The following is a 282361-nucleotide window of genomic DNA, read 5'->3' as shown; positions in this document are numbered from 1 at the left end:
CTTCATGTCACGTTTCTACATGGTGGTAAAGAGCTGATCTAGTTTAGAAAGACAGTGAGAAAGTCAAGAGCCAGCAACATAGAGAGCCCGGGAGGAGAAAGTGTGTCATCAGCATAAAAATAGAAGCCTGCTAACGAATTCCTAATCATATCCCCCAATCCCTCAAGGGGCTGTGCTAAAGAGGTTAGAACACCGGGCCTTAGATGAGAATTTGTGGCACATTAGCTCTTGAGATTATTTCTTGCCATTCCAAATGCTCTCAGTGTTATTGATTGCTAAATTTGCCATTATCTCCCCAGAACTACAAAACATGGCTTTTCTATACGCAATATATCCCGTCTGCAAATGTTAAAAGCATAATAATGGAGAGCCATTCCATGTCTATTTCTGACATAATGGTAAAAGTAACATGGCTATTTTGCGCCTACTTTGTCGATCAATCAATTGAAAATAATATCTTAAAAGCCAAGTACATCAAATGCAATGCAAAGGCATCAATGTTGATTTAAGCCCGACTGAATCAAAGAATGCCTGTAGCTTTTACAAGGGAATGAATAGACCTCCCCTCAATAAAAAGCCCCCCCCCCCCCCCCACACTGATTCTAACTTTGAAAATGATCTGCAGAACTTTTCATATATTGTCCCACAGTAATCAACTCAAAAGGGACATAGTATTAAAATATCTTTTGTATTGAACAAAAGGCAAATGTCAGTGTCCCCACAGAGTGAAAGAGTTGCCTCTATATTGTGTAAAAGGTTGTGAGGCCAGTAATTCAGCAGGGCCACAGAAGGTAGTGTATGTTGGCAGCATGGTGAGACTGTGGAGAATGGGCCATTCCCAGAGCCCTTTGTGTGTCTCTGTTTGACCAGGCGTCTCCGGGTCCACAGGAGCACAGCTTCAACACATCGAGCAGAGGAACAAAGCGGGCATTATCAGCCCCATCTCATCCCCACCCTGCCTCGACTTACTGACACCCAGGGACAAACACACTGACAGGGCTGGGCCGTTTAGCTGCGCTGGGGGACTCTGACGTGGACAGTGAAGCAAAATGGGAGGTCCATTAAACACACAGGCGACACCTTAGGCTGTGGACAAACACCCGGCACAATAGCATGCAACAGCGGTCACCACGGAGATGGAAGAAAACAGAACACAGCGCCAACGGTGACAAAGAAAGGAGCGGGTCAGGCGCCATGGGCCACTGGCAACTGAAAGGCCTCTGCAGTGCAAAGTACCCTGAGGTATCCCTCACTAGTGCTGAGCAACCACAGTCCTTCTGCTGTCTGTCACACACACAATATACTGAACTGCACATAGGACTGCTAAACCATGTTATTGATCGGTCTTGCTGGGATGTTTTTCCAAAATGCTATAGATTATAATAATACTACTTTAACCATCCTACATCTGTAAAATACAGATTGTAGGAATATAATTAATTTTCCCAACAAATGAATATAGCCTGCAATCCATTAAAGATAATCTATTTCCACTTTGTCCTAACATGTAATTCTTCAAAATGTAGATTAAAAAATATAGACAATAGTAATGAGATAATAGTAATTATACACAGTATATAATTCATACAAATTATATAGGTTATATAATTGATATTATCATTATATTACACAATGACATGGGAGTGTTATCTATTTGGTATAATAGGATATTGGATTGAGGGGCATGGTAGGCTACTACAGGGGTTCTCTCGCTGTTTTTGCCTCCCCCCACATCATAAAAACATCATAAATAGATACTGAAACCAGATATACTCATTAAGGAAAGTTTATGCATGTACTATGTGTATACTATGTAAACTCCATTCCATATCCATATCCATTTCCAGCCATTCCGTTTCTTTTTTTGTTTTTTGTGAAAAGAATCTGACGACCCCCTGGTTGAGAGCCCCTGGGCGAGTATATCTAAAGTATATATATATTTGAATGGGTGTACATGGATATAATCTATGTGTACTTGTGTTATGTGTATATGTATGAATATGTTTGTGTTCGTTCATTACGATCATTGCAAATGCTCTCTGTTAAACAGAATTACAAGTAGGCCTGTACAGTAAAGTAAAGGATAGGCATGAATACGCTTTCATATACACCTTTTCAATCAACCAGAACCTAATGTACTTCATGTTTTATGATACTGTTGATGAGGATCGAAATAATAATAATAATGGATTGCATTTTATAGCGCTTTTCTATGCACTACAGTACGTTCTTACTCAAAGCGCTTACAATGGTCCATTCATTCATACATTGGGATGAATCACCCCATAGCGATGATTTGATTGGCTGAGCAAAGTACATATTGAAGATAAAAGTCAGAGCCATTGCAATACGACTCTGTTCACTTCACCTCAAATAAAATAAAGATGAAAGCCACAAAAAATATATATAAATAAAATAAAATAAAACATCACACTTGTGTGAAGTGAGGGGCACTCATATCTTCATACAGCATCATACATCATCACAAATGTCATTCCAGCCAATCACTTTTGGCGTCTTCACTTTTCTGCCCTCACTTTTATCAGAGCAATATAGCTGAGAGAGTTGTGCCATTGAGGGGTCAGAAAACAGCACCCAGCGCTGTTCATGCAGCCCTGGAGTGTGACAAGCTGGAGTTTGAATTACAACGAGGGCGGCGCAAATATCAGCAATTTTAGGCATGTGTGCAACATGACAACTGTTTTAAAGTACATACTCAGTGACAACTAGTCTCTGTAATGTTTATGTTGTACTATTACTAAAAAAAAACGAACTAAAATAAAGGAATTTAAGATCATTAAAGCTGGGCTGTTGCCTGAGTCCAGTGCATTCTGCCAACTTCCGGTCCAGGACTTGTCACTCTTCGCCTAGCACTTCGCCAGTACATACTGTAGAAGTCTACAGTATGTACTTGAACTGGCCCCATTAAGTGAACGGAGTTGTCGTAACTCTGTCGTATTTCAATGGCTCTGACTTTTATCTTCAATATGTACTTTGCTGAGCCAATCAAATCATCGCCAACCATCAGCAAATGTTTGTGTTGACCCTGCGATCTACAAGATTCGCTACACGACCAAGATACCCATGTACCTGTCTCTCCAAAATACTTCCTTAATGTCAATAAAGTCTAAACTCACAACACTGCAGAAGGATTTCAACAAACCACGTGCAACCCAGATTCGGCTCAAACAAGGGATTAAATTAATTTCGCTCCTATGCCACTAAAATGTGGAACTACCTTGAAATGTGAATCCTTTGACTCCTTCAACCGCTCTCAAAGCGCACCTACGGACACCTGCGATTCAACCGCTCTCAAAGCGCACCTACGGACACCTGCGATTCAACCGCTCTCAAAGCGCACCTACGGACACCTGCGATTCAACCGCTCTCAAAGCGCACCTACGGACACCTGTGATTCAACCGCTCTCAAAGCGCACCTACGGACACCTGCGATTCCAAACTGGCCCCCTGTAAAAAAGAAAGTCCCCCTTCTATTCTGTCCGTTTTCCCATACTGTACATACTGTTCCCTCTTTTAATTTCCTTATATGATGATTTCATGTTTTTCATATAAGTGTATATTTGTATGTCTTTAAATGTTCTGATGAATTGAAAATGGAGGACTCTGATGTAAACAAGTCTTAGTGCTTCTCCTGGTTTCGTCCTCGTAGTACTTTTTGTATTGACTTGTGCTTTTGTTTGAAATGTACCCATTCTATATACATATGAATACAAATTTCAATCAATCAATCAATCTCTTCCTTTAAAAACTACAAATACACACACATGGGAGTGCAGGTAGCTGACTGGGTAGTGACTTGTCCATCTCCCTCTGTGCCCTCAGAATGGTGCCTCCTAGTCCCTACTATATCTAAATAAATAAATAAATATGTACTGTATACCCTTTGCATGTTTTAATTTCTCAACCTGTTTATTAAATAATGGTTTGACCAATTAAGCCTCCTGACACCATATGAAAATAACTGATCTACAAGCTGTGATGCGATGTGAGCTTGTAGATCTGCTATCTTTGCCACACAACAACAGAGCATGTGTATAAAGTTAGTATTGTATACTGTAGTGTAGGGCCTAGGCTATTCAAGTAATTTAAATAATTCAATTAATGACATTTTATCTACCTCAGATAAACCATGTACAGTAACACGTAGCTTTACTCCTGTCTCTGTATCATTCTATGATACAGATAATTGTACATTGTACAAATTGTAACTAAAGGCTTTACAAATCAAGCACCAACCTGAACACTGTCAACCAGATGTTAGGTATTGCATGGCCTCAATTACTGAGAGAGGTGCAGTGTCTCAAAATGTCAGATTTCATGTACACTGAATAATTAAATTTTCCTGCTGGGGATGTTGAAGTTAATGTACTCTCTGCACCCTGGGTATGCCAATCACAAAATGTATTTACAAATGCTGGAAATTATGGTTGCTGTGGGTTTTCGCCTGTTGACCATATTTCCATGTGTAAATCAAATTCAGAAGTACGGGGAGCTAATTAAATTGAAAGAGCTAGCTGAGGGTGCAGATATGCTGGAATTTATTGAGGGTGATCTGAAAACTGGCCTCTCATATCCCACAGCATCTCCTGCACAGCAAAAACCTGCAGCATTAATTTAACACTCGGAAAGTGTAAAATGGACCATCTCAGAGTTAAATGAAGACTCTATAACACTTAGCGGTGTGCCTTGATTTGGTCTTCAGTCAGGTTGTACTACAAAGCTATTCTGCATCATGGAGTTTTGCTGTTCTAGTGCTTCAATCATTTTTCATCTGTTTTCTGTCTCGTTTTCACTTATGGCTCAAAGCAAATAAAATTCATCAATATACTCGGCCCCTTTGACCTCTGAATTCGACAATGTGTCTGGCAAACAGTTAACAAAGCGGGCTGAAAGAGGCAAGCCAGTTTTATGCTTCTCTCTCAGTTTACTCTCACCCCCCATCCATCTCTCTCTCTCTCTGTACTGTAGCTTGTGCACACAGCACTCCTTCTCCACCTGCCTAAGCTGCTGTGGCCTTGTCTGGATCCTGTGAATTCCCAGTCCACTGCAGCGTAGCCGGCTGGAAACACCACAGATGCCAGCGCTTGGTAAGGTGTGAAAACAAGGGAAGAAGTGATAGGATGAAGATGTCAGCTATGGCAAATGGAACTCTGTCACACTCCTGTAACATCTCTGTCACTGATTATCAAAGCGGAGAGTCATACACTCTTGTCTGTCTGATGAACAGGAGGACAGGAACCAAAGCAGCAGAGCTCTAATAAAACAAAAGTAGTTATAGTCTAATAACTGCATGACTTCCCAATCTGATTCTTAGCTATCAAATGTAAGTTACAGTTGTGTGCAGTTTATGAACAAAGCAGCACAAATCTAAATGTGGTATTCAGTGGCGAAGCTGCATTATACAGGAGGAAATAGGAATTGGGATGGCTTGGGCCCCGTATTGACAAACTGTCTGCTTGTATGCAAGTGTCGACAGTCGACTCTAGTCAACACCAAGTGAAAATTGCGATCTTTATAAATACTTCACGTATAAGTATTACACAGATTATAGTACACAGGGCTACAGAGTAGACAGCATATTCCTTGGCTACGCTACACCATAAAAATAGTGGTAGTGCATACAGGAGGTCTGAAAGTTAATTAAACCTTATAAAGGTCATCATACAAACTACTGTATACGAAACACAGGTTCATGTTTAAACCAAAAACGAACTTCACACTGATTCCACATCAATTTACTTTCTGGCAAGACAATGGCTCAGAGTTGGGGGAATATATTTTCAGTCAAGAGGGGAGGGTTAGAGAAAGCACAGACACACTCTTAGGTTGTTTTCCAAGTGTCCTCTGGGGTGGAGTGGAGGATCAAGGGGTGAGGAGTCAAAGGGAGGACAAGGTGACAGATTGAGTTGAGGCACTGGGTCAACACTGGGCAGCCCAATCAAACTCAGCCGAAGGCAATTCCCCTCCCGAGCAACTACGATCAAATAGATCATCTGACTCTGTCAACACATCTGTCCACCTGGATGCAAGCAACACGTATATTACTAACACATGTGCATATGGACCAGGAGGGAGAAATGCAGAAGTTCACGGTTACACACTTTAACCACTTCCAACTTGGCGTCCCTATTTTAGGCATGCCATTATTATAGAGAACTTTCTAATTTGTTTCCAAAATAGTGAAAAGAAGAAGCTTGCCAGTATAAGCAGCGTTATTGTAGTGATTATTTCGCTGATAAGTAATTGTGTGGGTGAAATAGGCTCTTTCTTTCCCTCCCTCTGTACCTCACTCTCCCAGCCTACACTCTCTATCACCTTCTGTACCTCACTCTCCCACCCTACCCTCTCTATCACCCCTCCCTCTGTACCTCACTCTCCCACCCTACCCTCTCTATCACCCTTCCCTCTGTACCTCACTCTCCCACCCTACCCTCTCTATCACCCTTCCCTCTGTACCTCACTCTCCCACCATACCCTCTTATCACCTTCTGTACCTCACTCTCCCACCCTACCCTCTCTATCACCCCTCCCTCTGTACCTCACTCTCCCACCATACCCTCTCTATCACCCTTCCCTCTGTACCTCACTCTCCCACCCTTCCCTCTGTACCTCACTCTCCCACCCTACCCTCTCTATCACCTTCTGTACCTCACTCTCCCACCCTACCCTCTCTATCACCCTTCCCTCTGTACCTCACTCTCCCACCCTACCCTCTCTATCACCTTCTCCTTCTCTCTCTGAGTGAGCTGAGTGAGCTCTTGGTCTAATGTCACGAACAACCTCCCTCACCTCTCTCTCTCTCTCTCTCTCTCTCTCTCTGTGCATGGTCTGATGTCACACACAACAGAAAGTGTTGCCTAACAACGCTGATTTGCACTGATCTTCCCAGAGAGAAACAAGCAGAAAACGTGTAGCACATGTCACTTTGCAAGTGTTCAGGTTTTAGCTAGTCTAGACAGCTAGTGGTGGAAAAAGACCACATTTTCAAAAGTATAAATTACAAAGTTAATTTTCTTTTTAATATCAATGGCATGTCCATAATGCTGGCACTTGACTGTGACGTTACCGTTGCCTAACAACGTTGATTTGCACTGACGTTGGGGAGCTCCACATATGAGCATAAACCTGTTGCCTATATATATATATATATATGTTGATTTGCGCTGACACAGCAAGGATCTTCATATATGGCATAATCTGGGCACGCAGAACCCCCTAGTATCTCCATATGGGTATATGACATGTGGATTCACTCTGACGTCATGTCCATGTATCTGCCTTCCTGCCTGGCGAAGACAACGCGCTGCAAATGTCCGGTCCTTATATGGGCATATCTGCACACCCTCTACAGTCAGACAGGAAACTTGAACTTTATATTGTAGATAGTGGATTATAGATTTACAAGCTCACAACACGTTACATTGCAACGCGTTGTGAGCTTGTTGATGATCGTCTATTTTCGCTATTGTACGACAAAGAAGTAAATAGTGCTTACTGTAAGTGGTTACAGTAAAAACAGCTCACAGAAGAGCACCAGCAAGATTGGGCAAAAGAATATATGAATGAAAATAAATCAATCTTATGTTCATTTGAAAGTTGAATGTGCAATGTGGTATATCTTATCTGTTGGAGAACATGAGGGTATGGTGTCATAACAAGTCCACACAATACAAGTCTAATTCAAAGTGGATTTTACATTCAAAGGATGTGTGTAATGCACATTATCCCACAAATGAATTCAGAGTAATTTTCACCAGCCGCAATTATTTAATCTACACCAATCAGTATGTTTCAAAGAAATCTAATGCAAAGTCCACGATTCAAAGCCTCCAATATTCTTCTAACATTCATCCACAATACTTTCATTACAGAATTCAATTAAGCGGAACACCTGAACAAACAATATCTCACAGCCAATTATTCAGTGCCTAGGAAACCATTGGCAAACAAATTAGCAATGTTAATGTGCGAGAGTGACTTGATATTTTTGGATGTGTATGCCTACAAAGGCAGCAGCACAACCCCCACTCTCCAGTTATAGCCCCATTGTTAGCTGATGAATTAAACAGTTTGGAGATGATTTGGGAATCAAATGGAACATTTCCAGTGCATGGCTACTCCCTGTGTCTCTGCTCTCTCTCCCTCAAGCCTAGTTTATACTCTGTAGTAGTATGATGGTGTCGTACAATGGGGTATAAATTAAACTTCAGCCTAGTCATCTCCTGGAGACAATTGATGTTTCCAAGCTCATTAATGTCAGAGCCATCTACATGGTGAAAAATGTGACTACAGACGTCCATATTTCTGCTCCATTTCAGAGCAACGCTATTTTGCTTGACATTTCAGCTTCTAGACAGAACAATGAAAAGCTACCATGAGATATCTTGGCAAGGCTATTGCCCTGTATATTGATTGGGCAATGGGCCCAACAGCCCCTCACTAAAAAGAGATTAAAATATCGGACTTGCCGAAGACATTTATGGAGTCTCTGTGACCTCTGCCAATGTTAAAGTGGAGTACATACATCATAGTCCATCTCTGTAAGCTACACTGAGTTTCAGACAGTGCCGGCAGGGAGAGGAGTGTAGTGCTAAAGTCAACTCCGTGTCTCCATGGTCTCATGCAGGAATTTATCTAGGCTAGGAGATAATCTTTCTGCACAGATATGTGTGGTGTGTGAATGAATAAAGGTGCCATTTTTTTAATAACTCAAGCTATATACACAAATGTTTACTGATTTCACATTTACTGTAAATGCAAAATCTTGTTTCCACAATACAGCATGAGCTTCACTCTGGAATGATTCTTAGTACCCCCCTTCCTCTCCTCCCCATATTTTGTGTTGAAGTGGTGACATATATTGTATGAGAGAGAGAGACAGACAGAGAGCATGCGGATCATGTGCATATCCATTCGCGGCTGCAGAGGACTTCCATTATGGAGTAAGTAGGTCCTGCCAACATCTTTCATTACATGGTCCCATACATTCACCCCTGGTGTCCGAATGGTCCGCTCTGAAGCTTGACAAGAAAAGGCACTCCTGGAAAAGCCCTCCAATCTTCCTAACCCCCCATCATCCCTCCTGTTGCCATGCCTGATTCCAACCTGCAAGGCGGGAGAGAGGCCAGGCAGAAAGGGAGGAATCGTGTTTGCCATCAACAGCTCAAGAGAGTAGCGTGGCAGCAAGATTGATGACACCCTCCCTGAAAGTAACAAAAGAACTCCCGTGCACGAGGGCCCGCTTATGGGGCTTGATAGACTTGTCATCCTCTTAATAAACAGCTCAGATATGTCAGCAGCAGTGGCAGCAGGGACCGCACCAGACTCGCCCTCCAACCCAATGGGCAGGACCACCGACTGGCAAAAGCAGCCGTCAGATACCCTCTCCATATGGAATTCCCAGTAGGCGTTGGTAGGGCAGTGCCAAGAGAGGACTAAATCACGGACAAGAATACACCTGCCTATTGATATCGTCAGTTTCACTTGTGCAGGTTACATAATACAGTACGCTCAGCAAACATAGCATAGTCAAGGATTGGGCCTTGTTTTGTTGTGTGAGCTCAGAAGAAAAAGAAGTGAGTTAACCTTTAAGTGTTGTAAATACTGGTAGTTAGTGTTCTGATCAAATTCACTTCTCTGATAAATCATTGCTTTAAAAAAAACTAACTAAAGCAATGCTTAAGAGACATTTGTGTGACTATGCAGAGCAACTGAAAGATGCAGAATATATTAGTATATCATTTGACTAGGCTGTGGATGAGGTCATTATTCAAGGGCAAGGAAATACAAAGAAATACAAATAGAGAAATATATCAGGCAAATAATTACAGATTAAATCAAAATTTCATAATCTTGTAAAAGAAGTGACACACACGAATATAAACATAATGTTTAATATTGCCCTCCTGTTTATTGCACCACTGAAACTCATGTATAAAAACATATAATACATCTATAAACACAATATAAAGTTCTGGTTTCTGGTTGAGTGAGCAGTATTATATCAGGTCTAGAAATCCCATATGGATATAAGAGACCAGAAAGGCCCACACAAAGAATCGTGCCAAGAAAAGGGAGCACAAAAGAAATCATTTTATATAGTCTGCCATTTACAATATTCACTTATTTTTCACCAGAAACGATGTTGTCTCTGTCACGATTCAATCTACAGCACACTCCCCACACGCTGTATAATACCTAGTTAAAGCCAGCAGGGTGTGAAATGGTGTTTGGAAATAAATGAAACCGACTATGAAACAGTGGAGTTGGAAGATATTGCCGTGTCAAGCTGACAGACAAGTCCTGGAATGGAGCAAAAAAGTTATTATCCCAAAGAAGAGCAATGCTGGATTAAATAAAACCCATGATGCCTCACATTGCACTGCCGGCACCACCTCTGATATAAAATTGCGGGAAGTCAAACTGCATGGTCCCTGCTGTACGTCTGTCATACACAGATGCTGCCATCACATGTTCGTTGTATGTGGGCACAACCAGCATCAGGAGCAGGTCAAACAACTGTACTTGATCTGCTCTTGTTTCCTTCTACACAATCGCTTTGTCAGAAATAGCAGATCTACACATTCACAGCGCTTCACAAGTTCACAACGCAATGCATTGTGAACGTGTAGATCTGCTATTTTTGGCAAACGTTCCCCCGAGGATAGGGAGCGTTGTCTTGGGGTTCAAGTGGTTCAAAATAAGTAACAAGCAGTAGCACTCAAGTGGCACCGTGGTAAAGTATGCTGCCCACCACCACGGAGTCTGGGGGCTCCAATCCACTGTGCCGTGGCTTTCACTTCTAGTGATTTTTACTAGTTGACTAGTTGCCTAGTCTACTAGTTGTTTAACTACCTATTGTGTCTTTCTTTTTTAATATTTACATTTAAAAACTGTGTACATTGGTGACTATAATATAGCATTCTAGCTGATCTTGAGGCGTACAAAAGCGGGGATTTTTTTTCTTTCTTGTCAACTAGTCAACTAGTACCAACAAAGTAAACTAAAGTGGATTTACTAGTCGACCAGTTGAATAGTCGACTAGTTGCTTAAAGTCCTAGTACCCGTCTTTGTCAAGCGTCTATAAACGAACACAACCCCTGAACACAACAGGGGAGGTTAGCCGGGCTGTTTGAGCACTATATGTGCTAGGCCAGGGCACCTGCACGTCAGCATATAGTGTTGTGTGCGAGGAGTAGGACCGAGGCTTGTCTACGTCCTCTCGGTGGAGGCTCCTTACTGGCAGGGTTAAAAACAGTAGTGACAACACACAGCAATGTGTGTGTGTGTGTGTGTGTGTGTGTGTGTGTGTGTGTGTGTGTGTGTGTGTGTGTGTGTGTGTGTGTGTGTGTGGAAAATCTATTGACATAATGACAAAAAAGTGGTAAAATGCACAAACAAACAAATAAATAACAAGCTGTTACCTTAGACCCAGACTAAGAACAAGGCTTGTGTGTGGCTGTCGGACTGTCAATGCCGTTCCTTGCTGGCAAATCAACAAGTGTAATTGTAAGGCCTTTAGTTATTGAATGATGCATCAAATCAAGTGTTTAGAAGGAGCGTTAGAAAAACACCATCCCTTAAGGCCCCTCCTAGTCTGATTTACAGCTGGCCTGATGAGTCACAAAGGACATGCTGGCCACTGGCATAGTGACAAGCACACTGTGAGCCTTATTACATTTTAAAGTATCACTGTTGCCCTGTGATTTGGTGGGACCACAGGACTCTAGACATGATGATATATGTGAACCAAGGGACAGCATACATTAAGACCTTAATTGTCAGAAGGATGAGTAGGGTGAAAGGGGTACAAGGTGTGGAGAATCATTCACAGACTAGTCTAAAGGGAGTTGGCATATAAGGATGCCTCTAAATTCTGGAGTTAAAGTTGCTGTGCCATTTACTGACTTAATGTCACATTCACTTTGGAGATACACCGTCACACAACAATGCTTCAATGAAAATCACAAATCTACACTCAAACATGTGCTGTTCATCAGAACATAGAATGTATTTATCTTGTCACATAAAGCAACATCATTTGTGTTTCTATTTTTACAAAATCGTATCCTGACAAATTCTGCCAATAATGCTGCTTGATATTGATAAAAGAAAAGAAAAGACAATATTCTCTCTGTCTCTTTTTGCCATTTCAATCTACTCCATAGAGCTTCCAAATTATATTTTGACAAGCCAGTTTACATTACATTGTGCAAGACATGAATGGATTTTGACATGTTATAATTTCCATCAAAGTGATTGAGGTGACATTGTATGAGGGATTCTATGATGAGATAACATCAAAGTGCAATGGTTTGTGTAACACCATTTAGCTTTCATAGTCTCTAATACTGAATAGATTGGCGATGCAATAACCCAAACTCTATAAGCTAATGTGACATTGGCTGGTGGTTGTTCATTGTCCTTTCAAACCACACACTCCAGTTAAGACCCAAGACAGACAGATTGCTGCAGTGTGTTGTTAGGTGCTTCCCCCTGCTGGAATGAAGGGTCTTGTTCTCCCAACAAAGAGACTAAAACACTTTTTCTAAAGTAAATATGAAATGTTCTTTATTACATTGACTCACTAAACCGTCCGTTGATCTAACTCTGCTTTAGCGAACTTTCATCAGAGCATATTGGCTCTTCAGAACAATATCTATCCAACCTGCAGTGTTTGTTTCAGTCTGTGTTGTTTTATATAACTAGCTATATTTTTGTTTTGTTTTGAAGAAATATGTTTCATGGCCCATTCTACTATTCTAATATTTGTAAAAAAGCATTGGCCTAAAGAGTAAATTAATTGTGTGACATAAAACCTTGACTTATTGTGCTGAATTCAGTAAAATGGAATTTACCTTTTTGTGAAGACCAGCTGGAAATATTTAGCGATTTCCCCCATGATGAACCTCCAGTTGTCCACACCATCACATTATTAAAGGCAGAATGTTGTGGTTAGTTGACTTGGAGAACCTTGCTGGACACTTCTTTTCCTGCAACAAAATAAAACAAAACAACTTCTTAATTAGACCTAAAGCAGCACTATGTGACTTTTTTAAATAAATAAAATAAAAGATTCAGTCACCAGTAACCCAATGCACCCAACACAAAGTCCCAGAGGTTCTGAAGCATACTCATTTGCTTCCCAGGCCCCGGAAGTTCGGGTGTTCCAGTGTGAGAGTTGTCCGGTGTGGGGGGTATCTCCGAGTCTGGATCCACCCAAGTTACTTCTGTGCTGGCGAAGGGCCAGCTTATTTCTGGATGAGTATAATACCCATGGTCTCCCACACAATGGGAATTATGCCTCCTTAGTTCTGGCTTAGGCGGAGCCCCAAACATGACGTACAGTACGTCCACAGGCCCCAGGGGTCAAGAGGAGGTCAGACTCTCTCCAAGCCATCAGAGAGACTGGCAGGTTGGTGGCCAGGGTGCGGTTAAACTGCTCTACTCTGTCTCTCTGGGAGCTTATAGAGTAGATATCACCTATCTTCTTCTCTCCAAGCTGTCGACAGACTTCCTGAAACATGTGGGACTCAAAGTTGAATTCCCTTTAAGTTTACAGCAATCCTTTGCCATGAGTAGTAGTGGTTACTGTGCTTGGTTACAGGAAAAGGGCTCAGGACGCCAGCCCCCCGGCCCACATGTAACAGGGGCGCTCCATCGGGTACCTTTATGGACGGTGCAGCGATCACATTTGTGGATGAACAGTCCTGTCGACGATTCAGCCAGAAGAACCATGCCTGGAGTCGCAGGGTCTTGGATACCGTTGGATGTCACTCAGGCTCTCGGAAGCTGATTGGCCAGGCCAGGGAGGCATGGTCTGTACGGAGCAGGAACCGCTGAGCATACAACAGGCGGAAGTGACGGAAGTGTCTCATGGCCCTGACCACCGCCAGCAACTCTGGACAGTTGAGGGAGCAGCTGTAAAATACCACCAGTCACTCTGGTCCACGCTCCCCCTCTTGAGACAGCTAGACATCACAGGCCGAATCCAATCAGAATTTATTTTGACCGCTTTCTTTCTTTATAATGGCGTAGTAGTTGTTGAATATAGATGAGACACATGACAAAAGACGTTTTAAAAAGAGAGGGGCTATGGGGTGTGGGTCTGGAAGGTGAAGCTGTAACATATATTTTTTAAATAATAAAACATGTTTAAGTTAATTGTATAGTGCATTTTGTTCTGATAATCCACTCCAAATCTACCCCTGCAGTGGGATCAAGGTAATCCTGATTTCTTTGGAACAAATTGATCCCAATCCTATGTTTTTGTTTTGAACTACACATTTTGACGATTTGATCCGGATTACAGCTTGGATTGGATTTCCTGATCTGATCAGATATCAGAGTGATCCCAATCCTGATTTTTGATTTTGAACTACCCAAAATCCAATTCTGATCCGATCAGATAGACTCAGAGATTAAAAATTTAGAACTTGTGGGCTCTGCTTCAGCCATTATCCTGAAGAACTTTATCTTACATCTTGCCTTGGCATCGGTGAATTGGTTAGATCAGCAGATACATGTTGGTTCTTGGTTTTATACTTATCTGGGACATAGTACAGTCTGTTGCCGCCAGGCATGTTTTACACAGGTGCATTGGCTGTTGCACTTGGGCTGTGCAAGATTGAGTCAGGCACAGGAGGATGAGTAACTGGCCAGAAAAGAAATGCAGCCCTAAACAATATATCTATCCGGCACATCCTCATTCATTACTCTGGCGTTAGACTGAGAGTGTACTCTATCTGGTTACTAAAGTTAGTGTGTCAGATTGCTACAGTAGGTCCCCACTCTCAGAAATTCCCAACAGATTGGTGAAGCAGCTTGCACAGTTCACAGTAAAATCCTCAGTGTTCATTAAACAAAAATAAACCCAAATGGACCTGTAAGGCCCAGCCCTGAATTTTACTGTGTGCTGTCGGCAATAATGGACAACTTACCAGTTTTTCTTTGAGAACAGTTCACTCAACAGCACTGATTCCAGCACTCCCTGGGGAAATGTCTTGAACTTGGACCTGTAATTTAGTGGCGCTCCTTGCACAGCTGTGTAGTTGGGTGCCAGTTGGTGCAGGAAAGGCAATGTGGAATCACATCCAACACACTCCAGATACCTTCCAGTAACTCAACTTCCAATGACTCACATTCCAATAACTGTAATTCACCTTCCAGCAGTTGTAAAAGCAATTTGCACAGGAGGCATCCGTACTATGCCCATATCACCTTAACTGGCTCCTTTCAACGTAAAGGAGCAGCGGCTCTACTCTGAGATATACTAAAACTGTAATATATAATATTGGAGTTGCATGATGGCTGTCTCTGTGGTGTACTAGAAGTGAAAGACTCACCCACCACAGCCGAGGCCAGATTTCTTTTCCGGCAGCGGTGAATGGCACTCCAATGAATACAGTTGGCAGTGTTCACAGGTGGGAAGCCAGCAGGAGATTGTGTCCTTGTCGGACTCCTACTGGTTGGCCGGGGCAGGGGCAGGGAGGGGAATTGGGGAGACAGCATGAAACCTTTGTGTCGGGTGTGAGAATAAGCCACTGCAGTGGTGATTGTAGTTGGTCTACCACTCTACCTGCTCTTCTATTGACAAATGTATACTATATCATTTTACTTTATTTGTTTATTTAGATGGGACAATGCATATTAATGGACATTACAATCATGAAAAATGTCAGGTGCTTGTGTATGTGGGGAATGTTTAAATTATTCATCATCAAACCTCATCAAACCGACCTCACTTCTCAGGGCATCCTACTAGTTATAGTAGGCTTGTGAGGGGTGCAATGTGAATTTGTGTGAGCGTAATACCTCTATGTGTTTGTGTGTGTCGTAGGCAGACAAGTATAGTCAGTAGTTGGTAAACCTGATTACCTGCAGGGGATTAGTGTTTTCGGTTTCTATACTGCCCTTGGTCTTCTCATTCAAAAACCTGATTGCTAGAGGGAGGGAAGTAGCTACTTTCTCTGAGAAACTGCTCTTGCTCTTGTGGATGCAAAGCTACTTGCCATGTATTGCATCTGAAACAGTCCGAGGCAGGGGTGGCTTTGGTCTTGATTGATTGAATACTTTATTAACAGTAAACAAAGCACAGAGGTACAGATTTATACTTCTTCTTTCGTGTATCATCCTCAAATGTCCAACTCAGTATCGACCCCTTGTCTCTGGTCCCACGTGGAAGAGGCCGGCCTCCGAAAGAGATCTGTACAGGGGGCAGGTGTTAATTATGTGTTCGGCAGACTGCTCAGGCTCGCCACACTCGCATAACGCACTGTCTGTCAAGCCCCACTTCTTCATTGCTGATTTGAAGCAGCCGACTCCAGCGCGCAGGCGGTTCAGTAGTGTCCATTGTCCCTAGGTCCTCTCCTTCAACGCCATCATGCGGGTCACAGATGTAGTGGTGCATATGTGAGGGCCCAGCAGACTCCTGCTTCCGAGATGCCGCCAAATTTATACAGATTTATACAAAAGAATGCTAAAAGGATAACCCAAAAAAGCATATGGCTTATTTCCATTGAGGTCCTGTGTATTGAATTCATCAAGAGAATATATGTCCTGGATGGACGGAAGCTCACATCCACTGATGCACAGCTCTCTGCATGGTTTATGGATGAGTGCAGTACAGGCAGTGATGCAACCATAGACTGTAAAGAAATATGGATAAAGCGTTCCCCGGGTCTAACATGGACGTAAAATGAAGCCTGTTATTCCTGCACTGTAAGTCGCCATCTTTCTAGATCCGTTTGGGCCCAGCTGGCCATTGGCTGGCTCCGTTTTGGCCCAGCTGGCCATTGGCTGGCCCAGACACGAGGCGGGACTTCCCCCCTTCTTCTCCGTTGGTTTTTATTTTGACTCGAGTGGGAGGGGAATCCCGATCATAGACTGTAACGGTAGCCACGCCCCTCAGAACATGCGCGACTTTATGGTAATTTTTTTAATAAATGGGACCATCATTTTCCAAAAAGAATATTATGACATTAGAAATGAGACTTTAAACTAGTGACTGGAAGCAGAAAGTATTCATGACCATGTTTATTAAGGTAATACAGTCTAGGTGAAGTTGGGCCCAAATACATGGACTTCTATGGGGCTATGGGTTTTTCTGGGTCCAATGACAACGCCACAACAGGCCATTATATGAACTTTCATGAGTTTCAGGCTTCACAAAATATCTGTCTGACTGCCCCCCTGGATGCAACCGATCAGGATGCTCCAAGTGGTGCATCTGTAGAAACCCTGTAGGATCTTGGGCCCCATGCTAAACTTCTTCAGTCGCATGAGGTTAGGATCTTGCATGGGCCCCATGCTAAACTTCTTCAGTCGCATGAGGTTAGGATCTTGCATGGGCCCCATGCTAAACTTCTTCAGTCGCATGAGGTTAGGATCTTGGGCCCCATGCTAAACTTCTTTAATCGCATGAGGTGAAAGAGGTGTTTCTGTGCCTTCTTCACCAAGGAGAGGTCCTCAGTGATGTGGACATTGGAGCAGCGGTGGAGCAGCGGTGGCCGAACGGTTTGCGGAGCGGTCTTGATATCGGAAGGTCGCTAGTTCGTATCCCGGGACCGGCACGTTAAAATTACCACCGCTGAAGTGCCCTTGAGCAAGGCATTGAACCCCTACCATGAAATGTTCTATGAGCAGGGCCTGGCTGTAAACAAGTTCTTGAGCTTAGTCCAGTTACCCTGGGTAAACATAGTAACTTTGCTTTGCTTTGGACGCTAAGGAGCTTGAAGTCACTGACCCTCTCCACTGCGATGCTGTTGATGTATATGGGAGCGTGCTGCCTTTATGGCCTTCACTTGTCCACAATCTTGGTCTTATCAACAACCTTCATCACTAGGTTGGAGCAGAGGAGGGTGGGGCGGGTGGGCTGCTCCTGAGGGTCAGTGGGGCAGAGGTGTTATGAACCTGACCACCTGTTGTCGATTCGATAAAGTACAGGATCCTGTTGCACAGCCTGTGGTTGAGTCCTAGTTACCGGGGCATGGAGGGGACTATAGTGTCTGGAGGGGACTATAGTGTTGAATGCTGATTGCTGAACTGTAGTCTATAAACAGCATTCTCACATAGGAGTTATTTTTCTGGGGCGCCCTAGTGGCATGGGGTAAAGCATCCAAGGGGTTGGAAATCTCCAGGTGGTTGATGGTAGTGTGGAGTGGTTTGGGTGTGGCTACTGTGGATCTGTTTTGCCGGTAAGCGAATGGGTGGTGGGTAGTCTGCTTTTGATCAACTCCTTGAGAAGCTTCTCAAAGCTAGTCATGTAATCATGTTACCTTGCATTTTTTAGGCAACTGTGTGTATGTCTTTCTGCAGCTAATATTGCAGCTCTAGGCTGATCATGTCATATTTCTTGTGCACACTGCCAGTAGGCCATGGACCTTGATTCCTGAACATTTTTTCAAATCAGTCAATGACAATTCTGGCCCTAAATTCTATTAGGTTAGGGCTTAGGAAATGTCTGGCTGTGATTTGTGTTTTATTACTGTGACTTTACTAGTGAGGACAATTAATATTGTTGATTTTCTGTTTCTTTTGCAACGTATGGGTATTTTTGAGTCAGAGTTGAAGCGGTGGTTAATTCACAAGCCCTGTCCCATGGTCTAAGGGCCGATTCATACTCCTATTTTACCGCTGTTTCGGCGCTGTAGTGCCGAAATGATTTCGGCTCGTCAGACAGGGACAGGGACTTTAGGACAGTACCCGAACCTCAAATGACGTCAAATTGTAGGCTCTACAGTGCCAAACCGACTTTTATTCGTCTCTAAAATAGGAGTATGAATCGGCCCTAAGGACAGGGGTGACATTTTGTTTCCATTGTTAAATCTGAGAAAAACATAAGTTTGGTCAAGCATGGGTAACCTTGCCCTTCCTATAGTAATACTTTCTGTGAACACAGTATAGATTTTGGGGTAGTTCAAAACAAAACAAAAACAGCATTGAGATCACTTTGATATCCGCAATTTGTAACACTCGATTTAAAAAAATAATGGAATGAATCTAGAGTTGCAATACTATCCACTGATAGCCCATTCATCCAAATTGCATTTGCGATCTGCTTGTATTAAACAACGTTAAACTCACCAACATTGCAGCTGTAGCCGCAAGCTTGACTTATCCTCTTTCAAACTACAAAGCTTTTGTTTCATTTTTATTAACGCTTCGTGCTGCTGACTCCTGCATTATGTGCAAATTCGAAACATGTGGTGCGCAGGGCTGTTCAGTGACTTTGAGGAGCGCTTCCAAACTTTTGGAATCTGTCAAGAATTTCTTGACAGAAAGTAGCTCATTAAACTTTATTAAACAAAAGCTTGGCAGTTTGAAAGAGGATAATTCAAGCTTGCCCTACAGCTGCAATGTTGGTATATTTACATTGTTTAATACAAGCAGACCGCAAATGCAATTTGAATGAATGGGCTATCACTGGATGGTATTGCAATTCTAGATTCATTCCATTATAAAAATATATAATATATATATAAAAATCTAGTGTTACAGGTTATATCAACAAATTGTCAATAATTAACCTCCTCACACATTAACATTTTGCAAATGGGCCCTAACCTTTTTAGATATTCTCTATCTAGAGATGTCAACAGCAAGGTTACATGGAGCAAAATAAAAAATGTTAATATTTGGTCTAACATTGCAGATAAAAAAAATTAAGGATATGATCTATTTGTGACATTGTTGGTCCTAAGAGGGAGGGGTGGGTTTGTTTGTTTGTTTTTATGTTTCTTATTTTTCTTTTACTATGTTTATACAACCTATTTGTGTCTTGTTTTTTCATTCATAATGCCAGAATATAATTGTTCTGTCATGAATAAAATAAATAAATAGTCAATAAGAATAATATCTTTAACACCCAAAATCCAAATCAGATACAGGGATACAAAATAATAATAATAATAATAATACAAATAAAAAGTTTTAAATTCTTGTATCCATCCTTTTTACCTGCTTCATTGGAGCACTGCGTCCACCAGGTGGCAGTGGAACCCAACACTTCCCTTTGACCACAGACCTGAAAAGGAACATAGATGCAGACATGCAGTGACATTCCAGTGGATTGTTGATAAAGGATGTAATAATGATATGATGAAACAGTAGGTAACCGTAAGAAGATGTTATTCCGAAAAGATTATCTTCTGAAATGTATGCATAAATGATATCATAGGGACATAATGCCTAATTGATATATCTGCAAGCTAATCAGTGTGTCAAAATATGTGTTCCCAGTTCTCACTCTCTGTCTGGTCATGTAGCCTGCCTAGGCAATTTTACTTGCCTTTTCCTTTGAACTGAAGTGAGTCAACAGTCTGTCTCGAGAGACTACCTGCCTAGTGCCTACCCACTGCTCTAAATAATTGCTCGATCAAATGCATGAAAAGTTTCCATGCAAATTTCCCCTAGGTCATCGTCAGAAAATGTGGAAATGGAAATGTGTAATTTATTTAGTTGTGTTTTGTTTCATAATCCTCACCCGGGCACCCTTCCTGTTCGGCTGTTCCTGTCTTAAATTGCAGTGAATCCAGGCCGGCCATTACCAGAAGGCATGCATGCATGATGCTGCTTTATAAAGTTAACAGTGTGTCACTCTTCCCCTACTGTCAAACAGCATCACCATCTACTGTCTGGTCCCCAAACCTGACAAAACCAGATTGAGTGAGCACTGAGCAAGCAAGCCAACACCAACAACAGTGATAAGAAGGTTGTGGCTGCTGTACCCACTGTCACTGTGTATCCGATATTTCGAGGGAACTGCATGTTGTTGTGTACCTGGTGTGTCCAAAATGTAATATGCCTACCTGCCAACTTGTGCCAAGTGTAGATACATGAATGATGAATCTGTTTTCAATCCATTGATATAATTGTATAATCTGGCAAACAGCCCACGTCCTCCTTTTCATTCCACCACGTGGTGGCGTCCCAGGGTTGCATGAAATCGATCCATGTGTTTACTCAGCATGAGTAAACACATGTATGTATGACAATTTAATTGTATTTTCCATGGAAATAACATAAATGGCGAGCAAATGGTCTTCCATTATAGTTTTTTACAATTGGTACGTCCTACGGTCTTATTTTCAATCACACACAACCTTTATGTTTTGTTTTTTTAGGACAAGCTAGCTGTGTTCAGTGTTGGTTGGCCTACATTGTCCCACGCTTGTTCCCCCTTTTATTTTGTATCCGCACTGCTGAGCTCCCGCAAACATCAGATGTATTAGCTCACAGCGATTCGAAGCGCGACGCTGTTGTGAGCTTGTAGATCTGCTCTTAATTTCGGGCCGCCTCATAGGCGAGTCGAGCCAGTCAGTCACACAAAACAACACGCAGCGCTTTTCTCTTTCAAGCAGGAGGGGGCGTTGCACTCGAGTTGCTTTGAGCCCCGTCCAATGACCATGCTGCATGTGCCTTCCATCACCTTGGAATAAACCTATGAATAAACACTACCGGTCTGACCAATCAGCGGAGACACTCCAGTTCCACTGAATCTTATAAATGTGCTTGTATCCGGAGTTGTGGTATTAGAGAATGAGAGGACGACTATCGAGGCATCTAGCTACACTAAACCGGACCTTCCCGTCCTTTAGGTTTTATTTCGATTATTCAGGTAATTATTTCTTTCTGTTTGTACAGTGGGCGACACTACAATCACGTTGCTTATTAATTAGGCTATAGATTACTCACTGGGACAGGCTATTTGTGAAATGTGTTAAGGGCACGTTTAAATATGTTTAACCTTTTCACTTGAGTTCCGGGGTAGTGTTTTGAACAAACATGATGTTTTCTTCCGACAAAAAAGGCCATGATGTAACCTTGCCTCGTTTACCGCAGCCTGTAACCATGACTACAACTGCCTGGGCAACGCCAGGATGTTGTTGGTTCATTGTGACAACTATGGCGTGTTAACGGTGTTATTATTAGTCTTAATTTCTTCCTATTCATTTGTTTTCTTTGTCTATTTGTTTATTAAATGAACTGGAAATGATAAACTACCAGGATATTAGTGTCGTTTCATTGCTTCTGCCTTATGGAATCAGGAAAAACGTGTTTAGCACATGCCCAGGCTGTTATGGGACATCATGTGCTTCATGGATCAACCACACAGCCACATAATAACATGTCTCCTTCCTTCTCGCCCCCAGGTGTTTTATAGTAGGAATTAAGATGGCTACTTCTTCCAGCGCCACGTTGAGTAAAACAGTCAAACAGCAGTACATGGCTCTTCCTCAGGGAGATAAAGTACAAGCCATGTACATTTGGATTGATGGGACCGGAGAGGGTCTCCGATGCAAAACAAGAACACTTGATTCTGAACCCAAATGCATCGAAGGTAAAAAAAAAAAACCCTCACCTCCTATGTTGACTTTATTTGAGTTGATTTGTTGTACACGTGTATTGCCAAAGATTCTGCTCTAATAGGATTATAACGTATTAACATTCCGTATTTGTTTAACAGATCTGCCCGAGTGGAACTTCGATGGTTCCAGCACATACCAGTCCGAGGGATCCAACAGTGATATGTATCTGATTCCTGCTGCAATGTTCCGTGATCCATTCCGTAAAGATCCCAACAAGCTTATCCTGTGTGAAGTGACGAAATACAACCACAAGTCTGCAGGTAACGCACAGTCTCTAGTTACAAACTGCTATTTGTCAGTGTTTTTAGTGTTAGTTCAAGACTAACACGTTTTTTTTTCTTCTTCTAATGTGAACAGAAACCAACTTACGCAAGTCATGTAAAAAGATCATGGATATGGTGTCAGATCAGCATCCCTGGTTTGGCATGGAGCAGGAATACACCATCCTGGGCACAGATGGACACCCTTTCGGCTGGCCATCTAATGGCTTCCCTGGACCACAAGGTATGCCAATACCTGCAATATGATATTGCAGTGGGGCGGGAAAAGAGACGGGGGGAAAAAAAACATTTTGTCCCAGTATGTCAACTTGGCTCAAAATTGTTGTCTTATGACATCTTGTTTACAGGTCCCTACTACTGTGGTGTTGGAGCAGACAAAGCCTATGGTAGAGATATTGTAGAGGCCCACTACAAAGCCTGCCTATACGCTGGAGTTGACATTTGTGGCACAAATGCTGAAGTGATGCCGGCACAGGTAATCTTAAAAGACCTTACCCATTGCCAGTTGGGGCTGTCAAGTGTCAACATGTTTTTGTGGCATAACCAGCCATTGAAACCACTACGATTTTAAATGACTGAAGTGGGCTTAAAATGTGTCTTTTTGTTTTCAGTGGGAGTTTCAGGTCGGGCCTACTGAAGGTGTCAACATGGGTGATCATCTCTGGGTTGCACGCTTCATCCTACACCGTGTCTGTGAGGACTTCGGTGTGGTGGCCTCATTTGACCCCAAGCCAATCTCTGGGAATTGGAACGGTGCTGGATGTCATACAAATTTCAGCACAAAAGAGATGAGGGAAGATGGTGGATTGAAGTGAGTGTTTTTTTTAATTGTCTTGTGACTTGTGCCATTTAGCTGACGGCTAGCTACACAGTAAAATCCTCAGTTTATCATTTGCAACTCTGAGTGTACAGATGTAACCTAAACCAAATGGACACTTATTATGGGTCGTCCATTTCGTTCCATTTGTACACTGAGTGCACAAATGGAACCTTATGGGAACATTGGTTACATTTGTACACCCTGAAAGAGTTAAAGTCACACTCAAGAGTTCACAGGGTATCAGATGTCCTTGTTGCATTGAATGATTCAGAGACGACTGACACCAACTTTCCCCCTTCAGAGCCATCGAGGAGTCCATTGAGAGGCTGGCAAAGAGGCACAACTATCACATTCGCGCCTATGATCCCAAAGGGGGGCTCGACAACGCTCGCCGCCTCACCGGCCACCACGAGACCTCCAACATCCATGAATTCTCTGCTGGCGTAGCCAACCGTGGCGCCAGCATCCGCATCCCCCGCCAAGTTGGCCAGGAGAAGAAAGGCTACTTTGAGGACCGCCGTCCATCCGCTAACTGTGACCCCTACGCTGTGACAGAGGCCCTGATACGCACCTGTTTGCTGTCTGAAGAGGGAGAAGAACCCTCGGATTATTAGAGCATCTTTCTGAACTGAACCCTCGTTCCTCTTCTCCACCCCCCCCCCCTTTGCTCTCCTCTTTAAATGGCTGAAAGTTGAACTAGTACTGTACTCTTTATTTTTCTCCACTGATTCTAACCTCTGTTTTAAATATAGATTAAAGTTGACTGGTCAACTTACAATGGCAAGGTAATTTATCCTTGATAGTTTAATACATGGTATTACAGGGTACGACAGCTCCCTTTATGTGGTTAGGAAGAGGGATTGGCTTGAATAACAATTCAGTTTTATGATGCACCATTCCCATAAGTCGGTTGATGACTAAAATGAACTAAAGCACATGGACACTGTAAAGTAGAGCTGCTAAGGCTTAGCCGCATGTGAAATTGATGAATACAATTATTGCTATTTTGTGTAATATCGATATACTGTATGTTGACCTGCATTTTCAACTAAGTCTTCAATGTTACTAATACTTTGAAGTGTTTTTATTTTTAAGTGGCAACGTGTTGTCCTCAGATTTTGACACTCTTTGAGTTATTGTACACTTTGTAGATGTCAGTACCCAGATGTTTGTTGTCTAAACATGTGGTGGTCCATATGCCATTTGTAGAATTCTTGTAAGACTGTAAAAAGAGGAGTTTTATCCTTTTGTCAAGTGTGCTTATACTGTTATGCACCTGATTTGGTAAGAGCTTGTGTACTGAACCTGGTGTTTTTTATTGATGCATTTAAAACATTTATTTTTACCACGACTTGCCTGCTTGGTTCTTGACATGCTTGCAATCTATTAATGTTGTAGGAAGGTCATGTAAGAAAACAGTGAGGTTTAGCCCAACTCTTAATGTCTTGCCTTCCACTAGATTGGACCCAGACTGTTGTTTCAGTGTTTATGATTATAAAATGCTACTCAAAGAGTTTCTAGTCTAACTGATCTACACCTTACTTTTGACAGTACAATTAGCGTCCTGCCAGAGGCAGGCAGCCAGCTACACATACTGCATGTTCTGGCACTGCTGTTCTGTTGTGTCTGTCTGAGGTCATCTGAAAACAATTAGCACGTGCTGTACTCACTAGTTGTTATGCTGTCTTAACACTTGACACTCAGAGGGTGATATTTTTCTAGAATGAAACGTACAACATTTCAACAAGGTGTCTGCTATGCTATGTAATTGTTTTCTCATGCTCCCAGATTTAATGTGGAAATAAACTATATAATACACTCCTATACATAAAATGTGCAAGCATAAGAAATTAGCTGACTGCATCATTTAAATAGCAACGTTTTCTAAATCTGTTTATGATGTTAAGATCATGGTACAAACAGTATGTGGCAACTCAGCACTTTTGTTTGCTGAAGGTGTATTTTACTTTTTAAGAATTGTAGCAAATCTACAAAGATATAGCCCAAGTCAAGTTAGCAGACAGACAACACATGGGACGTAAGTTATTCGAGTACTTTTTAAGAGGACAAAGACACATTTCAAATCACATTTAACTGGAAACAGAACATCCCAACTTCATGTTTGGACATAAATATTGACTTGGTGTCCTCCCTTTGACTGGGGGGGAAGGGCAGCAAGTTTGTTATGAGACCTTTTGCCCACATTCCTACAGCAGAAAAGTGACTGTCTACTGATTGGCCTGGTGAGGAGCAAGTTAGCCAATCATAATGCAGAGAGCCGGTTCTATCCTGTTCTAAGTACTGCAACTTTGTTTTGCTGCTTTTTGTTTGGCTGCTTTCCCCAAAGTAATTCCTCATACTAAAGTATGCACTCTGTGACTCTGCAAGTGCATGGGCTTTAGATTTGTCTAGTCAGTCACACCTTTTTAAACTGAAAGAGTTAAGATGGTTCAGAGGAAGAAAAAGTTGCTGCTCCTGCTGCTTTTGTTAGGCCATCCCAACAACACATTTCTGATAGAGAAAATCAATTGGTAGTTTTCTTTAATAAGAAAAACAATGATAATAATATCCCTGCAACATACACTGACACAAAAACAGAGATGTAGAGTGTTAATAGATGACAGACTGTCAATTACATTAATGGGATGGCCGGGATCAAAGAGAGGATCAAGTTTACAAAATCACCTTAGTTCTACAAGAAATCTCACTTTTTTCTATTGTAAATATAGTTTTGGTCTTGACTGTTGCTACAGTAGAAGGAGGGACACCCGCACAATGCCACTTGCTGGTTGTTCAAGAGCTTTTATTAAATCATAGAAACGTTTCGGTCTTGCGACCTTCCTCAGGCTTAATTCAAAACAAGCTGACATTGTCACTAAATAACACATATTGAGATGGGTGTCTTTACTGTTGCTACAATGGAATTACACTGATGAAGGCTTTAGAATTAAAAGCATCTTAGCACACTTTAATAAATAATCTGAAAGGCTACGTTTGTGAGTGCGGAAAATAGTAAATAGTTTGTAACATAACGCCAATGAAATAAACAGATATACCACACACTTTTGCCAAAGGGAAAATGAACAGAGCTTTCGGTTTCAGTCCATCATGCTATCTAGGTTTCCACTATTGACATATGGTATACCCATATGGTGAAGTCTCAATGTATTCCCTCCATGCCCAAGGGTTGCCTAGCTTGTCTTCCTGTGCTCTCTCCCTGTTACTTAAAGGGTTAGTTCAGATTTTGGGATTTAAAGCTGTAGGAAATACTTGCTGTTAATATAGTGGTTGCAAAGGTATTAATTGATTGCCTGAGTTCCGTGGTGGGATTTCTGGTCTGGTTTAGGCAAATATTAAGTAGTTCCGGTTATTTGTTGGGGATCTGGGGGCCATTCATTAAAAATAAATTAATCAACAAAACTAGTGTAATTTGTATTGTTGACCAATTTCTACCATAAAGACCAACTTTCGTTCAACTTTGACCCCTCTGTCACATTGAACTATTTTTTGTGTCCAGTATCACTACACCAGCATCACAAACCCATAGTTCCATGTGACAGAGGGGTCAAAGTTGAACGAAAGTTGCACCACAATAGGTCAACAATACAAATTACACTAGTTTTGTGGATTATTTAATTTTTAATGCGTGGCCCCCAGTGCCCCCCACCAAATGATCGGAACTACGTCTACTTAATATTCACCAAAACCAGACCTGAACTCCCACCACAGGACTCACTCGGGCAATCAATCAATCAATCTTTGCAACCCCTATAATTAATGGAAAATATTTCCTACGGCTTTAAGTCCAAAAATCTGAACTAACCCTTTAACTATGTGTTAGTATTCAAGATATTGTAACTGGCAAAGAAAGAGGAGGTGGGGACTGCATAGGCACAGTGTTTACCACATCACAAGGATGGAAAGCATCCCATAGCATCCATTCACTATTTGCTACACCCCTTCTTGCTTTCGGTTGCTGTCTGGGAGCTCAATTAGGAGGCAAAGCACAGAGAATCCAAATAGCCTCAGCCTGGGAAGCATGAACGATGGGGAGACACTGGACAATGGATCGGGAGGGATGCTGCTCTGTTGCTATGACAACCACCGGAATGTACAGGCTCTACCGAGTTGGTTCTCGTATTGAGTGGGAGAGCAGAGAGAGAGAGAGAGAGAGAGAACCTCACCCATGTTATGTAAGGAGAAAAATATGAAATCACATCTTATTTATGGAGCTGCACAATGACCCCCCATCCCTCAAGGCAAAACAGAGTCACTGCCATCATGCATGCGTTTATATTCTTTAAATGCACAATGTGCAGTATGATGATGTATAGCACATCCATCAAAAGCAATCATGTCAACAGTTTGCCCGTTGTTGCATGCAGTCTCCCAAATTGTTAAGGTTGTGTAACTCGCATTAAACCAGTTCAAGCCAGTACTTGTCCTCATTCGCCATTGTACGAGAAAGTGAAATTAACTCTACATACATACACACACACACACACACACACACACACACACACACACACACGAAAGAAGAAATGCCTGTGGACCAGAAATGTGTATCTTGGCTAGGTCAAATCCTATGAGAGAGAGAGAGCGCATAGCCTTGCGCACATGAGTTCACCGTGCAGACATGCATAGAGGTAGAGAAAAACACACGCATATTGAGGCAGAGGGTATAGTGTGTGACCTGCCACAACATTATATATTTATATGACACAGTGACACCGTTTTGACAATGCGGCTGGCTATAGCCGTTCCTGAGACAGCGGAAAGGGTCTTTTATCTGTTATACGACACATAGTTAATGGTAAAACGTGTGATTAAAAGCGGATGAGAACGTTACCATTGTCTTAGAACCGTTAGATCAATACACAAGTCACATGACAGACGGAGCAGGACTATACACTACAGCAGTAGCACTCCTGCTCTGTGATCCCTGATATGTGGCCCCTGGTGTGACTTTTTTGATTGATTGAATACTTTATTAACAAAAGCATGCTAAAGGGATAATCCAAATAATCCCCCAGGATTTGTTCACATCAATGTCCCGTGTATTCAATTCATCAAGACATTTAAAGACAAACAATAATAGATTAGACTATTCTCATGTTTGAAATGTTTGATGGGGAAAAAACATAGCATATAGCAATAGCATTTTTATAGCAAAAGCACCTACTCCAAATTTGACTGAGCAACATTGATATAGTTGAGTATTGTTTCAACAGGAGTAGGCCTAGCTATGACTGGGTTGAGTACTTAGTAGAGCCTGGTCCAGGACCCTTCACTGACCTGAGTCTATTGGTCATTCCTCGAAGCACGTTCGTGGCCATAGCTAAATGGTTCGAGAGCCCGCCTGAGAAGCCGAAGGTCCCATCCCATGTTCAAAGTCTCTGAGCAAGACACTGCTCCCCCCTCCACGCTCCTCTGTGGGTAGCACTCAACTGGGTGAAGCTGAAAAGTCAAAAACAAAAAGGTATTACTGGCGATAGAGCCTTTTGGTCTGTAGCTCCCATACTTCTCTGTGAGAAGTGCAGTGGGGGGGAAAGTACTCACAATTGTTACTTAGGTAAAAGTAATACTGCGACGTAGAAATACTCTGTTATAAGTGAAAGTCCGGAATTCAAAATTTACTTGAGTGAAAGTTAAAATGTATTGATATCAAAATGTACTTAAAGGAGCATTCAGTGATTTGGAAACCCCCCCGGTCCGCCCGGTAACAAGATGAGCACATGCACGCACTACATTGGGGGGGACATGCGACAGGCCAACAGCACACACACTAAGGCCCGCCCCTGCTCGATCATGATTGGCGGAAGGCTCCTCTCTATTCTGATTGGATGAAGGCTGGGCCACTTAGCCAAAAACGAAACCCAAGGGGTTTTTTTTACCCTCAGGGGTTAACTGGGGACAGGGAGGAACTCCTTATATGGTCAGCACACTCTATAGTAGGGAGGATTATCACAAAAAAATTGAATTAAGTGAAATCACTGAATATACCTTTAAGGTTCTGTATCTAAAGCTCTGTTCACTATAGCTATGTTCAGATGGTTCATGCCCATGAATACTTCATTAACATGTTTATTAACAGTAGGTAGTACAGTCAAGGCTTAGGCTAAAAGGATAACACTGTAACAAAAAGCCACAGGGGCTTGTTTCCATTGTTGTCCTTACATATAATACAATACAATACACATCATGGAATAAAGCTACAGAATCATAAGGTATAATTACAGAGAAATTAGGGGAGGGTACATGTGTCAGGGGATTCTACTAGCAAGGTAAACCAAAACGCTGGGTCCCTGAGGCTACTAGCATGGTGTTCATGGAGTTAAAGACCAGGCCCATAGAGAAATGTTGCACTCTGTCTTCTACCGTGAGCCATCCTAGACTATGAAGTGAGATGCCTAGAAGTAGTCTTATTAGTTTGTTTTGAGACATTTGAACCATTGCCATTGACATTGAGGTGTTGTTAGTGAACAGTGAACAGTTGACAGATTCCAGTCAGATCCCACAGCTGCTCCAGTTGCCTAATTTATCATCTCAACAGGATATAATTTCAAGGCTTTGGCACTTGAGGAGCTGCACTTTGTGAGCACTTGAAACTCATGTTGTGACTTGTGAGTGTTGGCTAATAAGTTGTCAAAGTGAGTGCTTTGGCTAGGTTGACCATTGTGCTATGGATAGCACACCTTAATGTTGTTTGTCAGTGAATCTATCAATACATGCACCATGACGATGTACGTCTGTACAGTACGTGTGTAAGGCTGCAATGCACGTAGTCGAAACGTAACCGTTCACCCCACCGACTTCGACACACGCGTTACACACCCCCACAGGGAGTGCAGTGCCCGGTGTCGAGTCGGTCGGAACCCACGGTTGTCCAGAACCGCCACAAAAGGCCTCTGCCCGGGCTCTGGACAGGGCCCTTGCCCATGCTCCATATATGGAACTGGCCTGTTCTGACATCACCACACTATATTTTTTGTCATGACTGACACACAACTCCATATATAGGAATAAAGGGAAACAGAGAAACAGAAATCTCCATATATGGGCATAAAAGGGACAGATGGGTGGAACGGGTACTCTGGGTATTGCATAGCCGGGTGGGGCATGGATCTTCAACTTCCATCGTTACCGACTCTACAGCCGGGCACCGGTCTAGTGCTGTAAATTATAATCTAATCTTCTCCATGTATGGCTATCCAGGGTTTGATGAGGTCAGTGTCGTGATCTTCATATATGGAGATAGCCATAATGCTGGAGCCGAATGACAGATTTGACAGGTTTTCATAGTAACGACCTACGGTTGCAATTAATGCTGAATGCTTCTATATTCTCTTCACTTTATATAAGGTGATGTGACATCAGGCTGTGACATCACGCTGTCAACCGTTTCGGTGGCAGTTCCGTAACAGTATTGCGTCGGACTATACTCTACATTCAAAGCACTGCAGGCTGACTGCATGCTGTATGATGAACCATTGGAAATAATAACAATGCATGGCAGAAAGGCGCTGGCAGCCCCTGCATGGATGCGCCCAAATACTGTTAACAAACTTTGACAGTGACCTCAATACTGTGCATTTGCTTAGCCTATTTCTCACATAAAAATGATTAAAAAAAAAATGTTGGACTATATAGGTGAAATGAAGATATTTTCCAGACAAGTCACCATCGTTATTTTAGGAATAATTAGTACCTGGTACCAAAAGCGAGAAGAGATGAGTTGGGTCGAATTAAGTTGTCCCAACTCGGTATGCATGCAGTGGAAAAACACCATAGATGGATGCTAGATGTCTTATCCAGATGTATGCTGTTTAATGCATTAAGACGAGCCATGCGGCCAATAGGGTTCCTGTAGCGTGATGCAGATGTACAACCCCTGGACATGACACTACTGTATGTCACAGAGATGTATCCCCAATACAACCATTGATGCTGTCTGAGTGCCAAGCAGAGGCATTGGATCCCATTTTCAATATAGGCCTAACCCAACCAGGAATCAACCCAGACCCCCCAATTTCAGGGCGGGCTGTCTAAGCGCGGGTGTATAGCGTTAGTCTGACAACCCAATAATCTGACATTGCGAACCCTACCTCTTACCGTAACCATAACCACACACGGAAGCCACGGGTGAGTCTTAAGCGGCCACATATGTCGGACTAACGCATGGCCACTGAACTGTTTTTTACAATGTGCATTACAGTACATTCACCAACTCACACACAGACAGCGGAGGAACCCATGCAAGGCACCAACCTGTTCATTGTGGGCAGTTGAGGGTTAATTGTCTTGCTCAAGGATACTTTTAACCCAGAGGAAGCTGGGGATCTAACCGCCGCGGTCGGAGACCTTCTGGTTCCCATGCGGTCGCTCGCTATTGTCATCTGTCATATGCTAAGTTTGTTACTTACCATAGATAATGTTATGTAAACAGATTCTGATGTATATCTAACTACTTGCACAGTTATAGAGCAGAGTTCATGAAGTTCACTCTGATGTTGCATTGTTATGGATAAGTGAAATTATACAATGTGTTAAGATTTCAATAAGACAACTTGAAAAGTATATTACTTGACAAAAGAGTAGCAGTGTAGTTATGGTGTGTGCTTCATGTTTGTACTTTGGAGCAGTTTGGAGCCATGAAATCAAGACATAGTTGAATTATCCATGTGACCAATACGTCCCAGCAGGGAACGTCAATTGTTGCTGTTACCTTGAATGAATGCCTCCTACGTACTGTAAGTCCCAGACAATGGCAGTGGGTCACAGAGTAAAAGACCAACTCAATTGTCCTTCAGTGTTAACGCGTCAACATCAACATGCTTCTAGTCCACACCAGGTAAGACAGGAGAAGCCTGTTTGTGATGTTCCTATTGGACAAATGGAACAATTGTCCATTAGATAACAAAAGGAATGCTTATTCCTCCAGGATTCATGTGATCATGTGACATAACCACCTGTGAACAGTATCACCTCCCTTACACATGCATGAGTGTTCACTCACTCACTCACTTACTGTCTCACTCACTCACTCACACACACACACACGCACACACACACACACACGCACACACACGCACACACACACACACACACACACGCACGCACGTGTGTCGTACATGCTTCCTGGGTTTTTGGTACAAGCGTGTGTTTAGAACCACACACTGCAACTGGTGACCTCAACAAAGTACTCCATTTCAAAACAAGGGAGGGACATCAATGTGATAATGCTATAGTATCTTTAACAGTAAACATGTCACTGGAGCAAATAATGATAAGGTACGTATCAGCTGGACAAAAATAAATAAACATTATAACAATAAACCATTTAATCTTGATTGCATTTGCTTTGGAAATAAGGGACAGATATGTTTACGTTCATGTTACATACAGTAAGTACACTGACCAGGTGACTGGGTGAGTTGAGGTCGATGACATGGCTTTGTTTTTCAATGAAGAGACCAAGTTTTCCAAATTTGTTTGAAAATCATGCCATTTCTCCAGAACCATTAGAGGTACCATACACTTACAGAGTAAGCTGAAGAACCATAAAAGTAAGCAAGTTGTGAACCAACGGTTCCTATCTCCTGGAGCCTATCCCCGGTTTCCTAGAGTGAAGCAACTTGATGTACTGGTACACCACCTAGACATGATGCTAGTATGTCACCGGGACGTACACACAATGCAACCATTGGTGCTGCTGAGTGCCATGCAGAATATACATTTCTTTCTTTGGTATGACACGGCCAGGGATTCAACCTGACCTCCGAGTCTCAGCAGGGCAGACACTGTAACCAATGAGCTGGTCTAAAAGAACCATACATGGGCTCAAACTGACACACATTTCTTTCTCCCTCGTTCCAATTAACTTAGTGTAGTTTTCCCTCCTGAATAATGAAGAAGGCATTCGCTTCTATAATTAGATTAAGCAAATCAATCTTGCAACCTGTGTCTTTGTCACAATTCAGAAAGGGTAACTATTGGAGGTCAAACTGTGGACAGAAAGGTATAGTATAGATCTTGATAACCCAGTGGGGTTATGGGTGATAAAGCAGGATCGTTCAGGTTAACAAAGGGGCATTGGGGAGCATGTTGACAAGACAAATATTTGACATACACACTACACAGCAAAATCCTCAGTTTTAATCGAACTCGGAGAGCAAACAAATGGACTTAAATTGACCTGTAACGTACTCGAAGAGTGTAAAAATGTAACCAAAGCCTTGGTGACCTGTATACCTGTAGCTTAACCGCACAAACTAAATGTAGTTATGAGTCGACACAGGGTTAATGTGGCGGTATTAAAGTGGTTATCGCTTGCCGTACCCAAAGCACCAAATGCATTCAAAGATTAGCCACACATGAGTGATACCTACAGTGAGATTGCATAATAATCATAATGCAGTAATGTCAAAGTTTGCGTGTGTGTGTGTGTGTGTGTGTGTGTTTGTGTGTGTAAACCTGTCTGCCATGTTAACGTAATGTACATAACACATCAATCATTCAGTAATTTGTCCATGCGTGAGAGCACATGCACAATTGGGTTAATATAACTGTTACAACGATTACATAATAATTACACATTTTAATCTAATCTAATCTAATTGTGTGTGTGTGTGTGTGTGTGTGTGTGTGTGTGTGTGTGTGTGTGTGTGTGTGTGTGTGTGTGTGTGTGTGTGTGTGTGTGTGTGTGTGTGTGTGTGTGTGTGTGTTTGTGCGATGTGCATGCGTGCGTGCGTGCACAGTGCATGCGTGCACAGTGCTTATATGCCTGAGAAATGTGTAGTTAAGACAATGATGAAGGCTGGCGCTGGGAATCTGGTGTCCTGGGTGCACTGATGTCATCAAATATTTCATATTAGGTACATATGCAAGCTGTGTTCAATACTTCTAGCTGTGAGAATGCATGTCCATGCTGTGAACTATATTAAGAACAAGAATGCCTAGCATCCACTGACCATTTGATCCACTGACCATACATGTTGTCTCAAGTCTCATCTGTTATGATGATTACACGAATTTGAGATGTGTATTAGCCAATCAGCTTAAAGGCCAAAGGGATAGAGAGAACTACATGATGTATTATTAGTAAGGACATGGATATTTCTGTAAACATCTGACAACTGTATATAAAGACTTTAGCTCTCGAAATGAAAAGGACTGGTGGGAGAGCGGAGTGAATGAACATCACAGAGAGATAGATAAAGCTAGTCGTCTGGGACACCTTTCCGGGGTCTTGGAATCTATGGCGGTCACTGAATAAACGAAAGATGACCAACAACACTCTTCATTTCCCAAAAACCCACATCAGCACCTGTGAGCACAGGAGAGGATCTGGTGAGGTGTAGGAGGTGGCCGGCCAGGAGTCCACACTCCGGATGGCCCACCCGGTACCCGTCGGATGGCCTGCCATGGCTCTGCAGTACCGGCAGAGTAGTTCTGGAGCAGCGGATTGTGTGTCCCTGTTTTTTCCCTAATGAGACTGATCGAGGGTAGCTACTGGGACGTAAGTTGGGACTTGATCACCCCGGCTGGGTCACCCAGGGATATGATGTTGGAAGACCCGAAACCCCGATAACCTTGGGATACAGTACATCACTGAGGATACGTCCCAGTTGCATCCTTGGGTTGTTTTTTAGTTCTTATGAGATAATGATAATGATTTGTCATCCTATTCCAGTGAACGACTTATATTCGCTGAAGAATGTATAGATGTCGGCCCAGGCGGTGGCGTAACCGTCTGGGCACCCGACTGGTAATCCAGTCGCAGTGTGCCGCGGGTTCGACTCCCGAGCCCGACACGGCCTTTACTGCATGTCATCCCCCCATCTCTCTCCCGTTTCCTGTCAGCCTACTGTCTGTCCCTTCAAAAAACCAATAAAAGGCGTAAGCCGAAAAAAAAAAAAAAAAAAAAGAATGTATAGATGTCAATGACAACAATGGAAAAATCACTCGACCGATCTGACCGAGATGATTACAAGAAAGAACCCCCCCCCCCTGGTAAGATTAAAACCAGATCATGTATCTACTGGTGCCACAGCAAGTTTCCTACAGACGTAATCTGGTACAAAGGCCTAATACCAACAAATCCTTATTTTTCCTCAGCGCAGGGTGCTTGAAGCTGCAGTAATGCACACGACTGCCTGCTCTAAATAATGTACAGCCAGGCAGGGGAGTGAAGAAGCCAAGAAAGAAAAACTGCTGCGTCATTATTGTGAGATTGTCTTCACTCTTCACACAGTGAATCAATTCTCCTCTAATCCATGGCCAGTATAATCAAAACGAATGATGCATAGCAGACAGGGATGACGTATGTTCCCATAAGACTATGTTCTTCTTGTAGTCCTGTGTAGAGTAATAGGATCACTGCAGTCGCAGGCAGAGGACTTTAGGGTGGGCATGGGGTGGTGGGGAAGCTAGGGCATGATGAGAAGGCCTTTGACATTTAAACCCTCTCAGAACCTTGATTGGACTGATGCATATCTAGCATTTCTTAAAGCTGGAGTTGATCAAATATACATGTGACACAAGTTCTGAGAATAAGCACTGGTTGTGTAATATCACAGAATTCATGGTGAGTAGTACATTGTGTTTGTCATTGCCATCGTGAATGTTATTTTGTTAGCAGTTGTCTGTTGTAGTTCATTTTCCACTGCTAATCATCATCTTAATCTCTGCTGTACACAACAGGCTTTGACCTTCTATAATTTCAACTGCAGTCTTCATACCAAGAAGAGTCAAAGACGCTATCTTACTGAGTTTATCAAGAGAACTAAACTACTCTACTTCATTCTCCTCAGAGCAGAACATTAACCTTGAGGGCTACTACATTCTGCCAAGCAGTCTTTGCAGAGCAAATACAAAAAGTGCTTATTAAATTTATATAATCCCTCATGTGACAGCAGCTGTCTCTGTGCGACAAACTACGTCAGCAAGGTGAAACAAGTCAGATTACATGCGTTAGACAGACTTAATCTCTCTTACAGATGTTTTGTTTGACTTCAGCCAGCTCAAACAGCAACTTAAAGAGAAATGGACACATTCCATGGGCTTTCAGAGAAGGAAATCTTATCGGTTAATCGGTTTTGTTATATAATCTTGGTTTCTTAGCTAATTCTGGCATTGAAGGATAGTAGCCCAATGGCTATACATCTCAATGGCCATAAGTACACTTATTTACTTTAGATTGTCTGAAACATGTTCCTATATTCAAATTAAAGGAACCATAACTGTACATAATAAAGAAGCCTGTATTATGACAGTAGACATGACAGTAGACAGGAAAGGCATGTTTATTTGTGTAATTTCCTTTACAGGTAATTCAAAGACCTTTTATATAATACAAAAAGGCAAAAACATAAGTGGCATAAAATAATAAAGGTCATATAGTGCAATTATATCTTAACTGTGTATGTGTATTTTTCAGGAATATGGAGTTTATCCTTCTGTTCAACCACCATAAATAGGGCCCCAGACCGCAAAATAAATTCACATACAGTATAGACATTGTTGTCTCAATATAAGTTTGTTTTATTTTAAGCGGCGACTTGGGTGGTCAAGTGAACCATAAAAGCCATTGTTGTTGTTGTTGTTGTCGATGATGACGAATGGTGATGATGATGATGATAATGATGATGATGTTCTGCTAAGTACAGTCGCTTTTCCTTAAAGATATTTTCTTTTTATGTTTGTTCCTGCAAACTACTGTACTGTTTCATTCGGCTTCATAAAATACATACTCATTGAAGGGTTCAACTCTTCAGGGGTTCACGACTTCAGCGTCAGTGTTGACACTTGACAGACACTGAAGCTATGGATTGCCCTCCAGTGGCCAGCAGAGAAAGAATACTGGTTGTCACTGGGCCACAACCTCTGGGCGAGTACACCTATGCACACCTTCACTGAGCCACAAAGCTATTGCAATACTGTTGTAGTGAGGTTATGTATGAGCTGTCCGTAATAATGACTCAAAACACTGCTCAAGGCCTGCATGAGAACTGAGAAATCACATGTTAGATCTTTAACTCAATATAGATAGTCATGGTCTTATGGCAATGAACTGCACATCTCAACTGTGCAAGACATGTATACCTCTTAACCTTGCGTTACTGAGGTTTATACTGTTTAGGTAAAAGTCAAATTGATTAGCATTTATCTTCAAGACTATATTAATGAAGTAACTGAACTTGATCTGCGCCATTAGATCATGGAAAACCATTACAGATGTCTAATAATAATAAAAAATGCTTGTTGATTTTGTGCTTTCCGTGTTTGATATATCAAATTGAAAGCATTTGTTGGTCTACAGAACCTGGTGTTATTGATTTATATTTCTATCCCAGGGGGACACTGAAATTGCCCAGAACAAATTTGCTCAGAAGAAAAATTGAAATTCCATGTGTGCAAAATGAACAAAAAGCTTTCTTCATAGGTACCATATGCCTGTCTCAATTTCCTGTCAAAATACAAACCTTGACCTGGACACATGAACGCTCTTTCTTTGAGTCTGGGCCTACTTCCTCTGTGGTATTTTCATGTTTCCTTTGTTCTGTTGGTTCCCCTAAGTCATGTTTCAACAATGTTTCAGCAATGAACTATACCCAAACATTTTGTTTTCATCCCCTGAAAAGCACAGCTATAGTCCTGTTGGTAGCATCTTTAAAAGGTTTTGGGTGTTCCTGTACTCTGGAGATCTGGAATCTTTGTTCAATCAGTCCCCTTGCTTTCCATGCCAGATAACAACAGACTGTCTGATGTATCAAACCAGAAACACCACTCCAGGTTGCCCACAGTACCGTGGGAACTGTATCTGCATTAGAGCAGTGCATTGTGGAAAAGGAACAGTCAAGAGGGACAGCGAGATAAAAAGAGGATTGTCCCTCTGAGTGGACCCAATTCATTTAGCTGGCACGCAGCTCTGTGTTCCATGTAACTTTACCCGGCTGGACCGAACCGAGTCAGGCTAGAATTCCCTCAAGGGGCAGTACACTGCAGTGGGAAGTTCAACTAAGTTGTTCAACGAACAAAGCAAAGTAGGCTACAGTACAGTACGCATGCACACACTGACAAAGACCTTTTTCTGAGTGCTCTTAACGGGGAACTAAACCCCATTTTGTGAGTTTGCTGCCATCTACAAATATGCTCTCATGACAAGGCCACAGTACACTGTGACGGAAGCAACACAGCTGCTGCTATGAAATACTAATGGCTGTGTTGGATTTATTTGTGCCTATAATTATGATCATGACAGACGCCAATAGACAATAGTCTTTTTTTCTGATCAGACTTTGTAAATCAAACTGGATTCCAATCTGAATATGGCAAAAAAAATAGGCTGGATTTGGGTTGCGCATGAGAGTGGACAAGCACTGGTAAACAGTGGGAGGGCCATCGCAGAAACGTGGACATCTCGGAGGCCTCCCACGGGTCACGGACTGGGTCAGGGAGAGAAGGATGAGGCTAGCTGCATGCTGTGCACTGTGTGACTGTCAGGCACTGTGTGGCTGTCAGGCACTCAGATCTGTTAGCGAGGAAACTGACAACGTGGAATTGACCCAAGATGCAGCTATAGGAGGGGAAAGAGGCGACATTGTGATTCTTCCATAGACACGGAAAAGACCTTGATGCTAGATAGGAGGGAGTGGAGAGCAGCAACCCAGGATTCCCGAGTTGATGTCTGCTAGTCCACACTTTCACATCGCATCACATCACCTCACAACCAAAGTTCAGAGAGTCATGTCAAGGATCCCCAAATTGATGTATTTGGCCGTGTGGACACCCCCCCCAAACATTTTAAATAATTTTCTAAGAAATTCAAAACAAGACAATATACATACTATACACACAAGGGGAGATATCTGCCTCTCTTCTCTATTGATGATCATAATACATAAGTACCTCAAACAGGTGCATCTGCTTCTACAGGTTAAACAAATGAATTTAAACAAAATCAGGTCTTATTGTAGAGACATGAGCAATCCATCTAAACCAGTTATCTGTGAAGACTTCAACCTGGCCTCTAAAGCTGAATGTAATAATAAATATACTATAGATTAAATCAATCCATTAATTTATAGTTGGTATAACATTTGTAAGCCACTTTTTTGTTAAGGCTCAGTAGATACTGATCCTGCTTTGCAAATTGAAGTCCTTCCAGATCTGCAAGATACATGGTTTTAAAATCAAAAGGAATGTCAACACCAAAAACTGCTTCCAGGACACTGTGGGCACCACAGAAGGGCAACTCCAGAAAACATGAAAATGGTTCGCCAATGTTTCCCCACAGAGTCCAACAGTCCGACTGATGCGTGTAATGTCTTTTCTGGGCTGGAGTGCAAAAGAAACGACTCACATTTTTCCAGCTGAATTCTCTCCATGTGGGGGAACTACTCAAGGGCTCTATTTTCATCCATACTAAACCCCTTATTCCTAAACTACTTTGCCTTTTTTTACTATTTTGAAAAACATTTTTGAATAGTTAAAATAGCTAATCTACATCGACACATGAGCTTGTAGATTGCATACATTAACAATTCAAAAATGTTTTTCAAAATAGTAAAAAAGACAAAGTAGTTTATGGATAAGAAAATAGACAATTTATATTACCAAGACAGACGTCTAACTGTTAGACGTCTGTCTTGGTAATATAAATTGTCTATTTTCTTATCCATAAACTACTTTTTTACTATTTTGAAAAATAGTTCAGCTCATGTGTTAGACTCTAACACATGAGCTGATGGGAGCTCATGTGTTAGACAGGTAAAGTATTTATCTTGTGGAATCCATGATTGGAGCATAATAGTTATACACAAAGATAGGGACTCCTCCTTATCTTTGTGTGTAACAATGCTCTGTCATTGGACCAAGCTGTACTTAAAACAGTGTGCCATGCTGTCTTGGCACTATTCAGTTCGTCATAACATATAAGTCCAAGGGTGAACAGACTTTACCTAACAGGGAACATTCCTATTTGTATTACTTGACAGATGTAAATTGCATGCATGCAATTCTAGGCTCTAAACTGGAATGCAAACTCTTCAAAGTTGTATTGTCTTTGATAATCTATGTCATGGGTTTTCAACAGGTGGTCCGTGGACCACTGGTGGTCCGTGGAGGTATTGCATGTGGTCCCTGACCATGCATTTAGTAATGTAGGATTTGTTGATTTGTTTTAAATGTTCTTTCCACTAGTTGAGAAACCGTGAACTGAATGACCTGGTGACCTGTGATGAGTCCATCCATGTAGTCATTTACTGACAAGTTGGAGTTCAAGAAATTCAACAGAAAAAGGGAGTTAGAATCTCAAGAAGGGGGAAGTGCACCGGATTGTCTGGTTGAGTCATTATTATTAGGACATTTTACCAGTAGTAGTCAACGGTTGAGAAACAGTGGGATGTATACACATGGGATGCATAGCAAGTGTTAACTTACAAAAGCACTCATCTTAGCCCATATCCCCACCCAACACAATAGTGGTCCCCAGGTTGATATAAGTCAGGGTGGTGGTCCCTGGTTCACAATCAGTTGAAAACCCCTGATCTATGTGTATCAGGCTCACTGGTGGCAATGGTGGGGTATGACAATTCTTAAATCAGAGTTCTTTATTTCTGGTGATTTACAGAACCATAATTGTGCTTTTGATTGATTGATTGATTGATTGATTGACATATTTATTAACAGATTGGAGAATTACAGTACATTTCAGGCATAACTCAATACAAAACTGTTAACTGTGGACAACACAGTTTGTCCAATACAGTTTTCCCTTTGAAAGAAGGATTCACATGTCTTAATGACTGTTGGTAGGGCATTCCACATTTTGGGGGCATAGGGAATTAATTTAGTCCCTTTGTGCCGAATCTGGGTTGCACATGGTTTGTTGAACTCCCTCTGCTTGCTATTCCACTGATTAAATAGACTAGAATGCTGCTACAGGGGACAGACAGTTCACGAAGGAAAGCAGTACATCTAGGTCTAACGGGAGGTTAGACCAATAGCATGTTACCGGTTTTTGGGCGCGAGTTGAAGTGGCCAGGCGGTGCTACCACACGAAACACGGCAACCCTTCTTCGAGCCTTCTTCTTAGAACGGGAGCTCAAATACTAATGACGAAACAGAATGACCTCATGACTTCAGCTGTTGCCAGGGATGGGCTGGGTGTCAGCTACTGGGAAGTCAGAGGTCAAGAAATTCCACAGAAAAGGGATTTTGAATCTCAAGAAGGGAAGGTGTAGTACTGGAGTCATCATTACTAAGAAATGGGCCCATTTAATGGCATTCCCACCCATAAATGTTACAAATCAGTATATCAGTTGAGTTTAATATGGAAGGTTAGATAAATTAAGATTCTGTATAAAAAGATGGCAATGGAAATTACCACCCTGTTTCCATCCTTTGTTCCAAGGTTATAGAGAGATTAATAACAGATCAGTAGTTACCTTGAAGAACGAAACTGCCTACTGAATTTGATCGACTACATCAAACGTGAGGTAGACTCTGGCAAATGCTGTGTCATGGTCTGACGACCTCCAAAGGGTGTTTGACACTGTCAATCATTAAATTCTACTGAGTGAGCTAAAGGAGATTGGTTTTGATGTACACATCTATGAACTGGATGAAATCCTACCTTGAGGGAAGAGAACAGGTGATTGATGTCACTGGAACCCTGTCCTCGTCCCTCACAGTGAACTGTGGGGTTCCCCAAGGAAGCATACTAGGGATCTTACTGTTCCTTCTATACATTAACAACATGAAAGCAGCAGAACAAAATGCAAGTTGCAAGGAGGCGTTAGTTCTGAACTCAGCTAAATCCATATTTGGCTTTCCGATAACTGTCATTACACTATGGTAAAACAGAATCCACTGGGTCCAAACATTCTCTTAGTAATGTAAGTGCAAATAATTTCAAGGTCAGAGTTATAGAGTATAATAGTAATCTCAAGCAAAGAAGATTTACCTATTTGGGCTGTATTCTTGACAACAAACTGAACAATCAAAGAACAAGATCTTTTGGCAGAATTTCCTCTTTTGTCAGCCAATGTGCTCTCAAGACTCAAGCCCTCATTCAATGGCATTTTGACTATGCTTGCACCTTTTAGTTCTCCTATATCATTCTCAATGTCACTAAAGACTAAGCTTCAGACCTCCCAAAACAAACTGATTCAACTACTTCTCGGCCTACCCATGATGCACCTAATTCCAACATTCTCATCTGGGATAGCTCAGGGTATTGGATTGATATTTAAGATAGTCTATTGTTTACTGAATGGATCCCCATTAGCAGTCCAAGCTGCTTCTTTTCACCTGACAGGGGGGAATTTCCCTGGCCGGACATAGCGCGTGGAAGGAACACGTTATTCCGACCAGTTCCTTTCCCCTCCATCAGGCAGGTAGTTTTAGAAACCAGGATTACTGCATGTTTTTGTGAGGGTACCACTACCTACCCTAGGGGACACGGGGATAACATGCAAACTCCACACAGAAAGGCCCTTTCGCCAACCCCACCTCGGGTATGGGTACTGATGACACAGAGGAGGGAACACGCCCACAGCGTCCCCAGCGGGAATCGAACCCAGGACCTTCTAGCTGTGAGGCGACAGCACTACCGACTGTGTCACCCTGCCCCCTGACTAACTACTCTCCAGTCTCCAAAGTGAGCGACACACCCACAGCCACAATACTAGAGGGAGCGACAAGGATCTGCTATAGAACAAACATGGGAAAATTCTCAGGCCTCATTCACACGTATCAAACACCAATCAAGCAATGTTTGGTCGTTTTTTTGGGCCACCACAATGCTTTTCCAATGGGAGTCACATGGTTTGACCAAACATTTTTGTTTGATGAGGGGGGAGGGGCAGAACACCACCAGCAATCAAACACAAATGTTTGATCAAACCATGTGACTCCCATTGGAAAAGCATTGTGCAAAAAAACGACCAAACATTTGCTAGATTGGTGTTTGGTACGTGTGAATGAGGCTTCATTCCAGTACTCTGCCACCACAATGTGGAATGGCTGACACCATCCATCAAAAGATGTGAATCACTAGTTTCTTTCAAAACTGGCCTGAAAAATCATCTATCAGGAGCATAGAGGCCTGGGCCGTGGCTCAGTGGTCCAGGCACCTTGGCTGATTCAGTCTGGCAGTGTGCCGCGGGCTCAACTCCCGATCTCGATGGCCTTTACTGCATGTGACCCCCCCCCCCCCTCTCCACAACCCCCCCCCCCTCATCTCTCTCCCCAGCCATGTCTATGTATATCTATCTATCTATCTATCTATCTATCTATAAAATGACACGCATATTACAAGTAACACACATAATTATTACAATTATTGATGAATTCCTGTTCTGTTCTTTGGCTATATAGAAGTGTCTATTTGTACGTCTCTAAATGTTTTGATGAATTGAACAAGGTGGACCCTCTTGTAAACAAGCGTAATGCTTTATTGCGTCGTCCACTCACAGCAGTCTTTGTATTGAGTTGTGCTGTAATTCTGCAAACTGTTAATAAATATTTCAATCTTCAAGGGCCACGCCAACTTTTAAATTAAAGCATTTGGACTCAAATAATATTATAGGCCTATACATATATCTATACATACATCTACAATGTACATTTATTTCATTTTTTAAATGTTTTCCCACAGACTGCCTGTAATTATGCCATGGGCCACTAGTAGTCCATTTGAAGCATCCAAGCAGAGAGAAGCCCTGTGCATGTTTCATTCAACGTTTGTGGTGGAGAGACAGATAGATAGGGTTTCTCACTTTTGCCAAATCCGTCAAGGGTAATGACGCCAAACCAAATCTGACACAATGAAATGCTTTTCCAACATCTATTGTCAATGGCTGTATGATAATTGGAGCTAGCCCTGCTAGCTGTTATGTAAGAGCATGAGGGTTTGTTTATTCATAGTGTGCAAAAGCCTCATCAGTCCTCAATGGCTTCATTATAAGCAGAGCGGTTAAAGCCTCTTTGAAACTTCAAGCATAAGAAGCCTCCCCTGTTCTGGCACCCCAGCCTGAAGGTTTGCAAAATGCATTAAATCAAGTGAGCACTAATTTCCTGTTGAGCGATAATATCTATGATGTGGCTAAAACACGTGAGAATTAACCGTTTTGTAGTGTCCAGTTCCAACGGCCCCGGTTCTCATCCATTTATCCTGAACACCTGAGTTCTCCTGTGTTCCTGGTGCAATACTACATACTACACTAAATAAGAGCTGTGTGGCGGACATAATCCATCTGTGGTCATAACACCATGGAGCATTACATGCATAATTTCAACAGCTGAGGGCTCATTACCACTCCAGTGACCTGTTTGCAGAGCCGTCATTTCCGCTGTATTCTACTACACAAAAGTTTACTCAGTGGTTAGTGTAGAGAAGAGGATTTCACACACAGCTGGGTCATTGTTCCTGACAGGGGGACTGGAGTGTACAAATCCTCATTAAGGGCTGATTCCCATAAGCCTATTGATGGTGCTCTCTGCACCAGTAGACCAGGTACAGTACAGCAGCAACAGAAGGTGAAAACCGGAAAATTGTAAATCCCTGTTTAGAATGGTTCAGTGTCCTTCCTTATGGAAGAAAATAAGTTTGATAGGGAAAGATAGGCCTGGTGTGTGGTCCAACCCAGCAGACCGGTGTATAAGGTTTTTATTATTATTATTAAAGGGCCACTTCACCCGCTTTTGCAAACAGATCTTATTTTTATGATGTTTGGGAGACAAGAAACACTTTCCTGGGGGTTTTATGTGGGTAATATGTGTTTTAGATATTTTAGTATTTCAAAGTGTCCATGGTCTCCATGATGTCATGGACACTGGGCTCACTTACTTCCTGGACTACATGTTGTCTCTTTAAGACAGCCCTCCCCCTATCCACAAGGAGGAGCAGTGCACCAAAGCATTATGGGAATTGTAATTGAGCCCAGTGTTCATGGAGCCTATGGACACTTTGAAATACTGAAATATCAAATAACAAATTACCCACATAAGGTAGTGTTTCTTGTCTCCCAAACATCATTCGAAGCCAGAGCAATCGAATTATGGCCTTCTTCCAGTAATTCCCTCAGTCTGTCCTGCAGTTGTGTTTTATCTAAGACGTCATTGCACATACGGTAGCACACAGCATAGTTGACCAAACTCAAAGAAATGTTTATTACTCTCGCAACAAAATCCCCAATCACTGATCGGCTCAACCATGTGTTTGCTCTAGTTGAACAAGGGGATAAAGCTCTGGTAGCAGATGTGAATCCCTCAGGAAACACCCCCTGCTTAAAGTCAAGTAGACTTTACTTCTGGGACATTATGTAATGTCATGTCATAAATAGTTTGTTGTTTCTTTAACTTTAAGAGTTATATTTTCTCATTAGAGGCCTTTTTAGACACCAAAATCTGACCTAGATCACACATATTTTAAGATTTCTTAGCAAGAATTTACATTCAGTTTACAAACATATAGTAACTCTTCATGCAAATTATAACAATGCACAAATTGCATGGAATTGTATTAAATATTTAAAAACAGTGCCAAGCATAAGATTCACTCAAAAAGCCTTTATTTTATTTTATTTTATTTTATAATAAAAGGTTTATTGTGGCCATGCCATGGTCCACCTGCCCCCTGCTGTGACCCACTTACAGTATGTGTCACGAACAGCGGTTTAAAACCCAGTGAATTGTTTTACTGACCCGGGGAATATCTCATAACGCACGCTCAAAGGAAGGAGCCATCCATTGTCTGCTTGTCTGAATGGAGCATCTCTTTATGGCAGTGTGATTATGCTGACATCAAGATCACACTGTGTCACAAGGCTGGGCATATGTCAATCATAGGGCTAGTGACGCTGACACTGGGGACAATTATCATCTACCATGTCCTTTGAACCCAACTGAACCACTTTGGTTCAGTTGGGTGTAAAGAGCTGCATTGTTATTGGGTATCTTTAAAAGTGAAGCAGTCTAGTCATCAATACTTTTTCATTCATCCTGTGAATGAATGTAATAATTTAGTAACTAAATTATTACATCTGTCCGTTCTCAGCATCAGCTGTAGTGGGTATAGTCTTATGTTACAATATTTATATGGCAAGGGTTAGCCATGACACTTTCTCATGAGTCAGCTTTGGCCATGTCCTGGTTCAGAGGAAGGAAACAGCTGTTTCCTTGTGCTGGCTTTACATGCAGACTTGTCTATGGCGGAACGCATCAGCTGTTTTAAAAAGATGGTGCATTGATGCCTTAGACACCTAAATTAGTTTAGACATTCACCCTGTCTGAACCAATAAATAACAAAGACCAGTTTAGTCTGGATTTCAACCAGTTTGCTATCAGTCTCTGTCAAATAGAATATCTGATTTCAAGTTTCTCAAGGAAATGTATTTCCTTTCACTCTTTCTCATGCTTCCCTAGAGTTGAATAAAACCTAATACGATTGCAAAGAGTGAAGGACGCTCCTGGCCTGTTGTGGGTTCAACGTGAAGTGGAAACATGCCAGGAAACATATCCAGTCAAATGTTCATGAAGAGCACTGCTGTGACCTGTCACAGCAAGGTGCTGATGAGCTAAACTCACTTCCTTGTTTTCAATTGCATAACTTGGCTTTCGTTTACCCATGTATTTTTTCTTCTTTTTTGGTAAATAAATACCCATAATATAGTGTACAACCATCCTTTGTCTCATTTGTCTGCCTGCGTAGTCCCTCAAATGGGATGATCCTAGCCACTCTGTTTGTACAGTAGGCTACTACCATAGTCCATTTTAAACAGAGGGTGTTCCATATCTTTAGGTCTTTATCTACCTAGTCAATATTGTTAGTAGTGTACAGTACCTTTGCTGCTGAAGACTTAATAAGAGAGTTGGTACTCTGGCTTGGGGAGTCTGGTCTGCCATCTTGAATACCTATTCCGATTAGTGAACAGTTTTTTTTTAGTGGCGCTACCGTGCTAGCCACTCCTATAGACAGCAATGTGTGTCCGTATGTTCGAGTACCGTCTGTATGTCTGCGTACGGAAATACTGTTTGTTGACCACCGGCACCAAGTGTCACTATTGTCACTGCACACACACACACACACACACACACACACACACACACACACACACAGGCTAGGGAGGACAGTGTACAGTACAGTACTGACAGGGTGTGTCTCCATAGTTTTGAAGTACAGTACAGTACAGTACAGTACAGTACAGTACAGTACAGTACAGTACAGTACAGTACAGTACAGTACAGTACCACTCAGTTCAGACGGGTGTGATTTTTGTTTTTTACATCCGAATTCTCAATAGTGTCACCATGGTTTCAAAACAATGGAGACACACCCATTTAGTAAACATACTTAACATTTACGCACAGGCCTGAGGCCACTTGCCATGTGGATAAGCCTATGATAGGGCTACACGCAGGCTCTTTCTTTCACACACACACATTATCGCACCTTGCACGCACGCGCACACACACACACACACACACACACACACACACACACACACACACACACACACACACACACACACACACACACACACACACACACACACACACACACACACACACACACACACACACACACACACACACACACACACACACACACACACACACACACACACACACACACAGGTTGGGGTTTGTTTGTGCATAACTGGCTCAGTAAGGACTTACAGTGGGGGATTATAATTTATTACTTACACCATTACTAGCTGTAATCCACTTTGCCAGGCCTTGTTCGCCAGCATATGAAAGATATGGTGTTCAGCTCAAGCACAGCATTACTCAAAGCTGAAAAGACTCAAAGTAAGTATTACAATTAGCGTGTGTGGTTTTGCGAACAGCGTGCCATTGCATAGGTCTACAATAGATGATGTAATGCAAGGAGTGACAACATATTGCTGACTCATCACATGGGACAGTCAAGGATCTGACGCCTTTGGAAAGAACAGTACAGTACAATAAAAGGGGCGAGCCAAGGTAAACCATGCGTAGGCGCAACTTCATATATTTAGTGCTTCCCAAGCAGGCATTATTCTCACTGACGTCAGCCAGTTTACGTTTAAGTGAATGAATGACATGACTGCAGAGGATATTAGATTTGCTTTGAATGCTCCATTATTAGGGGTTCAAGTCTATTGTTTTCTGTATAATTCTCTCCTTCTGTTTAGCAAATTCGATACGATGGTAAGTGTTAGACACATGAAATTGGAAGTTATGCCCTTTACATTCCAGCAGTAGTTTGATCCGCCCTTCTATGCCAAGAAAAGCTTGGGTACTTTTTTGGCTAGCACCGGCGAGCTAACATACTGGATCCTGTGACAGTGGCCGTGAATGTCCATGCATGCGCACGTACATGGTAGTTTGTGTTTGCACATATACTAAAAGATGGACAAAAACGCTGGAGGAAACGCTAGTATAAACAGCTCGAATTTGGGAAAAGTGAAAAATATCGTTCCTGAGTGTCTGCACAGCACACTGCACATGGAAATGTATCATTGCCCTTGTGCAACTTCAGATCAATTGCTGGACGCACTGAGGAGATAAACCTGGTCAGATAGACAGAGGTTCACTAAGTTATAGGAGGATTATTGTTGTTGTTGTTATTACAGCTACACCCAAATATGGAGTGTATTGTCTAACCTCAATGTGTTCGCATCATATTCCCACTGCATGCTGTTTTCTTGCAGAGGAGATGGGGGAGGTAGATGCATAGACGCATAAACCCTGGGTCAGGGTGAAGGGGTGTCACAACGTGACCACATGTTGCCTGCAGAAGAACAATCAGTCCAGGGTGAGAGAGGAGGAGGGTAGGGGGGGGGGGACAATGCTGAGGCTGTCCCTAGGCCCCATGTCACATAAAGGGCTGATTATTCCCCCCTCTTGGCTGGCCCTACAGAGTGGACAGACAGTGGACTCTGTATCCCCCCTCAGTCTGTTCAGCACTGGGGACTCTCCTCCAGCTTCAGCCAAGGCACAGCAATTTAACGGGAGCTGTTGTTTTGGAGAGGCACTGTGGGAAAGTCATTAAAGTGTAAAGCATCCCCCTTTTATTTCTCTCTAAGGGAGTCCTGGAAGGGGGATCCGATGAGGTTGTGGACGGTAATGAGTGCTGACACAGATCGGCCACCCCCAAACACTGCCGTGCGTGCTGAAGGCCGCTGCCATGGCAAACCGGCCTGCCATAAAAAAGCGGCCTGTCGGATATGCATGGAGAGCTTTCCGTTCTTCCACAGGTGGCCACTGACCACCAGCCATCTACTCAATCTTTTCTCTCAGCAGGAAAGGGACATTTAAGTATTGTAAGTACTTTGAGGAATGTTTTCTGGGTTTGTGGGAGGCTGTTGCTGTGTAGTTGTGCGGTGGGTATTTTGGCATGGCACATTGGATGCTAGAGTCCATCAAAGATCAGCCTGCCATTATTTATTTATGGGAGACCTATTACGTAACTAGTCTAGCTTAGACATGCTTAGATGAGGCTTCACATTTAAGAAAGGGTCCATTCGGCATGAGTCTCAGGTTGCTAGGCTCACTCAGCATACTATACTATTCAAGAGGTGTATTGTGTTATAGGCGGTCAAGTGAAAACATCTCTTTCACCACCGACATGACCTGTAAAAACCACACAACAACATACAGTAACAGCAACATTGGGCTCAATGTACAATACATACGGTAGTTATTTATAGTTATTTACTGTATACTCTGGTGCACTGTGTGATATACCAAAAATGTACTGGGTATGTGGGTAAACACACAACATGAATTGGCTGTTCTTCCAACAACTCACTTTAGATTATGTCAAACAATCAAATCATTACAAGAGTTTACCTTTGTAATAACATTGCATGTACCATTGTACAAAAAATAAAAGGTCTTGAAAGCTGCCTGAATGACTACTCTGTCCCATTGCAATTACACCAGCACCATGGAGTTCTTTGAGTGGCTAGACAAAGCCCATATCACTGCCCCCAAGTTCAGAGACCTTGGACTCTCGGTGACACTGGATCCTGGACTCCCTGACAGGCAGACCTCAGGTGGTGCAGATTTGCATGAGCACCTCTACGTTGACTCTTAACACTGTCCCCCCCGTCCCCTCAAGGATGTTTTCTCAGCCTCTTCTTGGACTCCCTGTTCACTCATGATCATCCCAGACAATGAAATCGACGGTTGGACGGTTCTCTGCATGTGTGTGTGTGTGCCAACAAGCTAGCGAGTGCAGCAGAGAGGCAGAGCAGAGTTTTCAGACTGTTTGGACTAAGACGAGACCACTTGATGTACAGTATTGTGTATAATATTTTCGGGCCGTGTCATAGGACCTTTAAGAAAAACAACTAATCAGGAACTTGAGATACAGGGCTAGGCAAAAATGCATGGCTTCCGCATGGTAAGGTAAGGTAAGGTAAGGTTTAGGGATAGCGTGTCCATGGCTAGCCTCAAGCCAAACCCTCCTAACTCAAAAGGCAAACCAAGGGCCATGAGTTGGTCGACAATTACTGTTTTTCCAACATATTTTCAACACAAAATTCAATACATATCTCAGGCACCATACACAGAATTACAGGAACACCCCTCCTCCTCTGCAGTGCTTGGCACCTTCCCAATCAACAGGACTGCCAGCACTGAAGATGAGACAGGTGAGTGACCATGACCGACCCAGAGCATAGAGTAAGACAGAGTTACGCAAACTCCCCGTTCACTTCATGTGGCCAGTCCAATGGTGTCTCTTCTACATAGACTTCCATTGCGCATGGGGATAACCGGAAGTTACGGAATGCATTGGAGTCTATGGGCTTGCACGAGTACATGAACCACGTGACCAGGCTGTTTTCTGCCCCCCGCAACTCTTCTATTAGATGGCTCTGGACCAACCAATAATTTAACTACCTCGTCCAGTGTTAATAAATAAACATGTTAAAAATGTCATCAGACCTACACTGTAAAGAAAACATGCAACACCACCACTGAACAGTCACTTCCCAATCCAACCAGCTGGTGATGTCAATTAATCATTGGACGCCGCTGTGTGGTGCGTGTTGATTACGAGTGTAATATGTATGTATATAGGGCACGGGCTGCCCTGTGACCGTATGGCCTGCCCTGTGACCGTATGGCCTGCCCTGTGACAGTATGTACAGTACTTCAATACTCAATCTACGGTTGAGTAAATATTATTTAATATTTTATTATGATCTTTTATTAAGCTTATTGTATTGTTAGTTATCACACTGCTGAGTCAACTAAAACAATATGTTCACTGCCTACAATGTTGGCACAGCTGTGCATGTGAAAATAAAATAAAAATACATATCAACAACGTTGACAATTACTGTACAACAACAACGCAAGACAAAAACAAAGCATTTTTAACTTTCTTTTGCTGCGGTGGTTGGCTGCAATCTTCAATCTACATAGCGTTTATTTTCTTTGAGTGCAAACCTTAGCTATTTCTAGATGAGCAGGGAAAGAAACAGGTCTGAAGCGGTCTGCTTTGAACCCACAAGAAGGCTTTTGTCATTCATTGTTTTCCCAGTGGTTCTTTGAAGCATAGAGTCCTCTGCTGGACAAAAAGTAGCACGGCATGTTGTTTACCCAGCCTTCTTCACATCAGGAAATCTCTACTTGATTTTCCAAATTGATTCCACTTCCTAATCATTATAGTACAGGCTGTCTCCTTAAACACAATCATGAAACATATATGCTTGTAAAGACTTGTGCATGCACCAGCCCTGACAACGTGCATTGCCAACTCTGTGCAAAAGGCCAGAGGTTCACATTGCATAGCATCCTTGTACAAACATTTCTGTTATATTTTTGGTGTGTGTATTGATTTGTGTGTCCTAAACGTGGGCTACCTGGAAAGAACATTCAAAGAAAAAAAACAAGCAGATGATGTAAAGAATATGAATATGAAGGCTGACCTTTGCAAATAGGAAACAGATTGATCTGCATGCCACAGCATCATGCTGTGCACGCAACAACCAGCAAACTAAACTCACAATCTCCATAGTAACAGTGACACTATTATTTTGCGATGTCAGGGAAAGGGCAGCCACCCCCCTGAATCCCCCCCCCCCCCTTCCACGCAGAACTGAACCCGCAACAACACACACACACACACACACACACACACACACACACACACACACACACACACACACACACACACACACACACACACACACACACACACACACACACACACACACACACACACACACACACACACACACACACACACACACACACACACACACACACACACACACACACACACACACACACACACACACACACACACACACACACACACACACACAGTTTGTTTTCTTCTCCCAGGGCTCACATATAGACTTGTGAATGGGAGGTTATGCAACAACCCGGACACTTGAATAAACTGCCATTTAATGGGGGTTGAATAGAGAGGCTCAGTGGCAAGTTGGACATTGTCAGTGGTCATTTGTATTCAGAGCACTGTGGCATTACTATTAAGACCATCAGGGGTTCTGATCAGACTACCCAGTATCATTTCCTCCCAAATCTGTAAGGACCTTTGTTCTCCATGTTCCATGTCAACATTGGTCCTCAATTTATTTTGGGGAGTCCCCAGATGATTAGCTTAATGTGCAGCATTGCTTTCTCACTTAACAGTAAACAAACCAACATAAGTGCACATTTCTAAAGTTACAATTGAATGGCTTCTAGGACCTTTTTAACACCAAATTGGACAAATTGTCAAATAGTACATAAGAAAGAGGCACTATTGTGAAAATAGCCGATCTACAAGCTCACAACGCCTTGCACGAGGTGTTGTGATCTTGTAGTTTGGCTATTTTCACAATATTTATCTGTGGAGCCGAGTCAAACAAATGCTTGTCAGGGTTGGGGGTCCCCAGTTAAAATATTATTTTTGGGGGTCGTGGCCTTAAAAGTTTGGGAACCCTTGGCATATATACGATCCCAAAGCACTGCCATTTGTATGCTCTCTGTTGAAGAGCATTACTTGAATTTGTAAGATGTTCAGATAAACTAACTAACAATAGGTTAGTGTTTTACGGCCCATTGGTTTTGTGGCCTTTTATAGCCCCATATAGTTTACAACATGAACCACTACACTATACAGTAGATAGGCTACTGTTCCTAGATACGTTAGTTCATAAAGTTCAACACCACCCGTGAGTACCTTTTGACCAAAAATCCTATTACCACAAGGAGACCATATTTGCTATTGTGATATGGCATATGTTATATAAAAATATAAAGATCGGATCGGGAAAGATCGGTATCAGTATATGTCTCAAAATCAAATGATCAGAATCGGATCGGGAGCAAAAAAACGTGATCGGGACATCCCTAATTTCAGTTATTAATTTACATGAAATGATGGATGTCGTTCCTGATGACACAAATAAAACAGAAAATACGGATTAGAATCCACGCCTAGGTTGGGATCAGAAAGTGGGGGTGGGGGGGTTGCAGGGGCTCCCCTTCTAAATGAAAATGACCGTTCTCTGGTCCATTTGGTTAAATTTGTTAAATTAACATCAAATAGGGGTCCGTGGCCTAATAGATATGAAAATGGGGATCCTTGATTTTAAAAGGGTTTAGAATGGGCTACACAATGAAAGATACATCCATTCTAGAAGTCACCCAGTCCTGAAAATCCCTCTTCTGTCCTCCCATCCAACCCAGTAAGGCAGAGTGAACTGGGTTAAGTTACGTAACCACTCTCTCTCTCTCTCTCTCTCTCTCTCTCTCTCTCTCTCTCTCTCTCTCTCTCTCTCTCAATTCTCTGCAGCTCGTCTAACTCTAATCCTTTCCGCTTGATTACTCCCTCCTTCCCCCTCGTCTCACCAAACCATTCAAATCGTCTGAGTTCTCACGCACAGACATGCACTGTACATGCACACACATGCAGAGCATCAGAAACCGCTATGCTCCGGTTTAGAGCGGATGGGCTGTACGGGGTCCACGTGCACCCACCACCACGAAACGCCTCACAGCTTGTGTTCAGACCAGACTGTGGCTGCTTGCTTGTGATTGCAGGTGTGACTGCAGGGTGCATGTGCAGTTTGGATGGATGGATGGATGGATGGATGGATGGATGAGCTATTTGTGTGTGTGTGTGTGTGTGTGTGTGTGTGTGTGTGTGTGTGTGTGTGTGTGTGTGTGTGTGTGTGTGTGTGTGTGTGTGTGTGTGTGTGTGTGTGTGTGTGTGTACATGTGCATGCGTGCACACGAGTATGATGTATCTGTGCCTTGTCTGTGCGCAATATCTCACTGATATGGCATAAAAGGACGGGCGGTTCCTAACAGCATTGTTACATCAGGGATTGCCGGGGGAGCAGTGGCAAAAAAATGTCCAATTTATTTGAAGGCATTGAGCTACAAATCAAAACTATCTAACCCTATACAGAGATCCTTTCAATGGAAATGCTTAGGTCAGCCTTGAGTTGAGCGTGTGTTCATCACAAGACTTCAAAGATAGTCAATGAGTGGTGATTGTGACATTGTTGATGTGCTCATTAGTTGCCCTTTTGGCTATAATAGAGTCAATGCACAGCAACAATATTGGAAAGAAATTTGGCCCCTTCCTCACTTCCTTCACAGGGAATACCAATGATGGGCCTACTAATGAAGGCTCTGTTCCATTTAGTGTAGCACAGTGGTTGTCCAATTTCTTCATTTCAAGGACCCTCATGAATCTGACAGTGAACAAATGGAACAAAATGGACTGATTTGTACACTTTCAGCTCAGAGTTACACAGTAATACACACCCGGGTACCGTCCTAAAGTCGGCTCTTCGGTGCTACTGACAATTTCTGACGAGCCTAAATCATTTCGGCACTATACAGCGGTAAAATAGGAGTATGAATCAGCCCTATAAATGCACCAAGTCTCTGTACGTACATCTGTCTGTGTGTAATCCACGTTCGCCCACCGACTTCAAATTCGACACGTGCGTTCCACATGGGGTGCAGTGCCTGGTGTCGAGTCGGTCTGACCAACGGTTGTCCAGAACCGCCACAAAAGGCCTCTGCCCGGGCTCTGGACAGGGCCCCTGCCCATGGGGCCCATATATGGTTCTGGCATCATTCTGACGTCTGCATAAACTCCATATTTAGGCATGCCTGACAAGGAACTCCATATATGGGCATAAAAGGGACAAAGACATAATATCTGGGTGGGGCATGCATTTCCAACTTGCATCGTTCCAAAGGCCAGTGCCCAACGGGCACCGCTGTAGAGGCACCGCTCTAGTCACAGAAATTGGGCAAGTGGCTATATGGCCGAATTTAGCCAAAGAGTGTTTTTCGTTCAAAACTAATGCTTGCAATTGATTCAGAATCATGAATAACCAATAGTTTGATATGTCACATGCTGCTTAAAGCAAACTTTCAACCCCTTAATTTACTGAACGATTACTATTGCAATTTTAGATTGAACTAGAATCTTAGTCTAGATTGACTGGCCTATTAATTATCCAGTCTGCAACCACCTTTAAGCTCTTATGCACATGATGGTGCATCAGCACTGCAGCAACTACTATGTCTATGCTTGTCAAGCCACCATATCACCATCTCCATTATCTGGCTTGGTCTGGCTGTTTTGTTGTTAAAGTCAACAAGGGTGCAAAATCTCATTCCATAAACAAGATAGTGATAAATTGCCTGATCCATCTTCTGTCATTACCAATGAGTATTAATCTGTTGTGTCGTGAGTCTAGCTGTCAATGGTGTCACTGGTCGCTACTGTAGCTGTACTAAACACTGTAGCCTCAGGGAAAGCAAACAAACAACATGGCGCCCGGAACGAGTCCTTCTAAGGCTGGCTCTGCCCATACTCCACCCATTTCTCGTCCCCTATAGGCCTATAACCTCGCCTCACCAGGCTTTCCACCTCGGAGGAAAGCCTGGTCTCTGTTCCAAAAGTGCTGTATGATCCGGCCGGGAGCGGATGATATCGTTACGTCATGTTGTAGTATTGTTTTGTAGTCATCAGGCAGGAACAATCAAACGGAACTTCCTTTTCCCTTAAACCGGAAGAATAACAGGTTCCGGAAGTTTGCTGACTACAAAACAATACTACAACATGACGTAGCGATCCGCTCCCGACTGGTTCATGAAACCGAAATGGAATGGTGCCCAGGCTACTATAGGCCTATATTGCAGTGGCTGGGGTAAAACAAAACTGGAGCAGTTCCCTTTATGGAGCAAGCATGCAAATATAAAATGTCTCTTGTCTTCAACCCATTCACCAGACCTAGACTAGACAGTACTAAAAAAATGTCTACATGATGAAGTAGCCCAAAATTTGAACTCTCGTAGATGTATTTATCAATTCTGACATTTTCAATCTAAAATGTCAGAATCGATAAATACATCTAGGCCTATACGAGAGTTCAAATGTTGGACTACATGATGAACCACAAGTTGGTCATTCTCAAACAGCTATTGAGAAATGTTGCATTGATTTAATTCAATCACAAAATCTGGGTCTGAGTTACCGTATAGTCATTCCACGCCTGTCTTCATCTGGTGCCTCACCGTGCCTGAATTTTCTTCGACATGAAGTTGCAGACTAAACACAGGTGTTACCAATGATAGCTACTAGCCTACTAATTAAGGTTCAATTCGATATGTGCAGTGCAGAGCGCTACAACCTGTTCCCGCAAATTAGGCTACAGGCTACTACACCTGTATGTATTCACTCTAGTCTACTGTCAAAACGACTGCTGTGGAAAATGTCTTTTCTTACTTTTCTTATTTATTTATTTTTAAAGGAAAATGTCTATTACTATACAATACATAATGGTTAAAGTAAATGGTCCAATTAGACTCAATCAGTATCCTAGGCTACAGTATCTTCTTGTTGTGTTGCTATAATGAAAATTGAAAATTGTATGATATCTGAGAGCATTTTACCATATTGCATGCCTAATTGATTAGGCTACTGCAAATCATGCTCAACCACCAATATTGCTTGCCTTGATTATGAGCCTGTGCCAGTCATTTTAAAGGCTGACACTGGACAGTAGCCGGGTAAGCTAATTATGTGACAGCCGTCTATCATAAAAATGCAATCAGCTGAGTGAGTTCACGTTATCAATAGAGCTTCACATTTTCAAAAACAAACAAACAAACAAACATCAAACAAATAAACAAAAACTATCACTTGCATGCCTAGCATTGTGTTCAAAACAAGACTGATAGTGTGTCATGCAGTCAGACTCAGAACTATCATGTTTTTGTACATGATTATAGCACCATCTTACAAAACATATGCTTGATACAGCTTGTCAAGATACACAGTTATTTTGACCTTTGTAGATATAGCCCGTGCCCGTTACGTTAATTAGTCATTACTAGTCATATTATATAATTTCCTATTCGTAGGCAATAGCCTAGTCCCTATTATTCCTGACTCCGACGGCTCTCCTATAAGTTTCTCCCCATCTCACCCAATCACCCCTTTCTCATAGCTTGAGCAATAGCCCATTCGTTATGCTCTGCTGACATCTGCTGGTTCTATCTCAAACGACATTTACCGTATATGCATAACTTCCAATCACAGATCTCCAGCTCTATCTAGTGGTAATGACAGTCTAGAGCGGCTAAAATAGCCTACAATTTCACTAAAGTGATCCGCGCGCGCACGCACACAGACATAGACAGACCTCTAAGAGACAGACAGACAGACAGACAGACAGACAGACAGACAGACAGACAGACAGACAGACAGACAGACAGACAGACAGACAGACTAACATTTATTTTTATTTTCTAACCACCTTTGTTTCCACATTGACATCTCAGGGTCATGTTTCACCAACAATTATTCAATTGTTGTGTTTTCTGTTGCTAAATGTCCACCTCTCTATGCACTGCTCACTGTGACTGCTCAGTGGTTTTGTTATCATATATAGCCTATATAATTCTTGTGAATTCATAGTCTAATGCTGTGTTTTTGATTGATTGATTGATTGATTGATTGATTGATAGATAGATTTGTAGTATTTATTAACAGTTTGCAGAATTACAGTACATTTCAAGCACAGCTCAATACAAAAACTGTTAACTGACTGTGGACGACATCATAAAGCATTACACTTGTTTACAATAGGGTCCACCATTTTCAATGTATGACTATGGACCTAAATTGTCCTAACTCGAACGGGCGGTTATTTTGAATAGGTACATTTGTTCATTGATTTGGTTCAATATAAGTCTCTTTTGGATCTGTTAATTGGCCATGCAGTGTTTTAGTCTTATGAGAGATATACGGGCCATGAGGCGGGCATGATCAAATCAAATCATTCATTCATAAATTCAACTGTGAGCAACCTATTTCACTATTCTTGATAGTCAGTGTGCCATATCAACATTATGTTTAATTATGACACCACATAAAACTTAAATATTTCAAACTGATTTTGTCCATATATACATAATAACAAACTTTTATTTTCTTTCACATCAGGACATTGTAATGATCATTAGACATAACCCGCCTATCTCCCAGACTTCCTCCCCAGTCAGAGATAGGAGTTTGAATGAATGTAGAATTATGTGCAGGATGTAATTTGTGATGGGGAAAAATCTCTCACACGTCACATGCCAGTGATCACCCTCCCCTGTGCCAATGTTGGCCCCCATGCTATAAGGTTGCCTGCCCTTGCGATTATTAAAACATTCGTGCTTGCATCACTTCAACCAATAGTATCAGCATTGTAAGAGTCAACATGAGCATACGGTCAACTGTGGCTGGCAATGCTGGCATAGGCTAACCCCTTCTCTGTTTAATGTGAGAAAAGAAAACATGTAATCTTCACGTCTTGCTGAGCATGTTTTAAACAAACACTGTATAAACTAATCACCCTCTTGTGATGAAAAATGTCTTTGAAGTTTATCATGCCCGAAGCACTTCATTTAATACAAGAATTCAACTAGACTCAAAACCCAACACATTTTACTCCACTTAATGATATAGAATTTGTCATGTATAAGAGCACACTGTCATGTCATGTGTATACACAATGAGCAACTCTGTTCTACCGTAACATTTTTTTAATTCATATTTTAAATATTCACATATGACACACAATCTCTTCAAATAATCAAAGTAGAATTTTCACAAAAATATTAAATCTCTTCCAGAGTCTCTAAGAAGTGTTATGTACAATAATATTACCAGATGACCAGAAACATCATGATTTTACCACAACTGTTCTCTGTCAAAACAAACACAGTAAAATATGCAATGACTCATTTTCACACGTGGACAATTAAACTGTGCTGAGATAGAATGTGCTCAAAGCAATTGACCAATAATCCACTCTAAATATGAGCTCAGCATTTAAACACCACAGCTAGAGCATCCCTAACAAAATGGAAATTCTAAACCAAATAAATACATTCTGCATGTGCCATTATACACATAGCCCTCATTAGTTTGATCCTGAGATCTTAGTCAAATGCAGCATTGATTTAAAATAGGAAATTAGGATAGGGTGTATTTTCTTGGCCAATACATTTTGAGGAGACAATCACAGTGACGGGGAACATATACATAGCATACTGTACATAATGTGAGTCGGAGTCCCCACACAATACTGTATCTTGGCTAGCAGTGACACAGCTTTACACATTTGTACTGTATGTATAGGTGCTTCAACACACACAAGTCAACATCTTAAAGAATATGGGTGAACAAATGAATTGCCATGGTATATCAAATTTGAAAAGCAAGTGTTAAAAGACAGTGTTTTATGTCTCTCAAATACAGTACATAAACATAAGAGTTAAGACCATTAAGATACAAACCATGCACCAATGTCGCTATTTTGTGAGAATGGTGAGTAGGCTACTGTATATTTCAGATGGTCACTTTAGTACCACATGCCCAGCCTCTGTTAAGTCGTACTGTACCAAAACAAATATCATAGTTGCTTGCAACACTTTTCCACTTATCAACTGCATCCAATAAACACAAAGCTACATCATTACAGAACATTACTCACGGAATTACATTAAAACATAATGATTCAAGTGTCATGATTGAAATACAAAATGAAGACTAAATTAATACAACTCTCCCCCTCCCCTGAACCATCCCGTGTGTCTATTAAAAACATTACATAAAGTACACCCAAATGACAACGTGAGCAGATTTGAAAGAGTGCCATCTCGCTGGTACAAGCTTCGGCCAAGACACTACGAATTTCCACACAAGCCCTCGTCTTCTCTGCAGCCGAATAGTGTGCCACAACCTACAACCTGATGTACTGTAGGAGCCTACATGTCAAGAACTGTCAACACTCTCCGGATTATAACCGGCTGCCTGAGGCCCACCCCTGTATCCCACCTGCCTGTCCTTGTGGGAATTGCCCCAGCCGGCCTCCAGCGAGAGGCTGCTATACCATCAACCTGGCAAGAAAAACCCAGATACTATATGGCACTGGCATATCCTGCATGACACTATACAATGACAGCAGCGCCTCCAAACAGACTCATCCATACAACAAGGCAGCACAAGAGATGCTCCGTTCTGTCTCTGGCTGGTGGCATCCTGGAAGCAGGAGTGGGAGTCACATATCCTCCGCTACATCAGTGACCCGGAGATGGCATCAAAGGAGAAGATCTACCACGCCGGTAATGGACTTTGCTGAACCGCCTGCATAATACTGCGGTCAGTTGCTTCAAGTCAACTATGAAGAAGTGGGGCCTTGCAGACAGAACAGCATGCGAATGTGGTGAGCCTAAGCAGATCGCATACATAATCATCACCTGTCCCCTGTACAGACTGTCACACTCTGTACTGAGTGCGGGTAGAATGTGCCATAGGCACTTGAATTAGTCCTCAAAAAGGCAAAGAAATCCCCAGGGTACTCAAAAATACTTGAAAAAGTTACTCAGAAATACTCAAAAATATACTCAAAATACTGAAAAAGGTTACTACAAACATTTTCCACTTGGTTGGAATACTCAAAGTATTGACAAAGTCACTTGATGCAATCACTTGCTTTTATTCACCTTAATTGTGTCCAGAGAAAAACATGGAGGTGGTTCCCGTCAAAACAATACTGTACACATAAACTGGCCAGGTTGGCTACAGGTCCTCTCAGCTCCAGGTACAGCCCTACAATGACTCCTGGGCAGTGGCAGGTTTCCTGCTTATAAAGGCCAGGCCCCTCCCACTAGACCAAACCATCCCTGTCTGAAACTTAAGTTACAATCCAGTTTAGCCCATGTCCAAAGACAATATAATTCCCATAATATACAGGTACAATATATATATATATATATATATATGTATAAACACCTTGGTCCTAACACCTGGTCTATTGACCATATTACTCAAACAAGTATTCATATAATAAACACTCTTTAAACTCTCTTTAAACACCCACAGATGGTATGGTCCACTCATGATCTCCCCCTCCATATAAGGCCGCCTGAGCCACTCCTCTGGTGCTTTGCCTCTGCCCAGAAGTCAGGGAATATACTGTGGTAAAACAAGAAACAAAAGTCATACCCTTGATACATACAATAGTAAATAATAAAGAAAGAAATAACAATACATTTGGAAAACAGCACAGGAACAATGTTAATACCAGTTAGTGTGTGCACTCACCAAACTAATGAACAAGGCCCTGGCTATTGTGTCATGGTGTATTGTAGTGGAGTGTTATGTGTGTGATGTGCTGTTAGTGGCAGGGTGAACTGCCACACAGACCACCTTCAGAGGCCGGCCACTTCAAAGTGGGACCAGAGACAAGGTTGTGGCTACATTTGCACATTAAAATGTTTAGTTATTGTATCCGAGTTGGACACAATAACTAAACCACCCAGCCAAACATATTTACATATAGCTACTGTAGCAGTCATGTCTTGGCAGAAGGTCCCTATAGTGGTATGTCAGTTTGGTCTGCACTCTGCACTAGGTGGCTACTTCTTCACGTGGTAAATTAAGCTTCACTGCACCTCCTGTAGTTGTGGAGGCTGAGTAAGAAGCAATGGCACAAATAGAAGGACCATTGGACTCTGTGGCAAAAGGCTTGCAGAGCCCAGGTGGGGCAGTGTCATGACCATCCCGCTCAGGGCTGGATGCCCTGGATGAGCCAGGGGAGGGTGTGGGGCTGAGCTGCACTGCGGTTGTGTCCTGCAATGTGTGTTCGCTGGTTTCTATTTCAAACGCTGTTCCTCCAGCAAACCCGCTGCGTCCAACCATGCCCGTGCCCCTGCCACCGACCTTAGACCCACGCAAACCCTGGGCAGGGGGCAGGCGACTGCACACGCAGCAGGCTCCAAAAAAGGAAAATGCCACTAGAAGTAGAATAGGCCCAATGATGATGGGAGGATTGGCAGAAGGCACCAGGGTGCTGAAGGCAAATGCCCCCACCAGGGTGATGTTGATTCCAGCCAGCATAATGCACAGTCCACAGGCACAGCAGAGTGCCGGGGAGGGCAGGTTGTGAGGGCGATACTTCTTACTTTTCTTCTTCTTTGACTCCTTTTTAGGCACAGAAATGCTGGAGCTCCTTTCGGTGAGGACCATGTCTTCACCGCAAGGCTATGTCTCTCTCTCTCTCTCTCTCTCTCTGTCTCTCTCTCTCTTCAGCAGTTTCTCTTTTTATGGTCTTCAGCAATGACGGTTCTCCATGGCAACCCACGACTAAATTCACAATGAACAATCGCCGGCACCTGAAAAAGAAGATGCATCATTGCTGATAAAAAATGACATGCCCCCCTATTGTTGTTTGACATGGCTACTCATTGTAATCCCCTTGGGCTATACAAAAGACACTGCACTATCATTCACTAGACATCGAGGTAATTATCACAGAGCATACATTTCCCTCGAAGACATCCTGCAGTGATTCTGCATGCTTATAGGCCTACACCAAATAGCATCTATATTTTAAATGTAAGTGAATTTCTGCAGAAAACATAAATGAAGGTGTAGAGTAGACTATTAGTATGGCCAGCAGTAGGCTAGAGAGCAGTAGAGCCTCAGATATTAGCCTATGTGATTTTAGTACCAACCAAACCATCTACCCTTTCATCCATCAAAAGAACGCCCCCTCAAAATCAGTCCAGATGAACAGGAAAAATGTCTAAATCAAGCAAATGCTGATGACAACATCTAGGGTTTTCTTCATTTCATACTTTTAAAGAACACAATATGAATCCAATTCATAAATATTGATTGTGGATTTGTTTAAATCCCGTTCAATAAATCCCAAATGAAAGGTTATTTTCCTATTATTTCACATATCTGCTCCAGAACAAAACAATTATAATCTTACCCTTTAGGCTGATGTTCCGAGCACTTTATTCGGTTGTTTCAGCAACATGGATTTATGAAACGAGGAATCTTCGTCATGGTTTGCGGGGTTATATCTCAAACGGCACAAAGTCATGACAGTCGTTAATCAAGCCAAGACAGCAATTAACAGGCTATGGCAACGGGCTATGAATACGGGCTATGACTGTTGGCTGCCACAGAAAGGCCATGCGACCCAGACATTTCGGGGGGAAAACTCACTTTAGGTGCGATGGCTTCGAATTATGACATATAAACGCAACACTGTGTATATACGACAGCTAATACGACGCGACGCCGTTCAGACGCGACAGTTCCATTCAGAAGCATACCACGACTAGGTTAAACTATACTGTCTAGGCTACTCTAGCCTAATTGGTTCAATTATTTTTCTTGCAGTCATTCAAAAGTATTCAATTGAATCTGATGTAGCCTATCCTGCACCTTCCTTCCATTCAAAACTGTGCACCAGTCCAGTGTCCGTGTCTCCTATATCTCCCCGAGTCCCCGCTCCGTCCTTTGTAAATCGCGTGTGGAACCTGGGGGGAGGGAGGGTAAATCCGAGGGTTGATAGAAGGTGGATAATGGAGGTGAGAGTTATTGCATCGAGTGGACAGCTCCTGGTGCTGAAACGCTGTGACGCAAACCTCACAGCCACTCGGATTTAGCCTACTTGTTGCTTATCGTATGCACTCTGCATTACACCAATTATACTCCCAATATGTTTTTGCCCAGGCAATAGCTTATTTTATTTCCAAAAGATAGCTCACATAGACATAGTCAATCCATTCCGCACACATGGGTCCCCTGACCCACATGCCCTTGTGGTTTGTCACCTCTGATGTATGAATGACATGGCATCATGACATGGCCAGATCTTATAAACATGAATAGGAATCCACTATGGGCGCCATCCTTCCATAAATTGCAATTTGCTTCATTTGGAAATTAGGCTCCAATTGTGTGAGGCGTGTGCCTTAATAAATCATTCAAAGAAAACCAAAAGGCAGCTGCAGCACCAAATGAATGAATTAAGTCTGGTGGCACTGAGTCTGCATGGGACAGGTTGCTTCTGTAAAACCAATAGATAGTGGTTATCAACCTAATTTATAGTTTCAAGAGCCATGGGTTTGTACTTGAAGTCTTGAGCTGATAGTCTGATAGTAAACTGTACACCTTTGACAGGCTCATACAAGTCTTTAATCTGACAAGACTGACATGTGTGTACCTCGGAATAAAGGTTATTTCCTTTTCTTTCCTTTTTTGTTTCATCGTAAAAAGAATATCGACTGAAACAGATGATTCCCTGTGGCAACCCCTGATGAGAATCAACCTAAAAAGAAGCCATAATATGCTTCAACCTTTTGGCCCTTCAAACTGTGCAATATAGTCTGCTGCAGATGTTCTACAAGCCTGTAGTATACCCAGTGTTCTCTTATGTGCTGTGGCATGCTGGGGGAGCTGGGATGCCAATAACATTAACAATCTTTGGACAGTCTGGACTCGGTGGTGGCTGAAAGGGAATGATGAGAACGCTGAATGCTACCCCAGAGTCAACCACTATCCTCTCGTGCTCTTTACGATGAGCTGGTGTGGTGAGGATGAGGGACACAGCACACCACAAAGCCATCAGTCCATCAGGCTTCTAACTAACAACCAAAGCTTGACCCAAGGCCCAATTTACTATTTAAGACATGCATGTTGACTATTGACTATTGTCTCTTGACAATGAACAATTACCATCACTTCATTTCACTATACTTATTGCTGTTATATTTACTGTACCATTACTGTTAAACTGTTCCCATTCATGTCCATGCATGGTGTCTCTCTCACTACTGCTGCTTTTTGTTTAATATTGTATATTATTGTAGTAAATAGTTAGTAATAGTATGTAGTGTTAACCATGTTTGACTCTGCGTCCCTATTTTGGGCATGTCATTTACCGTATTTCAAAATGTCTCCAAGATAGCAGATCTACAAGCACACAATGTATCACAATGTGGCACATTGTGTGCTTGTAGATCAGCTGGCTCTTTGAAGAGTTTGAGAAAACTCAAACCACAGCTTTAAAAGTTATAATTAGATTGAACACAATGTTCAAACCCCCTGCCTCTGAGACCAGGGACACACACATTATTCAGCATGACACCACATCACATTGAGATCAGCAGTACATTCTCCCCCACGCTGTTTGCCATGCAGCAGCCATTCTGTTTGTGCTGTCCTGAATATCAATGCATTGTTTTTCACTGTGTGTGTTGTGTGTAAGTGTGCATGTGACTGTGCGTGCGCATGTGTGTGTGTGTGTGTGTGTGTGTGTGTGTGTGTGTGGGAGGGGTGCAATTTGCAATGTGCCTAGATGTTATTGCATGTGCGCACGCGTGTATTCATTTAGCCATCATTACTTACATGAGAAAGACCAAAATAATTGTAAATACATGCTCTTGCAACACAGGCTGGGGGAGAATTATTTAAGAGCTCAATCATCCCATGATGATCATAACAATTTCTTGATTGGTCCTTGAGTACATTGTGTGATTATGACTATGAATGAATGAATAGTTTATTTCGATCTTTAGAGAGGGGAGACATTACACAAAAACAGTTTACTTTTAGGTGATCGAAAAGGCATAGGCAGAAGCTTAAAGCTTATTAGTGCCTATCCTTATCTCAACGTATTCCAAAATACTGTTGAAGATACAATCAACATATAAACAAAACAAACAAATGCCATTTAACGAAGGAGAATAGAAAATTAAACAAACAAAAAACAAAACAGACAACGAGAAAAACAAAACAAGGAGGGAAAAAAAGACAAAAACAGACAAAGCTACAATGTTATACCTTAGTCCAACACTACATGGCATAAACATGGCTCAGCTCCCCGCTCATTCCAGGTTATATCTATGCAATAATTCCTGTTTGAGCCTCTTTTTAAATTGTTTTAGGTTGTTGCTTTGCTTTATTGGCTCAGACAAGCTGTTCCACAGCTTAACTCCATGAACAGAAACACACATGCTCTTTAAGGTTGTTCCAACACTTATTTGTTTGAAGTTTAGTTCCCCTCTCAGCTCATACCTCCCATCCCTATCCCTAAACCTTTTTTGTATATTTCCAGGAAGCAGATTATGTCTTGCTTTATATAACAATTGTGCTGTTTTAAAATCAACTAAATCAAAAAACTTTAATGTATGTGAATTTAGAAACAGTGGATTTGTGTGTTCATAGTAATTTACTTTATTGACTATTCTTATTGCTTTTTTCTGCAGTAAAATATTGGCTGAAGGTTGCTTTTGTATGTGTTACCCCACACTTCCACACAGTAGGTGAGATATGGTGTTATAAGGGTGCAATAGAGAGTGTATAGTGATTTAGACTCAAGGACATTTCTTGTTTTGCCCATGACACCAATATTTCTCGCTAATTTAGACCGGATATAATTAATGTGGGGTTTCCAAGAGAACTTATGATCTATTATTACTCCTAAAAACGGATTATCAAAAACCCTTTCTAGTATGATATTATCAATTTTTACCTCAATATTTGTGTTCATCAGTGTTTTTTGTTTGCCAAAGACCATATATTTAGTTTTTTTCAGATTAAGTGATAATTTATTTAGATCTTTACCATACCTTTAATTTGTCCAATTCAATTTTTACCACCTCCAGCAGTTGCTGAATGTCCGTTCCAGAGCAAAATATATTGGTGTCATCGGCAAAGATAACAAATTTCATGATACTGGATGTCTTACATATATCATTAATATATAATATGAATAATTTCGGTCCTAGTATTGAGCCCTGCGGTACTCCACACGTGATATGTGAACAGTTTGATTTATATTCACCCATCTGTACATACTGTTGTCTATTTGTGATGTAACTTTTTAACCAGTTTAAACCTACCCCTCTAACACCATATCTCTCCATCTTTTTTAGCATTATATCATGATCTATTGTGTCAAAAGCTTTCTTTAAGTCAATGAACACCCCCACTGCATAATTGTTATTATCAACTGAACTTGTTAGTTCCTCTATTAAATCAATTAGTGCCATCGATGTGGATCGTTTTGCTCGAAAACCATATTGACTGTCTGTCAGCAACTGGTGTTTCTCTAGTAAGCCACCTAGCCTTGCATCAAATAGTTTTTCAAGAATTTTTGAAAATTGAGGCAACAAGGACACTGGCCTGTAGTTAGTGTATAGATGTTTATCTCCTGCTTTGTAAATGGGAATTACCTTTGCTATTTTCATTTGGTTAGGAAAAGAACCAGTCACAAATGATAGATTACATATATATGTTAATGGATCTGCAATAGCAGTTATAACTCTTTTTATGAGTGTCATGTCAATGTCATTGCAGTCATAAGAGATTTTCTTTTTTAACTTATTAACTATGTCTATAATTTCATTTTTATCTGTACCTGTTAAGAAAATTGTAGCTGGGTTTCTATCTATATAATTTTGTTCCACACCCACACCCCCTTGTGGAGGGTTTATTTCTTTTGCCAAATTTGGTCCTACATTCACAAAAAAGTTATTGAAGCCATCAACCACCTTATTCATATTGGAAATGGTCATTTCATTCTCCATAAAGTAATCCACATAGTTGTTATTATTAGTTCTCTTCCTAATCAAATTGTTTAATATTTTCCACGTGCCCTTGATATTGTTTATATTTTTTTCTAACTCTTTATTATAGTATTCTTTCTTGTATTATAGTATTCTCTATGAGCTGCTTGAGAGGGACTGTACATTCTCTGCTTTAGGTTGTGTCAAGAGTCGTGTGAAGAATACAAGTAATATACTCACTGACACATTATACACTAAGAGGCCATAGGTTGATTTCAGCTGTGAAAGTTTAATTGTATAAATAAATACCTAGGATAATGAGATGAACTCAGCAGATATCATAAGGAGAACGGCAAGTCCCTGTACATGTAGCTATGCTGTATATATTATAATAAGTAGACAAAAGGTGATCTCATTATCCTCTCCTTAGGTACCACAACACCTAATTAAATGAGTGGCCTTAGTAAGTGGGTGCGACGTGTGCGTGTGCGTGTATGTAAATGTATAGTGCTGTAATAAACAGAAAATAAATTGTATTAGGAGAGAACTCAGACAGGCTAATGGATAAACAAGTGAAATTGGAAGTGCAAAAAAACAAAATATGCATACATAATTGGAACAGGAACAGGAACCCTCAACACAGATTATGACATTTTCTGTTTACTAATGAGCTGGAGAGAATCGGAATATAGAGCTTTAACCTTTTAACAAAAACATTTTTCTTTACAAAATATCACTTACATCCCCTTTAAATAAAATGAATAAATTGTACTGTGCATAGTCACATTTTGATCTTACGATGTTTCCAGTGGTGGACAAACTGAAGTATTGTATTTGAAGTACAAATTACAAAATAAGATTATGAAGTAAATTGCAAAATACATGTTCAGAAATGTCTTCAGATTAAAGATCTACAAGCTCACAAATGTGTGCGCGATGCGTTGTGAGCTTGTAGATAGTCTATTTTCACTATTATTTGAAATGGGGGTCCCAAGAGTCCCTTCCTAGAAATTGTATGTTGTCAAAAGTACAATATTTCTATTTAAATAGAAATAGTAGAGTCATTATTTGCAACAACAAAGAAACCCTCAAAAACATAAGTACAATACTCAAGTAAATGTTAATGTCCACCACTGGTCATTTCTGTAAAACCAAAATGCCCGCTGTGTGAATATGGTCAATTGCCAGGTGAGGTCAGGAAAGGTCAGGTCATTGCTAACAGATGACATCATGGCTGAGACAGATGACATCATGGCTCAGAAGGTGACTGCTAAGGTTTCCTCTGAGATAAGACGTCCGGCATGTCTGAGGATGTCCTGCAACATAACAAAACATACAGTACATGAGTTAGGCATGAGAGAAAAGTATAAGAGGGAGTGTGAGGAAGAGAGCTTGTATGTTTGAGTATACACGAATGATCTACAAGCTTGTAGATCTGTTTTCAAATAGGGATGAAGTGGTTAATGCATGTTTTGTAATAATAAAAGTAACTACTTTTTTAAATAATTGTAGTGGAGTAAAAGGTATAGCCTACTATTTACCTCTGAGATGTAGTGGAATAGAAGTAATTTTACTGGAAATTGAAAATTATAAGTAAAGTAAAGAATCCTCAAATGTATACTTAAGTACTTGGTTACTTTTACACCACTGCAAAAAGATGCAGTCGTTAATGTCCTGCAAGGTGGATAAAAGACCCTGTCAGGACTAAGGAATGAACTCAGTCTAGAATCTGGGTTACCTGGCAACAAAATCCACTGTGACATGATTGCAGATCATTGTGTGCCTGTGTAACGGGTCATTTATACTTAGTTGTGTGAGCTAACGAGGCTATTTTCGCTATGCGACATGGCGCACAACCAAGTATGAATCACGTACAACGTGCCGCCCCACCATGATGAATGTGTGTACTCATCAGAGTGGTCATACCGACTCCATTGCGTACTCCATGTGCAAAAGTGCTCAACCTGTTCTCAACCCATTCAGGCCGTGACCCCCAAAATAATCTGAATTTTAACTGGGGACCCCCCACCCTGATAAGCACTTGGAATGTAGGAGTCGAGGCGTTCAATTAAGAATTTAAATATTGCGAAAATAATAGATCTATAAGCTCACAACGCCTTGCGTTATTTGACAATTTGGCCAATATTTGATTTATATATATTTTTAGGTATTATAAAGGTCTTAATAGTCCTTAAATTGTCACTTATTGTCATCTGGGGAAAAAATCATCCCGAGTCCCGACCCACAGGTTGAGAACCATTGATATATTCAATACCCTTGAAGAAAACTGTGGTTAAAAACCGAGAAACTAGTAGAAAAAGTAGACAAGTATGACGGTATGCCCACAGTACACACAACCAAGATGGAGGTGCTGTTACATGAGTCTGGGTCAGGTGGCACGCTGTTTAGTTTTTACACTCTGATATATATATATATTCTTTAACTTATAGGAAGTGGCATTTCTTAAGTAAGTAATAGAAATGCAGATTATCTATTATCACTATTATCTTATGAACTATTCTGGTTGTTGTTCTGGAGCTTTTGTTGTTATAAAAATCTCCATAATACATGGGACTCACAAGTTTATCCTCTTCTTCTCTGAGACCCTCAACCAATCGTCATCTGCCAGACACAATGGAGCAGAGGCAGAAATGATGAGTTAAAGTCCAGTCCTCAAAAGGGGAAATATGACTGATAGAAATAGTAGTGCTTGAACATAATCTGATCAGTAGACTCTAAAAACTGCCTCATGGTAAATCTATTATTTCTTCTCAAGCAAACATGTGCCCCTTTCATGGCAGATTCACACAAGCTGTAATAAATATAGAACAAATTTGCCACTGAATCCCATTAGAAAGCAATCTTTGAGAGCTATCGCCGCAGATAATGCTGCAGTAAGTATTTGACCCTTGCAGAGAAGCAAAATAGTACGTTGTGAGATAAAAGCAGGCCACGTCACATCCAAGGAGCACAAATCATCCCATTATTTTGGAGTGCCACAGAAACGACTCTGGGTCATCATGACAAAAACAGACTCTGGGGTACCATGACCTTGTAGGTATGAAATAACAGCTTGAGCATACTAACGTGCATCAATGGAAACTTCTAAAGTCACAATTAACCATTCCATACTGGTGTGTGTGTGTGTGTGTGTGTGTGTGTGTGTGTGTGTGTGTGAGTGTGCGCATGCGCATGTTTGCAATATGTCAACATGTTATAGTGTATGTGTGTTGTGTTGCATGTGTTTGTGTGTCATACCCCTCATCAGGGTTGGCCTCAGCCGCTGGGCCTCCTTCCACAAAGGTTCCCAAACGGCTCTTAGAACGTTCCAGGTTTAGCTGGCTCTGAGTTCCTTTGAGAATAGGAGAACAGATCAACCTTTCATAAAATATTACATTGCATAAAACACAATGTCAACACAAAATGGACTAGGAGTAATTAAATCTTTTGCAAAAAGCACATGTTGAGGGGGCATATTGAGCACACCTCCACTTTCATTTTAACCATAGGGTTGAAACAACAATTTCTCCCCTCAGCTTCCTCAGGTTCTGATGGCAGCATCACATGAGTTACACAGCCGTGAGTAGGTCACCTGACCTGGTGGAGATATTATCTCCACCATTTGTAGTTCTTATCTATCTAGGTTTGGCTCTTGACTTACTCTTACCTGCACCTATCCTAAGTTTCACCACTGCTGTTGCTGCTATAACACCTGCATTTCCCCCAAGAGATCTTATCTTATCTTATCCTAAACCTAATTTATACGAACTATTTCATACTACAACAATGTCACCTTCCCGTCTCAGTGCTTCTGCTGGTAGTTCAGGTCCAGTAGGCTGAGGCCGCACTCTGTTCCCTGTGATGGAAAACTATTGAGTCTCATGGTGGCTTTTGACATGGATGGAAGAGATTGATTTTCTTTATGTAAATATTACATTTTTCCACATTTGTCTATTAAGCTATAATGTTGGCTATTTTTAATTGGCAAATAATGAAGAAGGGAATTTAATTACCAAACATTGGCATCATGTTGTTGAGGTTAAGCCAGGCTTTTATGAAGGGATATACAGATATGAGCAGGGCTGCAAGACACAAAAAGGTTGATTTAATAGATGACAAATTAACACCTAGCTCCGTTTGGAACCTCTATATCTATATCTACGCTGCTACGCTTCTTGAAGCTAAAGTGTAGTAGCGTAGATAGGCCTATAGAGGTTCCAAATGGAGCTAACTAACACCAAATGTTTATAAAAGTTGACTCTCTTTCAGTAACCAATAGGAGACTTACTTTCTCAGACCACTTTAATTCTAACAATGGGACAGTTTAATCGATTGCAGGGTATGTTGATTATTTTTCATTATCTTGTATAAGTTGATGATCAGTTAAATTAAATTAAATTATTACTATTACTAAATTTGCCTCATAACAAATAGCACAAAAAACTGACATTCAACCAGTGTCTTCCAAACCAGATAATTAAAGGGATATTTCATATTTCACTTTCAAACATGTTTGGGGTCATTTGACGTCTACTCAGGATTTTGTGTGCAACCAGTTTTTATGTTGTTGTTACCCACCACACCCCTACATGAAATAAAGCATGGCCCCTCACACATTAGCACCAGAACCAGGCATGCATGTTTTAAATTAGTCGAACATAGTTAAAGGTATATTCAGTGATTTCACTTAATTCAAATATCACTTATTTTTTTGTTTTGTTGTGATAATCCTCTCTACTATAGAGTGTGCTGACCATATAAGGAGTTCCTCCCTGTCCCCAGTTAACCCCTGGGGGTCAAAAAACCTTAGGTTTCGTTTTTGGCTCTCTATCCTGATTGGATGAAAGGCTTAGGTCCCAGCCAAAAACGAAACCTAAGGTTTTTTGAGTGAAATCACTGAATATACCTTTAATAATATACATGAATGATCCACTGAAAGTGGATTGTCAGTAATTTGTTAGAACATTGCCAGTGAGAACAGCATTTGCAAAGGTGTTGTTATGTAAATGCTATTCAGATCATTTTTTTTACACTTTTCACAAATAAAAGAATAGAACTAGCAAGGCTAAACAGTGAAAAGAACCTTGGGAAAACAAGTATTTCCAGAAATAATGCAGGAAAGCCTGAAGTGTAGGAAGGGCCTGTTAACATGAATATCAAATAAGTGAATTCTGAAACAAGCAACTTAAAAACTGTCAGGGTGCACACAAAAGCCAGAGTGGACTAAAATGACCTCTCAAGCATGTTTGAAAGTGAAATATCCCCTTTAATAAAAGTTGAGGAAACAGCAGCGTGCTGGGAGGATGCAAGATTAGTTTCCTTAAACTGGCATCAAATTTCCCCAGAGTCCCATTGAAGACAGAGCTGAGGAAAATGGCTTCCCGTATAACTACATGAGATCAGTGTTGTGCCCCAATGCTCATTTACTCCTGTGCCACCATGTAGTGGAATCCATTTATTTTTGTCATCAAAATTCATATACTGTGCCTCGAGACGTATATGGCAAATAAAAAACATGCATGGATAGACTCAATCTTGACAAAATATCTCAAGCATACTTGAAGACCAGTTGCTGGTCCAAACATTTTGACTTTTTATTAACATTTTGTAATAAATTAAGTACCTTGATTTTATGGCCCTCTCCTCCATTATTCTTTTTTGAGTGCTCGGATCGCTCCTTTTTTTCAAATGTTGGTTCCCGTTGATCCTCGAAGCACCAACCTAACTCAACTTTTATTTCCCTTGAGAATCTGGTTGATCTTTCTTTCACTTTGCATATTCATTTAGTTGAGCAGATCATTTGTAATATAAAGATGAGATACTACAGTGAGATATCTACCACACATAAAAACATTTTATATACCGTAGATCAAAAACCATTATGCACTTAGTCTCTGACAAAGAACTCCATGTAATCCTTGCCTTGGCAGACCAGATGAATGCACTGCCCCCTATACGCTATCAGGCGACTTCAGTTACCATGTTGTATCAAATGAACGCATGGTCACTGAGGTGTGTTTTTCAATGGTAGGTTGATGGAAAATAGCATTGGCCACTGATCTTTCACGTGTATTTTCATAAATATTTGGTTTTCATTTTCAACCTCAATCATATGAGCCATATACCTTCCTCAAACCACACAATACCATCAGGTATCAGATATAATACCTCAGATATAATATTATTCAGGTCACTACTACAGGCCCAAAGTAAGTTCTATATGGCATAAGAAATTAAGAAAATAAGATAATTGAAAGTCCTGGGAGATAAAAGTCTGGCAAAAGAAATCAGCAATTAGGACACAACACCTGCCACAAGTACCGGTAACCATGATGAAAGTGTGTCAGTTGATTCTGAAATGGACATTTCACAAACACTCACCCAGGCCCCCTATTCCCAAGAAGATGCCCCCGACAGCATCAGCATCACACTCCCTGGACACCCCGATGAGGATGCAGCCCGCCACGATGCAGAGCATAGCGGCGGCCACCCGCAAGCCATGGTACTCCCCTATACTGACTGGGTTCATTCAGCAGGCGTGCAGGCCCGCCCCGTGCTGCCCAGCTTCCGGACACACGCACGCAAGGACCGACCCGCGACACACCTGTAGACAGATACGCTACTTTGACATGGGGCCCTCAGCACAGCCACCTCCAGCTCCAGTGTCACCTGCATGGACTGTGGCCCCTCCCTTCTGCCACTCTCACTGATAAAGGAACACTTTCTCTGTCAATGCGTCCGTCTCCGTTCTTCACTGCTCAAGACTTCTCATGCATCTTTAAAGATGGAGCTCAGGTTTCCAACACTGCCAAAAATGTAAAAGCTTGTGGCATTCACTCTTATGACAGTGGCAGACACGTAGGCTACGCAATAAATCTGATCACAGCTGACCCCCCTCCTTCCGACTGGCGAGGCAACACGCCAAACACACTGGCAAACTGTAGGCTATCAAGTAGCCAGGAAAGCGTGTCTAATTCAATGTAGGCCTACCTACCTATCAAATTACATTTTGATACCATCAGAAGCTTATCAGGCATCGTGCCGTGTGATGTTAGAAGAATAAATGTGGAGTCACAAACAGCTATGTGGTCTCACACACGTGGAATGTGTAAGTGAGGTACGTAGCTATGACAGCTACTCTCAACAGAGCATGGGGAGAAGGAGAGCGATAGAGAGTATATATGTACTGTTAATGTGATTCATCTATGAGCTTGAAGAGAATTTTGAATGAAAGGTTCAGAGTCCTCTGCGGTCAGGGCCCGAGGCCATCCGCAAAGGCCTCTAGTTGCCATAGGAATAGCATATCCATGGCAACAGAGCAAGGAGGGTAAGTGGGATTAACACTAGCAAATGGGGTAACAAATGAACTTATGTTGTGGAAGAGATGTATTTTCCTGTTCCAGAGGAGAAGATGTTATTAATAATTAAATATGAATGGCTTTCATTACACGAGCTTGCTCTACATCCAATTAATTACTTGGGGGCAGGGTTGTTTTAAGATAAGATGAAGAAGCAGCCTGCATATACCTTCTGGCATGTCTGCTCAAGGCTGCTGTGAAAAACAAGTATTGTCAACCTGTTGTGAGAGAAACCCTGCCACTGAGCCAGGCTGTTTCAATCATTCATGCTAAGCTCTGTTAGCTCACAGCCTTTTTTCCTGTGTTGGAATGTGTAGATAAAGGTGACATACCGTCTGTGGTTGAACTCTGTAAAGACACCTGTCTGTGTAGATATGTTTCTAATGCTTCAATGTTGTTCAATCTTTCTTCACTTTTTCCTTCATATCAGATTTTTATTAGGGCAGGAATGATGTTTTCACCACTGTGAGTCTGTCTGTCTGTCACTGTGAGCAGCTAATCTCGGCCAACTCTCGACCGATCAGCGTGAAACTGGGACTTCCAGTAGACGTCAATTAAAGGGGCATTCCACTCATTTTCAACATTTTACTATGTCATTAATATACCTTAGAGGTGGAAATAATAAAAAAGTCCCCCCATTCTGTGTTTCCTAAAACTGGAGATCTGATCCTCACCGGGCTTCTCTATGCATGCATGCTTGGAAAATGTCAAATGTTTGCTCAAACTGCATGGAGAGATTTATTCTTACTGAACACGCGGTCCTGCAAGAAGATGTTCAACTTGTCCTCTCCAGCAGAATGGGCTGATATAAAGTCCGCAATGGGCTCATCAGAGGCAGGCATGGTTGACTGTAGGGTGCAAAGTGTGGATGAGGCCGGATTAAACGGAATGAGTCGAACTCATCCATGCATGGAATCAGGTTCTGCACACACTGCTCATCTTCTCGCATCCATTTCGGGCCACTTTCCGTGTGCTTCCTATTGACTTATTTTCGGGTGACAAGACTGTTGTGAGCCGCTCTTATGCAGTCCACATTGTTAACATTTCTGGGGTGCACCAGCAGCTGATTTTCATTTTGGAGGATGGAGAGCCCTGAGCCAGCCAGCCTGTCTTCATTTTGCTGCCCTTGTTCATTGTACATTCAACCCACATGTCCCAGGCCATGTTGCAATAGGGGTTACCTGTGATGGACTGAGTGAAGTTAGTACGAAGGAAGGCAGAATATCAAGATTCTCTGTTACCGGTAGATTAGTTATCAGCCTCTCCTTAGCCAGCTGACTCATAAGTGCTTCATACATCAGCCTCAAGAAATGCAGCCCCCTCGTATAATGCTTGCCTTTCAGTGCACAATCAACGGATCAGTCAGCAATAACTCCTCCCGCGACAAGTATATCTCCTCAAGTATCTCAGTATATCTCCTCACTCACTCCCCTTGTAGAGCTTGTTGATGGCACTCATCGCACACTGTATGAAAAGGACCACTGACCACGGTACTTGTCTGGGTTCTCTGCCTTAAGCAGAGTGGTGAGGATGATCTCCCAGTGTAAAGGCAAAGGGCATGCAATTTGTGATACCTGCACCAGTGCCAGTTGAAGAGGATGAGGATGCACAGAGGTGGAGTCAGCTGAATCGCATGATTCAGAAACCAGTGACACAGAATGCTCTGACACATGTGTTTTGTTTTTGTAAAAATTACAAACCCCAAATAAATTGCTTTCCTATTCAAAAGTAATGTTTTCACGCTACTGGATGGTGGCCATCTTGAATTTTGGGGCCAAAACGAGATCTTGTGATTAAAATGGTGTCAGATTTGGAATCATCATGGTTGACTTGTATGAAAAGTGTCTTCATACATGATTCTAGGTCATCTGGATCAAAAGTAATTTTTTGTCTATGGCACGGTGCGTCATTTTGAATTTGGCAAGGGCCATGGGGGCTAAATCTTTTATAAAGGGTCCATGGAAGTCAAATCAATCATCAAAACATTGTTGTTGCCGCAGAGGATGGTCACAGAACCTTAGTTTGTGAGTCTAGGCGCCCCAGGGTTCCCCAATAGGCGGCCCGCGGGCCATTTGCGGCCCACAGAGCGCCCCCTTGTGGCCCATGAAAGAATTAAAAAAGAAAAAAGGGTCCCAGATATAAATGGCATTAAATGGGGGGTCAGTAGCCTATGCATGTCAAACTGGGCATCCTTTTCAAATGGGGTCTTGCCCTGAAAATGAATTTTCAGGGCAAGACCTCGACCTCGCGCGTGCAGACTCGGCCCCCAGCCTGGTACGCTAGTCAAAATATGGCCCTTGAGGAAAATTAATTGGGGAACCCTGGGGGCCTACTAATTAAGATGGAATATGAAATATCAGACAGATCCGTCTTGAACACATGACTATAGAGATACTGTGTAACGATTTAGCTAGATTGTTTGACTGAATCTGGAGGAGTAATGTGTTTTACAAAAGTTGGCCTCCTGGTGGCGCTATAACAGGCCGTTCTGGAACACACACACACGGACAGAGTGCAAACTATGTTCCCTCAGCCTACGACAACCTACCTCCTCCCTCACCCTAACCCTAACCTCCCCCGGGGCAGACACCTAAACCTAACCGCAACCCTCTCCCGACCCGCAGCGCACCCCCGGAGCAGACACCTAAACCTAACCGCAACCCTCTCCCGACCCGCAGCGCACCTCGGGGCTGAGGGAACATAGGGCTGAGGGAACATAGGTATGACCCCCGTCCGGGAGTCTGTGTACAGCTATTGTTTTTTGCAAAACACATTGTTGGAACAAAATGCCTCAAATCAACCAATTGCCAGAAGTAATAACACCCTTTTCACATTGGCTTATTATAGCGCCACCAGGAGGCCACAACCTGAAGGCCCAGGGGCACTTTTTCTATAGCCTGGTTAATAAACCAGACCGAATCATTTCTATAGTTTGATTTGATTTGTATTGTCTCCACGACTCCCCCAGGCGGGGTCATACACGCACGCACGCACACACACACACACACACACACACACACACACACACACACACACACACACACACACACACACACACACGCACACACACACACACACACACACACACACACACACACACACACGGACGCCAGTGCACGACGAGTGCAAAACATACTCCCTCTCTCTCGATGCCTTCGGCCTGGTGGAGAGTCGAGACAATAATAAAAATGCCCCTCTCGTCTCCATACATAATAAGCTTACGAAAATAATAATCGCCTACCGTATGTCCTAACAGGAGGAGTCCATCCCAGATAACAGGTTTGTAGAGCACACAATAAGTTACTGTGTTGTTGAAATGGAAGCTGCCAGCTTGATTTGTCTTCTGAGGACTTCTAAAAATCATGACCACATGGCAAACAGCAGCATCTAGTGGTCAGAGAAGGTGTCCCATGAGACGCACCTTCACCAAACTCGATGCTGATTACCAGAGTTAGTAGCGTCCCCACTCCACAGTCAGTGGTCATTTTGCAGCCACAAACTTACCACCGTGTCAAAGCGGCAAAGCCGTTTATATATAACTCTATGGTCAAAACGCCCCCAGCTCGACATTGAGTGAAGATTTAGCATTTTGTTGTGTTCTGCAAAACTGGTGTTCGAACTTAGGTGAGTTTGTCAGAGCCACACATGCACATTTGATTGTAATATCGTGGGGAAACATAACAGCCTAGCTCTGGTCCATAGCCTTACTGCAAGGCAGCAAGAGCAGTAATATGGACCACAGCTACAGCCTATATTTTGGTGGACTGGCCTGGGAACTTGGGAAGAGTTTATTTCGCATTCAAACATTTTTAATTCCCTGTATTTAAAAATTCATATAGCATATAACACAAACGGTATTATGCCCACAAAAGACGGCAAAATATGTAGGCCTACAGAATGAAGACAAAACATATGAAAACGTCACAACAAACAATCAACCATGGGAAGCTGAGTTTCAGTCAGTTTAGCATACCCACTGATGTATTTGCATGCAAGTAGGTAGGCCTACTCTTTTGACAATAAATATAGCCTAGAGGGTAACCTCTGACCTCACGCATCAGTTTCACAAACTTTGGCCTAGTCCTCAAAATCATGTAGTGCATTTAGTGCATGTGGGGGTCTTGGGATAAACCCCCATAGGGCCAAGGCTTGAGCAAATTCTAATTTGTTCTATGTCTTGCAGTTCTCTTAAAATTATGAACAATAGCAGCCTGGATGTGCATGTTTTGGGTTATTTAAGGGAACCTGTTGTCTGTACAGACAGACAGATGACTATCAAGTGCTGCCTAAAGGCATAAATCCAACAACTTGAACAATGTTGTGACGCCCACTGGAAACATTCATGTCTTAAGCCAGGTGACATGTTCGGCAACCTAAACAACATTACACGAACAATGATCACAGGGTGAAAAACCTATGCTATGCACATCATTTATTCAAATGGCAAGTGTCGTGGATCCTCTCCTTCTCTCACAGCGCTGTTGAGCAATGAGCTGTGCTAGTCTCCGAGCACCATATGAATGCAATGCTCTTTGTCTCTGTGCAGTGAATTCTGCCATTTGGGCAAAACTGAGAGCTAAGCTAACCAAACATGAATACGGTCACAAGATCCACCAAAACAGCCGTCGTTTAGTAGCATAATATGCCATCTGTGTCAAACAAGTGATGCTCTGGACAGCACTGAATGGCCAAACAATGGCCACTACTTTTTTCTTCATGGCATTGGAATGTCATGACAGCAGCAGCAGTCATAATTAACTGCTGCTTTAATGAAAAACAGCAGAAAAGCCATTCTATTCTTTAGTATGTCTGATACAATAGGGCAGGCCTACTAGTGTTTCGCAATAGAATACAAGTTTCCTTTTCAATAATAGTAGATGGTAGTTATTGATTTGAAACCGCTTGGTTTTACTGTGCAGTCTTCATGGGATATAATAATAAATATATATAATAATGATCTTCGTTTCTGCAAACGTTTTGGTGGCCTGAAGACACTGCAATTTAAAACCATACCTTCTTGTTTGTAGTCCCTGGATGCCTGAGGCCACCTAGCTTCAAGGAAATGTGCAAGGCGTTAAATAGATCACAAGCAACTCCTTTGACAGCTGCATTTACACGAATTTGTCTTTGATAAACAATCTGCCTCTAATCACACAAATAATCACACCTGTGTGATGTGAGGGGCACTCTTATTATCATCAGAATCTGCGTGTTCACCTTCGTCTTCAATGTTTGTGTTAACGCAATGTTTATGTTTGCACAAACACTCAAAGCTGGACATTCATTGTCAATGGCATTCAATGTTTGTGTTTGCACAAACACTCAAAACTGGCCATTCATTGTCAATGGCATTCAATGCTTGTGTTGGGACAATGTTTGTGTTTACACAAACCCTCAAAGCTGGACATAGGAGGGGCTATAGCACCCCTCAAAAATAAGAATGGATGTTTTGATTGTTAAAAAAAGTGAGGGGCGCTAATATATTAAAGTCTAACTCATGTTGCTATGATTAGGTGATGTAATGGTGCTGTAAAACAAACAGACAAAACAAACATTAAACTCTCTTTATTGTCAATGGCGTTTTTAATGGGGTTTTTTTAAACTAAAAACAAACCTGTATATAGGAGGGGCTAGCGCCCCTCAAAAATGTTGTAGAATCACCTTATGTCTGGGAATTTCTGGGAATATATGAATGACGCCATTGCAATTAGCTGATGACGAGGGGAGATTGCGCCAGTGCCTGGGGGTTTATTGTCGATGCCTTAATATACAGTAAAGAGGCACCTAAGACAGAGCCAGAACAGCAGATTCATAATATTGGTGCAGAAGAGAACTAAGAAGACTCTGAGACTTTAAGACTTTATAAGACTCAACTGATTATTTAAGTACTATACTAATCTTATCGCGACCCTGGACGATTGCTGCCAGAACAAACGTAATTAACTTGTTCGTCCCAGCATTCATTGTTTCAAAGAGATTGCAGGCACAATTAAGAAAAAATGACAAAAATGTCTGATTTGTAAACATTAACCTCAAAGTAAATCCCCTTGTTTACGTGCTACATGTCTTAAGCAGTGTGTCTACGTGCTACATGTCTTAGGCAGTGCGTCACCTGTCATGTTTCCGGTCCTGTCATGTCCTGTTCTGTGCCTCTGTCACCCCCCCCCCCCCCCCCCTGTGCCTGAATTCTTCTCGTTCCAACCAACCTTTCATTCCAAAGTATGGGTTAGTTTCAAGGCCTATCTGGTCCACACACCCATCTTTCAGCGGTTGAGGAACAGGTAGAACCAGAGCCACAGGTGAGCTGTATGCAACATATGGGCGTTACCGGGGCAGCCCTAAGCCTGGCTTCAATATGCATCTCGGAGAGTGAGCACCTCGAAAGACAGAAAGGGATGGGTAACCTTAGAAGTTGCCTCATGTTGCCCTATATGATAATTCACCTTTAGCCCAAATTCTGTTCAGACGTCTGCGTTATCGCCTTGAGATTGATAACCGCAGGGAAGGAGGATAGTGGCAATGTCACATACACCTCTAATGAAGCCAGAGAAATCCATTCAGTGTTTGTTTTGAACTCCAAGTGGACTTGACCTATTACAGTACCTCTAATGATGGCATTGCCACAGTAATCAGATTTTTGTACTGCAAAGATAAGTTCCATAGTGGGAGTTCTGGTCTTGTTTTGGTTATTTTTTTAATTAAAAATAAAGGAATCCACAAAACTAGCTTCAGTATTTCTACCATGTAGCGCAACTTTCGTTCAACTTAGAACCATCTGTCACATGAAACTATTTTTTGTGTCCAGTATCACTACACCAGCAGCATCACAAACCCATAGTTACATGTGACAGAGGGGTCAAAGTTGAACGAAAGTTGCACTATATGGTAGAAATAGGTCAACAATACAAATGATGCTAGTTTTGTGGATTCATTTATTTTTAATGCGTGGCTCCCAGGGACCCCCACCAAATGCCCGGAATTACTTAATATTCACCAAAATAAGACTAGAACTCCCACCACAGAACTCGGGCAATCACTTAATACCTTTGCAACCAAAGTATTTCCTACAGCTTTAAGCTAAAAAATATTTACTAACCCTTTAACAGAAGGAAGGGGGTAAAGTAAATTGCAAACAAGGCAATAAATGTAAAACAATTGAGATAAATGGATATTTACACTAGTTATTAGATCCCAACCCTTTCAATGACCATTAGTGAAACATGCAAATGATGGGATGTATGAAGTGTGCATAAGTAGGTGGAGCTTAGGGCTGAAATAGGGTGTGGTCCTGAAACTAGCAAGGCGTTGTCTGTCGCCTGTCCCTGGTTTTAAATGCTTCCAATCCCATGCTGTCATACCGTAAAACACTCCTCGTATGCCTGTTCATCTGTCATTCCCCTTCTCATCGTTCCAGGTTCTTGGTGGTTATTTGGGAAAGGATTTCAACAATAAGGATTTGAGACCAACCGGAAACTACAGCCTAAGGACTACAATTATTTATTTATATCCCTAATTTTCACTGTACTGTGTTGGCGGCACACTGCAAGCACTAGTGGTGCCTACGTGAGCTTTTCAACTGTTATCGCCATCAGAATTACAAGAGGGCTTTCGACTTGAGCTCAGCAGGTGAGTGTTTTGCTGATGCACAAAGATACATTAGGATAGGTGTTAGAGTGATGTCATGTCACCAGATGTGTCATTCACACACTACTGTTGTAATATGAATGATTATGACCATTGAGTTTTTCTCAGTAGGGCATGTTTCTCACACTGCATTGTGGTCAGACCATTGTATTTTGTATACACAGCTATCTTGTCATGGTTGGCAGGGAAACATTCCCATTTTGAGTGTTTGTGTGTATATCATTTGTATTTAGAATGAATGAATCGGCTATGTTCTTGTGAGATGACATGCTAAGCTAATGTAGGTTGAATAACCATATAGGCTTGCCCTTCTGTCTCACCTGTTGAACTTGCTCTGTTAGTCAATGAAATGCCTCATTGTTGGAGTGGCACCACTCTTTTCTATTTTTTGAGTGGTGCAACCACAGCTATGTGTATCCCTGGCTGGGTCTGTCTGTCTGAGCACGAAATAGCATTTGGTTAGTTTTCACAACAGAGTCACTGTTGCGCAGCCTAACACAGTGTATATATGATGATTTGGGGTGGTACATTACAGTAGAGGGACCCCCTGGGGACCCCCACACGGTGTCATTTCACCCTGGCCGTCGTTCCTGTGTGTCTGGAACTTCCTTCGACCCCCCCGTCGACCCCCCCCCCCCCCACTCACTTCACATGGGTGTGATCTTTTATTTTACATGAGGCAATTGGCACTGCCACTACTATAATTTGACTTGCTGTTAGTAAAGAGTTATTAGTCTGTTCTTACTAACTCCATTTTGGTAAACACAAGGTTTTAGTCAATCAGTCAAGTTTTAGTAAATCACAAATCTTGTACTGTACAAGTTTCCCCATTTACTATTACAGACTATTTGGTGTATGGGGGCAGCGTGAGCCGTTTGATGAGCCGGGCACAGCTGTCTCGTGTTTGTTTAGTCAGTGTGCGAGCAGCTGGACAGGTTGCTCTGTTACTGTCTATACCATCCTCCCAGTTAGCTCAGCCTCTTTTCCTGGCATTGAGATTCTGACTGCTTGTCTTTCTGTGTATTTCAGGGATCTGTACTAGTCCACGTGAACTGAGGCAGTCAGTCAACATGCTGCGAGAAGTTCTATCGAATGTTTTAGAATTGCATGCCAGTATCCTGAAAAGAACTGGTGAGTGTCTTAAGCTTCTTGTGTTATTCATTTTTATACATATTTTATTATTACTATCACATGAAATCTCATGTAACCGTTGCTGCTAGTATGCTGAGATATTGATGCGTGTTACTTTTGTTGTCTTCAGATGAGAGGGTGAGACCCTATCCTCTGATGCAGAGCCCCATAGAGATGTCCTCCATCCTGTTGGCCTATGTGATTTGTGCTGTCTATATTGGGCCTCGCTTAATGGCCAACCGCAAGCCCTTTCGCCTCAACACGACCATGATTTTCTATAATTTTTCCATGGTGGCACTGAATGCCTACATAGTGTATGAGGTGAGCATGATTATTATTTTCATTTACTGTAATGTTTTATCAGTTGCTAACATTCCCTTGAGTGATTATATTTGACTGTGTGTGTGTGTGTGTGTGTGTGTGTGTGTGTGTGTGTGTGTGTGTGTGTGTGTGTGTGTCTGTCTGTTTTGCTAATCAGTATTTGGCGGCAGGATGGGGCACAACCTATACCTGGAGATGTGACCTTATTGACACCTCTACCACTCCAGAAACTCTAAGGGTAAGCTAACACTTCCTGTACCATCAACCTCCCATAGTTGGGATACTTGATAAAGAATCTCAGGATTGTGACCCAAAAAGCAAAACTGTTTTTTTTTTCAACCTGAAGTTTTGTCCCAATGTTGTAAGCTTTAATTTAAAACTCATAAATTGAATAGGTGGTTCAACATAACAGTTGCCTGACTGATCTTTGTCATTCCTTACCTACTGTAGATGGTTCGAGTGTGTTGGATTTTTTATATTTCAAAATACATTGAGCTCCTTGACACAGTAAGTATTTTTTCTGTTTTCTGTCAAATTTTATTGCATTCATTTTCCATACTTTTGACTTTAGATAGTAGTAAAAGTTTTTGTGTTTTTTTTAATGTTTTTTTAACCTTGTGTAATATGTGATGTTTTTGCGCAATGAGTTTATATATTGTGCAATGTGTAGATATTTAGTTTTTTGTCTTGGTGTACAGCACTTTGGTCGGCCGTTGGCTATTCTTAAATGTGCTTTATAAATACAATTTACTTGACTTGACTTATTCTAGGTATTTTTTGTGGTGAGAAAGAAACAAAGCCAAATCACATTTCTCCATGTGTTCCACCACTCCTTCATGCCCTGGACCTGGTGGTGGGGTATCACTTTGACCCCTGGTAAGCTTCACACAACATGTATAATGTCATGCAAAAACAAACCGTGTAAACCGGAGATTTTAAACACTATGCAGTGAGCTCCACAAGTAATTGTGATGGCATCACATTTTCATGCTAGAGTGAAAAGCAGCGTCAGCTTGAAATGGGAAATATTTTCCTTATCAGAAAGTACAGTAACATTGGCAGGAATCCTTTTCACAAACGATCACAAACTAGAAATGTCTAATGATGTCTAGTCTGCAATTTGTAAACATTGATTTTCAGTCTGGTTTCAGTCTTGTATTTATTTATTTTTCACTCTAAAGGTAATGTCTTTGGGGTGTTGTACTGATCACCTATTCACCAATCTTTTCTTGAGTTATTTTACTCTTTCTCTCTCTCTCTCTCACTCACTCACTCACTCACTCACTCGCTCGCTCGCTCGCTCGCTCACTCACTCACTCACTCACTCACTCACTCACTCACTCACTCACTCACTCACTCACACACACACACACACACACACACACACACACACACACACACACACACACACTGACACACTCTCACACACACACACACACACACTGACACACTCTCTCTCTCACACACACACACACACACACACACACACACACACACACACACACACACACACACACACACACACACATACATACATGTAGATTGTAGAGGGAGAATCTGAAAATACGTCTTTTAAAAAACTAATAATAGGTGTTTTTCTTTGTCACCAGCATCGGGAATGGGCACCTTCCACTGCATGGTGAATTCAATGGTCCATGTAATCATGTACACATACTATGGATTGTCTGCTGCAGGACCTCGATTCCAGAAGTACTTGTGGTGGAAGAAGTACATGACGGCAATCCAGCTGGTATGTCCCTTTTCTCTACTTCTACATCAATTTGAACCCATTGAGACCTGAGACCAGATTCTACAGGGTTCCCACACATTCTTACCAATGAATCTCCAACACTTTTTCAGAATATTTAAACCAATTTCCAGGCCTATATAACAATCATTCAGTGCAATAATGAGTCTCTTACTCCTATGTGCAATGCCCAAAGACAGGCAGTGTAGCAACAATAAAGCATAGAATATAGATATAATGCTACAATTTAATTACATTCCAGATTTTGTGCCAATGTTCTGCCACATTCCTATCCTAGAGCATAGGATCATGTTGTGAGCTTGTAGATCTGTTATTGTTGTCACATACCAGTACACATTAGGCTGCAATCATGCAGCCCGTTTGGCGAATAATGACTTATGTTACATATTTCGTGTAATGTTATGTTTTTCCTTTTTTTATTAACAAAATCAATAGCCAACTATTTTTTACCAGGACCCTTGATAAATTCAAAACCTTTTCCAGCACTGGGAAATGTTTTTTTTTCTAATTTCAAAATATTTTCAGGAATTTCATGACCGTGGAGAACCCTGTACAAATGTCTTCCACTCACTCCAGAGGGATGCATTGCATATTACTGTTGTTAGTGTTGTAGCAAAAAATAGGCGATCTACAAGCTCACTATTTCTTTGCTAATATTTGAAATCCTGAAATATTTTTTTGCTATTTTTGAATTGGAATCCTGAAAACATTTAGTTATAGTTATTAAAGACATTTTAATACTAATTACTTATTTAGACTGAAGTAATTAAAGCGGGTCACAGTTGAAATCAATAATACTAGAGTGGTGCCCGTGGGGCCTCTACAGCGGTGCCCGTTGGGCACTGGCCTACTTGGAATAATTCATGCCCCATCCATGCCCATATATGGAGTTACTTGTCAGGCATGCCAAAATATGGAGTCTATGCAGACGTCATGTCTGTGTCCCTTTATTCCTATTATGGAGGTTCTGTGTCAGCCATGCCCAAATATGCAGTGTTGGGATGTCTGAACAGGCCAGCTTGTGGAGTTCTGTGTCAGGCATGCCCAAATATGGAGGTCAGAACAGGCCAGCTCCATATATGGACACTGGGCAAGGGCCCCGTCCAGAGCCTGGGCAGTGGGTCCGACCGACTCGACACTGGGCACTACACCCCCTGCGGTGGTGTGTGTGTCGAATTTGAAGTCGGTGGGGCTAACGGTAGATATCAGTAAGTGAAGGTGGGGTCCGCCAGTTGTCCATGTATGTTTTTAAATCATGATAGTTTTCTGAAAAGCCCATTTTTCTATATCAGTGGTTCTCAAACTATTTCATGTCAAGGCCCCCCCCCCCCAACATATGTTGTTCCAGGGACCGCCCAGAAGCAAAGATATGAGTTAAAAACGTTTTTTTGTTGTGAAAGAATATATAATATATTCAAAGATTTGCAAAAGTATAAAATAATGGTTAAACGCTAAAGAGACGGATGCGTTCCATGTCTTAATGGGTTAAGTTGCAGAAATGACCAGCATAGTTTATTGTACCATCATAGCTAAGCTGATGTAGTTTGTAATGCAGTATTATTCATACCATTTCTGTTCTACACTATCCTATTCCCTTCCTAGACACAGTTTATTCTGGTCTCTGTTCACATCAGCCAGTACTACTTCATGGAGAAGTGTGACTTCCAAGTTCCTACATGGATCCACCTCATCTGGATATATGGAACCTTCTTTTTCTTCCTCTTCTCTCACTTCTGGGTACAGGCCTATATAAAGGGAAACCGCCTTCCTGTGAACAATAAGGACAAGTCCAAGCAGAATGGTTTACCCCGCCAAATCGAAGTGATGACCAATGGTAAGAAGATGGAGAATGGCAATGGTATAGCACACCACTCCACGAATGGCAAAGTTATCCTTGGCAAAGTGAAGGAAGTCTAACCTTTTGTCAAGAGGAGCGAGTAATGACTGTCCAGAGAGCATCATTGAATTTTCTTCATACACGTATTTATGCCATGTTTTTGGATATGAATGGCATAAATGATTTAACAAATTGACACGGTGTTTTTCAAATGTGAGGCACATAGACGATAATTAGTTTGGTTGTCACGGATGGTATTCACAAAAACACAGGAGTTTGGTATTGTATCCCTTGGGGGGCATGATAAAATGTACATTGTAAAGACTGGCATCTGTAAATAACCTGTACAGAATTAATGTCAAAAGGTTTCTTATTTATCTTGAAATAAAAATGTTTTAGATAAATTGCTGACTTGGTTGATTAATATACACAATGTAAATAGAAATGGTAATGAATTGGTCATTTTCAGAAAGGCTTTCGGTGAATCCACAGTGCACACTAACATAAAAGATGGAGCCTGCCATGACAATTTGCTAATGAATGTCAAGCACAACAGGTGTGCAACTGTGCATGCATACACGATAAACTCAAATCTAGTGACAAAGCCTTTCAGGCTGTAGTGCCTAAAGTCTTGAGAGCTGCAGCCTCTGTACATTTTTAGAAGCTGTTACATGATTTTATTTTCCATGCTTGAGATGAATTGTACAGCAGTTATCTGCTAGGCCTGAGGCCAATTCTAAAAACGCCTCTAAAACCTGACCTAAGTTTTCTGAAAGATTTCAAATATTTATATAGCATCACAAAATCTACATTTTTGAATACTGTATACTGTACAGAACCCCAAAATGGGTTCCCGGCCTGAGGGAGTAAAACAAAAAAAGGGGTTCCCGCCCAAAATGGGTTACCTCGTTTTGTCTTAATTGTACTGTATAAAGCACTTTGATCTTTAAATAGTGCTATATAAATAAAATGTACTACTTACTTACAGGTACAGGTTACATGGTAAAGCTACAAAACAGTTTAGTTACATGCCAGGGCTCTATATACTCCAGGACCTGGCTAAGATATGTATGCACTTCATTTAGCGGAGAATATCTCAACTGTTCTTGGCTAATATGACTTCTGCGAACAACTTGGGAACTGTGAGAAATTCTCTATCCGGGGCTAAATACCCGGAAATGACCACTACTTCAAATCTTCTAAACGGTTTGTGCGACAGATTTCCTGAGGTCCTCAAAATGTTCAGAATGCTCATTTTTGAATACTCAATAGAGTAGACCAACACACGGCGGTCATCTTTCCACAAGTTAATGGCAAGGTGGAAACTAGCCGCAATTTGCCATTGACCGCCCATACATGCAAGCAGACAAAGTCCTGTCCAATTGTATTAAATTACGTCAAACTCGCCAACATTGCAGCTGTATGAAAAGCTTGATCCTATCTGCAAAGTCTGTTTCATAAAATACCACCGTAGATGAGTTTTGAAGCGCTCGCTTTCAGTAAAGCAACATCCTGCTGCCTCCTGCATTGTGCAAAGAAAACACAGGATCGTTGAGTGATTATCCAATGAGCGCTTTCAAACTCCAAGTAACTCATGTCTGCCGTGGATTTTTATGAAAAATACTTTGCAGATAGAGGATAAGCTTTTCGTACAGCTGCAATGGTGAGTTTGATGTAATTTAATACAATTAGGTCTTTGTCTGGATGTATGGGCGGTCAATGGCAAATTGGCTAGTGTGCATATGCTCTATTGAGCATTCTCAACATTTTGAGTATCTCAGAACATCTACAACAATTTAGAAGAGGCATGTTTTAAGTGGCGGTTATTTAAAAGAGGGTGTGGCCATATTCAGGTATTTTGCCCCAGATAGAGAATTTCACAGTTCCCAAGTTGTTCGCGGGGTCATATTAGCCAAGAACAGTTTCCACTAAATGAAGTGCATACATCTAAGCTAATTACTTACACGCTTGTGTTGGGGGCTTGTACTTTCTGCAATTATGGTCTTCCTACTACCCATTGAGAATGTTGACCCTAGTGTCATGACTACTGATGAAACAGATTATGGTATACCATATACATCTTTATAGTAAACATTGTAGCAATTACAGATTACATTTAACTGTCAAGGAAACAAACCCGCAGATTGTAGCTTTAAACCAAGCTAACCTGTAATTCTTTATCATCCATTACTTTTAAGACATTTAAGGATTACCTGGAGACATACATCGGCATGGCAAGAGCCATTTATTTATTACATGTGCATCACATTCACAAATATATTAAATGCCCACACTAAACATTTCACCAAATGAAGCAGGCTTCGGTTAGGCGTAAAACATTGCAAAAGAACCCGACAGGATACTCAACCACTTCTGATTTAAATTCTAAAATTACAGTTTATACATGAGAAACTCTAAATGCAAAAAAAAAAAAAAAAAAAAAAAAAACTTTATTTGACCGCAATTAAAACTGTACACAATTGAATAAAACCCTTGGGGAATTTTACTTTCAAATATGTTCGGGATCATCATCTCAGGCTTGTGTGCACCAGACCGTTTAAGTTGCTTGATTCAGCATTTAGATATTAGATAGTCTAAGTATTTGTATACTCTGTACAGTGACAATAAATTGAATCTAATCTAGGGATGTACCGATGAGACATTTTGGCCGATATCATTCTGTATTAAGAAAATATATTAAATTTTGTCCATTCTGAAAAAAGGCTTATAAACACTGAATTTGAAGGGGGAAAAAGCAATGGGCCTCTATTCCAAAACTAGGGATGCAGTTATAAAAAATGTTCCAACTTGTAGACCCTTTTGAAAGCTTCCCCAGAAAACACTAGAATTTCAGCCTTCATCACAACAAAAGCCTTTTTCAGGCTTTAATTTAACATTATAAAATATATACTAAAACAGATATTTTACCGATAATTGGTTTAAGGCCAATATCGGCCGATACCGATGGGTTTGCCGATTAATCTCCCATCACTAATTTTATCAGACACTTCCTATACAACCCAGTCTAACTGCAAAACTCCCATTTTAACCAAGGGAGTTTTAAGTTTAGTATAGGATGTGTGTTTGATTAAAATAAATATAAAATATTGAACCAAGCAACAAAAACTGTCTGGGTGCTCATAAAAGCCTGAATAGAAGTTTGACCCCAAACATGTTTGAGTGCAATATCCCTTTAAACCTCAACTTTATCTGATGGCATGGTGACTAATTACGCCGCTGGTAGATTTGGCAGCACCTCTGTCCTTTGCCTTCTTTCTAATGGGGTCCAACTCAAAGCACTTCCAGAGGCGTACCGTCTCATCTCCGGCGACAGAAGCAATAGCGGAGCAGTCCGGGTTGGCAATCAAGTTCAGAACTCTGTCCTCGTGGCCTAAAAACAAGAGAAGCACATCTGCTGAGACCACAATATTGACACAGTATCGTTTTTTGATTGTATGCCCAAAACAGTTCAAGAAGGGGAAAAAAAAAAAAAAAAAGTAAAATTAAATATGACGATATATTTGATGTCAATGAGTATAGGTATCATTATTCTAAGCCCATGTTGCTGCTTGTTCCACATACAGCCAACAATTTCACCCACTAATGTGACAATAAACTGAAGTTCTTAACTTACCATTGAGTTCCACGACTTTGGAAAATGATGGGTACTTCCAAATGACAACATTGTTGTGAGCAAATCCATGGCCAGACACAAGCTCCTTGTAATTTGGTGCAAACACCAGCGAAGATATCTGAAAGGCAGAGTCATCATTCAGCTAGAGTGCTAGACTATAAAGCAGTGGTTTTCAACCCATCGAGGGATGTCCAAATGGACCCTTAGATTCGTTTTACACTCTCAAGAGTTTAATTGTTAAACATCTGCATTACTTCTTGTTAAACATCTACATTACTTAATTTAATAGTAGTCTACACAATTAGAGATTGTCATTTTGATGACGTTTGCCTGTCATCTCTCCTATGGTAACAACAATGATACATGATACAGCATGGAATTGTGCACAAAATCTTATCCACAAAACATTCTACATTTTGAGGCAGAGAGGCTAAATCTCATCAAATGTTGGTCCATGGCTCAAATACCAATAATGGACCTTGATAAGAAAAAAGGTTGAAAGCTACTGCTATAGATGAAAGCCACAGCTGTAACAGCCACACAGTGTGCATCATAGATTAGTTACCATCAATCTTAATATAACTACAATAGTTTCAGACAGTAATGAAGGGAATTAAGAGAGCCGTCTCATCTAGTTGAATGTGCTCAGTGTTTGTAGTTTTATGCAGATAGTAAGGTTTTTCTGGTTGAAGCAGAAGTGTGCCATTACCTGGGACTGAGTGTCAAGAGAACTGATGCAGGAGCCACTATTGACATTCCAGACACGGATGCATCTGTCGCTGGTACCACCACCAGATGCAAGGATGTTTGACTGCCATGGGCACCAGGCTAAAGCCTAAATTAAAAACAAACATAGAAAATAAATTAGAGCTCTATATTCAGACTGTACAGTCATATTTGCTTTTTCAACAGGGATCTATTTATCTCTCCAACTCTTTAAAATGCTCAGGAGATTATCAGTGTTCCAATTCCAAATTTGTCTGCTCATTTATCCTGCATAAAATATCCTCTCCCGATTGGATTAAATGTGTATGCCAACTAGAGAGAAGGGAGACTCCTGTTCCTGAACAAACCATGGGAATATAGAACTACTTTTCCCCCTCCATTTATTTACAAAGAATTATAATTATCACTTAAATCCTTTAACATAAAATAAAAAAAAGTGCCGACCTTGACTGCTCCAGTATGTTCACTAAAGGAGCGGATTGTTGCTGTTCCGGTGCTGCTGCTCTCCGCCACACCAGGCCACACGTGCACCATATTGTCATTGCCTCCACTAGCTAGGTATCTCCCATCAGGGGACCACTTCAGGCCACACACCTCCTGGGTATGGCCTGTCAGTGACACGATATTAGGGTGTGGCATCCTTACATCATCGTGGTGAATGCGTCCTGATCTGGAGCCGCTACAAGGAAAAATTAAAGGTGTCATGACATTTACTCACCCGTCACCAAGTGTGCCTTTTTGGCACCTATTTTTGTATGTACCTCCCCGCCGAATCACGCTTTTTTTAATGTCAATTGATTACAGTGGTTCCCCTCATAACACTTCCGTTTCGATCCGTTAAAGAAAGAAAACTGTACAAACCGTAAATGGAAAATTATTTTGCTTACAAAAAGTATGTTTTGGGTGGATTAAATGACAATCAAGAGACATGTTACATAGCAGATTTGTACTTATTGACTTCCGGCCAAACGGCTTTTAAGTTAAGAACCTCGCTCATTGACTTAGAATGCGTGGTGGCCTGCGCTACAATAAGCCACCAATAGATGCCGGTCAATGAGACAATTTATTTATTTTAAGTTTTGTGACTTTAATTACACCCACACAACCTGAATTTGAACCTTCAGTGGATTTTCTATGGTCTCAGGTTCTGTGTTCTGAAGCCTTTTTGGGCAAAATCCCTAAGTGACATTTGCTGGCAAACTCTAATTATATAAGATTCTACATAAAGTAGAATTCTACATTCTACTGAATGTTAAAAGTTCAGGTTTTTTTTGGGTGCAATTGAGCTCAGAAAACCTAAATAAATGCAAGACAAATTACAAAAAAGTAAAGTAAAGTAAATACCCAAGCAATTTTGTGACTCAAGAGTTGAATAATTAGCTTGCATTAGCACCATGTCCAAATAACTGCAAGGCAACCACAACACAACTCAGTTTTAGACATTCAATGTCAGAAATTGTACCTGGTTACTACATGCTCATTCCAACACAAGCTTCCAACTCTGGCTGAATGGCCGCTCATGGTACGTAAACGTTTCTCATTTGCAACATCCCACAACTAAGGAAGAAAAGTGCAAAAGGGAACAAATGGAGCAGCAAATTAATGTCATGAGATCCTGAACAGGATATGTGTGACGGCATGTGTTGTATGACATAATACTCACATGCACTTTGCAGTCACTTGTTCCAACAGCTAGGAAGTGGCCTTCTTTGCTGAAAGACACAGATGAGATGTACTCTTCTGAATTCTCCATCTTCATTAGTTGAGTGATATCTCCGGCAGTGGCATTCCACAGGTAGACACTGTCATGAAGAGCCACAGCAAGCATATTTTGACTGCTCCAGTCAAGCAGATTCAGATCTACAAGAATGCAGGCAAAAAAACAAAAACACTGCATGAGTATAAACCCAATGTGTAAAGCTGACAATTTCAAATACACAAATGCAAATAATGAATGTCTAAAGAGCCTGTACATAATAAGTAGCCTAACCGTCAATGCATGCAGCATCTTGGGAGATTAGATTAAAATTAGCATAACATACAAAAAGGAAATGTTTGTCTCCTCTGCATTTTTGTATGTACGTCTGACAATGCATGTTATTGAACATAAGGGATAAATATCTCACAGAAGTCATTCCTGAGATCCGGAGCGTCCAAGATTCTGTCAGGAACAGAAGATATGTATCTAGTCTTTTTGGAGGAGCCTGGAGTCGCGCCTTGACTGTAGAGGACTTTTAAGTTGTTCTGATAACCTGTGGAATTGGAGAAAAGTATAATCATAACTCCCTGCTTCTTGATTCTATATCCATATTTAAAAAAAATGAACAAGTACCTGGCTGTAACTAAATTACCTTCTGGAGCGTTAAGTGGCTTTCCTCCAAAGTGCAAGATCTTAGCTTCTTCGATGTTACAGCCATTAAGTGCGACAGACCAAGCTGTCCGGTTTTCCTTCAAAGACAACATTTAAGGATTAACAAACAGTCTTTGAAAATGTATGTGCGGTAAACACAATGGCATAAAACAAACTTACTGCCGCAGCTGTAGATTCGTTGGTGTCCATAGGCTCATTTTCCTTTGTAAGTAGGAAGCTTGCCACGTCCATCTGCTTGCCGTTTCTGGTAGGAATGTACCGGTCACCCCCTGCTTTGGATGGTGTACACTTCACATTTTTACCTAGGAATAAAGCATTGTTCAATTCACATATATGAAATGAGAGTAAAATCAAGTTTTAACTTGCCATTTGTAAAAGTATGAACAAATGCAACCAAATGGACCCTCCATTTCTCTTTTTTACAGTACCCTTCTCAGTCCGAGTTACAGTGAGCAAGTTACCTGGAGTTTTGTTTGGCGTTTTGCTGGGCGTTTTTGACAAACTCTGCGACTTGTTACCAGATTTCCCTGGTGTAAGACTGCTGTTGCTCAACGGGGCTGAGCAGCTGGCCTTTCTCTGCCACCTGGGCATGGGTGCGTTTGTGATCGGCATGTCCAGCTTCATGATGTTTTGAATGTCGTTCTCAAATCCAAACTGAGCCATGGCAACTGCACAAAAGACGTAGATCACAAGCCGATATTAACGCAACTTAATTTAGCCAACGTTACTTTAACCTGTTGTTAATCGGTACCGCCCGGGATAATGGCGTCGTTACCCAGTCTTGTTATTAGCATTATAAAATAGTTCGTTAGCTACATTGCTAACATTACGTTAACGTTGCAACATACACGGTGTTTTCTTCCAAAACAAAACACGAATTTCAACGTGATATTCCTGTGTTAACTTACTTGTCTTGATTGATTTAATACATAACCCGTAAATTTACCTCTGAACGAAGCGTTGATCCTGCAGTAGTCTGAATGAAATTAATCAGTCAGAGAAATAATGAATTTTATTTTCAAATGTTTCGCCGAGAGAACAACGCCTGCTTTAAATGTCCCACTGCGCTCTCGTGATTGGTCAATTCAAAACGTCGCCAAGCTAGCATGAGTATAGATTGATATGATTGGTTGAGAGACGCAAAACAATGTCTCTGGACAAGTCAAGAGCAAACGACACCACCATGCCTCCATGCCATAAAAGGTGGCAGACTAAAGTCTACCGCCGCCTATAGCAGGCCAATATATATATATATATATATATATAATATTATGGTGAATCATGACTGACCATAAAATATTTGATTGTGTCAAAACGTCAAATAATATTATTTGTATTTAGAAGTTAGGCACAAGCACAACATATTTGTCATGTCACATCACATCAGCATCAATCTCGTTTTTGAGAACAAAATATAATATATGGTGTCAAAACATATTTGAACCCATTTTGACATTGAATCACAGATTCTTATTATGATTTTCTTAATACTCAGTGTTCCATCCATTCATACCCCATGTTGCTTGCTTGCTTTATTAACCTTTTATGTTCGACTTACTGTGAAGTATTTGAATTTAAAGCCTGTGAGGCACTTTGAACTGGTTGCAACCCTGTATGGAATACTTTATACAAATAAAGTTTATTATTATTGAAATCTCTATGGGAAAAATTTATGGGCTTTTTTGATCAGTGGAACCACAAAAGCACTGGGCCGTTAGGCTGATATGAGCGTTATGCTGTGGGAGAGTTTTAGTATGGAATATGGATGTAGTCTCACGTAACCAGACAACTATTCCACAATCTTTGAATCATGCTTGAAAATTGTGAGAGGCAACAGGCTGGAGAGACTAGTATGGAATCTGTACCCCAATCTATTACTTCAAGTTCAACCTTGGATCTTGACAAGAGGTGAACAAGATTTTTTTTTTACCAGATAAACCAGAGGCCGGTCAATAAAAACAAAATATTTCATAAAAATTATCTTTAATATGATTTTCAATAAAACTTACACAAAGACTCAACAGGAAACAAAATGCATATCCAAAACATTTGATAAACAATATATAAATGGAAATATTTGCACTTAGACCAGACTAGATAGTCAGACCAATTGACAAACTGTCACTCCAGTGTTAGATTCTAAAAACAAAACACTAATTCAAAAGCTTGATTTTGGATCATGTTTGTAAGGCAATCTGTGTGAATTAAAAATGTGGATCAATTTACACACACACTTAAATTTAAACATATGTATATATATTATATAAAGACACACACACACAGTGTATAAATCAGTCATATAAATATACTATATATTCAAATGCACCAATGTATATATTATATAGAGTATATACACACACACACACACAATATAAATATACTGTATATTCAAATACACCAATGTAAAGCAAGGAGTAGACACATACTGTGTACAACCAACCAGTTCTCACCCAATTGAACAAGGTGAAATAGCACGGATTGGCTATTTTCCATACATACACGCCTAGAACACCCCCAAATCCATACATATTACACTGAAATCCTCCCCATAGACTGTGACGGAGGGACTACAGTTCTACAGAACTTGAGCCACAAGAGACAGAGTTGCCATGTCGAACGTTGCGAAGTTCGGTAGAGTGGACGGTAGAGTTGTAAGTTGTAACCCAATAGCACAGAATCGTAAATGATATCAAACACGAATCATCTCACCCAAACACTGTGAAATAGCACGGATTGGAATTTCCGTACATACAATACTAGTGAAACCCACGCCTCTGTCGCGGTAAAAAAAACGTAGTATAATATGTACAGATTTGGGGGTTTTCTATGCGTGTATACAGAATTGTGCTATTTCACCGTGTTTGGGTGAGATCGGGCTGGTACAACATTCTAAAGTGCGAGAAACAAACTTGCGAAGAGGCCAATACGCTGACGTTGCAACAGATTGTTGAGGAACACTTTGGTTGCACTTACTGACCTATCTACAGTAACTATAAATGCACCACGTCACACACAGACTGTGTGTGTGTGTGTAGTACGGTTGTAATCCACGCAACTTGAGAACCGTTTGCGCCACCGACTTCAAATTTGACACACACGTTCCACACCACCACAGGGAGAGCAGTGCCCAGCCTCGAGTCGGTGCCATACACCGTTGTCCAGAAACACCACAAAAGGCTCTGGTCAGGCTCTGCCAGTGGACCCAATGAGCCCAAGTCCCCTCACCTGTGCAATTTCCAGCCTCTGCCTCAGCCAATTGATTGCCATGGCAACCCCACACCTGTCAATTGATTACTTAACCAGTCCACTTTTCACAGTCAGTTTGCACTCTTCAGGCACAGGCAGACAGATACAGAGATCTCCATATACAGTATGGGCAAAAAAGGGACAAAGAAAGATAGTTAAAACGGGTGCTATGACAAGTTGACAACGGGTATTATTAGGTTCCCAAGTTGCATCGTTTTCAAGTAGGCTGTTGGCTGACGGGCACGTACAGGTCTAGTTGTCAATGATTATGGAAAAGGAAATGAATACAAGAACTGAGGATGACATACAAGAGCCGGGTCTTTGTATTACAAGGCCTGGTAACCACTATGATGGCCCTTTCCATCTTGATACACTTCTGTGATGTCCTGAGGATAGTGTATAACTGAGCCAATGACACCTGTGGGGAAGGAAATCACACACACACGGTAAATGGTGCATTTATATAGCACTTTTATCCAAAGTCCTTTACATAGACATATAGATACTGTACATAGATACACACATATTACATTCACCCATTCACACACCGATGCCGGAGGAAACCATGCAAGGCACCACCAACCTACACATCAGGAGAAATTGCTGACAAGGACACTTTGACACCAACTCTGGGGGAGCCCGGGATCGAAGTGGGAACCATTCGGTTCCCATCCGACTGCTCTACCAGTCACTCTACCCCTGAGCCACTGACGCACGCACGCACACATAAGCCTTTTTGTCTTGCCCAGTACACACATGACCAAGTATAAATCAGTCATTATTGTAGGCACCAAAATTCTTTGTTTATTTATTTTAATTAATTAATGTGTCCTTCCTAAATGATGACATAATGTCAACCAGTCAGAGTCAGAGAGTGGTGGTTGGTTGTCATGGTTACCCTAATTACCTGTCTGTGGGTGATGGCACTCAGGTGTGACAGGGGGAAGGCTACACAGTTTTCGACCATGCGTGGTCATGGTGGCGTTCAGTCACAGTGTTTGTTTTGTAAGTTTAAGTATATTTAAGTTTTGAGTGCTGCTGCAAGAACGTGGATGTTGATAATAAATGGATTGACATATCCAAAATAGCCGCAACTTGCAACAATAGACATGACTATGAGCTACTTTCTGTCAAGAAATTCTGTGCAGGTGATTCTTTTTCTAAGTGTTGGAGTTTGGAAGCACTAGTTTTTATTAACGGGTCGCGCTGCTACCTACTGCATTATGTGCAAATTTGAAACCTGGTGGTACCCAGGGCCGTTCAGTGACTTCGACGAGTGCTTCCAAATTCCAACTCTTAGAAAAAGAATCACCTGCACAGAATTTCTTGACAGAAAGTAGCTCATAACATGTCTATGGTGGATTTTTATGAAACAAACGCTTTGCAGATTGAAAGAGGATAATTCAAGCTTTCCCTACAGCTGTAATGTTGGTGAGTTTAACGTTGTTTAATACAAGCATATCGCAAAAACAATTTGGATGAGTGGGGAGTCAATGGAGGGTATTGCCACTCTAGATTCATCCCATTATAAAAAAATCTAGAGTTGCAAATTGCGGCTATATCCAAAAGAGATGCAACGACTGGACATTGAATTAATCATGCACACGTTAAACTAAAAGTCAACCCAGTTGCCCTGCTGTATAGTCTAAAATAAAGGCTTTACAATTGTAAACAATGAGTTGCTCAGCCTCAGAGATCTGCAAGTATGAATTATCTTACTACGGGCACGCTACCACTTCAGCTTTACATCTGATATACAATGACTGACTGTTGTTTTTCTGTCATTCTCATTCCTGTCACTGGGTGAAATGGCACATAGTAACTTTAACTCATAAAATGTGATTGAGGACAGAATCATTCAGGAATTGCATACCCATGTGACAACCCCCCTCCCCCATCACACACACACACACACACACACACACACACACACACACGTTAAATTACCATGAGGTGGATATGTTTTTTTGCTTTAATTTTCTATCAATCTTCACCCATGCCTGTTAACTGAAATGTCTAACAAAATGAGAAGTGCTTACCTCCAGGGTGTCTCATTCCTGGAAGCAGAAAAGAAAATCCCATGACCATACAGAACATTCTCATGAGTATGAGACTTCATGTGACCTCAAATGCATAATGTTTTACATAATGAAGCTTGTGTAATATAGAGAGGAAAAGACAATAATATGATAAGTAAAGAGACCTAAAGTGAAACACTGCAATTATTTGATTTAAGGATTATTGTGTTTGTTAACATAATAGAACAATAGAGTGAATAAAACTGTCTTGGGCAGGGCTAAATATAGTTGCAGAGACAAATTCACTCACCTTGCTTTTTAGATATGAGTAGGCTGACCAACATTAGCCCAATAAAAGCCAGCAGTGCCAAGATTGGTATCAAAATAGCAGGCATAGCCACCTGTGGAACTAGCACAATATTCCCAATTATTGTATAGAACTTTGCATAGGTAGTTCAGACCAGGTCACAGTTCAGAATGTGGGGTAACAGGTTTGTCAAATAGGCTATGCACCTTCACTGTTTGTTTTTGTTTTTTAAGTGTTTTTTAAGTTCCTTAAGTTATGTGTGTGGGTGGGTGGCTGGGTGCGTCTGAGCATGAAAACAGCATGGTTGTTTTTCAACACCTAACACACACAAACAGCCAGGGGAATATGGTGTGCAGAATTAGACAGTGAAATGTGAAAGAATATTAGGCTATTCTACCAGCTTTGTCTTCAGAAAGCCTCAACACTTTCATAAGCTTAGAGCATCCCTCCTGAAGCTGAATCCTCTCCTTCCTGGTGCGCTCTGGTTCCTGGTCCCATCTTGTTTTGAGTGGCACTGCTTGGGGTCTCTGGGCTGTCCATGTGTCAGTGGTTCGGTCCAGAATCAAGTATATCGCCCCGTCGTAGAAAAGACTGTCGGTCAAATGCACCTGTGACCCGTCCAGTTTACATTCACGCAAACGGATAAAAGTGTGGTTGTCTGCGGAATAAGACATTTCTAAATACAAAAAAAAGAATCCTCAGTAGGCCTATACATTACTGAACTGACTAGACGTCTACAGCCACACAACGGGATGCTTACCTGCAGTCTGGTTTAATTCGATTACTTCAGCCTCAAGGGATCTGAGGGGAGAATCCACCGACAACGTCTTTATAATATCAGAGACTTCTCTACTCGGGGGAGACAATCCGTTGACAAGGACCCGATCAACGGTCTCCGCCCTGCCGACCATTCCCGTGTGTTGGATCTGAATTACCGTGTCTAAAGTTAACAGTTAAAAGTTAATACGTCGTAATTGGGGCTTTATAGCCGCCACAATAACAGCCTAGGGGCAATAACAATAACAAGTTATACTTACCAATTGCAAAACCCCACGATAAGTGGCACAACAAAATGATGGTAAATGATGAATACATTTGAAACACAATAGGCCTATAGGCTACGAGATAATTTCAAAATGCAACTTCAGAACCTAATACGATTACTTTAATCCGTTTAAGTTAATCGCCAGAGACACAAGAAAATAGTGTTTCTAGCATTGTAGATGTCACTGCGCTGCCTGCCTGGTAAATGTTTTCTTTAAATGCACAAGGACTTGGCTTTTGATTGGTTAGTGAGTGTTGATGGGAGGTGCCCAGTGTGTTCTGACAGTTCATTATTTTCAGTAGTAAGCTTAATCATTGGTTGGTTGAACTTGAGACTCTCTGGGGACTGTCATGATCAAACCTATTATATGGCTCACTATCGGTCTCAACGATGGTAGCCTAGCCCTAGATACTAACTCGCTGTGATGTTTTAAATCAGGCTAATGGAGGTGTGGCTGTGGTTTTGGCATGGGGTTTCAGTGAGGGCCGTTCTGTGCACAACATTGTGGTTTAAAAACAAACAAACAGGACTCCCAGTTACAGCTGCCTATAATGTAGATCTGCTGTATTAGCTATTTTGGAAATAAAATGCATGCTCCCAAATGTACTTAACTTAATTATAGGCTATTACTACTGTACTACTACGACTACTCCTACTACTACTACTACTGTATACTATAATACCAGTAAGACGCCTAAGGGTGAGAATTAAGCGACCTCGCCCCTTTGAGTACACATCAGCCTCGTTGACGGCAGACTGCTGGGCGGTCGCTGGCGCTTTGGCATGGGGGTTCAGATCAACAGGAAAGAATTATGTAGCCTACTGGCCATATAAGGAGCATGCCTTGTGTGTACAGGGTTTGATTAGGTCAGATCAACATATGGAATGTCAGAACAGGTCAAAAACCAAGTGTCACTGTTGTGCAGCCTAACACACATACATATCTTTCATATACTGTATCAGTACAGTACAGTACAGTACAGTACAGTACAGTACAGGGACCCCCACATGGTAACTCTGTCATTGCTCAACCGTTTCGGACACGGGGCGGCTTGCCGGAACCGGCCTGGCCCCATGGGCGCGTCCCCCCGGGGACCCCTACATGGAGTTGCACCACTTACTTCACACGCGTGTGATTTTTCAGTAATTACTTTAATAGAATCGTGTTTTGCCTTAAACTACATTGCTCAGCCCAGCAGTCTGCCGTCAACGAGGCTGTACTCAAAGGGGCGAGGTCGCTTAATTCTCACCTGTAGGCGTCTTTGGCAGTGGCACTCTTGCATATGTACATTGCTGAACATTGACATAATGCTTATATTATTATTATAATAACTGTTCATAAACAGCATTCATGTACATTCCTTAATATATTTTCTCCTCCGTGTCATCAGTGCCCATAGGGTTGGTGTGGAGTTTGCATGTTCTCCCTGTGTCTATAGGGTAGGTATACACTCACAAAAAACATGCAGTAATTCTGATGGAGGGGAAAGGAACTGGTTGGCCTGATGTGTTCCTTCCACGCACTACGTTCAACCGGGGAAACTCCTCCCTGTCAGGTGAAAAGAAGCGGCTTGGACTCCTCATGCATTGAAGGAAGCATGAGGTCAGTCCGTTGCTCTCCCCAGGTTGGCAGAAAGAGTGTAGAGCCCAGGATTACAATTAGCTAATTGACACTGGGTGAAAAAATGGGTTACAAAATCGTGGGATAAATATTTAGAGAAAAAATCATCCTTAATATATTCATTGTTTAGATATTGTGTACATTATGCTTATTATTATTATTACTTGTTACTTGCGCAAGCAGAGCGCGCAAGTAATAATTTCGCCCAGTCTCTTTCGCCGTGACAGCCAACCCGCCATTTGATGTTTATGCAAAAAAACATCATATCTGTGCCTGTTTTGCTGGGACCAGATTACACAAATGACCATATTTCTTACGTCATCATTGAGAGCTATAGTCATACGTATACTATATACATAATCAGTAACAATAAAATAGCAAATTGTGCCTGATCTGCTGGGACCAGAGTATGTGGTGTGTATATGTATGACTAGCTCTCAATGATGACGTAAGAAATATGGTCATTTGTGTAATCTGGTCCCAGCAAAACAGGCACAGATTAGATGTTTTTTTGCATAAACATGAAATGGCGGGTTGGCTGTCACGGTTTTTGGCGCAAAGTAACCACAGTATACCGCTAATCAACTTACAACTACATACTCTATATGTATATGTATACGTATGTCTTACGTCATCATTTAGAGCTACTCATACGTATACTATATACATAACCAGTAAAAATAAAATAGCAAATTGTGCCTGATCTGCTGGGACCAGAGTATGTGGTGTGTATTTGTATGACTAGCTCTCAATGATGTCGTAAGAAATATGGTCATTTGTGTAATCTGGTCCCAGCAAAACAGGCACAGATTTGATGTTTTTTTGCATAAACATAAAATGGCGGGTTGGCTGTCACGGTTTTTGGCGCAAAGTAACCACATTATACCGCTAATCAACTTACAACTACATACTCTATATAGTATATGTATATGTATACGTATGTCTTACGTCATCATTTAGAGCTAGTCATACGTATACTATATACATAACCAGTAAAAAATAAAATAGCAAATTGTGCCTGATCTGCTGGGACCAGAGTACGTGGTGTGTATTTGTATGACTAGCTCTCAATGATGATGTAAGAAATATGGTCATTTGTGTAATCTGGTCCCAGCAAACCAGGCACAGATTTGCTGTTTTTCTTGCATACGCATAAAATGGCGGGTTGGCTGTCACGTTTTTTGGTGCAAAGTAACCACAGTACCGCTAATCAACTTACAACTACATACTCTATATATTATATGTACGGTATACGTATGTCTTACGTCATCATTTAGAGCTACTCATACGGTACGTATACTATATACATAACCAGTAAAAAATAAAATAGCAAATTGTGCCTGATCTGCTGGGACCAGAGTACGTGGTGTGTATTTGTATGACTAGCTCTCAATGATGACGTAAGAAATATGGTACCCAGGGGGCAAAGGGGGTTGACCTGCATTTGCCATGACCTCAAAGGTTGTCCACCAGAAATAGTATCTATGACCCCGTAGGATCACAACCTATATGGACAACCCGGTCAATTCTTTGCTGGAAGTCCAATATGGCCGCCGCAATATTGGCCCCTATTAGTTATAATGGGGGGTGAATAGGGCAAAATTTTAAACCAAAACCAAAATCCACTAAACTTCTCAGGTTGATCAATGATATAAATATGAACATTTTTTGTATTGAAAGTTTCCATGAATTTCAATATGGCCGCCACAATATGGCCGCCACAATATTGGCACCCAGAAAATAGGTTTGGCTCTAACTTCTGAACCAGATGAGCTAGAAACGCAAACTCGGTGTCTATTTCATGTTTTCTGACCATGAGAGACTCAATGGAATACCTATTTTCATTATTGGGTGTGTCTGGACCCTTATTGTGCATATTTACAAGATGGTGGCTACCCGAAATAGTGCTTTACCATGATTTCTACCATGATTGTTGACTGTTTTAGCAAACACAAGCAATATTAATCCATTGGCTAAGATTTATGACACAAAAGGGACATATATCTTTGACCTTGCATATTGTCATTTCCCCTCAGATCCTATGTAGAGTTGTAGGAATGATTTAAGATAAAATCAGAGACCAAAACAATGTATCTTAGAGATTACTTTACTATGGGAATGATACTATGGGATTGAATGGGACTGAATGGGAGTGACAGTCCCATAGTAACAGTACCTCCCATTCACTCCCTCACTCCCATTCAGTCCCATTCACTCTGAATGGGAGTGAATGGGAGTGACAGTCCCATAGTAACAGTACCTACCATTCACTCCCATTCACTCCCTTTCAGTCCCATTCACTCTGAATGGGAGTGAATGGGAGTGACAGTCCCATAGTAACAGTACCTCCCATTCACTCCCTCACTCCCATTCAGTCCCATTCACTCTGAATGGGAGTGAATGGGAGTGACAGTCCCATAGTAACAGTACCTACCATTCACTCCCATTCACTCCCTTTCACTCTGAATGGGAGTGAATGGGAGTGACAGTCCCATGGTAACAGTACCTCCCATTCACTCCGATGCAGTCCCATTCACTCCCCCATTCACTCCCATTCACTTTTATTCACTCCCATTCAGTCACATAGTAACAGTACACCCCATTCACTCCCATTCAGTCCCATTCACTCCCATCGTGTCAGTCCCATAGTAACAGTACCTCCCATTCAGTTACATTCCTTCCCATTCACTCCCATAGTATCAGTCTCATAGTAACAATACCTCCCATTCACTCCCATGCACTCCCATAGTATCAGTCCCATAGTAACAGTACCTCCCTTTCACTCCCATTCAGTCCCATTCAGTCCCATAGTATCAGTAACTCCCATTCACTCCCATAGTATCAGTCATATAGTAACAGTACCTCCCTTTCACTCCCATTCAGTCCCATACAGTACCTCCCATTCACTCCCATTCAGTCCCATGCACTCCCATAGTATCAGTACCATAACTAAAAAACGTTGCATGGATGCACCTGGGACGTATCCTCAGTGATGTATCCTGAGGTCAACGGGGTTTCGGGTCTCTCAACATCATACCCCTCACTCAGGCGACCCAGCCGGGGTTGATCAAGTCCCGACTTACGTCTCAGTAGCTAAACCCTCAATCAGTCCCACTAGGGAAAAACCAGCGGCACACAATCCGTTGGAACTACTCCAGAACTACTCTGCCAGGGCTGGGAGGTACACTTCTGGCACATGGAGGGACTAGGCTCTGTGGGTTGTCTCCTGGTCGGGCCCCTCCTACGTCTCACCAGGTCCACTCCTGCTCTCACCAGGAGTAGAGCAAGGACCTGTGCGTTGCACCAGAGTCCCAGCACCAGACAGTTCATTCAGGAGTGGTGGGCATTGGGCAATGGTTCCACAGGGTCATGGTGCTGCGGTTCCGCTTGCTGCTTGCATGGCCCTCCCAAAGGCCTCACCGAGGGTTGTTGGACTTCCTCCTCACGGAGGACACAGGCTGGGGCACTAACCCATACTGCTCACCCGGGTGCCGTCTACATTCCGGCTGTCACCCGTCTCTCCGGTGTCACCAGACTATACCTGGTTGTCACAGTCTATTCCTATGAGTCACTATATAAATAGAAGAACTATAACTAAAAAACATTGCATGGATGCACCTGGGACGTATCCTCAGTGATGTATCCTGAGGTCAACGGTGTTTCGGATCTCTCAACATCATACCCATCACTTAGGCGACCCAGCCGGGAGTGATCAAGTCCCGACTTATGTCCCAGTAGCTACCCTCAATCAGTCCCACAAAACATGGGGCACACAATCTGTTGGAACTACTCCAGAACTACTCTGCCAAGGCTGGGAGGTACACTTCTGGCACATGGAGGGACTAGGCTCTGTGGGTTGTCTCCTGGCCGGGTACTGTTACCCATAGTAACAGTACCTCCCTTTCACTCCCATTTACTCCCATTCACTCCCATAGTATCAGTCCCATAGTAACAGTACCTCCCATGCACTCCCATAGTATCAGTCCCTTAGTAACAGTACCTCCATTTCACTCCCATTCAGTCCCATTCACTCCCATTCTATCAGTCCCATAGTAACAGTACCTCCCATTCAGTCCCATTCACTCCCATTTTGAAAGGTGTGTTAAAATGGCCTAAGTCACATTTTATTATGACTTAGGCAAAATAATATCTCCCTCTTGACATAGGCCATTGTTTTAATAGGGTGTAACAGGAAGGCCTTTTACATTAGGGCTCGGGTGATTTTACCAGAGGTGGCCAGCATCACCAGGTGGTGATTTAGGCCAAAAAAGCAATTTGGCAAAAAATGACTTAGGCAATTAGTTTAATAAGGTGACGATATTCAAAACAGTCAACAATCATGGTAGAAATCATGGTAAAGCACTATTTCGGGTAGCCACCATCTTGTAAATATGCACAATAAGGGTCAAGACACACCCAATAATAAAAATAGGTATTCCATTGAGTCTCTCATGGTCAGAAAACATGAAATAGACACTGATTTTGCGTTTCTAGCTCATCTGGTTCAGAAGTTAGAGCCAAACCTATTTTCTGGGTGCTAATATTGTGGCGGCCATATTGTGGCGGCCATATTGAATTTCATGGAAACCTTCAATACAAAATATGTTCATATTTATATCATTGATCAACCTGAGAAGTTTAGTGGATTTTGGTTTTGGTTTAAAAATTTGCCCTATTCACCCCCCATTATAACTAATAGGGGCCAATATTGCGGCGGCCATATTGGACTTCCAGCAAAAAATTTACCGGGTTGTCCATATAGGTTGTGATCCTACGGGGTCATAGATACTATTTCTGGTGGACAACCTTTGAGGTCATGGCAAATGCAGGTTTCCTAAAAAAAGGGTGGTTTGCCCCCTGGGTATGGTCATTTGTGTAATCTGGTCCCAGCAAAACAGGCACAGATTTGATGTTTTTTTGCATAAACATAAAATGGCGGGTTGGCTGTCACGGTTTTTGGCGCAAAGTAACCACAGTATACCGCTAATCAACTTACAACTACATACTCTATATAGTATATGTATATGTATACGTATAATTTACAATTTACAATTTACAATTTAGGCATTTAGCAGACGCTCTTAATCCAGAGCGATTTACATTTAAGCAAGTATGTCGTATGTCTTACGTCATCATTTAGAGCTAGTCATACGTATACTATATAGGCTACATAACCAGTAAAAATAAAATAGCAAAATTAGCGGTATACTGTGGTTACTTTGCGCCAAAAACCGTGACAGCCAACCCGCCATTTTATGCGTATGCTATAAAAGAAGATATTTCCATTGAAATAATTCTAAATGAAATCAGGATATTAGAAAAAGTAGAACACGTATGTATACATGTAAAAGATAAAGATCTATATATCATTCTTATGTACAGATCACCTAAAACAGACCTTTCGAAATTAAACACATTTCTCGAAAACATGGTAAAGTATCTATAATCTCTGACTTCTGCAATTATGATAATAGGAGATTTCAATGAAGACCATAATACTGAGAAAGATAGAAGTATAAAGACCTACATGTCAAGATTAGGCTTTAAACAATTAAATACAAATCCAACTACAGATTACGGAAGTATTTTAGATCATGTATATTTTAACAAATGTGAAAGTATTATTACATAAATTGAAGTTAGAGACACATATTACTCTGATCATGATTTAGTATTAATATCACTATAGTCCAAGATGAAATACATTGAAAACAATTGACAATTTACAATAAGTAATACAATAATTATACTGTATAATATATTTTAATTCAGTTTATATACTTTTTTTTCCTCACATATCAATGATTTATTTTTCTTTGAAAAACTAAAAAGGGATCTAGAATATATCTACATCGATAAAACTGTATTTCTTATATAGATAGAAACTTGAACCATACTTATTTACTAGGTGTTTACATGCATAAAGTAGATAGGTAGCAAATAGTTACACCTAATAATTAGACATTTCAAACGTTCCTTCACAGAGATACGTTCCTTCACAGAGATTCCACAGTTTACAGAATAATTATACTGTATAACATATTTTAATTCAGTTTATATACCTTTTATTTTCATCACATATCAATGATTTTTTTTTTTTTACATGGTGTGGATACTGAGATTTGACAGTTTACAGCGGTCGAAAGTACTTGCGCGCTCTGCTTGCGCACTAGTTGGCCATTTATGGCCTACTAGTGTGCAACAAGCAAGTATGCACTCGACAGAGTGCAGTTATTATTATTATTATTATTATTTTGTATTTCTTTTAATGTATGATACATATCTATTCATTGAAAGACCCCTGACTGATAAGGCCATTCACACGCAATTCAATTTAGCTGTTTTGATGGATTCAATAATGCATTCAGAAAGGGCTTACTTGGTCTACAGTCTACTCTACACAATATTGCTGCATGAAGCTTTCCCAATAACCTATGGCTATGACCTGATGAAGATGTATTGACATCGAAACATTGACGTTTTGCCTACACCCTGTAAATAAAAGGTTGTCCAACCGAGACTACTCCAGTGTCTTCATGATTGACCCCTTGGGTCCTCAGTAATACACCCACCAAGTGTGAAGTGGATCAAGGTCAAGTTATTTCCCCCAAAATGGAATGCAATTTGTGTTACAGCTAGTATACAAAAGATGTTGTTAAAACTTTGACTATCACAACAGCCTTTCTTGTGTTTATGTCAGTACATCCTATGCATCAGTGAATGCAGAACATCTTGTTCCTATAAAGGATAGGCCTATCAGTAGATAGTGATACGTGGTGTCAGTTGAATGAATTTTTCAGTCTTCTAAATATTTCTGTAAGTTTAAAAAGCCTACAAAGATAACTTGGGGGTAAACTCTTGATTACATTAACTTTGATTACATTAACTATCTGGGACTGGGAACTCAGTTCAAGACTGGGGATGCAAGGAGCGTCTGGCAAGGGCTCCGGGAAATAACTGAATTCAGAGGGCGACCCAGAAGCACAGAGCCTCTGACTCCCTCCCCAATGAGCTGAACACCTTCTTTGCACGGTTTGAGACAGAGGGCACCAACACCAGTCTACCAGTAGCCTGCTATACCGCAGGAGGCCAGCCCATGTGCAGGTGGATACTGGACTTCTTGTCGAACCGTGCTCGGGTTGTGCAGATGAGGAACATAACACCCGACCCAATGACCCTCAACACTGGTGCACCCCAAGGCTGTGTGCTCAGCCCCCCTCTCAATGGAGTTGCAGTGGAGCGCGTCATGAGTTCAAGTTCCTTGGTACACACATCGATGAGGACCTTAAGTGGGCTACTCACACCACTCATGTGGTGAAAAAGGCACAACAACACTTGTACGGCTTACGGCACTTGAAAAAGTTCAAGGTCAGCCCCTGAGGTTGTTCTATAACTGCACCATCGAGAGCATCCTAACGGGTGGAACGGTGGAACCATCGTGTGGTACGGGAGCTGCACTGTCCGCCAGCAGAAGGCACTAGGTAGTGAAAGCAGCCCAGCATATAATTGGAGGTGAGCTTCCCTCCCTCCAGGGAATATACAAAAGCTGAAGCGTGGCCAAGGCGAAACGGATTGTTAAAGATGTGCATCATCCCAGCCACAGCCTGTTTGAACCATCTAAGCGGCCGCGGCCAGGCAACCGGTTCCTCAGCCTCGCCAGCCGCACACAGAGACTATGGAACACATTCTTCTTTTCCGCCATCAGACTTATAATGAATAGACACTGAACATTACAAGGCCCGGACTATATGGCCATAGGCCTATGTCTGAGGCAAATGAAATGGCTTTCTGCATTTTTGCACCTGAGAGATCTTGCACTTTTCATTAGTTTTAGAGATAGTTTTAAGCACTTAGTTTTTACATAATTACTTGACACTAGACTGTAGCTCTTGTATGGGTTTTTAACAATGAATTTCATGTGCCTTTTACTCTGTAACTGGTATTGCTGACAAAGTTGAACCTTGAAAAAACACACACACACACACACACACGCACACGCACACGCACACGCACACGCACACGCACACACACACACACCGGTATGTTGGACTGGTCTTTGCATCGCGCTATGAGCGCCCTCTTGTGACAAACAGCGTTATGAGTTCCAGATGTTCTGCCACCTGATTGGTTGAGCGCGGTTGTCAGGATTGTTTTCAGGAGAAATGGCTTCCCTGAATGTAGGAGAGCCTCAAGACATGGAAGGTGAATAAATACTAAATACGTTCATATGTTGCTGCCTCCATTCGTTGTTGTGGCAGTTGACTGGACCGTCATTCATCTAGTCGAACATACAATTGAGCAAATCATCTCAGTTCTAACTTGCACTATTTACTGGTCATACTTTCATCCTTGGCTTACTAGCTAATATGCTAACAACATGCACCGTTAGCGAATGTTATGTATATTTGTGTTGTCATATCCTACGATACGATGTCTCATTTCTCTGAGTTTAGGTACCCTGATCCTTATAATGAACAGGTTGCGTTATGTTGTCAACTGTGTGACAATACATTTTCTATGTTTTACTTGCTTTAAGGGTCATTTTAATTTAAATAGACATAGCTAAGGCGTTAGCAACGATTAGCTTACAGTACGTTACCCATCATCAAGCTATCCTGAAGGAAAGCGATCGGCCCTCGATCAAAGCCTTTTGATATGCCATGCTATGTTTTTGATAGACAATAGACTAGACCTATGTTTTATTTGCTGTAGGAGTTCACGTTTTGTTTAATCAATTTTTGGAATTAAATTGTACTTATTTAAACATTTGGGGATGGCAAGGACTTTCATTTCACTGAATAGTCAGGGGGACCCTGATATAAACAAGTCTTAATGCTTTTTCTGGTTTTATCCTTTAAGTTTTTGTATTGACCTGTACTTTCGCTGAACTTTACCCATTCTACAAACTGTTAATACAATTTGCAATCAATCAATCAATCAAGGTTTGAATTTGAGATCAGCTGAGCTCTCAATTTCTAGCTAAACGTGTCACAAATACTCTGTACTCTGTAGTGGACAGAAGGGGTGAATCAGAGGAGTCTGGTGATGATGAGACCCGAAGGAAGAGCATCAATGGGGATGTGGACACTAATAAGCCCGTTACCACAAGTAAGTTTGCCTGCCTGTACAACATTTGTGTGGCAATGAATGCTATTGTATATGTGAACATAGCCAGGGATATAATGCAGTCTCAGAATGATGTCATATAATTTAATTTATTCTTGTTACTATTTTAGGTAACGAAGAGTCTCCTGTTGATATGGAAACCATAACCCTCGACCCTGATGAAGAGGTGAGTGGATGGTTAAGATAGTCTGCTGTGACCGTGAACCACTGTTGTGTTTTTAAAAGTGGTTAAACCTTTCACTTATGAAATTACAATATTAATACAACATTGTGTGTTTAATATCAATGTCTGTCTCTTTGTTCCAAGGATGTTGATCTAGTTCATTGTCGAATTGGGAAGATTGAAGGATTGGAGGTGCTACAGAAGGCTAAAGTAAGTTATCGGTTATTTTGGCTTATTGTTTTGCCACAGTTATTGCTACTTTATCTGTAATTTAATGTTTTTAAAACATTAAAAACATTTGTCTTGGGTTGCTCCTTTGTTTTTGGCATTGGTTACAATTTCCTTTGGCGAATTTACTTTCTTGTGGGATTTTGGGTTAAGGAAAACGTGCTTGAGACACGCTATAGAGTGATCAATATTTGATTCGATTTTCTTAATTGTTTTTGGTTTATCTGTGTGTATTTTTGCAGACATTATCTTTACGACAGAATCTCATAAAAAAGATAGAGAACCTTGAGAGTCTAACTTCACTTCAGGAACTGGATCTCTATGACAATCAGATCCGCAAACTGGAGAACCTGCAGAACCTCACAGAGATGGAGTGAGTAATGTGTAGACTAGAGTAAGACTACTGAACAAAAAATGCTTTATATTTCCCATCACAGCTCAGAAAACATTATAGAGATGATTTGGTAATGACTTGAATTTCAAATTATGTGAGTTTTATAAATATTTAAGCAATGAAAAGTATTAACAAGAGCATGTGACTAAATAACAACTACATTGGAAGTTGGAACACAGGTTCTTTTTTTCCATTTCCTGAAAAGGAAAAGTGGTTTCTGCCTGACAGTGACGATATGTTTGATATATTTGATTGACAGGCAGCTTGACATGTCCTTCAACATCCTGAGGAAGGTGGAAGGTCTGGAGCGGTTGACTCAGCTGAAGAAGCTCTTCCTGCTACATAACAAAATCAGTACTATTGACAACTTGGATCACCTTACGGGCCTGGAAATGCTGGAGCTGGGCTCCAACAAAATCCGAGTGAGACTTGATAATTTGAAGCTTTCTGTAAATGAGTTATAGAATGAAAGGTTTCAGTTGCTATTTACATTTTTGAGACAGTTGGGACAGAAAACCAAAAGCATTTTGAATCCTATATTAACGGTGCCGGAGATTAGCTGGTAACAGACGGACGGACACACACACACACACACACACACACACGGACGGAGGGTAAAACATACTCTCTCCCCATGCCTTCGGCCTGCTGGAGACAATAATGTTAATAATGTGTCTGTTGCCCCCTTTGTTTTGTTTGTTTACAGGTAATTGAGAACTTGGATGGGCTCACGTCTTTGCAAAGTTTGTTTCTTGGTACCAACAAGATAACGCAGCTACAGCACCTAGAAGGCTTGCACAACTTGACTGTTTTAAGTATCCAGGTATATTCACAAAATTCACTGGCATTAACAGGCAAACAAAACGTGCTGCACAAGTTTTGTATATTCATGGCAAATTATTAAATGCAAATATGTCTTTGTGTGTGTCTTTATCTCCAGAGTAACCGCATCACTAAAATTGAAGGCCTACAGAGCCTGGCCAACCTGAGAGAGCTCTATCTGAGTCACAATGGCATAGAGGTTATTGAAGGCCTGGAGAACAATGTGAGTCATTCCATTTCTGAAAAGGCCCTGCCACGCCCACTGTAAAATGGACCCGTAATGGTCCCATTTGTGTACATTTGTACAAATCGATAAACTCACACTGAGAGGATTTTGCTGGGCACTAACCACCATGCACAAAACGTATAATATCAAGTAATGCTATTTTCCACTGCAGCGTTCTAAATGTCATTCCCACATTGTTATGCCCGTACAGAAAAAGCTCACAACCCTGGACATTGCAGCCAACCGAGTAAAGAAAATTGAAAACATCAGCCATCTAACAGAGCTACAGGAATTCTGGGTATGTATATGAGAGAATTATACTTATACCACAGTCGATCACTAGATAAGTCTACTGTCTCTACCTAAGCCAGGGCGTCCAAAAGGGGCCATATTTGAAAATATGAAAAGTCGTACGATTTGTCACACGTTACCGCAGTGAAATTTGTTCTCTGCATTTGACACTTTCAATCTCTTGGAGCGTTGAGCCGCAGCCAAGGAGTTTTGGGCCAACTGTATCTCCTGTCACTGTACCTTTGGACCAAAACAAAAGTGGCATACAAATGCATTGCAATACAATGCAATGATATGATTTAATTCCAGTGCAATATCAATAGACTTTTGATGGCATTGTGGCCAAATGTAAGTCACTGCTGTGTGAACAAAACCAATCTGGGACCCCTTGAAAATGAGATGCAGCATCTCAAGGGGCTATCGCTTCAATAAATCTGAGACGATCTGAATTGAGTCCTTTTTTTCAGTCTTTTCTCACATGCATGCACTGCATTGCTATTATGTTGACAGTCCATTAAATTGTCATTTTGTTTTTAAATGGCAGTGTAGCCAACCAGTTGTGAAATGGTACATAAAAACAATAAAGTAAATAGCCTTCCTTTCACATCCTGAGAATTAAATGACACAAGGAACAAGCAGTTAGGAATCCTTCCAAATTCTACAGAGAAATGCTCAGGTTAATTTCAAAACACTCTTCAATGTATGAAGTTCAAGCCCCCAGTGAGTCTCTCCAACGTTGAGGCGCTAACGTCTAAGAGCGGGGACTGCAGGCGGACCTGTGGAGTTCTGACGAGGAAACCCCGTGCAGCTGGGGTTTAACTTTGAGCGCTCGTTTGCACTTCCGTGAAATACGGTTCTTCCGGGTGCTTCAAAACGCAACTGAGCAACTTCCACTGAAATAAATAGAGGGGTGTGCTCCAGTTCAGTCTCTATCCTTTTAATACTATGATGAAGTTCCCATGAAGTATACTGACGGGAGCAGGCCATAAATAATACATTTGAGGAAGTAAGCCGCCCGCAGGCCATATAAAATCTGCCCTCGTGCCACGATTGGTCCCTTGGGCCGGACTCTGGACATGTCAGACCTATAGGCAAAGATAAAACTAGTCATGTCTTTTCTCAGATGAATGATAATCAGATCGACAACTGGTCAGATCTCGATGAGCTGAAGAATGCCAAATCTCTGGAGACGGTCTATCTCGAGAGGAACCCGCTACAGAAGGACCCTCAGTACCGGCGAAAGATCATGTTGGCCCTGCCCACCGTACGCCAGATCGACGCTACCTTTATCCGCTTTTGAGCTGCGGGCTCACATTCTGTCTGCCCACTTAAGTGTTGACCCTCACCACCCTGCCTGCCCTTCCCACAACAAGGACCTCCATTTGAAATACAGTATATTGGCTCACAGACGCTGACGTATGCACACACAATCGTATTTGCTTATATATAAATATACATGCACACATTCTGCCATTAAACTCACTCACCTATGGCTCATCCATGTAACATGTGAACATACATGTGCACATGTAGACATTCATGCAAAACCTATGCTGTATCGTCAAAGCTTATTAATTTATTAGGCTGGATATGGACTGTGAATAGAAAGTATAACATTTTTAACTTAATCCTGCTTACATTTACTCTTTGATCCTTTTTTTGCATGTTGAAGATGTGGGATGGATGCAAGTTGAGCTTATTGCATCGATATTGAAGTTGCTCCGCAGGCTTAGGTGTTCCCATACATAAGGGAAATACTGGTATACTACTATATTGAGTATTGGTCAACTGCTCTTCTAAGAGGGTGAATTTGGTCTCACAAGGTACACAAATGATTTCTGTGTGTAACTTGTGTAATTCTGTACTTGAAGCACTGGTCATTGTGCATGTCATGATCACATAAACCTCAAGATGACTTAATTAGAAAATCTGTTCTAAAATAATTCCTATGCATTGATACTGGCGAAGTTTACATTTGCCACATGAGCACACCACAGACTTGGATCCACTTATACTTTCTGCTTCAAGCCCAACACACAGGCTGCGCAGCGTAGCAGCACAGTATTGACGCGTGTCAAGTGCTGCCCATAAGCACCAACAGGACACGGCGCTCTGCTGCCAACTTTGTACAGTTGTAGTAAAAGAAAAAACACTTTCACCCCGCGGCAACGCCTGGAAATAGAACATTGGCGCATCAGAGTGCCATGCGATGCGTGAACGCGTGTCTGATGCCGCCGGTGTGGGATAGGTCCATTGAAAATAATGGAGTTTGCAGCCTGTGTGTGTGTGTTCGGCTTTAGGGGGAAAGCATCTGTGTTAGATGCCATGAAAGTGATGATTAGTAATACATACCATCAGTTTCTTACTTTCTCTTAAGGAAATAACATTCTATACCTGACCATATTAAACTACCTGTACATATGTCTGATAAGAAATTCAACATTTTAAGCAGGAAAGTTAGTTACTTGCAGATGGACATTTTGCATTCATTGAAGCCACCAGGTGGAGACAGAGTGCATCAAGGTAGAAAGGGACAATTCCTTTTGCTGAAACTTTATTAGGAAAGTCGGTTATCTCCAAGGCTTATCCAAAGCTGAGAAACCAGTAAAGTCAGCAGCATCAATAGGAATCTGGAGTTGCTTCATTGGCAGTTCATGACAGACTATGAAAGCAATAAGTCCAGTGTACATTTTACAGGGATACTGGCTCTTTTTGGTTGATCTCAGTGATCAAATATATCAAGTATTGATATATAAGTTTTCTTAAAGACTGATTAAAGGCTTCTGGTTTCACACTTTGGATAGGATTTGTTGATATTAAAAAAAAAAAAAAAAACTAATCTCAGATGTTTTGTCATAGGCTCAGAGCAGACTGATTTTTTTTTCTTTTTAAGAATTCTGTAATGTATAAAGGCTAAGGTGACCTGCTGTTTTTTTGTAATTCTGTAACTGCCCCACGTTCATGTTGCTTACATAGTATTGTTTATGATATCTGGTTGCCGTATGAGTTGGTATTCTTCAATTACTGACTTGACCACACAAATAATAATTGACTCGTCCATGGGGTCTGTATATATAATGCTTGAGTGCACTTGATTTACTCCCTGTTATCCTGTTATAATTAAAAGAGATACGTCTTTTATACATGACTAATTTTCTGCTTCAGAACAAAAAAAGTTGTGAATCATGGTAAAGAAACTGCTATGTATACTTTGTTTGAAGAGGACGGAATTAAGCATAAGTTTCATGGTCCTGTTGTGTAGAACAGGAGTGCTTGAGCTTGGGTGTACTCGATACCCAAATGTTTACTTGGCAAATTCGCCCAGATAATTTCTCAAGCATTGGAGATTCATTTGGATGGTATTTTATGTATTGGACTGTGAATACCAGTGAGTGCATGGCATAATCATGAGACGACATGCAGTAATATGGGGGAAGAACTGTGTACACACAGACATTTTGATCAATCTCAAGCAATGTATAATTGGTTGTAAGTTGTCCGGTAGCCACGGTTGTGGAGTGGGACATTTGGTATATATCTTTATTGGCCTAAAATATTGTCTATATACATACATTCATGAATCCTCTTGCTGACTGCCTGTCAGCATTGAGCAATTTGTATATGTGTGTACTGTTGTGTATTCAGATCCAGTTGGCTGCTGCTGTTTTATTTTGTTTTCCAACTGAATGTATTTAAAATAAATACATTCAAATAGATTTGCAAATTATCTGTGGACAAAGAAAGATTAGTATTGGCATCTTGCTACTCTTGATGAAATACATAACCGACCCTTTTCAATAGCACCAGTATAAGTAGGCAAAATATTAACTATAGAAAATACAGTCAAACAAATAAATAGACAATGCAATTATGAAAAAATAATATAGCTTAACACAACACTTGACTTGACCCCGGTCAAGTGTTTTCTAAAATAAAGAAGACCACGTGTTTGTGAATGACATTTTGCCATAACAAAGGTAGGCTAAATGTATTGGAAACTATTATTTTGTTAACATGCTATATAGAATTATACTTTTTCATATTAAAAAATATGAGTAGCTAGAACTTGTCAGAAGTGGTGTACATGTATTGTACATACATGTATTGGTCTCTTCGTGTTCATTAAATATAATAATGGCAGTAAGGCAATGTGTCTTTCCAATAATGTCTTCAAATAGTGACGTCCAACAAACTTGACTCTAGGGATATATTTGTTTTTGTTGTGATAGAAAATCTCACAAGTTGACTTATTGATTGATTGTTTGATAGAATACTTAACAGTTTGCAAAAAAGGTACAGTGGTACGAATTATACAAAATGTGCAAAAAGCCCTAATGGATTATGTCCATTGTGGTCCTGTGTATTCAAATCACAGAGACATTTAAAAGATAAACAATACTATGCAAAACATCATATACATATGTACAGTACAGTTTTTTGGGTGAGGCCGTGGGGGGACATTTCTGGCTTAGACTTTTTATAGGGACCAGTTAGTAGTTACAAATGCAATGTTCTGTGCAACTCCATCCAGTCTAAAACAAGTGGCAATTCAATAATCCCCTGTAAAAGAAATACATAACCCACAATTCAACACCAGCCTCTCGTGACGTCAGGCTTTTTGCGCCAGGGGAAGGGACGACGGAACGCACGCGCAACATTTGTGTTGTTGTTTGTGGCGGTAAGATGGCGGCGCTCGGAGATGCATCGGCTCCGGGGGTGAATGGGTTAATACAACAATTCACAGCAATTACAGGTAAGACAAAACATCTCCTTTTGCTTTTGCTTTATCATAGGGTCGACACGGGACGTTTTCATCAAAGCCACTTCGCTCCCGCAACTCGCCGCGAACGAAAACGGAGCGGGCATGAAGTGTTGCACTGCCCCCTGTTAGTGCTTCTGTACAAGGGGAACATAGCAGCAGCCAGCCGGGGATAGGAGGAGGGCCGACAAGTATGTGTGTGCAGCTTTTTAGCTGCTCAACTTTACACCCAATTCTCCGAACAAAGGCCCGTAAAAACCACAAGGCGGAGGCGTTACCTGGCACTGTTGCCTTTCAGATTAGCCGATTGCGTTGCGTGGTATTATTGATTACCGCGAGATGGCTCGGCCTGTCGCCTGATGTATTAGGTTTGATTGTATGTGGAATCATTATGGACGTAACATTTTTCCTTCCATCAGCCAGCCTGCGCTGTATCTGTGAAGCTCCGCCTCACGTTGGTGGTGGCTGGCTGCGAATCAAACATCTCCCTGCCTGTTCTTGCCTCGCGTGTCGGCATCTCGATTGGAATAGTCATTTTAATGCCATCACGTAGAAGTTGCTTAATAATGTGAGCGTGTTTATTATAGTGTGCTGAGTTTCAACTACATCAATGCGTTTTAAGGGAATGGATGATCCAGATGGGGGGCTGCTTGTAGAGCAAGACTTGGGGAAAGTGAAACGGTCATGCGCAGTTAACAGGAAACTGATAATGGACTGTTCGCTCACATATGATATACATAACTGTGCTGACTGACATTATACCTACAAAATGCTTTGAATATATCTTTGCACAACGATGACAACTTATATCTAGTCTGCTTATATATAATTTAATACAGATTCAATGTGTGTGCACACCCTTGTTCACCAAGCCATGGTCAAAGTTATTTGAGCATTATGGCTTTGTCTGGGTTTGTAGGAACTTTCCTACATGATATATACACATACATTGTGTGAATGTCAACTTCCACGTATAGTGTTTTATTCATAGCATAAATGCGTATAGAATATTAACTGGTATATGTTTGTGTACATGTTTTCCTCTAGGGGCCACAGAGAGCGTAGGACAACACATGCTAGAGGCATGCAACAACAACTTAGAGATGGCAGTGACCATGTTTCTAGATGGAGGAGGGATTGCAGAGGAGCCCAGCACCAGCTCCGGTTCAACAGCGGCTTCAAGCAGCAGAGGTCCTCCTGCTGAAGAGTAAGATTACACCAAAACAAATGTACCATGAATCGGTTTATAATCCTGTCCCAACATACACATTGGCATTGAATTGTTTCATAGATCTCCATTTTCCTCATCCCTCCCACAGTAAAATGCAGCTAGAATGGTAGAAAGCTAGTTGTCTTCATTCTAATGTGGGTAATATTTTAATAGCTCCAAACATTTTTCCCTTTTCCCCATGGATGTGTTTTGGTGTGGATTCACTTAAACCTATTTTCCCCCTTTATGTCAGTGGATTGTTATTACACCATGGCTCTGTAAGAGGCCTGTCTGTTTGCTTGTCTGTCAGGCCTGGCCTTAAAGACCATGACTCACCTAATTTTTGGATGGCTCAGGGTAGAAAAAAGGATTAAGCAAATATCAATGGGATTGGTATTCTTGATTGATAGTCAAAGGGACATTTGAAGGTTTTTTTTATTGATCAGGAGTAGGACTGACATCTTTAAGGGACTTAAACGGGAAGGGAATAGACCTTATGAAGTTCACGGGAAGCCGGTTTATGCACAGTGAGCCCAGAGTGTCTGAAGTGTCATTCCAGGACAAAATCAAACGGGGGCATGGAGGTCAAGGGATGTGTTATAGTGCTCCACTATTTCATCCATTGATGCAGAGACTGGGAAGGAGATGTGCTGAAGATCCGTGCTTATATAAGCTGTTTCAGTGCTTTTCCCGTATTGGAAAACCATTTGACGCTTATCGCTTAGGTCTAGTAGTGGCAGCAGAAATGTCAGGGCCATTGAGACCTTGTCTCGGCAGGTCTACACTCCCAGACCGTAGACCTGCAGGTTATTAATGGGGGCAGAGTCGGTGATGACATCATGGGTGTGCCCCTTGATGACAGTAGGAACCTCGATGTGCTCACTCAGGAATTCTGTTAACAAAATAACAGGATGGATTGTCCACATGAATATTCAGATCACCATGTCATGTTGGATGACATAGTGGAGAGTGAGGCTAGTAGTTCATTTATCTCAGGGAGGAAGGATGGATTTGGTTTGGAAGGTCGGTATATGAGAAGCAATGTCTGGAGGTTTACATTTGAAAGCAAGCCATTCCATGGAAGAAATGCCAGGCATCGGCAGCAGAGACCGGTTCAGTTCAGCCCGGTGTAGGGTGGCCATTTTCATATTTAGGCATCCAATCCTAGAGCGTACTATCTGGTTTTGGATTCCTAAGTGGCTTGAGCAATTGATCACATTCACAACTTAGCTCAACTTAGCTTAGATCCCCCCAGTTCAAATATGATCATTTTGGGGGGCACAGTCTTTACACACTTTATATTGTAAGTGAATGGTTCAATGTCAGTCGGATCGAGCTGAATCCTGCAAATATGGAGTCATATATCATAGATGAGAGACATCATAGACTGGCCATAATAAGTCTGAGAATGAGATCCACTATATTTTATGTTATTAGACCCTGTCTTGTTTATGTCTTTAAGAGCAGATTCACACTGTGGTCCCGGATGCGCACTCGGGACCGTGTGTTCTGGTAGTGTGAATGCTGCGTACCGTTCCCCGGAGCAGATCACCCAACCATTCCTTGGACCGCATGGAGGTAGTCTCGGGACTGATTGAAGTGTACTCGGATACGGATTGATGCAATGTGAAAGCTTTGAATACAGTTGAATGAAGTGTACTCGTCTCGGGTGCGGAAGAATCAAAGCCAATGTGAATCATGGCCAGCGGGAACCAGGCAATCATATTCGGGAACAGTTTGAATCAAGGTGCCATCACCATGTCATTATTCCGACCTCCCATAATTTCGAACTAACCCTAACCTTTTTCGGAATCATGGGAGGTCGGAATATTGAGAGGTCGGAATAAGGGGCAGACACCTGAAACAAACGGACTCAGTGTGAATCTGCCTTTAATTTCTGTTGTCTTGTGTTTCAGTGAGGTACGAGCACCCATTCCCCAGAAGCAAGACATATTGGTGGAACCAGAACCACTGTTTGGAGGTACTGTACTGAACTGTACTCTGTCTTTCCTTTGACTGTATATTCTCTTGAAAGTTCACACATAATTATTTCATTTCAAACAGTCAGTCTTTTGTTAAGTGTCCGAATGTGCTTTCCGTGTCCATTATAATTGCAGTGCCAAAGCGACGGAGACCTGCCCGATCCATATTCGACGGCTTCCGTGACTTCCAAACTGAAACAAGTGAGTCTTTTTAATGTCTCCAGGCCTTTTCTCTTCTGACCTTTAAAAAAAAAAGCAAACGTAGTAAAAAGAAAATGCTGTGGGATAATGCGAATAAGCACATCTTAACACAGAAAAATATCTTGTCTCTCTCTTTCAGTTTCTTTTGGGGTTGCCCTCTCTCTCTGTGTCTTCTTTCTTGCTCTCTTGTCATTGTATTCCTAGCTGTACCATTTCCTCCCGTAGTGGCTAAGTATAGTATACATGTATTTTTTTACCAGTTCGCCAGGAGCAGGAGCTGCGCAACGGTAGTGCAGTGGATAAGAAACTGAGCACCCTGGCAGACCTTTTCCGCCCCCCCATTGAGCTCATGCACAAAGGCAGCTTTGAGACGGTGAGCACACACACACGCACTGAATCTTTTACACCACTCCACACTACTCCACTCACTCCATGCTGGTTCTGGACGTTGAATGATAACTCTGGTGGTAGCTGTGACGACCGGACAAGCATGTCTGTACATCAGCTATACATGATGTTTCTGTATTATTTCTTTATTGTTGGTGATTTTTTTCTCTGACTAGATCCCACATTTGTGCTTTTATTTAGTTTGTTGTTTTATTATTATTTTATTATCTACTGTGTGATATTGCATTGCCATTGTTTGTTTTCATTATTAGCAAGCTAATGGACTGGATCCATTTTCTTCCATTTGTACACTCGGAGTTAAATGAAGTTAACACTAGATGCACCTTTATTATCTTGTGGGGGAAATTCAGTTTTTCGTGACATTACAGCAGTTAGGAATATATACAGAACAGATACATAAAAAGAGATGCAGTTTGGAGTAACAAATATTACTAATAATAATAGAAAGAAGTCATCAGACAGTAATGCACAGGGAATAGGAAAAGATTACTATACTACAGAAATCTTGCTTGGCCCTCGCACTGCCTGGGAAGTGGGAATTGGCGTGTTACTAGAGCTTTTACTGTAGTTGCATTAACAGTATAAACGGGTATAAAGAATTGTCCAAAATGTATGTAGACAATCTACCTCCAATAATGTGAGTACTAGAACACGGAGGATTTTACTATGCAGATCCCATAATCTAAAGCCAGTGTAATTCATGTTGTGTCCCATATAGGCAAAAGACTGTGGTCAGCTAGAGAATAAGTGGCTGATGATCAACATCCAGAATGTGCAGGATTTTGCCTGCCAGTGTCTGAACAGGGACGTGTGGAGCAACGATGCTGTCAGGACCATCATCAGAGAACACTTCATTTTCTGGCAGGTGTGTGAATCATAGGTTAGCCAAGAGCACCATCTAGTGTAAAAACCAAAAAAATATTTCATAGTTGCAAAAATACTTGTTTATCAGTGTTTATCAGTAGGAGTAATAATGATCAATACATGGTGCAAACTGCAAAGTCTGTCAACACTCTTTATCACCAAGCCAATTCAAACACGTCACATGAATCGTGAACTCATCGCGAACGATTGACTCGTACAGTATTTAGTAAAACTGTAAAATAAATAATATAATCACCCAGTGTATGCCTACCATAAATCACGTTTATCTGCTTGTTCCAAACTGCAGGTATATCATGACAGTGAAGAGGGACAGAGATATATCCAGTTCTACAAGCTGTCAAAGTTCCCATACATATCTATCCTGGACCCCCGCACAGGTGAGTCCTGACTGGAGGACATGGCAGCATATTGTCACTGACAGAGAACTTATATCTCCATATTTTATCTCCTTATGGTTATGGGAATACATGCCCTTCTGGTTATGCAATCATGCTCGTTGTACCCGCTGTCCCTATCTGTCTGTCTGTGTCCCGTTTATGCCCATATTAGCCATATATGTAGATCTCTGTATCTGTCTGTCTTCTGCCTGTGATTCTTTATGCTCATATGAACAGTACTGTATATCTGCCTAGTAGGGCTGTGTATAGACAAATTCACAGAGGCTTGCCTGAGTGCGGCCATTACTGAGGTGTACCATTAAGTGCAGCAGCACTGATTGGCTACACCTGGCCTACGGAGCACCTGCTCCATGGATTACACCTCAGTAATGGCCGCGCCCAGGGCACCCCTCTGTGAATTCGTCTATTGACATGGATACAGCGATATATGTATCACAATACAGGGGTCATGATTCCATATATTTGTGATCTAGTATGCATGGCAATGAGCGTTACTCGACGGCTTCCTAATGCTAGCTTCTTCCTGAGTTGGACTTTGTTGCTACAGTAGAGTGAAATGGTATAATACTGTCTGATACTAGTGGTTTCACTGGTTGGAGCATATCAAGCACAGCCATTAATGTGTGTTGAAACATACAATTTTCGTAAGGAAAAAAACTGATCTAGAAGCTATTTTTGGAAAGCTGAATCATACAATAAAGTTAAAGTGGTAAAACAGCTGAGGACCCCTTGTAATGACGATTTCCTGTATTAGCAGGGAGCGGTCAGTGGGCTGTGTAAGAAACTCCTGAGGAGGTCTTATAGTTATAGGTTGTCCCCGAAACCCCATTTTGAGAACTATTGATTTTCCCATTCCCATTTTCCCAAATGTTTTGTGAGCCTGATATTTGCTAAGCATAAATGTAAATAAAAATAATTATAGCGGTGGCTTACATACTGTACATGTAATGCCTTTGGAGACATGTTAACCCATTTAGGACGGGAACCTATTATTGGGTTCTTGTTGATAAATATTTTAAGTTTTTCAGAAAACGCCTTCAGATTTCGAAGGCTTTTTTGGATTCGGCCTCATTCCTAAATGGGTTAAAGGTTGTGATCCCCGTCTCTTGGCATCCAACCTAAGGTCAAAAAATGGTGGAGTGGAACCAGCTGGATGTGGCGTCGTTCCTGGAGCAGGTGTCGGGCTTCCTGGCGGAGCATGGACAACTGGATGGACCGTCCTGCCATGCGCCCCCTGCAAAACGAGCTCGTTCTGTGAGTATTTGATTGCTGTGTTTATTATTTTGGATTAACGATTGTCTGGTAATGCTTCTCATAATATAGACGCTGGTAACCACTTAAACCCTTTATACCTACAGTAGGGCCTGTTAAGACCAGCAGCCCAAATTCAGCCCAAATCTGATTTCCTATGCTGTTTGGTTTTATGCAGTCTGAATAAGGCTAAAGAATGTGATTCAAATCTTATTAACATGTGTGGGTTTTTTTGCTGTTCAGGCTGCAAAAATCAATGAGACTACAATCTGGATAGGGCATTATCGGATTTGGGATAGATTAGTATTTCACATTTTCACTTAGCATTTCGCTTCCACGTTCAGAAGAGTCTGATTCATTGACCATTTTGGCGGATGTCCGCTCAAACTCGCATCTGCTCGGAGGCAGACTTAACATGGGACCTTAGCTGGTGTACTAATACTTTATAAAATATGTATAATTTCAATTTGTATATAATTTACATTAACTGAGCAGAAACTGCCAACAAGAGAGATTGCAATTATGTCATAATGAATATGAAAGTCTACATGATCTGCGATGATTGAGTGTCTTGTCAATCACCTTTATTTATGTAGTACATTTAAAAAGGGCACAGTGGACCCAAAGTGCCTTACAAACGAGGCAGATGATAAAAAACATCTGCCTCGATGATAATGGCGTGGCTTCCAATGCAGATCTCAGATTCTAATTATGATGTTGGTACTGTGACGTCAGTCAATTCCATATCTGGGCAAGGTTTCAGCCAAATCCCACTGCCATTGGCATCCGCCTCGTTGACGGCAGACTGCTGGCGCTTTTGGGTGAGATCAACATGGAATTAATTCTGTACTGGCCATACAGTATAAGGAGCATGTCTTGAGTGTACAGGGTTTGATGAGGTCAGATGAGTTCAACATATGGACGCTGGCTGCCGGGTGCGGCTGCACTATTAGGTATCAGTCAAAAGGGAGACATTGAAGAGGAAGGATGGATCAACATATGGTTCTGACATATATCAGAACCATACAGGTTCTGACATATATCGAGATCTAAGGGTTTGAGGTTTGAGTTTGAGTTCAGATGTGGAGTTGCTGGCCAATATTGATCAGGGATCTCCATATATGGGGTTAATTGCGACAGCAGATCACATTTGACGAATGACAGAAATGTAATTTGAGGCATTGAGATTGTGGCATGAGATTGTGATATGTTGGAAACAAGTGCTATTGGCATTTGCTAGGTGAGCTTCTGATCCTTCCACAAGGGGGAGTTATAGTGACAGCCAAGCAAGGTCCATGGTGTTTTTGAGTGGTGCAGCCACGCACTGTGATGCACACACTTTCCCAGTAGCCTAAAGGTGTTTGAGACCACAAAATGGAATGAGCAGGCCCATTTGGTCACACTCCCAATGTTAAATTACTAATACTGTGTACTTTGTATATCTGTTATATCAATAATATAATCCACCACTCGAGAGAGAGGGAGAAGACAGAGCATATCTTGCATTAAAAAGAGTGAGCTGGAGCGAAGGGACTTTTGTTTGTTTTTTACCACCGCTGACCTGCACGAGCAGCACGACCAAAGGGAAGCGACAGTGGAAACAAAATAACAAATATATACAGTATCTTCAGGTGCACCTTCAGTCCCCATGCCTCTAGCCTGGCTTTGGCCATACTATAACGTAGATTCGCTCTCGCTTCCTCACCGTATCATAGTGGGGAGGAGGCGTGCGTGAATTCACGTTGTCTGACAAAGCCAGGCTACCCACCGCATCGTTTAGTTTTACCTACCAGTACCAGCCAGGTTGTCTGCAGTGTGTCTGTCGGGCAACGTTTCCCTCCTCGCCAATATAGTCCAACATTCGAGCCAAATGTGTAAATTCCAGTAGCCAGTTAATGTGTGTAAATACTAAATAGTAAATACCGTGTCTCAGACAGCACAATGGCCACCATCCCGTGCCGTTTGGCGAAAGCCCGGTGGCTGCTGCTAATACACACTCGCCCTGCCCACCCCCAGAACAGCTCTGGAGTGTGTAGGCTAATGACGTGGAGGAAGTTAGAAGAGGCCTGGGTGCCCCGTGGGCTTTTATTTTTATTTGATCTGTTCACCATTAGCCGTTACTGTTCGTCGGTACCAATTTCTTAACAGCTAATGGTTATCGCCTCTACTCCAAGGAACAGCAATGTGTGTCCTTATGTCGGTCTATTTAGGGTGCTGTTGAGCTTCACACTGTGCACAGGTGCATGATGAGAGGCAGTGCAGTTCAGAGTGAGTACATAGTCCTGACGTGTGTACTAAGAGTCCGACAGACAATAGTCTGACATACCAATGATGTACTAAGACAGCCTATCATCCGACAATCAATAGTCCGACATGCCTATAGTCCGATGTGACTGTACCAGTATTCATAAGGTCCACACACACACACACTACAACTGGGCACCTAGTGGCCACCTGGACAACTCGGCACAGAACGAGGCCACACACACACACACAGCACCACTCAGTTCGGGTCTGTTTTCTTTTGTTTTTTCACAAGGGGAATGACCGTACCGCATACTGTAGATTAGCCTCAAGCACGCAACTTCCTAACTTGTTTCAGTATGTCATGGATAGGGTATCATCATATCATATCATCATCAACTATAATTAAGCCAATGTCTGTCTGAATGAATGTGTGTCTGTCTGTGTGTCACTGTAATTGCCGTAGCTCCTCACTGCCTCACACAGGCAAATTATCAATTAATAATGCATTTATTAGTGAATAAAAAATGCGAAAACGCACACAGGGCGCAGTACCCCCCGCGGAAGTATTTCACAACGGGTAAGGGCTAGTAAGTATAACTGTATTGCAGCTAAATGCAATGAAGCATTAACTGTTTACTTTTTGATTGTTTTGTACTTTTATTAGACATAAATTCCATGAAGCAGCTCTGTGCCTGCCTGCATGGAACGCACTTTGCTTCTCACTAGTGCTACCTGGTTATGATTTGGGACAGTCTTCAGCAATGCTCTCTCTATGTTGTTTCACTCTGCTGTCATTCAGCTCCTTAAAATGTGCAATACTGTCTGTCCTCCTGTTACAGGAGAGTCTGATCGATGCCAGTGAGGACAGCCAGCTTGAGGCAGCCATCCGAGCATCTCTACAGGAGACCCACTACGAGTCCGGCTCCGCCGCGGAGGCCCCCGACTCCCCGCGCTCGGAGGAAGACTCCGACGCCGAGCCTTTCTCGGACAGCGAGGGCCTCATCTCCGTCGACGGCTCCGACGACGACACGCCAGACGCCCAGGAAGACAAGATCTCCTCTGTCAGACATGCCCCAGCCCCTCCCACTGTCCCCCAGCCTCTCCATCCCGACAGCCCCCCCACGCAGCACAGGAAATCCCCACACAAAGAAAACAACCACAGCCACAGAAAAGAGGAGAGCAAAAAGAACCACCTAGAGCCCTCCTCGTCTGCAGGCCCAAGTCGCTCTCCGCCCGGACCAGACGCTGGAAAGAACCACTGTACCACAGCAACCCAAATTGCTGGTCCTTCCAATGCCACCAAACCCTCTGACTGCCTTGATGATAATGGTATGAACATACAAAGCCCCAGTGTGCCTGTCTGTATGTCCACGTCATGTTGCACAAATCCAGTTTGTTGTGGCTCTATGTTGATGTTTTCTTTTATCCTAGGTCCCAAGGCAAGGTTGATGCTTCGTTACCCAGATGGGCAGAGAGAACAGATTGCTCTGTCATCCAAAGCCACGCTTATGGTGAGAAGACAACTTATCTATTCTGATCGATGCAATGGCTTCTGTTCTATACATTGTTGTCAATTCATATATTTCTTTTTTGTATGAATATTATAATAAAATCGCTCAACTTTATTACTTTGTCCTGTCACAGGCACTGGTGAGACACGTCCAGTCAAAAGGCTACCCCAATGAACGCTTTGAACTTGTCACTAACTTCCCCAGACGGAAGCTTGCCCACTTGGACTATGACATCACATTGCAAGAGGCAGGGCTTTGTCCACAGGAGACTGTATTTGTGCAGGAGAGGAACTAGCCTGTTCAATCCCACTCACTACCCACGTCCCCTTCTCTTTCTCTGATAGACCTCACCCTGTTAACAATGACCTGGGAAGACTTTACTGACCATGGCCCCTTAACCTTTTTTCCTGGAGTTAGGCCCCCTGTTGTCACGATTTGATATTGGATGGATTGCGTTTCCCGCCATTCTTCTAGCCTGAATACTCAACCAGTGTCTCTACTGATACCCTAAAACAATTGTAGTGCTCAAAATCTGGCCAGTAAAGTGTTATTGACGGTAGCACACTTTTTCAACGTAATCTCTGGTTCGAGCTACATTTTCATATTCTGATATATTAAAGCACATCAGGATGGAATACATTTTATATGGCCTACGTGAAATTAAAAAGGACAGAATAATGTTTCAATGATAATTGAGGCACCGGGGACAAAAAAAGGAAAAAAAAAAAAAAACTTTCTCCCACATCCCCTGAAAGCTGCAAGGATTGATTTCAGAATTTATTTTCTAGTCCTTGTTTATATTTTCTGTATCTGCGGACAGGTCAAGGAGGGCTTTATTTTGTTTTTTTAATTTACTTTGGCCCACATTGGTTTGTAATAAGTGTAAGAAGACAGGTCCACAAACTACAAATCAAACATCGTGTACTATCCCCCTGGAGACGTCTTTGTAGATCTAAATTGATTGGGTAGATCTGCATATTTTTTATCAGGTTTATATGGGTTAACTAATGTTTTTGAGTTTTCGGGGTTGACTTTTGATACAGAAGTGGATTAATGAGAGGGTTGTTCAGTGCATTGAACAGACCTGCATTGTACAGTGATGGTGTAGAGAGATTGATATTTAGCTGTAGTCATTCTGTTTCTTTTTTTTATATGCTGCCCAATTTCCAAGAAAAGATGCTGAAATATAACCATCAAATCAAGGGTATTATTGGCTTGTTCTTCTGTTACATGCCTTGTTCTGTATGTCAGTATGTGCCCATGGTATGTAACTGTATATGCTATTCTAACTAACTTAATTGCATTCATCCGATAGTCCCTGATTATATGGAAATCACTTAAACCCTTTATACTTTGTTGACCAGAGTACCTAGGGAAGGGGATGGGCAAATTCTCTGCCAATGCGTCCACTCGTATTAACAAAAAGAGGTGACAAAATTCCTTGACAATAGCAGGAGAATCTCGCTACTGTCCTCAGCAGGTAACGTTTTGACCAAGGTACTGTCAGGTACTGCTGAACCAACATGGAGAAGTGATCCCAGTGTGGATCTAGCAGACCAGAAATACTGGCCATGATATTCACCACAAGACATCTGCAAGAAAAATGCATAGAAGAGCAGAACCTGTTCATTGCATTCATATCTAAAAGGCCATCAACTTTGTCCGAGCCTTACTGTGTGAGCACAGGGTCTGTCATGATTCTCTCGCTCCTGCGCTAAAGTTACAGTATGCCTGCAGAAATGGGGTTGATCATGGCCACTTCCCTATAATTTGCCCTAATCTTTCTATAGCCTGGCCTGTACTGGAACAATAATAATGGCAATGAAGTAGCCTTTATGACATCGATAATGTTCTACTCAAATGGTTTGCATCACAAAGCTCATTTATGCGTTAGGATGTGTCAAATGCTGTTTCACTGCAAAATGATAATTTAAATGGCCCCAACGGGTCATTTTTAGTGTTGCTAGTGACAGGGTTCTAAGGAAGTACCCTGTCACAAAATGTCGTTGACCACTTGTGCCCCCAACACATTGGTGACTCCGTTCCTCTATCACCACCATTTGGACATTTCCACTTCCATACAAGACACTTGATGAGCACATTAATGCTTCCTCCTGGAGAAACAAGCCTACTGATTTTGGTCACCCCATGGACATTTATGTGCTAGCCCCACCCTTAGGGCAAAGCTTTTTTTATTTTTATTATGGTACTTTATTTTCTGCTGAAGCATTGCTGTTGCTTAATGTGTTAATCCTTAAGTGAATACACAATACCTCCACCCTAAGTCTGGCACTAATAATAATCTTACATTTCCCTTTTATCCATTTGTAGCCCCAATTGTGGGCCTCGAGATGCTCCAAGTGGGTGTAGCTTGCAGGGCTTCTAGAGGTCTTGTTACAATACAAATTAATAACTTCTAGTGTGTTTCCTAAACCTGCACAGCTAACTGAGCTTTGACACATCTCCAAATCAGATATTGTGATTCCTGGGGACACGGTGAAGAAGACTCATTTCAGTCTTGCAGTGTAGTTGAGATATTAACTATCGTTGATGCTCGTGTCTTCCTTAAATATGTTAAAAAGTATTTTAACTTCACAAATGGTGCTGAATTCAGTGCTGAAGTTTGCTTTTCAATTTCATTTATTTGAGGAAATTCTATGCTGTCACTAGAAAATAAAATGAATAACTAGAAAAAGTGCCCCTCGGGGCACAGCACAGGTGAGGTCTCCACTCTCCACCAGGATAGGATCATTTTTGGAAAAATGTCAAGTGGCATTTCTTCCTCAGCCTAGTGGGAATATGTGTGCAGTGTCACCCAATCGGTTAATGATTTGCATCGTTTTGTACAAAGCCACTCCTGAAAACTTTGGATCCAATTTTAGACAATCGGGATGGAATATGAAAACAGACCAAACAGACCTGTCTTGATCACATGCCTATAGAGATCATGTTCACCGAATTGTGTGAGATTTGGGTAAAATCTGAAGGAGTAATATAAAAATGTGTTTTACATAAGTTTGCCTCCTGGTGGTGCTATAAAGAGCATTTGTGAACAATGCAGGTCAAAGCTTTGTCCTTGGGCTGAGAGTGCATACAAAGTTTTACACAGATCGTTGCAGTTATAGGTAAAAACACAAACGGGGCAGTTATAGCACCACCATGAGGCTGATGTGAATATTTCTTGTGGCATTTCCTCCTCTGCCTAGTAGGAATGTGCATGAAAAATGTCCCTCAAATTGCACTCTGCGTTCATGATTTGAGGCAATTTGTTCATAACTGACCACTTTGGAAGGCAATCTTAGCCAATGGGCATTGAATATGGGGAAGCGGACAGATTTGTGTTGTAGCTAGTGTATACCGATTTGCATGATGTATGGATAAAATGTGTATGAGTAATGGAAAGAAATGTTTTTCAAAAGTCGGCCTCATGGTGGCGCTAAAACAGACCCCTGTTGAAAAATTGGTGCAGGCGGTTCGTCGTTGGCATCCAGGGAGGGTGTGTGCACAGTTTGGCATCGGCCGGGCCAACGGTGCCGGAGATTAGCTGTACACAGACGGACGGAAGGACACACACGGACGGAGTGCAAAACAATCTCCCCACGCCTTCGGCCTGGCAGAGGAGACAACATGGGGTACATCTTAGAATTCAGTGCAAATCATTGTAAGATTAAGAACGAGAGGACACTGGAGCAGCTCGGTCATTTAAGACGTTTTTATTTTAAGGCATGACTGAGGAAGATGTCAGACACCTGTTTGTTGCTGGCACCTTAAAATGAAAAAGGCTTAGGCCAGCTGCTTCGGAGTCCTCCTTCGCTGCTGTATTGTCCTGTTCCTGTGACCCAGTGGTGGAGAAATTACTCAATGTTTTTACTTAAGTAAAAGTATCAATACTTTCAATGTAGGCAAGGTGTCAGTTGGACCACATACAGTATAAGGTAAATAATGTGCTAACACTAAAGTACTGTAGCTAACAACCCCCACGTTGCAGGGTCTTTTGTTGCATAAAAAGAATGTTGGACCTTATTCACCCACATGCACCTCTCTGATGATTCTCAGAATGCAGTCAATGGAAGTTAATGTATAACTAATAACTTGTCTGGAGCCTGCCGCTTAAGGCCAGACAGGGTCAAATGTATAAAGCACCAAATCCCTTATAGAACCACCATAGTCCAGTACCTGCCTGTAGACCCTATCGCAATTTGGTGTTGGGGGAATTTCTCACTTGAACTAAGTCAATGGGTCCCTAGACATGAAAGATCAATGAGGTGCTTGTCCGCCATAGTGCCACGAATGGCGCAATGGCCACATCAAAAATGGCCGCCATCGGCTATGATGAAAATCCAACCTTTTTGTTTTTTAGTGTTTAAGCACATGTAATACATTCATTTTGACTAATTGTGGTGTGTGGAATTCATTTCTGATATTGTTTTGATGATTTGGGGTGATTTTGACCTTGAAAGGTCATAGTCAAGGTCATTTTGCTATTCCACAGACCTTGGCCATAACTTGTCCATTTTTAGGAGTAAGAACAGGAACAATAAGTCTATTTCAACTAAATCTGACTCTTAAAATTAATTTCTGATATTGTTTTGACCATTAGGGATCATCCTGTCATTGAATTATTGATGTTAATGTCATTTTTCAATAATTCGATTATGATTCTTTAGTCGCTTTTACTATATATTTTCATGATTTGTTTTCTTTACATAAACAAAATACATGGGCATGAGAAAAACAACAACAGCACCATATGTGCTGTGTGAATAAGCCCATTGTACAAAATACTCTGTCCATGGCCCAAATGAGCCAATTCATTGCTATGGCAACCCCATAGTGGAGGTAAGTCAATATATCATAAGAATCGTTCACTTGATGGTACAAGCACCAAATTTGGTACACAAGTGCTTCAGAACCTACTCTCTCAGAAAAGTACGTTGTCCACTTGAAAAAACTAAATGGCCACCATTTTTCAAGATGGCCGCCAAATGAAAAGGGCCTTTTGTGGCAGTTCTGGACAACCGTGGGTCCGACCAACTCGAGACCGGGCACTGCACTCCCTGTGTGTGTGTGGAACGTGTGTGTCGAATTCGGTGAAGTCAGTGGGGCAAACGGTTCTCGGGTTACATGGATTACAGATGTACAGACACACACAGACTTGAATATATGTCAATGGGCAATGCCCATTGGGTTTTTTTTTTAGATGATGGGTAAGAAGAGAGAGATGTGATGTCAGGTGGTGTGGGCTAAGAAGTGGTCAGGGCTAAGATAAAGTATATGAGATGTACAGTAAGTGCAAAGAGAGATGGTGAGGGAGGGAGAAAATGATTTGTACCAATTGACCAAACAGTAGACAGTAGTGTATCACGTTAAGGTGAGTATAGAGATGGAAATGTTCTAGCAAGTGAAGCCAGTGTATTGAGAATATGGGACATATGTGTCAGGAGTTATTTGTGACAGAAGGCTACCAGTGAGAGGGAAGATGTATACGATGGTAGTGAGACCAGCCATGCCGTACGGTTGGAAACGGTGGTACTGATGAAAAGGAGGCACAGCTGGAGGTGGCAGAATTAAGGATGCTATGGTTCTCATTAGGAGTGAAAAGGAAGGACATTATCAGAAATGACTGAATTAGAGGATCAGCCCAGGTTAGAAGGTTTGGGGATAAAGCAAGAGAGGTGAGGTTGAGATGGTTTAGACATGTGAAAAGGAGGGATGAGGGTACATTGGGAGAAGGATGCTGAAGATGTAGCTGCCAGGTAAGAGGATGGCCAAAGACAAGGTTTAAGGATGCTGTGAGAGATGACATGAAGGTGGCAGGTCACAGAGGAAGATGTAGAAAACAAAACCAAAAGGGGTCCTCCCCTTTTCCCTGTGCGTGCACACACACACACACACACACACGCACACACACACACACACACACACACACACACACACACACACACACACACACGGTACTCTACAGTACACTACAGTATGTTACAGTACAGTATGGTAAAGTACAGTAACGTGCGGTACGGCATGGTACAGTATGATACCATAAGGTATGGTACAGTACAGTATGATGCCGTGCAGTACAGTAAGGTACAGTATGATACCATACAGTAAGGTACAGTATGGTACAGTATGGTACCATGCAGTACGGTACAGTACAGTACAGTACAGTACAGTACAGTACAGTATTGTACAGTATGATACCATACAGTAAGGTACAGTATGGTACCATGCAGTATGGTACAGTACAGTACAGTATTGTACAGTATGATACCATACAGTAAGGTACGGTACGGTATGGTATCATACTGTACCTTACTGTACTGTACGGCATCATACTGTACTGTACCATACCTTATGGTATCATACTGTACCATGCCGTACCGCACGTTACTGTACTTTACAATACTGTACTGTAACATACTGTAGTGTACTGTACAGTACCGTGTGTGTGTGTGTGTGTGTGTGTGTGTGTGTGCACGCACAGGGAAAAGGGGAGGACCCCTTTTGGTTTTGTTTTCTACATCTTCCTCTGTGACCTGCCACCTTCATGTCATCTCTCACAGCATCCTTAAACCTCGTCTTTGGCCATCCTCTTACCTGGCAGCTACATCTTCAGCATCCTTCTCCCAATGTACCCTCATCCCTCCTTTTCACATGTCTAAACCATCTCAACCTCACCTCTCTTGCTTTATCCCCAAACCTTCTAACCTGGGCTGATCCTCTAATTTAGTCATTTCTGATCAAGTCCTTCCTTTTCACTCCTAATGAGAAGCATAGCATCCTTAATTCTGCCACCTCCAGCTGTGCCTCCTTTTCATCAGTGCCACCGTTTCCAACCGTACGGCAAATAACTCCTGACACATATGTCCCATATTCTCAATACACTGGCTTCACTTGCTAGAACATTTCCATCTCTATACTCACCTTAACCTGTTACACTACTGTCTACTGTTTGGTCAATTGGTACAAATAATTTTCTCCCTCCCTCACCATCTCTCTTTGCACTTACTGTACATCTCATATACTTTATCTTAGCCCTGACCACTTCTTAGCCCACACCACCTGACATCACATCTCTCTCTTCTTACCCATCATCTAAAAAAACCCCCAATGGGCATTGCCCATTGACATATATTCAAGTCTGTGTGTGTCTGTACATCTGTAATCCATGTAACCCGAGAACCGTTTGCCCCACTGACTTCACCGAATTCGACACACACGTTCCACACACACACAGGGAGTGCAGTGCCCGGTCTCGAGTTGGTCGGACCCACGGTTGTCCAGAACTGCCACAAAAGGCCCTTTTCATTTGGCGGCCATCTTGAAAAATGGTGGCCATTTAGTTTTTTCAAGTGGACAACGTACTTTTCTGAGAGAGTAGGTTCTGAAGCACTTGTGTACCAAATTTGGTGCTTGTACCATGAAGTGAACGATTCTTATGATATATTGACTTACCTCCACTATGGGGTTGCCATAGCAATGAATTGGCTCATTTGGGCCATGGACAGAGTCTTTTGTACAATGGGCTTATTCACACAGCACATATGGTGCTGTTGTTGTTTTGCTCATGCCCATGTATTTTGTTTATGTAAAGAAAACAAATCATGAAAATATATAGTAAAAGCGACTAAAGAATCATAATCGAATTATTGAAAAATGACATTAACATCAATAATTCAATGACAGGATGATCCCTAATGGTCAAAACAATATCAGAAAGTAATTTTAAGAGTCAGATTTAGTTGAAATAGACTTATTGTTCCTGTTCTTACTCCTAAAAATGGACAAGTTATGGCCAAGGTCTGTGGAATAGCAAAATGACCTTGACTATGACCTTTCAAGGTCAAAATCACCCCAAATCATCAAAACAATATCAGAAATGAATTCCACACACCACAATTAGTCAAAATGAATGTATTACATGTGCTTAAACACTAAAAAACAAAAAGGTTGGATTTTCATCATAGCCGATGGCGGCCATTTTTGATGTGGCCATTGCGCCATTCGTGGCACTATGGCGGACAAGCACCTCATTGATCTTTCATGTCTAGGGACCCATTGACTTAGTTCAAGTGAGAAATTCCCCCAACACCAAATTGCGATAGGGTCTACAGGCAGGTACTGGACTACCATCTTTACATATCGATACACAGGGTAGAAGAAAGACCAGTCATGCATAACCGTTTTGCATATTTTAATGCAAAAGCTTGATGTTAAATCCATGGTAATGTCACCTTTCCTTCGGGACATGCTCAAGCAGAGACACGTGATCAGTCTCAGAGCAAGAACTGCTGTCCATATTTATAGGGTAGGGGGTAGCTCTGGTCCATAGCTCTAATGCCGTCTTAATGCAACGGCAGCAAGATCAGTAAGGCTATGGACCAGAGCTAGGGTAGGGGCTGAACTCCCATCAGGTCACACAGTAGTTGTGCTCTGCACGTTGACGGAGCACCTGTAATAAGCCACCACTCTCCCTCTTGGAACAGCACTGCACTCAGACTTCTGTCGCTGGTGTCCGTCCACAATGAATGATTTGTACACCAAACAGTGGTGAGTGAGTGCCTGCTCCCATCATAGCTGGTGGAAGGCCGTGACATGTCTCTTCCCAAATGGAAGGTCTGTCATTTGTGCATTAGGGTTTTTTGGAAATTGCTGCAGGCCTAGGAAAAACTACAACTCCTTGGTTCCAGGGGCCTTGTTGGTGGCAACTTTATTCGTTATGCGATGGACAGTCCAATGTGGTCCAGGAACAATACTCGTCATGGGTTGCGCAAATGTTGAGACTCTGTTCCAGTAGTAGCTGTGGAACTGTGTGGAAGAGCTGAGGTACTTCCTGTTTAGTAGCTGTGGAACTGTGTGGAAGAGGTGAGTTACTTCCTGTTTGGCTGAAATAGCTCTCCCACAGCTGCGTGCATCTCCTCTGATGGGCCCTGTACTGAGGATGTTGTTAATAGCAGGTGCTTAAGATTAAGATGCTTAAGAAAGCACCATGACAGCAACTTTATACAGTTTACAATTATATCTAATGACCATAACCCATTTCCCGAAAACCAATAATAATAACAGCAATAAACAATAATGCCAGGATGTGTTCCCAAAGGCATGCTGGGAAGTTATCCAGTGGCACTTGGGATGGTACAATACACTTTTTTTTAGCAAAAGGCCGATGCACACCTCAGATGGCTAGTGACAGGGCCTGGGCCGTGGCTCAGTGGTCCAGGCACCTTGGCCGGTAGCCCAAGTCTGGCAGTGTGCCGCGGGCTTGACTCCCGATCCCGACGGCCTTTACTGCATGTCACTCCCCCATCTTTCCCCTCCATTTCCTGTCAGCCTACTGTCTGTCCCTCTATAAGAAAGGTGAAAGCCGCCAAAAAAAAAGGCTAGTGACAGGTGCATAGGGCAATAGAGCATATATATATATAAAGGGTATCTTTGAAAAACAAAGAATAGGTCCTGCACACTGTCAGATATGAAAATTATATTTTTTTCAGGAAATTAAGAAAACCTTATATTTTCAAAACAAAGCAATACTGCCTTTTATGCAAAAACAAATCAAGAACCTCAAAAATGGCTTTAGGAGGTTTCCTCCCGACAGCAACGATATGCTAAATGTGCTATAAAATAAGGCCTAAAACCAGGAAAAGACAACACTAAATATGATGACATATTTAATATTGATATCCCACATTATTAGTATGTGTAGCTAGACAACCTTCTACATCTTAGAGACAGAACAAGAGAGGTACCAGTGTTGGAATAGAAGGTCAGTTGAGTGCATCAAGTTGATGTTTAGAACATCTGAGTAGGACACAGGTCAGAGCTGAAAGAGGAATCTGCAGCTGATCAAACAGATGAGGACATTGACTCTATTGTATTCACTTAGCTGTGCATGGACTACATGAAGATCATTCAGCAATTTCTTTCTTTATTTTCGTGTCAATCACAAGACAAGCTGAAGTTAAGATGAAGGAGGAAAACTGCACAAAGGTGTAATTTGGACCACAATATAGTATATAAGGTCAAATCATAACACCACTACAACCCCCAGACAACTAACAGCTGCACTAAAATCCACCTTGTTTGCATGGTCTTATGCTGCATAAAGGGAATGTTGAGCTTTTCACCCAGCATGTACCTCAGCTCATTCTCAGCAGTCAATAACTTGTCTGGAGACTTAAGGCTAGTACAGGTCAAATAAATAGCAAAGCACCAAATTCTTAAAAGAGCCAGAGTTTTTAGAGATACCACATATACTGCTGAGGTTAGAACAAAGTACAGTAAAGCGGTTAAATCAATGACAGAAGCAGTTATACTAGAATAGTTTCCAGTTTAAAAAAAACAGCTCTTTGGGGAAATCTTGGTGAGAAGGTGAACGAGAAATACTTTCTCTCCTTGAAGAACTACTCCTGATCTGCTATTCACTATGAGCCTCTAAAATGTCCATACTTGGTTGACATGAATGTGGAGTAGCGTCACTTCACGTGAGCCAGCACATCAGGACGAGATGGTGAACAACTAATGTAGTACCACCATCCAAGACAAGATTAGAGCAAAACTATTGCTGGAAAATGTTGAACTACATTGGCTAATGCTCTGTTCTCACAGGCAGCTACAAAGATTAAAAAGCTACACAGCATATTTGTAGATTTGTACTGAAGTTGAAACCAGATTTTAACTTCTTTGTAGCTGTAGTAGCTTTTGTAGCAGCTACAAACGTCTGATGTATCTTTTTATCTTCATGTCGCTGGTTTACATTGAAAATGAACGGTAGCTTTGTAGATGCTAGTGTGAACGCAACATAAGGCTCTCTGACATAGCTTTTTATAGGTTGAGGTGTCTGCATTCCAAGAGGTGTGCACCAGATTGTCTGGTTGAGTCATTATTATTAGGACATTTTACCAGTAGGTTCAAGGTTCAAGGTTTCTTTATTTTGTCTCCTGAGGGAGAAATTAGTCTTGGACCCCAAGGACCCGCCCTGCAGCATACAGATAAAATACAATACAATACAGTAGTAGTCAACGGTTGAGAAACAGTGGGATGTATACACATGGGATGCATAGCAAGTGTTAACTTACAAAAGCACTAATCTTATAGCCCATATCCCCACCCAACACAATAGTGGTCCCCAGGTTGATTCTAAGTCAGGGTGGTGGTCCCTGGTTCACAATCAGTTGAAAACCCCTGCTCTAAACATCCAGTCAGACTCAAGGTCCTAGGGAGCAGCTAGGGTAACACAACATTGATTGTTTATATATATATATATATATATATATATATATATATATATATATATATATAATATTGATTCTGTTCTTCGATCATGTAAGTTCTCAGTTTAGTCTTCTCTGATTGACCTTTGACAATGATGTATGTCAACATGTACGTACAGTGAATATTTAAATACCATAAACCAGAAACACATACTGTACATATGAACAGGGTCTGTTGTTGGTAGCAGTTGGGACCTTATTCCCCTCATTTGACATTGATACTGTATGTCACATAAGGACATGTCACTCCCGTCCGCATCTAAATGCACACAATGTAATGTAACATGATACTGATCACTGAATACCAGGAAGTGTTGTGTATATAGATCAGCACAGCAAGGAATACAGTAAAATTCTGATTTAGCATACATCAAATACATACACTATATTAATACTTCCTTAAATGAAAAATCTAGGTTATTCAATCATGTTTTCTTTTGTACTCTCTGCACACACCTTTGCTTTATTAAAGCCCCAGGTAACACTTGCACTTACAGTTAAGTCAAGTGTAACTTTGAAATAACAGTACCATGGGTGTACAGTTACATATAAAGTAATTGTATATATAAGTATGTATGACCAAGTATACAGGTTACACACCGTGAGATTCATTAAACTTTGATAGATTTAAGGTCAAGGAAGATGGCTGCCAACCCATGCAGCCAGCTGGTTCTGCCTGAGGTTTCTTTCCATTAAAGGGGAGTTTTTCCTCACCACTGTCACTAATATTAATAACATGCTTGCTCTGGGCTGGGAGGACAACATCAGGTCTCTACTCTATACTGTATGTAAATGCAGAGACAACTTGTGGTGATTCTGCACTATACTAAAGGGGAAGTGAAAAGCTGAAGTTAAAATGAAAACCCTTCATGGGTGGCCCAGAAAGAAGTGTAATTAACACTCCAGATTTGGCTGTGTAGTTTGTGGTTTCCCTGGTCCAGAGGTTTCACTACACTATCACTGCTGTGTCAGTGGTCAGAGTCAAAGTTCACATGATTCTGTATACTATTGTAACCTGAGTGTCAGCTCGCCTCAAACCTCAAGTAATTCAGAATTCTGGGCGGGAACCCCTTTTGGTGTTTTACCCCTTCAGGCCCGGGAACCCATTTTGGGGTTCTGTACAGTATTCAAAAAAAATAAATGATGCTGCTATATTTGAAGTTTTTCAGAAAACTTAGGTCAGGCTTTAGAAGGCATTTTTAGAATCAGCTTCAGGCCTAAATGTGTTCATAATGAATAAATATTATATACTGTCTGGGAAGTTATCCCACCCTTTTCACATTGGCCTCTTATAGCGCCACCAACAGGTGGATTTTAGTAAAACACATTTTTGGAACAAAATGCCTCAAATCATCCTTCAATGGCTTAAGAAGAAATGTCACCCTTTTTACATTTGCATATTATAGCGCCACCAGGAGGCCACAACCTGACCTGCCCTGGTGGAGACCTGTGTCCAGAGGGGCACTTTTTCTAGTTATTATTATTATTATTATTATTATTATTATTATTATTATTATTATTATTATTATTATTATTGTTATTGTTATTGTTATTGTTATTGTTATTATTATTATTATTATTTTGACACTCTTTCAGAAACGGACATTTAAATCATTCAGAAACGGACAATTTAAATTATTCAATAATGATAGAGTGGAAAATATAAGTGGTTTCAGTGTAACTGCATGAGTCCTTCATTTACAGACACTAGTTGGTTAAACAAAGACAGATACCTCCTATGACTCATCATGGCTTCATCTGCCCTTAAAAAGTGTAAAAGTGCATGGCCATGGTATTTGAATATCTTAAAAATCTTATGTGCAGGTCTTCATGAATCAGTTAGTGTTAGTTCGTTAGAGATCAAACATGTACTTTAGTTCTACTGTTGGGTAATGTTGACTCGGCAAACACTGCATTGTGGGTCACACAGTCTTTTTACTTTTTTCAGAGGGAAAAGGTGAATTTGTCCACTCTTTTGTCTAACCTGAAATAAATCACAAGAAGTGCCAGAAGTGGTTGGCCAACTGCCAGTGCTTATTTTGAATGACATATTCAGAATTGCTCAATGTTCCTTTATGTATACTGTATATCAATATTTGACCCAAAACTGATTTTAAGTCAGTTATTGATACACAACCTATACTATAGAGCATTGGGCATATTTTACTGCTTTGACAGCATAGACTAATAATCTTTTATTTTTTTACTTGACTCGTCTATGCCTCATGTGATAAATTAGTGTTGTTGTTAACTTTATCCAAATTCTGTATGTCAAAACTCAAAACCCTTTCTGGCGCTCAACACTAACAATTCAAAACTATTGTTTCACTGTGAACAAAGCAATTGGGCAGCAATTTATCTGGTTAATTGTATGAATCAATAAGAACAACATCACATTCATACACTAGCATGAATGAATGGCATTTTGTAATACAAAAAAAATAACCTTATGTATTATCTATGTTCTGTCTAGGATGACATTTTGCTTTTGATTCCAAATTAAATAGTTCCATTTGTATTTATCTTTTTCATTCTATATCTTTTACTTTCCATTTTGATGAAATATCAGAATTTCCAGCCTCTCTTTCATCATGCAGATGAAGTGTTTACAGTGAACAATTACAGAGCCATGCATTAGGAAACCCTGACTAAACTATGACCCTTCTCTGTTTGATCAGCCCACGTTGACGTTTTCTATAAAAACCAGTAGGCTATTGTCACTGAACCATGCAGTCTGCTGTGCACAATTGGAGACTACCACAATCCAACATGAATCTTCTCCTTATTTCGTTGATGCTGGGAAGCCTTGGTAAAGAGTTTTCTTGTATTATTATTATGTTGTCCTTGAAATATTTCTGTCCAATATAGTGGAAATTGAATAATTTTGAGCATATTTTAAACAAAATGAATGTACCAAGATAAACAAGAATCTCTGGATTTATCCTTATCCACAGTGTTCGTGTCTACGGCTCCCACTAACAAAATCAGATGGTGTCTGAAATCCAGCCAAGAAATGATCAAATGTAAAGCACTCATAGCCATAGATTCTTCGTTTGGCTGTGTGCAAAGACAAAACTCCCGCGAATGCATAGAGGCAATTAAGGTGAGAACTAATCCACTTAATAGAGATAGGCAACTACTGCCACTACCTTGATCCAATTCATTTTGTCTTTATTCTCTGCAAATATTCTACATAAGCTGACCTAGGCAAACAAGGGCCAGGATATTTCATTGATTGTTAACACCAAAACTACACTGGTTTAAAAGAGATATATAACCCCTCATTCTAAAATCATCATTTACCAAGATAAATATTCTTTTCTGACAGGCTGGTGAAGCAGATGCCATCACTTTGGATGGAGGTGATATTTACACAGCTGGTTTGGCTCCTTACAAACTGCACCCCATTATTGCTGAGGACTATGGCCCATGTAAGATTAGTAACTGGTGCAGCAACTAGTTCTCCTAATTAGGCTATGGCTATTTGTCTTTCGATTTTGATGTTCTTATCGCTTTAAAACTATTCCTTTGTATACAACTAGCTTCAGACACCTGTTACTACGCTGTTGCTGTGGTAAAGAAGGGCACCGTCAACAGCATCAATGACCTCAAGGGAAGGAAGTCCTGCCACACAGGATTAGGAAAGTCTGCAGGCTGGAACATTCCCATAGGAACTCTGTTAGCATCGAAACAAATCCAGTGGACAGACATCGAGGATAAACCTGTGGAGAAGGGTGAGAGGTCGCTTGTACTTGTATAGTGCTTTTAAACAAGACTGCATTTGCTTTTCTTTTCTGGGTTCCTCCAACAATTTGTTGGTCAATCCAGCTAGGTTTGCATTTGTATTAAAGAGGTGCATACATTATCAATGTTTTAGACACTGTGTAAGAGAGGTACCTATATTGATTATTACTGTAGGAATTGTGTCTGTCTGTCTGCTGTCATCTCCTTAAATTAAATATGACTGTTGTGGTTTTGTAGCGGTGAGTGAATTCTTCTCGGCCAGCTGTGTGCCAGGAGCTGACCGTAGTACATATCCCAATCTCTGTCAGCTATGCGGGTCCGACTGCTCCAGGTCACACTCCAATCCTTACTATGACTATGCAGGTGCATTCAAGTGAGTACATGTTTCTCTTTAGGTATTGTAACATGTATATTGTTTACCTATATTTGATCAGTTCCACTTCAAAGCTGCTGACACGACTGTGGGGAAAAACATATTGCCTTGCCAAAGAGCTTCACAATAAATGACAATATAAAACAATGAAGGCTCAATTTCAGGTTACCGTAGTTTATTTGTACCCACAGATAGACAAACATGATAAACTGCTCAAGTAGGCTACAGAGACATTATCTTATGAACAATTTAGCTAATGTGTGGCAACAATCTGGGAACCCATTAAGTAAACAAAAGAAAGAAAGGAAAACACTTTTTTGTGTAAAACAGGATATCAGGGTTTGGCTCCTCCCCTTTCTTAGTCCTGAATGCCATTGCTTCTAGTTCTATGTTCATTGGACTACTAACAACAACATTACTGTACATATTCTGCTATGAGATTATAACATTGCTATCTTTTATTATTTTATTAAGTACTAGTCTACTATCTACTAGTATCTAGTATTCTAGTAGGAAAGTCGCTGCCTACAATGTTGCTACAGCTGTGTTGTTCATTTGACAATAAACAACAGGGGGTCCCCAGATGACAGTGAATTTAAGGCTGCCTAAAAGGGTAGATAACCACTTCTCTGTTTACTGTTTAGTCTATACCCTTGAAACTGTGTGTCGACCTGTCCCATAGGTGCCTGGAAGACGGACTTGGAGACGTAGCTTTTGTCAAACACCTCACAGTTAGTGGTCAGTATTCAAACATTTTCTGATATGAAATAACTGCAGCATTAATATTGATTCATAGACTGTAGATTGTAGAAGTCGCCTCTTATATAGAAGGCTCTTCCAGTCAATCATGAGTGGAATGGTTCAAACGGATGTTCCCATGCTTTTTTTAATAAGATTGTGTATTTAATAAGTTGCATAGAAGACCATCATCCATATTATAGGAAAAGAGATACAGTTATGTTTTACTAGAATTTCGCGGCCGCTTTGCGACCGCTCATCCCAGAGTTACATTGCCGCGCACTATGGGAAGAAGGAAATTGCGGGAGTTGACTCCACATGTAGTAACGGATGGGTTATTAGTTATTATTATGTGTCCTTATTAGTGTAGTGTAGTGTAGTCAACACGTTATGGCTCATTCACACTGCCCGGTATTTGCTCCGATTATGCTGTCGGGGAGCATTTTTGGCACTGGCCGACAAAACCCCTGATCTGACGTTAAGCGGTGCCCAAAAGTTATAGATCACAAAGGGTTTGCAGGTAGAGCACATGACATGGCCCTAAAAATATATATAATTTTAATATAAAAAACTATTTTTGCATCTGCCGCTTGAGATGACCTGAGATGACTTGATTGATATAAAAAGGGGCCTGTCAGCTCAAACACACAATGCAATAGTTGTTGTTGCGTACAATCATCAGTAGAAAAGTCAAATCCCAAAAATAAAAACCCTACAATTTCCATTTCCCCCCCTCTATTTCCCATTCCATGTGCGTTTGTCTTATAGTTTCTCTGGCCTCTGTACTACTGCCACCTACCGTCCATTCATTGTATTACACAGTGGGTGAAAAAAACACACCCCTTAAGACTAAACCCGACCCATCAGAGGTGTGGCTTCCAGAGGTACCTTTGACATGACATTGTGTGTGTGTGTGTGTGTGTGTGTGTGTGTGTGTGTGTGTGTGTGTGTGTGTGTGTGTGTGTGTGTGTGTGTGTGTGTGTGTGTGTTTCGATAAGCAAAATAGTGAGGCTACAATTTCTCTCCTTCGTCTTCCTTGTTTCTCTTCTCCTGCGGGAGATCAGGATCAGATTCTGACTTCTGAGAGCTAGTGTGTGCCTATTAGAAGACAGGGCAGTGTTGCCAGGTTCGCGAATTGTAAGCGAGTCGTAGTGTGTGTTGAATGGCATTTGAATGGCATTTGTGGGCTTGTGAATGAATTTTCTCACATGTAATTTGTGCTCACTTGCATAAACCTGGCGAATTTAGCGTGGTGAAAGGGCAACAGTGTTCCGGGGGTGTGGGTGCTTCGGGCGATAATGTTTGTAGTAAACAAATGCATTGCCACCGTGAGTGAGGACGGGAGGCATCTTTGGTGGCACTGCAATGATCATTTTTTGGCGGGTGGTGTCGAGTGTTGGCGTTGGGCGCGATAGGAGGAGATAGGTCCCGAACACTGCGAAGGTAAGTGTGTGACGTCACTGCCGTGTGAGTGTGTGTGGTTGTAGTGTGTAAGATGGTGTTGTGGGTGTTGCAATAGCGACGTAGCTGTTGTGGCTTTGGGTTTCTTGCCATGTGTTGGGTACAAGTTCTCTAATATTATAATAGATTATTTCAAACACAAATATATATATTTTTTTTTAAAGACTTTTGGCTTATCATTTTGCAGATGGAGTGCGTTATGAGTTGCTATGTCCGGATGGCACCAGAGCACCCATCGGAAGCTATAAGACCTGCCACCTGGCCAAGGTCCCAGGCCATGCTGTGGTTAGCCGTGCCAATGAACCAGACAGGGCTACTTTAATTCACAATAAACTCACCTCTGTCCAGGTAAGACACAGCTTGTCTGCTGCAGATATGACAGACAGAATAAGGAATTGCTTTTAGATGTGACTACATAATGTCTTAATGTTAATAAGTCAGAAATAGAACATATTTGTCAGGCTTTCTAATGCAAATAATAACTAATAACATTCTTTGTGACTTTCAGGGTTTTAGCCTCTTCTCCTCTAGTGAGTACTCAGGCAAGGATCTGATGTTCAAGGACTCAACAAAAAGACTGGTGAAGATGTCCGAAACCACGGATTCCTTCCTGTATTTGGGTGCCCAGTACATGAGCACCATCCGTTCCCTGAAGCGAGGTAAGGACGGACGGACGGACGGACGGACGGACGGACACTTATTACTTATACAATCACGTTATAAATGCATTTTATTATTGTATTACTGACTTCTTTAACTTTGCTTTCTAGAGCTGTCCAGTGCCACTTCAGGTGGCATCAGATGGTGTGCCGTGAGCCATGCCGAGCGCAGCAAATGTGACACGTGGAGCATCCTCGGCTCTGTTGACGGCGCCGCCGTGGTGGAATGCCAGACAGCCCTCACGGTGGAAGACTGTGTGAAGAAGATCATGGTAAATGCTTACAAGCTTGGGAATAGCTTTGCCCATTTCATGTGGCACACAGGTTAATAAATAATGTGTCCTTGAATGAGGCCCCAAACTAAATTAGCCCCACAATCAGTTGCTTAACCACTTTAACCATAGCTTATTGAAAAGTTTTAGAATAATATCTTTTCATATGGGTCCCTCCCTGGCTCAAAATAGTTTCACATGGGGAAATATATCTGAATTTTGGGGTCATTGACATGAAAAAGGTTTGACAACCACTGTCCTGTCTGCTTCCTAGCGGAGAGAGGCTGATGCCATGGCTGTGGATGGAGGACAGGTGTACACAGCTGGGAAATGTGGTCTCGTTCCTGCCATGGTGGAGCAGTATGATGCAGGTAAAAGGCTAAATAGAAATAGCCTGTAGACATATAAGAATGAACATGTTTTGTGTGAAACAGTAAGATATACAGAGTATTGATGATCGACTGATCATCAATACAATACTGTTTCACATAATCAGGAAAGTAGTTGTTCCTCAGCCTTGGTGGTTCTGACCCTGATCTGAATTAGTCCCTCTGGATGGAGCAGGCATCAAGAGGAGGTATTTGAGGATGATGGGGCAGGATGAGATGTTGTGGATTCTAATGTTTTTGTCAAGTCAAGTCCAGTCCAGTAACTCCCAAAGATGAGCTTAGTCGAAGTAGTGACAGTTTATACATGTATATCAAGACGTATGTGTGTGTGTGTGTGTGTGTGTGTGTGTGTGTGTGTGTGTGTGTGTGTGTGTGTGTGTGTGTGTGTGTGTGTGTGTGATGATGATGATGATGATGTTGGTGGTGTTCAAGATGGAACTGAAGTCCAAGAAGAGCAAGCTGACATTTCCACTTGCACACATGTATATACTGTACTAATATGATTATCGTCTACATCAACACTGATAATTTTTGTTCACATCTCAATCCTCTTCACAGCGCAATGCAGTAACACCGGAAGTGGTAAGTACACCTGAAGCCATTTTGAGTGGCAGCATGGCGTTTTTCTTTCTTTCTTTCTTTCTTGTTGAGCCAAACTATTATTTTATTATTTATTATTAGTTATCATTCGTCTTCTAATACTAGTATCTTCATCCACAGTGTCAGCCTCCTCCTACTTTGCTGTAGCAGTGGTGAAGAGGACTTCTGAGGTGACCTGGGAGAACCTGCAGGGCAAGAGGTCCTGCCACACTGGCCTTGGCAGAACTGCAGGCTGGAACATCCCCATGGGCCTGATCCATAACCAGACAATGAAATGTGACTTCGGTAAGCAGTTGTGTGGAATTGTCACCAACACAATCTAGCTCTGCTTCCGCTCTCTCTCAGTTTATTGCATTATTAAATATGCTTGGCATTTTTATATAGCGTAACGTCACCACTACAGTCAAATGTTGTCAGACCTTCCGGAGTGCTCATATCTCCCACTGTGATTTGAAATATCCAGCAATAATAACACATTTAAAAAAATGATTATGGTTTATATTAGATATTTTCTTGCTCCTTTCTTAAGATGGCTTCTTCAGTGGCAGTTGTGCTCCTGGAGCTCCTGCAGGCTCTAAACTATGTCAGCAGTGTATTGGCAGTGGTAGAGCTGTGGGAGATGATTCCAAATGCAAAGCCAGCGCTGATGAGCGGTACTACGGCTATAACGGGGCCTTCAGGTAAGAGGTGCCATCCAGGGCAGTTATGAACTGATTAAGACTGAACTACATCCTCACAGTGTTGCGCTTCCGCAGAGTAAGTTGTATGCCTTTCAATTGTTATAGATGTCTTGTCGAGGATGGTGGAGATGTTGCCTTCATCAAACACAGTATTGTTCCAGATAACAGTGGTGGTAAGAGACTGCTAATCTCTGCTATTTCCCCAAACAGTCTTGTTTCTCCCAACCGTACCTTTTGTTTACTCATACTGTATAACATGCCTCTTTAACTCTTTCTCCACTCCTCTCGCACCTGCTCGTATCAAGACAATCATCCAACATGGGATAAGACCTTGACTATCGATCCTCTTGAGTACAATCTGGTCTGCCCTGGGAAGAAGGTTCCAATCAATCAGTATGAGTCATGCAACCTAGCCAAGGTGCCAGCTCACGCTGTGGTGACACGCCCAGAAATGCGTGATGAGGTAGTGCGCATACTGAACGACCAGCAGGTTGGTATCAAATCAGAAATAATGAGCTCACACTGTTGAAATGTTTTATGAGCTTCATTACATTTATTTATTGTGATATTTGTTAAGCGAACACTGAGCTGAATATATACCTTATTGTTTATGTTCAGGCCAAGTTTGGTGCCACTGGCACTGATGACTCGTTCCGAATGTTCAATTCTGATGGAGGAAAGGACCTTCTCTTCAAGGAAAAAACAAAGTGTCTCCAGATGGTAGAAAGTGGTTCAGGCTATGATAAATTCCTCGGACATTCGTATATGGCCGCCATGAAGTCCCTAAGGGAATGTGGCACTGCATCAGGTTGGTATTATGGATAAATATTCGCAGGATAAATATTATACCTGTACACACTTTTAATGCCATTATGAAGAAATCCCCATCTATACATATGGCACGTACATGTATATTATCATTACATTATGCAAAGATTACACACACACACACACACACACTTTCTACATTTTCTACATTTACATTTTATGTTTTCTTTTCCCATTAGATCTGGAGAAGTCATGCACTTTCCATTCCTGCCAGCAAAAGAACTAGTTGAGAAAAGGTGACTCAGTCTGATTCGTGCAAACTACCTATATTGGACCCCAAGATGACACTTTTGTTGATGCTTGTTTTCTAGAAATACATAAACACATGTTGAACTTATTTTGAATGTATGAAACTCCCATTCTTTTTTATATACAACAATGCTGTGCACTACTACACTTTTTACAAATGAACACTAAAGAAAAAAGTATACTTTTGCGAATGACCATGATGTACTGTTCGATAAAAAAAACATGTTTTCGACTGAAAAAGGTGTTGCTGTGTTCAGGTGAAAATAGGTTGTTTCTGTTCGACAAAGTATAAATTAGGACTTAGAGGTGATGACAGTCTCATATGCATGTAGGTACTTTGCTTCACCCTTCTCAAATAAATCACTCAATTTCACTACCTATTCTATCAGACTATCATTATTTTGACTTTGTAAAACTGTTACATTTGGTAAATGTAAAAATGTATAATATGTGGGCGCTTGGATAAATGGATATATAGATGGATTGATTGATTGATAGCTTGATTTATATGAATGGTTCTAATCTGACAGCTTTTGAGCCACAACCTCTATGAGTCCTTCAAGTCAAAGTCTATGACAGATGGACAAAGTGTACGCCTAAGTATATTTCTTAGAGATGGCCATGTTGTTTGGTTGGCCCTAAAGGTCAGTCAACACCAACGCAACTCCTTGCAACATGCAACTACTCGCAACTACTTGCAACCATTATGACTGGCCTTAAAATAGTTTTGTTGCAAGGATGTTGTAATGTGCATATTGTTCAGTGACTTTGGTCTGGCCTTTATGTCAAAAGTGTCTACCTCCACAAAACTTAAGGATGACCTCATGGCCTCTCCTCTAGTTTTACCCTTGGGCCAAACACAATCCACTTGCACATATCTCCAGTTCATGCAAGGCCTGGACAACATGTTTAACAGATCATTACCATAATTTAGCTACATATATATTGAAATTCTTTATTTGGAGTACCCCTTGAGATACAATATCTCGTTTTCGAGAGGGTCCACAAATATACAGTCAATACAAGGTAATTAACAGAAAAGAAAAAAAGGAAAAGAAAAGAAAAACAAACAGTTACAAAACACAAAACAACACAAAACAGGGTATTGCACTAGACAAGCAGAGTAGCAACAAGATGGAAAAGTTGTTCCGTCAGTATCATTGTCACTATAGGTCAGCATTAAGATACATTTAATTTGGTTTTCAGCACTGGAGAACTTTTGATGCAAAGAAACATTTAGTTAATCTCATTGATTATAAATTCATTGTTTGCATGAGAGTATATTAAGTAATATTCAGTCAGACAACTCACGAATAGATTAACCAATATTTATTGCAGAATGAGTAACAAGTGTGCATTATGATATTTGACTTGACGTTCGGCTCTGCTGGATTTCTCCCTGCTCGGCACGATTAAGCAACAACATAAAACATAAAGAGCAGGGAGATAGATATATAATAACCCCCCATTGGGAGCATAGATAGCAGAGCCCACCGGTGGTGCTGGGGTGGTGGTGGTGGGAGAAAACATCACATACAACAGCAGAGGAAGGCAGGAAGAGCATGCAGACTAGTGAGCTTAAGTAGCCTGCCCAATTGGTCAGTTGACTGCCGCATCGGCGAATGACGTGTGAGACTTGCACACACTTATGCGCCCACATAGTAATGCAGCATGTTAACCCCCCTTGAGTATAGTATGCGCCTTGAGCATGGCCTGAACCCCCTTGAGGTTGTCTGACTGAACTGACTCGCAAGCTTCGTTTTATTAGTAATAAAGTAAGAAACTAGAATGAACAATCCTATTGAAGCCTTATGTCCCATAGGGGACGAAGAGGAGTAAGTAAGTAAGTAATATTAAGTAATAGTGTATGAATAAATAAATAATAAATAAATGGAGTGAGATGGTCATGGGCATGTACAAGAGGTCGTAATATAAGAAGACAGTGCGCTTTTGAACATATTAAAAGATGAGATGGTTCGAATATGTGTTGGTAAATTGTTCCAATTAGAGGGGGCTTTAAATATGAACGCTTTCTTACCTAAAGCATTGGAGACTGTTGGAACAGAAAAATAGGGTTGAGCCGAGTGCCTCAACTGGTAATTGGTAGTGGATGGTACTAGAAACAGTTTGAGATATTGTGGATAGTTGAAGTGTTTACATTTAAAAATAAACTGGGTCCAATGACGCTGTCTTCTTATAGTGAGAGAGGGCAACTCAAGATTTTCATACATAGTACAATTGTGAGTTGTAAAAGGACAACCTAGGATAAATCTGCAAAGTTTGTTGTGTAAACTATATTGAGACTGTTCAAATTGGATTTAGATGCGGTTTGATACACGACATCGGCATAATCAAATATGGGTAAAATGAGTTGTAGAACTACATATCTGAAAGCCTTTTCAATTACTGGAAGACACACCATTATTTGTTTTCCATAATCAGTGACCACATACAGTAGATGAGTAGATGTTGCAACATAGGTATTCCAAGCAAAGAAAACCAAATATTAGCAATATTCCTGAAACCGTGAACTGATTAACTGAATGACCTGGTGACGTATGGACCCCAAGGACCCGCCCTGCAGCATACAGATACAGATCAGGGGGGCAGTCAGACAGATATTTTGTGAAGCCACTAAGGAAATCGGGACTTCCTGAAAGTTCATATAATGGCCTGTTGTGGCGCTGTCATTGGGCCCAAAAAAACCCATAGCTCCATAGAGGCCCATGTATTTGGGCCCAACTTCACCTAGACTGTATTACCTTAATAAACATGGTCATGAATACTTCCAGTCACTAGTTTAAAGTCTCATTTCTCATGTCATAATATTCTTTTTGGAAAATTATGGTCCCAATTATAAAAGAAATGACCATAAAGTCGCGTATGTTCTGAGGGGCGTGGCTACCGTTACAGTCTATGATCGGGAGCCACCCCCCGTTCAGTCAAAATAAAAACCAACGAAGAGTAAGGGGGGAAGTCCCGCCTCGTTGTCTGGGCCAGCCAATGGCCAGCTGGGCCCAAATGGAGCCAGCCAATGGCCAGCTGGGCCCAAACGGATCTAGAAATATGGCGACTTACAGTGCAAGGAATTACAGGCTTCATTTTACGTCCATGTTAGACCCGGGGAACGCTTTGTCCAATTGTTTTACAGTCTATGATACAGATACAATACAATACAGTATGCCTAGTAGTCAACGGTTGAGAAACAGTGGTATGTATACACATGGGATGCATAGCAAGTGTTAACTTACAAAAGCACTAATCTTAGCCCATATCCCCACCCAACACAATAGTGGTCCCCAGGTTGATTCTAAGTCAGGGTGGTGGTCCCTGGTTCACAATCAGTTGAAAACCCCTGCTCTAAACATCCAGTCAGACTCAAGGTCCTAGGGAGCAGCTAGGGTAACACAATATTGATTGTTTATTGTATTGATTCTGTTCTTCGATCATGTAAGTTCTCAGTTTAGGCTTCTCTGATTGACCTTTGGCAATGATGTATGTCAACATGTACGTACAGTGAATATTTAAATACCATAAACCAGAAACACATACTGTACATAAGAACAGGGTCTGTTGTTGGTAGCAGTTGGGACCTTATTCCCCTCATTTGACATTGATACTGTACGTCACATAAGGACATGTCACTCCCGTCCGCATCTAAATGCACACAATGTAATGTAACATGATACTGATCACTGAATACCATGAGGAACTGTTGTGTATATAGATCAGCACAGCAAGGATTACAGTAAAATAATTCTGATTTAGCATACATCAAATACATACAATATATTAATACATCCTTAAATGAAAAATCTAGGTTATTCAATCCTGTTTTTTTTGTACTCTCTGCACACACCGTGGCTTTATTAAAGCCCCAGGTAACACTTGCACTTATAGTTAAGTCAAGTGTAACTTTGAAATAACAGTACCATGGGTGTACAGTTACATATAAAGTATATATAAGTATGTATGACCAAGTATACAGTAGGTTACACACCGTAAGATTAATTAAACTCTGATAGATTTAAGGTCAAGGAAGATGGCTGCCAACCCATGCAGCCTGGTTCTGCCTGACGTTTCTTTCCATTAAAGGGGAGTTTTTCCTCACCACTGTCACTAATATTAATAAAATGCTTGCTCTGGGCTGGGAGGACAACATCAGGTCTCTACTCTATACTGTATGTAAAGCAGTCTGCAGAGACAACTTGTGGTGATTCTGCACTATAATAAAGGGGAATTGAAAAACTGAAGTTAAAATGAAAACCCTTCATTTGTGGCCCAGGAAGAAGTATAATTAACACTCCAGATTTGGCTGTGTAGTTTGTGGTTTCCCTGGTCCAGAGGTTTCACTACACTATCACTGCTGTGTCAGTGGTCAGAGTCAAAGTTCACATGATTGTGTAAACTATTACTATTGTAACCTGAGTGTCAGCTCAAACCTCAAGTAATTCACAATTCTGGGCGGGAACCCTTTTTGGTGTTTTACACCTTCTGGCCAGGAACCCATTTTGGGGTTCTGTACAGTATTCAAAATAAAAAATAAATAAATGATGCTGCTATATTTGAAGTTTTTCAGAAAACTTAGGTCAGGCTTTAGAAGGCATTTTTAGAATCGGCCCATTTTGAACAAAAAACCTCAAATAATGAACGGAGCGTGCAATTTACGTGACTTTCCTACTAAGCTGAGGAATATATCCCAGTCCCACCCTTTTCACATTGGCCAACAGGTGGATTTTTGCAAAACACATTTTTGGAACAAAATGCCTCAAATCATCCAATTGCCATTCAAAGAAGAAATGTCACCCTTTTCACATTGGCCTATTATAGCACCACCAGGAGGCCACAACCTGACCTGCCCTGACCTGTGCCCAGAGGGGTACTTATCTTTTACTTTCCATTATGATGAAATATCAGAATTTCCAGCCTCTCTTTCATCATGCAGATGAAGAAGTGTTCACAGTGAACAATTACAGAGCCATGCATTAGGAAACCCTGACCAAACTATGACCCTTCTCTGTTTGATCAGCCCACGTTGACATTTTCTATAAAAACCATAGGCTATTCTCACTGAACCATGCAGTCTGCTGTGCACATTTGGAGACTACCACAATCCAACATGAATCTTCTCCTTATTTCGTTGATGCTGGGAAGCCTTGGTAAAGAGTTTTCTTGTATTATTATTATGTTGTCCTTGATATATTTCTGTCAAATATAGTGGAAATTGAATAATTTTTAGCATATTTTAAACAAAATTAATGTACCAAGATAAACAAGAATCTCTGGATTTATCCTTATCCACAGTGTTCGTGTCTACGGCTCCCACTAACAAAATCAGATGGTGTCTGAAATCCAGCCAAGAAATGATCAAATGTAAAGCACTCATAGCCATAGATTCTTCGTTTGGCTGTGTGCAAAGACAAAACTCCCGCGAATGCATAGAGGCAATTAAGGTGAGAACTAATCCACTTAATAGAGATAGGCAACTACTGCCACTACCTTGATCCAATTCATTTTGTCTTTATTCTCTGCAAATATTCTACATAAGCTGACCTAGGCAAACAAGGGCCAGGATATTTAATTGATTGTTAACACCAAAACTACACTGGTTTAAAAGAGATATATAACCCCTCATTCTAAAATCATCATTTACCAAGATAAATATTCTTTTCTGACAGGCTGGTGAAGCAGATGCCATCACTTTGGATGGAGGTGATATTTACACAGCTGGTTTGGCTCCTTACAAACTGCACCCCATTATTGCTGAGGACTATGGCCCATGTAAGATTAGTAACTGGTGCAGCAACTAGTTCTCCTAATTAGGCTATGGCTATTTGTCTTTCGATTTTGATGTTCTTATCACTTTAAAACTATTCCTTTGTATACAACTAGCTTCAGACACCTGTTACTACGCTGTTGCTGTGGTAAAGAAGGGCACCGTCAACAGCATCAATGACCTCAAGGGAAGGAAGTCCTGCCACACAGGATTAGGAAAGTCTGCAGGCTGGAACATTCCCATAGGAACTCTGTTAGCATCGAAACAAATCCAGTGGACAGACATCGAGGATAAACCTGTGGAGAAGGGTGAGAGGTCGCTTGTACTTGTATAGTGCTTTTAAACAAGACTGCATTTGCTTTTCTCCTCTGGGTTCCTCCAACAATTTGTTGGTCAATCCAGGTTTCCATTTGTATTAAAGAGGTGCATACATTATCAATGTTTTAGACACTGTCTAATAGAGGTACCTATATTGATTATTACTGTAGGAATTGTGTCTGTCTGTCTGCTGTCATCTCCTTAAATTAAATATGACTGTTGTGGTTTTGTAGCGGTGAGTGAATTCTTCTCGGCCAGCTGTGTGCCAGGAGCTGACCGTAGTACATATCCCAAGCTCTGTCAGCTATGCGGGTCCGACTGCTCCAGGTCACACTCCAATCCTTACTATGACTATGCAGGTGCATTCAAGTGAGTACTACATGTTCCTCTTTATTGTAACATGTATATTGTTTACCTATATTTGATCAGTTCCACTTCAAAGCTGCTGACACGACTGTGGGGAAAAACATATTGCCTTGCCAAAGAGATTTACAATAAATTACAATATAAAACAATAAAGGCTCAATTTCAGGTTAGTTTATTTGTACCCATATGGTAGAACACAGAATGTTTGTCACAATAGACAAACATGATAAACTGCTCAAGTAGGCTACAGAGACATTATCTTATATTATCTTTGAACAATTTAGCCAATGTGTGGCAACAATCTGGGAACCCATTAAGTAAAAAAAAAAAGAAGAAAGTAAAATACATTTTTTTGTGTAAAACAGGATATCACTTCTCACGGATAACCACTTCTCTGTTTACTGTTGACCTGTCCCGTAGGTGCCTGAAAGACGGACTTGGAGACGTAGCTTTTGTCAAACACAGCACAGTTAGTGGTCAGTATTCAAACATTTTCTGATATGAAATAACTGCAGCATTAATATTGATTCATAGACTGTAGATTGTAGAAGGCTCTTCCAGTCAATCATGAGTGGAATGGTTCAAACGGATGTTCCCATGCTTTTTTTAATAAGATTGTGTATTTAATAAGTTGCATAGACCATCATCCATATTATAGGAAAAGAGATAGTTATGTTTTATTATTTCAAACACAAATATATATATTTTTTAAGACTTTTGGCTTATCATTTTGCAGATGGAGTGCATTATGAGTTGCTATGTCCGGATGGCACCAGAGCACCCATCGGAAACTATAAGAAGTGCCACCTGGCCAAGGTCCCAGGCCATGCTGTGGTTAGCCGTGCCAATGAACCAGACCGGGCTACTTTAATTCACAAAAAACTCACCTCTGTCCAGGTAAGACACAGCTTGTCTACCCAGATAAATGTGTTAATTGCTGCAGACATGACAGACAGAATAAGGAATTGCTTTTAGATGTGACTACATAATGTCTTAATGTTAATAACTCAGAAATATAACATATTTGTCAGGCTTTCTAATGCAAATAATAACTAATAACATTCTTTGTGACTTTCAGGGTTTTAGCCTCTTCTCCTCTAGTGAGTACTCGGGCAAGGATCTGATGTTCAAGGACTCAACAAAAAGACTGGTGAAACTGTCCGAAACCACGGATTCATTCCTGTATTTGGGTGCCCAGTACATGAGCACCATCCGTTCCCTGAAGCGAGGTAAGGACGGACGGACATGCAGACAGACAGACAGACAGACAGACAGACAGACAGACAGACAGACAGACAGACAGACAGACAGACAGACAGACAGACAGACAGACAGACAGACAGACAGACAGACAGACAGACAGACAGACAGACAGACAGACAGACAGACAGACAGACAGACAGACAGACAGACAGACAGACAGACAGACAGACAGACAAATTCAATTCAAAGGAGCTTTATTCGAATGAGAAAACATACGTTTACATTGCCAAAGCAAGTGTCAAAATATAATGAACTGTTGAGAATGGGGAAAGTATCGTATATACAGTTGGAGGGCGTACAACATTTTGTAAACAGAGCTATGTCACATTGCATTATGTTATACAGGGTATAAAGCTTTTTTGAAAGAAATAGCAGCGATTGTTTTTGCAGTCACTTATTACTTATACAATCACGTTATAAATGCATTTAATTGTTTTATTACTGACTTCTTTAACTTTGCTTTCCAGAGCTGTCCAGTGCCACTGCAGGTGGCATCAGATGGTGTGCCGTGAGCCATGCCGAGCGCAGCAAATGTGACACGTGGAGCATCCTCGGCTCTGTTGACGGCGCTGCCGTGGTGGAATGCCAGACAGCCCTCACGGTGGAAGACTGTGTGAAGAAGATCATGGTAAATGCTTACAAGCTTGGCAATAGCTTTGCCCATTCCATGTGGCACACACATGTTAATAAATAATGTGTCCTTGAATGAGGCCCCAAACTAAATTAGCCCCACAATCCGTTGCTTAACCACTTTAACCATAGCTTATTGAAAAGTTTTGGAATAACACAATAAACACAAATCATTTCATATGGGTCTTTCCCTGGCTGAAAATAGTGTCAGATGGGGGTCCGCAGCTAAATATATCTGAATTCGGGGGTCATTGACATGAAAAAGGTTTGACAACCACTGTCCTGTCTGCTTCCTAGCGGAGAGAGGCTGATGCCATGGCTGTGGATGGAGGACAGGTGTACACAGCTGGGAAATGTGGTCTCGTTCCTGCCATGGTGGAGCAGTATGATGCAGGTAAAAGGCAAAATAGAAACAGCCTGTACTGTATAGTGAGATATACAGTACAGTATTGATGATCGACTGATCATCAATACAATACTGTTTCACATCATCAGGAAAGAAGTTGGTTCTTCTGACCCTGAATATGAATTAGTCCCTCTTGATGCAGCAGGCATCAAGAGGAGGAATTTGAGGATGATGGGGCAGGATGAGATGTTGTGGATTTGAAAACCTTTAGTGCTACGATTGTGCGCGGGGAGACGACAATTAACACATCTTGTCTGCCCAAAACGTAATTCCTGGATACACCACTGGTCCAGTCCAGTAACTCCCAAAGATGAGCTTAGTCGAAGTAGTGACAGTTTATACATGTATTATGTATATCAAGACAGGGTGTGTGTGTGTGTGTGTGTGTGTGTGTGTGTGTGTGTGTGTGTGTGTGTGTGTGTGTGTGTGTGTGTGTGTGTGTGTGTGTGTGTGTGTGTGTGTGTGTGTGTGTGTGTGTGTGTGATGATGGTGTTCAAGATGGAACTGAAGTCCAAGAAGAGCAAGCTGACATTTCCACTTGCACACATAATAGTGTAGTGTATATACTGTACTAATATGATTATCTTCTACATCAACACTGATATTGTTCACATCTCAATCCTCTTCACAGCGCAATGCAGTAACACCGGAAGTGGTAAGTACACCTGAAGCCATTTTGAGTGGCAGCATGGCGTTTTTTCTTTCTTTCTTTTTCTTTCTTTGTTGTTGAGCCAAACTATTATTTTATTATTTATTATTAGTTATCATTCGTCTTCTAATACTAGTATCTTCATCCACAGTGTCAGCCTCCTCCTACTTTGCTGTAGCAGTGGTGAAGAGGACTTCTGAGGTGACCTGGGAGAACCTGCAGGGCAAGAGGTCCTGCCACACTGGCCTTGGCAGAACTGCAGGCTGGAACATCCCCATGGGCCTGATCCATAACCAGACAATGAAATGTGACTTCGGTAAGCAGTTGTGTGGAATTGTCACCAACACAATCTAGCTCTGCTTCCGCTCTCTCTCAGTTTATTGCATTATTAAATATGCTTGGCATTTTTATATAGCTAACGTCACCACTACAGTCAAATGTTGTCAGACCTTCCGGAGTGCTCATATCTCCCACTGTGATTTGAAATATCCAGCAATAATAACACATTTAAAAAAGATATTATGGTTTATATTAGATCCTTTCTTGCTCCTTTCTTAAGATGGCTTCTTCAGTGGCAGTTGTGCTCCTGGAGCTCCTGCAGGCTCTAAACTATGTCAGCAGTGTATTGGCAGTGGTAGAGCTGTGGGAGATGATTCCAAATGCAAAGCCAGCGCTGATGAGCGGTACTACGGCTATAACGGGGCCTTCAGGTAAGAGGTGCCATCCAGGTCAGTTATGAACTGATTAAGACTGAACTACATCCTCACAGTGTTGCGCTTCCGCACAGTAAGTTGTATGCCTTTCAATTGTTATAGATGTCTTGTCGAGGATGGTGGAGATGTTGCCTTCATCAAACACAGTATTGTTCCAGATAACAGTGGTGGTAAGAGACTGCTAATCTCTGCTATTTCCCCAAACCGTCTTGTTTCTCCCAACCGTACCTTTTGTTTACTCATACTGTATAACATGCCTCTTTAACTATTTCTCCACTCCTATCGCACCTGCTCGTATCAAGCCAATCATCCAACATGGGATAAGAATTTGAATATCAATCCTCTTGACTACAATCTGGTCTGCCCTGGGAAGAAGGTTCCAATCACTCAGTATAAGTCATGCAACCTAGCCAAGGTGCCAGCTCACGCTGTGGTGACACGCCCAGAAATGCGTGATGAGGTAGTGCGCATACTGAACGACCAGCAGGTTGGTATCAAATCAGAAAGAATTCATCTTGAGCTCACACTGTTGAAATGTTGCCATTAAATACTTGTAGTTTAGGGCAGCCATTTTATGAGCTTCATTACATTTATTTATTTTCATTGTGATATTTGTTGAGCGAACACTGAGCTGAATATATTGTATTATTGTTTATGTTCAGGCCAAGTTTGGTGCCACTGGCACTGATGACTCGTTCCGAATGTTCGATTCTGATGGAGGAAAGGACCTTCTCTTCAAGGAAAAAACAAAGTGCCTCCAGATGGTAGAAAGTGGTTCAGGCTATGATAAATTCCTCGGACCTTCGTATATGGCCGCCATGAAGTCCCTAAGGGAATGTGGCACTGCATCAGGTTGGTATTATGGATAAATATTCGCAGGAGAGGTACTCAATTTAGTACACAAATATTATACCTGTACATTCCATTATGAAGAAAACCCCATCTATACATATACGTGTATATTATCATTACATTATGCAAAGATTACACACACACACACACACACACACACACACACACACACACACACACACACACACACACACACACACACTTTCTACATTTTCTACATTTACATTTTATTTTCTCTTTTCCCATTAGATCTGGAGAAGTCATGCACTTTCCATTCCTGCCAGCAAAAGTGATTCTGATTCGTGCAAACTACCTATATTGGACCCCAAGATGACATTTGTTTGTTTTGTTGATGCTTGTTTTCTAGAAATACATAAACACTTATTTTGAATGTATGAAACTCCCATTCTTTTTTTTCCTTTTCGACAAAGTATAAATTAGGACTTGCCTGAGGTGATGACAGTCTCATATGCATGTAGGTACTTTGCTTCACCCTTCTCAAATAAAACACTCAATTTCACTACCTATTCTATCATTATTTTGACTTTCATTGTAAAACTATTACATTTGGTAAATGTCAAAATGTATAATATGTGGGCGCTTGGATAGATGGATAGATTGATTGATAGATTGATTTATATGAGCTTTTGAGCCACAACCTCTATGAGTCCTTCAAGCCAAAGTCTATGAAAGATGGACAAAGTGTAAGCCTAAGTATATTATTTAGAGATGGCCATGTTGGTTGGTTGGCCTGTCCGTCTGTCTATCCATCCAACACTTTGGTTAAAAAAAAAAGAACATCTAGAAAAATACTGGCTGGATTAGTAGAATTTGCGGTGAACTTCATGCTCCCCAGAGGATGCCCAGTCATAATTTTTGTGATCCAGTGGTCTTTCCTTTAGTGCCACCCTAAAGGCCAGTCCACACCAACGCAACTCCTTGCAACATGCAACTAATCACAACTACTTGCAACCATTATGACCTGCCTTAAAATAGTTTTGTTGCAAGGAGTTATATTGTTCAGTGACTTTGGTCTGGCCTTTACGTCAAAAGTGTCACTGTCCATACATCTCAAGATCTACCTCCACAAAACTTAAGGATGAACTCTACTGATTTTGACCTCATGGCCTCTCCTCTAGTTTTACCCTTGGGCAAAACACAATCCACTTCCACACACTATCTCCTAATGGTGGACTAACATGAAATGTGCTGCAGCATTCATGTTCCCTGAAGGAAGTGAAGTGACCCCATGCCCTTTGCTTTAGTGTCAGACAATTGTCAACTTTGCACTAGATATCTCATAAGCTAACATACAGTTTGCACTGCAGGATGAACCCTATATTGATTTTGGTGACGTCGTGGATTTTCCTTTTAGAATCAACACCCTTTGACCAACAGGATGGCAGCGCACAGCACAGGCTTTATTAATATTAGTGACAGTGGTGAGGAAAAACTCCCCTTTAATGGAAAGAAACCTCAGGCAGAACCAGCTGGCTGCATGGGTTGGCAGCCATCTTTCTTGACCTTAAATCTATCAGAGTTTAATTAATCTTACGGTGTGTAACCTGTATACTTGGTCATACATACTTATATATAAAGTTACGGATATGTAACTGTACACCCATGGTACTGTTATTTCAAAGTTACACTTGACTTAACTGTAAGTGCAAGTGTTACCTGGGGCTTTAATAAAGCAAAGGTGTGTGCAGAGAGTACAAAAGAAAACATGATTGAATAACCTAGATTTTTCATTTAAGGAAGTATTAATATAGTGTATGTATTTGATGTATGCTAAATCAGAATTTTACTGTAATCCTTGCTGTGCTGATCTATATACACAACACTTCCTGGTATTCAGTGATCAGTATCATGTTACATTACATTGTGTGCATTTAGATGCGGACGGGAGTGACATGTCCTTATGTGACATACATTATCAATGTCAAATGAGGGGAATAAGGTCCCCAGGCCGTATTCACCACTCTCAACTACTCTCAGATCATGATGCACGTTTTGCGCCGGTGCGCCACCACCAGGTTGGAGATCCAGGGTGACAGAATAACCTACTTAATGATGTCATCAACCATCATGCAGAGCAAGGGGAGAACAGTGGGAGAGGACAGACATTGCAATGCAGACACCTTAACCTGAACAGCTATGTCAGAGAGCCTTATGTAATGTTGCGTTCACACTAGCATCTACAAAGCTACCGTTCATTTTCAATGTAAACCAGCGACATGAAGATAAAATGATACATCAGACATTTGTAGCTGCTACAAAAGCTACTACAGCTACAAAGAAGTTATAAGCTGGTTTCAACTTCAGTACAAATCTACAAATATGCTGTGTAGCTTTTTATAACAACTTGCAGCATGCCTGGACTGGACTGATTGGGACACGTTCAGAGATGGTTCATTAGATGAAATCACCACAGTTACAAACGATTATATTAATTTTTGTGTACAGCTGGTTGTTCCCACAAAGGAGATAAAAATCTATCCAAACAACAAATCATATGTGACAAAAGATATAAAAAATGTAATAAATGAAAGGAAAACAGCTTTCATAAACAAAGATTTTGGTGCACTTAAATTGGCAGATAAAAAGTTAAAAACGAAAATGAGGCAGGCAAAATTGGCACATAGACAGCGTCTGGAGGATGCGTTTAATGCCAACGATCACAAAAAGGCATGGGATACTATGAAATCTATGACAGGAATGTCAACCCCAACGAAACCTATTGTGACCGAAAATGAACTTGTCTTTTCCAATGACCTAAACACCTTTTTCGCCTGATTTGAATCATTGGACAATTCCTCAAAGTGCACTGAAATACTGAAGGCTGTAACACCTGCCCCCTCAGACAGAATTACCATCTCTGAAGAGGATGTAAGGAAAGTGTTTCAGTGTACTAACACAAGGAAAGCTAATGGGCCAGATGAATGCAGTGCTTTTCTCCTCAAACACTTTGCATCTGAGCTGGCTCCAGTGTGGCAACCAATATTCCAAACCTCTGTAGACACACACACAATTCCCCTGTCTTGGAAAACCTCACACATAAAACCACTACCCAAAATCCAATGTCCAAAAGAACATAAGGTTTACAGACCCATAGCTCTCACTTCAGTGATTATGAAATACTGTTACAACATCTTGTCAGTATAACCAAAGACAAATTCGACCCCAGTCAGTTTGCCTACAAAAAGGGTTGCGGTACAGAGGATGCGGTTGTCACACTGGTCCACTTAATTACAAAACACCTAGATAAGTCAAATAAGAATCATGCGAGAGTGCTATTCTTAGACTTTTCTTCAGCTTTCAACACAATACAGTCGGATATACTAGTGTCAAAAATGGTACAGTTGGAACTGAATCCATACTTAATTCACTGGTATGCTTCTTTTCTTACTAACAGAGTACAGAGGGTGAAAGTGAACACAACCCTCTCATCAGCATTAACTACTAATGTTGGTGCTCCCCAGGGTTGTGTGAGCTCAGCTGTACTCTTCACCCTTTATACTGACAGCTGTCGTATTGAGGAATGCCTGTCTGAATGTCGCACTGACACACCAGACCAATACATTCTAAAATACTCAGATGATACAGTTTTGATTTCTCTCCTAGATAGTTCCAGTGATCCTGGACTGCACCAACACAGAGTAAATAAGGTGGTTGAATGGAGTGATAACAACGCTCTCATCATTAACACAAAAAAGACAGAAGAGATTGTTTTTGGTACACCACCAGAGATACACAGATCCCCCATTACTATTCATGGTGAACCGATCAACCAGGTATGTTCGTACAAATACCTAGGAGTAGTAATAGACCATCTTTTGTCATGGAAAGATCAGATTGATTCAGTGTGTAAGAAAACAAAGCAAAGAATCTACTTCCTTCGCCGTCTAAGATCCTTCGGTGCTAGTAGACGGATTCTTCTTTTGTTTTTCACTTCTGTTATTATGAGTGTTCTTCAGTACTGTAGTACCACCTGGTATGGATGTTTGTCTGCAGCCCTAAAGTCACAACTGCTGCAACAACTGAACATTTGTTCAAAGATTGTTGGACAACAACTTCAGACACTTTATACATCCACATATGATAACAGCATCCTAAGGTTAGCAAGGAATATCACCTCTAATACTAAGCATGTGTTGTATGGGGAATATAGGTTGCTACCTTCAGGAAGGAGATATGGTGTACCAGCATACAATAAGGTCAGACTAAAGAGGTCCTTTGTCTACCAATCGACCTTGAGGCTTAATCAGGAGATGTAGTAGCCACAGGATAATCTAAGCGGTGGATATTGCTCATGTCTTTATGTATGTAAATTGTCCTGTTTGTGTTTTGTTATGTGTTTCTGCATACTTGGCTGCTGTGTCGCAAGACAAATTTCAGTGTGAACTGACAATAAAGTACTATATCATATCATATCATATCATAATATTTTGGCTCCAGGGTAGGGAGCATACTAACTGTGGGTTTGTATATAGAGACACTTAGTTATCTTTAATTATGTATATTATGGGGGATATGGGGATAATTTATATTATGTATTATGACATACTGTAATACATAATTAGTTAGTATGCTCCCTACCCTGGAGCCAATTAGCAATCAATTCATCAGACACCACACAATATACATAATGTCAAAATAATATTTATAATAATATACTCTCTACAACATACCCAATAAAGAATGATTCAAACTTTAACCAATTTGTGTCACAACCTTCCGGTTATAGATTATGGGGAAGAAATAACACAGGAACTTAATACAGGTTGTTAAATGAATCATCAGTGGCAGGGTGAAGATGCCACAGACAGACAGACAGACAGACAGACAGACAGACAGACAGACAGACAGACAGACAGACAGACAGACAGACAGACAGACAGACAGACAGACAGACAGACAGACAGACAGACAGACGCAGTGAATTATTATAGATTATGTTTTTAGTCTTAATGCAGGTTTGGGATCATGTGGGGAATGATGGCCCTCTATTGGCCAGTCACCACCACTGGTTATTTACCAGGTATCTTCACATTGAAGGGGTTTTAGCTTGAATATACAGTAGGCTCAATTTATATTCTTTACCAGGATGTCTGAAATTAGACAGATGGAAAGGATTCGGCAACATTGGCCATATTTTGACCATTGGTTTTTCTGAATCAAAACAGGAAATACCTTTAAGAATGGTCTACACTCTATCTACATCTGCAGTACAGTATTCATTTTCAATGGATGCACCTGAAATAACAAAAGTTGTATTGTCCCGAGTAAGAACCAGGAGTAAAGTGATGAATAATGATGACAGGCAGTCTGGGGTGTCCCAGCTGAGGAAAGACGTACCCCAATCGAAAGCTTTAAAAGTTTAATAAATCAACCCAGAATGTTTGAAAATCTACAAAACTAGCGGTGCTTTAATGAAACTCAGACATTGGGGTATAGCCTTCCGAGGTCACAAAGTAGATGACCCTCACAAAGGGGGTCGGGACGGACAAATTTTAACCCCATCAATTTCTAATAGTTTGAACTTAGAACCCAAATCTGAAAAATAAAATAAAAATAAATAAATAAAAATGAATAAGCACAGATATTATATTTTTTTGCAGCAAAGAAACCTTTAATGGCTGATGGCTCAATATTATGCAACTCCAATAGCCTACATTCAACACGCGCACAGCAAAATAGAGGGACAAGCACTTGCGTCCACAGCAAAAGAGGGGTCCAAAAGAACAGCAAGTTGCAGCATTGTTTAATGTAGTCATTCATTGCAAATGAGGAACCTGAATGTGGCTATACTGTTCTCCTGTGTCACGTGACAAGGGAGCCGGCGTCAATTTTTAATTTTCCCGGAAGTGCCCATGCGACTTTCTGCCTGGGCTCACCGGCTCCCTAGAGGAGAAACATCGCACTATGGCCTCGCTGTAAGCCGACTGAAACGCCCGCTGTGTATATATCTTACCGGCAATCCGTTACCATCGGCGCCTTGATGATGGACCTCCGGTCCAGAGGCTTTTTTCGGGGGCATCGGAGTTGCCAATAGTACTCCTGAAGTGCTATATTACTTGATTTTGTGTGCTGTCACTTTTGCACGCTTCGGGGATTTAAATAGCAAGTGACAGCTACAGCACTCACCCTACTTGCCAGCCAGCCAGCTAGCCTAGCCAGCTAGCTAGTTAGCTCGCTAAGTCAATAGCTAAGAAGGGCACCACTCTCCCTTTGGAGAAAGAGGACAAGAAAACTAAGCCACTGCTTTCAATTAACAGAAGATAGAGTCCCCCGTCTTCCCATCAAATCACACAGACATTATTCATTCCCGGTAAGAAGATTAATTACAGGTATTGTTAACATTTTATTGTTGGTTTATTTAAAAAGAAATTGGCACAGCTTGTTATTAGAGGCCCTGTCGTGTCGGCTGTCAAACCACACAAGGTTAGCTCGTGTTAGCCAGCTATCTCCCCCCTGCTGTGAACTGAAGTGTATGACTTGCCGTTAATTAAATGACTGATTGTGGTTGTGTGTATATTATGTTCAGATTGGGCTTGGGTGACGTTAAGACTCGTTATTCAGCGCGTTCAAACTAAAGTCTAAGGCGTAGGGCTCAGCGGAGCCTGCTAAGCTGATCACGGTGGTGGTCTCATTGAGTCCTGGGTCCTACGTGGAGCTTACAGGCCCAAGGAGCTTCCCTGGGCCTGTTCTGCTGCTCCACGTAGGAACAGATAGAGGCTGTGCTACAGCGCTAACTGTAGCTCTCTTGCCCAACCTATGAATCAACTGTCTGGTTGTTGGCCAATAATGTTTTCCATTTACAATCCACCCGCACGACTGTTGACGCTGCCTACAGCGTGACTGCGTGCACTGGAGCACTGTCGGGGTTTTAAACGGCTCTCTTGTCACTCAGTGCCGGCTGCTGAGAGAACCATATGGTGGCTTTATATTACATGATGGACGCCCCCGTTTAGATCCAGCATGGAGCTGCTTTACAGGCAGCAGCTAGCCTAATGCTAGCCACTGTTCCGGGCAGGTGGATATAGTTTATGAATGACACGTCTGCTACATGGCTTTTCGTCATGAGTACTTTATTGATTCACGATCAGATGCACTTGGCACTTTTCTGCCTGGGACTTGGGTAGTGATACAAGTGTAGCCAGGACAAATGTGATATGGAATGTTGTTTAGACTGTCATCAGAAGAATTTGTTGTCAGGTCTATTTAGCGCTAGCAGGAGGAGAGGGGGGTGTAGGGAAGCCATTGGCAACACTGTAAATGAACTTTGACCTGAGGTATCCATTTTCCTAAATTCACACTCAAATCCTGGCCAGTCCAAATTCTCAGTCACACATGAGCTGTGTTAAATACCAAATCTTAGCTGCTATTTAATTTAAATCTATTTGGACCAAATGAAGTACACGTCGTGACTCGTGATATAAGATACATTGTGTATTAGTTTGTGGTTAAAATATTGAAATAACAATGTGATACAGAGAAATATTTTTGCCAGAGCAGTTTTAACAGCACTGTGTTCTGATAGATGAGCTAATTGTGGGACTGCAGATATTGTTGCTTAGAATTGCAGTGGACATAGTTTTTGGAAATTATTTATATCCCTGCCACTGGTTTAATTTAACATTTGACTCATAATAGAAGTGTATTTATCAGTTGCTGGATACACAGCAAAATGAAAACAGTGCTATGGGAGGGGTCATCATCAGTGTTATCATAGGAGGGCAGGGACATAGACCACACCCTCTTCTTGGCCAGAAATTGTCTCATTTCTCAAGCCTCAATATACTCCGTTTCAAACCTGAACAAAAAATGGTTTATTATGACTTCATGGGATTGTGTAGCCCCTTTCGGGACCCTACGTAAAACTTTTTTGATATTTTGTTTAGTTTTACGTTGGGTCCCTGCTCGCTAGTGTATTTTCGTATGGAAATTCCTAAATGCGGATGTGGAGATTCTCTCTAAAACGCCTCCCCGCGGCATGTGACGCCATTATTTTCCTTGAGTTATTCTTTATTCGGTAACTTTAAGTAGCTATACATCCCGGTGCGAATATCTCCTGTGGCGCGGAAGCCGTTAAGTATTTTTAATCTTTGTTTGACCGATTTGGTCGCTTTATTTCTTCTTGTTTGTTTACCGTTTATTGTACCGCCTCCCGGTGTGCGGTTGGCTTGTGAGGCTACGTCCCTGCCTCTGATCTGCTGTGTCATAGCTATAGCGCCACTAGCTAGCCAGATAGGCGGTACAATGAGGTGTCAATAAACAAGAAGAATCCAAGCTTCCAAATCGGGCAAACATATATTAAAAATACTTAACGGCTTCCGCGCCACAGGAGATATTCGCACCGGGATGTATAGCTACTTAAAGTTACCGAATTCAGAATAACTCAAGGAAAATAATGGCGTCACATGCCGCGGGGAGGCGTTTTAACATGTAAACACGAGCCAGTAAATGTTTTAATCAGGTGGCATGGACGACGAGGAACAGGACCCAATGCACTGGGTCGAACAAATGTCAGAAACTTCAGTAGCATTTGGGTTCTGCTTGGAGGGCTAGGGATTGTGCAGGTTGCGAAATTGCATTTGAAATAGCATATTGCGATTTTCTTTACATCAGCCACTTTCGGTAAAGATGTTATTTTTTTAGTGTAGTTTTACTATTTATTGTGTCATTGACATGTTTTATCCTAACAGAAGTAAGTCAGATTTATGTAGTAGTTTACATCAGCTCCCCCCCTCTCTCTTACCCACAGGCAGGCTGGCAAGTCAGAACCACCCTAATGCAGAACTACAGAAGCACGTGAAATGAACAAACCACCACAGCCTATAACGGGGCCCACATCTGTCCCACACCCTTCCCCCTCCCCTGGATTGACACAGGTGAGAGCCAGTTGTCCCATTCTCACACACAACATTTTTCGAAAAGTGCTATTTTTGAATAGCCAATGCAAAAATCCAAAATGGCACAGATGCTTTCCCTTTAGCAGTTTTGACACTTGCAGGGGGTTTGTTGTCATTTTGTTTCTTTTCCCGGCCCCCCTTTTTTGCTCAGACTGCCTATCCCCCTGGACAGCCCACTTCGCTTGTTTTTGCAACCCCAGCACCTCCACAAATGAATTCTGCACCTCAACCCAGACAGGTATCGCTATGTGCATGTTTAGATGTCCTCCTAATGCTCACTGGTGTCTTAAAACATTTGATGTTTTTTGTTCAGGGTTAGGATTCCTTCATTTTAACATTGGTGTTCTGACATGGCTGTCTATGCTTTTAAAGGCTTTGGTTAAAGTGTGTCTCTGTGTCTATTTGCACTCTCTCTTTCTCTGGCTGTCACTCTTGTCTTCCTGTCTTTCTTTCGCCGTCCTACCAGTTTGCGGCAGGGCCCCGTGCTTTACACCAACAGGTACTAACACTCAGCACTTCTCGATATTGTCCTTATTCCCAGTGTGATGCATGCATTTGTGTTAAATTAATTTGTGTTCATTATTAGTGGAGGTCCTGTGTTTAGTAAGTACAATATTCCTGTTGCTCTTGACATAATAAAACCAAACCAATGTAATAGAGATGCCTATTTCTTTGTGCGATGCATGGTCTTCTCGTTTCACTTCTTACCTCATTGAAGATTTTCGCAAACCATTTTGTAATCAGGCTCTGCTGATGAAGGCTGGATTGAGACCAGCAGACAGGCAACCTTGGATGACTTTATTTACACTAGATGCCCATGTCTTTGTGTATTTGTCTGTGATAGAGTTGCATGTGTTGTAGATGTAGTTTGAGCCTATCACTCTTGATGCCTGATTGATGAGCCGCCGCTGCTGCTTATACTTGCTTATCCGTACGTGCTGTCACCGCTACCTTCCACGTTCTCTTTCGTCCTCATTTTCACCCGTATCTCACTCCCCTCTCTCTTGCTTTCTTGCACGTGAAGGGTGGATACCGAGCACTACAGGTAACAGCATTTTTCTTCTTCCTCCTCTTCTCCTCCTCTTGTCTCTGGTAAACCTCAGTGGCGCTGGCAGGCCGAAATGAAATTCTATACAATTTAGATGCTGTGTAACCCAAGAAGTGAACTTGCACGACACATTGACAGTTGCTGTGGGTGCAGTCCATTCAGTTCTCGGTTGACTAAGCACTGACGTACAGCTCACACACGCACCCAATACCCATGCATCCGAGATGTAGCCTAGTAGGACCCTGTGTACTCCGATATGTTCGCAGTCCACATGGTAGTATGTTTGCTAACCACTTAAAGCAGATTCACACTATGGTCCTGGATGCGCACTCGGGACCACTTGGCAGATGTTGTGGTAGTGTGAATGCTCCGTACCGTTCCCGGGAGCGGATCACCCAAACGTTCCCGGGACCAGATGGAGGTGGTCTCAGGACCGATTGAAGTGTACTTGGATACGGATTGCCGCAATGTGAAAGCGTTGACTACAGTTGAATGAAGTGTACTCGGGTGCGGAAGAATCAAGGCCAATGTGAATCATGGCCAGCGAGGACCAGGCAACCGTATTCGGGAACATTTTGAATCAAACGGACTCTGTGTGAATCCCCCTTAAGCACTATTTTGATGTACGGATGTCACGCGAAAAATAGCAGACCTACAAGCTCAAGTTGCATCGTGACGCATTGTGAGCTTGTAGATCTGCCATTTTCACTATTACATTTTTTCTAATTTTTAAACCTTAGTCATGAACAAAACACACCCCAAATAGCCAGGTTGAAAGTGGTGCCTGACTGCTATTATTCTCTTTCCCCCCTCCGTGTACCCTCTTCTATCCTCTAGCCTTACTATCAGAACAGGCCGGCAATGCCCACCAGTGCTCCCAGGGTCCAGACAAGCAGTGGCCCGCGGCCTGTTGGACCCACTCACGTGTACCAGCCGGGCTCCCAAATGATGATGATTCCCCAGCAGCAGCTCTCCTTTGCTGGCTCCCCTCAGGGCTACTTCATCCCTCCTGGACAGGTTGGTCAATGGTTCATGTTCAATAGGGAAGGTTATCTGCACCCTGAAAGTTAAGCCTAAGTGTCAATGCTTTTCGGCCTGATATGTCATTTATCGGGCGACAGGTCTCACAACACATTTTCACAGAGGCATAAATTGGGCTTTAAGCTTCATATAATGACAACAACATTTCAGTCCAGACTTTCATCAGTTGTGATGCATGATGAAGGTCTATGGGCCGATTCATACTCCTATTTTAGAGCCGAATAAAAGTCGTTTCGGCGCTGTAGAGCCTACAATTTGACGTCATTTGAGGTTCGGGGGGGCGGGTACCGCTACTGAAAATTTCTGACAGCCGAAATCATTTCGGCACTACAGCGCCGAAACAGTGATAAAATAGGAGTATGAATCGGCCCTAAGTCTGTGTCCAAAATGTTTGACATAGAACTATTGGGATTTTAATTTTCAGTGTGTGGATATGCTTCATTTTTTTTGTATTTTTGATATGATTATTTTCACCAGAACTCAATAGGGTTGGATGTGCGCACCATTAACATGTTTTCTTCATGGTTCATATGGTTCAACTTGAGAAAGCCTGGAGGGGAGAAACGTAGTATATACATTGAAATAAAAAAGACTGGGAGCTGAATTATATCGTGTGTGGACATTTCACTTTTTTCTTCATATGGTTCAGCACAACATAGACATATAAAAGTAGACGCCCCTTTCGGCTCTGGAGATTCCTTGCGAAGCACCACGGAGGCATGAGTGTGCGTCACAGATGGGTCACAGTGTGCGTCATGTTCGGGTCTGATACGTCCCGGAAAAGATGCGCTGTGATTGGCCAGTAGTCACTTGAGTGGCAGTGTGAGGTAGTGTTCCGTCCACTCTTCTGGCGTACCAGTATAAATTCTTCCGCCCTCCCGTCAACACACATGGCACCAACGAACTGCAGCAGCCAAAGAGGCATCTATTTTAATATCTTTGCAGCACACACTCTACACAGAGAAGATTGTGTGCACATCTCAATGCCTATATTTAGGCCAGGTGCTGGATGTCAGGCATCAAGGCAAACATCAAGGAAGAGAGAACAGTTTCTAGAGCTCCGAGACTTACTTTATTTAGAGGCAATGTTACGAAGGCTTTCACTTAGAGCTCCATATATGAGGATAACCTATAGTCCCATATATGGAGACAACGGCGATATCCAGCGCTGACATCATATTAATAGAAACCCCAGCCAAAGGTGGTTGCGCGCCGCACATCAGAAAAGGCAGATAGATCCCAGCTTCTAAACCTCAGATACCCACCAACACACTCGGTATCTCCAACGATCCCAAATCCACAGTCTACTGGACCCAAGCAAGACACAAGATGCAGAACATAGGACCTCAACACATACGAACCAAGGTGTCCGGCCTTACAACCCAGACCCCTTCGTACCGTATACTACTCCTACGCTCCGAGGTATCTGGCTTTACAACCCAGATACCTTGCATAGCTTCACCAAGACCACCATTCCAATTACACCTGTTAAACATCCCGGTTTAAGTTCTAATCGGACACCACTGAGGCGATCCCTAAACCTAACCTTTGAATAACAGTCCCTATCGACGTAGGTCTTCATCAGGCAAATAGAAACGTTGCAATTTGTTGCCTAGCCCTAGTATACATTTTACACAAATAGCCAGTCACATTGAACATCGTGCTGTTGACAATGTGGAAACTATGAAGTGGACTGGAGACACATTAAAATATTTGAACTTCATCGTGACCCATACTTGGCAAACAGCGTTTTGTAACCTTTTCTCTTTCTGCAGTATCGAGCTCCATATACTATGGCTCCTACTCAGCAGTATCCGGTGACCAGTGGCACGGCAGGCTTCTATCCTGGCACCAGCCCTGCTGAATACCAAGCTTATGGTAAGTGGCAATGCGCTAGACTCATGCCTGCCAAGCACAACCATAACCACAAGTGATCATGCAACAACCATGAATATTTTTACTCAAAAACCAAAGAGCCTATTGTACATGAGATTTAACTACAACATGGCATTTCTGGTTTGGATCTGTCTATTAGTGGGAAAACCTCCTATGGTAGTGCTGGATGGTTTTGCCTGGCAGGTTGTTGTTGTGTATTGTCTCTCTGGAACAGCAGCACACAGAGGTCTGGCTTGATTTTGCTTCTCAGTTGGTGTTCTTTCTATCTGCAGTCTTCACCTTGACACAGCCTTAACACCCTGCTTTCTCTCGTTCCTCTCATTTACTCATTCTGCATCTGTCTCTTCCTGCCCTCCTTTCCTCTCTTCTCCCTCTCGCTGCCTTCCTCTCCTTTGCGGCGTCGGTTCAGAGCCCTCTCTTGCTGCGAGGGAGAGGCGGGGTGGTGGGGGGAGAGGGGGCGGGCGAGAGAACGGGCGTCTCTCGCTGCACGGTGCTCCTCTCACCTCCCAGCGCTACCCCGGTGAGTAGTGTGTGCTTGTGTGTTGGTCAGCACGCTTCAGTGGCAAAGACCGTATGGCATTCCCTGTTGTTTCCAGTGGTGCTGCTTGTTTGCCTGTAGGATTTTAGTTATGAATTTGTTACCTTTTTACTTGCTAAGTTTGTATTTGTCAGTGCATGTTTTGTGTAGGGCGTAGATTGGCGCTCGGTGTGGCCTCTTCTTTTTAGTGTCTGTTTTGGTGTCCTATTTTACATCCTGTCAGGAATTCACAGTTGTATAAAGACAATTCCCCTCTGAAAATCTCATCCCAGGCTCATCTTTGAACTCACCAACAAGCATGGCCCCAATTACACTTTTAGATTAGATTAAAACCCCCCAGATTGCTTTGCACACCCGCCCCCCTTCCAAAAAAGAAGAAGAAGAAGGAATGAAAAGGAAACGCAAGGCAGCTATTGCTGTTGCGATTACAGCAGAACTGCAAAATCCTGAAGGGAAGTCCGTTTGTGTGTTACTGCATATTCATCCTGGATGGTATAGCTAAGATTTTTTTCTGCCATTTTCTTTCCTCATCTCGCCCTACAGCTGGTGCATACTATCCAGCCCAGACCCAGTACACACCCTCTGTCCAGCCCGCGCCCGTCATGATCAACCCCGTCCAGCAACAGCAACAAGCTCCGCCCCCTCAGCAGCCACCAGCCCAGCCACAAGGCCCGCCCAAGAGGGAGCGCAAGCCGGTAGTGTACCACAACAAAAGGGCAGCGGATGAGTTGACTAGAGGGGACCTTTATTGTCCATTCAATGTGGAACTTTCCCTTTTGCCTCAAAATGACAATAGTGTTCATTATGATGGGTTCACTGCTATAGATCAGTGGGGAGAGGATCGTTTGCATAGGATTGGGATGTGGGATCAGTGTCGAGTGGAGACTTAACCAGTACTTGCCCTGTTCTCTTGATAGATCAGAATACGAGACCCCAACCAGGGTGGACGTGATATCACAGAGGAGATCATGTCAGGTGGAAGGTCCACCACCACTCCGACTCCCCCACAGGTAAGACTTTGCAGCACATGCACCTTTTTGTTGTCTTTTGCTTTTGATGTCCAACGAGCCAAGAAGTACAATCATTTTAAGTTGAACTTAAAAATACTGCCCTGTTGTATTCACTATTGCAATTTCTTTACCAGGCGTATGCATTTTGTTTGTTCTGGCTTACATGATAGGGAAAATATTATAATTAGTATACATTACAAGTACAAATTTCATCAGAATTTTCAAGTTGACTCTAGAATGAGTTTAGAAATTTCTCACTATTCAGTCAGGTCTTGGATTAGTTGTATTTGAAATTTATTTTGGTATAAGGTATGTTGGTTTGTATATATTTATGCATTTGTTTGTTGGTTTATTTTTATTTTTTATAATTGATTTTAAATGTATTTATTATTTATTTATTTGGGGTTGCTGTTAGCTCAGTCAGTTACTGTGTCTCTACACAGACCTATCTGAAATAAAAGCATAGAAATGACAAGAACCTTTCAGTTTTAATCCAACACTACCAATATTTGTTCTTATATTTCAATTCTTTGTTAATAGGTTTCTTCGTCAGAGGGAAGCCCTGTCCAGACCAACGGTGAAGTTACACAGCCCGTCACAGATGTGACGAGATCAGGTGGGCCTTTTGTTCTTTATAATAAAAAGAAATCTGTAAAAGTATGCATTTGTTACCACCTGCATTTAATTCTGTTCTTCAATGTTTGAATGCCCAGATGAAAACATGGAACCTGCTGCTATAGCTGAAACGCCGCCTGAAACCCCACCTGAAACCCCCCCTGAAACCCCCCCTGCCACGGCTGACCAAGAGGTCAAAGCGGAAACGGACACCGAGATGGCCCCGTTGCCCGCTGAGCTGGTCACTCCGTCAGAGAAGGAGGTGCCAGCGACAGAGGTGTCAACCCCGCCTGAAGAAGAGGACGAGCCGACCGCTCGGTCTCCCTCACCTCCAGCACTGTCTTGTCCTCTTCCTCCGTCAGAGCCAGAAGCTGTCGTCGTTGGTGACACAGTGGATGCTCCTGTCAGGCCAGCTGTGACACCCGCAGCTAAAAAGAGCCCTACGAAAAAGGAAGAACCGCAGGTTGATCCGGCAGCAGCTGAGAAGGTACCGGAGAACGAAGAGGAGAACACAGAGGAGGCAAAGAAGAACTCTGAAAAGGAGGCGCCTGCGGCTGTTGTCAAAACGGAAGCAGAGCCTGCAGCGCCTCTCACAGCCGCCGCCGCCCCGATTAACACGGCAACTAGCGAATCTGCTCCTCCACCTACACATATGGTGAGTGAGACCTCCTCTGAGTCTGAGTGTGATGTACAGCCACCAGTCTCCACACATGAGGAAACCGCTGCACCGCAGGTGCAGAATCCTGTCCCCGCCATTGAACCTGAATCCAAACCCGCACCTGAAGTGGCTCACAAAGAAGAGCCTCCTCTCTCCAACGGCCTTCCTCAGGACATGGATGAGGACCTATCCGAGGCTTTGGCAGACACTACAGATTCTCCTCTCGCCAAGTCAGACGCATCTCAACCTCAGGAACCCACACCTGTTGCTGCAGTGGCAGTGCCAGCCCAGGAGAAGACAGAGGAAGAGGGTAAGGAGAAAGTTGAGGAAGTCCCCCCGACCTCTGCCAGCTGCCCTGCAGAGGAAGCTACTATGCAAGGTAAAGCAGTCAAATATCACATTTAAAGTTCTGCTATTGTAATCACTAATTGGATTTTTAACATAAAAACCCTCTCCATCTCTTCACAAGCTGCTGTGTCTGTGCCAAAGAAGAAGAGAAACATGAAGGAGCTGAACAAGAAGGAGGCCATCGGAGACCTCCTGGATGCCTTCAAAGAGGTACGTTATGTCCGTAACATGGCATGTATGCAAAGATGAGGACAGTACATGGCAGCACCATCCGCATGCACTTAAAATTATATATAATGACTTCATATTGAATCGTCAACTTGTTATTTTGTCCCATCCAGGAGCAGCAGGAGGTGAAGACCGCCCCCGAGCCCTCATCCACTCAGGCCGAACCTGTCCCCGCCGCTCCGGCCGCTCCGGCAGCCCCCGCTCCAGATGAGACCTGGGAGGAGAAAGAAGACAAGCAGAATGCAGAGACTGACCCACCCACCGCTGAGCAGAAGTATCAGTACAAAGAGGGTGTGTCCTGGGTTTAAATATTTCTTAGTTTGTCAAGTCGTGCCATGACAGTTAAATTCAGTGGGCAGCATAGCTTTATCTTTGTGTTTAAAGATGGATCTGTCGAGACTTGACTGGATGGACCCTTCCAGTGCAAATGTCTCACACTGTGTGTTCTGCTATTCCTTCAGAGAATTGGAAGCCAATTGACCCAGAGGACAAGAAGCGGTACGACAGGGAGTTCCTGCTGCGCTTCCAGTTTAAAGGCGCCAGCATGCACAAACCTGAAGGATTGCCTGCCATCAGTGATGTGGTACTGGACAAGGTATGTGGGCATCTGCACACAGTTACATCATGTGAAAGTAGTAGCACAAAAATGTTCTGTTTTTGCAGCAGCAAAAAATGCAACAGCATTTGTCCTTTTATTAAATTGGATGATGATCTGTTTATCTTGCGTGTTTCATGAAAAATATATAAATTTGTTAGTGGAAAGAAAATAAAGTAGTGGCAGAGTAGGGCCTTTTAAGTCAGAAATGAAGACAGAACATTGTAAATCTCAAGCTTGCCCTTATCCACAATCTGCCGCCAGAGGGGGAGTTTGGCCCGAAATGTGTTCAGTGTATCCGTGCTTGCGAGAAGATTTTAATTCATTCCTTGCATTCGCCTGTTCAGTTCATTCAGGTGGTTAAAATATCAGCCATGTAATGCTAATCTTTCACACTAGTACTCGTATGCAAACAGTTCTGCATATTTGGATTGCAGTCAGCACTCGGCAGACAGAAAGCGTTGATACACACACGACAAAACGTTTCCTCTGGACTTCGGTGTGGAACAGCAGCGTTTTATGTTCCGCCCCCATTTCCTCGCACAGAGTGGCCAACAGCAGGCTTTTCAATTGTCTTGCTTTTATAAAGTTAACGATGCTTACCACATTATACAACACAACTGACGGGTCTTTTGGTAAAGTCTTTGCAACCAGCTCCTCACGGTGAAAAAATACAGTGCGCAACCATGCCGTCGGGATTCTCTTTCACTCTGCTTACAAATCCCTTGTATCGCCCGGCCATAGCTGCGGCCCCATCGAGTTCCATTGCCCCAAATACTCTGATGTGACCCAGGCGAGTAGCCTACAGGTGATGGCCCCATGTAACAAACTAAAGCCATAAATTAGCATTTCTATGGCCGAGGTTCGCTTCACTGAATGGAGTCTGTGGCGATGGGCAGCAACAATGGAGGCAGCCCAGTAGCTATTGTCAGGGGAGGGGTTAGATTAGAGGGCATCGCACACACCACACTAAAGTGCCACGTCACACAGGTTGGGACACTGGTCTAGCCAGCCTGCTATCTAATCTGTTACATGAAACAAAACTAGTCTTGTAGCTTATACAGTTTTGCTGCTGCTGCTTTTTTCTTTTTTTAGGGGGAAATAAATTTGTATTGTAGATGGTAGCTAACATTAAGTAGCTAATAGTAATTCCAGTAGTCAGTGAAGCAGCGGTATGTACGGTATGTATGGGTGTAGCCTCTTTCCCATGGGAAGAGGGATTGCAGTCACTGTCCAGCACAAATGAAGGGGTTTGACGTATTGGAAAACTAAAATCGTCGAATATGCCAGTCCATGTAATTTATCACATGAAATTAAAATTGCAGTAATATTTTGAATGCCTCAGTTGATGTTGCACAACTGTTTTATACTCTTAAGGTCTGTGCCGACTGCTGCGTTTTTCAGATTAGTTTTTTCCTGCGCTTTTCTGAAAAACGGCAGCAGTCTGCAAGGACTGTATTAGTATCTATTAGTATTTTACTAACTTGTAGTTACACTTTAACAGTTTAATGAATGGGTTTTTTATCTATTCTCAAACCTTTTTATTTCAAGGACCCCCATAACAAATGGCACACAGGTCCATTTGGTTCCATTTGTATACTCAGAGTTATAGACCTGTAAGGGTCCGTTTGGAACCCCCCCCAAGGAACCCTGAGAAGACCCCACTTTGAGAACCACTGTCCTAGATTTTTTGAGGGGCAATATCCCCTCCTATGTACAGCTTTTGTCCAAAATATCTGCAACAAACATTTACGTCATCTGGTCCCCACACGTCTCATATTTGCCATCAACAATACAAGGAGAAATTAGGTCAAACATCCGCAACACAAACTTTAAATGCCATTGACAATGAAAGGAAATTTTACGTCATCTTGTCCCCACATATTTTGTCTCCACCAAATATGACGTACATTTGTGGCAACAGGCATTCTGATTAGCCATTGATAGCCAGTATGAGATGATTAATCATGATGATGATGATAAGAGTGCCCCATACTTCACACAGGTGTGATTTCTCATTTAATTACACACTGGTATCGGATCGGTACTCGGTATCGACCGATACGCAAATTATGGGTGTCGCCGTCTTGGGAAAGAAAAGTAGTATCGTAATGGTATCGATGGTACCTACATCTCTAGTTTGAAAAGAGGTGTCTGCTGTATGTCAGCATGGCTATTATTTGCTTACAGGCACTAGGCCGCAGCTATGCATGTATTAATAGAGCGCCGAAGTCCTGTCGTCACTCGCTCATCCCCTCGATTCCCCTGGTTCATGGAAGAAATTTCTCTATGGAGAATAACATGGGGTCATCTTAAATGACCGTTTGCGACAGTCAGTCACTCATATATGATAGTCTGTTTCTAGTGAAAATTTAACTAATTCAGTAGCGGTGATTCTTCATATCCATATGAGTGAAACGGCCGGGATGACATGTTTATTTTTCAAACGCAGTTCTTATATGAGGCGATCTAAAATCCCCCTATGGGGATTACAGTGCAAGTAAAAAGTACATGAACCCATGGATCAGACTTCGGTGCTCTATTCACAACAACATGGCCCTGAGTGCGATATTGCTTTAATAGAGATGTACAGTTCTACAAATCAGGAATGCGAGAAAAACGATTATGATTTCATTCATTTGTTTCATTAATTATCCTGCTCTGCCAGCAAATGGTCCTTCGGGACTCGGGACATTAACAAAAAACTCCAGTCTGTTACTCCCGGCTCGGTGTGTATAACATTCAAATAATGAAAACAAAAAACATTCTTCCTCTCTCTGTACTTCTGTAGGCCAATAACACTCCACTACGTCCGCCTGACCCCGCTCGCATGATGGCCGCCGCTGGTCCTGACTTTACTCCTGCATACTTGGGCAACATGGGAAGACAGTCGACAGGAGGAGGAGGACCCCGAGGCCCGGTAAGAGTTTGTTCGTTCTCGCCTCTGAAAGATTTTTGTCCTTTTGTGTGCGGGTGATATTCACAGGGTTTCTGGCTCATAGAAAAAACCTGCTTTCTCTTTGTATTCATTTAATCCAGGGGTTCCCAACCTTTCTATTGTCACGGACCGGCTGACGGTTCATAAAATGTTTGCGGACCGGCAAAGGGGGGGGGGGGGGGGGGGGGATATTGTCGAGCGTCATCATACCAAAACCTAATGTTCTCACGGAACACAGTTGATTGGCCCTTAATTTGGGTACCCGCTGCTATATCACAACATAATGTTATATCATTGACCTAAATGGCTTTATATCAACAATGATAGTATGATTTAAAAAAAAAGGTTTCAGAAATTACTGTATGTGGAAAACTTAAGTTAAACATGCAGAGTGACACATTACTTTACCTGGGTAACATTATCTTCTGTTCTGATACTTGAATGTTTTGACATGAAATACTGTACCATCACTGTATGGCGTTTTGTTTCATTAGCGCGATCGTGACAAAATGGGCTACAGCTGCACAAAGTGACTCGCTGTGAATGATGACGCCGATGTTTTTTTTTACTACTTTTTTTTACTTAATCCCTCTATTTTACCTTTCCTTCATGCCTCCGCTGCTCAGCATCAGCCGATGCCAGGTCAGCGTCGCTCGCAGCAGGGCCAAAGGAAAGAGCCAAGAAAGATCATCACCATCAGTCAGTCACTCAACAATGACGTGCAGCTCAACAAGGCCGAGAAGGCCTGGAAGCCTTCGGTGAAGAAACCACGGCCGACCCGCTCGGAGGATGCAGAAAAAGAGGAAGTCAATCTGGATGAAAATCAGAATACGGCGGAGCTGTTCAAGCGTGTCCGCAGCATCCTCAACAAGCTGACCCCACAGAAGTTCCAGCAGCTAATGAAGCAGGTGATGGAGCTGACCATCGACACGGAGGAGAGGCTCAAGGGGGTCATCGACCTCATCTTTGAGAAGGCCATCTCTGAGCCCAACTTCGCCGTGGCCTACGCCAACATGTGCCGCTGCCTTATGGGGGTGAGTTGTCGTCCGTCATCGGTCTCCAGTTTATGCCACGTGTCTGGTCCACTGATTGCTACTGATGGGATTGAGCAACCTACGAAGCATCAACCACACATCTCTGATGCCTGATTTATACTTGGTTGGTTGCTCATCTTGTCGCATGCACTACAAATGGCTGATCTACAAGTTTACAACACGTTACAGTGTGACGGGTTGTGAGCTTGTGGATCTTCAATTTTCAGTGTGCAACTAGGTATCTCACAGTACGTTTTAACAGCGGGCGAACAGGCGATGGTCGAAAAGTGGGCGGAGCAATGTCGCACGAAAAGATAAAAATAATTAATCTTTTCGGGCGATGTGTCAGCCGATGCTCGCCCGCTGTTAAAAAGTACTGTCACTCTGTGCCATGTCCGCTCGCCCAATTGGTTGTCTTTTATTAGACAAGATAACATTTGTGAGTAAAATGTGTATCCTAACATGATGTCCCCAGCTGAAAGTCCCCACCACAGACAAGCCAGGAGTCACTGTGAACTTCCGCAAGCTGCTGCTCAACCGCTGCCAGAAGGAGTTTGAGAAGGACCAGGACGATGACGAGATCTTCGAGAAAAAGCAGAAGGAGATTGAGGCTGCTAAACCTGTGAGAAACACTTCCCTGTTTAAAGCCATCTTTCCATCCCAAGTGGTTTTAATGCATATTTCTGATGCATCTCATTTGATGCATCATATGGTTATGATTTGATTTGTGGTGTCATAGGATTATTCCAAGTTCCACATTAAATTGTCAACAGTGATGACTTCTGTTGAGCCATGTGCCACTGAGTATAACTGATGGGACTGAGCAGCTGAGGAGACCAATCTTGAAACAGGCTAGCACTCTGGCAGTTTTAACAAAGCTACAGTAATATGTGGCTGGCTGTCACCTTGACCAATAACATTTATCAATCTGTTCAAGGAACTATTTTATACAGTCATTGAATCCATTTAATGAACATCAGCTATTGGGTTTGGGCATGGAAATGGACCACATTTTTATTCTATCTTAGATATTATATTTAAGATTTGCGTTGGACATTTGGATGAAAACATAACTTTTCTTTTTTTTTCTTTTTTTTTTAAGATATTTTTTGCGGCTTACGCCTTTTATTGAGTTTTTAAGGGACAGATAGTAGGCTGACAGGAAACGGGAGAGAGATGGGGGGATGACATGCAGTAAAGGCCGTGTCGGGTCCGGGAGTCGAACCCGCGGCACACTGCGACTGGATTACCAGTCCGGTACCCAGACCGTTACGCTACGGCCTGGGCCTGAAAACATAACTTTTGGCACCCATTATGATGCACATAAATGTTTTCTTATTTGTTATTTCTAATACATTTATTTATTTCTGATAAAAGGAGGATCAGGAGCGCCTGCAGTTGGAGCTGACCGTTGCCAGGGACCAGGCCCGCCACCGCTCGATGGGCAACATCAAATTCATCGGCGAACTTTTTAAGCTGAAGATGCTGACAGAGGCCATCATGCATGACTGCGTAGTCAAACTACTGAAGAATCACGACGAAGAGTCTCTGGAATGCCTCTGCAGACTGCTGTCCACCATTGGCAAGGACCTCGACTTTGAGAAAGCCAAGGTAGCAGAGCATATGCATGTCCCCACACAGATGCAGACACGCGTATACACAAACACTACTGTAGCAGTTTTGCTTTTCTGCTAAACAGAAGTTTCAGTGTCTCTCTATCTCCGTCTGTCCCTCGCAGCCTCGAATGGATCAGTACTTCAACCAAATGGATAAGATCATCAAGGAGAGGAAGACCTCATCCAGAATCCGCTTCATGCTACAGGATGTCATAGACCTCAGAAAGGTAGGATAGAATTAATACATTATCAATTAAATTGCTGCCCTGGTTTCAAACTGGTTTCAAACAACATGCCCTGTTGAAGAAACGGGACATAACTCATTGTTCAGCCTCCTGTCCTCATTTCAAACGTCAAATAGTTTGAGAGATGTTCTCCCCCGTGTTGCTCCATAGTGTTCATGGGTACCTCGTAGAGGGGACCAGGGCCCCAAGACCATCGACCAGATCCACAAGGACGCAGAACTAGAGGCACACAGGGAAGAGATCAAGGTCCAGCAGCAGATGTTCAACCAGAAGGACGGAGGAGGACGAGGAGGAGGAGGGGGAGGAGGAGGAGGCAGGATGGGAGGAGGCATGGGGGGCCGTGGCTCACACAACCAAGGGGGTGGCCGGGAAGGTCGGGAAGGCCGGGAAGGAGGTGGCCGGGGTCAGCAGCCCCAGGATGAGGGCTGGAACACTGTGCCCATATCCACCAAGAACAGGCCCATTGACCCTTCCCGCCTCAGCAAGATCACAAAGGTATGTGTACAGTACCTTCATCAAGCCCAGGCTGTAGTAGTGTATTGTGTATGCACTGTGGTTTTAAATTGCCATTCCTCATCTATTGGCCTAAATGATTGTATCTTGTGTTTGCTTCTAGCCTGTTTCTCTGGAAACCCAGCTACTGGGCCCTGCAGGCGGCAAAGGCATGTGGGGCAACTGGGGCAAAGGCAGTAGTGGAGGAACAACCGGAGCCAAACCAGTCAGTGGAGAGCCAGGTAAGATCAATGAAGATGCATTTATCAAGAACCAAGATAGATTTTGTCCCTTACTACAGTACATTATCCCCTGACAAGCCCCAATGATAATCTGTGAAGGGTTTTAGTACATGTTGTTCATCTACCACTGGGTTGTTGGTTTTCGGCACTCTGTAATCTTAATGATATTATTTGTAGTAAAATGTATCCAAGCCACTGTCATTTTAACATTGGTCATTTGACCATGGACCTGGCAGGATGCCTGGTGGAATGACCACTAGCATCATTGCTGAATCTGCTTACACCGCTGGTTCTTAGCTGCCTTACTGTAATGCTGCTAATGCAATATAACTAGAAGGTAATTTAAAAGAAAGAATAATAATACTGGATGTAGGTACATAGACCCAAAGTGAGTCTAGTATTGGTCTCAAAGATGGTATCAGTTTCTTATGGTCATTCATCTGCTCTGTTCTACAGTAGCTGCAGACTCGGGTCGTCCAGCCACCAGCACCGTTAACCGTTTCTCGGCCCTGCAGTCTGGTTCGTCGTCTTCCGCAGACTCGGACCGCAGAGTCCCACAGAGGTATTTATTGACAACAGAGCCCTAATCTTCAAGTCCTCTCCCGTGTCAATCTCCGTTTGGTTTTGCTGCTTCTCTTTAAGTGTGTTCCCTCACTGTGTTTCTTCACCATCTCCAGTATCCGCCCACTTCATTCTGAACTCTGTTCCTTGTCCCTCAGATCCAGCTCCAGCCGTGAGCGTGGTGGAGAACGAGACCGAAGTGACAAGGATAGGTTTGACCGCTTCGGGCGCGACGACACCCGTCCGCCCATCACCAAGCGCAGCTTCAGTCGAGAATCTGAGGATCGCAGCCGCGGGGGAGATGGCCGTAGCTCCACGGAGCCTGTGCGCCGCGTGGCCAGCATGACTGATGACCGGGACAGAGGAAGCCGAGACAGGGCTGCCAGCAAGGAGCCTGCAGGTACAGTATAGCCAGCACCAGAAACTCAGAATTTGGGGCTTGGCGGGCTGCAGATTCTGTATGGCTTTGTGGAATGAGAGAGAGGCAGAGTTGTCATAAAGCCCAAAGCTAAAACAAGTGCTATAATGTAGAACTGTGCACATAATGAGATGAAAATCCATAGAGGCATGGGATGACACTTACATTTGTTCCCCCCCCACAGTGAAGCGTGAAAACGCCCCCACTCCTCCCCCTGCTCTTTCCAAACCTGCCTTGAGTGAAGAGGAGTTGGAGAAGAAGTCCAAAGCCATCCTAGAGGAGTATCTTCACATTAATGACTTGAAGGTACAAAACGGGTGACCGTTTGCACTTATTATGACAAATTACCTTCAGGCTGTGTACAAGTATAGGAGGCTGCGTTTTTTTTAATGGCCATGTTGTCTTCTGATTCCCCCTCTCCACTCTGGGTACTGTAGGAGGCATTGCAGTGTGTGGCGGAGCTCAACTGTGCCTCGCTGCTCTTCGTGTTTGTGCGGAACGGATTGGAGTCGACACTGGAACGCAGCACCAGCGCCAGGGAACACACAGGCCTGCTGCTGCAGCAGCTCGTCAAGGCAGGAACGCTTACCACACAGCAGTACTACAAAGGGTGAGAGAGAGATGCGGGTCATACCCTGCACATTCATGTATATCACAATGAGTTAGAAGAAATGACTTGAGGTGATATTGAACCGTCCTTGCTGTGGACTGTAGGCTACAGGAGATACTGGACGTGGCAGAGGACATGGCCATAGACATCCCCCATTTCTGGCTCTACCTGGCAGAGCTCATCACACCCATGCTTCACGAAGGATGCATCCCTATGGGACCGCTCTTCAGGTGAGGCTCTGACTGTAGACCTTATCATCATCATATCTTCTAAACCGGTGAGATCTTAATTTGTGTGAATTGTGTATTCAGGGAGATCTCCAAGCCTCTAGTGCCTCAGGGTCAGGCTGGTGTGCTACTTGTCCAGATCCTCACCTTACTCTGCAAAGGAATGGTACGTGACCATCACCCAAGACAAAACAAATCTTTTGTACTTGGCAGAAAGAAATAATTAATGTTACACAGTACTTTATTATCACTGACCATATCCACAACATTCTACTTGTGTTTGTGTTGATAAAACAAATTATCGTTTCCACCAGACCCATAAGAAGGTTGGAGCTATGTGGGCCGACGATGCGCTGGACTGGAGCGACTTCTTGCCTAAGGATGAGGATGTCAACAAGTTTGTGACAGAACAGGTCTGTACAATAATACAACAGTAAACAGTCCATCTCCAAACTAACATTAAAATGGAAACGCAAACTGCTGAACTTATATGGGTTGTTGGTTGAAGAGGAATCTGTGTTGATTGATGTATCTGTGTGTAACCTGTGCACCGTTAACAGAAGGTGGAGTTTACTCTTGGTGAGGAGCCAGCGGCTGAGGAGCCCAAGAAGAAGAAGGTACTGACTGCAGAGGAGCTTGGCAAACATTTTGACCGACTCATCCAGGACAAAGCCAACAACCAGCGGATCAGAGACTGGATTGAGGTGGGTACCGGTGTTGGGGATGTGTGTGACTAATAGGGGTGTAAAAAGAATCAGACCCGTCTGAAGTGAGTGGTACTGTACTGTACAAGCCCTCTGATTCTCGCTTTTATGTTTTAGATTATTTTTCTGGTTACAGTTACAGGAGGTTTCACTATATGGTGTTTGTGATGTTAAATGTATCATAGTAAATGTCATTTTCAAGTTTCTCCAGTCATTTCAGTTCAGCTGAGGTCTGTCTGTCAACGAGGATCCAGCTGACCCTCGTTGACAGACACTCGTTAATATTACTTGCATCAAGGCAACTCTTTTGCAATACATGTGTATGGGTTTCTGCATACTGTGCATGTGTGGATTTTTACTACCAGCTAGCCTAAGCCTACCAATTTTATTTATTTTACAGCCGTTTTTATTTTAATGTATTGTTCTGGTAACTGAGTGAGAAAAAGTAACTTGAGTGTCAGACTCACTCAGAAGTTAAAACGTTTTGTACATGTTGTATTGGATTTACCTTTGTTGATCAAACCTTTACAATTATAAAAGCGTTTTACTAAAATACTCTGCTTTCATGACACAAGACTGGAGTACATCATGCTGAAATCCTATGTATTGAATCAAGAATCATTTTGAATAGAGAATCGGGCGGGAAAACGCTTTTGGATTGAATCGCGACCCCAATAATCGGAATCTAGTTATTATTAATATAAAGAAATATGTGTATATTTGTTTAATAGACCTGCATTAGTAAGTAAGCAACAGCTGGCAGTGTGAATAACTGCCCATTTAGTTTAAAGTAGTATTAGCATATACAGTATTTTGGTTGTAACTAAACATCAATCACAGATTTTTAAATCTGAAATTGTACTTTGGAAAAACGATCTGTTTGAGTGTTTGGTGTGTCAAGAGGTGAAACGACCTCACTATATTATACTATGTGAAATAATGCCATTCTGGGCTTAATTATTCCAGCAAGTACACAGCAGGGCAGTCATGTAATTAGTTTTCATTTGAATATTCACCTGTTTTGTTTTCCTCATCCAGGCTAACGTAGATGAGCAACAGACTGTTTGGAACCACTTTGTGCGTGCTCTGATGACATCTATATGCCAGTCAGCCATCATATGTAAGTATGCCTGAAGTTGAGAATACAAAGTAAAATCCTCAGTGAGTATACAACTGTAGCCAAATGGTGCCTTACATTTAATGCTCTTTTGGGATTTTACTGTGTATGGGAGTATCCATCGAGCCCCACACCGGCTATTTATTTATTTTATTTTTTAACCAAGTCAATTTAAATGAACCACCATTTGTTCCTCCTCCCTTCAGGCGAGAACCCCTACAAGGTGGATGTAGATCACATCACCCAGAGAGCCAGTCTCCTGCAGAGATACCTGAGTGATGAGAACAAGGAGCTGCAAGCCCTCTACGCTCTCCAGGCTCTCATGGTGCACATGGAGCAACCTCCTAGTGAGTATCGCCGACTCCCCTTATCAATAATAAGTACTCCTTAACATCCGTTTATTTAACTCTCAACCATTTTAATTTCAAGGACCCCCATTTTGATATCCATTAGCCCATGGACCCCCATCGGGACCCTAATCTACTCCCAGTGTTAAACTCTGAGAGTATTCCATTTGTACTCCGTCACAGACCCCTAGCGGTCCCCAGACCTGACATTGAGAAACGGTGTCTTAGAGTACAAATGCAACATTGGGCTCCCTTTGTGTGCACTCAGAGTTACAAATGAACATGGAGAACTTTACTGTCTAGCCGGTTAGAGCCAATATGAACGTCATCCGCCAACCCTCTTCCTGTCTGTCCCTCCCTGTCTAGACTTGCTGCGGATGTTCTTTGACACCCTCTATGACGAGGACGTCATCAAAGAGGAGGCCTTCTACAGGTGGGAGTCCAGCAAGGACCCTGCTGAGCAAACGGGCAAGGGCGTGGCCCTGAAGTCGGTGACCGCCTTCTTCACTTGGCTCCGTGAGGCAGAGGACGAGTCTGACAAGGACTAGGGACTTCCTGAATGCTGTGCCCACCCCTCCTCCCTAAACCCACACCCCTCCTTTAGCTAAGGGTTGGGCTTTGCAGCAGGCTGTGGAGAGACATGAACTAATTATATATATCTATATATATATATATAAATATATATATAGTATATATTGCCTAAGAGGCGGACTCACTCAATCCTCAATGAGGGTAAATGTTTAGTTTTGAGAGAGGGAAACTTGACAAACAATCACTTCTCTATTTCCCTCTCCCTCCCTCCTAGTCCTTCCCCTCTGTCTCTCTTTCTCTCTTCCTCATTCTCTCGTCTGCTTGTCAACGACGAGTGTCCTAAAGAAATAAACCTGAGAACTGATCAGCAGGATTGCTTAACTATGCGTGAACTACCCCCCCACCACCTTCACCACACCCACCCTTGTCATTGTGTAAGACATTTCTGACTTCTTTGTGGGAAACGATACAAAATCAACACGCTGCTCTTTTTATGGTTCTTGATGATTATATATGCAACATACTATGTGACACGCTAAAGACGTGAAACATCCTAAAGTGTCACGTAGCATGTTCTTTGGGAATGGCTGTCATTGCCATAATGTGCGTGATGTCCAATCGAACACGGAGCTCTAATGTATTTCCCTCCCCTTTTCTTATTGGAGTGTGCAGCATGGTTGAAGTGCGTTTCTATTGATGATAGCAGTGGGAGAAACGTCGGCAGAGTAAATGGACGTCGATTTGTCGTAATCCGATGGGAGAAGCGGGGTTTAAGCAAAGGTTTTCTTTTCTCTCTTCTTCCTTTTTCCATTTCCTGTTTTACTACAATGGGACCTGTGAGGACTGAAATGTTGAGGACTTGATTGTGACCTTTGATGTTGACTACTCGGGGAGTGGTTGTTTATGCTTCCTCAAAGCCATCGTTTTCTCCCATCCCCAGTAGTCGGCCCTGACCCGACTCTTCCTCCTAACCTCTCCTGTAGGTGTACTTACATGAACTTGTTAGGGGGCTAGATGCTGTCCTCTGTGGTCAGGAAACCCCAAACCACCCCATAGAGGACACTTAATAAATGATAACCATTAAAACTTGAAAACCTACAGAAATTGACTTGATGAAAGAGAAAAGAAAAACAACAGAAATGATCCGAAAGCCTTTTCTACTCTAAGTGGAAACACATTTCAGGAGCGTTCTGTAAATATATAATAATTAAAAAAAAGTTTTGTCAGTTTTATTTTTCAGAAATAATAAACAAATTGCTGATGTAATGCCATGTATCCTTTTCCAGCTGAGGTGGCAGTTGTCCAGATGCAGAGAGGTGCTCTAGATAATCCATTGATTATTAGTTTTATTGGAATATTGTAAATATTTTTGCTTTCTTTATTATTTAAGGAATTATTGCTTCTTTTTGCATCGGAAACTGGAAACATGAGGAAACGGAGCATTGCAAATAAAAGACTTATCATGTTGCTGAGCAGAATTTGGGTAGAACTGTGTCCTACTCATTTGCTGTCCTTTTTGTTACTGGTTGTTTGCGTTTGCCAATATTAGCTGGACTTTACGTGATCACTCAATATTTACAAATTTATGTGATCGAATGGGGTTCATGTTGGGCATTTAAAATGCAGTATGTAGAATAGAACTAAATCTAAATAGTTAAAATATTAGATTTGCTATTGTCACAATAGGCACAATGTGAAATGGTTCTTGATGTGCCTTCGCCATTCCTATAAATGCAGTGACAAAAATAGGCACATTTGTATTTGAGATGTAGAGTCATCATACAGTAGGCTGTCAAACACTTAATTTTACTGAGTGTTCGCCACTCCGCCAGTGTTTTCTTTTTCTCTGACTAAATTACATTTTTGTGTAATAAACGTAGGTGGATAATAGTCGAAACATCTGCAGTTAACTTGCATCTCTAATCATTAACTGAACGTTTTAACAGTTTGCAGAATGGTTACAGACTAAGTTCAAGGAAAGTACAGGTCAATACAAAAACTGCTAAGAGGATAAAAATCTGTCTGAAGTGAGTGGTGCTGTACTGTACTTGTGCTGTACGTACGTACTGTACTGTACAAGCCGACCTCCCTGGCCGTGACAATTGGTGGTGAACAAACGCTATTTTCGTGCTCTCGGATACATGTGGGACACAGCCACACACAGCTGTCTATAGGAGTGGTTGCACCACTCAAAAACTGAAAAAGCATAAACCTAAGCCAGATTCCAATACCCCAACTCTCGGCCACTCGTAGCCCTCCAAGCAGAACCCAATGCTACTGAAGTTTCTGACATTTGTTCGACCCAGTGCATTGGGTCCTGTTGCATCACTACCATGCCACCTGGTACGCGGCCATTCATAAAACATAAACAACATGTTTAGCGCCTGTCTGCGCTCTTTGACAACATTTTTTCGTGTGAGCGTTTCTGAATATGTGAAGTATAAGTAGGCTACCCATACATGCCGCTGCGAATATCTCCTGTGGCGCGGAAGCCGTTAAGTATTTTTAATCTTTGTTTGACCGATTTGGTCGCTTTGATTCTTCTCTTCCTTCCTTGTTTATTGACACCTCATTGTACCGCCTATCTGGCTAGCTAGTAGTAGTGGCGCTATAGCTATGACAGAGCAGATCAGAGGCAGGGACGTAGCCGGCACAAGCCAACCGCACACCGGGAGGCGGTACAATAAACGGTAAACAAACAAGAAGAAATAAAGCGACCAAATCGGTCAAACAAAGTTTTAAAAATACTTAACGGCTTCCGCGCCACAGGAGATATTCGCAGCGGGATGTATAGGTACTTAAAGTTACCGAATTCAGAATAAAAAAATGCCGTCACACGCCGCAGATTCAATCTTAGAGAGCATGTTTACTTCCTTGTTCCGGAATTCCCATACGAAAATATAGTCATGACCAGGGACCCAACATAAAACTCAAAAATTTCAGAAAAGCTTTATGTAGGGTCCCGAGAGGGGCTAGGCCACTCGCTCACTCACGATCGTTGTCGTTGAGGTTTTGATTGATTGATTGAAATATTTATTAACAGTTTGTAGAATTTACAGTACATTTTAAGCACAAACTCAATACAAAGACTGTCAACTGTGAGTGGACGACCCAATTAAGCATTACACTTGTTTACAACAGGGTCCACATTGTTCAATTCATCAAAACATTTAAAGACATACAAACATTTAGAGACATACAAATAGACATTTCTATGTAGCTAAATTCATCATATGGGAAGCAAAAAGGGGAAAAGATACAATATACAGTGAGGGAAAATGGGGTGGGGGGGGGGTGGGGGGATTCAGATTTTACAGAGGCCAGTTTCGAATTGCAGCCATCCGTAGGTGCCCTTTGAGAGCGGTTTTGAAGGAGTCAAGGGATTCACATGTCTTAATGACTGTTGGTAGGGCGTTCCACATTTTGGTGGCATAGGAGCGAAAAGAATTTAGTCCCTTGTTTGTGCCGAATCTGGGTTGTACATGGTTTGTTGTACTCCCTCTGGTGTTGTGGGTGTGGACTTCGTTTACACTAAGGAAGTATTTAGACAGGTACATGGGTATCTTGGTGGTGTATCGAATCTTGTGGACCAGACCCATTGCAAGATGCTGTACTCTGTCGTCGATCCTAAGCCATCCCAGCCTGTCAAAGTGGGCAGGGGTGAGGTGGGTTCGGGGGGTGAGGCCAAGTAGGAGCCTGACCAGTTTGTTTTGGGAGGTCTGGAGCCTTGTTTTAAGGGCCTTTGAGGTGCTGTGGTACCAAGAGGTGGATGCATAGTCAAAGAAACCTTGTACGAGGGCTCCTGTTAAGGTCTTCAAGGTGTTTTTGCTGACCAGTGAGGAGATCCTGTAAAGGAATCTTGTTCTTTGATTGACTTTTTTGATTACGTTGGTGGCCATCTTATCACCGGAAAGATTGGCCTCCAGGATGGAACCTAGGTAGGTAATTTGATCTTTTCGTGTGATAATATTGTCACCCACTCTAACCAAGAAGCCATCTGCCTTGCTGAGATTACTATTTGATCCGAAGAGGATGGATTCAGTTTTTCCCAGGTGTAAGGATAGTTTGTTATCAGCGAGCCAGGTGCAGATTCTACCGAGTTCAGAGCTGAGGGTCTTTTCAACCTGCAGTTTGTTCCTGTCCGAGACCAGCAGTGCTGAGTCATCTGCGAACAGGAACAAGTTGCAGTCACAAGCTGAAGTCATGTCGTTAACATATATTAGGAACAGTAAAGGCCCTAGTATGCTTCCTTGTGGGACGCCACAGCTCACTGGGAGGGGAGGGGACAGTGTTCCGTTCACCTCCACCATCTGTTCTCTCCCCTCCAGGTAGGATTGCATCCAGCTCACTGATGTGCTATCAAAACCAATAGCTTTAAGCTTGTTAACCAGTATGGAGTGGTTCACGGTGTCAAAAGCCTTTTGGAGGTCCAGCATGACCATGCCGCAGTATTTTCCAGCGTCCACCTCGTGTTTGATGTGGTCGCTCAAATAGAGGAGGCATGTGTCAGTGGAGTGGGATGTTCTGAAACCAGATTGGAACTCGTACAGCAATTTATTAGTGGCAAGATACTTTTCAACCTGTTCATAGACTATTTTTTCCATCACTTTCGAGATGGAGCTTAGAATAGAAATAGGGCGGTAGTTGCCGTGTTCTAATTTACTCCCTTTTTTGTACAAGGGGGTTACTTTGGCCAGTTTAAAATCTTGGGGGACCTGTCCCTGTTTGATGGAGAGGTTAACTATGTGGGTGATGACTGGAGCTATGGAAAAGGCTGAGTCTCTGAGAAATTTGGAGGGGATATTGTCATGGCCAGTGGCCTTGTGGGGTTGTAGGGCACTCAGTTTTTTAAGTACCTCCTCGGTTGTTACCATTGCCATTTTGAAATCATCTTTACAAACACCAAGGTTTTTGTAGAAGGCTTTGATGTGCTCTACACCAAAACGCCCAGAGTGGGAGGGCAGTTTGCTAACCAGCTTTGTTGCAATGTTTGTAAAGAAGATGTTCAGGTGGTTGGCTACATCAAGCTTATCAGTGATGAGGGTGTTATTCGATTTGATGTTTATGTTAGTAAACCTGGTTTTTAGTTTCTGACCACAGCCTAGTTGGTTGTTTAGTAACTTCCAGAGTTCCCGAGGATTGTTTTTGATTTCCTCGGCTTTATCATTGATAAAGTTACATTTGGCAGATTTGGTCATGGCAATTACACCGTTTCTTAGCTTGTTACACTGGGTTTTTAGGTTTTTAGGTCACTAGCATGGTGGTGTACTGGTGTTATGGTGAAATTGGTGAGCTGCCGAAATATGTGACCATCTTGTGGATTTACGATTGTCTATTTCAGCGTAACACGGCCATGCTGTGTAAGTGTAAGTGAGCGAGTGGCCACGATTTTGGGTAGACGTGGTTTGCTTCTATTTTTATCAATATTACATTACAGCCTAGCCTACTGCTGCACAAAGTTTGGGCATTGTAGACCTATGTTATTTTTTCACAGGTGTTGACCTGATTGTGAATGTGAAATTTAATTAGCACAGTGTACACTGATATAGCCCCCATCAATCATCAAGAGTCTACGACACTTATGGAAAATAATATTATTAAGCATTGGAACACATTTTATTTCACTTTTAATATGTCCATTCATTTCACGTTATAATATTCAATATAATCTCGTTTTAAATATGGGGCCAGGGCCCTCAATGTGTCGTCCGTCAGACTGTACTACCCTCTGCTGTTTACACTGCGCATGTGCAAACCTCCCGCAGGAGATAGCTGCTACGCCCCCGTGAGTATTTTTGTTCCTAGGAAGAAACGAAACTTAGCTCAGCTGTTTTCTCTCCCAGTCTCTCTGCAGAGTAAACGGAAGTGTTGTGTGCTTTCTCTCAGTGTGAGTGAGTGTGGCTGTGTTAAAATGGCAGAACAACAACAGGGATGTGAGCTGGGCCAGGACCAGTTCTGTTGTCCTATCTGCCTGGACCTTCTAAATGAACCAGTGACTCTACAGTGTGGACACAGTTACTGTAGCAGTTGTATTGAGGATTACTGGGACCATAATGAGTCCACTGGAGTCTACAGCTGTCCCGGGTGCAGAGAGAGCTTCAGTCCCAGACCTCTTCTGAGAAAGAACACCTTGCTGGCTGAGGTGAGTCGTGAGATATGAACCACATGTTAAACCGCATCCGCATTTTAATGCCACAGCAAACTCCTTGTTGCCTGTTTTGATAGGTTGTAGTTCTACTATATGTTGTTTACTTGTTTGAATTATGTTAGTATGCTGATAATATCCAAAAATACTAAGCATGTTATTTCCTGGGGTACATGAGGGGAACTCTGTTCTTTAACTATATAGAAGTGTCTATTTGTACGTCTCTAAATGTTTTGATGAATTGAACAATGTGGACCCTGTTGTAAACAAGTGTAATGCTTCGTCGTCCACTCACAGTTAACAGTCTTTGTATTGAGTTTGTGCTTGAAATGTACTGTAATTCTGCAAACTGTTAATAAAAATTTCAATCAATCAACTGCAGCATGGGGTTCCCAGCTAAATTAGTTAATAGACCATCACAGTCTGTTTAACTTACTGTAACCCTATACATCTGCTATTTGAACATTTCTGATCGCAACGCAATATGTGTATGTATATATATATATTTACCTGCAAAAAATATTTTCAGATTGTGGTACGCGGCCATATACAGTAGGCCATTCATGTTGGGGTTCTCGTGTGAAGTGAGGGGCACGCTTATCATCATACATCACATTCCTTTCTCAGCCATGCAAATGGGGTGATCAGCCAATCACAAGCCAATGTTTGGATTCACACAAACCCGGACAAAATATGTTTCAGGTGATAATTATGTGAACGTAAATGAGAATTCAGGCTGAGTGTCAGGCTAAGTCTACAGTACTTTATGACTAGGGTAATTGACTGTGATCTTTGACTTTGTTAGTCACTGGTTAATCATTAAATCCTAGCGTCCCTATGTCAGGCAAACATAATAGCAGATACATACTGTAGGGTTCTAGTGGTTAAGAGTGTCTGCTAAATACTTACATTATACATTTTTACAGCATAAAGCAATCAACTTAAAGCACAGTGTTCAGTGTTATTACAGTTATCAGATGAAGCTCACACTCAGTGAGTGATCTTCCCTCCTCTTCTCTTTACTTCCAGGTCGTGATGAGCCTGAGAAGTACAGAAGCTCAGCAGTCTCCTGCTGCCTCCGCTGCTCTGGTGTACGCCGGTCCAGCAGACACGGCCTGTGATCTCTGTACCGGAGCCAGACGTCACAAAGCTCTCATGTCTTGCCTGGTGTGTCTGGCCTCTTACTGTGAGACTCACCTCCAGCCTCACTACAATGCACCTGTGTTGCAGAAGCACAAGCTGGTTCCAGCCACCAACAAACTGCAGGAGAAGATGTGCTCCAGGCATGACAAGCTGATGGAGGTGTTCTGTCGCACAGACCACCAGTGTATCTGCTATCTGTGCACCATGTATGAACACAAGGGCCATGACACAGTGTCAGCTGCTGCAGATAAGGCAGAGAAACAGGTAGCACCACCATCACTTGAAGACAAATCATGTGATGGACCCCCACGGCTAGGGACTCCCAGAAGAGAAGATTTGTGTTTAAAATATTTTTAGAAATGTAACAAATTGGCCCGGGCGGTTAGCTCAACTGTCTGGGCACCTAGGCTGCTGAGCCAGCCTGACGGCATGGTTTGACTCCCGATCCCGACGGCCTTTTACGCGTGTCTTCCCGCCATCTCTGTCCCCATTTCCTGTCAGTCTACTATCAATCTATCAATAAAGGCTAAAAGGAATATCTTAAAAATAAAATAAAATAAATGTAACAAATTAGCAGATTAACAAGGTTGCAGCGCGCCACAAACTCAAGTGACACGCTATGAGCTTGTAGATCTGCCATTTTTGAGAAACACTTGTTATAAACCACTGTAAATCCTAATAGTTTTCTGAAAAAACATGTTATAAAATCAAAAATTTCACAGAATGCTTTCCCCGGTTTTAATGGGCTCAAGGATGAAGTACACACATTTTTGACCCAATTAAAACTACGGTGGATTGATAACTTTTCATGAATCATATTTCATGTCCATTAATCTTGCCCCTGCAAAAAGTGTATTTTGGAGAAGTTACACAGTTGATTTAAGATGATGTGTGGATCCAAACTAAACTCTCCAATTTCACTTTACCTTGTATCCTGAGTGTGTAAGAGCTCTTTCTCTCTGATTGGTTAGAATTGGTTTCCTGACATGAAAATGTCCACAATGTTTACAAGCCAAACTGCCTGTTCAGAAATAATGTTTCTTCACAAGCTGGTCCAGCCGGCTCCATTCACTGCCATGTATTAATTGAATTTCCGGTATGAGATTTGCCTCCCATGAAAGTGTCATGGCGCAGCCCAGTCACATAACCATATCCCTTCCTTCTCTAAGCTTCCTTGTTTCTTGCAGAAACAGCTGGTGACAAGTCAGGAGGAAGTCCAGCAGAAGATCCAGGAGAAAAAGAAGGAGCTGAAAGACCTTAGACCGGTCTTGGAGGCTCTGAACGTGAGTGGTTCTCAAAACCTCTTCATGTCAAGGACCCCTAAAATGATATGAAAAATGATATGACCCCCATTTCAAAATATTTTGTTCCAGGGACCTCCAGAAGCAAAGATTTGGCACAAGCTCATATCACTGCACGAAGTGACGTGATATTAAGCTTATATATCTGGTACTTTTTGTTTTGAATAGCCAAAGTATAATGGTTAAAATGATTATGATGCTAATCTATTTCTCAAATTGAACGGGTTGAAGGACCCCATTGTGACCCCACTGCGCTAATGTAGCATGTGTGTGTGTGTGTGTGTGTGTGTGTGTGTTTGTGCGTGTGCGTGCGTGCGTGCAGAGGTCTGCAGAAGCACAGCAGACTGCAGTGGCTCAGACTGGGGCTCTACTGAGACAGCTGGAGGAGACCCTGGAGCAGCTGGAGAGGAGACATGCTGAGCTGGAGGAGCTGTCCAACACTGAGGACGTCATCACTTTCATTCAGGTTCCACACGTGTCTTTTTACACTTTGGTTTTGACTCATTTAGGACAAATCGGCTTCATAGTACAGTATTTCATTCCACTCCATATCATTCAAACATTTAGACAGCTTGTAGATTGGCTATCTATAAATGCACCAAGTCTCTGTGTGTGTACGTACGTGCATTAGTAATCCATGTAACTCAAGAACCGTTTGCCCCACGACTTCCGTTGTTACTGACTCTGTGCTCTACAGCCGGGCACCGACTATAGAGCAATTCTTTGATTTTGAAAGTATACAATTATTAGATGTATAGAAAATATAATTTGTATTCCAGTGTTCAATACCAAAAACACAATTAGATTGTTTATTGTAACTATGATAATTAAAGACAACTTCAATTCACTTCCATGACAACACTTACTTAGTCCTCTTGCACTTCAGGGCGCAAAGAGCCAACCAAAGCCACCAGGTCTGGTTGAGCTTGTGCCAAAGTCACGTTACATGCTCTAAGGTCCTGGGTTATTATTACATCCAGCCAGCGGGTGCCTCTTGGTCGTCTCCAGCCGGCTTGCTGGGGATTGAAGTCCAGGATGGTGCATGTTGGATGTTCCCCTGGCAGGCGAATGGTGTGGCCATACCAGCGCACTCGCCGTATTGCTGCAAGACGGGATGCTGGGGGCGGTTGGGTTAGCTCTCTTAAAGTTTGGTTTGTAACATGCTGGCTCCACATGATGCCTTCAATCCTCCTGAGGGCTCTGGCTCTGGAGGCCGCAAGAGTGTTATTCAGCGGCCATGTTTCCACCTTTAAATATCTTGGCTCGACAGTGTCCAACATCGGTGACCTCAAAACAGAGGTCGGCCGACGTCGTGCCCTAGCAGCCTCTGTCATGCAGTCCCTGTAGAGGCCGTTGTGGTGACACCGGCACATATCCAGGGAGACAAAGCTAAGAGTCTACAATACCTCTGTCATGACAACACAGTAAAAATAAAAACACTATATATACAATGAGGGAAAGTGTGCATGTATATGCGCGTATTTTGAAGGACAGGATCAGCTCAACTCCACCAATTGTGATCAATCGATCTTCCATTCCTGTCTAAAGTGGTTTTCTTGTCTCTCCGCTTGTCTCTCTCCAGAGTTTCCAGTCTCTCTCCGGTTCCAGTGGATGTCCAGTAGTCTCACCCAGTGTGGTCATCTGTCCTCTGAGGTCCTTCAGAGATGTGACTGATGTCGTGTCTGGTTTGAGAGACCAACTAGACAACATCCTGAAGACAACTTGGCCACAGAGAGAGGTGAGATTTCAATATGTTTCTTGTTTTTCATAGTAATCATGGATGGATGAAGCCAGAAGGCAACTGGAGATAGCACCCTACTGTACAGTACATTTATAAGTGTTGAATGGATTATAAACAGGTGGAAGTATCTCTAGGAAGGCTACTAACGCCTATACTCTAGTCAGGGGTGTCATAGGGTATCTGAAGGTGGGGGGGATGAGGCTGGGTAGGCATGCTAGGCAAAAATGGCACAGTCGCCATTCAATCAATCTTAACACTATTTCTTCAAACGAATTCTTCAAAATAAAGGTGCTAGAGTGCCAGCAGATATGGCAGATTTGACTCTGAAAAGCCCCGCCTTCCGTTCCCCCCCAAAACCGGGAGGCATAATCTTCCGTTCTTACCTCACGCTGATTCATCTAAAGACTTTCTAGAAGCGTTTATATTCCAACACTGTGATGTGTGCTCACTCATCCACGTAGCCGTAGCGAGTCTCACTAACGTGCTGGACCTGGGCTATCATCCACACAGACACAGAACATGTGTCTGTGTGAGCATGCACTTAAAATGATATATAATGACTTCATATTGAATATTGAATTGTTATTTTGTCCCATCCAGGAGCAGCAGGAGGTGAAGACCGCCCCCGAGCCCTCATCCACTCAGGCTGAACCTGTCCCCGCCACTCCGGCCGCCCCTCTCAAAGACGCTCCAGATGAGACCTGGGAGGAGAAAGAAGACAAGCAGAATGCAGAGACTGACCCACCCACCGCTGAGCAGAAGTATCAATACAAAGAGGGTGTGTCCTGGGTTTAAATATTTCCCAGTTTGTCAAGTCGTGCCATGACAGTTAAATTCAGTGTGCATACTCCTCATAGCTTTATCTTTGTCTTTAAAGATGGATCTGTCGAGACTTGACAGGATGGACCCTTCCAGTACAAATGTCTCACACTGTGTGTTCTGCTATTCCTTCAGAGCAATGGAAGCCAATTGACCCAGAGAACAAGAAGCGGTATGACATGGAGTTTAAAGGCGCCAGCATGCACAAACCTGAAGGATTGCCTGCCATCAGTGATGTGGTACTGGACAAGGTATGTGGGCCTCTGCACACAGTTACATGTTTACATGTTACAAGTTTTTCACAAAAATGTTCTGTTTTTGCAGCAGCAAAAAATGCAACAGCATTTGTCCTTTTATTAAATTGGATGATGATCTGTTTATCTTGCGTGTTTCATGAAAAATATATAAATTTGTTAGTGGAAAGAAAATAAAGTAGTGGCAGAGTAGGGCCTTTTAACACTTTCTTTGCCCAGGAATATTCAGAATAAAGGCGCTCGAGTGCCAGCAGATATGGCAGATTTTACTCTGAAAAGGCCCGCCTTCCGTTCCCCCCCAAAACCGGGAGGCATAATCTTCCGTTCTTACCTCACGCTGATTCATCTAAAGACTCTCTAGAAGCGTTTATATTCCAAATAGGGCTGCGCGATTAATCAAATTTAAATCTGAATCGCGATTTTCTTTTTTTTTTTGGAAGAAAAACAGTTAATCGAAAATAGTTTTTCACTTTAACTAGGGTACTTACGGTACAGATCTTGCTCATTAAAGCACTACACAAAGCCAAAAGTCCTGCTAAAATAATAATAAACCTGAGTCCAACACCGAATTAATGTAATCTGTCTCTGCCGTGGTGCACGCAGCTCACAACACTGTGATGTGTGCTCACTCATCCACGTAGCCGTAGCGAGTCTCACTAACGCACTGGACCAGGGCTATCATCCACACAGACACAGAACATGTCCCAAACACTGAGGTAAACTTGTTGTTGTTGGATTAAACATAACGTGCCACCGAAAAAAGCTTATACCTTATCAATACCGTGTCCCGACCTACTGTCCCTTACACTAACTGTTTATTTTGCATTGAGGAGCCATGTGTCTGTGTACGTCACTTCGGCTAAAAACAAAGTGAAGCCTGAGATATTTATGCTTCGCCGTACGACGTGTTGCATGCTCACAACGCGTCGCCTCCGTAACACGTTGTGAACTTGTAGATTTGCTATTTTCAGCATTGCGGAAATATGCAGGATGAGACGTTCTGAAACTTTTGCCTTCACAATAAAAGTGTCAGCTGTCAGTTGAAAAGAGAGATCATTATTTTTTTCAGATTCAGATTCAGTGGCATTTCACATTGCATATATTTTCCTTCATGCCTCCGCCGCTCAGCATCAGCCGATAGGTCAGCGTGGCTCGCAGCAGCGCCAAAGGAAAGAGCCAAGAAAGATCATCACCATGTCACTCAACAATGACGTGCAGCTCAACAAGCCTGAGAAGGCCTGGAAGCCTTCGGTGAAGAAACCACGGGCGACCTGCTTGGAGGATGCTGAAAACGAGGATGACCCCGAAAATCTGAAAACGGCGGAGCTGTTCAAGCGCGTGCGCAGCATCCTCAACAAGCTGACCCGAGAGACGTTCAAGCAGCTGATGAAGCAGGTGATGGAGCTGACCATCGACACGGAGGAGAGGCTCAAGGGGGTCATCGAGCTCATCTTTGAGAAGGCCATCTCTGACCACCACTTCACCGTGGCCTACGCCAACATGTGCCGCTGCCTTATGGGGGTGAGTCGTCGACATTTCTTCAGTGATTATCTCCAGTTTGTGCCAGGAAATAATTCCCCAGTCATTTTCCCCATAGGCTTTTCTAAAAGTATTTATTTAAAGACGTTTACGCAGCGGACAAAGCCAACTCGAGTTGTGACCAATCATGACAACAAACAATGTTTGATCAAATAATTAGTAAGAAGAAAAACAAAACAAAATTGTTGTACCCTGCCTTTAATTTTCTTCTTTCTAATTATTTGATCTGCCCAAAACATCTGTTTATTGTCATGATTTGTCACGAGCCGAGTTGGCTTTGTCCGCGGTATAAACTGATGGTTCTGATTCAACCATTATGAAGAGAATGTTTTTATTTTATGAGTGAATAATGTAAGTCTGAACCAGGACCTTATATTATAATATTAATATGTCCAGACCACCAGGTACATATACTGAAAATATACTAATAGCTGTAAGAATATAGCTGTCAGTTTAAGACCATAACATAAGAACCATTTTAGAACACGCAGAGTTGGAACCAAATGTAGTGCTGTCACTTTAAGACAATGCGCAATGAATACAACCTTTGGGAGAAGTTTGAATGTACCCAAATTAATCAGAATGAATTAAGATATTTTACCTTTAAAATGAGTGAATTACCCTTTAAATACCATCCAGGAAAGGGATTGAAAACCTTTGTAAAGACCCAAAATAGAATGACCAGTATAAAGTAATTTTAGAAAGACGCCGGAAAAATAGACCACACCAAGTATATAAAGTTTAATCAATTCTACAAGAAATGTGTTGCATATTCGGTACAATTACATAATACAATTTTACAGAAATAATCCAAATGTCCGAATGATTCTGAATAATCTTCTGAAGCATTGTCCATTGTTTTAAGATGGGAATTGACGTCAGTTTGTTGTTGTTAGTTCATTGGATGGTTGGCCACCCCTCGTTGGTTCAGCACATTGATGATGATGATGGCGTAGTGACGTCGCCGTCACAAGATGGTGAGAGGAGTCCCGTTGGATTCTCATGAAGATGAATGCGTTGCCATGACAACCTGTGGCTCTGAACCTTTTTCCTACTGACTACTGCTATAGCTGGGTGTTATGTAGAGAAAAGTTTTGGGAAACCTTAAGTCACTACTACTATGTATTGTGTATTTGATAATGCGGCAGCTGCATGCCGACTTAACTCAAAACATTGTGCCACAGTAACTGAGTAGAGACCGAGAACTTAAGATAAACAAAGTCCTTAATATCGCAGTCTTTTTTTTTCAATAATAATTGTATTGATTTTTACAATTTATGACAAAGACAAGACAGGAAAAACAAACAAAAACAGACAGCTCAGCTCAGCTCAGGCGCGTTGTGGAACAAAGGACACATACACTTATACCAAAAAAAATAAAGTGCAAAAATAATATACAAATATGGACACATTTGCAGTTTGGTGCTTGAAAGTTTAGATGGGTTAACAACTCCAGAGAAAATTAAATTAAATTAAAGATATGCATTATACATACATACATACATAATAATATCCATAACTTTATCAATCAAGGTTAGTGGCATCGCTTCTGTCCAGGAACCCTATGGTCAAGGTGGTAGCTAACTGAGGGCCAACAAATCTCAAATATGGGTCCCATATTTTATAGAAGGTATCTGTGGTGGAGCGTAGCAGGCAGGTTAGGAATTCCAACGGCATGCACTGCATGATTATTTTGTGCCAGTCTTTTTTTGTTGGTGGTTTCTCATTAATCCAAGACAACAGAATATTTTTCCTAGCAGCATAAGTTAAGAGATTAAACGGACGTGTATGGAACTTGTCAACAATCTTGTCATCAGTCAGCCCAAGAATCAAACACATAGGGTCAGGTTCAAACTCCATATTAAAGATCTCATTCAACTGCTGCACGATACCCAACCAGTATCGTTTAATCTTATGACATGACCATATACAGTGAATATAATTTCCCTCTTCAGTTTTACACTTAAGACAGAGAGGAGATAGAGTAGGATTCATTTCATGGTGAAGGCTAGGTGAGATCTGTAATCTGTGTATGGTTCTTAGCTGAATCGACCAAGCTCTATTACACACAGAAAGTTTTTTGGCATTTTCAAATATTTCCCACCAAACCTTGTCTGAAATTTCAACCTCAAGATCACTTTCCCATTTCCTCTTAGCATCTTGTGTGTCAACAGTTGTTTTGGATCTTAACATGCCATACAGAATACTTATAAACCCTCTTGTGAAACCCATTGTCAGCACTCTCTCAATTGGAGAGGTAGTTGAATTAGTTGATAGTGTTGTGCGTCTGAGAATGAAATCCCTCACCTGTAAAAATCGGAAAAAATGACTGCGATGTAGGTCATATTTTTGTTGTATTTGATCAAATGACATGAGTATAGGGCCGGTAAAAAGATCTTCTAATGTTGTTATACCGCTATCTCTCCAATAATTAAACCCAAGGTCAGTAAGGCCAGGAGGAAAGTCTGGGTTCCCCTGAATTGAGGTAAGAGGTGATTGGGTAGATTTTGAAGGTGCGTTTTACCAATGGAAATACATAAATTGGCCTCGCTCTGCGCACATTCGTATTATGAAAGGCATATCGGCCCGTGTTGAACGCACTGACCCGTGTTGAACGCACACACATTATGGCTTACCGCGGTCCTGAATATTTTAGCATTGTGGGAGTGTCCATATGTTAATTATTTTCGCTTTGCGCAATTTGCTATTAAGCCCCTTGACCTAAAGACACTCAGCGCATAACGATTAGACGTGGGTCTGACCACCTCATAAACGCAAAAAGCACTGTTTGATTTGACACTTGAGCGGCTCTGAGAGGCTGGTAGAGTGTTGCCATGTCTGTTTATTATAAGCGGCTTATTTTTCTGTAAAGTTGCTTTCTGTGTGGTTGTTTTTCTTGTTTCTAAAGTGGTTATTTGGGCTTTTCTCCTAATGTTGTTTAAACCAGTGATCCTCACACAGCACATTCCGATGTCAATGATCCCCAGATGAATGCATTTGCCCAACTAAGGACAGCTAATCCAAAAATTAAATAAAAAGATTACTTTTGAAAATAGCAGATCTATACCAGCTCACAATGCATCACATTCATTCATTAAAACTATGAACTCTGACTGCAGGGGGATATATAATGATCATTATAACAATGTGCAAGAACATATTTAAAAAGGAAGAACTTTATATTTGTGGACAATCAAAATATGTTTTTTTATTTTAATGTGGTGTCATTCAAATTAATCTGGATATGGCAGACTCACTATTTAGAAAATAAAAACATGGCACTTCATTTAAAATAGGTTACAGACCCCTGTTATATGCGCTTATTTTTATAGACCTATTTACTTGATTCTATGAGACATGGCAGTTTTGCGTCTTTTAAAAAAAAATGTTGAGATTAGAAACGGCTATAATTCTTTCATTTCTCAACCTTAAAAATAAATAAAAACATCTCCATAATCCGTGGGAAATGTGCTTTCATATGCTGTATCACACCCGATTCAAGTCTTCTTCAATAAAATGCTACGAGCGAACTCAGCGAAGACCATACCATCGGGGCCACAGCATTACGCAGCACGCATTCAACTCATTCCTTCGTCGTGACTTGAATGAAATAAAATATAATAAACGTTATTTTACTGGTGTTTTTCAATAGAAACAAATAAAGAGCGTGTGTAGGCTACTGTGTGCAAGTGCATATACATGCATGCACTAGGCTATATTTCTTCCGTGTCGGGATGGTGATTGAGCTCTTCAAGTTCACAGCCCGTTTGGTCTTTCATAAAAAAACGTTGATATTAGCCTATAAACACTCATGGTTCTCTCATTTCTCAACCGTTTTATTAAATGTAAAAATCTCCATATTCCTTAGGAATCTTGCTTTCATTCGCTGTATGGTACATGGTTCTATCGTTATCGAATTAATTAATTACGCATGGATTGTCAATTTGCCAATATGCTGCTATCTACTCGCAATTCCATTCCGATCTGAAAGGTGGGTCTGTTCTTTTGAGGCATAAAGGTGACAGCATGCAGTGCAATAGGAATAATTAACCCAAATGTGACAAAGGCATGTCATGTCTTCTATGGTGCCAGCCTGAAGAAATGTCATACCACGATCCCCAAAGTGCGCATTCCGTACAGCTGACTGGTAAAGAGAATAGTACGGACATGTTGATTGGGTACGTCTCAAACACGCCTTAAACACACCCATGACTAATTCAAGGCCGTTTTGCGCACTCTGCGGGGTGTCAAAAGCGCTTCTTAACATGCCCAAAATTGCAATATGACATACTACACGCCCCCAGATCATAATACTGTAATTAGATTAGTAATATAGAAGTAAGTAAAATAGAAGTCCTAAATCAACCCCGATGTTACTTTGGCTCGACCCTCCAAAAGCCTTGCCACCTTCCATGCCTTTAGTGTGTTGGAAACAATTGGGTTTTTACAATATTTCTTTGCTGTTGTAGGATCTCTGAGAAACAAGAGATTCCGGAGAGGACAATCACACTGTGCAGTTTCAATATCTAGCCATCTACAGTAGGTTGATCTTCCTCTAACCATGCTGCTACAAATCGTAGTTGTGCAGCTGTCTGATACCATTTTATATTGGGGAGGTCCAGCCCTCCTTCAGAGACAGATAGTTGTAACTTTGCTAGCTTCAACCTGGGCCTTCTCTTGCTCCAGATAGATTGAACTGTCTAACCATGAAAATCATACAATCATTGTGTCATGACATCAAGTAGGGATGGGATAGAGACACAAACAGCTAGGGGCCGAGTTAAAAGTGATAGGGACCTCTGACCGGACAAACAGATATGGTGAGATGTCCAACTTGAAATGATGTGTAAACAACATAAATTTATCCATCAACGTCTTTAAATAAATTAATTTTGAAAAGCCTATGGGGGAAATTAATGGGGAATTATTTCCTGGGCCACTCGTCGTTCTGAAAGGGGGTGGGACTGCGACGCTCCATAAATGTCTGATCTACAATGTTACAACACGTTAAGCTTACGGTTGTAAGCTTGTGGATCTTCAATTTTCAGTGTGCAGCACCGGTGCACAACTAGCTCTGTGCCATGTCCGCTCCCCCCATTGGTTGTCTTTTATTAGACAAGATAACACATTTGTGAGTGTGAGTAAAATGTGTATCCTAACATGTCTCTCTGAACTCTGATGTCCTCAGCTGAAAGTCCCCACCACAGACAAGCCAGGAGTCACTGTGAACTTCCGCAAGCTGCTGCTTGCGGAAGTTCAAGAGGAGTTCGAGAAATGGGTGAAGGTATTTATAAGAATGTATTCTTCTTCCTGCTCCTTTTCGCCATGGGTGTTTCAGATATATAGGAAGTATGAAAGACAAATTAATTGTTATCTATTATGATTTGTACTGTATTGTGATACACTGTGCGAAATAAAATGAAATGAAAAGAAAAGAAGAACCAGGACGATGACGAGATCTTCGAGAAAAAGCAGAAGGAGATTGAGGCTGCTAAACCTGTGAGAAACACTTCCCTGTTTAAAGCCATCTTTCCATCCCAAGTGGTTTTAATGCATATGGTTATGATTTGATTTGTGGTGTTGGATTATTCCAAGTTCCACATTAAATGTCAACAGTGATGACTTCTATTGAGCCATGTGCCACTGAGTATAACTGATGGGACTGAGCAGCTGAGGAGACCATTCTTGAAACAGGCTAGCACTCTGGCAGTTTTAAAGGAACTCTGTTTCAAGGAACTATTTTATACATTCATTGAATCCATGAATGAACATCAGACATTGGGCTTGAGCTTGAAATGGCTTGAGCTTGAAATGGACGGAAATCTTAAAACGTTAACACTTTAATTGCACAGGGTTATTTAATCCATTACATTATAACGCCTAGTCGATTTATAAACACGGACCACTTTTACCGACGGACAGGATGTTGTTGTGAATGTGTGTGTAGCAGCTAACAATAGCCACACCACTCTAAAGGCGATCGACAACAAACTATCACGACTAGCAACTGGACAGCGGAGGGCCGTCTAACACAGGATGTTTTTTTATAATTAGACGGGATGATTTAGATCGCGAGTTATTAACATGTTTTCTTCATGGTTCATATGGTTCAACTTGAGAAAGCCCGGAGGGGCGAAACGTATTATATACGTTGAAATAAAAAAGACTGGGAGCTGAATTATATCGTGTGTGGACATTCCACTTTTTTCTTCATATGGTTCAGCACAACATAGACATATAAAAGTAGACGCCCCTTTCGGCTCTGGAGATTCCTTGCGAAGCACCACGGAGGCATGAGTGTGCATCACAGAGCGCATGTTCGGGTCCGATACGTCCCGGAAAAGATGTGCTGTGATTGGCCAGTAGTCACTTGAGTGGCAGTGTGAGGTAGTGTTCCGTCCACTCTTCTGGCGTACCAGTGTAAATTCTTCCGCCCTCCCGTCAACACACATGGCACCAACGAACTGCAGCAGCCAATGAGGCATCTATTTTAATATCTTTGCAGCACACACTCTACACAGAGAAGATTGTGTGCACATCTCAATGCCTATATTTAGGCCAGGTGCTGGATGTCAGGCATCAAGGCAAATATCAAGGAAGAGAGAACAGGTTTTAGAGCTCCGAGACTTACTTTATTTAGACACAATGTTACGAAGGCTTTCACTTAGAGCTCCATATATGAGGATAACCTATAGTCCCATATATGGAGACAACGGCGATATCCAGCGCTGACATCATATTAATAGAAACCCCAAAGGTGGATATACACAGTGGTTACATCATCGTCACATTAGACTTGCGCACATCATAAAAGGCAGATAGATCCCAGCTTCTAAACATCCACAGTCTACTGGACCCAAGCAAGACACAAGATGCAGAACATAAAACACAAGACACAAGATTCAAGCATCAAGTTCACCTCAACACATACGAACCAAGGTGTCCGGCCTTACAACCCAGACCCCTTCCTACCGTATACTACTCCTACGCTCCGAGGTATCTGGCTTTACAACCCAGATACCTTGCATAGCTTCACCAAGACCACCATTCCAATTACACCTGTTAAACATCCCGGTTTAAGTTCTAATCGGACACCACTGAGGCGATCCCTAAACCTAACCTTTGAATAACAGTCCCTATCGTATCGATCCTATTTAACAGGCAACAAATTGCAACGTTTCGACCTACCTTTCGACGTAGGTCTTCATCAGGCAAATAGACCTATAGGTCGAAACGTTGCAATTTGTTGCCTAGCCCTTTTACACAAATAGCCAGTCACATTGAACATTGTGCTATTGACAATGTGGAAACTATGAAGTGGACTGGAGAAATATTTGAACTTCATCGTGACCCATACTTGGCAAACAGCGTTTTGTAACCTTTTCTCTTTCTGCAGTATCGAGCTCCATATACTATGGCTTCTACTCAGCAGTATCCAGTGACCAGTGGCACGTCAGGCTTCTATCCTGGCACCAGCCCTGCTGAATACCAAGCTTATGGTAAGTGGCAATGCACTAGACTCATGCCTGCCAAGCACAACCATAACCACAAGTGATCATGCAACAACCATGAATATTTTGACTCAAAAACCAAAGAGCCTATTGTACATGAGATTTAACTACAACATGGCATTTCTGGTTTGGATCTATGTCTATTAGTGGGAAAACCTCCTACGGTAGTGCTGGATGGTTTTGCCTGGCAGGTTGTTGTTGTGTATTGTCTCTCTGGAACAGCAGCACACAGAGGTCTGGCTTGATTTTCCTTCTCAGTTGGAGTTCTTTCTATCTGCAGTCTTCACCTTGACACAGCCTTAACACCCCCTCGTTCCTCTCATTTACTCATTCTGCATCTGTCTCTTCCTGCCCTCCTTTCCTCTCTTCTCCCTCTCGCTGCCTTCCTCTCCTTTGCGGCGTCGGTTCAGAGCCCTCTCTTGCTGCGAGGTGGGGGGAGAGGGGGCGGGCGAGAGAACGGGCGTCTCTCGCTGCACGGTGCTCCTCTCACCTCCCAGCGCTACCCCGGTGAGTAGTGTGTGCTTGTGTGTTGGTCAGCACGCTTCAGTGGCAAAGACCGTATGGCATTCCCTGTTTCCAGTGGTGCTGCTTGTTTGCCTGTAGGATTTTAGTTATGAATTTGTTACCTTTTTACTTGCTAAGTTTGTATTTTTTCAGTGCATGTTTTGTGTAGGGCGTACATTGGCGCTCGGTGTGGCCTCTTCTTTTTAGTGTCTGTTTTGGTGTCCTATTTTACATCCTGTCAGGAATTCGCAGTTGTATAAAGACAATTCCCACAAATCTCATCCTAGGCTCATCTTTGAACTCACCAACAAGCATGGCCCCAATTACACTTTTAGATTACAGCAGAACTGCAAAATCCTGAAGGCCATTTTCTCTCTCGCCCCTCTTCTTTCCTCATCTCGCCCTACAGCTGGTGCATACTATCCAGCCCAGACCCAGTACACACCCTCTGTCCAGCCCGCGCCCGTCATGATCAACCCCGTCCAGCAACAAGCTCCGCCCCCTCAGCAGCCACAAGGCCCGCCCAAGAGGGAGCGCAAGACGGTAGTGTACCACAACAAAAGGGCAGCGGAAGAGTTGACACCGATTAAAGTGTACTTGGGAACGATGCAACTTGGGAACCTAATGAACCTAATTTTAACTGTCAGCCGGTGTCCCACATGGAGATCTGTGGATGTGCCTGTGTACGTAGACTGCAAACTGAAAAGTGTACAATTTGGCAATCAATTCAGCCCACTGGCAGAGCCTGACCAGAGCCTTCTGTGGTGTTTCTGGAGAACCATGCGACCGACCGACTCGATACCTGGCACTGCACTCCCTGTGGGGGTGTAGAACGCGTGTGTCGAATGTGAAGTCGGTGGGTCAAACGGTTATCGAGTTACGTGCATTACAACCGTATACACATGTACGCACGCACGTACGCAGAGACGTGGCACATTTATAGTAGGATTATTTGGCACCCATCATGATGCGCATAAATGTTTTCTTGTTTGCAGTAGTGACTGAACTGGGACAAACCCCAGTCCAGACAGAGCCCATGCTTACTTTTCTTATTTCTAATTGATAAAAGGAGGAAGGAGGAATTGATAATCAGGAGCGCCTGCAGTTGGAGCTGACCAGCGCCAGGGACCAGGCCCGCCACCGCTCGCTGGGCAACATCATATTCATCTGCGAGCTTTTTAAACTGAAGATGCTGACACAGGCCATCATGCATGACTGCGTAGTCAAACTACTGAAGAATCACGACGAAGAGTCTCTGGAATGCCTCTGCAGGCTGCTGTCCACCATTGGCAAGGACCTCGACTTTGAGAAAGCCAAGGTAGCAGAGCATACGCATGTCCCCCACACACTGCTTTTCTGATAAACGGAAGTGTCAGTGTCTCTCTATCTCCGTCTGTCCCTCGCAGCCTCAAATGGATCAGTACTTCAATGAAATGGATAAGATCATCAAGGAGAGGAAGACCTCATCCAGAATCCGCTTCATGCTACAGGATGTCATAGACCTCAGAAAGGTAGGATACAATGAATACATTATCAATTAAATTGCTGCCCTGGTTTCAAACTAATTTTCTTCAACATGTCCTGTTATCCTTCATAACTCATCAACCCCATTCTTCAGCCTCCTGCCTTCATTTCAAACGTCAAATAGTTTGAGAGATGTTCTCCCCCGTGTTGCTCCATAGTGTTCATGGGTACCTCGTAGAGGGAACCAGGGCCCCAAGACCATCGCCCAGATCCACATGGAAGCAGAACTAGAGGAGATCAATGTCCGGCAGCAGATGTTCAACCAGAAGTACGGAGGAGGAGGACGAGGAGGAGGCAGGATGGGAGGAGGCATGGGGGGCCGTGGCTCACACAACCAAGGGGGTGGCCGGGAAGGTCGGGAAGGAGATGGCCGGGGTCAGCAGCCCCAGGATGAGGGCTGGAACACTGTGCCCATATCCACCAAGAACAGGATCATTGACACTTCCCGCCTCAGCATTATCACAAAGGTATGTGTACAGTACCTTCATCAAGCACAGGCTGTAGTAGTGTATAAGGATCACTGAGTTATTTCTACTTACTTACTGTACATTGCACTGTGGTTTTAAATTGCCATTCCTCATCTTTTGGCCTAAATGATTGTATCTTGTGTTTGCTTCTAGCCTGTTTCTCTGGAAACCCAGCTACTGGGCCCTGCAGGCGGCAAAGGCATGTGGGGCAACTGGGGCAAAGGCATTAGTGGAAGAACAACCGGAGTCAGTGGAGAGCCAGGTATGTATCAAGAACCAAGATGTATTCACAGTATTTGTCCCTTACTCATACCGGTTAATGCAGCGGAATGTTGGTTGGACATGTTCCTCAGAGACAGTTTAGACCTACAGTATAGTAATCCCAGAAGCGAAAATGAGTCCCCATGATAAATTTTTAAGCCAGGCTTTTAATCCAAGTTGTTCATCTACCACTGGGTTGTTATTTTTTGGCAATATGTAATCATAATTAATTACATTCTTTGTGGTAAGTAAGATGCTCTGCTCTTTCCAAACCAGTCTTGAGCGAAGAAGAGTTGGGGAAGAAGTCTTTTTAGTGTCTGTTTTGGTGTCCTATTTTACATCCTGTCAGGAATTCACAGTTGTATAAAGACAATTCCCTTCTGAAAATCTCATCCCAGGCTCATCTTTGAACTCACCAACAAGCATGGCCCCAATTACACTTTTAGATTAGATTAAAACCCCCCAGATTGCTTTGCACACCCGCCCCCCCTTCCAAAAAAGAAGAAGGAATTAAAAGGAAACGCAAGGCAGCTATTGCTGTTGCGATTACAGCAGAACTGCAAAATCCTGAAGGGAAGTCCGTTTGTGTGTTACTGCATATTCATCCTGGATGGTATAGCTAAGATTTTTTTCTGCCATTTTCTCTCTCGCCCCTCTTCTTTCCTCATCTCGCCCTACAGCTGGTGCATACTATCCAGCCCAGACCCAGTACACACCCTCTGTCCAGCCCGCGCCCGTCATGATCAACCCCGTCCAGCAACAGCAACAAGCTCCGCCCCCTCAGCAGCCACCAGCCCAGCCACAAGGCCCGCCCAAGAGGGAGCGCAAGCCGGTAGTGTACCACAACAAAAGGGCAGCGGATGAACCTAATTTTAACTGTCAGCCGGTGTCCCACCCGGTGCACTGTATCTTCACGTGAATGACTTGACGGACTATTTGCACTTATTATGAAAGATCACACCCGTGTGAACTGAGTGGTGCAACTCCCCTCTCCCCCTGCCTCCCTCCCTCTCTCTCTATCTCTCTCTCTCTCTCTCTCTATCTCTGTAATTAGCAGGCAACAGTGCAACACTGTCTCTCTCTCTGTTTCTGGCACAACAGCGCCACTTTTGCCCCTACTGGTACCCTAAACATCTAGCATGCATCAATGTTGTATGCTAGATCGAAAGGTGTGAGTTAAGCCTTAGATGCCTGGGGGCGAGAATCCCTAAAGGGCACGCATCCAACTCGTTGACGGCAGACTGCTGGGCGAGCGCTGACGCTTTGGCATGGGGGGCATCAGCTATAGCTATAGGTTGTCTCCATATATGGAGCTCAATGTGAAAGCCTTCGTTATTTCACCTAGAGCTCCATATACTGTATGGAGACACCCAATAGCTCCATGTATTGAGACAACAGCGATATCCAGTGTGACCTTACAACCCAAATGTCCTCAGTGATATCTGGCTTTACAAACCGGATATCGTTGTTAGAAAGTTCTGCATCCCGGTTAAGTTCGGATCGGACACCACTGCAGCGGGATCTAACGAGACAACCAGCACCGGTTCAAGCTATCTTATATGGTCCTTGATGTCATGATGATGTCACAATGACATGGGCACCTGGGGGCTTGCCTGGGGTGACCAGGGGGCTGCTGTCACAATGACCTGGGGCTTGCCTGGGGTGACCAGGGGGCTGCTGTCACATTGACCTGGGGGCTTGCCTGGGGTGACCAGGGGGCTGCTGTCACATTGACCTGGGGGCTTGCCTGGGGTGACCAGGGGGCTGCTGTCACAATGACCTGGGGCTTGCCTGGGGTGACCAGGGGGCTGCTGTCACATTGACCTGGGGACTTGCCTGGGGTGACCAGGGGGCTGCTGTCACATTGACCTGGGGACTTGCCTGGGGTGACCAGGGGGCTGCTGTCACATTGACCTGGGGACTTGCCTGGGGTGACCAGGGGGCTGCTGTCACATTGACCTGGGGACTTGCCTGGGGTGACCAGGGGGCTGCTGTCACATTGACCTGGGGACTTGCCTGGGGTGACCAGGGGGCTGCTGTCACATTGACCTGGGGGCTTGCCTGGGGTGACCAGGGGGCTGCTGTCACATTGACCTGGGGCTTGCCTGGGGTGACCAGGAGGCTGCTGTCATATTGACCTGGGGCTTGCCTGGGGTGACCAGGGGGCTGCTGTCACATTGACCTGGGGGCTTGCCTGGGGTGACCAGGAGGCTGCTGTCACATTGACCTGGGGCTTGCCTGGGGTGACCAGGAGGCTGCTGTCATATTGACCTGGGGCTTGCCTGGGGTGACCAGGGGGCTGCTGTCACATTGACCTGGGGACTTGCCTGGGGTGACCAGGGGGCTGCTGTCACATTGACCTGGGGACTTGCCTGTGGTGACCAGGGGGCTGCTGTCACATTGACCTGGGGGCTTGCCTGGGGTGACCAGGGGGCTGCTGTCACATTGACCTGGGGCTTGCCTGGGGTGACCAGGAGGCTGCTGTCATATTGACCTGGGGCTTGCCTGGGGTGACCAGGGGGCTGCTGTCACATTGACCTGGGGGCTTGCCTGGGGTGACCAGGAGGCTGCTGTCACATTGACCTGGGGCTTGCCTGGGGTGACCAGGAGGCTGCTGTCATATTGACCTGGGGCTTGCCTGGGGTGACCAGGGGGCTGCTGTCACATTGACCTGGGGCTTGCCTGGGGTGACCAGGAGGCTGCTGTCATATTGACCTGGGGCTTGCCTGGGGTGACCAGGGGGCTGCTGTCACATTGACCTGGGGCTTGCCTGGGGTGACCAGGAGGCTGCTGTCATATTGACCTGGGGCTTGCCTGGGGTGACCAGGGGGCTGCTGTCACATTGACCTGGGGACTTGCCTGGGGTGACCAGGGGGCTGCTGTCACAATGACCTGGGGCTTGCCTGGGGTGAGTGACGGAGAATTGAGTTAGGTGACATGACAGAGTGACGGGAATTGTGAGAAACGTGACAAAAACGCAGGGTTTCATAGTTATTTGGTAGTATACCACAACAAAAGGGCAGCGGATGAGTTGACTAGGGGGACCTTTATTGTCCATTCAATGTGGAACTTTCCCTTTTGCCTCAAAATGACAATAGTGTTCATTATGATGGGTTCACTGCTATAGATCAGTGGGGAGAGGATCGTTTGCATAGGATTGGGATGTGGGATCAGTGTCGAGTGGAGACTTAACCAGTACTTGCCCTGTTCTCTTGATAGTTCAGAATACGAGACCCCAACCAGGGTGGACGTGATATCACAGAGGAGATCATGGGTGGTGGAAGGTCCACCACCACTCCGACTCCCCCACAGGTAAGACTTTGCAGCACATGCACCTTTTTGTTGTCTGTTTTTTTTGTTGGTTGAAGAGGAATCTGTGTTGATTGATGTATCTGTGTGTAACCTGTGCACCATTAAAACACAATCTGTACATCCGACGTATGGGAACGTCTTAGGGATTTGAACCAAGCTGTACAAAGAACGTCTGAGGACATCCTAGCGCATCCTCCATGATACGGGGCGAGATAAGAATATTCAGAATTTTTCCTTTTTTTTTTTTGGCCCGTTCGCCTCGCCTTTCGGCTGCCGTATGCTACGCTCTGGGCAATTATTAGCTTGCCGTTGACTTACATGTTAGCGCGGCGGAAAGAATGACTCGTATCTCCTAATCCAGAGCGCTCTCCGTGGTTATGAATGGATCGATATGCTGGCGCTTCATTTCTGCTGCTAATCCGTCTCTCCCGCAAAATATTAACGCTTTTTGGATCATATATCGTATAAATTAAAATGATCGCAATGTAAGCTAGCAATGTAAAGTCAACTTTTTTTAGTAGATTGTTTCCGGGTCATGGCTTTAAGAGTAAAAGCGCTGAGACAACCCCGGCCACCCAGAGCTCCTATTTTGAAGCACTTCCGGCACTGATTGTGTTAACAGAAGGTGGAGTTTACTCTTGGTGAGGAGCGTGAAAACGCCCCCACTCCTCCCCCTGCTCTTTCCAAACCCGCCTTGAATGAAGAGGAGTTGGAGAAGAAGTCCAAAGCCATCCTAGAGGAGTATCTTCACATTTATGACTTGAAGGTACAAAACGGGTGACCGTTTGCACTTATTATGACAAATTACCTTCAGGCTGTGTACAAGTATAGGAGGCTGCATTTTTTTAAATGTCCATGTTGTCTTCTGATTCCCCCTCTCCACTCTGGGTACTGTAGGAGGCATTGCAGTGTGTGGCGGAGCTCAACTGTGCCTCGCTGCTCTTCGTGTTTGTGCGGAACGGATTGGAGTCGACACTGGAACGCAGCACCAGCGCCAGGGAACACACAGGCCTGCTGCTGCAGCAGCTCGTCAAGGCAGGAACGCTTACCACACAGCAGTACTACAAAGGGTGAGAGAGAGATGAGAGTCATACCCTGCACATTCATGTATATCACAATGAGTTAGAAGAAATGACTTGAGGTGATATTGAACCGTCCTTGCTGTGGACTGTAGGCTACAGGAGATACTGGACGTGGCAGAGGACATGGCCATAGACATCCCCCATTTCTGGCTCTACCTGGCAGAGCTCATCACACCCATGCTTCACGAAGGATGCATCCCTATGGGACCGCTCTTCAGGTGAGGCTCTGACTGTAGACCTTATCATCATCATATCTTCTAAACCGGTGAGATCTTAATTTGTGTGAATTGTGTATTCAGGGAGATCTCCAAGCCTCTAGTGCCTCAGGGTCAGGCTGGTGTGCTACTTGTCCAGATCCTCACCTTACTCTGCAAAGGAATGGTATGTGACCATCACCCAAGACAAAACAAATCTTTTGTACTTGGCAGAAAGAAATAATTAATGTTACACAGTACTTTTTTATCACTGTCCATATCCACAACATTCTACTTGTGTTTGTGTTGATAAAACAAATGATCGTTTCCACCAGACCCATAAGAAGGTTGGAGCTATGTGGGCCGACGATGCGCTGGACTGGAGTGACTTCTTGCCTAAGGATGAGGATGTCAACAAGTTTGTGACAGAACAGGTCTGTACAATAATACAGTAAACAGTCCATCTCCAAACTAACATTAAAATGGAAACGCAAACTGCTGAACTTATATGGGTTGTTGGTTGAAGAGGAATCTGTGTTGATTGATGTATCTGTGTGTAACCTGTGCACCGTTAACAGAAGGTGGTGTTTACTCTTGGTGAGGAGCCAGCGGCTGAGGAGCCCAAGAAGAAGAAGGTACTGACTGCAGAGGAGCTTGGCAAACATTTTGACCGACTCATCCAGGACAAAGCCAACAACCAGCGGATCAGAGACTGGATTGAGGTGGGTACCGGTGTTGGGGATGTGTGTGACTGGGAGAAGAAAAAGTATTTTGGACTCTGAAATCTGAAATTTTATATTGGAAAAATAATCTGTGTGAGTGTTTGTTATGTCAAGGGGTGAAATTACTACGGTATGTTATACTATGTGAAATAATGCCATTTTGGTCAAGTACACAGCAGGACAGTCATGTAATTGGTTTTCATTTGAATATTCACCTGTTTTGTTTTGCTCATCCAGGCTAACGTAGATGAGCAACAGACTGATTGGAACCACTTTGTGCGTGCTCTGATGACATCTATATGCCAGTCAGCTATCATATTCATATGTAAGTATGCCTGAAATTGAGAATACAAAGTAACCTGTAGCCAAATGGTCCCTTATATTTAATGCTCTCTTGGGATTTTACTGTTTATGGGAGTATCCATCGAACACCGGCAATATTTTTTAACCAAGTCAATTTAAATGAACCAGCATTTGTTCCTCCTCCCTTCAGGCGAGAACCCCTACAAGGTGGATGTAGATCACATCACCCAGAGAGCCAGTCTCCTGCAGAGATACCTGAGTGATGAGAACAAGGAGCTGCAAGCCCTCTATGCTCTCCAGGCTCTCATGGTGCACATGGAGCAACCTCCTAGTGAGTATCGCCGACTCCCCTTATCAATAATAAGTACATCCTCTGTGTTTATTTAATTTAACAACCATTGGGCATGGTTTAATTTCAAGGACCCGTCAACCTGTCTTCCTGTCTGTCCCTCCCTGTCCAGACCTGCTGCGGATGTTCTTTGACACCCTCTATGACGAGGACATCATCAAAGAGGAGGCCTTCTACAGGTGGGAGTCCAGCAAGGACCCTGCCGAGCAAACGGGCAAGGGCGTGGCCCTGAAGTCGGTGACCGCCTTCTTCACTTGGCTCCTTGAGGCAGAGGACGAGTCTGACTAGGGACTATAGGGACTTCCTGAATGCTGTGCCCACCCCTCCTCCCTAAAGTTTTATTGAAATTTTGTAAATATTTTTGCTTTCTCTATTATTTTACCTTTTTACTGCCGTTAACGTGAATCACGTGAATTTGGGGTATATATTTATCTAGAATGGCCTCTTTTTTTCTACAGTATAGTAGCATTCCACGTCGCTAGGCAATGCCCGGCTTGGTGTATTTGACTGTAGCAAGATAGCTGCTGCATAGACTCCTGTGATGGCCTCGACTTTTAGCAGCGTTTTTCTCGAAATTGAGGCTCAGATTGAGGTGATTAAACAAAACGTTGTTGTTAGGAGCTCATAAAAAAAATAGGCGCGGTTACAATAATATTAAAGCTTCTGATGAAAGTGATATTATCCATCGGCAAATTGGTAATGGCCGATCTTTACTTCTGTTCATTTTGGGCTGAATTTCAGGGGTTTCAAAATAAAAGACACCTTTACAGGACATTATACTGAATTGTGGGAGGTAGAGTTAAGGAATTATTGCTTCTTTTTGCATCAGAAACTGGAAACACAAATGGAGCATTGCAAATAAAAGACTTGCTGAGCAGAGTTTGGGTAGAACTGTGTCCTACTCATTTTCTGTCCTTTTTGTTACTGGTTGTGTCTGTGTGTGCCTCTACAATATTAGCTGGACTTCACGCGATCACTCAATGTGTTGCTAATTTACATGATCATAGGGTTCATGTTGGGCATTTTAAATATAGCATGTAGGCTAAAACTACTCATTGGCCTGTATAGTGTTGTTGTGAATGTCTTCATACAGCATTGCTTATTGTATAACAGAAAATAACAGGTAGGCTTCCTTCATCTTGGTGTTTTACAGAGTTGGGCAAATTATTCAACCTCAGTAGGCTACTTGAGTCAAAGAATAGTCTCCTGGTCCAGACTCCTGGTCAAATATTGCTCAACTACAAGTGAAAGTATACTGTAGGTATAGGTAGGTGAAAGTAAAAATACATTATTCAAAAGTACAATTACAAAGTACCTTTTCTTTTTGCTCTTAAAATGTAGACATTAAAAAATGCTTTTCAAGAAAGTTTCAAAGAATATAGTAAACATTAGATTTGCTATTTTCACAAAAGACTAAGTGTAATGTGCTTTTTACATTCCTAGATATTAGTGGCATTAAAAGTACAATAAATGGTAAATGGTGCATTTATATAGCGCCTTTATCCAAGGCGCTTTACATAGATTGTGCATTACATTCACCCATTCATACACCGATTGCGGCGGAAGCCATGCAAGGTACCAACCAGCACATCAGGAGCAATTTGGGGTTCAGTGTCTTGCCCAAGGACACTTCGCCATGTAGACAGGAGGAGCCGGGATTCGAACCGCCGACCCATGGATCATTGGACGACCTGCTCTACCTCCTGAGCCACAGTCGCCCCAATATTAAGAGTCATAATGGGCTGTCCAAAAATACAATTACTCAAGTAAAGAACAGACTTAAATTTGTTTTACTTCTCACAGTTGTAAATGTAGGCTATACTGCGTTACAGTATCCACCAGTGTTTGTTCTTTTTTCTCAGATATAATAATATATAATAATCTATATATTCGCCTTTAATGACAAAAATGCAACGCAAAGTGCTAAATTAAAGACTTATTTGCGTAAACGTAGGTGGATAAGTGTCGAGACATCTGCAGTTTAGTCTGTTTAGTCCATCCTTAACTGCTCTTTAGGATCATTCAGCCTGCGCAGTTGATCTGATTCGACATGGGGAGGGGGAGATGGAATATGACACCGCCTTGTGTTGATGACGCGTCACTAACGGGGCATTTAGACAGCGTATGCAACCCATATACTGTGCCGAGCGAGCAACAATGCCTACAGCCGCGACCTAATACGGGAGCTTGGAATATGCGCACTGGGATTTTGTGCCATTCCATGTATACTAGCCTACAGCAAGAGGTCAACATTTCATCTGTTGATAGGATTGGAGACAAGCTCATTATAATGCGCGACTCTTACTGGGCCGCCAGCGTTCGATTTGCAGGTAGGTGCTGTAAAGTGGCAGTAGACTACTTGTAAACAAAACTGCCAATGTCTGCCATTATATGCATCGCTTGTTGTATTATAGAGCAGATCTAGTATGAAGGACATCCCATCCTATTTTTGTTCGATGCAGTCCGTGTCATTCGTGTGCAGATGTGGTCTTCAGTTGCTTAGAAACGTGCTGCAGCAAAGTCTCATTCACCCGGCCACTTCAACGATGATGTTATTCTCACTCATTTCAGTACGTCTACATGTTTTGGCCTCCTATCACGTCTGTGACTGTAACAGATCATCCTGTTTCAGAGCATGATGTAAATTGTAAACGCATAATCACACATCCATCCCCGTCGCTTCCATTCTAGTTAGAGGGCATACAGGTATATTATATTCTCTATCTCAATGGCTACCCCATGACATTTATTGTTGGCTTGACTATATTCCACTTGTTGCGGTCATGCGATTAGAGCACTGGTTCCGATGATTTAACAGTAGCCTACAGTAGGCCCTACACAAATAATCACCATAATAACAAGATTATAGTGAATTGCCTCTTGGGTTAGACAGAAGGAATGGTATTCTGAGAGAAGAGGAAAAAAATGGTGCTGCCCTGCATGGTTTTATATTTGCGATTGCTAGAACTTGGGAGGAGCTGTCCAGGGTGCTGAAACAAGCTACACGTTGAGAACGGCTAGGTGTGTTTAAAACGTTTTTTTGTGTGTGCTAAAACCTCTCAAATTAGGAATAGTGATTGATTGACATGATTCGGTTCCCTTTTCTATAACTAGCTAGTAGCTATACGATCCACTTATCACCAACAAAGAGTTTGACGGTGCTGATCATAGGCCTTGATGTCTGCATGTTTATGTGCATGTCTTTAAATGTTCAGATGAATTGAAAATGGAGGACCCTCATGTAAACAAGTCTTAGTGCTTTACTGGTTTCCTCCTCTTAGCAGATTTTGTATTGACCTGTACTTTCGTTGAACTGTACTCATTCTACAAACTGTTAATAAAATGTTCAATCAATCAATGCACTATTTACTCGCTATCTTGAGTAACCTATAAATTCATTAACTACTACCTTGGCTATTTGTGTGTTCTCAGTAAACCACCAACTAACTGTCTGCCTATAGATGTTGAGGGTTGATTTCACCAAACACCTACATGCACGCACTAGTACACCTGATTCATGACCCTTCGTCTTCTGCTTTCGGGGGGCAATCTGCTTGAAGCTGCCTGGTATTAGTGTGGTCATTTCAAGCCATGCACCATGTGTTCACCAGAGCTGGCATCTGGCTGTGAAGCAAGCAGCCCTTCTGGAAGGAAATTCAGTCAGATCACTCACGAATAGATTTAACCAATATTTATTATAGAATCAGAATACAAGTGTGCATATAATATATTATCTTGGCGTTTGGCTCTGCTGCAATTTTCTCCCTGTTCGGCACAATAAAACACCATCATTAAACATAAAGAGCAGGGATATAGATATACAATAACAACCCCCCATGGGGAACAGCAATAACAGAGCCCACCGGTGGTGGTGGGAGCAAACGGTGCATAACAACAACTATAGGAGCTATATGGAAGGCAGGAAGAAGTTAGGTGAGCTTAAGCTAGGTGAGCTTAAATACCCCGCCCAATTGGTCAGCTGACTGCCACATCAGCGTATGACATGTGGGTCTTGCAAACACTGTATACACGCACATAGTAATGCAGCATATTAACCCCTCGAATACATTTATGTCCCTTGAGCATATATAGCATGAACCTGCTCGAGTATATCTGACTGAACTAACTCCACAAGCTACGTATCATATAACCTCCACAGGCCTCTTTTGGTCATATTCTTATAGGAGCCTACACAATGTTAAAATATGTTTGTTTGTTTTGGACATGCGGTTAATTAGGTGGGGCTATCAGTTTTAATAGGGATCAGCAGCCATGGGTTGGGCAGCAGGCCTGGAGGTGCTTACTAAGGCTGCTCATGCACGCGCCATATGTTTGCCTGGTCTCGTGGAGACTCTCACAAACCCCCTCACCCTTCCAGACCCAACGATTCTATCTGGTTTCACAGGCTTACCATGGCTTTAGCATCTGTGCAATAGATTTAGGGCATAGCTGTTTGCTTGCCAGCCGAGTGGTTTAAACCAGTAAACCGTGAGCTGTTGTTTGGTTTAGTTGTGTCGGTCTGCTCTGCTGTGCGGTGATAGCAGCTCTCCATCTCCATGATGCGTAGTAGCAGGGAAAGAAGAGAGCCGCGGCAGGCAGAGGTAGAAAAAACATCAAACTCTACAGCAACAGGGCTCGGATTCTGAGCTATTGTTGGCCAAACGGGCAACAACAACATTTCTCTTGAATGTTACTTCTGGCAAGGAAATCATACTTTTAGTCATGTTGTCAAATTTTGTCTTGTAAGAACTTGTTTTTGAAGGAAACTGGGTGTGCTGTAAGCCGACAACGATGGATAATTATTACTTTGACATTCAAACCACATATAAAGCATGTACAGTATAAATTAGGCAGGGTTGATGATTCGATTTAAGTAGTGCGATATAGTTATTAGACCTACAGAGAAGCTATGTTTGTCACCTCTGTGGAATTTCAACCTTTCTTGCAGGTGAAATTTGAGGAGGCTGAAATGATTCCAAAGTCAGTGAAATCTCCAACTGACTCAAGGAAAGCTGTGAGCATGCATGAGTTTGCCGCGCTGGCCAGGTCCTCCTTAAACGGTAAACACCACCTCACACACGCACACGCACACACACACACACACACACACACACACACACACACACACACACACACACACACACACACACACACACACACACACACACACACACACACATCAATGTATATATGTAGGGTAACTTCTACCTATTTCTCTACGTCTATAGGCATCTCCCAGGTCATGAGGGACCATGTAACAAAGCCCACATCCTTGGCTCAGGGCCGGGTCGCCCACCTCATTGAGTGGAAGGGGTGGCCGAAACCCACAGAGCCCCCGCCGGCCGCCCTCTCCCATTTCAGCTCCTACTGTCACCTGACTGAGGGAGAGAAGGAGGCGCGCTTCGCAAAAGGTCAGCTTCACATCCAGTGTTCAGAGAATGTCAGATCAAAGTACTCATGGTTGCTCCAGCCATTTTATACTATACTGCTGCATCGACCTGTGTCAACTGCAGTTGGCTCACTTCATTTTGTTACCGTCTTAAAATAATGGCCCAATTCTTTAGGAATATATATATACATATATATATATTATGCAGGAATGACTAAATATCTGTCTTGAGAGTACAGGGTTTAATGAGGTCAGATCAACATATGGAATGTCAGAACAGGTCAGCTCCATATAAGATCTAAGGGTGGCAGCGGTGGCAGTGTCTTGCGTGTACAGTGTTTGATGAGGGCACAGGTAGGGCCGGGCCTTAATTTTCGGGCCTGCTGAGAACTCTAGTTTTCACCGGCTGCCAGGCTATATGTATATATTATTGTATGCCAGCGCTCACATTCTAGCTTCACCTGTGCTGCTGTGTCTCCTGAAGGATGACATGTCTTGGTTGGTACTGTAGCAGATGGTTACCTAGACTATTAGATTGACTGCAAACACACTTTACTTCCCTTTGGTGTCCCAGAAAAGCCACCTGCCATTATCCCTGAAACCTGTGACTTCAACCCCATGAAACCTATAGCTTCCCTATTCGGCAAACATTCGGCAAACATGGTAGATCTACAAGCTCAAAATTGTAATCTTCAGCAAAGAAATTCGCTCTTTTTCTTTTGTTTTACCAGCAGAGTGAGACACTGAAACAGGAGTGGGGGAGCGGTATTTGTAGTGTCTATGCTGTAAAACACTGTTTTTATGTTTGCAGAGTTTATGTTGTAGTATTGACGTCATGATTGAATGCATGTCTCTTCCAGGAGTGGAAGAGCAGTTTGCGATTGCCGAGGCCAAGTTGCGTGCCTGGGCATCAGTGGATGATGATGAGGAGGAGGAGGAGGAGGAGGAGGAGGAGGAGCAAGACACTAATGACGCAGACTTCGCACAATCCGAGAGCCAGACACACATGTTCTCAGGTAGCTCCAAGACACCCATCACCCATCTCATAATTCCCCCTCTCCTTCTATTCTCTTCCATTACAGCCAACGCATTGTCATTTCTAGATCACAATCATCATCTTCATCATCATCATCTCATGAACGCTTCCCCCTCCTCTGTCAAACCAACCCCACCCCGCCCCCCTCCTCCCCCATCCCTCTTAATCCATCTCCTATAGGTGTTCTGACTCTTTGCTCCTCTCTCAGTCGCCGCAACCGCCAATCAGAATCCTGCGTGTGAAGTGCCATGCCAGGCTGAAGCTGATGACAGCGAAGCTCCGCCCTGTGCCAGTCCTCTGGGCTCCAGCAGCAGCAACAGCAGGCTGCTTCATGATGGGTTTGTGCCTCACAATGACCCACATTCCACCCAGACCCATTCACCTACTTTGCAATGCAATCACACGAGCCCCTTCCTGGAGGAAGGGCCGCTCGGCGGAGAAGGGCAGACAGCGCAGCTGCAGCAGGAGAACCAGCGACACGGCGAGATCTGCGACCATCACAAGCCCGAATGGAGGCCCCGCGGTCGGAGCAGTCGATTTGACTCCTGCTACTCCACCTCTCACTCCGAGTCTCCCGGAGAGGAGGACGAAGAGGAGGAGGATGATGATGAGGAAGGGAGTGTGTTCCACGAGGGGCATGCATGGCACCCCGGCCCGGGGCGCTTCTACTCCGACCGGGCCTCATCCGGAGTTGCGTCATTCGATGAGGAGGAAGAGAGGGATGAGGCAGTGGAGAACAAAGAAGGGAAGGAGCACTTGGGGTGACTGTCCTCCCAGATCCAGGACCACTAAACCCCCCCCCCCCCCCCCACCCCCCAGGACTTCTGCTGATTCTTAATATGATGTGGCTGTTACATCTCAATCAATCCTTTAGTAACCCCCTGGCCCTTACACACACACACGCACGCACACACGTTTTCCTCCCCTCGGCCTCCCCTCCTTGCCACCAATGTGCTGTTCCATAGCTCATTCTTTCCTCTGTGGTTTTATAGTGCTTCAGGTCATATAGTCCTAAAACCAGGAAGTCCACAATGGGGGGTTTTTCCCAATAGGGTTTTCGATGTATGCTTCAAATAAGGTCTGTGGTTAACATAAACCCAAGAGAGCTTCGCTTTATGTTCTACGACGTATGTTGCAACAATTCGTATCCTAACTGTGAATTTTGAAGCCATTTCTTTCTATGTACTGTATATTAATTACCTATAGGGTGGCTTAAAGCTGCAATCGATAACTTTCATATACTACCCTGCAGGATTCTTTTAACCTGGTCCCCTGCGCAACTGCCAAATTGTCTGCTACTGCGCTAATTGAGCACACCTGCTTGCTCAGAGGAGAAATTGCATTTTGACCTTCAGGCGGTCCTATACCGACCTGAAGGTCCTAGCCAAGTGGTTCCCAAACTTTTTCATGTCAAGGACCCCCAAATTGTCACTAATTAGTCCGCGGATCCCCCATTTGAAAACATATGCCAGGGACCCCATAAGAGAAGATTTCTATGGCTCTAGCTGAGATTCTCAACCTGTGTTTTCAACTACCCCCAATTTGACATGCATTAGTCTACGGAACCCCCATTTAATGGCATTTCTATCTCTGGGACCCCCAATTTAAATTGGGTGTGTATAAATGGAATAAATGGTTGCAAACTATCATTTAGCTGGGGACCCCCCTGGAACTCCCTCATGGACCCCTGGGGGTCCCCGGGCCCACTTTAGGAACCACTGTCCTATCCAACCACAGGATCCAAATCTCTCAACACAAGAGCAAGGAGACCACATCCAACCGCTGCACGTGTGTTAGTATTGTATCAACATACTCTAAAGCTCTTAACATACCTGTACAGTAGCATTTTATTAAAGTAAGTTATGGATTTCAGCTTTAAAATGTGTTCAAAAGTATGTTGAGGAGTAGCATCAGGGTTGACCTACAAAAAGAGAACAACCCTGAAGCACTCTGCCGCTGATTCTAGTGTTTATATATTAGAGAGTGAAGCCAGAATGTAAAGCTGACTGTAATTGAACCGTTTTCTTTGTACAGTTTTTTTTGTGTTGTTTTTTCCGGGTCATGCTGTGTTATGTGGGGTGGGCTACGTTTGATACTGAATGTCTGAGTGTTATGTACTGTATAAATATGATTTGTTTTTTTCAAAACCAAATTCTGTATGGGCTCTTTTTTTCTCCATCCATGGAATACTGCTCCATTTTGTCTGATAAATTTTCAATTGTCATTAGACGAAGGTTTGTTGAATTTTGACGAAGCAGATTAATTTGGAGTACATTAATTATTGAGCAAGGGAGGAGAGTGAGCTTGTAGATCCTCATCGAGGCCCGCCAATATACATTTTAGTCGACTAAATCAACAGTAGGTAGTCGACTAAAATCATATATTTAGTCGACTAAAACTAGTCTAGGTTTACTAGACAGATGTGACTAAAAAACAAAAATATAAATTGACTGTAAAAAACAACAGTCCAGTGCAGTCCCCCCCCCCCCCCCCCCCACACACACACAATTTCAAACGAAGTGTTTCTTTCGGCTTACGTCTCAAAGTTTTTCAAATTTAATCCTTCAATGATGTACAAAACAACTTCATGTTCTCTGAAAAATAACAATGGCTGTTGATTTCAAATGCATAACTCTCCTATATACATAGCAGGTATGGTACGTAGAGTTCATCCATATATATATTTTCATATATACAAAGCATATACAGGCCAGGGCCATATAAAGGGATACACTACAGACTTATTGCTTAACTACAGTAGATGTGCTGCAAGTTAGCTTAGAGACGCTCTACACTTTAAACTCCTCATACATTATCTTATATTGTGAGCACTATACTTTACATTCTATATGCGTACAAAAGTAATACAGCAATAAATTATTGCACACATTTACACAGCCTAGAATGAATGAGTTTGGCATGTTGTGATAATCACAAAACAATTGAAGTATGGCTCAAAAGTGTTGCATGAAGCCAAGTCAGTTAGCTTCAACAAAAGTTACATCCATTTGCAATTTGATTCAGGTCATACCGAGTTTGTAATAAGCACTCACTTTGCTCTACAAGAGGTTTTGTACTGTCTGTAGCTATCACTGTGCTTCAAAGTTATGTCATATTTCTAAACATTGCATTAGAGGCCAGGCTGGATTAAATGTTTTCTGTGCCATATGTAGGAGGCTTTATTTAACACTGTATGAAAATATTGATTTCATTTATATAAATATCTATAGGCCATGTACATATCTTTGTGCATGTTTAATGTGTGCTGCTCAGTGTGTGTAGTGTCATGTGTGCGTGTGTGTGTGTGCGTGTGTGTGTTTGTGTGCGTGCGTGCGTGCGTGCGTGCGTGCGTGCGCGTGTGTGTGTGTGTGTGTGTGTGTGTGTGCGTGCGTGCGTGCGTGCGTGCGTGCGTGCGTGCGTGCGTGCGTGCATGCATGCATGCGTGACTGCGTGTTAGCATGTTCTGTACAATAGCCAGTAATATTCTCAACCACTTAGAGCTCATCATTCCTGTCAATACTTGAAATGTTTAAACTAAAGTTAAACACAGTAAATTCACAGAGATGTAGAGGCAATTAATACATCTGAGTTTGGCTGTCTGAATTAAAAAACATGGAACAACACCATTAAACATTGTTGCCCTTATCAAATCAGCCCCTATACAGCCAGATGAGGCCATGTGTGCTCTACCTTAAATCAGTGGTTCTCAACCTGTGGCTCGGGATCCCCACATGACTACGGGGGGTACCCAGATGACAGTGAAGTGACCTAGTGAAGAGATTTGTATTTTTATTAGCTCAAAAAAGATTATAAAAAAGAAAGAAAGAAGAGGAAAAGACCATTACTGCATCAAAAGTAATCAACAAACTATACTATAAAAACTGGTGAAACATTGGCCAAATTGTAAAAAAGATTATACATGAGAAAATAGACAATCTACAGACAATCTTGCAGAGCGGCTATTTTCTGAATATTTATAATATAGAACCGAGTCAAACAAAATGTAATGCTTCAACTCCTACATTCCAAGTGCTTGTCGGGGTGGGAGGTCCCCAGTTACTTCAAATAGGATTATTTTGGGGGGGTCACGGCCTGAAAAGGTTGAGAACCACTGCTTTAAATCAATGGTAATTACAATGTGCTTCTCCAGTGTTTCAAACCCTGACCTTGGTCATCAGGTACAGTACAACACTTTAACCCCCAAGTCCCAATTTTGGGAATATTCTCAAAAAAATGTCAAAGATTTTAAAAGTCATACCAAATCTTTTTTTTTTATATATATTTTTCAAAAATAGTGAAAATAGCAGATCTACATGCTGTAGATTGGCTATTTCTGCTATTTGTCTTACAATGAAGTATATACCTAGGGCATAAGTGGTTACACCGCCTTGGTCCTATGGGTGTGAATAGGTAGTTGTGTTATACCATAATTGATGCAGTCTTCATTCCTTCTTCACACCATTTCCTTCGTCCGTTGCAGTTTTCGGCCATGCTGTGTGTCTGACCCCTTTCTCTCCCCAGTGTCAACCCTAGTTTATACTCCATAGTATGACAATGTCGCTTGCCAACAAGAACTGATTTTCAAGCTATCAAAGCATCGCATAAATTAAGCTTTACTTAGGGTTATGTATTCACACCAGATTGGAGTGCGCTGGGCAAAGTGCCACAAGGCACACACATGTGCACATTCGCACATGAAAGCATATGTGCACATGCACATGCACTCACATACACAAACACATACACGCACCCACCCACACATACGCACAAAGTTTCATATAAACCGCAACACTAACACAAAGGCTGGAGCTGGAGGCGAGAGTGACCTCTACAAATGTAGAAACTTCAACAATCATGAGGCGTGTCTGTATGGGACCATTGACCACCAGTCAACCCCTCTAATCATTTTTAATGATCCTCAGCATGGGAGGAATTACAACTGCCCTCACTCTCATGTTCTGATTGGACCTTTTGGTCCTGGTTTGAGGAGGGACTTCCCTGCTCTTTCACAGGCTCTGATTGTTCCGGTTCGGGAGTGTGGTGGGAGTCACAGGCGAGCTCCGATTCTTCGGTGTGAGAGGGGCTGATTTCAGAAGTGTAATCCGACTGGTCCTGGTCTGTGTAGGACGGGCTCTCCTGGAGCACCATTTCAGACGGGGTGTCCGTGATCTCGTCGTCGGGGCTCGCTAACTGCAAAGTTTCGGTCTGGTCTGGGTAGCTGTCTGGGATTTCCTCGTATGGGACGTCCACCTGGTCCTTCTTGACAGGAGGGGTGGGCTCCCGGGGCAACGTGAGCCCCTTGTGTCGGCTCCACAGCTTATGGAGTTCTGTCACCTCGGACACGCTTGTGGTTTGGCCGCTGTCGCGGAAGCTGGCCAACGGTGGGCGCACTTTCACACCCGTCACTATGACCGAGCCTTCTATGGCCTTTCGAAGCTGGGGAGAATTGAGATAGATAGATATAAGAAGAAAGGAGAGAATGTAGAGAATGACAGGAAAGAGGGTTGAGAGACGGAGTAACTAACATGCAGCAAAGGTCACTCAAACATCTGTTATTTTCGGCAGGCGACAAGTCGTACGAAAAAAGGTATAACACAGGATTCAGAGGTAGGAATTATAATATAATCAGACCTCGTTCGTCAACACACATTTTTCAAAGGACGAAAACTACACTAGACGAGATAAAATCCCACGTGTATAACAATAAGTGGGATTAAATAAATCGTTACGCAATTTTGTTTGTCAAAATAAAGACTGAGCTAAATCTGTCTTCATTTTAGTTCACGAAAAAAGACGTGAATATTTTGTTAGAATATTAATTCTTTCACACGTTTCCTGTGACGTCCATGTGCTGTTTACAAACAACAGATGCTGCTGTCTAACGTGCTGTGCTGAGGTCAGCATGCACGCACACACACACACACAGTTGAATGGACAGTTTATGCTGTGCTCACAGCAGCTACACAAAAGTTACAAAACTACAAAGCAAGCGACGCAGTTTAGGTATGCACACGCACACACACGCACGAGAGTGGCCGTGGTTTGAACCTGGTGTCGAAGTGTCCTTGAGCAAGACTCTGAACCCCTAATTGCTCCCGATGAGCAGGTTGGTGCCTTTCATGCTTTCCGCCGCCATCGGTGTGTGAATGTGTGCGTGAATGCACTAATGCAGGCGTCGGCCCAAACTGCAAGCAGGGTACGCAGCCACCTGGGGCGCCAGGTCCTTAGATCCATATATTTTTTAAAATAATGAAATAAAATACAAATAAATAAAATAAAATAAAATCTCTGGTGGGTGACTAGGCGCCCCCTCCCCATTGAACAAATAAACAAGAATAAATACACTTGCACCCCTGTTCTGCTCACAACAACAATGTTTCATTTGCTGCACTATTTGCATGTGTGGGGGATATCACACACTTAACCAAACTGGCAACGCCCAAATAAAGCCCTGTTAGTCTGTTGTGCATTGGTTGCTTGGGTCATGACCAGAAACAGGTACCAGGAAGCAGGTAACAGAATTGTGTAGAGACACACAATGTGTAGAGACACACCAGTCGAGAGGAGCGTGGCTTACTTAATAAATGAATGAAAAGACAAGCTAATAAGTTATAAGTTAGGCACACAACATTGGCGACGAGGATTAGTGTGGACGTTTGACTTTGAAGACTGAGTTTAAAGGAGTTAAAAAGTTACTCTCGGACCAAGATGGACAGTTGGCTCACTTCGTTCGAGTTGTTTGCAGATGGAAATGGACTAATTTGGGGGATGATGATGCTGATGCCAAATGAATGAATTAAATTAAAGTACGTCCGGCGATCCAGTGTGGCTTTTACTTGTGCCTGCAAAGTGCAAGCATAAGGCGTCCTCCAACTCCAAGCATCACTCAACAAAAATGGTAAGTCAAAAATAAAATGTATTAAATCCTCCACGAGGATAGATGGGTATAGAAATCGCGCACGCATTTTGGCCCGTGCATGTGTGGGGCGGCCGCTACGGATCTCGGTTCCAACCAGCCCTGCGTGAATGGGTGAATGTAATGCACAAGCTATGTAAAGCGCCTTGGATAAAGGCGCTATATAAATGCACCATTTACCACAGACACACACTGTGACTAGTGACTCACCTCTCTGAGAGAAACGACTCCAACAAGGCGTCCAGTGCTGGTCACATATGCATGGTCCAGACCCAGCAGAGAGAAGATGGTGTGAGTCTGTGTGGTTGGACAGACAGACAAAAAGGTCAGGATGATGGTCAGGCACAGTAGAAGGTGAATATAGATGACAGAGAACATTTTAAAATTAGTCATAAAGGAGACATGAAAAAAAGTTTTGGTTTGGTTTGGTTTAGGGGGAAGGATATAAGACTTAATTTACAAAAATGAAATACACAGTAAAGCCAGGCAAAGGTTCAGGGCCAATTTTATTTGTTAGTTTTTGGGACATTTCTGACAGGATAATAGTAATCAGATTGTGTTAAATGCAAAAATCGGGTATTTAAAAAAGAATTATGGGGATTTAGACCAGGAGATCCTATCTCTCTGGTGTTTTTCAAAACAAAAACACAGGTGGAGATTATGTTTTGATGCCAAACATCTGGATAATCCTGATCCTACTGAACGGGGTGAACCCGGGGTTGATTTAGAAAAAGATGCCATATACTGTACTGTACCTTATGCAGGGATGTCCTCTCCACAAGCTGGAAAGGGGCGGGGTCAATCTTGCAGTTCTTGAAATCTATAAGCTGTTCCATTTGCTGCTCTTCCCATTCTGCTATCTGAGAGTTAGTGGGGAGAGCATTCACAACCATAGGAGAGCGTTCCATAGCAGAGCATTCACAACCATAGCAGAGCATTCACAACCATAGGAGAGCATTCACAACCATCATTATGAATTAGGAATGCTCCAAATGGTTGCATTCCCTGATCAACAACGTGCTGTAGCTCTCACCTCTGCTGTCGTCATGTCATCTTCTACCTCGGTAGCGTCCTGCAGACACAAATTGTGCTTTGCACACATGACCAACATTCACACCAAGACGTATATATATACAGTATAGTGTGTGTGTGTGTGTGTGTGTGTGTGTGTGTGTGTGTGTGTGTGTGTGTGCGCGTGTGCACATCTTCATCTTTGTTTATTAATGCAGTTTTTTAATTTGCCCAATCGGAATGTATAGAGATGGTGAGGAAAGACTTGAGTAAATAAAAAATCACAGAGTGAACCGAGTGGTGCAACTCCCCCCTCTCTCTCATTAGCAGGCAACAGTGCAGCACTGTCTCTCTCTCTCTCTGTTTCTGCATGGCACAACAGCGCCCCTACTGGTACTCATACTGGTGCTCATACATAGGTGAACCACTTAAAAAATATATACAGTAAGTAAAGGTGAAAGCCACTACAAACGTCAGGATTGTCTTTGTAGCTTCACCTCGCTGGCTTCCATTGAAAATGAAAGGTAGACCGCATCTTTGTATCTGCCTGTGTGAATGCAGCATCTCTCTGCGGAGTCGACTCAATAAATTGAGTCACCTACTCACCAGCCACCCGGTCATCCAATTATTGGCTCAGGAATGCGACAAAAGCTTAAAAGAAATCTCCATGAATTCAAGGCTTCATTGGGTGTGTAATTTATAGAAAATAAGGGTGAACTTTAATATAATTAATATACGCAAATCCCAGACAATGACACATTTTGTCAACACTTTATTTGTTACATGGCGCAAACGAAACAGAAATATGTACTTTGTTCCATGAGGCAAGCATGCATAAGAACCTGCGGTCTACGTCCCTACCAAAAAGCACACACTAAGCAGGCAATTAGAGCGGTTCTGAAGTCCTGAGTTATACTTGCGTGACGGTGTTGCACACTTGAAATGGCCAAATTAGAAGCTTGTGAGCTTTAATATGGATTTGCTTTCTTCAGTGTGTGACACCAGCGGGCAACCTTGGTATAAATCAGGCATCAGAAGTTCAAAGAACCGAGTAACCTTTCCCTCCCACTCTTCACCCTGTGCACTGCTACTGTAATGGTTGGAAGCTAGTGCATCACAAAGAGTTCGGTCCGACCGTCACTAGTGGCTCGTTCACAAGGCAACGGTTACCTAGCAACGGTCTCTAGGCGGTAGAACAATCTTACCGCCATGGAGATTCTCACTCGTTTGGGGTTCGTGGTTTCAGGCGATGCCGGCCCAACAGAGGCCTTCCAACCAGGGAGAGAAGGAATCAACATAAAAAGAGGATGTATTAACAAAAGTGTCAGAAGAGATCGCATCGCATTACACAAGTTATCCCTTAGACCCTTACATTGTTTCACCGCAACATCAGATTCAAATGAAGACTTACAGCACATGTTGCTGGAAGGGCCTAGTTACTTCTTGATTATGCACTTCTTGGAGAGAGAGAGGGTCAATGACTCACAAGAAGGGTTCAACGAAAAGCCAAGACTACAGTGAGGACACACTGTAAAGAGTGTATATATGGACTTAAGAGTTAAATTAACACTCAAGGAGTTTACAGCATAGGATCACACAAACTATCCGCAAAACCTGTGTTTGCGTGACCAAATGTCACGCCCCACCCCTCCTCCTTTGTATTTGAGCATTGACTTAGGTCCAAACCACTGGACGTATATTTGGATTGACCATAATAGTTATTAGTATTCAAGTATTTTTATTGAAGTTCTTTTGAACATAAAACAAGACAGACAACAGACAGATACAGGACAAACCAACAACAACACCAGTACTCAATATTCATGTAAAAATATATATAAATGTCTGAAACAATGTAAAACAAAACCCTCCAAATTGTACATTGATGACATCAACAATAACTATATTATATTATAACAAAAATATATAGAAAAATACAAAACAAGTGGGTAAATAAAAAAGAAAAAAAAGGGGGGGGGGGGGGGGAGATGGCCAATGATTATGTAAAAAATACTACCGCAAAGTAGTTTAGGAACGGTTGCCAAACTCTGGTATATTTCTGAGTGGAGCCCCTGATCGTATATTTAAGTTCTTCGAGCTTGAGATGTGACATAACATCCTCCACCCAACGTTTGTGAGATGGCGGCGCTGCTTTTTTCCAATTAAATAGTATCAGGCGTCTGGCAAGTAAAGAGGAGAACGCTATAGCTTCAGCATGATGAGTTGGTATTTGTATTCCCTCTGGAAGGGCACCAAACAGCGCCGTTATCGGATTGGGATCTATAGTTGAGTTACAAATATACGAGAAGGTATTAAATATCTCTGTCCAAAATGTAGTCAATCTGGGACACGACCAAAACATGTGGCTAAGCGTAGCAGACTCCTGACCACACCTGGCACAGGCTGGATCTGAGTCTGGATAGAATGTGGCTAGTCTGCTAGGGGATAAATGTAGTCTATGTAAAACCTTAAATTGTAACAAACCATGTCTAATACATATTGAGGATGAGTGTACCAGTGAGACTGCCATCTGCCAGGTAGAATCTGGTAAGTCCATACCCAACTCCTCTTCCCATGCCCCCTTCACACGTTCAAGTGACGGGGAAGCCACCCTCTGAATGCCGTCATATAGCCTAGAGATTATGCCCCTGTCAACCGGATCCCAACTCAAACACTCGTCTACCCAAGTACTTGGTGGAGTTATCAAAGAGAAATACTTTACAACAAAGCTACGTACTTGCAAATACCTAAAGAAGTTTGACTGTGAAATATTAAAATCCCGTTTCATTTGCTCAAAAGAAAGGAAGTGCCCATCCTTGAATAGATCTTTCACACATTTAATTCCCTTTCCATGCCACTGCTGAAATGAAGGGTCCGTCAGAGATGGAACAAAATTGCAGTTCGCCCGAATGGGGGAGGTGAAAAGTGCCTTTTTAAGTTTGAAGTGGGTTCTGAACTGAGACCAAATCTTCAGGGAACCTTGAACAACTGGGTTATTTGTCTTTTGACGTTTACTTAGAGGTAATTGGGCACATATCAAAGAGCCCAGTGATACCGGGCTACTTACATGTTGTTCCATGCTCAACCACATCGGGGATTCATTCTCAGGTAGATTGAAAACCCAAATTAACATATGGATATTAGCTGCCCAGTAGTAATACAGATAATTGTGTAATGCTAGGCCACCCTCCTCCTTTCGTCGCTCTAGAAACTCTCTCCTTATGCGGGGCACTTTGCTATTCCAAATAAACGTAGATGTGTATTTATTAAGTTCCCTGAAAAAGGCCTTTGGGATAAATAATGGAAATGCCTGAAAAAGAAACAGAAACCTAGGCATAATAGTCATTTTTATCGAATTTATCCTACCAGCTAGCGATAATGGAAGTGCTGCCCATCTTTCCATGTCCTCTTTGGCTTTTCGGAGTGTAGTTTTGAATTTTTTGTCAAAAAGATCATTATATTTATGAGTAACACAGACTCCTAAGTAAACAAAACTGTCCGTGCTGACCGAGAAGGGGAAATTCCGGTATGACAATTGACGCGCTTTATCATTAATGGGAAATAATATGCTTTTGCTGAGATTTAACTCAGCAAAAGCTGAGATATCCTGACACCTGACCAAAGTGTGAAACAAGGTTTAGAGCAATCGGTACCGTGGCAGCTGGATTTGTGAGGAAAAGAAGGAGATCGTCCGCATAAAGTGATACCTTATTCATATGCCCTCCCCTCTGTATCCCAACCAGGCCCTCTGTATCCCTCAGCATCACTGCCAGTGGTTCCATAGCGAGATCAAATAGTTGGGGACTCAAGGGACAACCTTGTCTCGTACCACGGAAAAGCGGGAAGTACTCAGACATTATTTTATTTGTTCGTACCGATGCCTGTGGTGACGCATATAAAATCTTGATCCATGAACAGAATATAGGGCCGAAGCCAAACTTTTCCAGTGTGGTGAAGAGGTAGTTATATTCAATCCTATCAAAAGCCTTGTGAGCGTCCATTGATACTATAATTTCCGGCTCTATATCGTTGGGTTGGTAAATAATATTGAACACCCGGCGAAGATTGCTTGATAATTGTCTACCCACAATAAACCCCGTCTGATCCGGGTGAATTAGTTTAGGCATAATCTTCTCAAGTCTGCCCGCTAACACTTTGGTCAAAATTTTGTAATCGCAACACAGCAAACTCACGGGGCGATTGCAAAGCACCATAATAGTTATGTGGTTGATTTATGTTTTGTATTTGCTTAAGTCAAGAAAGGAAGTTGTTCTTACTATTCTTGCCTTTGTACTTGTCTTTCTGTTCTGTTTGGTTTTCTGTTACTCTGTTGGTTTTGTGTATCTTATTTTGTAGTTTGGTCCCTAGTGTTTCCTGTCTGCCTAGTTATGTTCCCTACCTTGTGATGTGTCAGTGTTTTCACCTGTGTCCTCTTAGTCCTGTTAGTTTATCCTGTGATTGATTGTATTTTGAGTTCACCTGTGTCTAGTTAGTCTTTGTCTATTTATATACCCCAGTTTGTTCAGTTCCTTGTCAGATCGTCATTTCATGTCAGCGTGTATACTTTGTCCTTATTTCGCCGGCCCCATTTTATGGGCAGTTTAAGTTATAGTTTAATAAACATCCTGAACTGTGAATCCTGCCTTTGCACCAAATCTGCAGAGGGGGCATTTCTTTTTTCTTTTATTGCATTGGCAGATTTGTCTGGTGTCCAGGGTAGCCAAAACCCACAATGAAGATCACTTGCACTGGGCACAGTCTCAGCTACGGCATTATTCGACTGTCTGCTTCACCCTCCTTGTCATGAAAATATTCCAGCGCAGCGGTCCCCAAAATCCTCTTGCACGTTTGCACTCATATGTCTAAACAGAGCCAGTAAAGCTTTTAAATGGCTGAATGATGCAGCCATCTAACATTGTTTTTAATTGTTCAATTTAAGTTGCTTGTACACTTGGAAATATCCCACCAATTTAATTTGAAATCATTGATATATGCCTTTCACACAAATAATATATTTGTGTGTTTATTATTTGTTTTATAGCTATACATTTTTGGAGTGAATACATATGTTTAGATGCCTGTCAGATGGTCAGAGAATGCTGCTCTGAATGTCTATGATGGAACCAACCAGTTGGTTCCGTCATAGACATGCAGAGCCAACGACTACATGACCTGTCACCAGACGTGAGATTTGAACGTGACGTATGATCAAATCAAAATCCCCAAAGTGATCTCGGTGTACAGACGTTTTTCAGTCTGCGCAAGCTTGATAAATGAGGGCCAATATACGTAAAGATCAAACATCACAAAGATCACCCCACGAAAATCACCCCTATTTTTCTCTGCGCGTCACATAAAAAACTAAATTAAAGACATTATGGCTCATATTAGATTTAGTCAATATCGTGCAGCTTTGGTGTGTGCGTGTGCGTGCATGCGTGGTGCGTTGCATACTGTACATCTCACAAACATGTTCATTGGTCACACTCATGCGCCACACATACCTACATACTCTTTCTTTCTTTCTTTCTTTCTTTCTTTCTTTCTTTCTTTCTCGCTCACCTCCAGCAGGTCCTTGTCTTGCTCAGAACAGGACAGTGTCTGGGAGCCTGAAAAAGACAGAGTCTGAATGAATGATGTGGCTCTATGTTCACTATAGCCAGTCAACTTTGTACTTTTCTCACTCAATCTCAGCATTCCTCTGTGCCCTCGAAAGTGAAGGGCACTTAGGAGAGTGCTGCTTTCTGCTTTTGTGTGTGTGTGTGTGTGTGTGTGTGTGTGTGTGTGTGGCGTGGGCACGCGCCGCACTCGTGAATGTGAGTACACTGTATGTGTGTGATTAAGACTAAGAGTACATACCGGTACTATTGGGTGTCTCGGTGTTGATGGCGGCCACGGTTTTCAAGGCCGACTTGAGAGGAAGCTGAGAATTGGACCCGGCTGGGTTGAACGAGGAAGACTCCTCTGTGGAAATCTATAGGGGGAAAATATTAACAGAGACAGACGCATGCCACGAGCAAACGCATGCATGTATGCATGCATGCACATGCACACAAATGCATGCATGCACACATGCACACACACACACACGCACGCACGCACATATGCACGCACACACACGCACACACACACACACACACACAGCCATGCAAGCATTCACACACATCAAAGACACAAATATTTATACACACATGCACGTCACGGCACAGGTAAAGGCACAGAAACACAGAAGAAATATGTTAATATAAATGTAGAGAGAGAGGACCTGCAGTAGTATACAGTACAGAACCACTTACCAGAACAGATGCCTCAACCCAGCTTCAAGTACATCTGTGCCATTACCTACCTACATGGGACATGCGTCACCCATGTATTGGCCAATCAACTGATTCCCGCTAAAACCCAGGCCACCCAAACCCGACCCTACCTGTTGGGTGCTCACCAGGAAGCGGACCGCTTGGCGGGAATTGGTGTTTGCAGTGGCATTGTCGTGGGTGTGGGCACAGGGCGAGCTGGGGGTGCTGTTGCTGTCCAGGCTGTCCAGGGTGCAGTTGTCCTTGGCCAGCTTCTGGAGATGCTCCAGACGCCGCAGGCAACCCAGCTGCAGGGAGAGCAGCGTCTGTAGATGAGAACGCTCTATGGAGCCCAACAGGATCATTGACTCTGTGGGTGGGTGGAAGGAAGGAAGGACCCGGAATTGTAGAAAAGAAATTACGGCAGAAAAATATATTTCAAGAAATAACCTATATGATGTACAGGAGAATATGTTTTTTCATGGCGAATATATGTATAGTATCATTTCTGTTTGTTTTCTAGCCATCACACACACACAAACGCGCACACAGTTAGTAATACTATACCTCCAGACTCGACCAGGGCAAGTGTCTTCAGCTGACTAATCAGCAGCACCTCCTTTAGGTCCCGATAGCAGGAGGATAGAGTGACGTAGCGCACATCTCTGACCATTATATCCTCCACGCGGATATTATACTTCCTGAAACACAAGGAGAGGAGTTTAGAGAAGAAGTTAGGGAATTAAGGCCATTGCACACCATGGGTGACGTATGTCACGTATGTCAGACTCTTGCCTCTCGTAATGTTCTTGTTCTAGTTGATAATGAAGAAATATTGAAGATGATAAGAGGCAAGTGGGAGCAGAGAAGAGGACGTACAGTACAAAGGATAACAGGCTTCCTTTTGCAGCAAACAGCAAAACGGCCATGCAGAAATAGCAGCAGCAACCGAACAAAACACCTCCACAAGCGTAACAGAAATGGAGGAATGTACAGTAAAACATCTAAGCATGTGGAAGAATACACCCACATCCATCTACTGATCCAATGATCCATCCTTAGCACTCTGTCAAGCACCACCACACGCACAGTCGCACGCACACACACACACACACACACACACACACACACACACACACACACACACACACACACACACACACACACACACACACACACACACACACACACACACACACACACACACACACACACACACACACACACACTCACTCGTGGTGTCCCATGCCCAGTTCAGGCAGATATGGTAGTTTCTTGATCCTGATGATGGAGTCATACAGGGAGGGTTGGAGGGACTGAGCTACAGCGTTGGCCAGGATGACCGCTATCATTACGGGCAGGATGTGGGAGATCTGACCGGTGAGTTCAAACACGATGACGGCCGTGGACACGGTGTGCGTGACAGCTCCGGCCAGCGCCGCAGCACCTGTAGGGGAAATTATATGAACAGAAGATGTATGTACAGATCTTTCAGCATTATCTTCTTCTTCTTTTCCTTTCTGCTTTTCCGTTCAGGGGTCGCCACAGCGAATCATCTGCCTCCATCTCACCCTCTTCTCTCACACCAACTAACTTCACGTCCTCACTTTCACTACATCCATAAATCTTCTCTGGAAACCTGGAAATTCCAACCTCAACATCGTTCTACCGATATACTCACTATTCCTCCTCTGTACGTGTCCAAACCATCTCAGTCTGGCCTCTCTGGCTTTATCTCCAAAACATCTGACATGCGCTGTTCCTCTGATGTACTCGTTCACGATCTATTCCTATCCATCCATGTTACTCCCAGAGAGCATCTCAACATTTGAGTCTCTGTTACCTCCAGCTCTGCTTTCCTGTCTTTTCCTCAGTACAACCATACAACATAGCTGGACTCACCACCGCCTAGTACACCTTCCCTTTCATTCTTGCTGACGCTGAAAAGCATATATTATGTGTTTGCCCCTGTCTGTGAGTCCATGTGTCCGTGTGTGTTTGTTCATCTCAGACACAGCTGGAGCGATCAGCATTGGTCACCGCATGGCGCATGCACACTGTCAGTATAGGCCTATAGAAACAAAACCCTGCATTCTTCTAATAGACCTCATGGTGGCGCCATAACTGCTGCTACTTTTAAAGATTTTCCACCATTTGGAATTATTCAGATTTTTTTTTTGCTACTACTCCTCTCCTACATATATTGTACAAAATGCACATTATCTCTGGAGGCATGTGATAGATTTCAGATTTTCATATTCCATTTGGATTGTTTGTGATTGCCTTGAAATTACATTACAAATGAAGTGGGACAGTCACCCCCCAGGAATGCCTTGAGGGAATTTCATAACCTTTGGCACAAATGTCTCAAGGATGTCACCGTGACGGCTAAAAACATCATGTTCATTAAATTCAAGTAATATATAATCCTAGACAGACACCGATGTAAACTGGCAGAAGCATACAACAGCGATGCTGTATTTTTTTTGTTTTGACTATGCCATAAGAATCCGAATCCTGCTAACCAATGAGTCTGAACCACCGCCATTTCATTTCAGCCCCAAAAGTGTAAATGGAATCCTTTTGCATCGCGTCACATTCAATAAGCTCGCAAAGACTGATATAAATAGCCTCAGCCCTCAGTGATTTCAATTACAGAGCATCGGATAGACAGACCACCCCTGTCCTCACTTCCACTCATCCACGAAATCCTCTACGGGAGATCGGGACAAATTGGATACAGAATGTAGTATTATTGTTATGTTGATTTGGAGCAGCACGAGGGATGAATGCTCACCGACTACGGCGTAGCCACCAGGGACTATGGGATACACACTGCCATCTGCATGAATGCCGTCTGGGAAGATGGTAGCCATGATCTCTCCAACCAGCCGGCCAAACGCAGCTCCTGTCCAACAAAGTGCCAACACATCCACACAGAGATGAAAGACGGGTGGTTATTTATAGGGCTCGTGTCATCAGAGTTCAAAAACACGCAGGAGGCCGGAGAAGAAAATTGCTTACCAATAAGAAATACTGGCATGAAAGCTCCGCATGGCACTGGCATGGTGGTAGCCACGGCTGACATCCAAAACTGACAAATGCAGAGCAAGAGAGAGAGAGAGAGAGAGACAAACACACACACACACACACACACACACACACACACCCTCACACACACACACACACACACACACACACACACACACACACACACACACACACACACACACACACACACACTTTGTCACACACAGAATTTGTCATCTAATTAAATTCCCCCACATTAACTCAAACCTTAATCTAAACCTCCTAAGCAGGCCAACTTGTGCCTGCATGGCCTCACCTTCATGATAATGAAGAAGATGAGCGTCATGAAGACGTTGACTTGGGGATGTTTCCAGGCGTGGGAGTGGCTGATGTAGTGACTGAACTCCTCGTTCACTCCGTGGCGGCACCAGGTACGGTTGTCGAACAGAGCCACCAACGATTCATGCTGCGTCAGCTTCATAGAAACAAAGGAAAGCTAGGTGGATACACGCTATACGGGGGGCAGACTTTTGTCCGACATACCATGGGACCGACATGCGGAAAACGATCGGATTAAGGTTGGCGAACATGCGTTAAGGTTGGCTAACATGCGCTGCTCCGTGCTTGCGGTTATGGTTAGGTTAGGGTTTGAGGTAGGTTGTCGTTGTCAGATCAATAGTATGTCGGACCAAATGCCTGCACCCAAGCTATACAGCGTAATAGAAGGATAACAGATAGCTATCAGGTGAATACACGCTAGTCACTGGAGGTATTATCCAGCTTTATTAGGTATTATCTTACGTTATTAGGTATTATCTTACGTTACGGCATGTGGGTAGACAGTGGGAAGATGGTGGGTGTGGCCAACAAATGTTGCAAAACGCGACATCCATTCCGTAGTTGATTGGCCAATCTTTGCATGATGTAGAGCTCTGATTTCCAGGCAACGGCCTGAACATCTAGTACAATTTCTTTCTTTCTTTCTTTCTTTCTTTCTTTCTTTCTTTCTTTCTTTCTTTCTTTCTTTCTTTCTTTCTTTCTTTCTTTCTTTCTTTCTACCTACTACGGTATACTAGTACAAACACCCGTCCGACCCCCGTCCTTCTTCCCTTTCTTTGTTTTCTTGGAAAAATAACACGATGGGAACTATGCCCAAAAAAACAATTTCACCCACCTTTTTACTTTTAAGACTGTGATGTGACAATGAAGCGGATTCTGAAACACTGCAATAACAACGAGACAGGATTTCTACTTAGGCAATGTTACATGACAGATTTATTTTATTTCCTCACCTGCCCAGCCATGAACTGTCCAAACCCTGGAGGGAAGGTGACTGTGGTGACCAACAGGGTGACCAGTGCGGGGTACACCAGACGCCTGACAGGGAGAGACGGACTGTGGGGTCATTAATGAGGGTGAGCCGGTGTGCTCTGCAAGTGTTCCTGAGAGGATGTTATACATGACTGCCGCACTTAAACTTGACAAGACAGATCCAAAATCCATGAATAAGATATGGCCCAATTCAGCAGAACTACGGTACCATGGACATTTTTTAAATAGATGTGTGAATGCCTGAAGGATTTCACATTCATTATGCAAGATGGAATCCACCTAGGCACCTACCCACAGACACATTGTTACATTCAAAAGAGGTTTTATTTGTCACTCACTCTGTGACAATAACATCATATTCAATATAAACAAGATAAAATAACAGTACTAGTGTATAATAGGTTAAGAAAAAATAAAACGGGTTAAAATAATATATAAAAATAATATACAGTATACACAGCCTTGTGTGCTCTGTTGTCAGCAAAGAAAGGAAAGGTTTTTTTTTTTTTATCTCTCTGGGTGTCTTATGGGTGTCTGGGTGTCTTATCTAGAATTCATGACATTTTAATTTGCATAGAGAATTTAATAGCGTGTGTGTGCATGTGTGTCATACATAAAAATGAGTACACAGTAAAATGTGAGTTAACTCAGAATCACATTACCAAAGGATTTTGCTGTACGTGAATTATACTCACTTCCTCATGAGCACCTTGTTAATGGTCTTTTGTTTCCTCATGCATTCCACTATGAGTCGGTTCAGGTAGACAAAGAGAGCACCACCGAAACCACAGGCAATCCTTAAGGAGAGAATCAGCACAAAACATATTTTCCCAGTTAAAATGGGTGAAATAAAAGTCCCTGGTGAGGCACAATAACAACTACAAAAACTGTTGAATAACAGGGTGGCAGTGGATCAGGTGTAGAACTGTCGATTGGGAAACGGAAGGTTCCTGGTTCCATCCCCAGCTTACCATTTCCATCCACTTGTTACTGTCCAAGTATCCTTAATTTACAATTAAGGCATTTGGCAGACGCTCTTATTAATCCAGAGCGATTTACAGTAAGCAAGAATAAAAAACATGGTAATACATCAAATACAGAAAAGTAGTCATCATGAGTCATAAGTTAAGAACCTAACAGTGCATTCGGAGCATAGTGGAATAGTTGTTGTCATGTCAACTGCTATGGGTGAAAGTGTCAGTTAAATGCATCAAATGTAACAGCAAGCGACACATAATTATACTAACCCCAGGATGGCAAAGGCTGGCAGCTCCTGGAGATCAAAGGGGAAATCCAGACGGAAACGGGTCTTAAAGAGAGCAGTGATGGTCTCTGAAGAAACAAAATGAATTGTCACATTTTATTACATATAATTTATGAATACATGAATCAGTGTAGCCTGCTCGGAGGACACTGTCATAACTGTCACCCACAGAAAAGATCACTAAGTCGCCTAGAAATACTAAAATCTAAAAGCTTTATACTAATTCATAATAATAATAATAATAACTGGGATTTATATAGCTCAAATACATTTCATGCTAAACAATGTACTGTGAATTTGGTGGTACTTGTTTTAGCATTGTATTGCCTTACATGTACAGTATGTGGCAAACTTCACTCACTAAAGCAGGGGTTCTCAGCCTGGGGAAACCCCAACTAATTATTTTGTTGGGGGAGGGGTCCCCAAATTATTAAACAAATACATTAAAAAGACATGCATAAACTTTCCTATATCCAATATAATAATATAATAATGGTTTCAGTATTTATTTATGATGTATTTTCTCTATTGTTAAGGTTATTGTAGCACTCAATTTGTATTGGGGGTGGGGAGGGTGGCGTGGCGGGGGTCGCCAAAATCTTTCCCGCGTCGTCACTGACAAAACCGTTGAGAACCCCTGCACTGAAGCACATGTTCTCTACCATGCCATACCTTCCTCCTGGTTCCAGACAGCCAACACTCTGAATATAAAGGCACTGAAGCACATGTTCTCTACCATGCACGCATACCTTCCTCCTGGTTCCAGACAGCCAACACTCTGAATATAAAGGCACTGAAGGTGGCAGCAAAGAAGCCCCTCCAGTAGTTCCTCACCGCGAAGAATGTTGAAGTCACCTCAATACTGAACAACACCCCTGGAACAAACACACACGCACAAACGCACGCGCACACACACACACACGCACACGCACACGCACGTGCACGTGCACACGCACACACACACACACACACACACACACACACACACACACACACACACACACACACACACACACACACACACACACACAGAATCAAGGCCATATTCTGATCTAATTTATGGCTTTTAGGTGATATATGTGGGAGGTTATGTGGCTGCATGGTTTTACCTCCAATAGGAGCAGCGAAACAGCAGCCCACACCCACAGCACACGCTGCCGAGAGCATCTCTGTGTTCCTCAGCTCATTCTGTTAGGACAGAGTCAGATAGACACATACAGGTGGGGAGACACATTCACGCACACATACGCACATGTACATGCACACGCACACACACACACGCGCACACACACACACACACACACACACACACACACACACACACACACACACACACACACACACACACACACACAATATCATACGCACATACACACATGCATGCAAGTACACACAACACAAAATACACACAAAACACATTTCACACAAAATGGTTCACAAAATTCAAAGGCCGAGAGGCCTCCATGCTCGTGACTTTAGTTGAAATGACTTATGTGTGCAGTGAGAAAAGAGACACCATAATTGAAAACGCACGACTGAATGCTTAAATCATGGAATGGGATGTTTGTATGGAACCAAAAGGCAACCAGAATCAATGCCTTGGTGCAACGGTTCACTGAACATCAGACACAGCGCTGACAAATAGATGGGCATCAAACATAATCATCTCACAGAGCTTCTGAGACGGTCGGACAACATAGATTATTCATGTGGATGGAATTGGCAATAAGAGAAGAAGCCATCAGACTCGTGCACCCGTACCTTGTTTCCCTCAAAGGACTCTTCCTTCAGCAGTAATGTGAAAGAGACAGAAGTAAATGTGAACACCTCCGGCCTCCAGATCAACATATTACATCACAGCAGGAAGAGATCCAATTTATTTAATTATCACACATCCACGCAAATATTGAACATTTAGTGAGCATCAAATAGTCTTAATTTCCTGCAAGGCGCTGATCGAATTAGCAACTCTCTGGCCTAATTATGGCTAATGTCCACATCGACCCGTCGACAACAATTAATGTTGTAATGTCTGTAATGTCCTCTGCACCACTCGACTCCTCCATCTTCCACAGAATTTGGCTGTGTTACTGTTGGTGCGCGCAGGAGCGTTCTTCCGGCGTACTGTCCCACGGTGTGGCTCGCTCAAGTGAGTGGGGGTGAGTGTGTGTCCTAAAGAATGGCAGAGAGTCAAACAAACTTGGACGAGTTGCGACGAAGCATATACTGTATGCTGTGTAGTGTGTGTGCGTGCGTATGTGTGTGCGTATGCATTTCTGTCTGTCTGTGCATCGCAATATGTCTCTATGTGGCAGTAATTACTTGACCACTTACCCTGTTGGTTGACTATGGTTCATGCTGAGTGAACACTCAATTCACTTTTTGAATTTGTATGTCACTCTGGACAAGAGCATCTTCTACAGATGCCTAAATTATAAATCGCGAAGTGTGTGTGTGCGTGCGTGTGTGTGTGTGTGTGTGTGTGTGTGTGTGTGTGTGTGTGTGTGTGTGTGTGTGTGTGTGTGTGTGTGTGTGTGTGTGTGTGTGTGTGTGTGTGTGTGTGTGTGTGTGTGTGTGTGTGTGTGTGTGTGTGTGTGTGTGTGTGTGTTGTATGCGAGGATATTCACCATATAGATCCCACCAAAAAGGGCTGCCATGAATTTGCTCAAAAGAGCAGCACAGAGGCTGGCAACATGAACAAAGGGGCCCTATAAGAGAAAGTGATGTGAGAGAGAGAGAGAGAGAGAGAGAGAGAGAGAGAGAGAGAGAGAGAGAGAGAGAGAGAGAGAGAGAGAGAGACAGACAGACAGACAGACAGACAGACAGACAGACAGACAGACAGACAGACAGACAGACAGACAGACAGACAGACAGACAGACAGACAGACAGACAGACAGACAGACAGACAGACAGACAGACAGACAGACAGACAGACAGACAGACAGACAGTGTATTGGAACTAGAAGGGTGTAAAGTATTGTCAATGAAATATGAGTAGTATTTAGATTATAGATCATTTTTCACTTTAACATCAAACCTCAGATTCTGCTACTATTAATTAATACTTATGTCATGGAAAAGCCCAAATGTTATCAGTAATAAATCCTGCTCTATTTAACAGCTATGACTTGACTTCAATGTAAAAGAGGTACTGTACAAGTGAGATTATTAAACCACAATGGGAGACTTAAAAAGTCATGTTGTACAGCCTGGACTTGCAGGGGAGCCCTTTACCTCCTTGCCCAGAGGCATTCCACTGCCCAGGGCACAGGTCAGACCAATGACCTTCGCCACGAAGGTCTTAAAGGTCAGGTACTCCTTCAGCACCACCCCTCTCAGAATAGTCTTCATCTCAGGAATCCCAGAACCTTGGAATGAGAAAGAAAAGAAGAGGAAAGACGGAGGAAGGAAGGAAAGAAGGAAGGAAGGAAGGAAGGAAGGAAGGAAGGAAGGAAGGAAGGAAGATAATCAGACAGTTCGGGGAAATAAAAGGAAAACGGGTAAGGAAGACTGATTGAAGCGGCACAATTCAGATTAATATTCATAAAGCCTACTGTATGCCGATATCATCAGGCATATGTTTCTTAGAATTTCTTAGAAGCTTTTGTTAACATGAGGCAAACACTTGGTGTGGACTCGGCTCTGTGGCTGTGACCTCTGATGCACATGCCCTTGTGAGACTTATAGTTCATTACTAAACCAATTACACCAGTCAAACATAGAGTGCACATGTCAGCTTCACGCATACAAATGTGTGAGTGGCTTACATGTGTGCCTTTATATACGCGTGTGTGTGTGTGTGTGTGTGTGTGTGTGTGTGTGTGTGTGTGTGTGTGTGTGTGTGTGTGTGTGTGTGTGTGTGTGTCCTTTTATGACCAAAGTCATTAAATACCAGCCGCACCTCCATACATCACAGAGCTAGGTTATAGGTGCAGTCTACTTCCAACAACCTGGGATGCAGAGCAGCTATACGGCTTGCAAAATTCTGTACAATTTCTTCTACTATCAGTAGCTGCAAAATATGGCGAAGACGCTCTGTTATACTTGTTCTGTTATACTTGTACCCCTGAAGGGTGTGTGGGTATTTGTCAAAAACTTGCTGACTGCATTTTGCACAGCACCTTATACATATTTGTGGCCTTGTATTGTATCTCTTACAGTATGTGGACATAAATAAATGTTTAAATGTGTGTGTGTGTGTGTGTGTGTGTGTGTGTGTGTGTGTGTGTGTGTGTGTGTGTGTGTGTGTGTGTGTGTGTGTGCGTGTGTGCGTGTGTGTGTGTGTGTCTTACCCACAGCTTGCGGGGCCACGATCTGTGTGAACCCTGCAGAGAATGTGATTAGCACTACAGGGTAGGTGACCCACGCTATGTATTGCAGGAGCATGTTGCTGTCCAGTCCACCGTACATCCACTTCTGTGCTGCGCACACACACATACACACACACACACACACACACACGCACACACACACACACACACACACACACACACACACACACACACACACACACACACACACACACACACACACACACACACACACACACACACACACACACACACACACACACAAAATACAAACACAAACAAAACGACTACATAAGTACCTACACCATGGTACAACAGACTGCTAATCCAAGGGCACAGCCCTTTGAATAATAATTGTGCCACTTGAACATGTTTTCCCATCGATCAGTGTTTATCAGTGGTAAGCAGACCCCTCTGAGTCCTCTTCGCCTTTGTAACGTGTCCCATTTACCCTTCATCATCACACACCCTCCTCGTCCCTCTTTGTCCCTCCCTGTTTGTCTCTAGCACTAGTTGGGTCTGTCACGATCATGTCACCAATGCTGTAGCTCTATCCACATCACTCCCTTTCAGCTTGTCCGTTTGTTTGCACATCCTCATTTGTCTGTCTGACCTGCTATTCTGGCAGTGTCTGTGTCTGTCTGTGTCTGTCTGTGTGTGTGTGTGTGTGTGTGTGTGTGTGTGTGTGTGTGTGTGTGTGTGTGTGTGTGTGTGTGTGTGTGTGTGTGTGTGTGTGTGTGTGTGTGTGTGTGTGTGTGTGTGTGTGTGTGTGTGTCTCTTTCTGTTGCCTGTGTCTTTGTCCTACCGTCTTGGCAGAAGCCGATGGCATAGTCCATCACCCAGCTGACCAGGGCCATGACGAGCCCCAGCAGGATGAGGAAGATCCAGTCCTCGCCCACCCGTGAGATCAGGAACTTCTGACAGCGAGATGCACACACTGTGAGAGAGAGAGAGAGAGAGAGAGAGAGAGAGAGAGAGAGAGAGAGAGAGTAGCGGGTGGAAGGTCAGCGGAGATGAGCAAGGAGACAATACATAGGAAGAAAACATAAATGAATATAACTATCACGCCGAATGACGTCAATCACTATCAAGTGGACATTGTGTGACGCCGTCCATCTTTCAGTCTGGTGGTGTGCGTGCCTGCTCAGGGGCCGAATACTATAATTAACTGAGAGAGGTTATTATTATAGAGCGACGATGACAACTGCACAGAGGACACTAAAAGAGAATGAGAGCGAAAGGAAATAGGGGACAGGGGAGATGAAGACGGAGAACACCCAATGCATAATTAACGTGGGGATCCACGTGGGAATGGCGTGGCTCCAGTGTGGATGTCAAAGTGTTTTCAGCCTTTGACAGAGCTGTGCATGGCTACGTAGTTGTAGGTGTATGGGGGGGGGGGGGGGGGGGGGGGTTAGAGAAGGGGGCTCAGGACACAGCCCTGGGTGGCTCCTGCTTTGAGGGTCAAGGCCGGTGGGTCAGAAGTTTTACACCACCTGTCATCGTTCTGACAGTTTTCAGGATCCAGCTGCACAGCCTGGGGTTCAGTCTGAGGTTTCTGAGCTTGGTCTCGAGTCGACTAGGGTGGTGTTGAGCGATTTACTGTCATACTATAAACAACATTCTCACATAGGAGTCTTTTCTCTCCAGGTTGGAGAGGGCAATTGCGATAATTTATTTCCCAATACTGTATCGATACTCCAGGCCGTAATATCGTGATACTTTTGGAGAAGAAAAGCTCTGTTCGTATGCATAGAAACCAATGGTAGAAGTCCGGTTCTGACACTCCTCTAGATATTGCTGTACTATAGCTAGTCTCAATATGTATTGCAGCATTGCAATATATCGTGATACAATCGTCTCTTTGTGATACGTATAGCGTGAGATTCTTGCCAATACTCACCACTAGTGTACACAGTAGAATTGTGGCTATACGGCGAAGTCTATGGATCTGTTTTAAGCAAATTGGTAGGGGCCTAGATTGAATGGCAACTTTCTGTTGATCATCTCTTTGACATGTAATGCTTCTCAAAGCATTTTGCTCACTATAGGGGTGAGTGCTACGGGTCGCCAGTCACATAGACCAGTTACCTTGCTTTTCTTTCCGGCAAGGGAATGATTGCACTTGATTTGACGCCACCCTTTGTGCCTGTCCAGCCTTGTTTAGCTGCTTTTTCCCGGGGCACTGAGGTGGCCGTCACGCTCTTGACATTCGTCCTACTGCAGCACTGATGACGTTACCTCTGGTGACACTGCTCTCGCTGCTACAGTGTACCAGCTGGGACAACCGGCTCTTGTGGGAATGGGCGGAGGGGTTGTTTATTTTTGCGAGCACAGTTTCAAATAAGGTGTAGAATTCGCCTGGAAGAAGACCAATGCTCCTAAATGCAAGGTTTTAAAGGCAGTATGTCTAGATACTAGAGGTTGAGGCCGCTGTTTCTGTCTATACATGGGTCCCATTTATGTCCATATAGATGTCTGTATCTGTCAGTCCTTTCCCCTTTTATGTCCATATATGGAGATCCCTGGTCATCAGTATATGCCCATATACTGTATTGGAATGTACATACCTGTATATGGGCATATTGGTTGGAGCGGTAGTTTTGGCTGGAGGTTGGAATCTCCAATGGTTCAACCACACCCCATCACTGTGATTGGCTGAAACGCACCCAGCCCCGTCTCACTAGGAAACATGTCACGATATCAAATGAAATACTAATTTCATATCATCTTTAACTTAGACCTAGGTCAGCTCTAAAAGAAGCTGGACTCATTTCTCCTCGTCTGTGGAAACCGCTAAAGATTGGAATTCACTTCAATATCCAGAGCATTCATAGATGTGTACATCCCCGGAGGGCCTGATAATGTGCTACTAACACATTTGCTACAGTAGATCCACATTTCATGAAAAACGTGACTGAAATTGAGAAACTTTGTTTTGAATCTATCCCTCACTCGTTACTAGTAGTAGCAATATTCAGAATCAGAAATCATAAGCTTTACCAAGTTTTCACAGATATAAATACATGATTCACGTAAGAGCATAGCACATCAATAGAACAAACTTTCAGACACTAGGCTAAACCAGACAGCAGATATAAGAGTCTTAAACCACAAGAACGCTAACATCCATATTCTTGGCGAATTTGTCAAAAGGCGAACAAGCATTCAGTGAAAATAGCACATCTACAAGCTAACAGTGTGATTGTAGATGTGCTATTTTCCCTATTTGATGTACAACAAAATATATAGGCTTTAAGTGGTTTGTTCACAATTCTGTGTGAAAATGCTAGTCATGACTCATGATTGACAGATAAGGACAGATCAGAGAGAAAGAGAGAGACGGACAGAGACAGAGAGAGAGAGAGAGAGAGAGAGAGAGAGAGGGTAAGAGACAACAACTGCGTCTGCGATCAGATCACACAGATAAAGTGCCGTGCAACCAGGCATCACAGTTGACGGATTCAATTCACCAGCGGAGAGAAGTCTCTCGGGGGCACTAGGGCACGGCTCTGTGTGCATGATGGGGCGAGATGCCTGTCAGCCAGGGTACCTGCTGGCTGGCAAGCTGGCCACGTGCACTCCAAGCAGGTACACACACATCTATGAACGTGCATGCACTTTTAAGAGCATGGACATGCATAACTTAAACCAAAATATATCTAAAATATGATAACGTAGGCCTACTGCATATGCCAAAATATAATGTAATATCCAAAATATGATTCAATATACAGTATATATTTATTTTTCCGTTAAATATATTATAAATATTTGTATTTATCAATATCTTTCTCAATCATTGATTGTTAACAGTACAGGTAGTACAGTCAAAGGTTATGCTATAAGGAACACACAAGGCTGGTTTCCATTGTTATCTATGTGGTCATTCACATGCACACACCAACAGGACTTGTCTGGCACCTACACAGCAGCAGTCCCTTGCCCATTGGCTTCATGTGCGTCTTCTTGGCTAATGCTCACATAAGCAGCCTCAGGCCCAGTGGCATGCCCACATATCATCTCCTGAACCTGTGACCACAGTACAAACTACAGTACCAGATGTTAGCATTTTCTCTGATAACCCTGCACTGTATCGCCCCTGGCCAACTGGCTCAGATCAGGCAAAGCATGCAGAACACATTGGGGAAAATGTGATCTTTTCCAGTGCAAGTGGCGTGCACACTGTGACAATTGCTCTGCAAATGTCACAGTGACTCAGTTAGAAGCCTTTGGTATAGCGACGAACCAAGAGCCAGGATTCCAAAAGTTATGCTCTAAAATTGACCGTCGTTATGCGGGAACAGTTTGCGCACTGATGTGCTCATCAATCCACAAACTGTCGAGTCATGCAGCAATTAATGAATCAGGCTGCTGTCTACCACAGCTGAAGATGGCTACCATAAAACAAATCTATGTCTCCCTATAGACAGATTTACTGACTATATGGGCAGTACACCCCAGCTCTCTGTCACCATCAGAGGGCTGGATCTTTCTGAAGCAGAGGCTGCAGTGTTGAAGTGAGCCACTCAGTCTCCGACTCACACACAGGTGGTCTCTCTTTCTCCGTCTCTGTCTTCCCCCTCTCTTTCACACGCACGCACGCATGCACGCACGCACGCACGCACGCACGCACGTGAGGATTCTGAATTTCTGATGCAGTTGGTAGGAGTGATTGCCAATACTCCCTGTAGTGTGTGCTAACGCAATACAGAGCCAGTCTAAAAATACACTGTACATATGTATGTATGTATTGCATGCACACACATTCTAAATGATTTCCATTACAGCGAGCTAAGCGGTGAGCCTGGTATACTGTGGCGATCACCACCTACAGCACAATCTATAAAGCATTTGTCAGATCACTGGTCACAAGGGCAGTCAAAGACGAACTTGGAAAATTGCCACGTTGGATCACTTACATGGATGTATGCACACACACACGCACAGATGCATGCACACACACTTTCATTCTTCTTCTTCTCTTCCTCTCCTTTTTGGGGAGATTCCATTTGTTCTATAATGTTTCTGATTACTTTCTTTTCTAGTAAAGCCTTGGTCAAGTCTCCCTTGTGAAAAGTAGGCGTAACTATTTTAATCATTTTAATGCAATGTATTGCATTGTGAGCTTGTAGATCGGTTATTGCTACTATCTGTCGTATACAATCAATCCCTGCTCCAGTCTATAGTCCCTGGAAATGTGCCGTATCCCTGTCCCTAAGACAGCAAAAGCTCACTGCCTATACTCTGTACAATTTTGTATGGATAAATTAACACTGAGGAGTGAGGATTTTACTGTGCACGACGCACTTTGATCAAACTAGTCCCTGGAGCCCATATCACCTCCTCACTGACCGACACGCTGGACGTACCATGCACGGTTTGCAAAACAGGACAATGAATGATGTCATTCCCCTCACCCTCCAGACCAACCTGTCTCATACAGTCATACTGGACCATAGGAACAAATTAATTGACTACAGTTTGCAATTCAACACCATTAAGCCCTGCACACTCATCACCAAGCTCAAAGACCTAGGACTCAACACCCTGTGCAACTGGATCCTGGACTTCCTGACAGACACACCCCAGGTGGTGCAGAGTTGTACCAGAACCTCCTCCCCATTGACTCTTAGCAGTGGTGCTCCCTCCCAAGGTGTGCTCAGCCCCACCCTGCACTCCCAGCTTCAACTCCATTATAAAGATACTTGTCTCACTGCGCCGATTACAGACAAGATTACTTTAGAGAAGAAGTGAGAGCCTTGACATATACGCTGTGGTGCCAGGATAACGGTTTCCATTTTAAATGGCAGCTAAACCAAGCAAATGATCGTGGACAAAAGAAGGCTGCAGGGTCAGTCTCCCCCTTTCAGATCAAAATGATTTCAGTGGACAAAGTGAGCAGCATCGGTTTCCTTGGGATTTACATCAGCAGTGAGTCAACAGCTCTTCTTCCTCCACAGGCTGATGAGTTTTGGCATGGACTCCGGCATATTGTGAAACTTCTACAGATGCATCCCATGGCTGGCTACATCACTGTCTGTCACAGAAGATACTCCACCCACTACCACATGGCACAACAGAGGGTGGTAAAAACAGCACAGTATGTCCAGAACCAATTTGCCAGGCATCCAGGACAATCTTACAATAAATGTCCCTGCATTTATTTGTTCTTTGTACGTACAGTAAATGGTAAATGGTGCTTTTATCCAAAGCGCTTTACATATATTGTGCATTACAGTACATTCACCCATTCATACACTGATGGCGGAGGAAACCATGCAATCTGCACATCAGGAGCAATTAGGGGTTCAGAGTCTTGCTCAAGGACACTAACTCTGGGGGAGCCCGGGATCGAACCTCATGGCTCCCATTCGGCTGCTCTACCGGTCACTCTACCCCTGAACTACTCCCGCTATACTACTACGCACGTCTGTAATCTGCGTATCTCGAGAACCGTTTGACCGACCGACCGACTTCAAATTCTCCACATGCGTGATGCGTGGCAGACGACCCGAGGGAGTGCAGTACGTTGAGTTGGTCAGATAGGCGCTTGTCCACTGTCAAATTCCCCACATAACCTTCCCAATATGCCCATATTATGTCCATATACTGATAACATCAGGGATCTCCATATATGTGCATAAAATGGACAAGGAAAGACAGACAATGTCTTTCTTTATAGAGAACTCCATACAGTATTTATTTTGATATTTAACTAGATGATAAGCCCCTAGACTTGCAGAAACTCGTTTTCAAGGGGTCTTCAAGTATGGGCAGAACAGGGGCACAGGCAGACAGACAGGTAGACAGATACAGATAGAGATCTCTATATATGGGCAGACAGACACAGACAGACAGGTATAATGGTATTGCTTAACAGTGGGTCATGCATTCCCTATTTGCATCGTTCCCAACTTGCATTGTTCCCGAGTAGGCCGGTGCCCAAGGGACGCCAGTCTACTGTAGAACTTACAATGTAATTTAGGCATTTAGCAGACACTTGCCAATTGATTAAACCCTCTCTACCTCACACATGCAGTCATAAAGGCGGTCCCTCGGCGACAGGGCCTTCAGTGTGGCTGCCCCTGCACTCTGGAACTCTCTGCCCTATGAGATTCGCCAAGCCAAAACTTTGGACTCTTTCAAGTCTGCACTGAAGCGACACTTGTTCATCCAGGCTTTTGGAATTTAATTTAATTATGTTTTGTTGTGTTGTAAAGCGCTTTGGGTTTCTTGAAAGGCGCTATAAAAATGCAAGTTATTATTATTATTATTATTACATGCAGGCAGTGAACCCAAAAGTCCAGTTTAGCAGGCAAAAAAGAGTATTACAGATGGGTGCTGACAAGAAAAGCAAGGACCATTCAAACGTCCTAATCCTAATCTGATTCCAGATCTTTAGTGACGACAATTGGATTAGTACTGTATTTTGACAGGAAAAGGGAATATCACTCTCTAGTTAGTCTAGTAGTCTCTACACACCAACGCTTGGATCGATGATGACACACAAGAACTGGCCTCAAGCCTACACCAGCAGCAGCTCTCAGGGTCACTCCTCCAAACCATCATTCATTCATTTTATGAAGCAATAAAACATGAAATTGGGAAGACCCAGTGCAATAAAGATTGTGTTCACAAAGAGAACTTAAAGTAGATGTTCCGGGGCAAATCATAAACATTTTTTTGTAAATTCAAAGAAGGGATTAAATCTGTGGAATACTGGGCTATTTAATTTTGTATTGATACAGTACTGCTTTTAGTTGTATATAGTTAGTTGTTTTTAGGTGTATAGACACCTTAAAGTAAACACGTGCAAACCCACACCAACATCACTGTCTGTCTGTCCATCCATCACTCCAGCCTACATCAGAAGAACACTGTCTGTCTGTCTGTCCATCCATCACTCCAGCCTACATCAGAAGAACACTGTTCTTGCACCTCTCCTTCAATCGCAGTGAAGTGGAACGAGTGGACATGAAATGATCTGACATTTGAAATCATTGTTCCGCAGAATCTGCACGCGCGCGCGCACACACACACACACACACACACATACACACACACACACACACACACACTCTACAGGCCATTATCAGCCAGCAGAGGGGGCTGTGTCTTGACATTCAGACAGCCCTGTCTGTCAGCTAGAGGTCATTCACAGATCAGTGCGTTGAAAGGTGTTCATATCCTCGCCCAGTCCCTGGAGCCTGCTAGCCCACTCTGTTGTTATTTAGAAGAACATGTTTTTGCACAATGTTTTACGCTCGCTGGAGCACTAGACTTAACTCCTGTACGGCTGCTTCAGATTGCATACACACCTGCTCCTCTTTTGTTTGTGATTGTTGAATACCTCTTTATTCTTTAACCATGATTTATACTCCGCTGCACGACGGGTGACACAAGCTGAAAATTGCCGATCTATAAGGTCACACCACACAGCGGAGCGACGTGTTGTAGATAAGTCATTTATCCTTTGAGACACAGTCAGCATGCAGCATGTGAATTATGCATCAGGGTATGGGGCCCAAATGGGGGACTGCCCTTAAATCAGTTAGTCCGACTGCGGGTTATTTACAAATCACAACAGTTGCATTCTGTTCACTTTCATTCTATGTGAGTGAAACGGTGGTGCTTACAGTTGTGAAGCAAAATCACTCTACTTACCATCAACTTTGCTCAACTTTGTTGAACTTTGATGCCACAGCATGCTCTGGCCACTCCCCTGCTATCGTGCATATGTCACCGTACTGTCTCTTATTTTAATAAGGCCTGGAGAAACTCCAGCAGTAAGGCTATTTCACACCTTTATCTTGATAGAAATTCTGTATTTAGCTTGAAAAACAAATCTGTTGAAAATATTGAATATCAAGCAACACTTGTAGAATGGGTCATATCACTCATAAATTAGCCGTTACACTTCTCATCAAGGCTTAATGTAGAATGTAGGATGCTGTGTACATTGGTTCAATTGACGAGTGGCCATCACTTACCTCGGCACTTGGCACAAGGTTTCTTTTTCTTGTTCTCCAGCAGATCAGCAGCACGGCTGCGAACGCTCGCGTTCCTCCGGAGTCCGCCACCATCAGGCAGTCTTCCATCCCGAAGGCGGGCTGCCTCCTCCTTGGCATATACACCCAGCTCCTGTGTGTACTGCCCATACATCTGTGCATGGCACCGTACAGTAGAATGATAGAGAAAGAGAGCGAGAGATTAGTAAAAGGTTAACAAAAATAGTGGGAGTGCTTCATAAACAATAATGAAAGATTGATCCACGGGGGATATTCAAGTCTTAAGAGTACAGCCAAAGATCATACATCACTGTCACTGTCCATCTCTGTTTACCTTCTCTATGTCTATTCAGTATAATATGTCAGAGACTTATTGAACACAATGTGTAAAGTATATAATAACAATAGCATGTGGTAGTGCACTGCTTTGGTGAGTGCTTGCTCAGTCATGGAATGTAAATGTATCTATCCGTATACAGTGTATGTATATTTTCATTTTTAATATTTTCTTTGTTGGTGAAAACCGTTTAAATAATCTGTATTATATTCACAACGCTTTTGGCTTGTAGATTGATACTTCGACAATGGATGTCGGGGAAACCTCCCTCGTTCAGACAGTGGGTCAAAGAGGTTCTCTCCATGATTCCTCTAGAGAAACTGAGGTACAACCGTAGTGGTTCTAAAGATAGATACATTATGACTTGGACCCCTTTCATAGAGTTTGTGGAAAGTATACCTTTCACTTAAATACTGTACATATTCCCTTGTACAATTTGTTACCTCATACCAAATCTGACATTGGGCGACCTCTGGTTAGAGGCCCTCAGTAAGTAGACAGTTGGATATACCAATTTACTATTTATCTGAATGATGGATACAATGTATGTAACCTAGATACCATACCCTGATGGAAAATGCTGTTTTACCTTTTTTTTCTTATCTTCTCTTTTTCTTTTTCTTACTATGTTCATTAGTACTTTCAATACTAGTTCACTATTTACTTTTAGTGTCTTGTACTGTCTGTCTTTGTTTGTTTTATTTGTCTTGTTCTGACCTTGATTGGGGGGAGGGGGGATACTTACATGTTGGATACAGCAAAATGTACATGTATATGTTTATTCATTGCTGCATCAATGAAAATAAAAATAAAGTGTTTAAAAAAAATCTGTATTGTATCTGTATTCCGATTACATACACACACACACACACACACACACACACACACACACACACACACACACACACACACACACACAATGCAAGATTACTGTCCATAGTGCTTGCTTTTTTGTGTCCAATGTTAGAGTTGAGCGGGTTGTACCCCGCATTAATGTTGTTTAAGCGTTTTACTTAAACAATCATTCACATGAGATCACAGCGGTGACACCGCCGTAAATAGAAAACCCCTTTTCTGCAGAGAACACACTGCAGGTGAACTCACACACTGCACCTGTCTCTTGCAGAGTAAAGAAAACAGAGTCAGCAATTTCTGCTGCCTGCCTGCACCACAGACCCGTGGTCTGTCATTTCCCTGTCTCCACCACCACAAAAGTGTCCAACACAGATGAGCAGACAATAAGCTCCACCTGTCAACCTCCCTCTGATTAAATGGCCAGGGCTGGCCCAAGATTGATTCCTAACGATGGGGGGGCGGGGCTCTCAGGAAAACACATGGCTCAATCAATCATACATAAAGCCTACACAGGAAACAACACCACTACTGCAGTTCTGGCCAGTGAGAGAGGCTATCGTCAACAGCATGATGGGGCTAATGAAGTGTGTGTTTGGTGTTGCAGTGGTCGCTCTCTTGGCTTGTCGCGTTAATGCTCAACCTCAACAATATGGTGTAGTCCGCCGAGGCCAGGAACTGCAGCGGAGGCAGAATCTGGTTTTTCCGCAGCAGGAGCCACAGAACCCCATACGTCATGAAGCTCCCTTTGACAAATGCCAGGTAGAGGAGGGTGAGAAGATTAAGTGTGGAACCCCAGAGACCACTGCTGAACAGTGTCTGAAAATCAACTGCTGCTTTGACAGGCAGCAGTGCTATTATGGGAAAGCAGGTATTTATACTGTAATTGGTTGCTTATGTTTATTTTGTTTTTTTTGTCTGTCTAATGTTTTCCCATCAGCATTGTGGTGGTAACTCTTAAAACACTGTAGTGGGAAGGGTGTGTTCTAGCCTTTGCTCTGTCTTGTCAGTGACGGTGCAGTGTACTAGGGATGGTCAGTTTGTGCTGGTGGTGGCCCGGGAAGCCACTGTTCCAAACATCGACGTAGAGTCACTCAGCCTGCTGGAGACTGATGACCTAAGCTGCAGCCCTGCTGGCACCACTTCTACTTTTGCCATCTTTCAGTTCCCTGTCACTGCATGTGGAACTAGAATGAAAGTGGGTATAGGTGCAGCATTTGCAGAATTTAGTTTTCTTCCCTGTAATATGTGGTCTTAAATACAATTATTTCTTTTACTTCTGCAGGAGGAAGAGGGGTATGTGGTATATGAAAACCACATGTCTACCTCATACAATATTGGAACGGGACCCAGAGGATCAATCACGAGGGATAGCCATTTTGAGTGAGTTGTCAATAATATGTGATTGCTTACAATGTGCAGGACCGGATGAAATCTCATTCGTCGGTAATTACAGCTTAAAGGTAGTGTAAGTGTATTTTTTTTGCATGCTCTTCAACAGGTTGCTGTTCCAGTGCCGGTATGCTGGCACTGCTGTGGAGGCTCTCATTGTTGAGGTGAACGATGTTCCCGCACCTCAATCGGTGGCAGCTCCAGGGCCCCTTAGAGTGGAGCTCAGACTGGCCAATGGACAGTGCATCACAAAGGGATGTGTGGAGGGTGAGTGTTAATTACTGCCTCAATTATGCTAACTCTGCATTCATTTGCATGAGTTAACCTTGGCTCAATTCAACCCCATCTCCTTGACAGAGAAAGCGGCGTACACCTCGTATTACACCACCAATGAATATCCTATCACCAAGTACCTAAAGGAGCCACTGTATGTGGAGGTGCGCATGCTGGACAGGACGGATTCCAACCTCCACCTAATGCTGGAGCACTGCTGGGCCACGCACACTCCCAACCCTGATAGCCTGCCACAGTGGGAGCTTATTTCTGAAGGGTATGTACAAACTTCTTTCTCTCTCTTTCTCTCTCCAATCTCCATATCTATTTGATTTTGTTCTTGGTATGTCTCCAGGTGTCCTTACAATGATGACCATCATATGACCACATTGGTACCGATCTGTCTTGCCAGTTCTGGCCTTCTGTACCCGAACCACTACAAGCGTTTCATTGTCAAGATGTTTGCTTTTGTGGATGAACATTCATTTGTGCCTCAGCAAACCTCGGTAAAATCACACTTTCAAAATGTATCGAATTGTTTTAAGACTTTGGGCTGTATTTTGTGTGTCTTAAGTACCAGGTCTTATTCCCTAACTTGAGTAAACTAAAGACCTGGAGGCGTGATCAATGCTCTTTGGCCACTCAGAATAGCCAAATGGCATTGATCACGCCTCCAGGTCTTTAGTTTACTCAAGTTAGGGAATAAGACCTGTTACTTAAGACACGCAAAATACAGCCCTTGGTCTCTGCAATACACTTTCATGATTGGAAGGATGCCACAATAGTTGGTGTTACCTCTAATGCCCTTACTAATGGTAATCTGTTTGATCAGGTGTTCATCCACTGCACTACAGCTGTATGCCATCCCAGCAGCACAGATTCCTGTGACTGGCCATGCCCTAGGCAACGTGAGTAGTCACAGATGGTCTCAAGTCCACTAAATGAAGATTTTTCAAACATAAGTGGCAGGCAAATGTGTATATCTGACTGTAACTTTGTGCTACAGGACGAGCTGCGCGTGCAGTAAAGGATCGCTCTGGCAAGAAGTTTTGTGTGTCGAGTGACCGGGTGATTCTGCTGGCTGCTCAAAGTCTTACAGGAAACCACACAACCTCTGGCACTGGCTCCTCAATAAAGAGATGACATGGGGAAAGCTATGTCACTCTTTTAAATAAAATAAAAAATCCCTAAAACTGATTTGTTTGCTGACTCCAGCCTGACTTGCTAGCCTAAGGAAGTGGGAAGGTGACTGTTTATGGGAGTGGGAGATTATGTTTTGCTGAGGTAAGGTGGGCATTTATGCTGTGCAAAAGCAGACAAAGCGGTGCAGTAATGCAAAACCACCTCCCTTGAATAGTGCTGAGAAATCAAGAGACTGCATCACGGCTCTGAAATTGTAGTTCATGTTGGAAATCTTGTAATCTATAACAATGTGAGGGGTTATGATGGTGGCTATGATGTCTGTCTAGCATGTTAAAATTAATTTATATTTGGAAAGCCTAGATTAGATGCCTTCCCTGAGGGAGCATAACCTTACTGTACACGCCTCAGGAGAAAAGCGAGCTCAGTCAGCCAAAGCATTGCCAATTCACGTAGACTCCGCCACCCATGACATGTGCAGTTCCTGTCAGTTTACAAAATGTCCTTGAGTTGCAAGTGCATGATGGGGTCAAATCAGTCCAATGCCTGCATTAAAGGATCACTTTTCAACCGTCTTCATATAATTGGTTCTCACTGGTTCATGGTTAATGGTCCACCAGTGACGTCATCGATGGGGAATCCAAGCTAATAGAAACTGCAAGGCTTTCTATTCCTTGAAGTTGCAATGTGAAAATGGAAGCCATCGTTATCGCGATAATAAAAATCTATATATTAACTCCTGTTTCTGCCTATTGTCACTGGACGTGTTTCTGAACTGCCCACAGCCCTCCTATGAGACAGAGACCAAGTAGAAATAAATTGTGCATTTCATCATGAGCATTAGTGACGACCAGTTCTATGAAGATGGGTTGAAAAGTGGTCCTTTAACCCGCTTTTGCTTAAATCCTGACCCCATGTTTTCTGAAAAACTACAACATTTTTATAGCTATATACCTTTACAGTCTATGCTATATACAGTCCATGACAAAACCGCTTCCTGTCTTGGAGGGTAAAAACCCAAAAGGGGGTCCCATCCTAAACGGGTTAAGCTCAGGTCAGCATTTTAGATGAGCATCACGACTCCCTGCTGCAACCTCAAAATGCATTCTCTAGGCCTACGGTGTCCTTGTGTATTCTACAGATCAATGCATGTTCTGAGTCTGCCTCCTATCCCACCCCCTCCCTCATTGAGATGGGCATCACGATTCATCCAGACTTGCAGTTTCTGTTCGCATGAGCAGGTGAGGTGCGGTGCAGTGCAGCTGCGGGTTTGACAGATGGACATAGACAGGCACCATAGTGTCAATGCTAATCGTCACACTGCGTTACTCTCCAACCTGCCGGCCAGCATTTAAGACACATTCATACATCATATTCGGTGCTAGATTAATCTGTAACCACTTTGCAAAGCCCTGGAGGTGACAGTCTATAGGTCTGAACAACAGATACTGTAGAGTAGGCAGAAGCACATGTCAATGCAATGTAAACACTTTTTCCACTGGTTGACAGTGACACACTAGTCCATCTTTCACATTTATGGATAATGCATCATAAGCATAAGCTACTTGCACCACTAATATCAAATTCTGATTTGTTAATGAGCTGCTTTTACTTCAGGTTCATGTAGCACATCAAGGCAATGCACGTACACACAGTTGCATACATAGAAAGTAGAAACACCCACTGGGAGTATAAATGGTTCCTGCCCGTGGTCCCCTACTGTGCCTGCATGAGGACAAAATCGGTGGCCATCTGGAGCACAGCCCCCTGGGAGAGCATCAGGTGGGACGTTGTGGGTTAAATGAGCTATGATCGTTAACCAATTTACCTCCTACATTAGCACCTTCTGTATCACTTAGTTAGTCAGCTCAGCCTTACCACGCTGCTGATTTGAAACCTTTTAATTTCAAGGACCCCCTATGCATTATTAGACCATGGATGGACCCCATTGATACAGTACCTTTATCTGTGGGACTCCAATTTACATGAAAACTGTCCCTCCTTTTGTCTTTTACACACACACACACACACACACACACACATACACACACACACACACACACACACACACACACACACACACACACACACACACACACACACACACACACACACACACACACACACACACACACACACACACACACACACACAGTGTTACAAATCCAAAAGCACCGAATTAGACCACGATCTGAATCAGATGTTGGGAAATAGTAACCAAATGCCATCCTCCGATATTCTTGCCTGCAACTGCAACCGAGCTCCAACCTTCCATGTGAGTTCATTTAATGTCTCTGTCTAATCTGTTTGTCTGGGGCTAATGTCACAAATACCAGCTCAGTGGCCTTGTGGTTAGAGTGTCCACCCTGAGACTGGGAGGTTGGGGGTTCGATCCCTGGCCAGGTCATACCAAAGACTCTGAAATATGGGATCCAACGCTGCTTGGCACTCAGCATCAAGGGTTGGATTGGGAGTAATGTAAGTCCCTGCGACATACTTTCATGGGGTGTCAAGCTGAGTCACGCTCCAGAAACAGGAGATAGGCTCCTGCCCTATGGGCCTCATTGCCTGGCAAAGCTTAGTTACTACTGTCACAAACCACTGGAATGTTCAGCACTCCAGATTTCGAGGGAGGGCAGAATCCAGAAGAGCCGGCCGCCCCGCAGCCGGTAGCCGGCCGGCTGTTTTGGATCTCGCCCTTGTTGGAGGTTTCTTGTGCACCCTGCCAATACACCAAGGAAGTACAGCGTTTTATTTTTATTTTAATATTTAAATTAAAGTCAATGGTGCTCGGGCACTGAGAACTTACCCAAATATGGAGTCATACATCATACATACATTGTCATAGATGAATGACTTCATAGACTGGCCACATGAAGTCTGAGATCCACATGAAGCCACACCATTTTATTAGACACAGTCTTGTGATATAAACTTTTAATTTCACAGATTTGACTGAGCATGAATGCTCATTTATAGCAGCGGCCCTAGGGCTAGCACTGGCTCAGGAGGTAGACTGTGGCCATCTGGGAACCAGAAGGTTTCAGGTTCGATTCCATGCTCCTCCTGGCACTACTGTGTCGAAGTGTCCTTGAGCAACATACTGAATCATAACTTTGTCCGATAAGCTCTGTATAATGTTCCGTATTGCTCAACAGTTCCCAAGGAGGCGTTTTAGAGGAACATTTGACAGCAACGGCGGTTCAAACACCTATCTGTATGCCTGCTTTTTTCTAATATACATTAACGTTTTAATCTATTTTTTTACCATGAGGGAGATTAATGTTAAAAACATTAAACCGTCGCTGTTGGATGGAAACCCTGTATGTCCATAACTGTTCATTTCAGAAAATGGAAAAAGGTACCTGGATGGAGCAATGGATCCAATGTTTTTATTTACCGTAGTCACAAGTTCAATATTTATAACAGAACAGACCTTTTCACTTAAAACATTGAATACAAAAATAGCAGATATGCAAGCTCACAATGTGTCGAAATATGGAGATATAAGGTTTCTGCCCGACAGCAACAGAAAGATAGATGGATGACCTGCAGATTCAGGAAATCCTGCATAATGTATTAGCATGTATTAGCATAGTATTACTTAAAGAGCATACAGATGGTGCATAGATGAGGGTATGGAAGAAAAAAACGGACGTCTGAAGCAATCTGGCTAATCCGAGCCCTCTGGCCTCCAGGGACAAGATTGGATATTGAATTAGAGGAGGAAGTGACAAATTTGACTCATCCTACATCAGATTTGCATCATCCTAGGTAACACAGACTGATTTACTGATTACCAATGAGTCATTTGTCGCATGCACACACACGCACACACACACACACGTGCATGCACGCCACACACACACACGCACACACGTGCATGCACGCCACACACACACGCACACTTAAGATATTCCTTAAAAAAAAAAAACACTTAAACACTGTTTGAGGGGATTATGTTCTCACACACACAAGCACACTCCCATCATACTCATACTCTAATAGAGGAAAGCAAGAGAATCAGTGCATGTTAGGCTGATGGAAGAATCAAGCTGAGTGACTGCCATGCCATCTTGTGACAAGCTTTTCATAATCCATGCTCTGAAAAAAAAAAAACGCTCTGACTCAAAGTCTTTAGAAAAGAGCATTTACCTGTCCTCCACTTTACCTTTAGCTTTACCTACATAAACCTCACATGATGCAAAGAACGTGGAAGCATCTGATTTGAATAACAACGATTTAAGACGACGAAAATAGGGACATGCTCTATTCTGAGCATCCAGTGAATTATAATTGTTTCTATCTGTGGTCTCTATATAGCTTCTTTCTACAGCGAGCAGGTAATAAATTGACAGTATCAGACATGGCCTCGTGCCCAGCTCTGTGTGAGAATGCTGACTATGAATAACTAGACCCACCTACAGAGAAATGAGCCTGTGTGTGTGTGTGTGTGTGTGTGTGTGTGTGTGTGTGTGTGTGTGTGTGTGTGTGTGTGTGTGTGTGTGTGTGTGTGTGTGTGTGTGTGTGTGTTTGGATACCATAGAGAGAGAGATGCAGGGGTGTTTATAATATAACTATTTATAAAGCACATAAGAAAATTGAAAAATAGATAGATGGAAGGAGAGAGAGAAAGACAGGAGTGGTATTGCAGTAAAACCTTACAAACACTCACTCACAGTCTCTCTCACACACACACACACACACGCACGCATGCGCACGCACACACAGACACGCACGCACAGGTACAGGTTGATCGTTAAGACCTTTCAGCAGCCAAATCCTGTCCCTCCTGCTGCTGAGAGGACATGAGCACGCTGTCGGTAACACCTGCTCTGACCCAAACTCACCACACTCTCATCAAAGTACACACACATAGTCACATACAGTACTGTACACCCACACACATCCACACACATACCCACACAGTCACACACGCTTCAAGCACACACACTCTCACAAACAAAAAACAAACATTTTCTATGGAACAAGCATGCCCACGCTCATGAAAGAAAGACACCAACCAGTATGACACATACTACCGACCTCCCACACCTCTCCAAAAAGCTTTTCTAAAAGCCATCAGAAGGAATGGCACAACACATCCATCTAAAACAGATACCAGCGCAGATCCAAACGTTGTATTTTACTTGCAGAGCCGGCGCAAGCCGACAGCGGTGGGGGGGGGGGGGGGGGGGGGGGTGTTGCGTAAGTATGGGGTGCGACCGTACTTATTGTTACCGACAGCAGCTGAAGTCAAGTTGTCATGTCTATCTGTCTATCGGTCCCTCCCGGTACACACAACACCACTGATCACTTTCTTAACACGCTGAGAAATGGTTGACGCCGAAACGCTATTAATTAAAAAGTATCAGAAGGTTTGTTTTTCTAACTGGCAGTCTTGACTGAGGGGGCGAGATGGTTGGCTATAGTGCTTGGCCAACTTGGCCAAGCATCCGTATTTGGCGAGTTGGGACTTGGGATGAGAATGTGTTGCCAAGTCACGATCCTATCTCTCCTCCTTTACCTTTCTTTTCTCCCATTACGTTACACACCTTTGCATTCCATGAGCCACTGAGGAGGCGATAGCAGCCATGTCCCAGCATGCACCGTGGGTGAAAGTAGCTCTAGCCTTGACCTGCACGTATCCATCCCAGATTGCTCTCCAGCTGTCAGACACTACTCACAACAACTATCCTATACCTGGATGTCCCCTCATACTGCGTGTAATATGCGGACACGCGAGCCCCGCATAAGCAGACTTTAAAATAGGACTGGATCTAAAAGTGTGTGTGTGTGTGTGTGTGTGTGTTTGTGCGTATACGTGGCCGTGCACACGCGCTTTGAAAAACCTGGTGTAGCTCGGCCATTAGGTTTTACCCATTTTTCCACTCAGTGTCTATTATTTAATGTAATCCTGGGCACTACACTTCCTCTGCCAACCTGGGGGGGGCAACAAACTGACCTCATGCTTCCTTCTATGCATGAGGAGTCCAAGCTGCTTCTTTTTACATGACAGGGGAGAGTTTCCCCGGCCGGACGTAGCACGTGGAAGGAACACGTTATCCCGACCAGTTCCTTTCCCCTCCATCAGGTGCCAGGGGGAGGTAGTTTAGAGACCAGGATTCCTGCATGTTTTTTGTGAGGGTACCTACCCTAGGGGACATGGGGAGAACATGCAAACTCCACACAGAAGGGTCCTTTCGCCAACCCCGCATCGGGTATGGGCACTGATGATGCGGAGAGAACACACCACCAGCGCCCACAGCTGAACACAGGATCGAACCCAGGACCTTCTAGCTGTGAGGCCACAGCACTACCGACTGTGCCACCGTGCCCCCCAAAAATGTCTAATACCTCATTTAAAATCAACAGTCAGATCAACAAACTCACAACTTGAGCTTGTTGATTGACTATTTTTTATCATAGAACTTGGTATAAATCAGGCTTATGTTGTGGGGTAAAAACAATAAAGACTTTGTGGAAGGCCTTTATTGTTATAAATAGCCTGTTTACTGCTGCTTCCACTCACGCTGTCGGACTATAATGAGATCCCTGCATAGATAATGGATTCAAGAGACTGCCATTTAATATTTTCCAAGATGTCCCTTTGCAGCAAAGGTTGTAATTACAGTAACAACAACATACTGGTGAGATAATATGTAAATAACATTTACATGTGAATGTTTGCTTTTCACATCATAATAGGCTTGCTAGGTTACACAGGGGACCTGGGGAGAGGGAACATTTCCATTAGCAATATAATAACATGAAATATCACATGAAATTATATTATATTTTAAATGTGAGAAATACATTCATAAAAAAATAAAAAAATAACACTTTGACGTTGGTTACGCTGTGAATGGATAGATGACATTTATCAGCTTGTTCTTCCTGTTGAGTTTATCAGACAGATCTCTATGTCCATTGTCCATGTCATCTTATCTGTGTCACAACCTCTGTTCCTGTACCGCACAAAAGCCTGGTGCACCTTAGAAATAATTTATCTATGACAGTGTAAAAATGGATCCGACTGACACAGGCAACCTGTACTGTTGGCACCGGATAGCCACCATCTGAAAACCAATAAAATAGAAGGCGCATTTGTCAAACCCCCTAGAATCCAGTTTAGGATTACAAATGGTTTGGTTTATTTAATCTGCATCCCATCCATTTGTCTGTTTAATATCTGTTGCATGAGACAAGTGTCTGTAAGTTTTCATGCCAGACAGAAAACAATGCCTGTCTTTGAACCGAGGTACTCACCTCGTCAGACTCCATCACCTCACATCCTAGCACTTCACTTTCCTGGCCTGGCATTGCCAGACTAATATCACTGCATAGATATTAACTCCACGGGTATTTCTTTTTCCTGTGGCAGATTACTTTCCCTTCCACTATTGCTGCCACATTTTGCCTCGATTGATGCTCGCTCCTGAAGATATGGCTACCATGCATGCAGACCATAGACTGTAAAAAATATGGACAAAGCGTTCCCCGGGTCTAACATGAACGTAAAATGAAGCCTGAAATCCCTTGCATTCTAATGCACTGTAAATCGCCATCTTTCTAGATCCGTTTTGGACCAGCTGGCCATTGGCTGGCTCCGTTTGGGTCCAGCTGGCCATTGGCTGCCCAGACAACGAGGCGGGACTTCCCCCCTTCTTCTCCGTTGGTTTTTATTTTGACTCGAGTGGGAGGAGAAGACTCTTGAGTGGGAGGGGAATCCCGATCATAGACGGTAACGGTAGCCACGCCCCTCAGAACATACGCGACTTTATGGTCATTATTTTAATTAATGGGACCATAATTTTCCAAAAAGAATATTATGACATTAGAAATGAGACTTTAAACTAGTGACTGGAAGAAGAAAGTATTCATGACCATGTTTATTAAGGTAATACAGTCTAGGTGAAGTTGGGCCAAAATACATGGGCCTCTATGGAGCTATGGGGCTTTTTGGGTCCAGTCCAGCGCCACAACAGGCCATTATATGAACTACCGATTTCAAATGAGGCTTCACGAAATATCTGGCTGACTGCCCCCCTGATGCAGACATATCTCAAGGTCCAAGAACTCAATAATTCAAGGTTGTACTTTATTGTTACATCTTGTGTACTGGTAGTCAGGTAGATAAGAGTAGAACTTTGGTTTGGCTTCCTTCAGACAATGCAGCAGCATGGATAATAACAACAATAGAACAGTGAAAAAAGACTGCATTGTCTGAGAGGAGCACAAGACGAAGCGGCTGTACGTGGTGCCATCTTGGATTGTGTGGTTCATCTTGGGCACACTCATGTTTTTGTTCGGTTTGTTTTCTTGACCACAATTTTAAGAATGTAATTTAAATAAAAGTTAGGTTTACTGTATAACTGGTATCCTATAGCCTCAAGGGCCACCATAGGGATGGCTGCACTATCCACTTCCTGGTTTTCAATCAGTGTTACTATTTAAAGGCCTTGTAGTCTACCAAACAATAGGCTGCTTGGTGGTTACATGGCTGTGGGTCCTGAGACCTGAGTCGTGCACTTATGCTTGTTTAATGCTGTTGCCAGGGTGAGTAAGGTGTTTCATGCCTATTGGTTTAATGATGTTTATACTATCTGATAATTGTAAATAACTCTGCTGTTATAATTCAGGTTGATCATGTGCCAAACCATTGCTGTGGCGAGAGGGAGTGTTGAAAGTACAGACAACTGAAGGTACGCAAACAGACACATTGGCCTAGATTTTGAAGGTGCGTTTTACCATGTGGTAATACATAAATTGGCCTCACTCTGCGCACATTCGTATTATGAAAGGCATATCGGCCCGTGTTGAATGCACTCGGCCCGTGTTGAACACACACACATTATGGCATACGGCGTTCCTGAATATTTTAGCATTGTGGGAGTGTCCATATGTTAATTATTTTCGCTTTGCGCAATTTGCTATTAAGCCCCTTGACCTAAAGACACTCAGCGCATAACGATTAGACGTGGGTCTGACCACCTCATAAACGCAACAAGCACTGTTTGATTTTACACTTGAGCGGCTCTGGGAGGCTGCTAGAGTGTTGCCATGTCTGTTTATTATAAGCGGCTTCTTTTTCTGTAAAGTTGCTTGTAAATATTGGTAGTTGTACTATTTTGTGGTTGCTTTTCTTGTTTCTAAAGTGGTTATTTGGGCTTTTCTCCTAATGTTGTTTAAACCAGTGATCCTCACACAGCACATTCCCATGTCAAGGATCCCCAGATGAATGCATTTGCCCAACTAAGGACGGCTAATCCAAAAATGTAATAAAAGAATTCCAAGATTACTTTTAAAAATAGCAGATCTATACCAGCTCACAATGCATCACATTCATTCATTAAAACTATGAACTCTGACTGCAGGGGGATATATATAATGATCATTATAACAATGTGCAAGAACATATAACTTTATATTTGTGGACAATCAAAATATGTTTTTTTATTTTAATGTGGTGTCATTCAAATTAATCTGGATATGGCAGACTCACTATCTAGAAAATAAAAACATGGCACTTCATTTAAAATAGGTTGCAGACCCCTGTTATATGCGCTTATTTTTATAGACCTATTTACTTGTTTCTATGAGACATGGCAACAGCCTTTTTTGCGTCTTTCTTTTGTAAAATGTTGAGATTAGAAACGGCCATCATTTCTCAACCTTAAAAATAAATAAAAACATCTCCATAATCCTTGGGAAGTTTGCTTTCATATGCTGTATCACACCCGATTCAAGTCTTCTTCAATAAAATGCTACGAGCGAACTCAGCGAAGACCATACCATCGGGGCCACAGCATTACGCAGCACGCATTCAACTCATTCCTTCGTCGTGACTTGAATGAAATAAAATATAATAAACGTTATTTTACTGGTGTCTTTCAATAGAAACAAATAAAGAGCGTGTGTAGGCTACTGTGTGCAAGTGCAACAGTGCATATACATGCATGCACTAGGCTATATTTCTTCCGTGTCGGGATGGTGATTGAGCTCTTCAAGTTCACAGCCCGTTTGTCTTTCATAAAAAATATTAGCCTATAAACACTCATGGTTCTCTCATTTCTCAACCGTTTTATTAAATGTAAAAATCTCCATATTCCGAATTAAACAATATCAAACGAACTTGCATGTTCGGGGGTTAGACGATTCTGGGAACATTACGCATGGATTGCCAATTTGCCAATATGCTGCTATCTACTCGCAGTTCCATTCCGATCTGAAAGGTATAGGTGGGTCTGTTCTTTTGAGGCATAAAGGTGATAGCATGCAGTGCAATAGGAATAATTAACCCAAATGTGACAAAGTCATGTCATGTCTTCTATGGTGCCAGGCTGCCAGCCTGAAGAAATGTAATACCACGATCCCCAAAGTGCGCATTCCGTATGTGACATCAGCTGACTGGTAAAGAGAATAGTACGGACATGTTGATTGGGTACGTCTCAAACACGCCTTAAACACACCCATGACTAATTCAAGGCCGTTTTGCGCAATGCACGGGGTGTCGAAAGCGCTTCTTAACATGCCCAAAATTGCAATATGACATACCACACGCCCCCAGCTCTAAAAACTGTAATATGATTAGTAATATTATTGGAACTGGTTAATCGACCTGAGTGTTGTTTAAGCCTACTTTGTGTTTGTTGGTGTAACTTCATTAAAGTGTTTGTTTTTGATCTCATCCTGTAGATTGCCACTGCTGTTTTGTTTTGTTTGTTTTGCTTAGTTTATTTTAAGTTTATTTTGAGCCATTTCTGTTCATTGAGCTGTTTTCTTTTGTGCTAATTTGTTGTTTCCCCACATGGTGGCGAGCGCTGCTAAACCTGTTGCATCCGGATGCCAAGGGGAGCCTTGTTGGTGTATTAGCCAACTGGCCGTATGGGTAGCGGCAAGTAGGACTTCATGTTAGCCCACGACCAAGGTTTGGCTGTGAATGCGAGCACCTCTTTTCACGGTGTCGCTTTTGTTTTCCTGCATGCTGTGTGTTTCCGTGTGTGTGTTTAGTTAATAGTTTGTTCTTAGTCGTCATTGGGCCTTCTAGCTTAGCTCCCCTTTAAGGCTGGTCAACTGTTTGCCTATTGACCCCACTGGCTCCAAATGTAACATGGTTTGAGCGTTTGACCTGTGTTTTGGTGTGACTAGGTTTTAGTAGTCTACCTGTTTTTTTAAGATATTGTTCGCATTTTATAATTATATAAAATTGGACATTTGGTCTAATAGATATTTGTATTCCTACTGTTCTTAAATTCCTGTTTTTGGAACTTTGTCTCAAGTCCTTATAAATAAACTTGCATTTGTTGGGGAACCCAGTTTACTGGTCTATTCAGATAATTCCTTGAACAATCTCAAGGTGGCGTAGTCATAGCTATAAAAGTAAATCCTTTGCTACACCGTCTATAAATCAAATCTCTTTGCCAAAAATTGCAGATCTAAAAGTTAATGCATAGCAACGTGACACATGAGTGAGTTTACAGATTATCTATTTTTAAGTGGTGCAACCAGTTCTACATCCAGCATGCAATGTCCATGTACCTGTGATGTACCTGTAACCTGTGTGAGCACGAGTGGTGTGCGCATGCGTGAAATTGGAATGAGAGAAGTATGTGACATGGCTACCACCTGCTGGACGCAAACGATACAGAGAAGAAATTGGAATGATACAAATTGGAACGATACAGCTAGAGAACCAATAGACGGGAGTTGCACCACTTGGTTCACACTGGTGTGATTTTTGATTAATGTCCCCCTCAGAGTAGGGATAGTGGTGGTTAAGTGGTTAAACTAATGCTAGATTCTGGGTGATTTCCTTGCTTATTGTAAGTCAATCTGAATAAGAGCGTCTTCTAAATCCCTAACCTTAAACACCTACTGTAACTCTAACCACACAAACCCCCTAGTTTAGAATAATTGCTTGTGAGACTGTGAGTGCGTGTTTGTAAGGTTTTACTGCAATACCACTCTCCTGATTTTCTCTCTCCTTCCATCTATCTATTTTTCAACAACTCATGGCAACACCATGCACACTCTAAATGCCTATTCCTAACCCCAGTCTTTTATTTTAACTCTAAAAGTCTTTCTGAACCATAAGAATGACCCTTTCCCCTTTGGGGACAATAGAAATGTGCAAATGCCCCAATGAGGTAAATTTGGTCTGGTATTATTACTATCCTTGAGGGGGTTTTGGTCCCTTTAACTATAGTAAACCACACACACACACACACACACACACACACACACACACACACACACACACACACACACACACACACACACACACACACACACACACACACACACACACACACACACACACACACACACACACACACACACACACACGACATGACACAGTATACTGTATTGTGCTTGCCATGTATTTGTGTGTAGACAGTAAAATCTTCAGTGTTAAGTTCCAAGTGGAATCAAATGGACCCATCCAAGGTTCAAGGTTACTTTATTTTGTCTCCCAGGGGAGAAATTTGTCTTAGACACAAAGACCCGCACTGCAGCATACATAAATACAATACATTACAATACAATACAAGACAAGACTATAAGGTACACAGTGACTCGTACAGCATATAAATAATACATAAAACACCCAAGCCAACATACCTTGTGCAAAAAAAGAGCAGCACCTTAGCACCACCTCAAAGCCTTCTACCCCTACCCCGTATGCCCTCTGCAAGGTCTCTGTTAAGGAGTGTGATTGACAGAGGGACATCCAACACTTCACAGTGTGAATGCTGAGCACTGAGCAGTGTTCCACCATGGACAGAGACAGATGTGAGCAGTGTTCTACTACTGTGGACAGAGCCAGATGTGAGCAATGTTCTACTGTGGACAGAGCCAGATGTGAGCAATGTACTACTGTGGACAGAGCCAGATGTGAGCAGTGTTCTACTGTGGACAGAGCCAGATGTGAGCAGTGTTCCACTGTGGACAGAGCCAGATGTGAGCAGTGTTCTACTGTTGATAGAGCCAGATGTGAGCAGTGTTCCACTGTGGACAGAGCCAGATGTGAGCAGTGTTCTACTGTGGACAGAGCCAGATGTGAGCAGTGTTCTACTGTTGATAGAGCCAGATGTGAGCAGTGTTCCACTGTGGACAGAGCCAGATGTGAGCAGTGTTCTACTGTGGACAGAGCCAGATGTGAGCAGTGTTCTACTGTGGACAGAGCCAGATGTGAGCAGTGTTCCACTGTGGATGGGGTCCAGATGTGAGCAGTGTTCTACTGTGGACAGAGCCAGATGTGAGCAGTGTTCTACTGTGGACATAGCCAGATGTGAGCAGTGTTCCACTGTGGATGGGGTCCAGATGTGAGCAGTGTTCTACTGTTGACAGAGCCAGATGTGAGCAGTGTTCCACTGTGGACAGAGCCAGATGTGAGCAGTGTTCTACTGTGGACAGAGCCAGATGTGAGCAGTGTTCTACTGTGGACAGAGCCAGATGTGAGCCGTGTTCTACTGTGGACAGAGCCAGATGTGAGCAGTGTTCTACTGTGGACAGAGCCAGATGTGAGCAGTGTTCCACTGTGGACAGAGCCAGATGTGAGCAGTGTTCCACTGTGGATGGGGTCCAGATGTGAGCAGTGTTCTACTGTGGACAGAGCCAGATGTGAGCAGTGTTCTACTGTGGACAGAGCCAGATGTGAGCCGTGTTCTACTGTGGACAGAGCCAGATGTGAGCAGTGTTCCACTGTGGACAGAGCCAGATGTGAGCAGTGTTCCACTGTGGATGGGGTCCAGATGTGAGCAGTGTTCCACTGTGGATGGGGTCCAGATGTGAGCAGTGTTCTACTGTGGACAGAGCCAGATGTGAGCAGTGTTCTACTGTGGACAGAGCCAGATGTGAGCAGTGTTCTACTGTGGACAGAGCCAGATGTGAGCAGTGTTCTACTGTGTTTCTACTTTCAGATGAAAGGAGGGCACTGGCCTGTCCAGGCCCATTCCACAGTGACACACTGGACGCCATTTTACATGACTATTGATCTGTACACAGATGCACACGAGGCACAGAACACAATGATCTTCACACCGATAGGAGATGAAAGACACTCTTTCTCCTGAGGCCAGCGCCAAGACAAGACAGGGAGACACATCTCCCTCTTCACATACACACGTCACACATTGACATATGCGCTGTGCACTTGCACATGTTGATTAATGTGCAAGTGCGTATATGACACACACACACACACACACACACACACACACACACACACACACACACACACACACACACACATACACACACACAACACACACACACACACACACACACACACACAGAAATGCAAACATCTCCGTGCACAGAATAGACAAGAGAATACATTAGATTTTAAAGCTCATGGTGGGTCACTTCTCTTCCTGCAGATACCACTAGGGAGACTGCAGTAAATGTGTGTTCATCTGTTGATCTCAGACTTAACGTCTGACACAGGTGTTTAGAAGACTAATCAATGTGCACACACAAATGTACGCAAGAAAGTACACACACACACACACACACACACGCACACACATTTATATCCATCTATCACTCCTCTTAATTTAGATATCATGTGTGTGAAGTGCTCCAGGGTATTACTGTCAATCCTGCCATGACTTGACATGGCAGCAAAAAAAAAAGGAAAAAAAGAAAACTGGTGCAAGAGGCAATTAATATTCAAAGAGACTCCACTTTTAGTTCGGAAGTAAGATGGAGCAGTGCTGGCAAAGGGGGAGAGAGAGAGAGAGAGAGAGAGAGAGAGAGATGGAAGGAGATGACAAAGGCATATGAGGGGCAAGGGGAAGGACAAGATATGCAAGAGACAAAGATGAGGGAGATAGATGGAGGATGTAGAGTGGTAGGGTCATGTGTCCATTGTATAGCCATTCTGGCATATCAACCTAGGGGTACATGGATCATTTTTAAGTGGAACAAATTACCGGTAATCTGAATGTGATCCAATTGTACAAAAATATAAATGGATTGAAAGTAATTGCTCTCTTAATTCTCTTCATTAATGAAGAGAGTAAGGTTAGACTTTAGGCAGGAGGAGGCAGAGGCAATAATCCATGAGCTGTGACCACCTGTGGCTCAATGGGACTGAATGGAGAGGCTGAGCATATATATAAATATTTCAGAAGAACACTGGGGTCCATCCAGCTCTGCATGTGCGCCACCACCCGGTGGTGACTAAGAGCCCCACATAGATATAAACACCATTTAAAATTAGGTTGAAATGTACACACACACACACACACACACACACACACACACACACACACACACAATGCGACTGCGTACAATAGCATGTGGTCCAAGAAGAACTTCAACTCCTACGCTATGGACCAGAGCTAGCGTACAAAAACACAGCTTCACACTGACACAAGAGTTCCGGCTCTGCAGGTATAGACATTTCTCTGAATGGATCTAAATCTAATTCCATTCATAGACACTAGTGCACCTCTCCGAAATAGACAATTATCATTGTCAACTGTTTCTTTGTGCTGTGACGGCTTGGCGACGACAGCTTTTTAGCCTACGGCCACGTACCCCCTTTGCAGGTGACATCATTTCGCTTCATCAGAAACTCACCAAAGTTTGCTGATACTGGAGCGTACTCCGCTCTCCGGCGGCCTTGTCCTTCACCATTGCCGCAATATCCTCATTAAAATAACCAATCCAAGACTCGCAAGACTGTCACACTATAGTATAGGTATAGCCCCGCGCGGATTAATAATTTGTCGGGGAGGGGTTTGTAGCAGCGCTGGTGGTGGTACCCATAGCCCGAGCAGTAACAGGTCCCTTTGCATAAGCCCCCTGCAGAGAGACACGAGCACGATGTGTGCCAGATGAGATGAGTTGCTGGCTGGCTGCAGCAGCATCAGTGCTCCGCCGGGGCGGTTTGTTACTGCAAAACACCGCCTCCCTCCTCCACACCCACTTTGGTACAGTCGACCTCTCTTTGGAGTTCGTGGAGTAGGAGCAGGTATGCTGCTCGACATCTCCTGTGTGCGACGGGGGTGTGTATGCTAAATAGGCCTACGTGCCATGGATTTACGTATTTCCTTGAATCGTCCGGCGCTATCGATTAAGTAAACCTTCCGTCCGCTGTCCTTTGCTGTCTTTGCCCCGGCATGAGTCACCATCTTTACTTTAGGGCATGCTATCACAGACAGTAGACTGTAGATGAGAAATAATATCATAACCAGAGCTGCCATGTCTCACCCTTTGAGTGTGACAGTCACGCAATTTAACCCTTTACCACGCACCACGCCACACATGCCATTTCACACGCATTATAATGATAAATAACAATTTTCTCTGCGGCTCCGCCGCGTAATAACGCACGCTCATGTGTGCGTCCTCACAAACGGTAAAATAGCCGATCTGCATTCAGCGCTGATATATGCAGGAGGGTAAACAGTGGACCAAATCGTCAGCAGGGTCCCTGACCCTGACTGTGTGACGCATGGAAATGAGCCATGCAGAGTTTAACATCGCTTCTAAATTTTTTTCATTGAAGACAATATAGCCCCCACAAGTTACAACAAGTGAGTAAGTGACCTGTGACTATCTCTCTTCTATACTGGTGTGTGGCGTCTCTTGCGTGATATGAGGAAGTGGAACGGTGCCATAGCCCGTGCACATTATAGGGACAAAGTCGTGTGTGTGTGTGTGTGTGTGTGTGTGTGTGTGTGTGAAGTGAAGTGAAGGGGGAGGGGCCGCATTGCGACTTGTTTCTGTTCATAGAGAGAGAGAGAGAGAGCCCACAGATGTGTTTGAACTAAGAAAATGTAAAAATAAGGAATTTTCCCACATTCCAGTTTTCTGACATATTCCCCAATTTCCACTGAGATTATGGGGTGAATGAATGTGGCCAGACCCATCTTCTCTTTATGTCATAGTGACATTGTCCTGCATCAGATCATGTCCAAATCAGGTTCTCCAATCTCCAGTAGCCTCTTCAGTTTTTTTACGGAGCTATGTGTGTGGCTGGCTGGGTCTGAGCACTATGTGTGTGGCTTGCTGGCTGGCTGGGTCTGAGCACTATGTGTGTGGCTTGCTGGCTGGCTGGGTCTGAGCACTATGTGTGTGGCTTGCTGGCTGGCTGGGTCTGAGCACTATGTGTGTGGCTGGCTGGCTGGCTGGCTGGCTGGCTGGGTCTGAGTACTATGTGTGTGGCTTGCTGGCTGGCTGGCTGGGTCTGAGGAGCATAGATAGATAGATAGATATCTTTTTCATTTCTACTTTAAGCATGAGGAGGCTGTCAGTGCAGGGAGAGCAGCTGGCATGGAGGTGAAGACATCAGTGTTAAGGTTAAATATCAACGTTAAAACGGGCCAGATTGACATTAAAAAAGCCAATTTTTTTCGCCGCCACCCTTCGGACGGCGTCGAACACATTAAGACACTATAGAGTCTCACTCTTGACATTTTCTGAAATATGGCAGCCCTGTCATAACAATAGGCTACTGTCCGATATTCACACGTCTTTCTTACATCTCACTAGTAAAAAAAATAAAATAAGATAAGGTAAACCCCAGACGACTTTATTGGTTTGAAATCATGTGGGCAATGAGCAATTGAAAGGGAGGTTGTTATTGAATATCCCTAAATATTCATTCATTTTCAGGCAGCCCATTAGTAGTGCCATAGACATGGTGAAGGAAAGAAAAGTGTATTTACGCACATTTGAGAACTTATAGGCTATACACAGTATACAGTAGGCTATGTTGTAAACATATGCTACACATTATGAATATAAAACAAAACGCAGAAAGGCAAATAAACCACCAATTTACAGGAATTCATAAATAAATAATATATTTTTTAAATTGGTCTGTGAGACTGTGACCCAAACATGGGTCCCGACCCACTGTTTAGGAAACTAAGATCTGCATTAGAGCTATGGATCAGAGCTAGAAAGAACCTTGGGACTTTCGACTTCCTGTGCTCGCATGAAATGCAGACCAGCCTCTCGACTGTAGCGAAAATAAAAAGAACGTTTTCGCTATACTCACCAATAAATACAAAGACGGTTTGTGACTTTGTGTGATGCCTACTTTCCGCAGTACTCTGAGCCCCAAGACGTATAAAATGCACTTTTTGGCCAGAAAAGGATTTTCTTTTCACCGGAAGAAAGAGTATGTCCACCACGGAAAGTAGGCTTTGTCGATCACAGATGATCACACAAACCATCTTTGTATTGGTGAGTAGCGAAAACGCTCTTTTAATTTTCGTTACAGTCTAGACTAGAGGCTGGTCTGCATTTCATGCGAGCGCAGGAAGTCGAAAGTCCCATAGCTCAAATCCAACGGCAGCAACGGCATTAGGGCTATATGGACAAGACCTAGGGTGGCTCCTAACTGAGCAGCATATCACAGATGTATGGCCCTAAACCATTCCAAAAATCAATTATTTGACACATAGGAAGTGAAAGCTATGACAACTGGAGTGATGTGTTCAATTTCCGTCGGGCAGCAGCATTCTGAATAAGCTGCAGCGGCCTGATGGATAAAAAATATATATTGTTTCAGTTTTGTCCTCATTCACTTGGGTATAATTCTGGCACATGCTAATTGATTTGTTCAGAGCACTTAATCAATCATAACCAGCCTCCATTCCTTAAAATCTGGTTTGGATGTTATGTTTTAGGCACCAGTCTGTGGATTGTGTGTGTGTACAGTATGTATGTGCATATTTGTGGTTGTGTGTAATAATGCATAGATAAGTAGAGACACACATGCTTATTTTGCATAATGAATATCCCAAGAGACTGTGAATTATGCAGTTGTGATACAATACACACAACAACTCAGGCTAATTTACAGTAATTAATTTAATTAATTTAACAGTTTAGACGATACTCATATCCACTTAAAGTGCAACATACGTGCTAAGATTTTTTTTTTGACAATGTCTAAATTATAAAACATATTAAACTAAATAAATAGCATAATGTATACATGGAACAAGCGAACAATATTACAAGACATACAACTAACTATATGCAAATAAATATATAACTTCCACACGAAGACATGACATGACAAAGACAGTGTGACTGCAAGTCACACGCCTTATATATTATGTTCACTGTAGACTGTTTGGATGAACCTGCATTTGCAGTTATTGCACTAAGAAACATAGTGCCCAACTGCCCACTGCCCAAATATCAACAGTCCTCTGTCCTACTCCTTTAAGATACGATCTCAGAACCAAGACTGTATGATGTGTTGTCAGCTTTAGTCAGTTTTCATATGGCTCCAATTGAATGAATACAGTAAAGAAAGAATAACAACCGTGCTCAAGTTCAAATGGACAAGGAAACATAAAAAAATATTCAAACCTACATTCTAACTTTATAGCATGAAAGGCTTCTTAAAAATGCTTCTTATTGGCTGACAATTCTGGGTGGAAAACCTGCATTGGACTGAGTCTGACAGGCTGTTGACAAGGCAGCCAGTTGAAAGCAGGAACACAGGAATGAACACCGATATGAATGAATGAAAAATATTCCAGATATACAGTACATACATACATACATACATACATACATTAAGTGCATTAGAATAAACGGCAATGGGATCAGGCATGAGTTAAAATAGCATAAGAACATAGACCTTAATTATTCACATGTGCAGGTAAGACAGAATTTAGCAGGCATATGCATTATACACCAAGAACATTATAAAACATTGCAATCACTTTTCAATAATGGAAAGCAGGCAAGCAGCACAGCAAACACATCACAGCAAACAAACAGTAGGATCTCAAATCTAAATATTTGTTATCATGAGCCAAAAATAAATAGGTCAACGTATTCTCTATGTTCACATATCTCATGCTTCATCTCATACTGTGTATTCA

General features: G+C 42.6%; 14 protein-coding genes across 25 annotated transcripts; 9 read left to right on the top strand and 5 right to left on the bottom strand.

Moving 5' to 3' along the window:
* Positions 1-21542: 21542 nt before the first annotated feature.
* On the top strand, positions 21543-24840 carry glula (glutamate-ammonia ligase (glutamine synthase) a). Its single transcript, XM_083781159.1, has 7 exons — positions 21543-21637; positions 22173-22360; positions 22487-22648; positions 22746-22892; positions 23017-23144; positions 23281-23480; positions 23791-24840. The coding sequence occupies exons 2-7, from the start codon at positions 22195-22197 to the stop codon at positions 24101-24103; spliced, it is 1116 nt and encodes a 371-aa protein (XP_083637285.1). The 5' UTR covers positions 21543-21637; positions 22173-22194; the 3' UTR covers positions 24104-24840.
* Positions 24841-62439: 37599 nt separating this feature from the next.
* On the bottom strand, positions 62440-63057 carry tmem275a (transmembrane protein 275a; the record flags this gene model as incomplete). Its single annotated transcript, XM_083781163.1, has 1 exon — positions 62440-63057. One exon carries the CDS (start codon positions 63055-63057, stop codon positions 62440-62442), a length of 618 nt encoding a protein of 205 aa, XP_083637289.1.
* A 6487-nt stretch (positions 63058-69544) lies between these two features.
* On the bottom strand, positions 69545-74928 carry kncn (kinocilin; the record flags this gene model as incomplete). The annotated part of the gene is made up of 5 exons (XM_083781164.1): positions 69545-69715; positions 71658-71751; positions 72193-72255; positions 72413-72481; positions 74781-74928. 5 exons carry the CDS (start codon positions 74926-74928, stop codon positions 69670-69672), a joined length of 420 nt encoding a protein of 139 aa, XP_083637290.1. The 3' UTR covers positions 69545-69669.
* An 8196-nt stretch (positions 74929-83124) lies between these two features.
* Positions 83125-88856, top strand: elovl1a (ELOVL fatty acid elongase 1a). Its single transcript, XM_083781161.1, has 8 exons — positions 83125-83383; positions 84431-84532; positions 84663-84853; positions 85011-85091; positions 85304-85360; positions 85624-85729; positions 86464-86603; positions 88224-88856. The coding sequence occupies exons 2-8, from the start codon at positions 84472-84474 to the stop codon at positions 88536-88538; spliced, it is 951 nt and encodes a 316-aa protein (XP_083637287.1). The 5' UTR covers positions 83125-83383; positions 84431-84471; the 3' UTR covers positions 88539-88856.
* Positions 88857-91543: 2687 nt separating this feature from the next.
* cdc20 (cell division cycle 20 homolog) lies at positions 91544-96237 on the bottom strand. The gene is made up of 11 exons (XM_083781156.1): positions 96136-96237; positions 95651-95857; positions 95349-95491; positions 95170-95266; positions 94945-95070; positions 94482-94678; positions 94281-94375; positions 93263-93497; positions 92802-92927; positions 92093-92210; positions 91544-91849 (listed from the first exon to the last, which is right to left on the bottom strand). The coding sequence occupies exons 2-11, from the start codon at positions 95850-95852 to the stop codon at positions 91665-91667; spliced, it is 1524 nt and encodes a 507-aa protein (XP_083637282.1). The 5' UTR covers positions 95853-95857; positions 96136-96237; the 3' UTR covers positions 91544-91664.
* A 980-nt stretch (positions 96238-97217) lies between these two features.
* On the bottom strand, positions 97218-101977 carry LOC310870110 (uncharacterized protein). 3 transcript variants are annotated; one of them, XR_014570211.1, is made up of 7 exons: positions 101798-101977; positions 101521-101700; positions 101158-101418; positions 100764-100862; positions 100475-100492; positions 97938-98853; positions 97218-97893 (listed from the first exon to the last, which is right to left on the bottom strand). XR_014570211.1 is itself a non-coding variant. In XM_083781162.1 (6 exons), exons 1-6 carry the CDS (start codon positions 101853-101855, stop codon positions 98762-98764), a joined length of 708 nt encoding a protein of 235 aa, XP_083637288.1. In that variant the 5' UTR covers positions 101856-101977; the 3' UTR covers positions 97218-98761. The 3 variants fall into 3 exon arrangements, 1 of the variants encoding a protein (XP_083637288.1); XR_014570210.1 differs by having other exon boundaries at positions 97218-98853; positions 101158-101436; XM_083781162.1 differs by having other exon boundaries at positions 97218-98853.
* Positions 101978-111565: 9588 nt separating this feature from the next.
* On the top strand, positions 111566-117817 carry ppp1r7 (protein phosphatase 1, regulatory (inhibitor) subunit 7). Its single transcript, XM_083781160.1, has 10 exons — positions 111566-111628; positions 112439-112534; positions 112663-112718; positions 112860-112925; positions 113186-113316; positions 113597-113759; positions 114044-114160; positions 114278-114382; positions 114597-114683; positions 115800-117817. The coding sequence occupies exons 1-10, from the start codon at positions 111589-111591 to the stop codon at positions 115974-115976; spliced, it is 1038 nt and encodes a 345-aa protein (XP_083637286.1). The 5' UTR covers positions 111566-111588; the 3' UTR covers positions 115977-117817.
* A 1505-nt stretch (positions 117818-119322) lies between these two features.
* Positions 119323-130735, top strand: ubxn7 (UBX domain protein 7). The gene is made up of 11 exons (XM_083781154.1): positions 119323-119429; positions 120483-120642; positions 122562-122626; positions 122763-122828; positions 123089-123201; positions 123955-124101; positions 124408-124498; positions 125643-125773; positions 128857-129346; positions 129449-129528; positions 129662-130735. Exons 1-11 carry the CDS (start codon positions 119360-119362, stop codon positions 129821-129823), a joined length of 1575 nt encoding a protein of 524 aa, XP_083637280.1. The 5' UTR covers positions 119323-119359; the 3' UTR covers positions 129824-130735.
* A 10702-nt stretch (positions 130736-141437) lies between these two features.
* LOC310871213 (serotransferrin-1-like) lies at positions 141438-162054 on the top strand (the record flags this gene model as incomplete). Its single annotated transcript, XM_083782704.1, has 26 exons — positions 141438-141476; positions 144124-144226; positions 144338-144529; positions 144777-144912; positions 145595-145650; positions 147299-147459; positions 147620-147770; positions 147882-148042; positions 148317-148413; positions 149137-149316; positions 149561-149711; positions 149817-149884; positions 150017-150201; positions 156467-156569; positions 156681-156872; positions 157116-157251; positions 157669-157717; positions 158327-158477; positions 158979-159139; positions 159439-159535; positions 160333-160512; positions 160756-160906; positions 161012-161079; positions 161212-161396; positions 161572-161761; positions 162011-162054. 26 exons carry the CDS (start codon positions 141438-141440, stop codon positions 162052-162054), a joined length of 3387 nt encoding a protein of 1128 aa, XP_083638830.1.
* Positions 162055-167657: 5603 nt separating this feature from the next.
* On the top strand, positions 167658-191213 carry eif4g1a (eukaryotic translation initiation factor 4 gamma, 1a). Of its 10 annotated transcripts, none has more exons than XM_083781140.1 (32): positions 167658-168092; positions 170529-170655; positions 170828-170914; positions 171143-171175; positions 171701-171721; positions 172562-172741; positions 174541-174643; positions 175743-175894; positions 176117-176209; positions 176750-176825; positions 176923-177861; positions 177952-178040; positions 178172-178349; positions 178520-178653; positions 181445-181573; positions 182218-182625; positions 183101-183247; positions 184003-184236; positions 184364-184468; positions 184637-184981; positions 185103-185220; positions 185680-185719; positions 186087-186181; positions 186384-186505; positions 186637-186809; positions 186914-187039; positions 187121-187202; positions 187351-187449; positions 187597-187740; positions 188779-188860; positions 189064-189204; positions 189571-191213. In XM_083781140.1, the coding sequence occupies exons 2-32, from the start codon at positions 170581-170583 to the stop codon at positions 189750-189752; spliced, it is 4932 nt and encodes a 1643-aa protein (XP_083637266.1). In that variant the 5' UTR covers positions 167658-168092; positions 170529-170580; the 3' UTR covers positions 189753-191213. The 10 variants fall into 10 exon arrangements, with proteins under 10 accessions (XP_083637266.1, XP_083637268.1, XP_083637274.1 ...); XM_083781142.1 differs by having other exon boundaries at positions 185680-185782; positions 185940-186181; XM_083781148.1 differs by having other exon boundaries at positions 185677-185719.
* A 4359-nt stretch (positions 191214-195572) lies between these two features.
* Positions 195573-219777, top strand: LOC310871212 (eukaryotic translation initiation factor 4 gamma 1-like). Its single transcript, XM_083782703.1, has 25 exons — positions 195573-195877; positions 196910-197287; positions 198211-198306; positions 198647-198790; positions 199907-200062; positions 200666-200843; positions 201020-201135; positions 202267-202659; positions 207866-207961; positions 208123-208176; positions 211762-212010; positions 212099-212203; positions 212375-212683; positions 212837-212945; positions 213625-213776; positions 216164-216256; positions 216879-217022; positions 217154-217326; positions 217431-217556; positions 217638-217719; positions 217868-217966; positions 218111-218254; positions 218492-218579; positions 218748-218888; positions 219019-219777. The coding sequence occupies exons 1-25, from the start codon at positions 195647-195649 to the stop codon at positions 219192-219194; spliced, it is 4032 nt and encodes a 1343-aa protein (XP_083638829.1). The 5' UTR covers positions 195573-195646; the 3' UTR covers positions 219195-219777.
* A 1434-nt stretch (positions 219778-221211) lies between these two features.
* fam131aa (family with sequence similarity 131 member Aa) lies at positions 221212-226305 on the top strand. The gene is made up of 5 exons (XM_083781165.1): positions 221212-221236; positions 223855-223966; positions 224135-224317; positions 225156-225311; positions 225540-226305. Exons 2-5 carry the CDS (start codon positions 223876-223878, stop codon positions 226094-226096), a joined length of 987 nt encoding a protein of 328 aa, XP_083637291.1. The 5' UTR covers positions 221212-221236; positions 223855-223875; the 3' UTR covers positions 226097-226305.
* Positions 226306-230239: 3934 nt separating this feature from the next.
* Positions 230240-278141, bottom strand: clcn2a (chloride channel, voltage-sensitive 2a; the record flags this gene model as incomplete). The annotated part of the gene is made up of 25 exons (XM_083782702.1): positions 230240-230767; positions 232458-232544; positions 233003-233107; positions 233281-233319; positions 234464-234526; positions 238821-238867; positions 239124-239232; positions 239686-239921; positions 240119-240252; positions 240785-240998; positions 242349-242459; positions 242576-242645; positions 242898-243056; positions 243874-243976; positions 244609-244710; positions 245161-245245; positions 245927-246052; positions 246287-246365; positions 246939-246962; positions 247805-247885; positions 248413-248546; positions 249471-249599; positions 250294-250425; positions 258482-258653; positions 278085-278141. 25 exons carry the CDS (start codon positions 278139-278141, stop codon positions 230240-230242), a joined length of 3126 nt encoding a protein of 1041 aa, XP_083638828.1.
* LOC310870506 (zona pellucida sperm-binding protein 4-like) lies at positions 260262-262496 on the top strand (the record flags this gene model as incomplete). The annotated part of the gene is made up of 8 exons (XM_083781742.1): positions 260262-260559; positions 260699-260886; positions 260974-261071; positions 261190-261347; positions 261438-261630; positions 261709-261859; positions 262186-262261; positions 262360-262496. 8 exons carry the CDS (start codon positions 260262-260264, stop codon positions 262494-262496), a joined length of 1299 nt encoding a protein of 432 aa, XP_083637868.1.
* Positions 278142-282361: the final 4220 nt, after the last annotated feature.

The sequence above is a fragment of the Protomyctophum parallelum genome, assembly GCF_964188405.1.
Source record: "Protomyctophum parallelum genome assembly, chromosome: 14".
Classification (NCBI taxonomy): domain Eukaryota; kingdom Metazoa; phylum Chordata; class Actinopteri; order Myctophiformes; family Myctophidae; genus Protomyctophum; species Protomyctophum parallelum.
Note: the sequence above shows the minus strand (reverse complement) of the source record. Positions and strands in the feature narration are given on the sequence as shown.

Coding starts and splice junctions, on each gene's coding strand:
- glula (XM_083781159.1), top strand. CDS start 22,195: ATGGCTACTTCTTCCAGCGCCACGTTGAGTAAAACAGTCAAACAGCAG. Junction 22,361..22,486: donor TGAACCCAAATGCATCGAAG/GTAAAAAAAAAA, acceptor TTTGTTTAACAG/ATCTGCCCGAGTGGAACTTC. Junction 23,481..23,790: donor AGGGAAGATGGTGGATTGAA/GTGAGTGTTTTT, acceptor TTCCCCCTTCAG/AGCCATCGAGGAGTCCATTG.
- elovl1a (XM_083781161.1), top strand. CDS start 84,472: ATGCTGCGAGAAGTTCTATCGAATGTTTTAGAATTGCATGCCAGTATC. Junction 84,533..84,662: donor CAGTATCCTGAAAAGAACTG/GTGAGTGTCTTA, acceptor TGTTGTCTTCAG/ATGAGAGGGTGAGACCCTAT. Junction 86,604..88,223: donor ACATGACGGCAATCCAGCTG/GTATGTCCCTTT, acceptor TTCCCTTCCTAG/ACACAGTTTATTCTGGTCTC.
- cdc20 (XM_083781156.1), bottom strand. CDS start 95,852: ATGGCTCAGTTTGGATTTGAGAACGACATTCAAAACATCATGAAGCTG. Junction 95,267..95,348: donor ACGAATCTACAGCTGCGGCA/GTAAGTTTGTTT, acceptor TTGTCTTTGAAG/GAAAACCGGACAGCTTGGTC. Junction 94,376..94,481: donor CAAGTGACTGCAAAGTGCAT/GTGAGTATTATG, acceptor TTTCTTCCTTAG/TTGTGGGATGTTGCAAATGA.
- LOC310870110 (XM_083781162.1), bottom strand. CDS start 101,855: ATGTATTCATCATTTACCATCATTTTGTTGTGCCACTTATCGTGGGGT. Junction 101,701..101,797: donor ATCGTGGGGTTTTGCAATTG/GTAAGTATAACT, acceptor TGTTAACTTTAG/ACACGGTAATTCAGATCCAA. Junction 101,419..101,520: donor CGAATTAAACCAGACTGCAG/GTAAGCATCCCG, acceptor CTTATTCCGCAG/ACAACCACACTTTTATCCGT.
- ppp1r7 (XM_083781160.1), top strand. CDS start 111,589: ATGGCTTCCCTGAATGTAGGAGAGCCTCAAGACATGGAAG. Junction 111,629..112,438: donor AGAGCCTCAAGACATGGAAG/GTGAATAAATAC, acceptor TGTACTCTGTAG/TGGACAGAAGGGGTGAATCA. Junction 114,383..114,596: donor TTGAAGGCCTGGAGAACAAT/GTGAGTCATTCC, acceptor ATGCCCGTACAG/AAAAAGCTCACAACCCTGGA.
- ubxn7 (XM_083781154.1), top strand. CDS start 119,360: ATGGCGGCGCTCGGAGATGCATCGGCTCCGGGGGTGAATGGGTTAATA. Junction 120,643..122,561: donor AGAGGTCCTCCTGCTGAAGA/GTAAGATTACAC, acceptor CTTGTGTTTCAG/TGAGGTACGAGCACCCATTC. Junction 122,627..122,762: donor ACCAGAACCACTGTTTGGAG/GTACTGTACTGA, acceptor TTATAATTGCAG/TGCCAAAGCGACGGAGACCT.
- eif4g1a (XM_083781139.1), top strand. CDS start 170,581: ATGAACAAACCACCACAGCCTATAACGGGGCCCACATCTGTCCCACAC. Junction 178,041..178,171: donor TCCTGGATGCCTTCAAAGAG/GTACGTTATGTC, acceptor TGTCCCATCCAG/GAGCAGCAGGAGGTGAAGAC. Junction 188,861..189,063: donor ATGCCAGTCAGCCATCATAT/GTAAGTATGCCT, acceptor TCCTCCCTTCAG/GCGAGAACCCCTACAAGGTG.
- LOC310871212 (XM_083782703.1), top strand. CDS start 195,647: ATGGCAGAACAACAACAGGGATGTGAGCTGGGCCAGGACCAGTTCTGT. Junction 201,136..202,266: donor GTGATGTGGTACTGGACAAG/GTATGTGGGCCT, acceptor TCCGCCGCTCAG/CATCAGCCGATAGGTCAGCG. Junction 217,327..217,430: donor ACACAGCAGTACTACAAAGG/GTGAGAGAGAGA, acceptor TGTGGACTGTAG/GCTACAGGAGATACTGGACG.
- fam131aa (XM_083781165.1), top strand. CDS start 223,876: ATGATTCCAAAGTCAGTGAAATCTCCAACTGACTCAAGGAAAGCTGTG. Junction 223,967..224,134: donor GGCCAGGTCCTCCTTAAACG/GTAAACACCACC, acceptor CTACGTCTATAG/GCATCTCCCAGGTCATGAGG. Junction 225,312..225,539: donor CCAGACACACATGTTCTCAG/GTAGCTCCAAGA, acceptor CTCCTCTCTCAG/TCGCCGCAACCGCCAATCAG.